Here is a 288,358-nt window from a genome sequence, read left to right as displayed (position 1 = left end):
ACATGACAAAATTATATCTATATTGTAATATGAGACTAGATACTGTCTGAGATTTAGGATATGGCGACATGGTGATATGGTATGTTATTTTGGAAGTAAACTTTTGAGTAACTCAGTTTTGGCCTGAAACAGATGAACACCCCACACCTGACAAGGTGATGCTCCTGAGCCTTCAGATTCCAGCCGCCTGACAATCACATCATCCTAAAATTAGTGTCTGGAAAAATTTGTCTCTGCTTGCGTCGGACTGCTGGCCCGAGTGAATTCCCCTCTTATTGTCAGCTCTCTATTAACTTCAGTACTTTCTTTCTGGGAGTTTCTCCTTTTGCATACAGAAAGCATACAGGGAGCTAGTTTCCATGTTGTTTCGCCCTCCTGACGTTACTGAGCAGAAACAATCCAGGTTCAGAAACTAGTCATTTTTGATTGTTCTTATTAGTTGCACTAGATTTATTGAACACGATGCTACAATAATGCCATGTATCTTTCTTGTGCCTTTTTTCAGGCTTTTGTTCTCTTTTGGGACACTAAGGCTTTTGCTCACCTAAATGAATTCTTCTTTTACTTCCATTTACTGGCAGCTCCTTCTCCTGTGTCGTACAGGTTTTTCCCATGATAATATTTTCCCACAATAAAACAAGTAAAAATTTAAAGATGGATATTTTCCTTTGTTGATTTTCGGTGTGCTCATGGAACGTTTCTGATTTTATAGACCAAATCTATAGCTCTGATGTCATTCTTTGCTGATTTTGTGTCTACTTACTGTATACCAGGATGTTGCGTTCACTGTCTGTGGAGTTTAATGATTCAAAACTGCTCATTAAAAATATAAGAAGCAATACTGTGCATAGAGGTAGCAGTGGACAGACCAATAGCCACTGGCCCTAAAGGACAAGCTTAGGGTTTAAATCCGTCATCGCCCAGCATCCCATTGTCCCCAAATCCAAGCCACCTTTAAAAGTAGCCCTGCAACAATGTAGCCCATAAGAAGAAAAAGAAAGATTCCACCTCCTTCTTTCTTCTTTCCCTCTTCCTCCCCCTCACTCCTTCCCTGTCTCTTTATTTTTCTCAAACTCTCTCTCTCTCCTTCACTCTCTGTATAAAGGCCTGATCCCCCAATGTGAGAAGCTCTTAATCAGGGGCCAAACAATGCGGCCCCAGATCCCTGCTCTTTGACAGAGGAGCTGATCTAATAAGCACAGAGGGCCAGAGGGAGGGGTTAGGAGGGGACGGGGGGGTCGGGCCTGATCCAAGGGATTACTGGAAGAGATCTACCCTGGAGAGGTGGGTAAGAGGGGGATGGATGAGTAAAAGACAGGGAGGGGAGGAGGGAGACTGGGTGGAAGAGGACGAGAGGGATAAAGCTGGAATAAGAAGCAGAAGTACGTACATTTCAACAAGAAAAAGGAAGAAGGGCAGCTGTTTAGTGAAAACAAACTAAATCTCACTCCTCTGTATAGTACAAAAATGTTTTTTAATATTGTCCCTTTGGTCAGGTTCCATGTTAAGTGACATGATAATAGCAGCTGACAGCCAATAACATACCAGAAGGTTCAGTAGTGTGAAAAAACAATAAAACAGAAGCCTGAGGATCATGTAAACATGCAGAAACAGACCAGCATTAACCCTTTATTTTCATGCTGCTCTGAAATGGTTTCAGTATTGGAACTTTAGGTGACGGCATGATTTTTAGCTCCAGCATCTCCAACATGTTCATCTCCTATGAAAACTGGACACAAGCTTTTTTTTTTTTTTTTTTTTTTTTTTTTACATCATATGACATGCAAATTTTTAGCACCCTCTTATACAAAACCAACAGATATAAAACAGCATATTATTTACATTGACCCCCTATGTAGCACTAGAGCTGCTGCAAATCCTCATTTTCTCTTTTTATTCATTCATTCGTTTATTTCTTGTAATGCTAGCTGCCTACTTTGACTCAACACGATGTATGCTAATGTGTTAGCATTAAGCATCAGAGTGAATCAGTGATCTACCAGGGACATGCAGATTCATGTTCTCATCTCTGAAAGGGTGAGCTGACCAACGTGACGGTTGAATAATAGATTTTGTTCACAGACTTGAAGGTCACTTCAAACTGTTTTGAAGTGACGTCAGACAGATATTTAGGTTCTCATTTCATAAAGTGATGCTTCTTGGCACCAACACCAGTGCCATTGTACCAACATTGATTCAACATAAAAAAGCTTGCTGGGAAATATTCCTATTTCCTTGCATAATTGTGTCTGTGTTTCAACATTGATAAATCATAACCACATTAGTTTTGAGATATTAGACTGATTTTTGCAAGTAAACAAGATCATCTGCCTTGATGTTGCAGGTTTTCACTCGTCCAGCGGCCCAAAACTTATGGCCCTTTTCCACTAGTACCTACTCAGCTCGACTCGGCTCGACTCTACTCGGTTTGAGAGCTTTTCCATCAGGTGGTAGTTCCTGGTAGCAGATACTATTTTGGGACCTACTCGGCCGGGGTTCCAAGCGAGCTGAGTCGAGCCGAAATGTGACGTAAACGCCATGCAGGCCACTGATTGGACGGGGAGCGATGACACACGAGAGCGACTCCTGCACGAAAACCACACCTGGCATTTAAAAAAAAAACAAAAAAACGGCAACAGTGATCGTGCGCATTGATCATCGCTGAAGTTGGCAAATTAGGAAAATGACAAGCAAACAGGTACCGTGGTCAAATGAAGAGGTGGAGACTTTTCTGTGCTTGGTGGTGTGGCCACCTTGCTATGACGACTCCACCGATGGCAAGGTGGCACTGTAATGGAAAACTGTAATGGAAAACCACTGGAACCGAGGCAAGCCGAGTAGAGTCGAGCTGAGTCGAGCCAAGAAGGTACTAGTGGAAAAGCACGATTAGTTCCCCTACTCCACCTGCATGGATTCAACCTCATGTCGGCTCACCAGAAAGCACATGTACTTGTTCGTATCAAGGGTTTTTACTCGATCTCTTCACAGCAGGAAGCAGCAGGAGAAATGTGAACATGTGAAACACAGATTTTGCTGCACTGATGATAGAGTGGTCATTAGAGCTCATTAACTGCAGCAGAGGCCTGGTCCAGTAAATAATGGCATTGAGGTGTTGTATTCAGGAAGTGACAGGAAGCCCAGGTAACGGGGATGGTGTGATAGTGGATGGATCAGTCAACATGAGTTCAAATCCAAGCTAGAGCAGTGTTTGGGTTCAAGTTATATTACATCATAGCAAGCCTTAGATAACCTCTTGTAACCTTAACCCTGACCTTTCCCTAACCATAACCATTACGCTTTCCTAACCTTAACCAAGCATTTCAGTGGCTTGCTTGCTTGCCTTTGGGTGGTATTAGGGGGGTGGCACAAACAAACTATGTGGTCATGTGGCTGGGCAGGTTTTGAAACAGTTTTGAAAACTGTTTTGAAGTGACGTCAGACAGATATTTAGGTTCTCATTTCACAAAATGATGCTTCTTGGCACCAACACTTAGTGCCATTGTACCAACATTGATTCAACATAAAAATGCTTGCTGGGAAATATTCCTATTTCCTTGCATAATTGTGCCTGACAAAAGCCATGTAATATATGAATCAGAGGGGTTTTATGATTTGAAAATCTTGGTTCAGTCATTGAGCATGTGTTGCTGAGGCTGAAAAGAGAATAGTGACATGGGGGAGGAGCGCTGATCCTGCAGGCCTGTCAGTGCCGGGTGACGTGGGTCTTAATTTAAAACAGGGGGGCATCTATAGGTTCCCTTTTGAAAACCTCTAAGCTCTCCAAACCTCTCGACGTGCCGGGCGGACCGACAGAGAGAGGAGGAGCCAGTAACAAAGTCGAATGTGACGCTTGGGCAGCCGAGACCTTTGATGTCTTCATAAGAGCAGAGGGAGGAGGATCTGAAGGTTTTCCAAAGTGTGCCCAGTTGGGACCGCCACTATTTCATGTTCAAAATGAGAGAACGGATCGATTTGTTTCTGTTTCATCCATGGTTTTCCTCTGTAAAAAAAGTTTTCTGGCCCTTTGTGGATGATCTTAATATCACCTGCACAGGCCTGGTCATTAGCCAAGGGAACTTTATCCCGTCAGGACCAAACATGTCAGTGATTTTACCACTTCTTCACCATTGTGAGTGACGTTACCCACTGTGTTTTCAGTTAACTGTGATGTCCTGGGCTCATTTTAATCCCATCCAGACTGATGTCTGGTGTTTCATGTAATTTAAAAAAAAAAAAAAGAAAAAAGAAAAAAGAAGAAAAAAAGAATAAGTAACTAGCAAACATCTCAATTTCGTTGTGGTGCTATGTTCATGCATGGGTTTTTAACGTTTCTGTCTGGAGACAGCTGTATGAGCATGTATTAAACAAAAAAATGTTTGCAGAAGAGAAGAGAAGAGAGGAGAGGAGAAGACTACCAGTTAAACAAGGTCAAGAGGAAGAGTCAGACCGCAGAGTCATTTCCATCTTCCGTTTCTGTTTATTGAACTGTAATCATGAATAATACCCCCCATATGTAAAACGTTACCGGATTTCCTCTGGAATACTCCAGCAAAGGAGTCTGCCTTCACTCAAGCGCCGCTGTTGAGGTTAACCAAACATTTTTCCTCCCGTACATCCTGGCTTTATCAGCCTCTGTGTTTGGATGGCTCTAATCCCTCCACTGCCAGCCCGATGTCTGTATAAACTGTATGAACACACACAGACACGTGTGTGTGTGTGTGTGTGTGTGTGTGTGTGTGTGTGTGTGTGTGTGTGTGTGTGTGTATACATGTACATGTATGCATGCAGGAACACAGACACACACACTCACATACATACATAAAATATGCTATAACTCACAGACATGTTGAACTGCAGCCACTCTGTCAGCTGTGTGTGTGTTGGTCTGTTAATCTTCTGTCTCTCTCGATTTTTAATCGGTGAGTCCCAGTTACCAGACAAATCTGATTTTCACACTTGTTATAAACTAGATATGTGCCAAATGATATGTTAGAATTGACTAAAGAAAGAAATGTGTGCAATGTTTTTCTTTCTTTCTCCTTGTAACTTTGGCTAATATGTCTTATGCATTTCTGTATGCATTTGCTTTCGTTCCTACCTATTTATTAATTTGTTTATTTTTTTACTTATTTATTTTACTTCCAGATATTTTATTATTTTTTCATATATATTTTACATATAAAATAGAAATTTTTAAAAATTTTATTTAATTATTATGTATGCATTGTCCCATTTTATTTTATTATATTTTTGGAAGTTTTACTTTGTGTGTACATACATTTCCAGTGTTTGTTTTAATCTTACACATACACTTTATGTATGTAGTATGCATTTGTATTTGCTCTTTTGCTTTACTTCTGGGGATCCAAACAAACAAACAAACAAATTAATAGAATTGTAGAAAGAAATGACTCTGGCACAGGCACACACACACACACACACACACACACACACACACACACACACACTCGGCCTGTGTCATACGGTCTGTACTGCTGGAGGTGGTGCTGTGTGGAACGACAGCTCTAATGTAAGAACAATACAGTTCTGCTCTAATGAGATCACCTTATTCACTCCATGGGTGCTAAAATTCACTCCTACCATTAACACCCCCCACCCCCACCCAGCCACCCACACACACACACACACACACACACAAACATGAACACACACCTTTTCTTTCACAAACAACACACACATATGCAAAAGAGGCCAAAGCATCTGTATAGATGCTCCCTCTCCCTCTTTTCTCTCTGCCACACACTGAAAACAGCAGAAACACCCCCTCAATTCATTCAGATTCAAAAAAACAACACACACACAAACAAAGAAAAACAGTGTAAAAATGTCTGCTGCTCTGTAGTTCTCAAATGAAAAGGCCAAGGAAGAGAGAGCAAATTCCCGGGGAAAAAAAAACACAAAACAAAGTGACGTAACAGCAAGAGAAAACCCGGAGGAGAAAACCCGGAGGAGAATCCTCCTGCGCTCCAGGTTATCAGTGCCAGGCCGCCACAGTTATTTCAGCCGTGGCTTTCGTCCCGAGTACATCAAATGGGGGCGCACACACACACACACACACACAGCCAGCAAGCCAGCCAAACAAATAATTAACAAAGTCAGTGAGATTAATTAAAGCGTTAGGGTTCAGGCAGGGTTCAGCCTGCTGCAGGGAACACGACTCCCCTGCTGGACACAAACAGCCAAGAAAGGGAGAGGGGGCGAGCAAAAACAGGGGCTGTCATTGATATCCATCTTGATGAAAACAGCTGGCCATGTGTGTGGTGTGTGTGTGTGCATGGGGGGTGATGGGAGGAGAAGCTCCTGTGCATCGAATAATTTCATCTTGCATCAAGACGAGACGAGGCGAATTACTCCGAAATGTACCCAAAGACACAAAGTGACGTCATCTAAACTACCCCACTCCGTCGACTTAATTAGATGCAACTAAGATGAACTTCATGTTGAAGGTGAGCCACCGCAGCAGCAAGAGCAACAGATTTGTTTTTTTTTTTCAAATGAATTAACTTTTAAAAGTAATTTTCACAAATATCAATGACAGAATCAGTGAAAAAGCAGCTCTAGTGTATGTAGCAAGAGAACTAAAAGACAGAACGTCTCACTTGTTACTTAAAAAAAAAAAAAGACGTTAAATGACATGTTTATCTATCTCCATTTCTTGCTGTGTGTCCCTGTTCCCTGGCCCCCCCACCCCACCCCACCCCCCTCTCGGCTGTGTCGCTCTGTGTTTTGGCAGCAGCGCTCCCTCGCATTACAAAGCCCGTACTCTCAGCTTGTCCCATTGTGTTGCGAGCAGTGCAGGTAATGATTAACACAAACACACGACAATGGGAGCCGCGGTGCCCGGCCTGCATGGGAGTGGACGGCCGGGCCTAAAGGTCACTTTCTCAGCCAGCGAGCCACCGGCCAGTGAAGACCGTCCTGTCCCGTCCTGTTTTGTTTTATTTTGTTAAAGCAGTGTGTGCGGTGCTGCGCCTTCTTCTTCCTCATGTGAAATTCTGTATCTCTGCAGTTTAGTACGACTCTTTGTCTGGCTGTTGCTCCTTAGTTCTTCATCTCCTGTTTACTCCAAACAGAGAGAATGAACTGGAAACATGTGAAATCACTTCTAAATTTGCACATTGACCCACATCTATGCACATTTTATACACCTATGCACACGGTTTTTTGCACATTGCTTTTTGCACACTGTTGTACCTAGATCTTTAGTGTGCTGTTCTTAGATCTTATTCTTTATTTTTTCTTTATTTAATCTGTAATCTGTGGATACTGCTGAAAAACTGCTAATTTCCTTCAGGATGAATAAAGTATCTATCTATCTATCTATCTATCCACTATTGTGTCATATGATATGAATTGTTAATCTAAGACACCAAGGCGCTGACCTTTGCCCTCCTCACTGTTGGCTGTGGGTAATGTCACTCAGTGCGAGTCTCTCTGGACGGGAGTGTGAGCGAAACGCCTAACAATGTAAATGCAGATGGGACCTTGTGTTTCCCTGCTGCTAAGAAGTGAGCTAATGAGCGAGCAGCCACACCTCACACATTCCTCCTGACCTTTAGTCCACCTCACTTTCCCTCCATACACACTGACACCCCCCCCCCCACCAACTCCTAACCTCACCTCACCCTGATGATGACCATTCGCCCTCTCCCCCCCCCATCTGTTATCAGCTGTCAGGCACCAACCAGCCTCGGTGCCCCCCCCCTCCCTGCCCCATGTTAGCATTAGCATAAATATGCAGCAGGCTATCAATGCTATCTCGACCTGGGGGTGCTGGGAGGGTCGGGAGGGACCCGGCATATCACTGATGTCATCAGATAAAGGGGTGGTGGTGAGGACGGGGGTGGGAGGAGGAGGGGGGTGGTGGTTCGGGGGTTGCGTCCCACAACTTGTAGCGTTTGATTCTACAAGGCAAAGCATTAGGATACTCTGCAGCTGCCAGGGGTCCTGTGCAGCTCAGTGGGCTTGATGTCGTTAGCGTGGCGCTCACGCCGACAAGGTGAAAGGGAAAAGCAGCCTGATGCTCTGACACCGTCGCAGCATCACGGCTCTCTGCATCCCAGGTGTTATTTCAGTTGTATTTTACTTTTCATTGGCGAACCCACTTTCCCTCGACATGCCTTGTCTACTTCTATGTCAGTTAGCGGTTTCCTGGATTTCCCAGAATGCCTTTCGACAACTCCCAGAGGGGAGAACTCAAGTTGTGGGTAACACTTGCGGCTGCAGGGAGCAGTAGCTTAGTAGTTGCAATAACATAGTAAAAGAGAGTTTTTCTGGTTGAGAAAAAGTCGACCCTTTCTCTAAAAGCAACACTGCATTACTTTCTGGTCGATTACCTCTAACTGTAACTCTAACATTACAGGCTGCGCTCCGATTTTGGCTCATGTGTTAAAAACAGTGAGGAGTGTTCAGACTTCTTGCTGTCATGGTTTTAGGGGCAGGACCAGAGGCGATCTGATATACAGAACGGCTCAGGCAGGACTACACACGTTTGACTGACGGGACAAAAACTAAATGAAAGCACCTCCAGTGTCACGTGGGACAGATGATAGCAGAAGTGAGCTGTCATCCATCAGTGCATTTACATGCACACAAGAAATTGGCAACACGGGTTACTGTAGGAAATCAGGTTATGCATTTACATGCACTTCAATAAGCTGATTACTCAAAGCCCCGGTGTACATGTGCTCCCCCAGTGATCACTGCTGACAGCGGGGCTGCAGTCGACTGGCAGCCGGAGGACAGCAGCCAGTCGATGGGGGCTTCCCTGAGCCTTACCCCTCCAAACTTTTGTTTCCTCATATTTCCACATATTTTCATCAGATGTAATATTACCATAATGTGAATAACCCGATTAATAAGGTGCACGTAAATGCAGTGAATCTGTCTATCCACACACACACAAACACCAACAGCAGTCTGACATTTTTTACTAACAACAAATTCAGGGCAAACTGAAGTGCTTCAGTGTGACATCAGATCAATCATTGGTGGAATGTGAAATCTCGGGTTGTCAGTCCTGCTCTCTCTCTCTCTCTCTCTCTCTCTCTCTCTCTCATACACACACACACACACACACACACACACACACACACTGGGGCTGACCCAGCAGTGCAGCTCTTATCTGCTTTATGACTTCCACTCTGCTTCTTTTATTTGTGCACTTTGACTTTCGCTGTAAAGCTCAGTCTGACTCCAGGTAGCCCAGTTAAGGTGTTAAAGGGCAAATCTGGAATTTATTTCACCATGTGAAATTTGGCAACACACACATACACATACACACACACACACACACACACACACTGCAGGCTCTTGAGGAGTCTGACCTATAAATAAAAAATATATGCTTTGTGTAACTTTGTCATTTGGGATATTTACGTTTCTTTAGTTTTGGAATTCATGTGGGAGTTTATGTTGGCAGGGGCAGAGCCGTCTCGTGTTGGAGTTTTCAAACTTTTAGATATTCCAAAATCCCAAAGCTGACATTAATTTACATTCATTATGAACCCTGAAACCATAGTTTGGTTTTGTATTAAGTCTTAAGTTGTTTAGATGTCATACTTTAACAAATAACAATCAAAGTTGTGAGATTAACATATAATGTTAATCACTCAAACATTTCTTCTCATGATAATTTATAGTGAATTTATGTATAGTGAAATCAGACTATCACTCTTTAACTGAGGACTTCAGACAGACATAATGTCATTGGTTCAGTAAAAAGAAATACATTTTTACAGGTAGCTAACTAAATTTTGAATTACAGAGTCAACTCCTAGTTCAGTTTGCTTTACTGTCCCAGATGGGAAATTAGGTTTGTAGCCTGGATCACATGAAAAATGCATGCAAGTACAAAAAAATGAAGAGAGATTCGCGAATGAGTCGATTCTTTTGAACGGCTCTTTGAAGTGAAAGAGTGAACCGGCTCTTTGAAATGAACGAGCCAGTTCCCAATTTCGTTGTTTTTTTTGCTTTAATTTACTCTGTATCCATTCATTTCAGTGTATTTGGTCATTTTTGCATGTTGTGAACAAAAAGAAAGAAGAAGGAGTCATGTGTGTGACTTGTTTGGCCAGTCCTTATTGACCAAGAATCTGTTCACCAGAACAGTTTGGCACAGTCGTGGAGTGGTTGTTCACTGGTTATGGTCAAGGCAATGAGCTCTAGGCCAATCAGAGACAGGTAGGGCTTGTCTAAGACAGGTCTTGCCCCAGTCCCGCTATCTTCACCCTCTCTGCAGGCATAGACCAGTGGTATTTGGGGAAAACTATACTTTATTCTCTAATCAAGCTTTGAACATAATGACACGGATCAGAAAGCTAAATCTAGCTGGTGCATAATTTAGCCTACCTCTTATGGACTCCTGCAGATATAACAAAGTGGTAAACTTTTGAAGATAAAACTTTAGACTCAAGGCCAGCTCAAGGCTATGTCACATAAGGAAATGAGACTAACAAGATCTCTTGAGTCCACAGTAAAGGTATGTTTGTGCTGTGCGAGCCGAGCACAAAGGCAGATTTTTAAATTATATCTCTATGTGGCTTCAAAATGCAATATTAGGCTACTGCATGTACTTCACTGAACGACCGCAGACCATTACAGAAGAGTGACTGACCGTCCAGGGGGTGAAGATAGTAAATCCCGTCTTGCCCTGAACTGCAGTGCAGTGAGTGTGCGATGCGATCCAGTTACAGGCGTGGTCATTTCAAGAGGAGAGTAAAAAAAAAAAAAAAAAAAGACACAAAATGAGCCAGAGAAAATGCAGTAGCATATGGGTGCACTTTTCAGATGATGCTAATGGTAAAGCAACATGTAATATTTGCCAGAAAATGATTTCATTCAAGTCGGGGTCAACAAATAATTTGCATTGCCACTTGAAAACACAACACCTGACATTGAAATGTCCACTCAGACCATTGCCAAATGAAATTATCATTATTTCAGGATAATTCAAACTCAGATATCCCACCAATAGAATATATATGGGATGTCTAAGTTTGAATGATTCTGATTGAAATATTAACCCACACCTTCCTAGCATCCAGTACAGTCTGATACCACCCTGTTAGTTTCATGTGGAATGTTTAAGTCTTAATGGGTTGAAAATAAATAAATATAAAAATGAGCCAGTCTTTTGAACGGCTCTTTGAAAGGAACAGATCCTCAAGACCCGGCTCCCTTCAAAGAGCCATAAATCCCATCTCTATTCTCTAGCACCACTTAAAGAGCCGGTGAGGTGCAACAGACAACAGCACAGTGATGGAAGCCAGAGAGGGTGCATTTTTTGCTTCTTTTTCTAATGGACACTCATGCACAGAAAAAAAGCTGCTGATTAAAAATCAATGCGGGAGGAGGGATTGTGTTTTAGAGAAATATAGAGAAAAGGAATGAGATAAAGGGAAAGAGTTGGAGTGAAAGAGAGAGAGAGAGAGATGTGTTCATTGTTTTCTTTATTACTGGCAAGTTATATTTTAAATCTGTTGTTGATGTTCATTTAACAGTCAGGCCCACAAATTAAACTGAAATGAACTGAGAGGAAGGAGGTGACAAGAAAGTAAACAACAAGACTGACAGAAAAAAGAAAGTGTGAGGTAATTTTGTAATTTTTTGGGTGTGGGGTGTGTATGTGTGTGTGTGTGTGTGTGGGGGGGGGGGGGGGGGGGGGGGTGTAATTGATGTATTAACCCTTTGATGCATGAATTATGAAAGCCTGAGTCCAGATTTTTTTCTTGTGTGGTTTTACTCTTCTTAGGGCATGAACACTTTTGTGAGTCTCCATACTTCTTTAAGGACGCAGCACTGGTATTACCATATCATGATACTAATATTAATATGTTTTCAGCAACAAGAACTGACAGTTTCTGCATAAACCTCAATGGAGGGGAGCAGCAGAGAGCATTCTAACAGCTGATATGCAATTCCAACATAGAAACCTTTGCATTTAGGAGAAATGACTTTTAAACAGCTGTCCACTGTATGTAAAGGTATAACTTTACAGCATGTTCACACTGTTTTTCATAATGCATTTCTACAAACATACTAGCACACTTAATGTCTTTATTTGTTTAATGGTAATATCACATTCACTTTTATACTTTACTGATGTCATTGCCAGATGTTTTTCTTTATTTTTCCCCCTACATTTACTCATTGTTTTGACCTTAAAATGCCTTGGCAGCAAGATCGTTTACAAATAAAGACAGCTGAAATTAAGAAAGATTAAGATTGAGTGGGACAGAGGGGAACAAAGGAGAATAAAGAGGAAGAAAAAGAAAGATTTATCTCCTCCTCCTCCCCCAATCCTTTAATAAAGCTTAAATAATACACTACATAAATCACAACATTAAATAAACAGATGTCTGTCAACCGTTTCCTGCATCAAATTCTTTGCACACACACACACACACACACACACACACACACACACACACACACACACACACACACACACACACACACATTATAATGTTCTTACAATATTCCTACAGGGAATGAGGAAAGTGTCTGTTGTCCTGAAACTGGTTTATAGTTATTTTGTTGAGGTTTTTGTGTTTTCATGGTCTCCTCTCACTGTCTGCCTAATTTTCCAGCGGAGAGCTGAAGTTTTGCTGTGAAATGCATCTCATCTTTGAGAAATGATCATAGGATTACCATACAGAGCGTAATGAAATAAATCAGTGCTGCTGGGACAGGAGAAACAATGCTCAGTGTCACTCCGCGGCTGCTTCCAGTCCCAAAATCGCTAAAAAACGAGGCCTGATCTTTATTCTGACTCCCGGCCGCAGCTAATGGGATTATCCGGCTTCCTTCTTTACTGATGCAATTAAACGCTGAGGCAATTCACAAGCATTCAGTATGGAAAACAACAACTTTTAATTGAACGCGTTTCCAAAATAGGCTTTAATGCTCTGTTTGCCTAAGCGGCAATTTAACCCGCAATAAATTAAGAGGCGTCATAAACAGCTTTATTAACGCGGTGGCCACGTTCTGATAACGTGATTTGTGCTGTTGTTGTCTGAGCGGTGGCTTCACTAATTAGTACTTTAGATTGTTGTGGAAAACAGACATTTTTTATAAATATAAAAATCTCATCTGTTGTCTTACACAGATTAATTTTGGGTAAGCCTAACCGCTACCGATCTCGATCAGTGTTGGTGTCGCAAGACGGAATCAGATGAATTAGTTGCTGCTGGGATGAAACTTATTCCTCCGTGCAGCTTTGCAGAAACCTCCGAGCAGAGGAGGGAGGTCTTTTTTTTTTTTTTTTTTTATCTGCCAGCTCTCTGAGAGGTGGGGGGCGGTGGGACAGGGCTGGTGGTGGTGGTGGTGGGGATTTGATTTGGGGGTGGGGGTAACAGAAGTGCACCCCCTCCCCACCTCTCTCTCTCTCTCTCTCTCTCTCTCTCTCTCTCTCTCTCTCACACACACACACACACACACACACACACCCCTTCCCTCCTCCTTCCTCCTCTCCCTGCTTTCAGACCATTGTTGTTGTGGCTGCCGTCCTGAGCGCAGCGGAGCGGAGTAGGAGGGCCGGTGGAGAGACGCAGCCATTCGCCCCCTCTGCTGTAGAAGTGAAACGGGCGCTGAGGTTGAGCTCCACATTGTAGCTGCGGACAGCGCAGAGCTCAGACCTGCGGGGCAAGAAACTCGCCGAGGACTTTTAGGTTGGAGAGGAGGTCGAGAAGCTGCGTGCCGCGGCGCGTAAAGACGCACCGAATTTACCCAAGACGCCGCCACAGAGAGGGACTCTCAACTCCAACACACGTTTTATGTCAATCTCCTGTCTCTTTTTCTCATCTGTTGTTCCGTCGGATTTTTCCACAAACATTTTTAGAGTAAAGATAGGGTGCCTCGGGACGCGTTTGTGCTTCAGTCCCCCCGCTCTTTCTTTATGTCTTTTTCTCTCCATGGATTTAGCGCTGTGAGCGGCCGGCCGGAGTGGACTTTGTCCCAGGGATCAGCTCCTTCCTCCGGTCACCAGGAGCCCAGCAGCTGTCGTTCATGTTTCGGGGGGTTGTTTTGATGGATTTATAAGCTCAACCCCCCCCCTCTCTCTTCTCAAGCGGATCCACGCTTGTCGAGAATCTCCCACAGACTCGTTTTGAACAGGATACAGTGGATACAGCACCAAATGAGGATTTCAGTATTTACTGGTATCGACAGGGACTGGGAGTGATTGGCTTTTTTCCTGGTGCGAAATCAAACCGGCCCCTGGTCTTGACTACGAGGACAGAGCAGGAGGAAAGGTGGGTCAAGACAGAATTAGACAGCTGGAGATTCTTGGAGAGCCGCGATTTCATTCATTTTCAGCAGACTTGGCCGATGGTGGGCTGCCCACTGCAAAGAATATGCAGCTTAACGGGCCTTTTAGTCTCATTATCAGACCCTAAATAACATTTTCCTTAACATGACTAAAAAAATCGTGCTAACGGGGTGGAAAGGTTCTACTTTCTTTTCTTTTTCTACAACTTCCAGAAAAGTCAGCTCTTTTTTTAAATCAAGACAGGAGATTTCTCGTAATGTCTTAACTGTAGAGCGGTCAAAGAAAATCATGTTTGATTCAGGAAAGCTGATTTGCTCTGGAGACAAACTGATTGGCAGTGTTTTTATATTTATTTTCGTACTTTTACAACTGTCTTAAGAAAAGCACAGTTTAGGATCAAAGTAGCACAGTAAAGCTGGTAAGATGGACATTTTTTGCAGCGCAGAGCGGAGCCTCTGTCAGTAGACATTGAACCCTTAACATTATGAGGTGAGTCCGTGTTTGTCCGGAGAGAAAAGGCTATCGTTCTTCTCACAGCAGTGACTTTATTGATAGGGGAGCTCACTTCTCTTAAGGACTGTGTGTTGCATTCGGATCGTGGCGGTCCGGTTTTCCCAGGTTTCCTTGCGGGGCTCCAGGGGGTCCCTGGAAAAAAAAAATCCCTGTAAATGATTAATTTCACCATTATTTCATTCACTAGGAGTCCACACAATGGGAGAGTAGTGCAGTGACGGTTTTGATGCTAGATGACAGATGAGGCTCACTGGGATGCCCCACTCTTACAAACGGAGGTTTGTGCTTTCAGTTTGAGTTTATTTGGCTCCTCGGTATGAAAAGGGGCACCGGGGCCCCTGACTTGACACATCATCTTCTCCTTGTTGGCGTTTTTCCAGATATTGCATTGATCTCAACACGTTTGCCAGATTGTGCCATATCGATTTGATCGACTGCACGCACACACACCATACGTCTCTGTGCCTGCAGGCCTTCTAATATGACTAACAACTGTGGCACTAAAACGCAGGTTTTTGGTTAAATATTCACCTAAGCACTGTTGGAGACTAATGGAGCAGAGGACTGCTTCATGAAGTGAGATTTATGACTGAAACATGTAGTGAATGAAAAAAAAAACACCCAAATCTCCAGTCAAGCTTTTCTTTCCGTTTAAGGGCTAAAACCTCATTGGAGATAGGTTTTTTTCCTCTTTTTTTCTTCTTCTACAAATAGTCAAACAGTGGTGCTGAACACAGCGGAGGGCAGCAGCCAGGCAGCGTGCCAGGCGAATTAGCAGCAGCAGGAGAAAAAAGTTTTCCAGTCCTTAATTGAGAAAGAATACGTTTCATTCAGGAGGAACGCTGGTTCATTAAACGGTGTGTGTGTGTGTGTGTGTGCGTGCGTGCGTGCTTGCATGGAGCGCACACACTAGGGACTGGCGCCTGTGCGCAGTTGGCTCGGACTCCTACCCCCCACCCCCCATCCAAAAAAAAAAAAAAAAAAAAAGCTATAATATTTCTATAGGGACTTACAATATGTCTGTGGTTCCCAGTAAAGACTTTATAATGGCTTTATTAACACTTTTTGTTTTTTGTTTTCTTGATTGCCGATGGGATCTATCGTATTGCTATTGGGAATTAGAGCGTTGCTGTGATATTTGCATAGCACCCTCCATAGATTTATTATAGGATTTGAGTGTTAAGCAATACTTGGCCGTTATCATCATTACAGGATGTTGAGCAAAAGCTCTTTGATGTCTTGATTCAGTGAAGTGTCTCACCGTCAATTAAGTTATCATCCATATTTTCACCCCCCCTCCCAAAAAAAACCCCAAAAACCAACAACTTTTGATATCAATCTGAGAGTTTTATGTTGCTCTAGAGCTGCTGTACATGGTACTGGGGCTTCATGTTGCTGTTCATACTGCTAAAATCTCCATTTGTATTTGTGAAACTGCATTGGAAACAAGTGGTATTATTTTATCCTACTGGCCAATTTACTTTTTCCCTTGTTTGAAACCCTGTATTAAAAAGATAAATCTCCACTTGCTCCAATAAAGTACATGAAAAGATGAAACCCCTCCAAAAAAACAAACCAAAAACAAACAAGCACAGAAATGTTATTTTTTCACCATCTTCCCAATGCCAGTTGAATTTCCTAGCATTGCTCATTCAGATAGCTTCCTGGCAAGTCTGGAGTGTTTTCCTAGTGAGGGCCCATTATCCCGGGGCGGGCTGTGCACCATCCATTGACAAACAACAGGCGGTTAACAGCCCTGCTCCTTATTCATGACGCAGGAGCCCGTGGACAATGTGAGGCTGACGGCTGGGACAGTTAGCAGGACATCTGGTTACGAATACAGCCAGCCGGAGTCAAAACAGGCTCCGTCTCTACCTGTTTAGCCCAACAATTGTTTTGTTTTTGCAGTCAAGTTGACAACTGTGCAGAAATGAAATGGCCCTACAGGCTGCGATGACTTAGGCTGCTCTCCAGCCATTTGAGTGATAATGAAGATTGAAACTGTACAGTCAACAGGCCGAAGGCTCACGTGCGTCTCTTTGCTTCCACAGGATCCAGATTCCGTGTCTTAGTGGGTTTCCTTCAGGTTGCCAATGCCAGGGATCGGGGTGTGAGGCCAACCCCAGGCTTCAACTTCTGATTTATTTCCTCTCACCTGAAGACACACACGCTTCACGTCCAGAAGATGGCGAGGGTCTGCGCGCTCTGCGTACTCATCCTCTGCCTCACAGATGGAGTCTCATCTAGAGCCATCGATGAAGGCCGAACCAAAGGTAAAGATTTGAAATGTCCTCGCAAAACAAAACAGCACATCTATGTTCTGCTGTGTCCAAAATGAGATATAAACCCTTTAAAAAAGTGACACCCTGTGTTTGTAGATGATTAAGTCTCTACACTGGTCTTATCAGTCAAATTCACAAGGTGGGTCTACAACAGAGGAGACGGTCCCATCTCCACTAAATGAGATATTGTAGTTGTTGAGATTCTGGGGTCAGGTATAGTCACACATGAAGAGACAAATCAAAACTTAAGAGTTTCTGTTGCTATCAAACATCACAGACCAGCCGGGCTGGTAAACATGAGCGAGCTGATGTCATAGTGCAGGATTTTTGAGTATTGCAAATTTTGAGTCAGTTTTGTCTTGCTGCCATTTGGTGGCATCCATGTGCGAAGTTTACCTGTGCAGTTTGGCTGTCAAAACCCTCTGACAGACTGAAGCTCTTTCTGTCTGAGAGGGTGTTGGAGCTCTGGGTTGGTTGGTGTGTTACTTGGTTGTCTGGCTGGCTCGGTGTTGTGCTGCACTTCTGGCCACCATGCGGCATCACTGGAGCTCCATCTTAACAAGTCATTTAGTCTCATCTTCACTGTTAAAATCTGTGTGTTTCTTCAAACAAGGAAAAAAAAAAATGTGCCAGTGAGATGAGATAATCTCACTTGATTCCAATGCTAATCCGCATGTTTGCAGATTTTTCTTCCCTTCCTGTCATTTTCTCAATGCTAGTTGGTTGATCTGCCTTCTACCATTTTTCAATATATTCACACTTGTTCCCTGAAAAATTCCTGAAACAAGTGAAACTGCATCAGCAACAAGTGGGATTATTTCATCCCACTGGCACATTTTTTTTTACCTCGTTTGACAAAAAAAAAAAAAAAACAAGTTTCAATGTAAGACTAAATTACTTGTTAACATGGAGATTTTTTGCAGTGTTCCACTTTTTGTAGTGTCACACTGCCTTTTTTTTTGTCACACTGCCTTTTTTTTTTTTTGTTTCGTGTTGAGGTTAGAAGAGTTTAAATCCTCAGCCCGTGCCCTTGACCGGGCCACTTATCTCTGCAGCCCCCTGATGTGAATGTATGAACCTGTGTGAATGTGAAACAGGGTGTTGCTGGAGGAAGTGTGTTCAGTCAACTTTCCCTGGATAAATAAAGGTAAACCCCCCCCCCAAACAAATTCACATCATCCGGCCCCCTTCACTATAGCCTTATACGTTACAGCCGGCTAACCGAGCGTGGCGGAGGCGTGACCCTCCGAAGTCAAGGTGACAGGAAAAGCGATAGAGAGGCTGTAGTCAATTCTGAGAGGGACGGAGGGGGGGGGGGGGGGGGGGGCTCCCAGTGTTTTTGCTGCCATAAACTGTGCTACCTGATCCGTCCAAGGCCCTTAGGCTCGGAAGTGTAAATCTGCCTGGCTGCGTGCCAGCTGTAGAGGATGAGGGGGGCGGGTGCCTCTCCATTGATGTTTTTTTACAAACAGAAGAGAGAGAGAATGACAGAGAGTGTGTTGCGGACGGTGATGTAAGAATCGAGGAAAGGATAGACGCAAGGAGGAGCAGAACTGCGGAGGATACTTGACTTGTCACTCAGGCTCGTTTTCCGTCTGAAAGTCTCGTGAAGCACACACGATGCATTTGCTTTTCATCCGTTCATGTGTTTTTACCTTATTGGAAAACAAGATTTCAACCCTGAAGATGCTAAGATGAAGATTATCTGCAAGATTAAATGACTTCAGGTGGACTTTTTTCGTCCGTGCTCCTGAGGTTTATGACCTGCTGGTTCCTCCCTGTGGGTTTGTTATGAAGTGTAGATTGATGACAGATAAAGTGGTTTGCTGCCCTGCAGGCACGGGGCTCGGAAGCTCTTTCGCTCTTTCTTTTCTCGCTAGCCTCAGTTTACGCTGTGGGGCCGAGCGAGACCAGCTGGGACTCGCTCCCAAGCTCCCAGCGAGTGTTTGACGGAAAGCAAAGAGCAGGAACTCGGAAGGGGCCAAACCTGAGATGTTAGGTTTACATCACTTGCCAGCAAACATAAAATAGTCACATTTCAATAGCACGGAGTGGCAAAAATTCATAGTGAACAAACTTTGTGAAGTTTGTTCACTATGAATCTTGGAAAGATATTTGGCTCCTGATTGTATGAGACATCGCAGGGAGCAGCTTTTGGCGACAACAGCTGCCTCAACTTTCATTTCGCTGCTGTTCATGTGGCTTTCAGTGCTGATGCAGCCCGACATGTCAGCATTTATCTAACATCTAAATGTTTGCCCTTCCTTTTGTCAGTGAGAGTTTCAAAGAAATTAATATGATATTTCCCAATTATTATGAGATTTTTTTTGCTGCACTTTGGTGAGGATTTTGCAAGCATACATGTTGGGTTTCAGCAGCTAAATCCACAAATCTTCACTGTATCATAAATAGAATACCGAAAACATCACAACATCGATAATAACTTGATTCCTGGCTTCTACACCGCAAAAAAATCTTCATTTTAAGAAATCATTCCAATACAGTTTCATGTGTTTCATCGTTTTTTCTCTGGGAGACAGTAGAAATGTGTTGAAACAAGGCAGAGTAAGGCAGACCAGCCCACCAGGATCAAGAAAATGACACTTGACTCAAGAAAATTCGGAATCAATTTTTACTTTGTTTGAAGAAAAACAAGACTTTAACACTGAAGATGAGACTACGTGGCTTGTTAAGATGAAGATCTGCTGGTCGTGACTGAAGCAGCGACTGACGGCTGCTCACAAAATCCATTCATGAAACTGAAACTTTGGCTCAAGAGAGGGAAGAGGCGAGGAGAGTCACGCCACGAGAGAGAAAAAGATAAACTCCTCCTTTGTCAGTTAACAGCGTCTCCCTATGACAAAACCCCACACCCCCTGAAGATGACTCCTGCTGGGAGGAGGAGGCGAAGGTCTTGGTGTCCTGCAGAGGGACCCACAATGCACTGCTCAGATCCCGACCAGGGGGAGATTTCATTCACATGGGAGAGCAGGTTCAGAAATGTAGAAAGACAGAGGAAAGGTTGGAGGAAAGATGTTTCTCCACACACACACACACACACACACACACACACAGGTCTGGAACTGTGCTTTTCCTTCCCCTAGGAATCCACTTCATGTAAAACATCCTTTTTTTTATTAATTAATTTCTATAAACGACACCGCAGACCTCACAGATGAGTCCCCGGGCTTTCCTGTCACCCCACTAATTTGATATCAGCTCCAAGTGGGGCATAAATCACAGCGCACGCCCGAGATAATTACATGTCTAATGTTACTAATCACACGCTGCTAGCTCCAGGGATATGATTTGCATGACCCCCCCACCCACCTCTTAACTTTGGGACAGATATGCACACATGAGATTCTTGTTTTCTCATCTAATATAAGCACTATATATATATATATATATCTGTATATGATTTATAGTTTTATACAGATGGTGCATTTTAAAGGACAAAAGTTAACTTGGCGCATCCTCTATAATTAATTAACACTGTACAATGAATTAGGGATAGTGCCTCCCCCCCCCACACCTACAAATACAGCAGTTATGCAGTTAACTGGGCCTTTGATGATGACATTTTGACACATGGACCATTTTTAACACTGAGGAATCAGAGTGAATGCCAAACTATGCTGTCCTTGGCTCTCGTCTGTGTAGAGAGGAGCTGGCTTGGCATTTTTACAAGTGCATCTGCTGGTCAGGATGTTCAGGCCACAGCCAGAGCCGCCTGTCTGGCTCTGTTGTGCCATCGCAGACTGTCCCCGGCAAACGCGAACCCAGACCCAAACCGTCCCATGACATTGTGGACTGAGGTGCAGAGGTGCTCCGACAACCTTTGGGTCGTCACATCCAGCAGCTTTTCCTTTAGTATTCAGGTTAGGTTTGGCTCTGTGGTTACTTCGGCGACATCAAAAATTTTAATTTGCTGCAAGCAGTCCTGATTGGATAGCATTTTAGTAGCAGTTCTTTAGTGAGGGAGCCAATCAAGGATTCAATCCAAACTAAGAAATCAACAATGCACTTCTGAAAATGGAATTTTAACCACTTTAAATTGAAACGCTCAGCCCCTCTTCACTGTCCTAACTCGTGGCCGTGCAGGGCTCTGCTGCGGGCCTCGCCGCTTGGCTCGCAACAGCGCAGCGGCCTGTTTGTGTTGTGTTGTGTTTTGTTTGCCCCCTCGCCTCTGGGTGACAATTCACACTCTGCCACGAGTTCAACTCCAGGCCACCGTCCCCATCCCTGCAAGTTCATTAGCATGGCTCTGAGAGTGTGTGTGTGTGTGTGTGTGTGTGCTATCTGTCAGCATGCTGGAGGATGCTATCTCTGTGATCTGCAGGTGACTGCTGGTTGTGCTTTGTTCAAGGTTGCTCCATATAGATGATAATTAGTTAACAAGGCTCGCTGGCGTCTCAGAATCTCAACATGTTGAACACAAAGGACGTGGTTCACATCCAGGGATGGGAATTTCCAGCACTAATCAACTTGTTTCTGGAATTTTCTTCAAATCAAGTGTCATTTTTTGATCACTAGTGAGGCTGATCTGCCTTATTCAACATATTTATCCAAGAAAAATTGCTGAAAAAGTGAAACTGCATTGGAAACAAGTGGGATTATCTCACCCCTTGTTCAAAGAAAAATATGGATGTTAAGACTGAATAGCTTACTGAAATGAGTTTTTGGAGTGATGTGGGTCACACTGAGAACGCACCCACATGTAATCATCATCACTGATGGATCTAACGCTTAAAAATCCACCATTTTTCATCTGAATTATCACTTACAAACCCTTGAATTTGGTGGGCAAGTGCTTGTGGCTATCTGGGTTTGTCTGGAAACTGCATGGAGCAGGAAAAAAAGCCCGATCCAGCGCTCAAAATCCCTGCATTCACTTCCCTCTCGACGACATATGCACTGAAGTACTTTTAGTTTCAAAACACAGCATCAACAAATATGAGAAGACTGTCCCGTTAGTGCTCAGGTAGCTAATAATCCCTACAGCAAACAGCAAACCCAATTAACATGTTATATACCCGCCTTTTCCACTTAGGCTCAAGTCAAGCAGGATTTCCATGTATTCACTATGAAAGCACAATGCCAGTATTATGCAGCCCGACAAATATCCTCTTGGTGCCGGGCCTGAAAAGGCCCATGTTGTTCTCGGACTATTAAGCTGACAAGTTGCTTGTGTGTTCTCCACCCTGCTTTGGGCCATAAAGGTACACTTAGGTTCTGCAAGTTGTAAATTGCACCTAAGATTGAGAGTATGTTGATAATAATAATAATAATAATAATAATAATAATGATAATAATAATTAGTAATAAGGCTATGCATTCATATTATGAATCTAATTTGGCAGGGTAATTTACAGCTTTTTTTTTACCCACCAGGTCCCAGTGATTTTACTCTTCTCCTGCTTTAAACAACCACTGACCTATCTGCATCATATTCCACTATTTTAGAGCATTTCCATAGGGTACTTTATCTTCTGACATAGATAGTAACTTTTTCTTCTGAGTGTGTATCTCTGGACGATTAGAAAAAGGCAGCGCTACACTCCGCCAAGGGAACAGATTGCCTTTTCAGCGAGCGCTTGCAGGAAGCAATCAGACAGAAAATTGCCCTGGAAAATTGCTCGTTCTGAGTGACTGAGCTCCGGCCTCGGCCAGGGCACGCATATGGCTGAACAAGTGAATGAGTGAGCATGTAAATGGGCGAGTGACCCAGTGAATGGACAGTACAGCGGGTGACGGTGACACGATAGTAGTGGGAGGGGGGGGGGGGGGGGGGGGGGGGTTATCAGGACACTCTATCGCTGGATCCTGGTCGCATTAAATGACAGCAGTTGTTTAGGAACATGTTGTGCCTCTCCTGCCAGACCTTTCAGAGGTAAACTGAAACCAGCATGTGTTTTTGTGAGTTTTCATCCTGTTCGCTTGGGACACATTCACGCCAAACATGTTTCCGGTGTCTTTTTTTCCCCCAAACACCGGAGGGATTCATCCTATGACTCGGTTTGTCCGGTCAGGTAACAACAAAACAGTTTGGCACAGAGATGCCTTAAAAATCAACTGGAGCTAAATGACCTGAAAACAGGTAAAAGGAGAACTGACCGCAAACTTCAGGGAATTGTGAGCAGAGCAAATAAACTGTAGGTGGGATTAGACCCTCACACTTTCTCTTTGTTTTCCTCTGTACCCCCTTTTCCCCTTCCTCTCTTCCTTCACCTTTTCTCCATCTCTCCTTTCTTGGACTAGACCTACGGGTCTCCAGGCCTCTGATCCTGCCCGGTTACCCAGAAAACACCACAGCGGTTTTAGGCGGCCAGGCGAAGCTTGTGTGTAAAGTGCACCGGCCGGCGTCCACAAGGGTCCAGTGGCTGAAGACGGAGGTCGGCGTCCCGGGGAGAAGCCAGGGAGTGCAGCCTCGCCTTAGGCCTCTAACGGTGAGAAAAGAGCAACAATAAATAATAATAAAAAGCACAAATTCAATTTTTTTTATCTTCTTTTCAAGGCTTCAGTTTTTTTTCTTTTTTGGAACATTTCTACAGACCGGTTCCTGATTTCTTGTTTCTGTTTTTCTGGACCCGACTGATCCATATTCAGAGCTGTTTTTGAACATGTGCATCCATTTGGAAACATTACCTTTCACCCACGGGTTTAACGTTTTATTTGTCATGATGTCCTCAGGCCCTGCAGAGCAACGCCTCCAAGCTGAACACTCTCCATCTGTCCAACATCACCATGGAGGATGCAGGAGAGTACATCTGCATGGCGGAGACCACGCACGCAGGGCAGACGGTGCAGGCCATGCAGTCTGCGTGGCTTGAAGTCCTGCCGGGTACGACGCATGCATCATCATGTCATGTTTTTTTCTTGATGGACAGTTCTATACAAAGCGCCCCACAGCACCACAAGGACATGAGTCGGAAAGAAATCTCTAATCTTGCATGACTTTTCTGCCCATTGTCAATTTAACAACATAGTACATTTTTTTCCAGTGTTGATAAAATGTTGATATTTCAGTGACATGCTATGGTAAGGTCAAAGGGACTGCAATAGGATTTGCCAAAATCTTTAATCTCTCTGTCCTATAAACAAGCTGCTTTTCAGTCCAAAGTGACTTGTTTATAAGCCCTGGTTAGTTTGTAACTGGGCAGTGTAACACAAACAGAATACAGAAAATGCAATGTAACGTGGCAAACGTTCAAAACTACCAAAAAAAACCCTAAATGAACTCTGATGGGTGTGGATTTACAGAAACAATGGCACGGTGTGGATTGTCACACTCTCTGAGTTAAGTTAGCACTGACTCTTTTGCAGTGTGACAGTGTTTAGTGCCAGTCTCCACCCAGGGAGCCACACAGCAGCTTGTTAAGTGTCACTTTTATTGCCCTTCACCACAGTTATTCATGATGTTTTTTTTTTCCCTTCCATAGGTACCATCATTTCCCGAACTGTGGACCTGACAGCTGCTGAAATCCCTGCAGGTAACTTTACCAACAAGTAAACACCTAAATGCCTGTGGAAGAAAATGTTTGGAAGAGAACTTTCCCAAAAGTGCATTTTATATCGGGGTCAAAGACTTTTAGTTGCATCTGCTGTCAGACTGCTTCGGTTGTGCCCTTTGCACGCCTTAAAAGAGCTTCTCTCCGATCGCCAGCGAGCACGTCCGCTGTCACACAGCAACATGTTCATTAGCTACGACCTCTCTGTCCACCTTTCTTTCTTTCTTTCTTTCTGGAGGGAAGAAGGGAGGGAGTTCACTGTGTTAGCTAGCTTGCTATCACTCCCACAATAATGCAGGAGAACAAGGAGAGAGGGAGGAGGAGGACAGGCTGGTTAGGCCTCTGTCTCCATGGTAACTTCATTGTGTGTGTGTGTGCTGGGCAGGGAGTCAGGGATAATGGGGGTGAGGAGTTGAGAGGTCATAGTTGAGGGGATAGCCACTCGCTTTAGAAAGGAGATGAATTAAAACTGAACAGCTCTGTGTGTGCGTGCGTGTGTGTGTGTGTGTGTGTGTGAATGATGGAAAAAGCGAGCACAAAAGCAGACCTCCATTATGCTGATACCTTGATGCTCTCTGGTCACAACAGATGTCCTTGAGGACCTGAGTGAGGACACCACAGAGCACCTGCTGCTGGAGCCGGGCGACGTCCTGAAGCTGCGCTGTGACATGACCGGCCGGCCGGGTGTGGCAGTCAACTGGTACAAGGAGGGAACCCGGGTCCTGCACACACCCCGCATCCAGATCCGCGGTGCCATCATGGAGATCACCGACGTGACCTACGAGGACTCGGGCGTCTACGTTTGTGTTCTGCGCGGCTCCAAGGAACCGCTGAGGAACTTCACCATCACCGTGGCCGGTGAGGACGGGGGAGGTTTTTTGGGTCTCTCCGATTTAAACTGAAAAATGTCAGTTCTACAAGCCTGAACAAACTGCTGGATTTGTTTCAGCTAGCGTGCCAAAAGGCTATTTTTGCACACACACTGAAAGTACTAGTGCTGCCACAACTATGCCATGCCATTTTGCAAAAACAAAATCAGTCACTTGATGTTGTTGGTCATGCAAGTTTCATTGATTTCCAGAAAATATTTCTTTTTACCCGGCTTCTTAGTGGGTGGCCTGACATGAACCGATTAACCAGATGAGATTCTGCTTTGTGTGTGATTGGCATATGAAAATAGAGCCGTGGCGTAGTTCAGCTTTCAACAACTTTTGATGTATGTTTGGAAAATGACAGAAAGTGCCCCATTCTCTCCATCAAAGTATTCCCCATACAGAATACATTGGCTCAGTCTGTATTTGGACATCGTGGAGCTGAATGAATCCACTTTGTCTCTTTTAGGTAAATCCCCGTTAGTAACACACTGGCAGCCATCGCAGAAATGTCTCAAACAGCTGCCGACTCCTGCGGATCAAAACACTGGGAAAACCTGTGTGTTTTCATCCTTTCTTCATCCTCTCTGTGTTTGTCACATTTCCAGACTCGTTGGGGTCGGGGGACGATGACGAAGACAACGGCCTGGAAGATGCATCAGCCGAGATCGAGAATGACCAGGTTTACTTCTCGAGAGGTGTGTAGCTCCTGCAGATTGCTCAGTGTTTGATCATTTCAGGGTTTTGAAAACTGGCTCATTCGCTGCTACCTGTCTGCCTATAGGTCCCTACTGGACCCACACCCAGAGGATGGAGAAGAAGCTGTACGCTGTGCCTGCGGGTAACACGGTGAAGTTTCGCTGCCCGGCCATGGGCAGCCCCATGCCCAGCATCCGCTGGCTCAAAAACGGACGTGAATTCAGAGGGGAGCACCGCATTGGAGGTATCAAGGTGAGGAGGACGTGAGGGGGACTTTAAAGTAAATTAGTAAAGTAAGAAAAGTTTATTTATAGAGCACATTTAAAGGGGCTGTACAACGGGACATTAAAATACAAAGGGTGAAAAAAACACACCAACTGTTTTTGATGTCCCCCCCCTGGATGGTAAATGAAGATTAAAAAACAGCAGGGCTTGTTTCGTGTCCCTCCTTCCACATTCTGCTTGTTATTGCCTGTTATTGTCTTGATCGTAACCCCCAGAGGGCTGGAGAAATGCAAAAGAGTGAACACAGAACTGTGATTTACAATTTCAGTGCTTGTTTTGGCAGTGTCTCGGGAACCCAAAATGGGGCATGGATTTATATGTGGTTGATTCCCCCACATGACATGAGTAATACTATATTTTCAAGAGCTCTGGCGCAAGAGAGCACCATTTTCATGCGTGACCCTCACAGAAAAAAAAAGTACAGGAAGCTAAGCTGATCCCTAGTGGTAATATAATACCTATTTTTATATCAATACTTCTTTTCTTGAAGTATGAACACTTTCATAAATTTTTTTATATTTGAATCAACAGCGACGTCCGTGCCAGGAAAGTTTCGAAACAGACGTGAATCGAGCTTTACAATTACAAGTGAAAGGCAAGGCGAGACAGCAACAAGAGAAAGGTTCTGTGTGTTTATACTGACTGAAAGACTTACAGTCAACTCTGAGTTACCATAGAGACAGACGGTGTGTCACGCACAGGCAAGTCACTGCAGTTTACCGGCTCAGTGGCCAACATGGACTGAAAACAACGCTGGTGTCAGTCGTAAACGCCTCCTCAAAAGCATTTCCGCAAGAAGCGCAGCCTTGCATTTTTTTTTTTTACCTCTGCCACCGAGGTTATATTTTGTTCGCCTGTCTGTCAGCAAAATATCTGAAAAACGTTAAGACTGGTTTTCTTTGCAATTTGGTGGTCAGAGACGCCTCAGGCCTAGAAGCAAATGATTGCATTTTGGTGGTGATCTGCATCTCAGATTTCTACCATGAGGCCACTACCGCCATTAACTACGAAAGTAAGAGGAGACAGAGACGTGATTCTAAATCTGGAGGGTGTGTGTTTGCAAATCAGTTTAAGAGATAGGGTTGGAAATCATTTCAAATGAAGCTTTAGCTTTTCAACAGTGTAAATAAACCATAAAAAAATTCTCCAAAATGAATTCTACTCAAGATTTCTTCAATTATACTCCCGTTCCCCTGTTTTTTTTGTTTTTTTTTTACCTTGCCAGCCATGAGGATTTAATCCAGGGATGTCATCCTGTTTTGAGACTGTCAACAGGGATTTGGGGCTCTAAATAATCTTGAACCTGAACTTAAACTTGATATGGATCGCATTTTAACAGCAGAAATCTTGTTTCCTGTACATCCTCATGTTGTTATTGTTGTGTTTTTTTTTTTTTTGGCCAGCTGAGACACCAGCACTGGAGTCTGGTGATGGAGAGCGTGGTGCCCTCAGACAGAGGAAACTACACCTGTGTGGTGGAGAACAAATATGGCTCCATCACTCACAGCTACCTGCTGGACGTCCTGGGTAAGTTTCACCGTCTGGCGTGCTGAAACATCTGAGAGTGTGTGTGTGTGTGGTTGTTGCCTATGTTTCAGGCCTGCCTTTTTCTCTGTGTTTGTGTGCGTGTGTCTGTGTGTGTCTGAAAAGCTCCAAGGAGCGTTGGAGTTTCTGAATGCCGATTCAGACACATTTTAGGCTAATGTTGCTGATTGGGCTGTTTTCATGCCAAAAAATGTCCAGAATTGCAGTGAATCCACATTTGGTTCTCTGTGCTCTGTGAGTAATTGTTGTGCTGTTCATATGCAACAGAGAGCAGTAGAACAATTACTTTATTTGTATGAAAATATCAAGGGTTTTTTTTACTTTCATGCTCAGTTTAGTGGAATTTTATTGTTTTTTGATTTGGCTGACTATTTATGGAAACAACAGCACAATGACTGCATAGCGCTTGTGAAAAAAAAAAAGTGTACTTCATGCTCTCAAAGCCTCCAGTCTGATGGCGGCTTCACTGAGTCAGGGGACAACCGGGGGTGAGCGGAAGGTGACAGGGGCGCCTGGCGTCGGCCGTGGCGGGTAGGAAGCGGACGGTCAGGCGTCCGCATCAGTTTTCTACCTGACCTGTGACAGCAGACGGAGGACGGCTGGGGTTTGTTTGTCCGTTTGTTCGCTGTCTGTCCACTGTGGGGTCAACCGCCGTCCCAGGAGGAACAACGGGGAGAAAAAGACTAACGAGATGACTAACGAGAGCAGAGAGCGAGAGTAACCAGAGATCAAAGAGAGCCGGGCGACCAGATCTGTGCACCAGGCTGAAAACAAAAAACTTAAAGAGCCGCGCTAATGGAACTGATTCAAGAATGAGATACCCTGCTCTTACAAAACAACTGCTTGTATAACAACACATTGTAGGTGACTGTGACTAGTTTTTAAGAACTTTACTTTTGATGATATGGGCATCTGCACGTACAGTGAATATACAGGTGAATTTTCGTCCAAAATAAATGTGCAGCATTTTGAAAGAGATTCTTTCAGATAGAGAAAGGCCCCCGACAGCCTGGATGGATGACTGGATGGTTAGCTGCGTAGTTGCCTGATTGCCTTACACTCTTTTTGTTAGTTAAATTCAGTTCACTGTTGCTGAAGTTGTCTGTGCAGATCAGGATGGGTCATGATCAGGTTCATCTTTGTGCCAAGAGTCCAGTCCATAATTCTGTTATAATCGCTGGTGTGGAGAGCTCATCCAAAACATTTGTGCATGGAGCTCTGTTTGGTCAAAATATGGCTTTCATAGTGGTTTGTACATTGATGTAGTATTATATAACAGGCCAAATCCAAAAGTGCAAAATCCTCTGAGATGCAGCACGCACAGCCTCGGGCTTGGATACCCGTCTAAATATCAAGGACGTGGTTGTGGAGGGTGGGCAGGATGTTTTTAGACACACAGCTCCCAAGTGAAGATTCCTGTTTCTCCCTGTGTTTGTCCTACTCACATCTTGAACTATGGACTCCCTGTGGGACAAGTGTTTCTGTGGCCGATGGCGCTCTGTCAGAATTAGGCCACGCTCGGCTGATCAGAGGAATCTCCCTCGCTGTGTCCCTGACTTACCTTTGAACTGATCCCCTCGGCTCCTTTTTAGCTCTGACTGGTTTCATCGGGGCCTTCTCTCACCATCTTTTGTTCCTCTCTCCACTGGCTGCAGAGCGCTCACCTCACAGGCCCATCCTGCAGGCCGGCCTACCATCCAACACCACGGCGGTGGTGGGCAGCGACGTCCAGTTCTACTGTAAAGTCTACAGCGACGCCCAGCCTCACATCCAGTGGCTCAAACATATTGAGAGGAACGGCAGTCGCTACGGTCCTGATGGGACACCCTATGTTCAGATCCTCAAGGTTGGCTGCAAATTAGGAAAAAGAAATTACAAAAAACGTAGAAATTATGGATGCATAAATTATAAATATATATTTTAAGTTAAATTACAAGAAAGGTTCCATAAAATTACCACAAAAACTGTAATAATAACAACAATAACAACAATGCTTAAAAAAAAATAATAATGAAAAATGAATAAATAAATAAAGTGAATTTTGTTAAGAGAACTAAATAACACCTTTCAAAATAAAATCATGCCCTTGGGCTCCTTTGATTCAAAAAAGGTTAATTTCACCAAACACATTATTTGCTGTTGATTTCAAGGAATCTTTGGATGACTTTGACAAAACCAGACTTTTATCACAAAGACTGTTGCTGTTGTTTTCTAAATGCTAATGTTGGTGTGTGCAGACTGGCAGCCTGAACATGTCCGAGGTGGAGGTGCTCTACCTGTCCAAAGTCACCATGGAGGATGCCGGAGAATACACATGTCTGGCCGGAAATTCAATCGGCTTCTCCTACCAGTCGGCCTGGCTCACCGTCCTCTCAGGTACAGGACGAACCGTCTGCTGCGTGATTCATCCACTGAGTGCTGGGAAGATTTATTCACTCAGTAACTTCACTGTTTGCCTGCTTCTATGGTGGTTGAAAATACAATTGATCTCACGTGAGTAAAAAAAAATAAAAGATCAACCCTCTCCTCCCATTCTCATAGAGGAAGAAGCGGCGGACGATATGGACACCATGGAGACCAAGTACACCGACATCATCATCTACGCCTGTGGCTTCCTGGCCCTCATCATGGCCATCGTCATCGTGGTGTTGTGTCGGATGCAGGTTCACCCCAGCAGGGAGCCGTTCGACGTCCTTCCTGTCCAGAAGCTCTCCAAATTTCCTCTTCGCAGACAGGTACAGGACATTTCTAAAACACAGTGGGAAATAAACACCAGCTACCAGCCAAATGATGGTGGCTGGAATGTCTGATTGGTCTCCAAGACACTTGGATAGTCAGCTTATTCTGATAATAAAGTCAAGTGGCTGATGACTTTTGAGATGACTGCCAATGCAGTTGATGGACAAAAAGGATCCTGCACCACCTGCAAAACATGGTTTCTGATTGCACACTGCAACATATTTTGTTAAAAAATACTGTAGTCTCACACTAGTGAACGTTCCCTTCCTGTGTCTCGTCCTCCAGTACTCAGTGGAGTCCAACTCGTCGGGGAAGTCGAGTGCATCACTAATGCGGGTGGCTCGCCTCTCCTCCAGCTGCTCTCCCATGCTGGCTGGAGTCATGGAGTTTGAATTGCCCTATGACCCTGACTGGGAGTTCCCCCGAGAAAAGTAAGTTGTCTGTGATCTAGGTACTATTTTGGCAAAAGCTCCACTTCTTACATAATTGTTGATATTGCATAAATTAAAATATGTTTGAAGTACCGTAACAGAACCCTTGCGCAGGCGGTGTTCTCAGTATAATAGAGCTATGAAATGGTGCACTCAAATTATAAAATAGATGTGTAGTGTTTGGAAATGAACTACAATTTGGAGAAAGACATTTTTTGCTTTTAATTTAGCTTGATGTATGAAAGTTCTGCCCCTTGAAAGGAAAAGATGTTTCTGGATGGAGTAAATTTGGTTTGGCTCCCGGGACCGAGGCTCACTGAAACATCCTTGCACTCTTGTCATGTGGGGACCCAAAAAGAAACAGGCCCGCAGCCCATTTTGGGCCTACCCAACCTATGTTTTATGAAACCAGCGTCTAAATTATGGACTACAGTTTTCATTTGGAGCCATTTATTTTCACTAACTTTTTCTTCTAACTCTCTCTCTCTCTCTCTCTCTTTCTCTCGCTCTCTTTTGCTAGTTTAATGCTGGGTAAACCTCTGGGAGAAGGCTGCTTCGGTCAGGTGGTCAGAGCTGAGGCCTACGGCATCAACAAGGACTGCCCAGACCAGGCAACCACTGTGGCTGTCAAGATGCTCAAAGGTAGGAGACAATTACAGCGTAATGAAATAATCACAGCAGTACTTACGATATTACACCAAGGCCACTCTTTCTTAGGAACATATGCTTGTAAAAACGCAGAAACTGCAACACATCTCTTTGAGGTCATTGTGTTTTGCCACATGCAAACATTTTTCTTGTAAGAATCAAATGAAATGCCAAGGTATTACCATTTCATTGATTTTTTTTTTTTATCCCTCAGATGATGCCACAGACAAAGACCTTGCAGACCTTATCTCGGAGATGGAGCTGATGAAGGTGATGGACAAACACAAGAACATCATCAACCTGCTGGGAGTCTGCACACAGGATGGTGAGTTCACATCTGCTACAGTATGGTGATCCCGATCATCACATCTCCATCTCATCACACCACCCTCTTTTTGTTTCAGTTTAATTTGTTGATTTAAAAGAGCAGTGTAGGTGGATAACACTCTCACCCATCTGGTCTGTCCCCTCTGTTAGCCTGCAGAAGAGTCAGGGTTTCTTGACTCCAGCACCTATAGCTTTTTTCAGCGGATCATGAGAGGGATGATGAAAGACGACTGCTTCCTCTTAGTTAAAAACATTGTGACATGCACCCTCTTATTTTAGAGAGATAACAATGGCTCTCCTTTACCTTCCTACCACCACCCCCTTGTTAAGTCCAAACAAACTAACTATTGCTCCTAATTTAGCGACCTAATTTAGTGTTTCAACTATGGTGGTCCCATGCCTCCAGGCTACAGTGACAATGCAAATAACCCCATCCCTCGTTCTCCCCCTCCTCCACCTTGTCCTATTTGCGCTGCCCTCAGGTCCCCTGTACGTGCTGGTGGAGTATGCATCCAAAGGCAGTCTGAGGGAGTACCTGCGGGCCCGCCGTCCTCCAGGCATGGACTACACCTTTGATGTGACCAAGGTGCCCGAGGAGCAGCTCACCTTCAAAGACTTGCTGTCCTGCGCCTACCAGGTGGCAAGAGGAATGGAGTACCTGGCCTCTAAAAGGGTGAGTTGAGTTTAGAGGCAAGAGGTACATGCAGTATGTTCTCTCACCTGACTGGGATGGGCGAAGGAACGTTTCTAGAAAACGTTTTGTGGCATTCAAGAGGAAGTGGAGGTCGATGTCACGATATGGTGTTAACGGCACAGTCAAAATTCACATTAAAACAACTTTGGAGTCTGTTTTGAACTGATTTCGGAGACTGACTATGACTATGGACGTCGTCTTGCCTTTCAGCACAGTGTGATTTTTACGTGTTGGTGCTTTGTGTCAGGAATTTTGCAACATGAATGTGAGATATTTTGATGCAAAAAAAGGAAAACGCGGCGGCATGCATATGTAACTTTTAGTATGGGCCCAAGGCAGATGTTTTGCTTGGTTTTGTTTTTAAGAGCGTAACTTCAGAATTGTAGATCTTAGCCCCATGGGGACGTTTAGCTGCCACCTACATTCCTTTATACATCAAACGCAAATCAAATTTTGACGTATCCCCAGGCTTCGAAATTCTGGCTATAGGCTGGCAGCAGGATAATTAAATGTCTAACCTTTTGTTGGCTTTATGAGCTGTATAAGCCTTGAAGGAGCTGTGGATAGCTGTAATATCAGGACTGGGATCAGCTCTGCGTGCTTTGGTTTGGTCTTCAAGGGAGTGACTGAAGCCTCGAGGGGGGTCCTGATTGGGATTGAGTTCCTTTGCGTAAATCTCTGTGGCTTTTTATGTGGGCACTTGGCCTTCGAATGGGTGAGCTTGGCCTAGAGTGGGTTTTGATGGCAACACACACCCTCTCCCCTCCCCCCCTGTTCCCGGTCCTTTTATTTTCCCAGCATGCTCTCTGTCTGCGTGCCTCTTATCAACATGTCTCTTTGTCTGGCAGCCGGTGTCTCCCGGCTCAGACAGGCATTCCTGAGCAGAGTGCTGGTGGAGGTTCAGTCCTGTTTACCCCTCTCCATCCATCTGTCCGTCTGTCGCAGGGCTTTGTCCTTTTTAGCACTGCCATAAATCTGTTAGCAAACAGGCAGCAGAGCCGTTGTCTGGGTGTAGGCATCGGGTTTCTGGCTCTGAGGCCTTGAAAGAATGCAGGAGTCTGAAACTACCCCTCCATTACGGGGGGACCCGCAAACCAAGACTGTTTCATTTTGCACATCCCCACAAATCCCACGTCTATTTCAAATGAAAACCAAAATAAACTTAATGACATCCATTCAATGCGGCCAACAGCGCCTTTCTTTCTTCCCCCAAAGGGTTGTTTTTCGTTAAACTCCCGGGTTTCTATTTGAAGATGTTTTAATTTTGTTGCATTCACTAAAATGAGGCACTGTGTGTTGACTTTAGACTCATGAGTCTTTTCATTTTGGAGAAAACTGCAGCGAGTCATTTCTATCCCGCCAACCTATGTGTTTTTACATGGTCTCTCCAAAGAGTAAAACCACAGCCTGGGATGGACAGGGACATGTAATTTCAGAGGGCTAAATTCAGAAGAACACTTCATGAACATGAAACTTTAAATAGTCTTGTACAGTGTCTGACACAGTGTAACTCAAATTAACCCTCTTTCTCGCTCTACTTTTCACTCAAAGTGACAGAACTGTAAATTTACACTGCTGCCAAGACACAAACAGTGTTAAAACAAGACAAAGCAGGAGAGAAAACACAGGATTAGTTTTAGGGTATTTTGATACGTTGAGACCTGGTCACAAAACTAGAAATGCGATCCTACTTCAGGACCACTAATTGATGTGGAGACCCACCAGAAGTTGGCCGACAACCCGTGTTGGTTCAGAGATTTAGATTTTGTCAGTCCTCATTTCTCTAACGCGTTCTCTCTTTCTATAGTGCATCCACAGAGATTTGGCAGCCAGAAACGTTCTGGTGACTGAGGACAACGTGATGAAAATCGCTGACTTTGGCCTGGCCAGAGGGGTCCACCAGATCGACTATTACAAGAAAACCACCAATGTGAGTAGTAGTAGTTTAACAGGAATGGGATCCCAGCAGTGTATTTCCAGGAATTCACTCAGTTTTAGTGCTATCGCTCCCATTCATTTCCAGTCCTGTTTTCCATAATTAAGAAGTGGAGCAGCATTGCTTTCCTTCACATTCTCCCTCAAAGCCAGGATGCTGTCAGCTTAATGCACAAGTCACTTACATTCATTTCTAAAAGAACGTAGTGTTTCCAAGGTTTATCAATAAGTTTTTTGCTCATTTTTAACAAGGGGAACACTACACAGCTAAATTGTTTATTTGTTGTGAAACTGCAGTCCACAGTGATGTCATATCAATATACTGTCATTGAATTGGCTAACAAAAAACACCAATAATAATAATAATAATAATAATAACAACAATAATAATAATGCATAAAATCTTTTTTTGAAGACATCTGAGCTGGAAGAAAGTCCTTCAGTGAGAGGAAGCAGTCAAATAAAGTGTTGATCCTTCCAAAGTGTCCATGAGCAAGGCACTGCAAGTGAAAGAAAATCTGCCCATGGGACCGATGAATTTATGTTATCATTATTATTGTTATAATTAGAGGTACTTGGTACTTGGGTTGCAAACAGGTCAAAGGTGACGGTGAAGTTCCCTGTCCGGTAGTTGACGGCACAGCCAGTTTACCAGCCCTGCTTGTAAACACGGTGGCATCTGTCTGCGCCACATCCAGACTCCTCCTGCCTGGCTCCATTTTCAGCTTTAATACTCTTCAAGACAGATGTTTGATGTTTCCCCCTGATTGGCAGCAGGCTTAATGGGACTTAATTAGAAAAGAGGGGAGACGAGGAGGGAGGAGGGAAAGGAGAGCAAGAAAAAAAAAGTACTGCAGTGAGACAGAAAGAAAGAAACAAGCAGGGGGAGATGAAAAGAGAGAGCTGCTGTGAAAAGCGAGGCTCTCCCCCCTCTCTCTCTCTCTCTCTCTCTCTTGCTGGCAGAGTTGTGTTGGTAACAGAAGATGCTAACGCCGGTGCTGCTGTGTGTTTTCAGGGACGGCTGCCAGTGAAGTGGATGGCACCAGAGGCCCTGTTCGACAGAGTCTACACACACCAGAGCGACGTGTAAGTCCCAAAATTCTCTACGGAAACAACATTTCGGTTCCTTCCCTGTCATCTCCTCAATAACTTCATTTCACATCATCTCTGTGGACTCCATCTTGATCCACAAGGTTTGAATGGCTCTCTGCTGCTCCTAACGCCGTCTCTTCCCTTCGGCGTCTTGCTCAGGTGGTCGTTTGGCGTGCTGATGTGGGAGATCTTCACCCTGGGCGGCTCACCGTACCCCGGCATCCCTGTGGAGGAGCTCTTCAAGCTGCTGAAGGAAGGACACCGCATGGACAAACCCTCCAACTGCACACACGAACTGTAAGCAGCCACCTCGTTTTTTAGACTACATTCAAAACAAAGTTTTCTTCAATGGTTTCAGGATAAACATGTTTGCTCACTGGACAGCATAGAGAGCACCAGGGAGGATGTGAGAGGGAAGATACCTTTCTCCATTCTATAATCATGTACAGTGGTCGCTCGTTTATCGCGGGAGTTACGTTCTAAAAATAACCCGCAATAGGCGAAATCCGCGAAGTAGTCAGCTTTATTTTTTACAATTATTCTAGATGTTTTAAGGCTGTAAAACCCCTCACTACACACTTTATACACTTTTCTCAGACAGGCATTAACATGTTCTCACTTTTCTCTCTTGTTTAAACTCTCAAAGTTCAAACCTTCGTAGAAAAATAAGTCCAGTATTATAGAATGAACGCATTCTGTACTGTACAGGAGACACGCCACGGAGGAGATTGATTGACAATGGTCTACAGTCGCTTAGCCAATCAGGACGCAGGACACAATGCGCTGTAAAAAAAAAAAAAAGCATGCAAAATAATAAAAAAAAAAAAAATCAAAAAAAAAAATCCGCGAAACTGCGAGGCCGCGAAAGGTGAACCGCGTTATAGCGAGGGACAACTGTACACTTTTAAGAACAAGAGTAGTGACTTTCAGATTGTGAGTTGGGATTCAAAAGTGTAATATTCCCCAATATTACAAAAGCTTCTCACACACACAAAAATGGAATGGACATGGAAAGTGTTTATGAAAGAGAAAGCCTGCAATAAATAACATGGGATTTGTTGGAGTGATTCCATAATCACTCCAACAAATGGTCTAAATCCACTGCACAACAGCTGAAAAGTGGTTTTGGACTACATGTTGTCTGTAAAATGTCTGTCCACCGCAACCTCCCACAAATGTCAGACTCTCTGTCTCTCCAGTGTGTGACGCTCCACTGTGGTTGGATGGTCATTAGTTGGTGCATTAGATTATTGCCAAGTGCCATGTCTTTGTTTTCATCTTCATATAAAAAGGAAATATGACCAATATTGGCGGACACTTAAAAACAAAAACAACTTGCCCTAGCAATCAGTTGTTGAGAAACCTATTTTTTTTTCCTGTCTCTGCAGGATGTGGTTTTTTTCTTTAACATTAAGGAAACCTGTTTACTCCCTCCAGCACAGCTGCGTTTTATTTGTTTCGACATCTCAAAAACGTTTGCGCAAAGTTTACTTGACTCTTGGATGATGCCCGGAGAAGGAAAACTTCAACATGTGTAGCATCTTTTAAATAACGTACCGGGTCTAATCTTTTCCAAAGCCAAAAAAACCACAGAAATTTGACTTGATAGCCCTCTAAACAGGCGTATGGATGCTAAAAATAAGTCGGGGTGTTTTTGTTCCCTCAGCTACATGAAGATGCGTGAGTGCTGGCACGCTGTTCCGACCCAGAGACCGACCTTCAAACAGCTGGTGGAGGAGCTGGACAGAGTGCTGCTGTCTGTCTCTGACGAGGTGTGTGTCCAACACTGCCCGCACACTGCTCACACAACACACACACCAACACACGCAGGCATGCCTACACTGTCATGCAGCTACTCCCAACTTTTGAAATGCACGCACACACACATGCACACTCTGAGACGCCCTCGCACGCTGACGTGTGTGCACGTGCACTGCAAAAACTCAAAATCTTACCAAGATTATTTGTCTTATTTCAAGTCAAAAATGTCTTATTTCTAGTCAAAATATCTCATTACACTTAAAATAAGACATGATCACCTCAGAAGTAACTTGTTTTTAGACAATTGTCTCTTGTTTCAAGTGAAAATTTGCTTGAAACAAGTGAAAATTTGCTTGTTTCATTGGCAAAATTTGGTTCTTGTTTCTAGCTAATTTTCACTTATTGCAAGTGAATTTTCACTTTTTCCACTGGCAAATTTTGCCAATGAAACAAGCAAATTTTCACTTGTTTCAAGCAAATTTTCACTTGAAACAAGTGAAAATTGTCTAAAAACAATTTACTTCTGAGGTGATCATGTCTTATTTGAAGTGTAATGAGATATTTTGACTAGAAATAAGACATTTTTGACTTGAAATAAGACAAATAATCTTGGTAAGATTTTGCGTTTTTGCAGTGTGTGCATCTATTTTCTGCCACTCTTTCACAATCCACTGGCCGGACGTCCCCAAGTACACAAAATATTTGAACTGCTGAAAAAGTGAATGAACGACTAGCGAGCGGTCTGACACACACACACCGCCTCTGTCTCTCACTTCAGGCTCGACTCAGGTCAATGTGAACTCTTAAGTGTGCTTTAATTTGCGCTGCAGGATCTAGATATTAAAAGTGTCCTCCTCTGTCTCTCTGGTCTGCAGTACCTGGACCTGTCCACACCGTTCGAGCAGTATTCCCCGTCGTGCGAGGACACGTCCAGCTCCTGTTCCTCCGACAACGACTCCGTTTTCACCCACGACGCCTTGTCCACCGACCCCTGCCTCCTGGGCTACCAGGACGTACGCTCCCGAATAGACATGAAGGCGGCGCTCCGATAAACACACACACACACACACACAACGAGCACACACACACGCACACACACTGCCACACACACATACATTCACACGTCTCAGAATGAAATAAAAGCTGAGATGAACACATGAACACACACACAGAGGGCTTTCGCATGATGTTGAACATACGCTGGCGGCCATTTTGGAGGTCCATCGCTGACGTTTCATCAGTTACAGCGAATCTAAAGGGTACTAGTCACATGGGGATTGATTCTTTTAACACTGAGTTTGTGTTTTTAGGTAATGTCAGTCTTATTTGCACACCAGCTAATGTGCGTAGAGGCTAATATTAGGTAGCTAGCAGTTATATTACCATGAACATTGGTTGGTGTGTTGAATTAGCTCGCAGGCTAGTTAGCTCGCTAATTAGCCAGAGGGCTTGTTAGCTAAGTAGCCTGCTAACAGCGGACTCACAACTATTTTTCAGAAAGCTCGGTGTTTTTAACCAATTTTTTTTAAAAAATATATACATTTAGTGATTATATAAGTACAACAACAGCAATATTTCCCTGGACCTCCATGATGGTGCCAGAGAAAGCCGCTCTATGTAGCTGTACATGAACATACACATATAATTATGCGTACATGAACACTCATATGCACGTGGAGCACTGGGGCCGCTGGGCTTCATCTGGTGATGGAAGTTTGTCGAAACACGCTTGATCGTGGGAAGGAGGAGGAGAAGAAAGGAAGAAAAACAAGACCATGGTACTTGAGACTATCAGCTCTGGCACTGGGCCCGAGAGCAGCTCTGGTTGGCAAACGGTGGCACTAACGCAGCAGGAGAGCCTGGCACCTGCTCCCGCCAGGCCCCGTCCTCGCTTCGTCTCCCTGTCCTCGCCTCGCCGTCTCCGCCGAGAGGGACGGACGGACGGCCGACGGACGAGCATCTCCTCAAACAAACTCAGCCGAGACCCCAAACCGGGGCTTGAAACCTAGAAGATAAAGACATTTTAACAAACAAACAAAAAAAAAAAAGATTTATTTTGATATGTTAAAAAAAAGAAGAAAGTGATTGTTAAATATAAATCTCTCTCTATATAAGATTATTTTACTTATTTTTTGTTGCTTATTTAAAAAAACAAACAAACAAACAAACAAACAAAAAAAAAAAAAACGGTCTTAAATCTCAGGATCTCTCGTGCTAAGAAGTTGCTGTATAGGCAGCAAAGTGCCTGAATTTGATTTCCTGTGAATATATTAGAATATTGAAATATTGTATGTACATATCAACAGCAAAAAGACAATTGCCTTTTTATATATAAATTATTCTAAATGACATGAAAATGAAGGTGTTATTGGAGGTGAAAAAAGAAGATAATGTAATTTCGTTTTCAGCTGCCAAACGGTCCACAGCTCTCACTGTCTTCATTTTGGCGTCACATAATGAAATGACCAGTTTGAAATACTGAAAAATATTTTTACAATGATCACACCAAATGACTGAATTTTGCAAAGCTAGCTTAAAATATGGCTCTTACTTTGGAAATCCTGGCATGTTGTCATGATTTGGTACATTATTCTGGCCTTAAGCTGCTGTGCTTACCCCCCCAAGGACCACTGTGCCAAATGCCGTTGTAGGACAAAAACACACACCTGCAAAAAAAAAAAAAAATCAAAAGAATTCATATTTTCTTATTAATGACCATGTATTTCTCAGCTCATGTAAGTGATTTGGAGCAGGTTTCGCCAGCCTGAGAGTCACTACAGACGTCAACGGCCATGCAAACCATCACGTGAAGGCAAAATGTTGTTGTCGTTAACGTTATCGTCGCCCGACAAGAGCCTCATGCTTCTGATTGTTTGCCTACGCGGCTTCACTGTAAGAGACAGTGTGGCCGGGGTGGGACTCGCTCTGAGAGGACAAAATGACGATTGGGCATGGGGTGGGACTCGGTGGGGAGCTGGCCCGGGCCCACTGTCGCTGCTGACAAGGCGGTGGGGGGAGTGGGGGGGGGGGGGGGGGGTTGGGTGGGTGGTGTATTGAATGTGAAAGCCTCTGTGATTGATTTCAAATGGAGGAGAAGGGGGAGGGACCCTCCTTTGTCTTGCTGTAACTCTTTAGCCAGCTCAATCTGTTGGCCAGGGGTCTTCAGGTCCGCAGCCCGGCTGGACAATGGGGCTTTGCAGACTTAATGGGTGTGACTATAGGCCAGAGGGGAGGGGGGTGGGGAGGGTAGCAGGGATGGGGATTGCCTGGGCTTGTGTGCAAATGAAGAGGCCCCTTATTATGGTAATGGACTCTTCTTCTTCTCCTCCTGCTCTCCCGCCGCCTTATCTCCATCCCAGGCCACCATCTTTTTAATATACAAATGTTCATTCAGATTCGGCGCTCCGCCACTGGGGACCGGGGCCTGGAAAACAACCCCTCAGGGGCTCCGGCTCTTCTCCCGAATCCGACCACAAGCCTGTCGCGATGGAAAAACAGGGACACATAAAAAAATAACACACTGCTAATGAGGGACGCTTCACTGTTTTCACCTGTTAGGCAGCTGAGCCAAAGCATGACATCCGTCTGTCTGCCCAAACTGCCAAACCGCAAAAAAAGTTCAAACATTTGGTATCTGTATCATGAATTGTATTGTCTTTGCTGGTGCTTCTTCAGATGTTTAAAAGGAAGTTGAAGGGTTTCACTCCAAAAGCAAGCAAGCAAGCAAGCAAAAAAAAAAAAAAAAAAAAAATCAACCATCATCTTCCAGTCGGTAAAAGTCAGCCAAGGATTTTCGGTGATCTTCTCTCCCTGCAGTAACACCATGGTTTGTTTTCATTGTGTGCCATTGGTCATTTTGTTAAGTGTTGGTGTCAGTCTTGGAAATCACATTTTGAAAAGGAAACTCTCAATAATTACATAACAACACACACACAAAGTGTCTGGGCGGATTTGCATGGCATCATCATTACATTCCATTTATCTGCTCTTTTTTTTTTTTCTTTCCAGATACCAATTGTAAACAATCACGATGTTCTTAAACATTTCCTCGAGAGAATTATTTTAGAAATATCTAATTTATTTGTTTATTGTTTTGTTTTTATATGAAATAAAGTATAATTTAAAATAAAGGAACTGTGTGTGTTGCGTTTGTGATGAAAACATGCAGACAGGTAGTAAAACCGAGCTCTTGCGCTCAGATTTTCTCTTAAATTTCCTCTTAAGCAGCTTGAAGGTTACACCCATAGACAGCACACTGATACTGAGTGAAATATTCAAAACCAAGATGCTGTTTTCTGGCCGCAGCATCACATCAAAATAGTGTGTCCATGTTTGGTGCATCATTTTAGAAACATTTCCCTGGAATTCAGCAGCACATGTTTGGGATCTTTGGAAAACCTCGGGATCTCCACAAGAATAAAAAGTAAAGTTCTGTGGCTTTGAACAAAGCTTGACCGCACAGCATGCGAGAAAGAAAGGCAGATGGAGGTTAAGGGTTAAGAGGAGGGAGGAGAGGACAGCGCTGATCACAGACAGTCAAAGCTTTTGAAGTGGCATGCTGAGCTCCAACTCAATCCCAGTGTGTGTGTGTGTGTGTGTGTGTGTGTGTGTCTGTCAGTCTATCTATCTGTGTTGCCTCTCAAGTGATGTGTCTGTGCGTATATGGATATGTTAATGTGTCAATCAGCTTGTCTTATCACTTGTGTGCAAGGTGTGTGGTCTGTGTGTGTGTGTGTGTGTGTGTGTGCGTGTGCGTGTGTGTGCTATCTTTCATGTGCAACAAATCATGATCACCTGCTAAGTCTGTCTCTCTCTCTGAGCTCCCTTGGGTTTGTCTTCCTGGTTGGACAGATAAAGGTCTTGGTCTGTGCGTGTGTGTGTGTGTGTGTGTGTGTGTGTGTGTGTGAGAGAGAGAGAGAGAGAGAGAGAGAGAGAGAGAGAGAGAGAGAGAGAGATGCGCACACACATCCACTGTAACTATCATCGATAATGTAAACACTCTTAAACATCTTGTTATTATGTTTAAAATGCACATAAAATACAGAAAGAAAAAAAAAGGAAGAGGAACAAAATTGCAAGGCATCCAAGTTGTGGTTAAGTCATTGTTCTGCGTCCCTGTTATTAAATCCCTGGCAGGTTTTTGCTTATATTGGATCTAAATATAAGATTCAAGTGTATGCACATTCTTGAGTCTCATCCTTGTGAGCAGTGTTGGAAAACGTCCCATAATGGAAAAATACTAAAAATCCTATGTTCAAAATGTTCCCTCAGTAAAAGTAGTGCAAAGTAAGAAGAATGGCTGCTTTCAGAATTGAATTATAGATACATCAGCGAATAAGAAGTGTTTTAATGCTGTAGCTGTGACTGCTCCATGTCCTGTTGGCTAGTCTACACTCTCTCATCTGATGTTTCACATGGAAACGCTTCTTTTGCAAAGTAACTAGTGACTCCAGTTGAATGGCTTCTAGAGCTCAAGTTACTTTCAAATCATTCAAATAAATAAATAAATAAATAAATAAAAGGTGCAAGTGCATGCTTTTATTTTGGCGGTCAGGGTTACAGAATTAGAAATCGCATTCATTTTCCCAAATGCAATGTTAATGGGCCATTTGAGCATTTTGATGGACATAAAACTTCCTGTTGAATCATCAGTATAAACAAATATCTGTGTTGAAATAATTCAGTTTCATAAAAAAGGCAAAGGTACAAGACTAGAGTGCGTAAAAGAAGTTACAACCTGTCCTGCTGTGCATTGCCCTAAGAAGCAGCCAATCACAGAGCTTCAGTTTCTGGTGAAGTTTGAAGCTTTGTAGCTTGGAGTCGACATTATACTCACATTCTTCCATCATTTCAACAACTGCAGCGCAAAGTTTTGCTCCTGATTGCAACCACTGATCTGCAATGCAATATAATTTTATACTGATGGCTGAAAATAAAGGCTTTGTTGTTATGTTGTGGTTCTCAGGTGCAATTTTGGATCGAAGGGGCTGAAACAAATTTATATTACAATTTGTGAAAAAACCCGCTTCTCTGGTAGGATATGAGCGGGACTTTGTAAAACACTGAAGGATGAATGGCTGTGGATTCCCATTGGCTTTCATTTTCATACACTGTGCTGCACACACAAACACACACACACACACACACACACACACGGATGTACACTAACACAATCATCTTATCTACAGTTGAGTAACCGCAAGAGAGTGAACAGACTGTACTGTGGAGATAAGAGGGTCTGCATGAGCGTGTTATGTGTGTGTGTGTGTGTGTGTGTGTGTGTGTGCGTGCCTTGATGTGTGTTTGTATCTGTGTGAGTTTGTACACACATATACACTACTCACAAAAAGTTAGGGATATTCGGCTTTCAGGTGAAATTTCAGGATGAACCTAAAATGCATTATAACCTTTACAGGTGAACTTAATGTGACCTTCTGTAAACTTTTGAATGCACATGTCCAACTGTTCAATGTTTCAGTACTTTTTGCACAAGTTGCTGTTCTCTAACAAGGAGTTTAACGGCAAAATTCACAACAGGTGTTTGATCCATGAATCGACCAGTAAATTTCCTGGTTCAATTAGAATTGGTATTTAAACAGTCCTCCTCATCATGCTGTTCACATTTTGACATCATTTTGACCAAGACGACACCTAACAATTGATCAGCAGCACCTCGCCATTGCGAGGCTTCAAACAGGATGTCCTCAGACGGAAGTGGCCACTGAGCTTAGAGTGTCACAGAGTGTCATCAGCAGGTTGCAACAGAGATACAGAGAGACTGGAAGAGTCACAGAAAGGCATAGAAGTGGACGTCCTTTGGCCACATCCCACACTGATGACCGCTTCATTGTGAACAGTGCCCTGCGGAAACGGATGATGAATGCCACTCAACTCCAGGCACGTTTAAGGGAGGTGAGAGGCACCCAAGTGTCACGTCAGACCATTCGAAACCGTTTACATCAGCATGGTCTGCGTGCTAGACGACCTGCAAGGGTACCTGACTACACCACCAGGCACAGGTGTCATTGTCTTGCATGGGCCAGGGAGCATTTACGCTGGACGAGGGACCAGTGGGCCTCAGTGCTGTTCTCTGATGAAAGCCGATTCATGTTGAGCAGAAATTATGGCCGCCAACGATGTTGGAGACGTCAAGGAGAGCCTTATGCATCAGCCACTGTTGTCACCAGACGAGCCTTTGGTGGTGGTGGTGTTACAGTGTGGGCAGGTGTGTCTAGTTAGTACAGAACTGCCCTACACTTTGTGAATGGTACAGTGACAAGCCCATACTACCTGAATAACATCATTAATCCAGTCATTGTGCCCCTGCATGAACAACACAGGCCTAATTTCATCCTCATGGACGACAATGCTCCAGCTCATCGAGGTCGTATCATTAGGGAACGGCTGCTGGAGACTGGGGTACCTCAAATGGAGTGGCCTGCACTTTCTCAGACCTGAATCCCATAGAAAACCTATGGGATCAGCTGAGTCGCCGTGTAGAGGCTCGGAGCTCTGTACCCCAGAACCTCAATGTCCTGAGGGCCGCCCTTCATGAAGAGTGGGATGCCATGCCTCAGCAGACAATAAGTCGACTTGTGAACAGCATGAGACGTCATCGTCAAGCTGTAATTGATGCTCAAGGGCACATGACAAGTTATTGACACTGACATTTTTTGTTGTGGTATACCCACCACTGTTGTTGGCTTTTGTTTCAAGAAATTATTTGAGAAGAGGACATCACCAGTGTATGCTTCTACTTAAATGCCCTACTTTCATGATATAATATCACTGTAGCGTGAACATTTTACATTTTCTGTAAATTTCACCCGAAAGCCAAATATCCCTAACTTTTTGTGAGTAGTGTATGTATGCAAATGTCAATATGGTTCTGTGTGTTTTGGTTTGTGCATCCACCTGTGTGTGTGTGTGTGTGTGTGTGTGTGTGTGTGTGTGTGTGTGTGTGTGTCAGTGTTACCTCAGTCTATTGACCTAACCTAATGACAGGAAGTATTTGAGGTGACTTGCTGTTTGTCCCTGGCTGTTGGACTCAAAAGGAAATGATACACCAATTCAGGGCGTCAGCTGAGCGATGTGACTGGCTAATGGCAGTGGTCACAATTTTATGCTTAACTGGTTGTCATGACAACTCTTTTGGGAATTCTTCTTAGGAATAAGTTAATAATCTTTGTTGCTCTTTTCTCCCATGTGTGTACACTGTCGAAAGAAGATCTCAGTTGTTTACATATGGCCCTAGTTGTATATATGTTATAATAATAATAATAATAATAATAACAATAACAATAACAACAACAACAATAATAATAATAATAATTACTTAATTAAATTTAAATTATAAAGGAAAAGAAAAGAAAGCTAAAATACTACTGAAAATGATTTTTTGTTTGTTAGCTGATGTAGCCAGGGGTTTTGTATGTCTAACCTATGGTCTTATACGTTACTTAATTCAATTATCGGAGGGCTGTGGGTGTAGCAAGAGCACGGGGACAACTTCTCTGGAGTAACTCGATCAACTTTAATGTCCGAAGAAGAAGAAGGAAAACTGGACAACTGAACACTGACAACAAAAGTGACATCTCACTGTCTACATATCATTCCACCAATCTTAATCATAACTCACATTACCTGCACGTAAAGTGCACCATATTATATAGTTCCAGATGAAACCTAAGCAGCTGAATATAATATTTATAAATGTAGTTACAATTAATTGGACTCAAAATAATGTACAATGCAAAATAAGGCAAGCTTCTGAATATGTCCTCACAAAAATAAATCTCATCTTACAATATATAGGCTAAGCAGTTGTCAACCTACTAATCTCCAATGCTATTGGCCTATTATATGCGCTCTATCTATCACTCTATCTATCTGCAGTGCCGTGTAATGCCACGATTGCATGGCAATACCAATTAAATGTGTTCTTCCATAATTATGAGAGTCTGAGAGGAAGGCACATACCCCTACAAATAACAGAGTGACAATGATTATATCACATGAGCCATTGTGAAACAACTATGATTCATGGTCACACACAATTAGAGTAATATAATTCAACTGATTATATGTTAATGCATTTATTTTCATTTTATTTGAATGTTGCATAATTTGAAATTAGTCCATATACTAACAGGTGTTGAATTAACAAAGTCATTGGTTTACGATTGGAGTCACTGACTAATAGTAATTTAACAAAGTTGAACAACAGGGCACTGGATTAATTTAAACTTGACTTCTAGCCTGGTCCGTAGCAGGCTAAGGCTTAGGCTAAGTTTCCATGGTAACTAAAGTGGGATTACTTTCATGAAACCGAGTTCAGGCTAATTATAGCCAGGTTTACTGGCCAGGTTAATCTCGTAAGATAATCCACCTTTCATGAAACACATTAATCCCTAATCCTGGCTAGATTAAGCCAGGATAGCTGCTAAATCCAGGCTTAAAGCCTAATCTAGGTTTCGTGAAATAGGCCCCAGGTTTTTAAAGCGATTTCAGGCAAGCAACCACATATTCATCCACTGTGCAGTGATTTTTAACTGTACAAGGTGTCCCATCACCCAGCAGCACCTCCGCTTCCTGTGGAAACGGAGAAAGTAGTTCCAAAGCCCACATAGAGAGACAGCTGAACTATGGCTGTTGTTGTGTGAGACCAAAACAAAACAAAACAAAACAAAACAAAATAAAAAAAAAGAAAGAAAGAAAGAAAAAAGGCGTTAAAAAGTTCAGTCTTTTGTCCATCGGGGGCAGGGCTGAGCACTCGCCAAAAAGAGAAGAATACTTGGCTATCAGTGAGGCTAAATGCCACAAAATGATTACTAGATTTGACTACAAGTATTTGGTAATATTTACAATGAACTATCTAACTGCACTATTACTGTCACTGTCACATGACCCCAATATTTATAATGAAGACAGAATTATAAGCTGAAGTCAATGGTTGTAAAATGATGTCAGTTTCAGAAGATTTCCACAAGCGCTGAAGCTCTGTGCTGCTGACTGGCTGCAGAACCAGAGACAAAAAAAAATCTTTTCTTCCTGAATGGTTCCATATTTCATTTATCTAAGCTCATAGAAACTTCAAGCTTCTTGGCCAGCGTGTGCTCATTTTCATCATTTAGAGAGCTGATTTTCTGGAAAAGTCCCATTACATTTGACATTAGCTGACTGGGTGTGTGTTAAAGTGTGAGCACAGAGCAGCAGAGCCGAGGATCGACCGGGTACACATGGAGGAGTTTGGTGCCAATGTTCTTCACAGGTTAAGTCAAACAATAGGACAGGCACCCAAAAACTGTCAGTATTTTTTTTTATGGGCCTTGCTTTTGTGTTTTTTCCTGTGAGTGTATGAATGTGTGTGTGTGTGTGTAGCAGTGCTGACTAAGTGGCCAGTGTATATCTGCTGACTTGGTTCCCTCTGTGCATCACAGGCCTATTCTGATTGGTCAGCGTGGGTGCGGCCTGTATAATAGGACTCGATCTGACCCTTAATCCAGCCTCCATTCAGTCAACTTGTCATACCGCTGCTGCTGCGAGAAAAACAAAAAACAAGGCTGACTCCAGTCGTGGTGGTTTTCATGATGTTCTGCTGTTCTGCTGTAAGCTCCATGTGAGTGGGGCACAGAAGACCACCTGCACTTAGAGGGAAGTAAAACTGAGCGGGTGAACAATACATTGGAGTTCACCTGAGATGTTGATCATGAAAAAACCAAAAAAAAAAACAAAAAACAAAAAAAAAAAAAAAAATGCAACGTAACTAGGAAGATGTGTCTAAAGTTTTGTGTTTGGCTTTCTTTGGTCTGCATTCTGGTCCAAAAGCCTGACTCTGCTGCATTTTTCTATTTGGTAAAAGTGAACCCGGGCTTGTAAACAAGAGTCACATGGACTCCCAAGCAGAGTTTCTGTAAGCTGTCATCCTGCCAGGCTGCAGACTGAACTGAGGCAAAACAAACCCAATTCCCGTCTCTGAACGTTCCCTAACCTGACGGACCTGTCTGTTTCTCCTTCTACGGTGTTTAATCCAGTCACTCCACACTTCATTTTGTTCTGCTTTGCCTTCCAAGCATTGAGGAGCCGCTGACTGTAACATGTCAACGTCCGTCTCCTTATCCCCAAAATCCTTTGTGCTCTGGGGTTGTTTTCCTGCAGGTTGACACCACGCTGCAGGAAGCCACGGCTTTAAACACGGTCAGCGTGAAGACATCAGCAGTGCGCATTATTTTAGTTATGATAAGGACCAATATAATGTACACAGACAAACTGAAAACAGAAATCCAAAGCCAGTATCACAGTGTTTGTAGCCCAAATTGCAGCACCCATCCCAAGAAGGGCTTTTATAAAAATCAGAGATTAAAACTGGTTGATAATGGGCAGATTTTAGAGCTCTGTTTTTTTAAAAATGTTTTTCAGTGGTAACAGGTGCTACATTGACATCTTTTTACTTTGTTGCTTGCTGTTTTTGCTCGGCGTCCGGAGTTGACCTTGGACGCCGCTGTTCATCTCTTGCTGAGATGCAGTGCTTATCGCCGTCATTTTAGAATAAGTGACCAATCACAAAAGAGATGAAGAAGGACAAATATTTCTAAAAAAACAGTCAGAGGAGTGTTTCATTACGCTGGTGTCTGACCATCAAGAACATCTGGTTGATGATGAGGAGCTGCAGTGGAGCAGTGAGGGTTTAAAGGAAAAATCCACACTATAAAAAACACTTGCTAAAAGCCTCTTCACACTAACACACCGGTGTTTTCAATTATTTCTGAGTCCATTTTATTGTTTGATGAAATTTTTATTCAAAAAAAAAGGACAGTGGAATCTGATCATCCAGAACTTCCAAAGATCTTTCAAGATCTTTTAAGATCAGAGAGCAAAAATACTGGAAGGTGATCTGGTGGCTCACTGTGTAGTGCTGTTACTAAAAGCAGATTTTCTTTTAAAAAGTTACTACAAGAAAAACTGATTGGTTTCTTATAGATATTGTTTTTTCTGTTTCAGAATTTTGGATTTAATGTTGTTTTATTTTTTTGTTGTATATCTGGTAATTTTGTTACTATCTTTTTTACTATTTTTGTTTCATATGTAGAAGTTATTTTACTTATTTACTGCTCTTTACATTTGGCTTGTTGTTGTCTTTTTGAGTATTGATAGAGAATAATTTTCATCACTGATTTTTTTTTTTTTCTTACTGTTTTGTGCGTGGACCCCAGGAAGACTGTCAATCACTTTGTGGAAGCCAATGAGGAAAATAAAAACTGAAGACTAAAGACTGAAGAATAAAGTGGCTTGTGGAGCTGGTGGAGAGCACACCATGTAAAACTAAAGCCACACTGCAGCAGCCTTGGTTTGAATGTGGCCCAGCCTTCTGCTGCATGTCTGTCCTGGTATCACAACGCCAAGCTCGTGTGACTAAAGACCTATCTTTTCAATCAGGCTGTTATTTTGGAATAATGTCACAGCCATCATTTCTCATTTTAATTACTGGTCCTCTTATTTATTTTATTTATTCTTTATTTATTATTCTTTTATTTATTAATTTTTAACATTTCATAGTTTTTATTGATGTCATTTTTAGTTACGCATATTTTTTAAATGTTGTCTTCTTTTTATTTTCATCTGTGTGCTTTTAATCTCAGTAAAGCTGAGCTGTGTTGAGTTAATACAGCAGAAATGCCCCAAAATGATCTCAAAAAGCAAAAAAATCGAAAACAATTACATCAAAAAAACCTGAAGGGACTGTTGATCTTTACTGCTGGTAAGTAACAGGCCATACTGTTACATGTTGCCGAAGCAAAGATGGAACATGTCCTTTCTCTCCTCACGTTTACATGATGTCACATCCCAGCTTAATTTGTGAAACGCTGTGTGGAGATTTGGATCTGATCTTTAGTAATTTACTCGTTCATCATTTGTGGAAATGTCTTTTAACTACGATGAATCTTATGAATCTTATGTAAACTGACCCTGTAAGAAAAACGCGTGAGAGAGACGGAGTGAGTAAGGGAGCAAAATTCCTGTCCGTATTTGTTGAGTCAATAAACAGCTATCATCCATTTCCATAATTAAAAGATCAGATTTGTTATGAATGCATCGAGACTATCTTGGACTGCCCAGCCTCCTGCTCTAACAATCCTTAAAAAGGCAGTCTAAGCGCCTCTGAGAGGTAAAATAAACTGTATTTGCTGACAGTATCTGTCTCGTCTTTCCCAACTTGTCATCTTTATAACGTCATAGAAATTCCAGCAGCGATAGAGTCTCGTCCCAGCCTAAATATTCAGGGTTTGCTGCACCAAAAATGGTATCGCACCGACTCTGAACAGCCTCGCCTTTCAGTCCTGGAAGTCTCCTGGGTGCTCAGGACATCTGAAACCCCAAACAGAAACAGGAGGGCGAGAGACACACAGAGAGAAGGAGAGAAGAGGGCAAGCACAGTCGGCTGGATGCTGAGGAGCTGCAATGAGGCGGCGGAGGTTTAAAGGAAAAATCCAGAAACACTTGCTAAAAGCCTCTTCCTGCCAACACACCAGTGTTTTGCATTATTTCTGAGTACATTTTGCCATTTGATGATGTGTTTCTCTTCTTCCTGCAGATAACAGACTAGTGGTAGACAGCAAAAATATTTCAGCGATCTAAAACATCAATGATAAGTGTCAAATTGTGGTGTCAGTTCCTCACAATCAAAGAGTAAGGCCCTCTTCTTTCTAGAGCTGCCCTTTTGCACTGACATTCAACGATCATTCAGGGAGAGATCCGTCATAGAAGAGCACAGAGAGGAGCAGCACATAGACCAGAATGCACTGCAGCAACAAGGCACTCTCACTCACTTTTTCTCAACAGGACAAACTTTTGCTCTGCTATCAGTTTAACTGTCAGCATATGCTCACACCTGATCTGGGGACTGTCACACTTTGTGGGAAATGTAGGGACACTGCAAAGAAAATATAAATCTTATGAATCATTAAGTCTCATCTTCAGTGTTAAAATCTTGTTTTTCCATAAAACAAGGTTAAAAAAAAAAAAAAAAAAAAAAAAAAAAAACGTCTTTAGTGGAATGAGATAATCCTACCTATCTCCAGAATTTCCTTGCGGCAAGTGACATTTTCGTGGTCCTAGTGGCTGATCTGCCTTATTCTGCCTTGTTTCAACAGATTTATACTCTCAGAAAAAAATCCTGAAACCAGTGAAACTGCTTTGGAAAAAGCATTCGTATAAAACAAGATTTTAACACTGAGTGTGAGACTAAATGACCTGGTAAGATTTTTATCTACTTCAAGTTGAAGTAGATAAAGATCATTTAGTCTAGTTGAAGTAAATAACTGATGTCGACAGGAAGCCGGTATACCCAAAAGTGAGTCGCAAAAGCGCGCGCGCGTGTGTGTGTGTGTGTGTGTGTGTGTGTGTTTCTCATTATTTATGGCGTTAAGTGCCCTCGGCTGTAAGTTTCTTGTGACCGTCTCTTTCTTTCAGGTGTTAAATATGACAAACTTAATGACGGGTGTTAATTACAGCGAGAAAGCAGAGGTGTCTCACACAAACACACACACACACACACACAAACACATACACACATGTGTCTGTGTGTATGTGTGTGTGTGTGTGTGCGAACAGCTCAGTGTCACATTACTACACACTGTAAATCTGCAGCAGTGGAATTCTACAGGCGACAGGAAAACAAAAATCCTTCGCAGACAGGAAACGCCAGGCGTCAAGTGCATTAACAGAGCTGCAGCGACACAGAACCACAACAAAGTGCAAGGCGGACAATGAAGTACCACAAAGAAACACAAAGTCAGTGGCCCTGCTAGACTCTGGGGCCCCTGGGCAAAGAAGCACACAGGAGCCCTCCAGCCTCAGCTTACACCACATACAACGATATTGATATTGAGGATATTTTAGGGATGACTACAGGCGCTTTCTCAAAAGATTTCCACAATTAACCGTTTGATGAATGATATTAACAAATTTGTACATGATGACAAAACAGGTAGAAGCAAATAGCAGTTAGTGCATCTCTTTACTGTAATGCAACATTTAAAAACGGGTGACATCTGCTTTGGCCTGCTCTCTGTTTGTGATATAGTTACCAAATATGTCATGCATACATTTGTGCCACCAGAAACACCTTGTCTACTTTTTTCGTGACAGTCAGCATGACTTAGATGAGAAATATCTTTCAATTGGTTGTATATTTCGTATATTTTGTGTATTGTGAAGTGGTATAAAGAGCTACAAAGTCCGCATTAGGTGGTGGATGGAGTGTTGAATGGGTCAGTCGACACGACTTTCCCCCAGGAGACCTGGGTTTGAGTCTGAGCTAAGACCAGCGTTTGGTTTTATAAACTGAAACCCTGAAACCAAAATTAAATTTGCATCCATATGCACGAAAAGGCAAATCCATATTCACGGACGCAAATTCAATGTGTGACCGCAGACATGAATCAGTAGATTAAATTTTGTGACTGTTGCACAAACTCCAATGATGATGATGATGTTACTGGGGTTGAACAGTGACGTGGCATCCCAGAGTCTGATGTCTGCCTGGTATGGGACTCTGGGAGTGGAGCAGAGCGTCGAGGAAGTATATATTAGGTTATTTATTACTACCCACAAACGCCCCGGGACTCCAGGCTGCGAGGGACATGTGACGTTGCGACCGGATGTTGCCTGGTGTGTTTTAACTTTTTGAGCTTGTGGTGCAGTTTTCTTTTAATGAGCAGCAAAGTAAGAACATGAAACTGTTTTAGAATAGCATCTCACTGTAGCATATTTTGGATCTGATATGGCATGGTATTTGATTTGTAATTAGACTATAATCTTGCAAAATGGTGCCTAATAGTGTATCAGGATCTCCTATTTGATTTCTAATTGGAGTATAATTTGGTATAATAGAGTCTAAGTAACATGTATTTTTCCAATTTCTTGCTTCTAATTGCAATACAGCATAATTAAAGAGTATGGTGTATAATTAGGATATAGCTGTGTTTGTTTACATTCTAATAACATATAGATTAGCTCTAGTTTTTGTCTAATTTGATACGAAGTACAGCTTATTACATCTTATTAGTGTGTGGTGAAATAAAGTGAGACCCAAGACAAAACAAAGCATACAACAGTGAACCACAAACAACAAGACTTTGTGGTTATACGCTTTTTGGCACTTTTTTTTTTTTTTTTTTTTTGAAGCATGCTTTGTGATTCTTTGTGGTATTGTTTATGGTGGTTTGTGGAATTTCTGTGGTATGTTAAAAATGTGATCATGCTGCTGGAAACAGAGCAAGTCGATGGACTGGTGACTTAGATAGAACAAGCAAGTCCTCTGTTTATCACCGTTTAAAGTTTAACAGCACACTGAACCCTGGACCATACACACACTCACACGCACACACTCACACACACACACACACATTCACAGCTGTTTGTGTGCGTGCTGCATGTGTCTATGTGGCTGAGTGACTGCAGCGTTTGTCCGTCCACTGTGTTATCTCCTGACCTCCGGAAGTATTTGTGTTTCTGTCTACACACACGGCGGCTGATAAGGCCGGGAGGAGTGTGTGCACACAGGATGTTGAGTTAACACGAGGGCGGCTTATCACCCCAAATAGCAGAGCTAACACAACAGAGAGCCACGTGTATTCAAATTGGCACAGAAGCTGCTGGACTGAGTTCAGTCATATATAAAAATGAATATTGATCATCCCAACAAACATTGTGTAGCAGAAAAGATGTTCATACAACGGTCTGCACTGAAGTTGAGACAACATCTGCTCCAGCTGTGTCGACCGAATCAACTTTCTGAAATCATTATAAACAACAGTGTTCTAAGTTGTTTTCACATGAATTCTCATTGTGCCATATAATTTTGTAAAAAAAAAAACATTGTTCTTGTTTGGGTTTTTGTTGAATGTGGCCACTTTGATGCCATGCAGCTTTCTTTCGAATTGGGGATTCGCCTTGACAATCACAGTTGAGTCTTCTTCTGCAGGTCATGGTGAATATTTGTCCCATTTTTTAAATGCACGAATGTGATAGCTTTCACATATTGAAATATATTGAACTGAAAGAAAATATTGTCTACCGGCCGCTGTGGTCTAAAAACAGAGAGAAGAGGAAGAAGAGGCTGAGGGGGAGGAGGGGAAGGAGGTGAGGATGGAAGAGGCCGTGGCTCTGATCAGGTCAGACATGACGCTCCGACACGAGTCTGGGTCTCCTCTGGGAGGAGGAAGAGGAAGAGGAGGCTCTTCTCCACCATCTGGGACCAGGGGACTGGGTGACACCCATACACACACACACACACACGTGTTTGCATTACTATACTCATGAGGACCTTCATTCACTGTAATAATCTTTATTTAATAGAACAATATGTTATTATTATTGTTGTTGTTGTTGTTGTTGTTGTTCACTAGCTGCTGTACATTCTCTAACCCTTAGGTGGCAAATATAAAAGCATCAGCAGCAAAGCGTGAACAGTTTTCATGGGCACAGCGTATCGCTCTGTCTGGTTACTAGGCAACAAGCAGCTCTTCAGCTTTAAGTTGACCTGCTCTGGACATTGCTGATATGGATTCATGACGTAGATTAATAGATTCTGACAATATTGACGGGGCAGGTTACAATGAAGTGACACTGACAAGCATCACGTTTCAGATCCAAGTTGGATCGCCTTCAACTGGAAGCGTCACAGAACCAAGGAGTCGCTCTCGGCTCTGTTGAGGAACACAGGTGAAGCCGCAGTGCTGCTGCCACTTCACCCACCGCTCGACACTGTGACCACTACACCCTCAGCTACATCCAAAACTAAATCCACATTTAAAAACTAAAGCAGTGACACTTCTGAGTAATTACCTGGGAACAAATGAGAAATGAATAAGTAACTAGCTGCTAGTAACCATTAGTTAATGGGCAGCTGTTGAGTAATGACTTATTTTGTAGAGTAGCTAATCATTAGTTAGTGATTTGTTAAAAGTGAGGAACAAATGATGAACTACCTGATAATAGATGAACTGTTAACTAGTAATTTCCAATAATACAGTCCTAACAGAGGACTGTATAGTTGATACTGATGAGTTACTAGAGAACAGAGTGGTAGAGCTGAATGAATGAATCATTAGGAAATGAGTAGTTTATTCATATTTGTAAATCATCATACACACCAAGAGTGAAGTAAAGTGATAGAGAGTAGTTACTAGGCAGTCCTAGGTAGTTTACGTCAACACTCGAGGGGGCAGAAAAAGGGCAACCAATCATAAGATAATGATGAAATAATGAGGGGCTACTTAGTAACTAATATGTACCACTTTACTTGGGAGTGCAAAAACAGTAAGTAAGTAATTAGCAATGAATGAATTAATCAGGAACGACTCATGAGCAGAGTGGCCGGTGGTAAGCTGAGGCAGTGGAGCGGCAGTCAGACTTGGACATTGTATCCACACAACTTACAGCTGTCTTTGTAATTTCTTTTTCAATAGTGACAGTTGCGAGTTTTGTAATGTTCAGTTATACCTACTTGAGAAGATAAATGCAAAGTTTAATTAAGATAAATTATATGTGAGCGTATAAATCGTGAACTTTTTGTTAACGTATTCAATTGGATGCCGTTCTGTTAGCCTCTGTGGCCAGTTTCCTGTGCTCACCTGGTGAAGAAGAAGCTGGAGGTCTCGCCTGAAGCCGGGGCGATGGAAGAACTGACTCTTGGCTCTGGCAGGCTGCTCTTCTTCCTGAAGGAAAGTGTGAAGCGAAGCTGATCTCGTTTGAGTAAAATCTATGACTTTCTTGAACCCGTACGAGTAGAGCCGGTGGATGAAGCACATGAAGCTGCGGGTCTTGCACAGCCTGGGGCTCTTGGTGCGGTGGAGGACTTGGCACTGGAAAGAGTCTGGTTTGATGACCAGGTAGAGACCACTATGGTTCACTTTCCCTCACTTTTTCAGCCCAGCGATTCTGTGTAGTATGATAAAATTGTGACAGTGGAAACTATTTGGACGATCAGTTCATGTTTTTGGGTGCTGATAAATAAAAGCAGAGCAGAAAATGTCTTCAACTACTGCGTTCCGTGCCGACAAACTCTTTTTGAAAACAAACAAAACTGAGAAAAAAAAAATATTAATTCCTCAATATCTCCTTTGATATACACATTGCCTCATTTCAAACATATACAAGCATAATATGAAACTTGTAGCAGAATCACAAACTTAGAAAATAAATAAAGAGATAAATTCGAATGAAAAGTAATGAAACCTCTAACTCCCTCCTTGTCCCACCCCACCCTCAAGTGCTACTCAGGGCTGTGCTATGTCTTGTTTTAAATATGAGATCATTGGTTCCCGAATCTTTTTGAAGTCTTCCAGCCTGTCATTAAGAGCATATCTAATCCTCTCCAAATGTAAGGTGTCAGTCAGTGCAGCTACCCAAGCCCTAAAAGTTGGTGTCTCCTTCGTTTTCCAGTGGAAGAGGACATAGGAGGCCGTAGGACAGAAGACGGTGCTGAGTGCTCTGCAGGCTCCTTGTGTTCTCTGATGTCCCCAATATAACCAAGAGCAGATCTGGTCTTATTGTAGTCTTAAAAACCTTTGAGAAGAATGAAAACATTGCTGTCCAAAAGTCTTCTAATTTGGGGCAGAGTGCATAGCTGTGAAGTAAGTCTGCATCTGCCTGATTACATTTTTCACAGGTGGGTGACATTGTTGGAAAGATTTTATGTAACTTAACCCTTGAGTAGTTGTAACCTCTGCAGGGTGAACTGAATCAAGCAGTGCCTAGTGTTCAGACAGCAAGTGTTGACGTACTTCAGGCTTTCCTCCCAGATGTCCTCTGCTATTCCCATACCCACTTCTGTTTCCCAGCCTTTCTTTATGTATTCCATATTTACTTGGTTTTGCTCCTGCCATAAATTGTATATAAATGAGATTGCATTTCTTTCCACTTTGCAGTCTCCGAGACACCTGTCTGGCCTGTCAGGTCCAGCGCTTTCGAAATGATCCAGGTGTGTTCTCACAAAGTGTCTGATTTGAAGGTATCTAAAAATTTCGCTTTTCAACAAACCATATTTCTCCTGTAGTTGCTGAAATGATGAGAAAGTACCATAAACTGGGGCCTTTAATTACCTCAGCAACACAAAACACTGGACTGATATTAGAGATTTAATAACAATGCAGTGTGTGTGTGTGTGTGTGTGTGTGTGTGTGTGTGTGTGTTAAATAGCACTCACTACATTAAAATGATGAATAAATTGGTTTGTAAACATGCACTGTACAAAAAGTAGCCTACACAATCACTGATGGGTATGTTTCCATCCATCGGCCAGGAGGCGTGGCTCAGGAGGTTGAGCAGTCGTAAGGTAACTGGAGGGTTCCCGGTTTGATCTCCGACGTGTCGAAGTGTCTTTGAGCAAGATATTGAACGTCTCACCGCTCCTGATGGAAAGCTAGGTGCCTTGCATGGCAGCCTCTGCTGTCAGTGTGTGAATGTGAGGCAAAACATTGTAAAGCGCTTTGATTGGTCAGTAGACTGGGAAAGCGCTATAGAAATGCAGTCCATTTACCATCTACAGTTTGATCAGCTAAAATGTACATGTACATTACTATCAGATGACGGTTGAATCGATATTGATTCAGTAACATTGTTTCAATGTATAATAACTAATAATAACTAAAATTTTGATGTAGATTACCTATCAGATGATGGTTGAAGAAACACTGATTCAGTGTCAGCTGTGGTTGAAAATCCAACATTGCTTCAATGTCAAACCTCGGGGACACGTTCTGTATAATTTCAATGTCGGGTTTCAACGTGGATTCAATATTTCTGCCTGTCCATGTTTCAACATTGTTTCAATCACATTTTGCTATCTGGGTGTCTCCTGTCTGTATGTGTATGCTGACTTAATGTGTGTGTGTGTGTGTGTGTGTGAGTGAGTGAGATAATTTGAACAAGGGAGTCTGCAACAGGTCAGATCATATGACTGTGCTGCTGAGCCCAAGGTCACGGACGACACAGCACCCCGAAACTGTAGACACCCAGGTCACCCCACCCTGCACCCAGCACCCGTCTACTGTTACCCACAGAGAGAGAGAGAGAGAGAGAGAGAGAGAGAGAGAGAGAGAGAGAGAGAGAGAGAGAGAGAAATGAAAATAGAAAGGAAAAAATCAAACATGCAAAGGTTTATATTGATATAGTGTTAGTCTCCCATTTCTCTTTTTCACACACACACACACACACACACACACATGCAATCAAATGTACTAAAATACATCTTGGAAGAGTTCAGTTTTGTCCTTTAATTTTGTCACCACACACACACATACACACACACACACGCACACAAACACACATTTTGTCATAGTTTAAGGGTTTGTCTTTGTTTCTTTTCTTTCACACAAACACATGCAGTCAAACTGTAAAAAGCCAATATTGCAACAACTCCTGTTTCCCTCCTCTCTCTCTGCCTCTCTCTCTCTCACACACACACACAGACACAGAAACACACACACACACACACACACACCGCTGTGACGGAGGAAGGAGGCCCCGGCATCTTTAGCTGCCCATCTAGACAGGAGGGGCCCCATAACTCTCATTTCCCCTCCACCCGTCTCTGCTGCTGACTGGCCCTCGTTATTTATTGCTCAGTAATTTCTGGAGACTAATTGATTTGGCTCGGCTTTCAGGCTGCAGGGAGACAGGAAGTCAGGGAAGTAAGAGGTTAAGGGAGGAAAATATATGTGTGTGCATGTGTGCGTTTGTGTGTGTGTGTGTGTGTGTGAGAGAGAGAGAGAGAGAGAGAGAGGGGAAGGGAGTAAAAAAGGAGTTTGTGTTTGAGAGAGAACGAGTGTATGTGTGACAGGAAAGCAGAAAAAGCTTCAGTGAGTGTGAAAGAAAGTGTATATTTGTAAGTACACATGCGAGAGAGGAAGCATGAGCTTGTCTGTGTATGTGTGTGTTTGCGTGCACGTGTGTGCGTTGTCTGCTGTATGCCATACGTGCATGAATGTGTGTTGCATGCCGCAAGTTTACTGTTGTTTGCTTATGTTTGTGTTCATCAGCTCGATATAAATAAAGTATTAAAAAGCAGCATGTGGGTGTAACTATAACCATGTGTCGTGTGATGTGTGTGTGTGTGTTTATATTTCATACCTAACATGCCTTCTTGCCTTCATGTGTGTGTATGTGTGTGTGTCACTGTTTGTAATAAATAACTTTAAAGTCGTGGAGTCAACAAATGCTCAAAGGGCTGAAGATTAAAACAGTGACCCTGATGTCCTCAACAACTGGAGTCACCCAGGGTGTAACTGTTCTTATTTTATTTGTGTGTGTGTGAGACTGTATGTGTGTGTGTGTGTGTGATGTTTGTTGTCATAGACATTTCCACTGTTGTGTCATTGTGCGCTAGGGCTATCTTAGGTCCTATCTTCTATCATAGATATCTCTCCTATTGTGTGTTGGATCTCTTAACGTCCTCATTTCAGCAAACACCGTCAATTTGACATTGGGCATTATCATTATCATTATCATCTGTCCAGTTAGTGAGTAGAGCCCTAATGTCCTTGTTCGACCAAGACTGAATTTTGAATGAATGAATGAATTCACAAGCTTTATTGGTATGAAAGATACAGGAACAATTTTGCCAAAGCAACAAAATACAATTTGTTCAAATATTTGGATCTAATAAACAAACAGTTAAACATTAAACAATACATGAATAATAATGTTATTATTAGTTCCCATTGCCATGGCAACACTGCACACATTCGACTGATGTCATGATGATGATGATGATGATGATGATGAGTTTGCATCGTCAGAAGAGTTTGTTCACCTCGGGAGAACTGATGCACGGCTAATGGAAACAAGTTATGTTTCCACATGAAAATGAAGAAAGAATTGTGAAAATAACTTTGCAGATCTCGATTTTTGATTCAAAACAGTCTTACCTGCTGGGTTGTTGCTCAGTGACTTTGTTTCCAGCAACACAGCTAATTAGGATTAACTTGGCTCATATCTAATTAGCTAATATTACTGATAGCCTGGGATAGGCCATGAATAATCTTCCAATGAATTTTTATTTTTGCACAATTTAAAAATACACTTTGTGTACTTCCTTAGAAAGACTTACCTGTAGATCTTGTTTCAGTATCTCTAAAAGTCTCTCATATAAAGATGTTTTCATTTTGTAAAACTGTGATTAAATATATCTAAAGTGACCTTAAAGGTTTCATAGTTCTGAGAATTGGTGTTGTTTTGCAAATGATACTGCACTTTGGAATGCACCCCTCCACCTGTTATCTAATTTTGGCCTTTAGCTGGATTTGTGTTGGTGTCTCTGATCCGTTTCCTAATGAGAGCAGCTACTGATGCTGCGCTGCCAGACGTCGGCAGCGGAGAGGTCACGCAAACATTAGTGAAACTGTCAGGACCAAGCCATCTGCTGCGAGTGTGTGTCGTGTTACAGAACGCAGAGTGTGCAAGGACAGACGAAGAGAAGGAGAGAGAGAGAGAGAGAGAGAGCGAGCTGGACGGACAGAGGGAGTTACAGTGAGGGAGATAAGTGTGTCTCTATGAGAGAAACACTCCAAGAGAAAGCCGGAGAGGCAGAAAAATGTGTGAATAATGCAATCCAACCCAAAACTAAAGGAAACGGCTGTCTGTGTTTAATGGGAAAAAGGAGGGGGGTCAGACACAAGTGCTGGCTAGACTTCCCCCCAGACAAGCCAACATCTCTTTAGGTGGAAAAATAAAGGATTTAATAACACAAGTGAAAATTCCTGGAGGAAAGACGGGTATTTTGTGAATGAAAGGCCCGGCTCTGGAGCCTATAGGGCTAAAATCAGCTGAAGGCTGGTCGAAGGTGAAGTGACGGCTCACCGTATCTACAGGAGCTTTGTAATTTTCTTTAGGAAGTGGAGCATTACATGGATAAAAACCTTAATTTATTCTCAAGAAGCCATTTGCTTCATTCAGTATGAAAAGAAAAACAGTTTCCACACAACCAGGTAATCCATCACAGTGAACTTGATGCCACTTTCTGTTTCACTCATGCTTCATTGTGTTGAGGTGATTGTGCTGATGTAGAAGCAGTCACACAGAAAATGTATGTTTGAATTTTGAAGGCTTCAAACCAAAGTGTTCATGTCATGTAACCTGAGGAAACTGGACATTTCCCTGACATTTTTTTTCCCCCCAGCCCTGTTAGTGATAGCGCTCACCTCTAAAGTTGACAGCACTGGCTGATGGGTCTGTTCACCCCATGGCCCAGACACAACACACCAACATCAAAGACCTAGCGATGACAAAGTCCAACATCGCCTCACGTTGCCTCACGCTGAGGCCAAGAGGCTGCACTGCAAAGACCACCGGCAGCGGCCAACTAGCACCCTCTGTGCTTGTGTGAGAGGAAATAACTCTCCATACCAACAGGGGGCAGTAGCCTGTATTACTAAATCAAAAAGGGAAGTCGGAAGACCCAGGAAAGGAGATAGAAAGTGTAACGTTTGCTTACCATTTTCACACTACTCACTTTCATAATATAGCTGCTCCTAATCCAGAATAGGGCTGAAAAGAACTTGTAAATGGCATTGGTGTAGTTTGCCCTTGGTGTTTTGGTGTGTCAGGGCCTTTGGGTTTCACTTTTGGCAGGGAGACGTCTGCACAGAGATTCCCCACTGTAGCAGGTGACCGTGGAAAGATCAGTTTTTCAATTCGTGAAAATGATTATTGATTCAGTTTTAATTTGGTTGTCCATGCAGACCGGTAGCTGTTAGGCTCTACTGTTACATGGTCAATAAAAAATGCCCGTGGATGCATTTGGCTCGACATACAACCAATCAGAGCAACAAAAGGTGTGACATATTGCTGAGTAAGAGAAAACTGTAAATCTCCACTGTGGGTGTACTGTGTTACTGTGTCCATCAGAGGCAAAAAGGCTTCATCTTTAGAGCGAGTGTGACTGAGGAAGAGAGGACTCACATGTGACCGGAGCTGAGAAATGCACTTCTGCCGTGAACAGCCAAGCTCCTGCACACGTGTGAATTTACACGTCACGGCACGTCCATGTCCTGTCTGAACCAAGCGCCAGGGTTAGGGTTATGTTGCTACCAAGCTGAGACAAAGTTGATTCTAAGTTGATACAAAGATGATAATAAGGTGATTATTAACACTTTGCAAATGCAAACGGGGCGTTCGTTAAATCCGTCCCGGTGCTTCAGGTTGACAGGGGAGCGTTACTGGGATTCAGACGTGCAGCACAGATAGTATAAACACTGTGCTGCTCGGTCTGCTGCCCGGTCGGCTATACGCCCCCCCCAACCCCACCCCCCCACCCCTGAGGTTTTTAGGAACTCTGCTCCGTGTGTGTTAGTGCTGCAGCCGACCACATCAGAGGTGCATCCACACATGGAGCAGAGAGCCGGAGCCGCTGCCATGTGGGAGCAGCAGAGCTGGTGGCGGGCTGTAATTGCTCAGGCGTCACCAAGTGTGTGTGTCTGCGTGTGTGTGTGTGTGTGTGTGTGTGCACATGGTCATGAATGCATGCGTGCAAATATGGATGAATGATGTGCTTGCTATGTTTGTGTATGTGCATGTGTGTGCATGCGTGTGTGTGTGTGTGTGTGTGTGTGTGTGTGTGTGTGTGTGTGTGTGTGTGTGTGCAGTCCGGTGTCTCCTCAGTGTCTCCAGTCCCCCCGGCACGCTGACAGTTCTCCATTAGACACTTCATTACTGTCAAAGTAACAGCAACAAACCATCAACCACTCAGCTCTCTTCCTTTCCCTCTCTCTCTCTCTCGTTCTCTCTCTCTCTCTCACACACTCAAACACACACACAAACACACACTTACATGCACAATCAAAACTGCAATGGTAACGTGATTAAAAAACGAATGTGAGCGAGTCACAGCCTATGTCTGCTTATTTTTCACATTTCAGAAGAAACCATTTCACACGTTTATTAATAAAATTGTAGCTAAAAGCAGCAAATCAAAGGGTTGACTTGAATTGTGGTTTACAAACTCCAATCCAGTCATTCCAAAAAAATGAAAATTGTTCTTAAATTGCCAACTATTAACTCGTGACTCGCACTGAACCTGTTAAGAAGTCAAAGACTCACAAGATGGCTGCATTATTTTGCACATGGTTTGTTTTACAGATGGTTCTTTAATTATCTCAGCGCCGTCGACCGTCCGGCGTCCATCTTTCCTTCCTCTGTTCCCTCTGATCTGAACTCTTTCTCTCTTTCCAGCTTCTCTACTTTTGTCCTCTGCCCTCTCTCCCTTGAACAAAACAAAGTGTCACACACTTTTTGCATTTCCCCTCTTTAAAATGTCACAAGCCATGTTTCCATCCAGCTGTCAAGCAAATTTTATGCAAAGTTTTGAAATATCAGTGGGGTCAAATGGGCTTTGTAAATTTACCAAAAAAAAAAAAAAAAGAAAAGAAAAGAAAAAAGAAAAGAAAAGAAAGGAAAGAAACACATCTCCACCAGAATTGTTTGAAGAGTTGATCAGTACTGGGCAAAGTGTCGCTCTTGAATGTCAGCTAAAATTTCATGCTTTCATGCACAGAGGAAAATGAAGAAATTCACTTGGCAACATTCTAGTGACATTTCTGGGACGTCGTGTTTGACAAATATTTCATCGTCAACATGTCAGAAGTTCAAAACTGGTTTCAACCATAGTGCAGTGAAACTGAACCATTTGTCATGTGGAGGCAGCATCATTTATTCAAGAAATGGATTTCCAGCCTTTTTTTAACACATCAATTCATCTCACTATAAGGGATATTATTTCAAGCCTGTATTAAAATATTGATATCCATCTTTTATAAGCGTACACAGCACAACATCACTGATGGCTTTAGGGAGAAGAAGCTTCCGGCTAGCTACAGATACAGTCCACAGGGGCCTCAAAAACATAGTAAATATCCTTTTTATTTCGTGCAATAAAATGGTTGCAAATGGTGGCAATGGTTTACCATTTATGATAATTCAGTGCTTTTTAGATCCACACTGCTCTGCTGCTGAACTGAACTCAGGTAATGCTGCGTTCAAGGGAACTCAGACCTTTCCATCACAAGATGGACAAGCCACTTCTGATGATTGACAGTTGCTTTCTCCTATAATAACCATGCAAACACTTCCTAGCTGCACCTGATTGGACAAACACTTCAGCAGAGGGCTGTCCCCTCCTGGATTTCAAATTGAACCAACAAAACTGTCTTTAATATTACAAAAACAATTCACCGAAATACACTATATTACCAAAAGTATTCGCTCACCCATTCAAATGATCAGAATCAGGTATCCTAATCACTTGGCCTGGCCACAGGTGTATAAAATCAAGCACTCAGGCATGCAGACTGTGAAACAAGACATTTGTGAAAGAATGGGCCGCTCTCAGGAGCTCAGTGAATTCCAGCGTGGAACTGTCATAGGATGCCACCTGTGCAACAAATCCAGTCGTGAAATTTCCTCGCTCCTAAATATTCCACAGTCAACTGTCAGCTCTATTATAACAAAATGGAAGCGTTTGGGAACAACAGCAACTCAGCCACGAAGTGGTAGGCCACGTAAAGTGACGAAGAGGGGTCAGTGGATGCTGAAGCGCATAGTGCAAAGAGGTCGCCGACTTTCTGCACAGTCAATTGCTACAGAGCTACAAACTTCATGTGACCTTCAGATTAGCCCAAGTACAGTACGCAGAGAGCTTCATGGAATGGGTTTCCATGGCCGATCAGCTGCAGCCAAGCCACACATCACCAAGTGCAATGCAAAGCGTCGGATGCAATGGTGTAAAGCACGCCGCCACTGGCCTCTAGAGCAGTGGAGACGCGTTCTCTGGAGTGATGAATCACGCTTTTCCATCTGGCAATCTGATGGACGAGTCTGGGTTTGGAGGTTGCCAGGAGAACGGTACATTTCAGACTGCATTGTGCCGACTGTGAAATTTGGTGGAGGAGGAATTATGGTGTGGGGTTGTTTTTCAGGAGCTGGGCTTGGCCCCTTAGTTCCAGTGAAAGGAACTTTGAATGCTTCAGGATACCAAAACATTTTGGACAATTCCATGCTCCCAACCTTGTGGGAACAGTTTGGAGCGGGCCCCTTCCTCTTCCAACATGACTGTGCACCAGTGCACAAAGCAAGGTCCATAAAGACATGGATGACAGAGTCTGGTGTGGATGAACTTGACTGGCCTGCACAGAGTCCTGACCTGAACCCGATAGAACACCTTTGGGATGAATTAGAGCGGAGACTGAGAGCCAGGCCTTCTCGACCAACATCAGTGTGTGACCTCACCAATGCGCTTTTGGAAGAATGGTCAAAAATTCCTATTAACACTCTCCTCAACCTTGTGGACAGTCTTCCCAGAAGAGTTGAAGCTGTAATAGCTGCAAAAGGTGGACCGACATCATATTGAACTCTATGGGTTAGGAATGGGATGGCACTTCAGTTCATAGTATGAGTAAAGGCAGGTGAGCGAATACTTTTGGTAATATAGTGTATGTTTCTTAAAACATCTGAGGTGAGAAATAAACCCTGAAGTTGCTGAAACTGTCTTCATTCTAGATCGATGATGGTTAGTTTAAAAGTGTTGCAAGAGTTTTCCAGTCATGTGGTATGCCCATAATTTGCATGAAGTAGTCTAGACCTTAACTTTATGCAAATGAGGAGACGCCAACGTGATGCCCCGTCTCTTGAAATGCAACGCAGCGCTACCACAGCTGCCTGCATAGACAATGAATTGGAAGTGTGGAAATGACTGCTCCTGTGGATACGGACCATAAGTCAGACTCATCGGCCCTGACTGTTCTGCCCCCTCCCAAGTGTTTCCCTCAGCCAGTCCTGTTTTCTCCAAGCTTGTGTTCCAGCCCTTTCCTCGTCTTTTCCTAAGTCTTGTTTTCAGCTCTGTCTTGGTCATTGTTGTTGTCACGTGTCATGCCTGTGCTCACGCCTGTGCTCCTAGAACTGCCCAGGTTCCTAGTTTCTAACATTAGTTATTAAATACTAATTCTTCAGTGCAGCCTGCCTCAACTCCTCAATTTGGGTCCACTAACTTGCCTATGCATGACAGTTCTCACGGTGTCGACTCAGGAAAGACGGATGACTTCTCCTTTAGAATTCCCTGTGGAGAGGAAAATTCCAAGTTTCTTCTGCTTGTGAGCATCCTTTTATCCTGTGTGGCCGCAGGTCAGGTCAAGATAGTCAGAGGTCCGAGTTCCAGTGAACGCAGCATTAAGCTTCCAGCAGCAGAGCAACGTGGAAGTATACAAGGCTGACTGGAAAGCATTATTTGCAACCATGTTTGGAGTAGACAGTGTCAAGACGTATTTTACTGTACAGCAAGTTTCCTGTTTTCAACATTCAGCACATTAGCTTTTCTTAATTAATTCATTTTTTTCTTGTTTTGAAGCTGAAAACGAGTCCCTTGTTGCGCTATTTTGAAGGCCAGCAAGAAGCAGCAGCTTGGTGTCTCATTAAAGCTAGCAGTGACTGTTACACATGATGAGAATCAAAATTTTAATACAGCCTGAGCTGAATAACGCTGAACTAATCTGGTCAGCAAGTGTTTTTGATGATACCAAGGAAACTTAACTGAATTTTGCAATCCGCTCCTTTACTTCGTCAGATCAAATCAAGCTACAGTTGCGCCATAAACTCATTCTGACCTGAAGGAAGGAAGCGGAGCAGGAATGTAAAACTACACTTTGGAAAATAAGACACCGCTTCTTAAGTTTCTGAAGAGCAGATGCTTTTGGAGATCCACAGATTTACTTTGACAGCATGGAGTCTTTTCACACCTGTAGTTCGTTTGCTGTGGTTCAGATCTGTGGAAAAGTTGATACTTTGCAGCATTGTTCCTTTGGTTCGGTTTGATTTCACACAGCAAAGAATTCAAACGAACAAAAACTAATCAATAAAAACCATGTGGAGTTGTCAGCACATTGTGTTTACTTCAGGGTTGTGTTTCTTCCTCTTTCACTTGATTGCACTGACTAACTAACTAGACCTGTGACACAATAACTTAAATCAGGTCATGTTTATGGCTAGTTGTAATGCCTCAGCTTATCTTAAAGCTGCACTCAGTGGTTTCTGACCACTAGCACATGTTGAGAGCATAAACTCCTGCCTTTACTTTCATTCTCACCTGCAATCTGAAAACAAAAAAAGTGTTTTTTAAGGCTCCTGAAAATTTGAAATTTGAACAGACTTTCAGTTACGAGGTGGCACCGCTTTGAATGAACGTTTTCTGTCCCTGCAGTGCTGGCTGCAGCCACAGAGGAACTCGCATCACCAGTCTGAAATTTGGATCCTTTATCTGCAGAATTTGTGGTTTCAGAGACTCTTTGAATAGAAATGAAGGGGCCAGGGGGTGAACAGGAGGGCAGTGGAGCTCATTTTCAGGCCGATATAAAAATGTAGAAAGCCCAAAGCAGGAAATAACAGCTGTAAATTTTATGGTGCAAAGAAAACCCACAGGGATGACTATAACATTGCAAAGGTCATTTTACTTTAATGTAATATTGCTTAATGTAGCTTTAACCCTATAAAGCCATCCGTATCATATATGATACATATTTTCAATTCTGTTTTTCGTTTTCAGTTTAATCAATACTTGACCAAAATACTGTTGTATAACTTTGAACACTTCCCCTGTTCACCCTGGACCATACCATTGGCACTTCAAGTACATATCATATATCATACACCAGAAAGGTTGTGTAATAACATATTTTTTGAATTTTTTTGTTTTTTATATATCTTGTTATAGGACTAAATAAAGGGTTCAGTTAAAAAAAAAATGGAATTTTCTGCCAATTCTTTCATAGTTCAGGCTTTATAGGGTTAAGTTTGATGACAGTAACATGCAAAGCAATGCCAACTTTTATTTGAAAGTGACACAAGTGACAACATGTGACAGAAGTCATAAACCTGGCTGTCAAGCTGTCATGAAGACCTTCCAGACAATGTTAAATTTGCTTGGAAAGTGACGTAATTAAACAAACGGCACTAAATGACAACAGTTACAAATACTCAGTGTTCATCACAGTGACCGTGGCGTGTTAGGATAGTGTTACACTGCAAAAACTCAAAATCTTACCAAGATTATTTGTCTTATTTCAAGTCAAAATATCTCATTACACTTAAAATAAGACATGATCACCTCAGAAGTAACTTGTTTATAGACAATTGTCTCTTGTTTCAAGTGAAAATTTGCTTGAAACAAGTGAAAATTTGCTTGTTTCATTGGCAAAATTTGTTTCTTGTTTCTAGCTAATTTTCACTTATTTCAAGTGAATTTTCACTTTTTCCACTGGCAAATTTTGCCAATGAAACAAGCAAATTTTCACTTGAAACAAATGAACTTTCACTTGAAACAAGTGAAAATTGTCTAAAAACAATTTACTTCTGAGGTGATCGTGTCTTATTTTAAGTGTAATGAGATATTTTGACTAGAAATAAGACATTTTTGACTTGAAATAAGACAAATAATCTTGGTAAGATTTTGCGTTTTTGCAGTGTATACCAGTCTAAAACCCAGTACCAGAAACACCGAGGGTGACACAAAGCCCGTTCCTCGTGTTCTTGCCTAATTTGTAACACGACACAAACATCTATTGCAGAGGCAGTGGCCGAGACAGAAGAGAACCTATTGGAATGAATTTGTTCTGTCTTTTTTAGAACAGAACATCGTGCAAAACACACAGACCACCATTTTTAAATGCCCCCTCTCCAGCATAACCATGCCTTTATTTCCTCCTTGTGGAAAAATGTGCTTAACCTCAGGCTGGACCTGCGTGCGCTATGTAAGCAAACAGCTTGCACCCCGTTCAAATAAAGCTTTACCAAATGAAGAAATAACATATCCATCGTGGACGTTTGCGATCGAAGCCAATAAAACAGGTGTGATGTTTTGTTGTACATTCAAATCTGTGCGTTAAACTAAATCAGTGTGTGTCCTGTGCTTTCTCCTCGCTGCCCTCCAGGTAGCCGACCACGGCCGACTGTGTTATCAGGCTAATTATCAGATGTGCTCTTCCTCTCCGCCTCGCTTCTCCAGCAGCAAAACAGGAAGGCAGGATTAGAGCGACGCGCTGTGCTCAGATCCGGAGAGGCCGGACGACTCACTGGGTGGAATGCGCTCACACACACACACACACACACGCACACACACAGGCAGAAAAGTGCAGAGGCATACAGAGAGAATACACACATACACACATATAGAGGTGGATTTAAACACATGCACACAAACCTTCCATGTGCTTTATAGTTATGTTGCCATCTTATTGATTTGTAATGGGTTAAGAAAATTCCTTTGCAAGTCAAGACATTTTAAATTGTTACTGTGGTCTACTCTCATGTTTCTGTGTGTTTGTGTGTGTGTGTGTGCCATGCTCCATAAGTTGCGGGACTCTTTGGATATAGTGACGTACACATATAGATTACACAGCCACACACACACACACACACACACACACACACACACACAGGGGTCCACAAATACGTCTCTCCTCCTCTCTCTGTTTCTGCCACACACATACCTACCTAAACATGCACACACCTCCCTATTAAATCCATTAAAATTATCATGAGCAAACGAACAGAGCCAGCAGCTCGAGGAGAGCTCGGCGATTTAATGAAAAGTCCCGGGGCGAGGAGGGCGAGGAAACGGCCGAGGAACAATGAGGGCTTCAGCCTGCAAGCAAGAGCGCCACAATAACATTTACGACCCGCGTCGGGCTTCAGAGCCAGTCATTACGAGGCAGAGGTGCTCATTACAGCCTTTATGGGAGGAAACAAATAGCCTCCCGTGACTTGCATTTTCGTCAAAATGTGGAGAGGCAAAACAATGTTAACAAAAAAAAAAAAAAAAAAAAAAAGGAAACAAAAAGAAGGGTGCAGTTGGCCCAGAGCTGGAAAACACACGAGAGCTGAAGGAGGACTTTGGAGAGAAAGTTATCTTGGAAAGATATCTGTGACCTTGAGAGGCGGTAATTGTGCGGAAAGGGGATGTAAAACATCCGCTGGTGGGGGTTAACGTGAACACACAGACACACACACACACAGGCTCAGGCACACATGACCACAGACGAACACACACACACACACACACACACACACACACATAAACACACAGGCAGTGGCAGCGGTGTTAGCAGTCCCCGGCTGGCCTCTCTCTGGCATTATCTCATCCCCTGAGCACTCCCGCTCCCTCTGAGGCCGGCCAGCTCCGCACACAGAAGCATTACGCGCATCTGCCTCGCATTAATCGGCAAATTATGGAAAAAAACTGCGCGTCAAAAGACATTACAGATGGAGAGCCGGGAGGAGGGGCTGGTCGTGTCCCCAGAGACCCCCCAAATACCCTCTTAACCCCCCCCACCACCACCACCGTCAACTCACACACTCTCTCCACTGTTTGCCCTCAATCTCTTCACTTTAGTTATCTTTTTTTTTTTTTTTTTTAGTCTAAGAGTGCTTTCAGGTGATGTAACACGGCCTCTGGCGGCCATGTTGGAGGTCATCAGAGCTCGGGCAACAGTGGCTGTTTAAATAAGTAGCTTGTTAGCTGGCTGCCCTTGTAATCTGGTAAGTAGAGGTGGAAGTAACTAATTACATTTACTTGTGTTACTGTAGTTGTGTGGCTTTTTTGTGTGCTTTTTTTTTGAGTATTTTTAAAGTCAGTCACTTTACTTTTACTTCAGTACATGTTGTTGCTTGAATATTGTTCTTCACTACACTCCAAATCAGATTCATTACAGAGAACAAATGATCAATGATACATTGTGGAACTTTTGCTCCATTTCTCCAGAAACTCCCAGTTCTCCTCACTGACACAAGTTTTTTGCATGATGATCTTGACTAACTGGCTAATGCAACCAGCAAAATCAAACAGGCATCTCGTGAAACATTCATGACTTATGAGATGCCTGGTTGCCATGGAGCCATTCATAATTTGACAGCTTGGCCCAGGAAGCCCAGTTCCATTCTTAATAGCAAAATGCTGTGTGATGTAAGTTGCAAAAAACCTGCATGGTTTGTGGCCCAAACTGCATGGGATTGGCATAGGGTGGGCATGTCTGCAAAGGGGAGACCCATGGGTGCTCAGATACCCCTTTTCCACCAGGGCTGGTTCGGAGCCGGTGCCTGACTTAGCACCAGTTTTTTGGTTTCCACCGCCCAAGCAGGGGCCAAACTGGTTCCAAACTGGTTCCAAGCAAGCACCAACAGCGAGCAGGGGCTAAACGGGAGCCAGAGAAAGAACCGATGATGCGGCCCACCGCGTCATTGGTGGGCGGACTTACAGACTCAAACGGGAGCAGCGATCGCTATAAACGTAAAGCTAAACATAGTCACCGTTCGTTCCGACCACGAATACGACAGGTAGCCGGCAATAACTGCGTTTTTTGACTCTGGACCGCAATGGAGGCTTGTAAACACACGAGCAGTATTTGCATCGCTACGGTGGGTCGTCCATGTTTGTTGTTGTGATTCCAAGCGAGCGTCTCGCACACCCACGTGATCACGTTTTCCGATGACGTCATCACGTGGCTCTGACTTGGCTCCGCTTGGCTGTTGGCCGGTGGAAAAGCAAACCGGTTCTTTGTTGGCACCAGTTAAGCACCGGCTCTAGCACCAGCTCCGAACCAGCACCAGGTGTTTTTTGGTGGAAAAGGGGCAAGAGAACCCATTTTTCTTCAGAGATCTGGAGTTCAGAGGTCAAGGGACCCCTTTGAAAATGACCATGGCAAAATTTAGCCAAACTTTGGAGTGATATTTAGCTTACTTGCAGAAAAGCTAATGTGTAACTGGCAACCAAACATTACCTGGTTCCAATTTATCTCTTGGGTCATCTAGTTTCATATGATATCAGTGTCTTCACTGTAGCTTTAAAACCCACTACAGCCTCTGAAAGGCAGAATGTCGGCTGAGTTTAAGAGGTTAACTCATCTCAGGCCACCACTGGCCTACAGGCCGCACCTTCAGGATGCCTGTTATAGAATCACATGGAGCACTGTTATCTTTTCTAAAAACATACTCTTACTCTAAAAGCCTCTTTAAATGATCTCCTTCTTTTTTTTGAAGATTTTTACACCAATGCTTTTACTTCTACTTGAACAAAACATCAGAAATGTGACAGTCCTTTTACTTGACTAGAACATTCTTGTACTGTTTCCACTGTTGCTGACCTCTGTCCAAACATTTGGACAGGCCTTTGTTCCTCATGCATTTGTTTCATACTCTGGCAGGGAAGAGGACTTTGCTGTGTCGAGCCCTGCTGCTGCTCCCTCATCAGGACAAGCATCCTCTGTCTCTGCCTAACCGCTGAATGTTCTCCGTGGTCACATCTCACCCGGCTCAGATATTTCTGTCATGAATAAATGAGTGTTTCCTCGCCTCCGTGTTTCGCTGTTGAAGAGTTTGTTTTTGTCAGCACTTATGGTTTACCCAGCATCCCCCGAGCTCTGACTCATTCTCTGTCACCCTAATTCTCTTTTGGGTTTTGATGTCACTGTTGCATTGCAACAAAGACCGGGTCCAAATCGACCAGATGCTACGTTTCCTTTTGTTTTTCCATGTTTCGAGTGTGATGTGTCCGACACCACGGGCTATTTTCTGACAAAACCTCAGAGAAGTCTTGCATCTCGCCCAAAAAACAAGTTATTTATAACTACTTGGGTGTGAGTGGCGCTGTATCATTTTGTGTTGCCTTGTTTTTCTTGTTCCTCCTCCAACAGCAACGTGCAGGAAGCAGCCAAGTTCAACATGGAACCAAACAAACACACATTAAATACAGACACGTATTAAATTAAATGGAAACTTTGGAACTTTGGAGACATCATCTCAGCTTTCATTCAGGAGTTGTATAAACACTGATTTTCAACATCAGTGCAGGCATCGACATCGATTCAATGTCAAATGTTTGTCTTTTTGTCTGTCGATTTTGCTCATGTCATTGTCGGGTTACATTGTCAAGGTCCTCTTCAGAGGCTTTCAGCGCGGACACACCACTGAGTAAGGCACACAACATGAGACGTTCTACGAAGTTGAGGAAGAGCTCACAAAATAGGTCAGGCTCTCCAACATTACTTTATGTGACAGAACATACACACTTAGCATCAGTGTCACATGCAGTGATGGGAGTAACGGCGTTACAAAGAAGCGGCGTTACTAACAGCGTTACTTTTATCAGTAACGAGTAATCAAAGAAATTACTGTTTCCCCCGTTGTAACGCCGTTACCGTTACTGACAATAAAATGCACCGTTACTGGCCGTTACTTACTACTCCTTATTATTATTATTTTATTATCCTATTAAAAAAAAATCGTATTCAAACCGGTTGGACTTTGCAGTTTTTTGTAACTTATCAACATGCATGCAGAATGAGCACAAATTACAAGAAATGTATGTGTTTCTTGACGGCAGAGCGGATAGTGTCTCCGCCTGCCATACAGAACACTGGGGGTTCAATTCCCCACCTGAACAAGCTGGCATCACTACTTTAAACTATGATGAATTATTTTTTCAAAGTAACGTGCCCAAATGAAATTTGACAGCAATGTCCACACTGCAACAGCGATGCAAAAATATATGCATTAATGAGAGGATTTAAGAAAAGAAAAAAAAGTAATCATAAAAATTAATTGAATTACTCTTCTGCAGCAGTAATTGAGTAGTAATCAAAATTACTTTTTTACAGAAGCAATTAGTAATTGTAACTTATTAGTTTTGTGAGTAATTGGTCCCAACACTGGTCACATGCACACATATTTTCAATCAGAGGAGACTTTTAAATTTTTTATGTTTCTGTTTTATTTGACAGTGACAGTAGAGAGAGACAGGAAAGGCAGGCGAGAGAGAGGGGACGACCTGCAGCAAATGGCCTGAGGTCAGATTCAAATCCAGGACGCTGTGATCAAGACTCAACCTTGACATGTGGTACGTGCTCTACTATGAGCTACTGGGCCGCCCCCAATCATGACTGACTTATTGTAGGAATGAAAGAGGATGAGATATGTAAAGTAGATCAAATTTTATTGTGAACGGGGGAAATAGTCTTTGCCACTTAGACCACAGCAGGAAGTAGATCACCATTGGAAGTGATCCCATAGACGAAACAGCAACGGTGCTGAAATGACAGCAGAGAGTTACACTTTGAAAGTTAGACAGTTTACACAGATATACCATCAAAGAAGGCTAAAGGCAATCATGACTGATTGGCACTCGCAAGGAGAAAGTCTTCCAGACTGAACTTTGGATTAGCTTCATTCATCGTCGAATCAAGTCGGTTAGTTCCTGAATCCCAGTACTGGGCGTCGGGTTCTGCCACTTGGTTCTTGGTTTCGTGGTTTCATACTAACTCTCCTTATCTATGCAATCATGTATATACTTAATTCCATCTGTATATTTCATTTCATATTCATTCATGTATATTTTTAGTTTTTAGTCTTTATAGTCTTTATTATTTAGCCTTTATTCTATTTATTTAACTTTATTATATGTTTCTACTGTTGCTGCTGAACAATTTCCCTGGTTGGGATCAATAAAGTATATCTATCTATCTATCTATCTATCCACACCTGTTACACCCACTTGGTTGGAAATGTACGTTCTGCTTTTCCTCGACGGTCTTATACAAATTAGTGCGGCACGGAAATAATTTTTTCATTTCACAAACATTTGGGCTGTTGGGCTCAAACTGTTTGAGAAAAAGGCAGCAGTGGGTGTTTACAAAAAAAAAAAAAAAAAAACTCACTGACCAACCAAATGATGAGCCACTGACTTTGTTTTGTGTGAAGGTGCCTTCTTGGCTTCAAACTGGTGTCATGTCAAAAGTACCCAACAATTTGCTTCACACTGATGATGTGAATTTGCCTGGATTCAGCAGAGGATGTGAGTGTTTTGATGGCACATATGTGTGTGTGTGCAGGTGTGAATAGCGAAAAAACAAGCATACATTTTTTCACTAAAATTCTGTCCCAGTGATTGTGTGTTGCACTGCCACAGCAGGTGATGTCAGTGCCTCCCGCTCTGTAGTGTGATGCACAGTCATTTCACATTCACGCCTGCAGTTCAGACCAAACATGCACATATTTCCCATCAAAATGTTCAGCATCTTCTGCCGAATAAAGTGTGAGGCAAACTGACAGCTATTTTTGACGTGACCCCATCCAGCTGCTGTGGTTTTCAGAGCATGATGTGTTGTGCTCTGTCTCTATTTCCATCATGTTAGCTTGTCAGTACAGTGGTCCCTCGTTTATCGCGGGAGTTACGTTCTAAAAATAACCCGCAATAGGCGAAATCCGCGAAGTAGTCAGCTTTATTTTTTACAATTATTCTAGATGTTTTAAGGCTGTAAAACCCCTCACTACACACTTTATACACTTTTCTCAGACAGGCATTAACATTTTCTCACTTTTCTCTCTTGTTTAAACTCTCAAAGTTCAAACCTTCGTAGAAAAATAAGTCCAGTATTATAGAATGAATGCATTCTGTACTGTACAGGAGACACGGCACAGAGGAGATTGATTGACAATGGTCTACAGTCCCTTAGCCAATCAGGACGCAGAACACAATGCGCTGTAAAAAAAAAAAAAAAAAAAAAAAAAGCATGCAAAATTGCACCAAAAAAAAATCCGCGATACTGCGAGGCCGCGAAAGGTGAACCGCGTTATAGTGAGGGACAACTGTACACAATTTTAGCTGTTTTTATAAGTACAATCTGCACTTTCGTCACCACACATCCTCACTGTCGTTGTCATCTCAGCCACGCCCGCACTTCCTCAAAGGACAGTGATTGGCCCAGCCATTTTGTGGCTGTCAGTGACGCTCTGGTTGTGAGCGTGCCCGGATAGTTTCACAAGTCAAACGACAGTGATTTTGTGGGATCAGCTGCATGTGTGTGTCTACATAGAAACAGAGACTGGCGGAGAATTCAGTCGAGATGATCTGTTCCTCCATTTCATTTATTCCGTCCTTATTCTGTCTGCTGGCGGTGCGAGGATGTCATCACAGCACGACGTGCAAGAGTTCAAGTAGATTGAATTTCAAGCGCAGGCAACACCGAGCCATGTGCTATGTTGTGCCGGTGCTTTGGTTTGGCACAGCGCAAAGCCATCGGTGCCCGCTGCAAGATATTGGAGAGAACTGAGCAGGACATGGATTTTTGGGCGCAGGACGGCTGGTGTCACATCCCAGCTGAAAGCCCCTGTAAACTCCTGTCATGGCCTTTTTCTCACATCATCTCTCTCTCTCTCTCTCTCTCTCTCTCTCTCCCTCCAGAGGCTGTAAATCCAGGCTTTGGCTTCTTCTCTTAGAATCTCATTTACTCCCCAACAACACAAAACACTGCTCATTTCCTGAAGAATCAAAAACACAATTTAATTAGGCTCGTTAAGGCTAAATGCGGTATGTGTGTGTGTGCGTGTGTGCGTGTGTGTGTGTCTGTTTGGATGTTGTTTGCCATTCCACAAACCACACTGAACATACACATTAAGTCCTTCTTGCCTCAAGCAGGAATGGAGAGGAACAAGAGGAAAAGACACAAGAAAAAAGAAAAAAGAACAAGATGAGATGTTGGAGAGATGGTGACAGATCTTGTTATAGTGAGAAAGAGAGAGAGAGAGCAAGAGTGAGAGTGAGAGAGGCATTAGGTGAGGCAGAGAAGAGAGAGCTGGAGAGAGACCCGAGTTCATGAGCCAACATTTCATTTCTCACCTGCTTAACATCCTCTGACTTCATCCTGTTAGAAGGAAAATACCTGATTAGGCAAGTCAAATGATTTTTATGTTGCTCCCTCCCCAAATTCCCTCTAGCCATGCGCTAAATATAACTGTGTGATCTAGGTGTCATTGAGACATTCCTAATTTTCAAATGGTGGCCTTTATTTTTTATTTTTATGTGCCCTTGTGTGAAGTCATACATTGTAACAACTGCTTTAGTAATAATGTGTCATTACTTCATGATTACCTTTCTATTAGTTATAATTTTTGTAAGGGTGACGGTCCACCCTTACAAAAAAGTTTGGAAAGTGCAATATAACTGAAGACAGTTGAAATAAACTGGCTGAAGCTGTCCCTACTGAAAATACTACAACACCCAGAGTGCATTGCACACCTCCTTCCTCCCTCATCGCATTGGCCTATGATTGCAATCATAGATAAATAATGAAAAACTACCATCAAGATGTAAATGATAAATATTTTATTATATTTTTGGTGGATTAATTTCTCCTCTGTCTCCATTGACAAACATTATTATAAAACTCTCCGGTATGCAGTCGTATGCTCAGGACGACCCAAACACACACATTTTCGCTATGTTCTTTCTGTAAAGACCTCTCATGCACAGTCATGAAGTGTGTGTTTCACTGGATGAGCCCATCATTTTGTATTGTGATGTGGCTTCGTCCTGTATGTGCTGCAGCACAGGAACCACGGCAGAACTGTTTTTAACTGAGTCAGGATTTTTTTTTTTCCAATTATAACACCTTTTGAAATCTGTGGTGTTACTTTTAATCCTTTTCTCGTGTAATAAAAATGAAATGAAATGAAAATTTGAGAAGTGTTTGAAAAGTACAGATCACATAACTAGATACCAGAGACTTGGATTATGTAGCATGGCAAGTGTGAGCATTTAAACGTAACTTTTAATAGCTTTTTGCTATTGTAAAATTGTAAAATTACAGACTCAGTTTTTTTTCCATTGGCTCAGTCACCAGCTTTTTTTTTTTTTTTTTTCCATGAAGACTTTCTTCATTAGAGACTGAAGGCAGCACACAGTGAGGATTGAGGATACAAAAATTTCACACAACACTGCATCCACACAGGACATGATGAAAGCAAGAGAACAGCCAAGGGTAAAAAAAAAAAAAAAAAAAAAAAAATCAAGGGGTTTGTCTAGAATGCACAGAATAAGTGTTGTTGCTCTGGGCCCAAATATCACTCGTGTTGTCTCTATTTCCAAGACATTTGTCTGGAGCGTCCTGTCCAGGTCCAAGTACATGATGTGACGCGTTACTGGTTGCATCGCTGTATGAGCTTTTATGGGTGAAACACCCCTTTAAGTAATTTATCTTTATCTGCTTTATAGTAATTGATTCAGAGTCATTCAGGGACTACTTGTTAATGATTTGTTAACTATTTCTTCCTGATATGTTGCTAATTTGTTGCTTGGTAAGATTTTGTGTATGTTATTTGTAAAGTGTTACCTATAAAAGGCTTTACATAATACAGTACATGTAACTACTACTGCTACTACTAAAAATACATAATGAGTGTCAGAATGTTAAATTAGACATGCTTTGAGTCATTTTAATGCTTGAGTCACTGGCGAATTTTAAGAGAAAACTTGAAACACACCTCTCCACTTCTGCTTTTGACGTTTTAAAATGTTTTCTGAATCATATTAAGCTGCAGCCAGCAACATTAACTATCAACAACTCCAGGTAGCAACGAGGTGTGACAGCTTTTTGGCTATTGCAGCTTCAATTTAATGCTTTTTACACCTTAAATGTTATTATTCCTGTTCTTGATTTCCTTTATGATGATTCTGGCCGTCTCTCATGATCCTGAACTGTTTTTCTTTTTTTTTTTTTTTTTTTTTTTTTTAATATCTGTCAAGCATGTCGGCTGATTTGATTTGATTTATAGAAAAGGTATGGACAGGGAATCAGAGACCAGAGTCCAGTTACAGGTACTTGGCAGCGTTTATCCTACACATAACACAAATATTAACACACATACACAAATTCACACACAAGCATATACGCACAGAGAGATGTATTAAAGCACATCAACACACTCATAGTGCACATAAACACGTATGAGACACACACACACACACACACACACACGTAACATACTGAATACTGAACATAACACATACATTTATACACAATCATACATGCATACACACACCATGCATTATGGTACATATTTAAATGTTTTCCCAGTGAGTAATCTTTATGTGGTACACATCTCGTTTCCTCAGTCTTCAACTATTTTTACACATTTTATATTCTCTCACACACACTCTCTCTCTCTCTCTCACACACACACACACACACACACATTCACTCACAGATCATGGCAAAATCATCTGGTGGTGTAAACCGATTCCCACCCAGAGCCAGTCAGCCCTTTAGCCACGCAAAAGGAATGTGACAGGAGTGTGAAAGTCGCTGTGTGAGATTTTAACATCGAGTAAAGAACATTACTGTGCAGCGTGGAGAGGAAACCAGGGAGAACAGAGCAGCCAGCTCACAGAAATAATTCAGATACTCAATTTTATCATGCTTTGCTCTGTGCTGAGCACCTTGCAGGAGACATCGAAGGTCTGACTTGTCAGCTTGAGAGTGTTCACTGTCACATGGAGGTTCACATTCAAGACAACAAGACATGATGGTTCAGAGGCTCTCAGCCCCAGGTTTGCAAAGTTGCTTGTAAAAATTGGTTTGTATTCATGCAGTTAACAAGTGTGGGCTGGTATACTAAAACAACCAAAGCAGAGGGGGAAACGCTTGGAGACATAACTTCCCCAGCCTGAGACAAGATGTTGGATACCATTTCCACCTCTGTACGTCCAGCGGTTCAGTTCCTATGGGTAGCATTTTGTTTTAGCTTAGCATAAAGACTTGAAGTCTATGGGAGTCATTAGCTTAGCTCCATCAAATTGAATAAATAAACCTTACAGCAACCCTGAAACTGTATTATTTACACAGTGTGTCATGTGGATTTGGAATACATGCCTTGGAATTAAAAAACAAGAGTGGTTTCAGGAGAAGTTAGATGGTGGAGCTGTAACACTGAACACATTTATCTTTCTGTTTATCACAGTGACCTGCACACCGCTGAAGGTAGAGGAAGATCCGGCATAATGTGAAGTTATGCTGCTTCAGGTTTGAACTCTTACCTTAACCCTAACCATACTGGCAAGAGTATGTTTAGGGTTAAGGTAAAAGTTAGGGCAGAGTACAGTGCTACTGTACTGAATTAAGTGAACAAGAGTGTGCAAGAGTTTAGATGCAACCAGAAAACTCAATTTTTAGAGTCCAGATCTACCTGATCATATGACTCTGTCAGGTGTTTATGTGCACTTCCTGTTGCAAAACTGGAACATACCATAAATCTGAACCTACAGGGAACAGGCCATGATAGCTAATGCTAAAGTTATTTCTTGCCTGCTTATGAATGAAGAGTAGAAAACTGTATAAACTAATATAGAAGCTATATCACAAGTATTATTATTGTGCCCTTTTTATTATTGGATCCTTTTTTACCCTTTGTTGGCAACACTTCCGAGATGAACTCCATGCTTGTCAAAATCTTGACAATATATGAATATAGGAACAATTACAGGAAATTGAACGGAATATATGGTAACATATTTGGTGACATGAACCATGGCTGGTTTAACCCTTTAACTGTTTTTCTAATCAATATTAAGCTACTAGCAATTTATGAGAGAGTACCATAGTAAAACCATAGTAGTACAAGGTTAAGATATACTAATCATAGTTACCATAAAATACCATATACCATACCATCTAATACCATAGTAAAATCATGGTTGCAGCTAAAAATCATAGATTAAAGTGAACTTTGGACTGACTAGTTACCCATCATCTACCCTCTCAGTCCAGTTGGTGTCTTTCTCTTAACTGTCCTTTTTTGTGGAGGAATATTTCTAATGCCACTGTCCATGTTTGCATCAAAACGATTTCATAATGATCAATGAGCCACAAATTCAAACTCAAACTGTGACACCATCATTCGTTTTCAAAGTTTCAACTCGTTCCTTTTCCTCGTCACCAGTTGGTGCGAGGCAGGACTACCTGGCCCAGCAGCAGTGAGCTTAAAGTGTTTGTGTCACAATAAGTCTGTTCATCCTGCCAAAACGCGGCACGTGCCGCAGTCTGTGGACTGTTAAATAACTTTTACTGGGACGTCGACATTTTAACACTGCTGCTTTATGACGTAGCTGAGTAAACACATTCATCAAGAGTGAATGTACGGAGTGTGAAAATTTTAACAGTGAGCTTTTACATAAACCCACCCATCCATTTTCCACATCCACTTATTCCTGTTCAGGGTCTCCATGGGGGCTGGATCCTATCCCAGCATGCACTGGGTGGAAGGTAACACATACAATACATCCTTCATGGTTAAATCACTGCATTGTTAGCAGAGTCGAGCTTCACGACATTCCTGCGCTGTAAATTTGAGTTGAAGCTGTTTCATTGCAGACATGAGGTAAACACAGTTTTTTTTTTTTTTTTTTTTTTTTTTTTTTAACTTGGTTAGATTTCCACAATTTGAAACTTTTATCATCCCTTAATAACCGAGACCCTGTGATGCGAATAGCAGTGAAATAAGCTTGACTCAACTTGCTTCTGAAGGTTTAATTGTGCTTTGACTGCTTTATTGCCTCCTGAGCTCCAGGTACTTGCCCCCCCCACACCCCCCCTTAATTCTCTCAAGTGGCGTGTTGACAGTGAAAACAAGCAGGGGAACAAACGCCGGAGGGATCCAGGGATCTGATTGCACAGTCCAACCCCCCCACCCACCCACCCCCTACTTGGCTCAGGCTACAATGGTGGGTGTTGGGTAGGTGGGTGGGTTCCAGAGAAAGATGGATGGTCATACAAAGAGATTGGACTTGTGCCAGTGCGTAAGTGCGCCAAAGATTTTTTTTTAAGTGTGCCTGTTGAAATGCCACCTCAGTAAGAGCATTTTCTTTTTTCTTTTTTTTTTATAAAGAGGTATGCCTTGCTTTTCTTTCAGTCTGATGGATGGTGCAGGAATGGATAGGTGGTAATTCATAGAGTCTGGACTTGGGCCAGCTCTTGAAGCACTAATATAGATGTTTTCAGTATGCCTCTTGGTATGTAACCTTAGTTGAGTAGTTGAGGTATTTTAATTTTTGTCCCCTGCAGTGAAACATTGGAGGAACTGAGAGGAATTTTCTCCTGTGGTTTGTTCCTTCATTAGTTCATCCATCCATCACACTTTGATGGAAGTTGGGAGAACGAAGCATCTTGCCATTTTCTTTGTGATGCTCCATGCTATTTTCCTTGGTGATGTTGGTCATTCATTTATATGTCATGTGTCAATGTAACGCTTAAAACACTGATGGGGTTTTGAAGTAAAGAGGATCAGGGAAATACTGCATCTCACGCCTCCAATTCAGTGTTTTCTCCATGACACTGATCGCAGGTATCTTTTACAACAAAGTATCACAAAATATGACTCATATGGATGGATGGTTAGAGGTGAGAGATAACATTTACTGGGAAGATGGGAAACTGTATCATGCACAAAACAGGCAGTTTATTTGATTTCAAGAATGTTACCAAATACATGCACCTCAAAAGCCAAAAATGGACACATCTGTTTAATCAGTTTGTTTCACACTCTTATGTGCTTTATACAGTTTCCCACCATTTCTCTTTTGTGAATCCTGATCCATTAGGAGATGTTTTTCCCACTACCTTTTTTTTCTTTTTAAATATGCTAGTAAAGACACTTCAGTTCAGTTTCACATTCAGGTCTAAATCTTTTTTCTTTTAACAAGGTACAAAAAAAAAAAAAATCTATCAATCAATGGGATGAGATAATCCCACTTTTTGCCTTTCCAGAATTTTCATGAATCAAGTGTCACTTTGTGCCTCATTCTGCCTTCGTTCAACAGACTTGTTCTCAGAGAAATTCCTGAAAGAAGTGAAACTCCACTGGAAAGAAGTGGGATTATCTCATCCCACTGGCAGATTTTTTACCTTGTTTGAAGACAAGATTTTTTTTACACTGAATATGCAACTAAATGACTTGTTGAGATTGGGATTTTTTTTGCAATGCAGATTGACTTGTAGGTATTGAACTACTGAAAATTTTCCAGATGCATGGTCAGTGTCATCAACCTTGAAGCTCCTACATGTCCTACAGGGGACATCGCTGAAGCCACACTCACCAACATGAGATTATCTCATCCCACTGGCAGATTTTTTGCCTTGATGAAGAAAAACCAAATTTCAGCATCAAAATATGAGACTAAATGATTTGTAGTGTTGAGGTGGGTGTGGTATGGAGGAAGGTTCAGATGTCTCTGACATTTCATTAAAAAATATGCTTTTTTAATCAGCATAATTTTGGGGTTTGGATTAAGATTTGTGGGTAGGACCTGATCACAAGGAGTCAAAGACTGTTAAGGGACATTTTATCCAATAGCTGAGATGAATAACAGAAATTATAAGGCGGGGGAGGTGGGACAGAGTGAAGGTGTGTTGGGGATGCAAGGGGGAGAGGTAAGGCGACGATGGCTGGGTAAAGGTGGAGGGGCGCCCTGGCTGAAGTAGGGGGAAACCGTCCAGACGGGGCGAGACAGGGGGAGGAAAAGAGGATGTTTTTAGGGAAAATAGAGGGGGAGACATAGGGGAGGTGTAAGGGAGGTAATGGGGGAGGCGGAGAAGCCCAAAGCTCTTAGCGAACAAAGAAGCAATTATACAAGCAGCAGCAACAGCTGAAAACATCTTTAAGCCGAGCCTGGCTGGCTCAGAGTTTGACTGTGTGTGTGTGTGTGTGCGTGCGTGTGTGTGTGTGTGTGTGTCCATGAAGAAACCAGAACCAGCAATATTTCAGTGTTATGGTTTGCAATTAAACTAATGGTTCCACATATATACTGAATATATGTAGTGTTTGCACCTCATCTCTGAATGCATATGTTTCATACTGTCATCAGCACATGGACATTTACAGTTCATACACTGCAGGGCTGAATGTGTTGACATATCAGTTGTGTTTATGTCCCTCCCATCATCTCTTTCCCTATTTATACATACAGTCTGCTTTTCTTTGCTGTATCCTTTTGATATTTGCTGCTGCAACATCCCAGTTAACCAAGGAGATCATTTACATCGCGTCTGATCTCCTCTTACATTTTATATCCTTTGTGTGTGTGTGTGTGTGTAAGTGTGTAAGAGAGAGAGAGAGAGAGAGGAGTGAAGAGAGAGAAGATACAAGATGAATGAGTGTGAAGAAAAGTGAAATGTAAGAAAATCAGCTGAAGGAACAGAATATTATATCAAAAATAAATAAAAATGAGTAAAGTAAGATAAGTTTGGCAATACTTCTGGCTGGTTAAAAATTGAACGTTCTTCTAGTGATGGTAGATATTTTCCTGACACATAGGCTATGTACATGCACACAACAAATAGAAATCCTCTTTGAATATGAATATACATGGAACTATTACAGTGTTCCAACAGAGGTTAACACACACACACACACACGCACACACACACACACACACACACACACACACACACACACAAACAAAAGCTCCTTTGGGTCTGTTGTATACTTCTATACGTTACATCTATACGTTACATCTGTAAAAACCCATTCGCTCACTCAGACATTACTGTTACCTTTGAGCTTGTGAGTTAATGTTATTAAAGCAGCTGACTTGCTATCTTCAGAGTGCAGCTCCCATTGTCCTGCTAAAGCAGAGAGACCGATCAAACCAACAGCTACCACTTAGAAGTTTAATGCATTATTGTTAGCTAGCGTTGTTTTTCTCCTGAGCGTGCCCCGGTGTTCTTAACATTAATGTGTTTGCATGAAGTCATGAGCTGTGAGTCCAGATGCTCAATTCAGAGTACCGCAGTCATTATTAGCTCTGCATGGTAGCTGCTCTTAGGTGGACTCCCCATTGGTCCAAAAGCCCATTAATCAGGAAGCCCAGCGGTCTGAAAAATACTCCATAGGACTTAAAGCCTGTTCTGATGGCTTTAAGTCAAATAAGTCTGATGGCCCATTATCCCATTGTTGTGAAACCCCAAATTTAGGGTGTCCTCAGGTTCAGGTTAGGGTATAAACAGACAGATGCATTTATCAGCAGGGATGCAAAACTGTCATAACACCGGCAGTCACTAAACTCCAGCAACTCCAGACTGTGTATTTTCTGAGTGGTGGGCATTTGTTTTTGGGATAACAGGCCACTGGACTGATGGGCTTTTGGTCCAGTGGGACAATAAATCACATATAGCTGTGATAGGGTAAACTGAATGCCAAAATCTTGTTATGTTGATCTGAAGATTTGAGCCACTTGGTAAAATCTCAACATGTGGGCATCATCCTCCTCTCATATTAAAGCTGCACTAGAAAACCTGCAACTAGCAAGGACTGAACACTTCTCTTTTGCAGATATGATTTTTTTTTTTTTTTTTAATCTTGTATTTTGCAGCCTCAGTGAAGCTATATGAAGACCCCCTGCAGGACACCTGGGGGACCTCAAGGTTGAGACTGGCTGAGTATCTGCCAGTTGGATGAGATAATCTCATTTGCTTCCAATGCAATGTCACCTGTTTCAGTAATTTTTCTGGGAACAAGTATAAATATGTTGAAACAAGGCAGAACACTGCAGATCAGCCCACTGGGATCAAGAAAATGACACTTGATTCAAGAAAATTCTGGAAACAAGTTGCTTAGCATTGGAAACAAGTGGGTATATCTCATCTCAATGGCAGACTTTTTTTTTATTCTAGATTTGAAACGAGTTTTGAACACTGAATATGAGACTAATTGACTTGATGAAGTTTTTTTTCCCCCAACAAATGACACAGCATCAGTCCAGCTCTTGCACAGCATCTGCATCACTGTCCGGGTCACCTTGGCGATGTGTGTGGATGTTCACGATCAGAACAAATCCCTGCAAACAGGAACAAGGTCATGGCATTGCTGCTTCATTCACTCCTCACTCCCTCCTCTCCTCTCTTCTCCCTCTTTTCCTCCTTCCTCTCCCACTTCTTCACACTCCCTTCTTCCCATATCTTCCACCCGTCCTCCATGCCAGCTGTTGTTTTGCAGGCTGTGAGCTGACGGCCTGCAGGTCAGGACCTTTACAGCACTCAGCCTGGATAAATACAGGCATTGTCTCCGGCAGTAGAGCCTTATATGAAATGCTACTTTCTGTTTATTGTCATATGTTGATTCTTTGGCATTTCTGGCCTAACTGGGGAATTAGCACCCAGTGGAGAGGAACAGGAAAGACAAAAAAAATGAAGAGAGTGGTGAAAGTCATAAGTTTGAGGTTATGGTTACACACCAAATCCCACTGCGATGATCAAATTTTAGAAATATAATAAAAATGACAGAATATCGCTCTGCTAAAAGTAAACGTTTTTGATTAGGGATCCTGGGAAAATTGTTGTTTGAGGCCCACAACAGGATGATGCAGCTGCAGGGTCCTGGCAGGACTGAAAGTGAGCTTTGTCCTCAGCAGCAGGGAGGGGAAGGTGAGTCTGGTCTGCCTGAGCCTCGACCTTTAACCTTTGACAAACCCAGAGGTCACATGTCCCTGGAAGCCATTTCTGAGGCCCAATACTACACAGGGCATCTGGGCGTTGCTCCTCGTCTCAACAACAGCCACAGCAAGACGACGATGGAGAAATTTCTCCTCGGAGGTCCAAAATTGGAAGATCCAATCAGACAATTCACTCTAAACGAAATGGTCCTAACTTTCCCACCCATCCACCCTCTGCTCAACGTGCTCCTCTTCACAGAGGGCAAATGTCCCCGCAGGCAGTCATTTAGACCCCAAGACTGGACAGTGCAACTTAGAGGTCCCGACCTGAGCTGTCATCGAAAAGGCATGTTGAAAAAAATATCCCCAAGTTTGAAAATGCACTGGGAGCCATTCTGTTGATAAAACAAGAAGATTTCAGTGTAAAGCCAGACACATGGAGCAGAATGTTAATGGTCGCGTTTACACCGTGGATTTCCATTGACCTGCATTCCTACAAGCAGCATTTTTAATCGTCTGGAGCGGACTGACTTTTTCCCAGAAATGTCACTCATTGCTTTTTCAATGCCACGGACTGTACTGTACTGACCATTTATTAATTATAATAATATACATTTCTTTATAGGTACTGACATAGTTTGTTTTCATAGCGGTTTGTAAACACAACATTCAAAGTTGGTCCCTCCTTTCTGGCTAAGCTAAACCGCCAGCAGCAAGTTTTCATTTCCAAGGATGGCAAGGGAATGAAGTGCTTGCCCAAAATGTAGAGAGGATAGGATATAATATTCATAAACATTCTTTTCATTAGTGTATTAAAAAAAACAGATATCGTATAAACGTATATGTGTAAGTTATGATATAATGTTTTGTAGTTTAAATAACTTAAAATGCCAAATAAAATGACGTGGTCACCTGTCGATGTCGTCTCAGATTGCAAAGCCATTTTTTACCATAGTTCAGTAAGGTGGACTCAGCAGGCCTCCAGCCTCAGGGGGGCGCTTTTGGAAAGGGGAGGGGTAGGGGATGATGCTGTTTTGTTGCATTTTGCCTTGTGACCACTAGATGGCTCTAAATCCCTCACACCGTTCCTTTAACTCCGTCAGGAGTTGCTCAGCAGCGTACAGCGGTGTGTGCAGATGTTTCAGTGAAAGGCGTGTTAACTGTGTTCTAAGAGAATTCTAAATAGAAATAAATCAGTCAAAACACCAACAGTATTCGATAGCAGTCAATTTTTTTGTGAAAACATCTGTCCATTAGATTCCTATATGCAACTTTTCATTTGGAAAGGATTATACTTTATTAGCTGTGAAAGTAAACCTGTCTGAATTGGGCTTTAGACTATTTTTCTTTAATTAAGAGAATTTTGTGTTCATCAGCCTCCGATTGCTGATAACAGAGATGTTCTAGGCACATCAAATGCCTAGAACAAAGCCTGTTTTTAGTGTTATGAATACTTTTAGCTGGGCAGATAGTCCATTGAACTAGCTAGCTGGCCTTGGCGATCCCCACTTGACCCTGCTTTAGTGGAGTCTTTAATTCAGGGCTCCAACAGCAGCAGGGAGGGAAAGGTCAGTCTGGTCAGTGAGGCTGAAAGTTGACCTTTCACCTTTAAGCCCTGGCAAAGACCAGAAGTCATGATGCTATAATCTAAGCCTCAGAAAACCAGCGATCACGAAACTTCCTCTTACGAAAAGACTTGAGCACAGCCAAGCAGACTCACTCGTGGAAAATACAACTGAAGCTAAGTTTTATTTATTGGAAAATGACCAACAGCTCTTACCTTACCTCACACTCCCCTCACTTTTCCACAATCAGACAATTGACGGTGCAATTGAAGGGGTCATGATCAGAAATCATGGCTTGTAAGTGCCTGTTGTGAAAGCTGCGTCCATTCAGCATGCAGTGGCACCTGAAAAAAGGCGTGGTTTGAGCTGCCTGATCTTCTTGGAGCTGTCATAAAATAATGTATAAAACTGTGTTTTAGCAAACGGTAATAGGTCCATTTTAAATCCTCATTTTAACTTTACTGCAGAGCTGGGCAGTATGGCCAAAAAATAAAATCTCAATTTTTTCAAACTAATCACGATTTATGATTTTAATCTAGATTTGTCTTGTTTTTAGCCTCCTACAACTGATGGTGAATCTTAGCAGGTATGATCATGTGACTGGTGATTTGTATGTGTCTCTGGCCATGCACGTGCTCTGTAGATGAGTGAATTGTTTGGCTTGTTCGACAAAGTGCTGAGATGCTTTTATAACATACACAGTCAAAATCTCGATTTTACCATTCAGACCATTTTTTTTTTTTTTTTTTTTTTTGCATTGATTTAAGACATAAATCTGAATTAATCGATTTATTGCCCAGCCCTTCAGTGCTGAAAAAGCTCATTATAATTTTAATAATCAAGCAACTCAAATGTCGCACATTTTTTTTTGGAGAATACTTAAGTATTTTTTGCCTAATATACTGTATGTCCCAGTGCATCAAGTACATATAATACATTTTGAAAAATGAGAAGATGCTGCATGTCAGCCTCTTTTGGCTGTGCTAAATTTGTTCTCATTTGTTCTCTGTAATGGATCTGATTTAAAATGTAGTGAAGGACATAACTCAAGCAAAAATGTACTAAATGAAATGGAATTAGTTACTTCCACCTCCGTTGTTAATGGCTTGTTGTTCACCCCGCAGGTTTTTTTCCAGCTCGTCCGGAGACTTAGCCTCAGTTCACTAACCTCTTTGACAACATGAACATTTTTCATGATGTTCACAGTCCAATCATCTTGAACTCGAAGATGATGTATCATAAATGAAGCCGCTCCGCTCAGCAGAGGTGTGGGTGGTCCAGGCGTCGCTGACAGGAAATGACCGGTAGCTAATTACAAGGTTCAAGTCGAGCGGCTAAGTGAAGCCACGGGGCAATTAGCGAACAATAAACAAGGGCCAAATCCCTTCTCGGACCCTCGTATCGTTTTAGCTGTGTGATGTAACCCTCCTTTGAGTCGGGAGTAGGGACAAGTCAAGCAGCAAAGGCGCACAGTGCCCAGTGAATCAGGCCTAAGCCCCTTTCAGACGGTTTTAACATGTTAAAAAGTGATGTCAGCTTCCTCTCACCCTAAAAAAAATCCAACCTAAAACACTTAACCCTCCTGTTCTGTTCAAATTTACTAACATCTTTTATGTTTGGGGTCAATTTGACCCCAGCAGTTTAAACCTCCACAAAATTATTATAATTAAAATTATTACCAATGGTTATGTGTCAGGTACTTTATGTTTCTTTCTTGACAACCTAAATAGCCCTTTGAATAAAACATAACTCCCCCCCACTTATACATCCACTATTCCTATTACGCGACTATGGAAAAATATGCAAATCACCATAAAATCTCACTGATTGACCTAAAATTGGAAAGGAATATTAATTTTTGGTGTTTTAATTGCTTTATATTATTTCTAAGTACAGATTTTTGTTATTTATAACCGATGCATTACAAAGTGTGTACAGGACATTGAAAACATATCATCATGTCAATTTCATGTTTACCCGGTAGTGCCCATTACATTAGGAAAACTCATTAAATATGAAGGGGAAAAACATGATGTTAATCATTTATTTAGAGATCTTAAAGTCAAATTGACCCCAAACATCAGAGGGGGGTTAAACACTGCAGGAAAAAGAGACGTTTCACAGCAAAAAAAAAAAAACAAAAAAAAAAACAAAAAAAAACAGTGTTAACAAGTTATCCAAAGAAAAATCTTGTTTTTCCTCAAACAAGTAAAAACAAATCTGCCAGTGGGATGCTAAACTTGTTGTGAGTTTTCTTGAATCAAGTGTCATTTTCTTTTTGGGGGGGTCATTTTTTTCTTCATATAGATCATTTTCTTGATCCGAGAGCGCTGATCTACCTCACCCTGCCTCGTTTCAACATATTTACACCTGTTCCCAACAGGTGCCAACAAGTAAAACTGCACTGGAAACAAGTGGGATTATCTTGTCCCACCCGCAGATTTTTTTACTTGTTTGAAGAAAAACCAGATTTCAACACTGAACAAGAGACTATACGGCTTGATAACAGGGATTTTTTTTGCGGCATGTTTCGTTTGATCAGTCTCTGATTGTTTATCAAACAACACAGAGAGGCGGAGAGGGCTCGTGCCTGGAAGCCATCGTGTTGACCTGGAAGCGGCGTGCACATCGCGGCCTGTGTTGAAACGCACGGCTGATATCCTGCTATGACAAATGTGTAAATTAGATTTGGCCTGTGGTTGTTGCCGTAATCAAATCTATCCGGTGCGGCAGAACCGAGAGGCTGAAACACAATCCAAGATATGTTCTTGGACCGTTTCTCCAATCTGTCTCCCCTCAAGTCTTGGCATGTCGGAGTGTTTGTCCAGTCCCTGTGTGTGTGTGTGTGTGTGTGTGTGTGTGTGTGTGTGTGTGTGTGTGTGTGTCTTAACATGAGAAACAAATGTGCACTACTGGTGTACATATAGGTGCCTAGATGAATGAGTGTACAGTTGTGCAAGTCTTCTGTTCAGCTCAATTCAATTCTGTTCTATTATTAGTTTTCTTTATTTTACTTCATCTCTGCTTTACTCCACTGATAATCGGCCTTACACTCTCCCATATTCTATTCTATCATATTCTATTCTGTCTTTTTGTGCTGTATTCAACCTAACTCAGTCTCACCCTTTTCATCTCCACTCTCATCTACTTTATTTTATTCTACTCTGTTGCATTAGATGCTGTTCTATTCTACTTTTCTCCGCTGTATTTCACTTTATACATCAATACTCTACTCTGCAGTCGGTGGTAATTTGCTTTACTCTGCTCTACTTACATATTTCTACTCAGTTCTACCTTACTCTCTGCCTTATTTTACTTTAACTCTACTGTGCCTTGCTCTACTTTTGTTTGCTCTGTTTTTCCCTGCTTCGACTCCACTGGACTCTACTCTTCTCTCCTCAGCAGGATGTCCTGCAATCTTCTGCTGTGTCTAAACTCTTTCAGTCGGATGTGGGAAAGTGGGAATCTGGATCTCTGTTAGGAAAACAAGCCAGTTTATCGGAAGAGTTTGTCTCCGTTTCCGCCGGATGGGTTTCGCTGCAGCAGCATTGGGCCTTGATGTGCCGAAAATATGCAGGAACAAAGGATGTGCTCACTTCTTGTGTTTTCATTGGCTTTGTTGTTTTTTTTTTCTTGTTGTTAAATGAGGTCTGGGCCTGTGTGTTTGGTGAGCACACAAACCAAAAAAAAAAAAAAAAAAACCCAGAAGGATTCCTCGAACCCTGAGTCTCTTGTTGCATAACTTCCAGAGCTGCGGTCTGTTAATGTTACAGTATTAAATCACACTTTTCCTGTAATTCACCTCCTTCTGGCCTCTAACATGTACACACACACACACACACACACACACACACACACACACACAGACCGGGGGAGAGACAGAGAGAGGTGGAAAGACAGATAAAGAGAGCCAGAGAGGGAGTGAGAGAGAGAGAGAGAGAGATGAACAGGAAGGGCAGTGGTGTTTTCTCAGGTCAGGCAGCGGCGGCGGCGACCGGAGGAGCAGATTATGCAGAAAAGCACTTCCTGGGGAAGTGGTTTTAATGCTGACGGGGTTCCTGCGGAGGCCGTTATGCTAATCTGCCCCCCGTGTTAAATGCTGCAGAATGTCCGTGGTGGAAGTAGGGAAATGCACCATGAAAACCTACAGCCCCGGCCAGGAGAGAGAGAGAGAGAGAGACAGAGAGAGAGAGAAATGGGAGGAACCCAGTCCAGAGGAAGCCCACAGGATGCAAACATGGCATGTTTTTTATCCCTCCAACGCCAACGCCGCTGAGCTCTTACCCCGATCTGACCCGGGCCGAGGGGGGTGACATCTTGTTTTCGGACTGGGGTTGTATATCCCCACCCCTCCTTCTCCTCTGTCCCTCCAACACACCACACACCACACCAGATTTTACAGCTGGATGGAGAGCATCAATGGGAGCAGTGAGCGAGGGGCCAGACAATGGACACGGCAGCCAGGCCGGCACGCCAACCCAGGATTTCCTGGCTTACACCACAAAAAAAGAGAGAAAAATTGTTAGACCCCTCTGGCCACACAGTAAAGAATGAAACTCTTGTATGTCCCAGGAAAGAGAAAAAAAACACGGCAGGGTAATCTGGGCTCAGATCACGAAGCGGTTGTGGTGTTAGTATCAGTTTGCGGGGTGGCAGAAACAGGCAGATATCACGTGTTTTGGGGTTTTTTTTTTTTCGTTTCCTTGGACTGCGTGGTTTGCCGGGACGGTTAGCAGTGGCCAGGTCAGCTCGGGTCGTCCCGACACAACGTGGCTTCCAAAAAAGCAAACAGAGGCAGAGGGAGCGGAGACTTCAAACGCAGGGAAAGAGACACCGACATCAAACGGGCCGTCCCGGCTCCGGCCCGAGCCGCCTTTCACTGTCGCATGAGCTCGGATGGAAGCTGTCAGGCCTCGTTAACAGAGAGAGACGCTCCCCGCCAGCCTGTCTGACGTCCCAGACATCCCACTGTCTGTCTGTCTGTCTGCCTGCCTGCCTGTCTGTCTGCCCATCCAACTGTCTGTCTGCCTGCCTGCCTGTCTGCCCATCTGTCTAACTGTCTGTCTGCCCATCTAACTGTCTGTCTGCCTGTCTGTCTGTCTAACTGTTTGTCTGCCTGCTGGCCTGTCTGTCAGCCCATCTAACTGTCTGTCTGCCTGTCTGTCTGTCTAACTGTTTGTCTGCCTGCTGGCCTGTCTGTCAGCCCATCTAACTGTCTGTCTGCCTGCCTGCCTGTCTGCCCATCTGTCTAACTGTCTGTCTGCCCATCTAACTGTCTGTCTGCCTGTCTGTCTGCCTGCTTGCCTGTCTGTCTGCCCATCTAACTGTCTGTCTGCCTGTCTGTCTGTCTGTCTGTCTGTCTGTCTGTCTGTCTGTCTGCCTGCTTGCCTGTCTGTCTGCCCATCTAACTGTCTGTCTGTCTGTCTGTCTGTCTAACTGTCTGTCTGCCTGCCTGCCTGTCTGTCTGTCTAACTGTCTGTCTGCCCATCTAACTGTGTGTCTGCCTGTCTGTCTGTCTGCCTGCTTGCCTGTCTGTCTGCCCATCTAACTGTCTGTCTGCCTGCCTGTCTGTCTAACTGTCTGTCTGCCTGCCTGCCCATCTGTCTAACTGTCTATCTGCCCATCTAACTGTCTGTCTGCCTGTCTGTCTGTCTAACTCTGTCTGCCTGCTTGCCTGTCTGTCTGCCCATCTAACTGTCTGTCTGCCTGTCTGTCTGCCTGCCTGTCTGTCTGTCTGCCCATTTGTCTAACTGTCTGTCTGCTGCCTGTCTGTCTGTCTGTCTGCCTGCCCATCTTTCTGTCTGTCTGTCTGACTGTCTGCTTATCAAACCTCCATCTGCCTGTCTGTCTATCTGTCTGTGTCTCTGTCTGTCTTACTGTCTGTCTGTCTGCCTGTCTTTCTGTCTATCTGTCTGTCTCTCTGAGGCTGTTCCCACCTGGTATTAAGATCCGTCCTGAGGAATCCAAATACAAGCGGTCACCTCTAAGTTCAGGTGTAAACAGCAGCAATGTGTCCTCAGTGTGTCCTGAGTGATCGAATCTCAGGATGCATTCAGAGGTGGCCTGGGACGTTGTGTCCACATCGCAGTAGAGGTGTAGACAGACGTGTCCCCGGACACCTTGAAGGATCGCCTACTAACCTGACCTACTAACCCGTCCTCTGTCTTGTCCAGCCCAGCAGCCCGACATCGGCCAGGCCGTCACTTTTCCAATAGAGAAAATATTGTGATTAAACACATCCACTTTAACCCTAGATGTGATACAGTTACTACAGGAATACTACAGAAACATTATCGGAAGTTGTGGCCATGCATATGTGCATGTTGCAGTTACTACAGGAATACTACAGAAATATTACAGATGGATAAACCCTCCCAGACCAGCTGGAATAATTAATTAACGTTTTTTACTGATTTTCACAATACTCATAATTTCAAATGCCAAGAAGCAATGGGCGAACACATTGTTCGCTCCCACTGAAGTCACAGTAAAGTCATTTCAGTGTATGGTGGTTTATTTTTGTCTTCACTGAGATGCTCCTACAACTGACCAGCACCTGAATGTACAGTACAGGCCAAAAGTTTGGACACACCTTCTCATTCAATGCGTTTTCTTTATTTTCATACTTAACAAAAAAAGGTGAAATAACTGAAAACATGTTTTATATTCTAGTTTCTTCAAAATAGCCACCCTTTGCTCTGATTACTGCTTTGCACACTCTTGGCATTCTCTCCATGAGCTTCAAGAGGTAGTCACCTGAAATGGTTTTCCAACAGTCTTGAAGGAGTTCCCAGAGGTGTTTAGCACTTGTTGGCCCCTTTGCCTTCACTCTGCGGTCCAGCTCACCCCAAACCATCTGGATTGGGTTCAGGTCCGGTGACTGTGGAGGCCAGGTCATCTGCTGCAGCACTCCATCACTCTCCTTCTTGGTCAAATAGCCCTTACACAGCCTGGGGGTGTGTTTGGGGTCATTGTCCTGTTGAAAAATAAATGATGGTCCAACTAAACGCAAACTGGATGGGATGGCATGTTGCTGCATGATGCTGTGGTAGCCATGCTGGTTCAGTGTGCCTTCAATTTTGAATAAATCTCCAACAGTGTCATCAGCAAAACACCCCCACACCATCACACCTCCTCCTCCATGCTTCACAGTGGGAACCAGGCATGTGGAATCCATCCGTTCACCTTTTCTGCGTCTCACAAAGACACGGCGGTCGAACCAAAGATCTCAAATTTGGACTCATCAGACCAAAGCACAGATTTCCACTGGTCTAATGTCCATTCCTTGTGTTTCTTGGCCCAAACAAATCTCTTCTGCTTGTTGCCTCTCCTTAGCAGTGGTTTCCTAGCAGCTATTTGACCATGAAGGCCTGATTGGCGCAGTCTCCTCTTAACAGTTGTTCTAGAGATGGGTCTGCTGCTAGAACTCTGTGTGGCATTTATCTGGTCTCTGATCTGAGCTGCTGTTAACTTGCGATTTCTGAGGCTGGTGACTCGGATGAACTTGTCCTCAGAAGCAGAGGTGACTCTTGGTCTTCCTTTCCTGGGTCGGTCCTCATGTGTGCCAGTTTCGTTGCAGCGCTTGATAGTTTTTGCGACTCCACTTGGGGACACATTTAAAGTTTTTGCAATTTTCCGGACTGACTGACCTTCATTTCTTAAAGTAATGATGGCTACTCGTTTTTCTTTAGTTAGCTGATTGGTTCTTGCCATAATATGAATTTTAACAGTTGTCCAATAGGGCTGTCGGCTGTGTAGTAACCTGACTTCTGCACAACACAACTGATGGTCCCAACCCCATTGATAAAGCAAGAAATTCCACTAATTAACCCTGATAAGGCACACCTGTGAAGTGAAAACCATTTCAGGTGACTACCTCTTGAAGCTCATGGAGAGAATGCCAAGAGTGTGCAAAGCAGTAATCAGAGCAAAGGGTGGCTATTTTGAAGAAACTAGAATATAAAACATGTTTTCAGTTATTTCACCTTTTTTTGTTAAGTACATAACTCCACATGTGTTCATTCATAGTTTTGATTCCTTCAGTGAGAATCTACAATGTAAATAGTCATGAAAATAAAAAAAAACGCATTGAATGAGAAGGTGTGTCCAAACTTTTGGCCTGTACTGTAAATATTAGTTGTACGCGGACAGTTGTCTTCACCAAACTATAACATGCCATTTATAATCTTCAAAAAAAAAATCCCTCTGCTTTAACATAACCACACCTGTAGTAACATAACCACACCTGTGGTAACATAACACACCTGCAGTAACATAACACACCTTCTGTAATATAACACACCTGTAGTAACATAACACACGTGTGCTTATGTTACTACAGGTGTGTTACTACAGACCTATAGTAACATAACTACACCTGTAGTAACATAACCACACCTGTAATAATATAACACACCTGTCGTAACATAACCACATCTGTGGTAACATAAAACACCTGTAGTAACATAACCACATCTGTGGTAACATAACACACCTGTAGTAACATACCACACTTGTAGTAACATAACAGACCTGTGGTAGTGAGGGGGAAAAACATGATTCCCACATGAACTTTGATGTATAAGGGGGTGGGTTGTGGAGGGTGAGTAGTGGATGTTATATTTTAATTAATGGCTACTGAGGTTGTCAACAGGACACATAAAGTCTTAGACACATAAACTTGAGCAAACTTTTTTTTTTTAATAATCATTTTCTGGAGGTTTAAATTACTGGGCTCAAACTGACCCCAACTGATAAAAAAAAATGTATGTAAATTTGAAGGTAACTCTAGGGTTAAGTTGGAAAAATAGACAATTTAACAATTATAAACAATTATAATCAATTAATTACTGTTTAAGAGGAAGAACTTCTTTTTAGTGTTGACTAAATGTACTGAGTAAATAAAAATTCTGTTTTGGGGTCTATTCATCCTCTCTAATTTAGTACCTCACAATTTGCATAAAACACTTGGATGGAGACCCAAGTAAAGATATTCTCCACTTCACTCAGCTCTTTCTCTGATATTTGATTTCTGGAAACCCTCTTGGAGTTTGCTGTGATCCCCCAAGGAGTGAAGGATTGGGGATTCCCTCATGCTTCCTGCACTTTCTCCATTCATCCTTGACTTCCTTCTCCCCCTTGCATCGCATAGTGTGTGTGTGTGTATGTGTGTGTGTGCTGGGGGGGGGGGCGTTAAGCCTCTTAAGCAGACTTGGGGAAGCCGAGTAGCTCACACAGCATTTAAGAACACATGGCTTTCACACATCCGGCTTTGAAGGGGATGGCTTAGCAGGACAGAAATGCTTTCTGCAGGGTAAACAGGAATGAATTTGGATGTGAATTCTGATTTTGGTGAGTCACCTGTGTCTGGCATCGCGGCTTAGATAGCTTCAGACCCTTTAATCCTGACTATTTGCATGACAAAATAATGGAGATTTTGAAGCTTATTTCCAAAATGATGTCCATCATCTTGGAAAGTAAAAGTACTACACTGAATGGAGTGTAGAGGATTGAGTCTGAGGACCTTAAGCCCTAACTATCATTTAAGAAAGTGATATGAGTCCACATGGCGGTGAAATATCCTCATTAGTTGCTCTGTGCTCACCTGGGCTGCTACTCCACAGTAATGTATTTGTAGCTCTCCATCCACTTCCATAGCAAAACAGCTCCCAAAATTACACTTTTAGCACATAAAGCAATACAAAGAAAGTGGATTATTGATTGATACCCAAATGAGTTGGAAATGGATGAGCTGTGTAAATTGTGTGGCATGGATGGTGGAGAAACTGATGAAAACATAGAAATACTGAACACCAACACAGGTGAAGTGCCTTTGAGCAATGGAGGAGCTATGGAGCGATGGAAGTTATTTAGTCTCATATTCAGTGTTAAAGTCTTGATTTAAAAAAAAAAAAAAAAAAAAAAAAAAAAAAAAAGTAGGCCAGTGGGATGAGATAATGGCACTTAATCAGATTCACTTTCTTGATCCTACTGGGCTAATTTGCCTTATTCTGCCTTTTTTCAATATCAATATTCTGAAATAAGTGAAATTATGTCATCCCACTGGCAGATTTTTTTCATAGCTTGTTCCATTTCTAATCACCATCCTCCTCCTTAAGTGTAGCCTGCAGCCTTCCAGGTGGCAATGTCTTGCAGCGGGGCAATTACAAAACGGACAGCATCGCTCCAGGAGTGACGGGGGAACACAGAGGAAGCCTTTGTGTGGAAAGAGAAATGGGAGAAGCTGCTGATTAGCAGCAGCAAAGGCAAAAGATCCCTTCCTTCTTAAAACCCTGAGCGAGGCTCTGAAGCCCAACGCGCTCTTTTATCCCACCTGATTTAAAACACAAAAGGTCTTCTTAAGTGTGACACTGAGGGAGAGGAGGAGAGGTGGAGTACACTGTGAAAACATGCCGACCTTAACCAGTGATATCATCTTCTGCTGAGTCTCATGTTTCTTGAACTTCCTCGAAAACAAGTGAAATAAAACTTTGTTTCACGTTTACGGGGGTTTTTCACAAAGCAAGTGCATATATCTTCGACTGTAGCTATATATTGAATCTTAATCACTGTCCTTGTAGCAGAAAGGCAATACATGGCTTAAGACTCCTTATAATCACTTGTTTTGGCTTAAAAAACAGTGAACTTGTGATGTCACCAGATTTTAAAGCAAAATGTGGGATTAAATGAGTTGTTGTAATGGATTTGATGTGCAAATACAACATACATTGGATTAAAGATTACAATGGTGTGAGGAGGACATGTTTTTTTTTTTTTCCTGGCTCACTGGTAAGCTATACAAAGGCCTAAAGAGCAGCACCTACATGGATATGTGTGCTGATCTGTCCAAACACAATGGAGGCAAAGCCAACATGTTCATCAAAAGCCACGTTTCCCATTGAAATGTCTCTGCCAAAAACTTAATCTTTTCTTTTGTCACTGATTTTAAGTTGTCCTGCGCAAGAGCTGACGCTTAAATTAAAGAAAATGTAACCAAGGAGAAGAAAAGTGCACCATTTCAAATTCATCAGCTTGATTATGTAGTTGCACTGGGCCAGGGCTGTGTTTCAGAGAAAAGTCTTACATGTTAGAGCATGAATCTCCAAATCATCCACATGTCCCTGTCGAGGGAAATAACCAGCCAAATGTGACATCGCTGTTCTAGGAAAAAAAATTATGGTCCCATCAGGACCTGCCTGTCAGAGGGCAGGGTCTCTGCAGACACACACCAACACACACTTCTAGTGGCTCAGAAATGATGACTGAGAGGGATTATTTTTGTATGCGTCTATAAATTGTTTTTTCCTCCTCATTCTGCCTTTAAGTAGAAACGATGCTGAATGAGAGTAGGCGAGTGATATTATCTCAAAAATGAGAAAATGAGAAGTTACAGCAGCTCTTAAACGCAATGGGAAAAGTCTGGCAGTTTTGTGTGAGAGACTAGCAAAATTTGGCATGTAATAATAATAATAATAATAATTTCCGTTTTGAATTATATGAATCCATGGGTAAATATATGACCTGATTCATATAAATCATAAATTCTATGAAGGCAGTGTAATGACATTGTATGCTAAAGTCTTAACATGGAGTACCTGAATGAATGATCTACCTGGGTAACATGGAAGATCTTGTGTTTATGTTCTTATCACTGATCTCCCCCAAAATTAGTGTTTTCATTTGCCCTGTTAGCAGTTGTCACTGATTATGTGTAGTAGCCCAGAGGCTGTTTCCTAAGTGTTGTCCTCCCCGGACCAGCCCGCCCCTCACCAGGGGAGGGACGGGGGCCTGGCACAGCAAGCAGACATCCCCTGTTGCCTCCTCTTCTATCGCTTTGCAGCAGGTCCATTATTACGACCTCCTCCACTGTTACCATGTTTGTTATTGTCTGAAACTTTGAACTCGGAGCTGCCCTCTAGGGGATTGATTGCTTAGCATCCAGGCCAACATAAAGGAAGGATGGAAGCATGTGGGCCGTGGCGGTTACATCATTTGAGAAAGATGTACTTACTTTAATATGTAAAGAGAGTAGAAGTTCGTCTTTATCCAACAAAACCACTTGGTTAAGGTTGGTGAAGGTTAGCTTTAGGCACAAAAACGGCAATGAGAGCGAGACATATCAGTCTGTCTCGCCTCAGGGTCCTGTGGCTTATATGCCAGCCATCCACCCAGACCGCCTCCCTGTCAGACTTTCTCACTCTTCATACTACATCACCACCCCTCGCGTTTCATACTGACACCAAAGGGTGCCTTTGGCTTCTAAAGAGTGGCTTTTGTGTTGATAGGGTTCCTTTGGTGCCCATATCCAGTGCAGAAGGGCATGACAGAGCGTCAGTATTTGACTCTGTGGGAATGAGAGTAAAATAAATATAAAGCAGAAATGCCAAAACAGGAAATTTAAAAAAAAAATGAAAGGAAGTCATTGTAAGTCAATATTCTCTTCCTCCCTGTCTCACTCCCTCACCTGTCTCCCTCTCCTCCTGAACCCCCCAGCATAGCAGAGTACAGCGCCCTCTTGGTGCTCTGGGACTTCCCAGTGTGGAGGAGGACGCTGAAGAGCCAAGAGAATCTGTCTAAGATCCCGAACAGCCCTCTGCCTGGCTTTTCAAAAATAAATGAATGGAATTAATTTCTTCGCATTAAACAAGAGTGATGCCCTTGTGACTTTCACACACACACACCTTGTGAATTTCATAAGAATTTTTCAGTTCATCTGACACTTTGTTAGTTTTGTATTACAGGACCAGGTGCAAGCCCCCATGATGGCGTACATACGCGCTGAGTACGGATAGCCCTGTCAGCTGACCTCTGACCTCCATGTCGAAGAGGGAAATCCCCCAAAAAAAGTGTTCTTCTCTGCACTGGGGGATAGTGTCCGACTCCCACCCATTCCCTCCAATATTTCCACCGATGCTTCACCTAGACTGAAATATTGGTAATGCCCACTGAAACACCAAAACAACACTGAAGAGTGGGGACTGCAAAAATCTCCCATAATAATGGGAGATTAAATGTTTATGGAAATTATACTTTTGTTTCCAAATTCCTGTAGTAATGGTAAAATGTGACATCAGAGTACGCTGGGTGAATAATCGGTTTACTCTGTGAAAATCAAATTCCATGATATTCCAAGTCATGGACCGAGAATGTACTGAATTCCCTGACTTTCCCTGCCTGGAAAAGGCTTTTCAAAATTCTACAACTTTCCAGGAATTCCATGACCCGTGGGAAATCTGTATGCCCCCACCACCCCGACCCCGAACACACACACACACACACACACACAAACATGCACACACACACACACATACAAACACACAGAAATCACACCCGCTGCTGGTGTGTCTCCTCTCGGCCACACTGGTTGAATTAGCTGCCGTTTAGCTGCGTTCTGCTTCGCATTGAGGGGATCAAAGACTGCGGGGGTGTGTGTGTGGGGGGGGGAACCCTGTAATGCAATAACGTGTTTCCACAGGGGAGTCCTCTGCCTGGGAAAGTGCAATAGGTTAGAATATCAATGAGACGTGCCTGAGAGCGTAACCGTTCACCTGTTGTCTGACTGAGGCTTCAGAGGCTCGAGCTGCAGCCTGTTGCTCCATTTTCCCCACAAAAACACATTTTCCTGTCAGTTTGTTGTCAATACGTCGGCCTGTGCCCACGCTCAAACCCGTGTCTAGCTGTTTATAGCCACCGCTGGCATCGCTGGGTGACATCAGGAGCTTAAATATCTGCCTCATATCAGGTCAAAGCTGCTTTCCCTGCTGTGAAAATGTTGCGTTTGTTTGGGTCCATTTTAAAGTTGGCGTGTTGCTCTCTACCAAATGTTTGTTGAATGGGCAGATGGTGATGGTGGAAAAAAAAATATCAATCTTAATTGGTCTCTCAAGTAATTTTCTTCAAACGAGTTAAAAAAAAAAAATCTGCCAATGGGATGAGATAATCCCACTTGTTTTCAACGCTAATCAACTTGTTTCGGGAATTTTCTTGAGGCAAGAGTCATTTACTTGATCCCTGATCTGCCTCATTCTGCCTTGTTTCCACACATTTTATACTTATACTTACCAGAAAAAAAAACCCTACAAACAAAACAAACTGCATTGGAAACAAGTGGGAGTATCTCAACCCAGATTTTTGGCAACTCTTGCCAAAAAATACCCAGATTTATTTATTCATTTTGCTTGTGTGAAAAACAAACAAAACAAAAAAAATACAGATTTTAAGACTGAAAATGAGACTAAATGACTTGTTACAGTGGATGTTTTTTCTCAGTGCACTGATGAATTCTATCTAAAAATGAATGATTCAGACTGAGAGCCGGGACTCTTGTGGGTGGGTTTCGCGACCCCTCAGGTCCTTAAACTCACTGCAGAACAAAAGCGGAAGGTAGAAGAGTTTTCTCACAAAGGCACTGAAATGCGGTGTCTTTACCGAGGCTTAATCCTCGTCTAGCCCAGCCTGATCCGGCCTGACATGTCCCGCTTTAATCGGACAATCAGGCAACTTCGGTTTAAAGAAAAGCTAATTAATATGTTGATGTAGCATTGCAGAGAGTGGTGGTTATCATGTCTGCTTCTCCTGGGCTCAGCTGTCATGTGGACCCTCGTGGACATCACCTCCATCACAATCATTCAGCCTCATATTCACTGGAAAAAAATTGTTTTTATTTGAAAAAAAAAAAAAGTGAAAAAACTGTAATTGTAAAAGTAGTAGAAAATTGCAAATATAAATATGTTGAAACAAGGCAGAATAAGGCAGATCAGCCCAGTAGGATCAAGAAAATGACACTTGATTCAAGAAAATTCTCGAAAAATATTGATGAGCATTGGAAACAAGTGGGATTATCTCATCCCGCTGGCAAATGTTTCACCTTATTTGAAGAATAACAAGATTTTAACACTGAGGATGAGAGTCAGTGATTCGCTAGGATGGAGATTTTTCCAAGTGTCATATTGATCAACAGCCTCGTCAGACGTACAGTGTTACAGTCATTTCTGGCTTCAGGACAGCAAAAATGTTTTCTCTCTGCCCTTTTAATCCGCTCAGATCTTCCCTAAAACAACACCGACTCCGAGACAGGAAACAGAAAACGGAAACATTTGGTTGATCCAGCTGTTTTCTCCCTTTTTTTAATCTCTCTCTCTCTCTCTCTCTCTCCCTTGCCCCCTTCTCTTTCTCTTTCTCACACACTCTCTCTCTCTCCCTCCTCCTCCTCATATCAAGTGTCTGGGGGAGAAAAGGAGGCAATGGGGGGGTTTCAAACAGGTGTCTGACTGTCGGTGCTGCCTGCTGGTTGGTTGGTCGGTAGGTTTTACCTCGTGCTCCCAGCTGCTCACACACACACACACACACACACACACAGTGCCCTGGCCAGATTAAGTGCGCCCATCTGTCAGAAGAATTAGACCTAATCCATAGGAATTTTCAGATATCATGGAAGGGGAGGTTGTGTGTATGTTTGTGTGTGTGTGTGTGTGTGTGGAGTGTGTGTGTGGAGTGTGGAAGCTGTTTGGGGGTGCTGGGCTTGGGGTTGGATAGGTGTGTGCGTGTGTGTGTGTGTGTGTGTGTGTGTGTGTGTGGGTGCGTGGGTGCGTGTGTAGGTTTGTGTGTGTGTGTGTGTATGTGTGTGTGTGTGTGTGTGTGTGTGTGCTTTCACTGGGGTTGTAACCCGACCACCCCGGCCACCTGCAGCAGGCGGGTTGAGAAACTCTCTCTCTCTCTCTCTCTCCCTCACTCTCTCTCTCTCTCTCTCTTTCTGACTGTTAATCAGAAACAACACAATAAAGACAGAAAATATAAACTGCCAACATTTTCAAAAATTAACAAATACCAGCTGATACATTCAGCACATACACACTTAATAACACAACACACAACGACATGACAATATGGCCCCGCTCATTTTAATTTGAAACTGACTGTTTTGTTTGTTGGGATTTCCCAAATCAAAGCAAGCTTCCCGGTGCATTCTGGGACAGAAATATGAAGCATTTTTTAAAATCAGAAAACAGCTCACTGCAAGAAAATCACAATTTAAAAAGTCATTTAGTCTCATATTCAATGGAAAAATCTTCAAAAAAGGCAAAAAAAAATTAACCAATGGGGTGAGATAATCCCACTTCCCACTTTTTCTTGATTCAAGTGATTTGCTAATGAATAAGATCATTTTGGTCATTAACATAAAATAATTCACTGTACCTTATAAATGAGTAAAAAAAAATCCACACTGTGGTCTAAATATACTCTATATATGGAACACACACACATACACACACACACACACACACACACCTGTGCCCATCAGACCCACAGGCGGCTGCGTGTGTTTCCTACCTGGCGGGCTGTCAGGGTAACAGAGTGGCTGGCTGACTGATGGCTGATGGGAAATGAGCCCTGCTGCATGCTGGGAAATGAGCTGATGACAGCTCCGGCTGCCCTCCTGCTCTTCCTGCCGGCTGCCTCACCTTCTCTTCTCTGTCTCTTTAGTCTGCGGGAAAAAAAACAAAAAACAACAAAAAAAAGTTGTTTATAAAATGCACGTCTTGATTGCTGTAATGAGATGATGATGATGTGACAAATGACCACGATGGGTGATGTACTGCTCACCTGTGCAAACAAATTCCCTTCAAGGCAACGAAAGTTTTCATAAATAAAAGTACGCATGAGCTGTCGTGAAGAAAAAATAAATGGTTTCCTCTACATCCGGAGGGCCCACATCCACTAAAGCAGTGGGGGGAAATCTGGATAACTGACCGCATTATTATTGTTCTTTTGTGTCAGATAATGTTGGACATTTTTCATACTAGCTGGAAAACTAAACACAGGAATGCACTGAGCTGAGTGCATCAGGTGGGCACTTACTTGGCTTTTTAGTGAGAAGCACTACAGCATCTAACTTTTTACAGTAATCTTACTGAAATAAAATAAGATAAAATCCAACTTTGTGTCTCACCAGTGGGGGCACAAAGGCCACCATTAGTAAAATGAAGATTTCATTGAGCATTTCCTTTGTCTTTAAATAAAGGGCTTGAATTTTCCTGTGGCTCCTTGGGATTTCTAAATGATCTGCCCCAGTGGTGTTTTTGGTAAAGCAGCAGCTAACGTAATTATTGGTTATTGGTCCTTAGGGTTTTGGCAGAGTGATCACATGCTGAAAGCCTCTTGTGTTGTAGCTAAGCCTGCAACACAGACCTGTGTGCTGCGACGACATCAGTCTGTCTGCACGCACATGTTGTAAAAGTCGTACAAGTCGTACAATTTGTACAAGTCGTACATGACGTACATGATGTACAAGTCGTACAAGTCGTACATGTCGTACAAGTCATACATGTCGTACAAGTCGTACAAGTCATACATGTCGTACAAGTCGTACAAGTCATACATGTCGTACAAGTCGTAAAAGTCGTACATGTCATAAAAGTTGTACAAGTCGTACAATTCGTACATGTCCGTCAAGTCATACATGTCGTACAAGTCGTACAAGTCGCACAAGTCATACAAGTCATACATGTCGTACATGTCGTACATGTCGTACAAGTCGTACAAGTCATACAAGTCATACGTCGTACATGTCGTACAAGTCGTACATGTCATAAAAGTTGTACAAGTCGTACAATTCCTACATGTAGTACATGTCCGACAAGCCGTACATGTCGTAAAATACGTACATGTCGTAAAATACGTACATGTCGTACATGTCGTACATGTCATACATTCCATAAAACTTAATGTATGCATTTCTAGACATTTGTGGTTGTATGAGGGGGGGACTGAGGTACAGTTTTCTAATGTATCAACTTGTGTTCAGTGACAACAATGATAGACTCACAAATTACTTCCATATTTTATTTTGCAGACATCTCAGCAAGTCCAAAATCCACTCTTGAACTGTTGTGCCAACAGTGAAACAATCAGTTTCTCTGTGAACAGAGAATTGCTTTTAAGCAATTGTAAAAATAAAATCTAAAGAAATTTGATTACATTTTGATGTTCCCCTTCAGCTTTTCATATGTCAAAGTAAAAAAATCTGGATTCTGTCTCTGTCTCTCTGTGTCTTCTAATCTGGATTTTTTTTTCTTAAAATTTTTTTGTTTATCTGCATATTTTGTGTTTTGTATATTCTGGAAAATCCTGCTACACAGTGTCAGCTCTACCTACGTTGGCGCTCTAGACAAAATTACTCCCTTTTGCCCTTCCATTCAGTCTCACACACACACACACACACACACACACACACACACACGTGCACACACACACACACACACACACACACACACACACACACACACACACACACACACACACACACACAAACACACGCACACGCACACACATACACACACACACACACACACACACACACACACACACACACACACACATCATGCTCAGTGTTGACAGTCAGACACGACCTCCTGTTTCCCTCCTCCCTCAGTATTTCTCTCCATGCGGTAAAGTGTTCAATAGCCTCATAAATGTGACCATTTAAAGGAAAAGTTCACCAAAAATCCACAAAGATACAGTTTTTCCACTTACCACTAGTGCAGTGTGTTCATCCAGACAGTTTCATGTGATTTAGTGTGGTTTCCAGACTGAGAGCTTGTCACACATCAGGCCGACAGGGGGCTCCTGATCACCCTGTCAGCTTTTACTTCACAATAATGACCGGCTAGTTGTACATGATCCGTTTATTACACAGTTATACTTAAGAAAGGAAATGATCATTCAACATAAATTATTGATTTTGGAATATTTTATCAGCCTTTAATACTTAATAGATTCTATTTGCATCTAAGGTTAGACCTGGATGGCACTTCAGCTCTTCAACTAGCTTATTATGTGACACAGCTACGTTGTTCCTTGTTGTTATTGTTGTTATCAGTTTCCAACCATGAATCACATATTTCATGTTTCTTAAATAAATTAAAAGTGATACCCATGTTGTAACTACTACTACTGCTTCAGATCCAATATCAGCTTTCATCACTGACTTCAGTGTTAATTACTTAATTTGGATTAATTTGATTTTATCGCGGAAATTGTTTTCAGTTTTATTTTAATGTGTTAATTTGTTTTCAACTTGGGTAACACTTTACAATAAGAGAACAACAATAAACGTTAGTTAATGTTAGTTAATGCAGTAATGGTTAATTAACTGTTAATGGCATTTACTAATGTTAATAATATCTACAATAACCCTTAAATAACATATAAATTAATACCTTAGCATGAACAGCATTAGTACATGATTCTTAGCCCTATAAAGCCATTTGTATCATACATGATACACGTTATCAATTAACACATTCCGTTTTCAGTTTAATCAATACTTGACCAAAATACTGTTGTATACCTTTGGACACGTCCCCTGTTCACCCTGGACCATACCATTGGCACTTCAAGTACTCAGAGAGTATCAGATGGTTTGACCCAACTTGCCTGCCTTCACGTGTTGCGCAGGTGGTGCTAGCATCGACAATCAAATTTTGTTTGAAAGGTGTTCTGGTAAGTTTATCTTGTATGTCTTTACTAATATTTTGAGAAAAGGCTTAGATGACTTGAATAAACTTATGATTGATCCAAACTTTTCATTTTTGTGTGCAGTTAACCGTGTTGAAAATGTGTGTATCATATTTGATACTACAGGTTTTAAATAGCAAGTAAGCATTTGGGAGCACGTTTCCTCCATAACAATTGTATTGTTTTTCTTTTGAAATTGACCATTTTTCTTAGCATTTCCACATATGAGTTGATCCAAAATAAAATAATCAATGTTATTAGTCCCTGAATTTTATTTGTTATGATTAGCTATTTGTTATTGTTCACCGTGCCTGTTTATTAGGGTCACGTGCACAAAGAGTTAGGAATTGTGTCCAGGCAAGATGCAGAGCTGTGCAGGGTCTGAGCTCGTCTGAACCAACCCAGAGAGAAAATGGCAGCTAGATGGCAGTGTGCACAAACATAAGGAAATTCTAGCCAAACATTGACTCTGTGCGTCTATATTATTGTCGCAGGTAAGCAGGTGATAAATGAAAGTTGTGTAAGGCGGAATGGCCATATTTTGGAGAAAAGTAGCTTGCAGAATTTAGTGAGAATAATGTTGCTTGGTTGGCGCCATAGCAAGCTAATGCTATTGTTTGGTGACTTTTATCTAAAGAGCTACTGGGCTCTCGTTATCTGTAATGGATATCTAGATGGGGAATAATGTGCACAGTGATCAGCTGTTTTGGGAAAGTTCTTGGGTGGTTGGAATATGTAAGGGATAGTGTAGGCAAGTCATGGCGCACACTCCTAGTGCACTCTGGCTCTAGTCCCAGCTTGACTCGTGCAAAGTGTCAATTCGATGACAGTCTGCGCCAATGTAGGCTATGAGAGAGTCGTAGCCAATCATTGACTATGTTGTGTTTGCATCTAAATTGGGTCATAGCAACAATACACATTGTATAAAAAGAGATGCTGTCTCATCAGGTGCAGTATAAAAAGCATTGTCATATTCCATGTCAGCAGTAAAAAGAACATCATAGCAGGGTACAAGTAGCAAATAATGTCAATCACAGTGAAATTGCATAGTGTTTATTTGTATCAAAGTGCATCATAGTTAGTGTGTGTGCTTTGCATCAAATATTTGGTAAAATCATAATATTATTTTTGTTTCATCCCTGCATTTTAGATGGCGGGGAGGAAAAGAAATGAGAGACGTTATTCAGTCCAGGATGTTGTGAGCATGCTGCAAAATGGAAATTCAAGTGATTTCGAGCCATTGGATGATGATGAAGATGATGATGTGGAGGATCAAGACTGCACTCCCAAAGCAAACTTGGGTGAAGAAAACTCGTCTGGTGAAGAAGAAGGGGGCGAGGGTGTAGAGGAAGAGTGTGGATGACCTGACAAACACAGAAGAAGCACGCCCAGAACTCCACAAGGAAAAGAGACCAGAAAAACGTACAGATGGAGGAAGAAGCAATTTGACCCTCCAGATGTTGAGTTTGCTGAGAGTGATGATGCCGACTTGGAAGACAGGCCAGAGTTTACTCCCTACATGTATTTCCAACAGTTCGTTACTGACAAAATACTTCAGCTAGCTGCAGACCAAACAAACCTTTACAGTGTCCAGAAGGATGAACACCACAGGTCCATAAACACAAGTGCCGAAGAAATTCAGAAGTTCCTTGGGATGTACCTCTACATGGGTCTGGTCCAGTTGCCCAACACACGTTCCTATTGGGAGACGGAGATTGGCTACCCCAAAGTATCTGATGTGATGGGTCGAGATCGCTTTCTGAAGTTGATGACACTGATTCACTTTCAAGACAACGAAACCGTATCCAAAGATAAAAAACAAGGACAAGCTCTGGAAACTAAGGCCATGGCTGGAAAAGCTACAAGAGCAGTGCCTTCCTGTACCTCCTGAAGAGCACCATGCGGTTGATGAAATCATTGTTCCTTTCAAAGGATCCTCTCAGCTCAAAGTGTACATGCCAGCCAAACCTCATAAGTGGGGGTTCAGGATGTGGGGTCGAGCAGGACAAAGCGGATTTCTGTATGACTTTGGTATCTAGGTGCAGCTGATCCAGACAGGGAGCGATCTGATGTGTGTGGAGAAGAGTGGAGAAGTTGTTGTGAAATTGACCCTCACCCTTCCAGCAGGAAAAAACCATAAAGTATTTGCCGACAACTACTTCACATCAGTTCTGCTAGTCGAACATCTCAAGGAAAGAGGAATCTACTTCATTGGCACAGTAATATATTTAGCCAAATACAAAGCTTTTTCTCTTCTTATATATAGGATAGTAAAATAAATAGATGAATATTCATTATTTTACTTCATTTTACTCTGTAGCACTTTGAGATTGTTCATTTGATGTGAAGTGCGCTTACAAATAAAATGTATTTTTATTATTATTATTTGTATTATTATTATTATTATTACAGAGTGAAAGACTGCAACATGATGGAGGAAAAAGAAATGAAGAAACAAGGAAGAAGGACCAGGGTCTCCAGAGTGAGCCAGGACAACATCATCATTGTGAGATGGTGTGACAACAAAGCTGTGAACCTACTGTCGTTTTTCGTTGGCATCGAACCAGAAGGAGAAGTGAGACGTTGGGATCGCAAAACCAAAACCCATGTTATGGTCCCCAGACGGGCCATCGTCAAGGCGTACAACACATTCATGGGAGGTGTTGACCTCCTTGACATGCTGTCTGCCCTCTATGTACTGGTGAGAGTACAGGTACTCTTACAAGGACTACCATTTACCATTGCTAGGCTATGATATGCTCTACCTAGTATTCTCAGGATTGTGTTGTCATTGTGTGTCTTTGCTGTAAGGAAGCCTATTTCTCTCTGTTACTTGCTAATTATTCTTGTTTGTATTTCAGCACCGCAGAGATGGGGGCAATGGCACAGTGTCAATGCCTGGATCTTCTACCAGCGAGACCAAAAGAAGCTGAACCCTATGAACAAGACCATGCCCCTGTGCAAGTTCCAATCTTCTGTGGCTTTTTCACTCATCAGCGCAGGGAAAGTCCAGGTCAGGTGTGGCAGACCCCCATCAACGTCCCCACCAGAACGTGTGGCATCTCCACCACCTCGGAAACGGAGGGCTCCACGCGTGCCCCCTGATGTGCGAAAGGATAACGTTGATCACTTCCCAACATGGGAAACCAGGCAGAGATGCAAACTTTGCACAGGCGATCGCTTCTCTTCTGTTTACTGCGGGAAATGCCGTGTCCACCTGTGCCTGAACAAGGACAGAAACTGCTTCCTTGTGTATCACAAAGTGAAGTAAAAAATGGATGAAAATAACATGTTTGAGAGAAATGTTTGAAAGAAAGCCAAAAACTAGTTAAAGTGCATATAAATAAAGAGTTATATTGCTGTTTGTGTTAAAAAAAGAAAACTTGTTGTGACCAATTGTTTTATGTTTAACACCTGATGTATCATATATGATACAACAGAAAAATCATATAAAGACATATTTTTTGAAAAATCTTTTTTACATTTTGTTATAGGATTAAATTTTCAAAAAACTGGAATTTTCTGCCAATTCTTTCATAGTTCAGGCTTTATAGGGTTAGACACATTAGTTAACAGTTAGTTAACTGTTACTTAGTGTTTATTACCTGTTACGTAATGTTTATTATGGCATTAACCAACATTAATTGTTGTACTCTTATTGTAAAGTGTTACCTCAACTTGTTTTATTTTGTTCATATGCTTTTTGAAATTTTGTCTGATGTTGTGCAGCACTTTGAGCAATGTTTTGCAGTATTTTAATGTGCTATATAAATAAACTGACTTATGAGTTGTCACTTAGTTTTCGTCTCCAGCAGGTGTCGATAGCCTGTTTGATTAGTGGTAGTAAATGAACTGGACTTGCTGCATGGAGTGATATATCAAACCTGCTCGAAAAAACGATCAGGTATTCATATAGAAAGCAGTAAACCTGACATTTATTTACATGAAACTGTCTCTGCTGGAGGATAAAATCACTTTGAAGGCTGGTATCATTTTTTGCAGTGTGCCTCTCAGCCACCTGGTGGGGTCGGCTTGTTTTGTTCCCCGGCCTCCGGATGTCTCCATTTCAAGACAATGACCCCCCGAAAACTGTCACAGAGCGAAGGGGTGAATGACGAGAGGCCCTCAACTTGCCTCGTTTCAATGAGGCTCCTTCAGCCCCGGCCCGAAAAAAACACCTCGCCGCCTCCAGCGCTCTCCTCCTCAACAGGTTTGGGTGCTTTTCTCTCCCTCTGTCTGGCTTCATCCATCTCTGTCTCACTCTTCCACTGTCTGTCTGTCTCTCTGTCTGTCTGTCATGAATACTTTCTGTTTCTGTCTTCAATTTCACTGGAATAACAGAAAAAACAAAACAATCTTTAGACTGATGGTCAATATTTTGTTTTCAATTTTAAATCAAAAGAACACATTTAATACAATAAAAAAAAACAAATTAATAAAATGCATTACCACTTGTCTGAGAACTGGGAAATATTTAGGTTTTAGTTTCAGAGTATAACTGCTTTAGGAAACAATGAGACACTAAGACAGATGGATAAGTAATAAGGTAACAGGAATCCAAGTAACACTGAATTTCAAGGTAATCTCCACTGGAAAAAATAGTAAATAATTTGCAAGGAAACCCACCTTTTTAGCTCAGCACAGTAAAAATCACACTAGTGAACAATACAGGGTTTGACACAGACAATAGCAAATTAAATCTGAATTCAATCTTAGATCTGATTTGCAAATTTAGTCTAATTTTAGACATTTCTGATGGGAAACTTTATTGCACGGGGCCAATGCAATAGAAACTGAAACTGGTAAATTAGATAAAACTCTGTTGATCTCCGCGGGGAAATTGGGTAATTGAATTCATCCTAATGACCTCTCTGTGAGGAGCAAGGAGACTGAGAGCTACTCTTTTGTTCTTCTGGACATATAGAAATACTGGCTTTTACTTTTGGTGCACAAACCTCATTATTCCAAGGATTAAGATAAGGAAATTGGAGGATCATGACCTGCGCTCCTCAGGTTTTTCATTCACTAGATTTTCATCAAAGCAGCTGTAGTGGAAGACATTTTCAAAGTGTGGAGCCAAATCAGACCTCCTCCTCCTTTCATTTACCCCTAAAAAGAAATTAGTTTAATTTCCAATCAATGTGAGACTGTGACTATTTTGTCATATGTCTTTCTGCTGGGAAACAAACCTCAGACTGTCCAGTACGCCAGGCTGCTCACTCGAGTAAACGGTGACTTTGGACAGGGAGTCGGTTTTGGACTGGAATTATATTGGGGTTATACTGGTGCTTCACTAGTGGACTGTCCTCTCCTGGATTTCAAACCAGACCAACATGGCGGCTCTTTTCAAAGCTTTCTTTGATATTCCGAAAACAGTTCACCAAAACGCTTTTCTGAAAAGTTTTGAGGTGAGAAATAAACCCTGCAGTTGCTGAATCTGTCTTCATTTCAGAATGGCTAGTTTAAAAGTTTCTCAGGAGTTTTCCAGAGACGGCGAGTCACGCCAGACACCTGTAATTTGCATCAAGTAGCCTAGACCTCATCTTTATGCAAATGAAGAGATGGCAGGGTGATGCCCCATCTCTGGAAACGCAACAAAACTCTACCAGAATGCATCACACAGCTGCCTACATAGACAATGAACGGGAAGCGTGGAAATGACTGATCCTGTGGACACGCACCATCAGGCATCACAAGGTGGCACTCTGACCAGCTTTGGGCATGACATATAAAGACTATAGTGAGGCAGATGCTGTCTATTATTGTTGTGCGTTGGCTGTTTATCTGAGAAGTGGGTCACTGACTGTGGTACTTTTTATTCATCCTGGACTAAAACTAGACCAACTGAGGGACTCTGATAGCGAGGTTGGAGGAGTGTTGGAAGTAGAGGTTTTCCATGACCAGGTACTTGGATGTTTTACATGCACGTGTGTAGTGGGTTTAATGATCACTTGTGCATCGGTTGACACATTGATTTGGCTGCAGACCAATAGCTTCACTTGAACAAGGAGTCTTGAGTGATTTTGCCTCATTACCGAGACACAGTGATATATCATGCCCCTGATAGTCATTTATCTATGGTGAATATTTATTCTACACCGCCTTCCCCCTTCTGAGTTGGACTCCTGCCAGTGGCTAGTCACCTTCCCTCAGACAAATTTTATTATTTGAGAGCCTTAAGTATTTATTTGCTATTTTTTGCTAATCTGAGCTGTAGTAGAGGCCTATGCATCTTTTTGGTACACCCTAGCCCTATCCATTGGTGACTTTACAGTTTTCAGCCATACCAACATCAATAGTAAAAGCAAAGACATTACTTTTTTTTTTTTTTTTTTTTGAGGTTGGGCAGTGTGATTAGCTGCATTAGCCTCCGAAAGGCAGGCAGCAAGCAGAAGCACTCACTTGCTGCTGTGTCCTGATTGGAGGAAAGCTCCACTTTTCTCTGTCAGTCATTGAGTTAACAGAGGGTGCTGCTCACTGGCTGTCTCCAGTCACATACCGACTGACTTGTTTCTGTACGTGAAGCTGGCTCACTAACATCAGCCTACAGCACACGGCAGCACAGCTTCATTAAACTCATTCATTCAGAGTGAACCGGTATGGCGGCAAGGTTGCAGCTCATCTGTTATTCAGAAATAACTGAGTGCTTCTGTAATTTCAGAAACACATCACAGCCACAGCTGTGGGAGAGCCCCCACCCACCTGCACAATCAGAGTCAGGTTCACACTGATTTATGCACTGCAGTGGAGAACCGGTTTCTCGCAAACCTGCTGGAATAATTAAATAATCAGAGCCTTAACCAATGTGATCGGGTTGAGCCTTAAAAGGTTTCGGGTTGAGAATTACAAACTGTAGTGTTCAGACATTTACATTTTCCCACATAATTAGTTTTAAGAATCCATTTCAACTTTTGCTGTGTATGGTGTATGATGTGTATGGTGACTCCATTTTTTTTTAATATGTAAAAAAAAAAAAAAAACCCAACTCCCACCAAACCAGCTAAATCCTGTCCACTCACCCAGGGACACTTTCCCCACAGTGGGGAATCTTGGAAAATGGTGTTTTCAGGTTTCTGTTCCTTTACCGTCTACTTCTTCAGTCAAGTCAACAGAAATGTATTTCTATAGCATGTTTAAAAACAATATGACTTGACCAAAGTGCTTTACAAACTTAACTAAGAAGCAGACAAGCAAAGTGACGTTACCAAAAATCATCCCATATAAAAACCCATTATAAAAGCACATTTACTACAACATGAGAGTGCTACACTGTTAGAGTGTAAACTAGCCAACAGGATAGGTAGCAGGCACAGCTACTACTTTAAAATACTGCTTACAGGTTAATGCAGCAATAAATCAACTCTCTGACTGGAGCCATTCTTTCACTTTTCACATGAACCACATTTACTGATAATTAAATACTTTTGCTAAAGGAAAATTTTGAGTAGCTATAGGACTTTCACGTTAGAGTATTTTTCTATTATGGTACTGATATTTTTTGTTTAATTGAAAGATTTGAGGAGTTTTTTCCCCCCGCTGGGTAGAACCGGCCTTCTCAGCACATCCCTTCACCCTTTTTTCAAATCCTTGTCAAGGAAATCAGAGGAGTTTGGATACAGTGTCTTCTAAATTTAAAATGCATATCAGTCTGCTTACATGCAGACAGAAGAGATCTGGGACAGTTTAGGTCTTTCAAAAACATATTTTGGCAACCAGAGAACTTTTTAAAGTAAAGTATGCAAATTTAATGGACAATGAGAGAGAGTTTATTCAGCTTTGTGAGTTGCTGAATACTGTACAGTGACACAGAAGCTGCACGGAAACCAGACTGCCAGCATTTTAATACTGACATGCCTCTTTTTTTTATTGTCCTGAGGAACGGTGAAGCCCATTCACCAGGCAGCACACCAAGACAAATTGTTTTGTCTGGCTGCTCTTACAGAGTCTCCTGATGCTGCCTGGCGTGCTCATATACTGTACTGTACACACACACACACACACACACAAGTCCCAGCCAGCCTTGTACTGTGTACACACACACACACAGACACACACACACACACACACAAGCTCCAGCCTTGCACCTTTAAAATTTTGTAACATCTTTAATCCTCTTAATATTTTTCAGTGTCTGTATATGGAGGAGAGGTTGATAGATCACATTCACAGACTGAGCCAGCATCAAACTTTGTGGTGCAAAAATAAAATATCATGTAATAATAATATATAATAATAAATAATAATAATAAATAAAATGGCCACAAACTCTGAAATGCATGTCACTTGTTGTGGGTAACAAAATGTTGAGGCTACTGCTGCTGTGATGAGTGGTTGGCTAACAATAACAATAATGATAACAACTATCATTATCATTATCATCATCATGAAGAACTTTTTTCTTTGGCATCTCTCAAAACCAGAGTTACACAGTGCTTCACAGAGTACAGTGCAATAAGCTATATGTGCAAGGATGAAATTTAAAAATTAAAAGAACAACACACACTGAAACTCCAGTAAAAACGGATTTCAAGACATGGTCAAGGATAGAGTGTGTGTGTGTGTGTGTGTGTGTGTGTGTGTGTGTGTGCAGCGACCCTGCCCTCTGCCTGGCTTTTCTTGTTTTGCTGAGCTCAGGACTCTTCTGGGCGTCGGCCTTTGGGCAGTGGGTGTGTAGCTCCCAGCCAATCACAGCGTGTCAAGTCAACAGCATGACATCCAATAGGAAGCTATGAAAATCGGGGACTGTGGAAAAAAGGAAATTTAGCGACGTGAAACGCCGAGTGGGCAGCGCTCGTTCCAGAACGAGAGTGAATCTGGGGTTGGCCTGAACCTGCTGGTGAGCACTGAGGGAGAGGAGGAGGATGAAGAGCAACACGATCTTTGCCTGTTTTCTGCTGGACGGGGAGGTGACGGCATTCATTCTGTTGCCGTCCCAGGAGGGCCAACTTTCAATGTTATGCTTACAAACCACAATCAAGAAATCCTACTCATTCTGCCTTAGATTAGCTCATGAATATCTATGAATCATCATGCTGACATACACACATTACAGATATTCCTAATGATTCTTTAATTTAGGCTCTCCCACTCTGTTGTTTCTAGTAACTCATCACTATCACCTATATAGTCCTCTGTTCAGAATTATTAGTGAAGTATTGGTCATCAGTTATCAGATGGTTCGTCATTCTTTTTTCAATTAACTAATCATTAATCACTAATGATTAGCTACTTTATTACATTTGATTAGGGGTCACTCAAGCACTGCCTGTTAATTAACGCTTGGCCAGTTCCTCATCTGTTCCCTGGTAACTACTCAAGACTCTGTGGCCCTTACTGTACAGTGTTGCTGCTGAGAGCTTCTTAAACACACAGTGCTATTTGTACCTGCCCTATCTATCAGTCTCTCTCTCTAGCACACACACACACACACACACACACACACACACACACACACACAGTCTCTATCACTCGGTCCATGTTTATGGAAAATTTTTGTCCTCCACAGCAGGGGTCTGTGTGTTGGAGTTGCTCCAGATCTGAGCTGACCTCCGATCAGCTGGAGTTGCTGCTCGACCCCGGCCCGATGATGCATCATTTGTGTCCAAAACCGAAGATGAACCACCTGAAAAAGCAGATTATTTCCTCCTGACAGCTCTCTGTCACTGAGATATGTCTGAGCAATATGTCTGATCCCCAGTGTGGTGAAAAGCATTTATTTAGCATATTTAGAAGGAAAAATACATCAGGTTTATTTACAGTGATTTTTTTTTTAACATCTTCGTTGTGTATTTACCGTATTTCCCCAATTAATACGCAAAATCAACTTGGACCCCGGGCGTTTAAAAGAACCAGGCGGCTATTCGCTGCAGGCCTTTATTTATTTTTGCACAGACCTGCACCAGGCCATTATTGTGATGACAGTTACTGTCCAACATATTTACAGTCGGTCGATTTAAGATTACGGTACACCCTTTGTTCTAACGTTAGCTAGCTCTCTTATTTAGACAGAAAATGGATGTGCCGCACAGTTATTGTGTGGCTAAATGTTTACTGCTGCAAAAATAAGGTGAATAGCCTTATTTTGGGTTACCACAATATAATGCAAATAATCACCCCGGCGGTTATTCGGATGGGCGTTTAATACGGGTGCAGACCCCAGGCGTTTAAAAGAACAAGCCGGCTATTTGCGGCCCGGCGATTAATTGGGGAAATACGGTATTATTGTATGTGTTATAATTTATTGTGATGTGTCAAGCTGATGGCCATATTTCACTTCTATGGACAATAAAGATCTTATCTAACCTTAAGGGGAAATTTAAGGGGAAACAGAGGGGTTGAACAAGCTCTTCCTTCAGTTGTCAACAGGAGTGTCTTGATTAAAGTCTTTTTTGTTATAAGTTAAGTTATAAGTTACTTGAGCTGTGCTCCTTTGCAGCCGTTTGGGGGTTTTAGCATATGGCTCATTGGCAGCGACAGGAGGGGTCACTCTCATTCACTTTCCACACACAGATCTCCCTTACATGTTGAAGATTTCAACCAGCAACTTTCACTGGTCTGCTCCCCTAACCTGTAGAATACAGCAAATATTTTGATGTCAAATTGTGGCTTAAAAACAGTGTAAATACAGCACCAAGAGGAAAGTTGAGATTCTCTTCATCGTCATTGTCATCATCATCATCATCGTCATCACCATCATCATCGTCATCATGATCTTCTACCTGCATCATTTTGTGAAACTGAGATCTAAATATGTTCATCAGACAAAATCAGACAGTAAAAACTTGGTGCTCGCCAGCTGAACTTGAAACAAAACTGGAAAATCAGGCTTTTTTCTCAGATTTGCTGCACAGCAGTCAGTTGGACAGTAGTGTTTACGAAGGTCAGTGCTGGTTCACACACACACACACAGACACACACACACACACACACACACACACTCAGAATAAATATATGTTATCAAGGAAAGTGCTGACACCCCCATGCCGCTTGCTGCACACACCGACACACAAACACACACAGTCTAAAGTTTATGAATGGATGCTTTTAATTGGAGTCATGAACCAACACACACACACACACACACACACATTTTAGGAACAGAACATTTAAGTATGTTCACATGTATGCACACGGACAAACACAAATTGTATATGACACTTAACCCTATGCTCACAGATGCATGTATGCAAGCAAACACACACACACACACACACACACACAAACAAAGTAAATACACTTTATCAAGGAAAGTGCTGACACCCCCACACTGCTTTCTACACACACTGACACAAAAACACACACAGTTTAAATTTTATGAATGGAGCTTTTACTTGGATTCAGGAATGAACAAACACACACACACACACACACACACACACACATATATACACGTACATTTTAGGAATGGAACATAAATGTATGTTCACATGTATGCATACATACACACACAAACACAAAATTGACACTCAAACCTTAAACATATGCCCTCATATTGATGCATGTGTGAATAAAACACATACACACATTCACACACATGCTCACACACATGCGTGCACACACATACGCACGCACGCACGCACACACACACACACACACACACACACACACACACACACACACACACACAAAGTTTATGAAAGGAAGTTTTCTTCATGCCAAACCAGGCTCATTGACCTCCACAGCTTCCTCAAAGAGGCCAAGAGAGAGATAAAGAGCTCACAAGATGTCTTTGTGTCTGTGCATGTGTGTCCGTCCTGTCCGCTCCATGTGCACGTTACACACACAATAACACACGCAGTGATCATAGAAATGTCTGTTCCACATGTATCCACAAGCATTTCTTCTGGACTTCAGCTTTAGAGATTTCAGGCTGTTGGGAGAAACACAGGAGGTGTTTCACAGTGATCGGCGCGGTGTCTGCAGAGGTTAGGACAGTTAGTTTGTGTTTCATATGAATTCATCTTTGTGCAGCGGTGGACCAACACTCCTGTGCTGCTCACAGCCAAAAGAGGCTGCTCATAATCGCTTTCTTTACCAGTGATGACGGTGACTGGCTCTAAAGCAATAATCCAAGATGTTTTGATAGAAAAAGTCTGCTGTGGTTTCCATTTGCCAATGTCAGCCAACTCAACATGGAAAACACTCATTAGTAATTTCACTCATTGGTAATACTGGGCGGTGGAAGGAATACTTCGAGGGTCTCCTCAATCCCACCGTCACGTCTTCCGTTGAGGAAGCAGAGGCTGAAGACCCAGAGGTGGAATCGTCCATCGCCCAAGCTGAGGTCACTGAGGTGGTTCGCAAGCTCCTCAGTGGCAGGGCGGTGGGGGTGGATGAGATCCGCCTGTTCCCAGTGCATGTTGGACTCCAGCAGGGCTGCCCATTATCACCGGTTCTGTTCATAATTTTTATGGACAGAATTTCTAGGCGCAGCTGGGGGCCGGAGGGAGTCCTGTTTGGGAGTCACAGGATTTCATCGCTGCTTTTTGCGGATGATGTTGTCCTGTTGGCTCCTTCGAGGCAGGACCTTCAGCAGGCGTTGAGGCGGTTCGCAGCCGAGTGTGAAGCGGCTGGGATGAGAATCAGCACCTCCAAGTCCAAGGCCATGGTTCTCGACCGGAAAAAGGTGGCATGCCCTCTCCGGGTTGGTGGAGAAGTCCTGCCTCAAGTGGAGGGGTTCAAGTATCTCGGGGTCTTGTTCACGAGTGAGGGAAGGATGGAGCGCGAGATTGACAGGCGGATCGGTGCAGCCTCCGCAGTGATGCGGTCGGTGTACTGATCCGTCGTGGTGAAGAAGGAGCTGAGCCGAAAGGCGAAGCTCTCAATTTACCAGTCGATCTACGTTCCCACCCTCACCTATGGTCATGAGCTTTGGGTAATGACCGAAAGGACAAGATCGCGGATACAAGCGGCCGAAATGAGTTTCCTTCGCAGGGTGGCTGGGCGCTCCCTTAGAGATAGGGTGAGGAGCTTGGTCACTCGGGAGGAGCTCGGAATATACACCGCTGCTCCTCCGCATCGAGAGGAACCAGTTGAGGTGGCTCGGGCATCTGTTTTGGATGCCCCCTGGACGCCTCCCTGGGGAGGTGTTCCAGGCATGCCCCACCGGGAGGAGGCCCTGGGGAAGACCCAGAACACGCTGGAGGGACTATGTCACTCGGCTGGCCTGGGAACTCCTTGGTGTCCCTCCTGAGGAGCTGGTGGAAGTGTCTGGGGAGAGGGAAGTCTGGGCGTCTCTGCTCAGACTGCTGCCCCCGCGACCCGGCCCTGGATAAGCGGCAGACAATGACGACGACAACAACATAATATTAGAGAAAGGAACTGTCCGTCCTCCTGTGATGATGTGTTTAATGACTTCACAGACCACTGCCATCTACAACGCCGCCTCTACTTTTGCCTCTTTGTAGCACATCTGTTATTGCGACCGCCTCTACTGTCACCATGTTGTTGTTGTCAGAAATGTTTGACCCTGAGCTGCCTTCTAGTGGTTTTATTGCTGAACATCTACGCTAACGTAAAGGACGCATGGAAATATGTGGGCAGTGACATCATTGTTCAGTTGTTTAAAATCGACGTACTTATTTTCATACATAAAGGTATGAGTATGAATGAGCCTTAAGCCCCCCACTGACCAGAAACCTTGTCACAACTTTGACTTCCTTTACACAGTCAGATCTCTCTGCCAGGGCCGGCCAATCTGAAACAGAAAAAGAACTGGGTAGCTAGGACAAACACCACTCACCACCATGGCTGAACAGACAAAGAAAAGAGAATCTCAAACACCGTCAGCAGGAAATCCAAGGGCAAAAACACCACACACAAGTGCTGCTTTAAATGAAATAACAACCCTGTTTAAACCAAGTGATACCTGATATGAATCAGTGTCAGCTCACGAGCATCAGATTCAGAAATGTTGAATAAGTTGAAAAAGTTGTACCACTTGTGGTGTAATTGTGTCTCTATATGAGTGAGGCTTGGTGCTGGCAGGTCAATGAAGGGAGCAGCCTGAACAAGACTGTGTCGTGACATGAGGACAACAGTCTGGTGCAAAGCCAAAACCAGCAAAGAGTAAGTGCACCACCATGTGGACTGAACAGCCCCACCCTGCAGGAGACAGGACTGCTGCCTCTGAGCTGAGAGACTCAAGGGTCTGCTGTTTAAAACAGGTGGCACTCCAGAAACTGTTGTTACAACAGGAAAAATACAACAGCTTTGAAAACTGCGAACAGGGATTTGCATACGCATTTTGGATTTTGTAAGTCAGCTAGCTTTGTTTAAACTGACATTATTATTGCATAGATTAACAAATATCAGTGTGTAAATTAGGTTCTCTTTTGAATAATGATCTTTTTAAATGATTGCATTCATGTTAAAGGGATTTTTGGGGATTTTCTAATCAACTATTTTTCCAGTTTTTTTTCCAGTCCAGCAGGTCTGGTGGGCTTCAGTTTCCCTTGTAGGAAAACAATATTGTTTGGAGCCTTAAGTCCAGGAAAGACAAAATATCTCACTTGTTGGAACCAAACTCTGAGTATGTGTGCTGCGCTTTAAAGCCCATTTTGCCATGGCGACCAAACTGTGTAATAGCAACTTCCAGGCCCATCAGGAGGGGCACAGGGGCCCAAAAAGACTATTTTCCATAGGCTTACATTATGAAAGAGACATCAGCTAAGCAGGAGCTAGTTTTTTCTTTTAGGTACATCAACTTCCCAGTACGAACACTTTAATTAGCCTTATTTCAGTCATTATATCCTAAAAATTATTATGTTCACTGATAGCCAAGTCCAGAGTTATTTTTGTAGGCAGAATGAGGGGGCATCAGAGTAGGAACATGTGCGTTTGTTTACAAGCTGGAGGACTAGAAACCAACAGAGAAGATGCCAGAAGCCAAATGACATGTTGACAGACAAGGTAGAGTATTACAGGATTTTACAATATATGATAATGCATGTTTTTATTTATTGTTACATGGGAGATGAACACTAACAGTACAAAATGACACTAACCAAAGCATTCTGTGACAAAGGTGACACTGATAAGGTGACAGCCCACGTCTGTCACCACGTCTGAATCTTTGATTTAAATGACAGGACAGGGAAGTCCACTCTGCTGTTGTCCGGGCATCTGTGAGACAGATTACGACAGGGACCCTCGGGACAGTGGAGACAGTTTGCAGCCCTGTGGTGGTTTGATCAATCAGAAAGTAAAAGTCATGTGTTGTTAACGCTGTATGAAGTTTGGATTTTCACAACAGTTGTTTCTATGGTTTCACTGCAGGATTAAACCACAACTTCACCCTCCTCTGAAGCACAAAGACAGAGTGGAGGCCTGATGTTTGATGTGCTGACGTCACCGGAGGTTCCTGGGTCCAGACGTCCCAGATGAGACTCTTCTGTCTTATATGGTATATTGTCAGTTTATTTTTATGTGCACGAGTCTTATAAATAATTTTATAGCTCTTAAATTATTTATTGTATTAAAAAATCACAACCAATTTGAGGGGACAAAACTCTCTATACTTATTGACTGCTTTTTGACCCCAAGTGATTATTCTTCAAGACTGTCTGATGAGCCCAGTGGAGAGCAGTCAATCAAACGGGGGCGGGAGGAGTAAAACCTGAGCTGTGTGCTGATTGGTTGGCTCCAGTCTTAGGTGTGTAGTGGACTAAAAAAGTAGTTTTTAGTTCCCAAAAAACCCACTGACTTGACTCAAGTCAACTGATGGAAAAGATGTCAGAGTTGGTTTCATGATGTTTTCTGCACCAAACGATGACAGTAAACACATTAATGAAAAATGCATTGCCCCTTTCAGGTCCACTCCTGCCATCGTCCACCATGTTCTTGTGCTGTAGTAATGTTTGTTCACCACGACACGTAAAATCAATGAAATCTGGACTCAGGAGAGGAAAGATAAGACCACCAAACAGACTCTCTTAAAACATTTCTTTACTAGATGCACATCTTTGCAGCACTTTTTGTCCCCCCCCTCCCCATGTATACATAACTTGTATTGAAAATAAATCTTATCACACAACAGCTAACACACCAATGAGGTTTGAACACAAAAGGCCATTAATGTCATTTTTACACAATGTACTATACAGTATGTATAAGCCCTCTTTTTATGAATTACATCCAAAATAACTTCAATTTTACTTTTAGCCACCATGTTAATGAGACATTCAATACTAAAATATTCAACTGGTCATGTGTGAAACAAAGCACAAATGGACTTAAAAAAAAAAAAAAAAAAAAAGAAAAAAAAAGAAAAAGGAACCATTAATGACATCCTATTTTGACATCATTCTTGAAAATGTAAAGTAAATATTCTCTCTCAGTGACAGCAGCTAGCTTTTTCGCCGTTAGAAACAACAGCTTATATGACAACATGGTGACAGCTGCTCTGCTGCTCAAACATTCAGTCCCTTTGTTTTACAAAGCCCACAGTCAGGACAACTCAGGAGAAATACATGTACGTCTTTTTACGTCTTCAATGGATGCAATAATTAAAAAAAGAAAACAGAACAGTACAAAACAAGCACAGCTTATATTTTCTTTTTTTCCAACTGCCTGCTGCATGATGTCCACTGCCACTGAAATGTTAAGTGTGGTGACAATATTCTTCATCATCATCAACATCATCCCCATTCCCGCTACCAAACCTGTGTGGGGGGTTTCATGTCCTTATGTTTTTCATTTACTGTAGCAGGGAGTCTGTGATCAGGACATGAAAATGAATGCACATAAGAGAACCAGCCATTATCTGAACACAACGACACTGTTTTTAATTAACAGCAGCCAAACACTGACAAATACTGACTGTAGCTGGGGAGTTTCAGCTGATAGCTAGCCATGAAAAGGAGTTCAACAAAACACAACAAAAACAAAAATCAGTGAAAGTAGCTGAAGGATGCCAGAATCCATCAGTCACTTTCAACTTTAGTCAAGTTTCTGAAACCGACTTCACAGCTCACACTCATCTCAGGGTTTCCAAATCAATGAGAGCAAAGTAAGCTTTTAAAGCTTACTTACTTAAGCTTTTAAAGTTCAACTTTTTTTTTTTTTTTTTATTTGAAGCCGTGTCAAATGTCAATTCTGCCCACTCTCGCAACCTAGACAAGAGCACCCATGTTCTAATCCCATGCACCAAGCTGTATTTTGACCAGATGGGTGTCAAACACAGACAGCTGTCACATGCGTTTACCTCATGGAGTGTGTAGCGCAGTAGAATAACAGCACCCAGTTTGAGTTTCTCTCCGCCTTCAACACCATTTTAAAAACAGTAACAGCGGATGGACAGAGCAGAGGAAAGGAGCAGGAACTTTAGCCTTTCCAAGATGACTGAAATTAAACGTTTAAATATAAACATAATATAAAGAAAGAAAAGTAAAGAAAAGTAAAAATACACATTCAACGTACCTAAAATTCTACTTATAATAGCAGAACCGATTATCATGGCTAATGGACAACTTAATGCCTGGGACTCCTTTTCTATGTCTGAACAGTACTGATATATATCATAACAGAATTAACTTATACCTGCTGTTTCAATTTGACTTTTCTCATCAGGTCACGTAAGTTTGGTCACTTCACTTTCAGTGTAAGTCACAGATCTAGATGTGCAAAATGTGGGTTTTCACTTCTTCTACAATGATCTGATCTTCAAAACCAGGTTTAGAAATTGTCAAGCTTGCAATATGATTATAATTCTATGCATTCTGGACATGATGCAGCCATAACGCAAAAATGGTTAAACTAAAGAGGCCAAGAGCAGGAAAGCAAGTGTATGCAGATTTAAATAAAAAGATATCCATAGGAGCCGATTAACAGCCATTTTCAGAGCAGACTCCCAGGACTTCTTCACAGTTCTCAAAAACTGATCCTGAAGATCAGATCTCAAAATGACATTGGATCCCACAAAGTCTCAAATGATAAGCAACGGCTGACTGCACACAGAGGCCTGTTAAATTATATAAGGCCAGTTTCATTCAGCCACATCCACACCAGGATAGAATAAATTTTAACACCTATTTGTCCTACGCAGCAGGAAATGTGTCCCACATTTGAGGCTGAGTGATCGGTAAGAAAAATTGACAGCTCTTTGACTATTTCAAATAATCTGAAAACATTCAAATATATACTGTTTTTAAACCATGTTCTTCTGTAAATGCTAGCTTATTTTTGTATTTACAAAGAGGCCCAAACTTGCTCCCCAGGTCAGAGAGAGTAGAGATACACAGATACATCTTACTCTCAGCCGACACGATTCTCAGTTACAAGCGCTGATCTGATCTCATACATTTTCTGAGCTAAAAAACAAACAAACAAACCAACAAACAAACAAAAAAACACAACATACATTTAGGTAGGGAAAAAAAAAACAGTTGTTTGGCTTCTACTTCTGACGTTTTTCATGTGGCTCCTGGGATCAGATGTTAGAGTTAAATGGTGAGTTCACAATGCCCTACTTTACCCTGGCTTGGGTCCAGCAAAGTCTTCAGTGTCAGTGTCAGTGTATCCCTAGTACAGGATCTGAGACATGAAATTAATCAGAGGTACCGCAACTCAATGATTTATCTGAGCAAATTAAGCTAGCTGCTTAAAGGAAAGTTCAAACTGTGCTGAAAGTTTTCATAAAACAAAGCTAGCCATGCTAGCAACTCTTGAATCTCTTGAAGCTGTTCGCTAAAACTCTTAGAGTTAGCTTTACAAAGTACAACTTTCATATATTCCTCTATCACCAAACCCATTCAGAACACAAATAATGATACAAACCAAATTCATGACTTTGACTGGTAGGTTGTCCTACAGAACTCCAGCCTAACTAAACTGCACAGAACTGAAGTTATATTGAAGTTGGAGAGCCATCCTCACAGTAAGCAGGTTAATTAGCTAGTTCATTCATATATTTTGCTCTTTCCAAGTTCTAGTCTTCTGTATGCCCAACGATGTGAGGAAACGTTTCAGTCAGGATATACAGTAACATTAGTGCTACAGCTGTGAGGCCCTGAACACACCACCTATCTAAGCTGCGTGTGTGCATTATCTAGTGTTTCAATATGAAGCCTATTTTCTCTGCAGGGGGTGTGGACTTGAACAAAAATATTAAAAAATAATGTGTTGAGTCAGATCAACATATCAGCAACATTATATAACTGACACCTTTTGATATAGTTTCACTGTCAAGATCTGTACAATGACACAGACACAAAAATAGAATTTTTTTTAACCATTTTAGCAATTTAGCATTTTAACTATTTAACTACATGTACATGGTCATAACAGAGACCCTATGTATGATAATAAGTTAACAGAACATCAGGAGAAGGGCAGCAGTTTTCTGGTTCTCGCTCTCTCCCCCTCTGTGAATGAGGGTGAAACAAAAACTCACGACTGCCTCCTGGTTACGTGTCACTACAATCTTCCATTGAAATAAAAAAAAAAAAAAAAAAAAAAAAGACACTGGCCATTATCAAAGGCAAGCTCAGGTAAAAATGGGCTGTGAGTAGCAGCGCTGTAGCACTGTTGTCTGGGTGGACACCACACCGCAGCAGATCAGCAGGGCAGCCAGCACACAGGTAAAGGTAAGCGGTGTGTTCATGGCCTCAACACTTGAGGACATTGTTTGTGTGACTTGGGAAGAGCAGGGGGTGATATGACAACAGTTATCAAATATCAGTGACTGACAGAGGAAGTATAAGATCAAGACAACTGCTGGTTACAGCCTCACAAATGTTGAGGTCGGCTTGCTTTTCTCCAATTTCATATCATTATGAATGAAAACTAAGGGTTTGTTTTGGCTGCTGGTCAGACAAAGTCAACTCCAGTAACTGGTGATGCTTATCTGTTATTTTTAACATCTGATAGATAAAATGACTAACTGACCAATTGAAAACATAACCTCAGATGAAACAAAAATGAAAATTGTCTCTAGTTCTGTGGTTTCATCTTGCACATTTTTTTAATCCCAATATAGTGATATTATCACTCACATCATTCAGTCAAAAATCGTATGTATTTGATTTTGTCCATATCGCCCAGCCTTAACTGTGGTTACATCAGCTGGGCGATATGGACAAAATCAAATACACAAGATTTTTGACTGAATACCTCCATACTAATATTGTGATAAGAGATTTTTGATTAACAATCAATTTGGATATGACGACCAAGCAGCTAGAAACAAATATTAGAATGACTAGAACAGTCTGATAACTTCAAGAAAACTGCACGCCTTTACTGTAATGCACCCTTTATAACCAGGAAATGTAAGACTATGTATCTGAAACCCCAGCTGATATCTAGTCTGAAATCACGATATCGATATAATATTGATATACTGCCCAGCTCTAACCCACAGTCACATATGCATATATTTTTTAACTCCCAACTCTACCATTTCAATATTCTTTGTACTGATGTAGCCGGGTACCCAAACTGATAAAATACTGTGAGCCTGGGACTCAGGCTCAATAAAACATACATGTCCTCTTGTGGGAAACCTTCCAAATAGAGGCCTGCACATCGTTTTGGGTCCTAACCTCTGGTTTAGATAACGCTGGTCCAGGGGAAAACCTACTCAGACAAGATGGACTGAACTGAAGCTCTATGGAGGTTGAGGGTTGGGTTAATTTTTTTAAAGGGGCTACTTGTTGTATCACACTGAGTCCTGACCGAAGCAACTTTAGTCCCCTGCCAGTCCGGCCTCAGGTGTACTGGTACTCCTCTGAGTACTCAGTGTCTCCACCAGCGTACTGATTTTCCTCGGCAGCGTACTGGTTTTCCTCAGCAGTGTACTGGTTTTCCTCAGCAGCGTACTGGTTTTCCTCAGCAGCATACTGGTTTTCTCCAGCAGTGTACTGGTTGTCTCCACGAAATGGCTGCTCTGCACCTTCCTGGTTCTCGGTAGTGCTCATGCCCGATTTCTTCATTCTACAAAGACAAAGGTTTTCCAGATTATTGGAGAGACACAGTAAACACAGGAAAGATAAGTAGAGTGGAATGATGTGCAGAATCAATGGCACGTTTCCTCCTTTAGTTTGGTTTGTTTGATCAGGTAAGGATGATGCCCTTTATCACATAACCGCACCGATCTTCCAGAACTGAGGTGCAGTTTGTCAAGGGTGAGAATGTAATCTGAACCAGGGTTAATACAGGAATCCTCAAGTTGAATTTACTACCTTTTACTACCTTTTTTACTACCTTGCAAATATCTTTTACTACCAACACGGCATTGAGCAGCAGCTTTTTGAGTGTGAGTGTGTGTGTGTGTGTGTGTGTGTGTGGTGGTGGTGGTGGTGGTGGTGGTGGGGGCTGCTAAAGCTAACATTAGCGCCCCTAAAAATGCCGGCTAAAAAGTGTGTTGTTAGTAGGGCTGGGTGATATGGACCAAAAGTCATATCCCGATATATTTAGGCTGAATATATACGATAATATACGATATATATCCCGAAATTTTTTCCTTAAAGTCAGAGCAAATGTTCAGTCAAAGTCAAAGCCAAATATGACATGACGGGGCTGGAGCTTTTTCGGATTGTTGATGGCTTGTGGCTGGGGCTTCTGCAGTGTTCCTGGTAGTATTTGGGGGGCAGGAGCTGCTACAGGAACGTCCTCTGGCTCGGCCCTCTCACCTGCCATGTCTCCACTGAGAGGGCCGAGGAGGAGGAAGGTTCCTGTAAAGTTACCGGGCGGCTGAGCGACCATGACCGGGGCATCAAAATGTGTGTTGTTAAAAAAGCGTGTTGTTAGTGTTAGCTACTAAAATGTCAGCTAAAAAGCCTGTTGCTAGCGTTATCTAACGTTCCCTAAAGCGAACGTTAGCGTCCCTAAAAATGCCAGCTAAAAAGTGTGTTGTTAGCGTTAGCTAACGTTAGACAGCACGTTAGCGTTAGCTTGGTAGTGTTGGCCGTGTTGCTAGGGACGCCCAGCGCCCGGCTGTTTGCTTTCTGTTGACACCACATCGCGCCGTGAGTAAATCCAGTCAGCACCAAGTAAACCCCAAGCCCCAACCAGGAGTTTTCGGGGCCGGTCAGAGTCCCTATCCCGAGGCAGAGCCGTTTTTTAGCCCCTGTAAAAGTTCAGGAACTCTCTCCTTCGGGTTAGTTCGGCCCCGGCCCGAGAGAGTGGCGGAGTGTTTGTTCCTGCCCCGCCCCTCCTCTGTGCACGACAGAGGAGGGGCGGGGGCACGCAGAGCAGTGCAGAGAGCTCCGGGTCAGCAGCGCAGCAGAGCAAGGATCACAGCGCAAATTTGAACTATATCGATATATGCGATATAGTCTAATTCCATATCACATTTTAAAATATATCGATATAATTTTTATATCGATATATCGCCCAGCCCTAGTTGTTAGCGTTTTTTCGGGACCGCTCAGAGTCCCTACCCCGAGGCAGGGCCTTTTTTAGCCCCTGTAAAGGTTCCTGAACTCTCTCCTTCGGGGTGGTTCCGGCGGTGGAGACACGCGACAACGGCCACGGCCCCGTAAAATTACCCCGAAGTTCCGGCGGTGGAAACAGGCCTTAAGATGAGCGGACAGCACTCCTTTCTGATGTCACACATACGACGACTCCGCCCACTTAAACTAGCCAGCCTGCCTTGCCCCCCACGTAACAAGGTAACAAGTTAGCGACATGTCCAAGAAACGTTGTTGCGCCATAGACGGATGCAAGGAGACTAATGTTTCATTGCACAGTCTTCCAAAAGAAACACACATTTGAGACCAAAGACTGATGTTAATTTTTTCCTGGGTCCCGTTTACCAGTGAGTACCATTGAGCACCGCTGAGCAGAGTAGGTTTCAGTTACTTGCCTGTGATTGGCCCGACCATATGTCACTCAGAAAACAGTCAGCCAATCAGTAGAGAGGTGCTGATTCTCTCTTATGATTGGCTAAACGAACCCTGCTGCCAGAGCTCCGGGAGAAAGGCAAGAGAGAGGAGCTGTGAAACTATATTTGGCCGATAAAGTGTGAGAAATATCTTGAGTGCTGTTTGGGGATGAAATAGTGCCTTGTAGCCAACCTGGTTCACCCACAGCAGTGTTATCAGCCAAACCGGTGTCTCCCTCCTTATCTGGCACTGCTCCAATAACATCAACTCGTGTAATTATTGATGTTGCACACTCGTCTAGATGAGTGAGCTCCACGGTCCTGATCTCACACACTGGCACCGACACTGTGACAATGCCCAGTAAGGTTTTACCTTCTGGCGTTTTTATTTACGTTACTTCCTACTTATTTCTGTCAGGGTCGTCACATCAAGTACAAGTAATTGAATGACTAAATAAATTAATTAAAAAATAATAATAATAAAGAATAACTCTTTTGGAAAAGATGATGGTGTTCTGTAAAGTTAAAAATTGTAGGTGTGTAGGCTGTCCAGCAAAAATAAAAACTAACTAAATAAACAAAAAGCAATAAAAAAGGAGAACAAATCGCACAAAAAGGTTTTTTGATTAGTCACTGGAGTAATCTTATATTCTTCCTGCTGTGAAATGCTGTCACTCAGTATTCTCAATGTAACTACATTCATTTAAAGGTAGCTTGCCTTGCCTTCCTCTGGTCTGACTCTAGACTGGGTAAAAAGTGAGTCAAAGTTTAACACTGCAGTAATATTTTAAGAAAGTGCTGAGGTCCTCAAATCACATGCATTAACATGTTAATTTAGACAGCGCTAGAAAATTCATATCGCAATTACAATAAAAATATATCATGCAGACAGTGACCTGTCATTTATTACATTATATTGTGGCTGGATCAAACTGCGAATCCTGTCACCTGTTAAGCAAATCCTTCAATCCATAGCAACACATTGTTTCTAGCTCCACACTATGCAAATCATTTAGCATTCAGGATTTAAGAAAATGTTTAAATTGAGATTTACAAAAATAAAAACATAAAAAGAATACTAAAGAAGGGTAATACTGGTACGTACTGGTTCTTATGCTTGGCACCGCTGATGTGTGCCTGGTACTGCTCCACCGAGTTGAGTTCAATGTTACAAAGGGTGCATGGGTAGCCCTTCACTGTGGAAGCTGTGGAAGCACACAGAGCAGTCAGTGGTGCCTGTCTGGTCTCTAATGTGAAATCTTCTACAAAGCTATTGTGAAGGATTTCCTTGGGAATCACTATTTTAAATGCATCTAAAAATGTCTGCATTTTTAAATGCATCTAAAAATGTCTACATTCCTGGAAAAACAACAGATGTGTCTCCCTCTGTCAGTCTGACCTGGTGTTGTCGAGGGGCCGTAAGTCTCCATCAGTTTCAGCTTTGTCATCTGTTTTTTATGCTTCTTGCCCACGTAATGTTGCTGAGCCATGAGCGGGTTGTTGAAGGACGCCTGGCAGATGGAGCAGAAGCGGTCAGGGTTGTCGCTGTTGCCACTCGTCTCGTCTACAGTTTTCTTCTTCGGCTGAGCTGGTGGTGGTGCTGCCGTTTGGGACGCTGCTGATGAAGAGGAAACACAGGAATAGCCTAAATGTAATGCTTGTGGCTACTGAGGAGCAACTGCAAAGTTCCAGGTTTGATTTCCTGTGATCCCAACTGTCCAAACTGCGTCTACTGTGTCTTTGAACAAAACACTAAATTTCTACCAGCTCACTTTACTGTCGCTGATCTTGACCTTCTGCTGCTGCTACTAATACTACTTTTAATTCTTGGTATTGTATCTTTCCCTGCTCTTGCTTTCTATTAATTACCCTGATGACTATTATGTTATGTCGTCTTTAAAAAGTTTGTCATGTGCTAGAGAAACATACAATCACACACAGAGACATTTCTGGAACTATACAAATGATTTTCAAAAGCCATGATGAGACCTTGAGATGTGAAATGAATTCAGTATGTAAATAAATTCAAGTACAAAAAAGATAACCTAAAGTCTTCACATGACAACAAAGATATGGCCGTAGAACCTCTTACTTTGGGTTTGTGGGCCGATGGTTTTCAGTCTCAGGTTCTTGGCGTGAACTTTGCCTTGATAATGAGATTCGGCCACCACAGCGGATGAGAAGGTCATGTTACATACATGACACACCTTGGACCGATCTGTGTCTCCATTGTTACAGTCCTGTCCATAAAAAAATCAAGTGGGTTGAGAACTTCCTGTGGGCCCTGTACATGTCCAGATCTGTTCAAGTTGATAAATACTGTAGAAAATGCTGTTTTTTTTTCTCTATAGTTTGTGGTTAGCAAATCGACAGCAACTCTGCAAGCTTCAGATGAGTATGGGCTCACAAAGTTATTTACCTTGGGCAAACAGGTGCAGGTAAGGACAGGAAATGTTAAGTGTTAAATTTTAACACCCAATCAGGCTTCTGTGAAGATGTTACTCACAGTGTCGGACGATGGTGACTTGAACTTTTTAAATGTGGGCTCCATGTCGTTTTGGATGCAAAGGTAACGCCGCACTTTGTTGGCATGCTTCTTGCTCTGAAAAGACAAAACGTAAATGTTACAATTCCTCTCACCACTGGCATATGGCCTGCTCCCTCTTGGCACAGGTTTCACTGTAGCTAGCAGAAAAAAGTCATGCATTTAACATCCCAGTCCAGAATTTTACACCTTTTGGTATACCTAGGTCAGTTTGTTTTTTGTCCTGCTGTAAAAAATTGTGGCTGACTGGCAAAACAGAAAAAGCTGCTGATGCATTTTGGCAGCTGGCACATTGCTTTTCAACCACTTGGGCCAGAGGACAAAAACACTTTGTGCCCTGATCTGAACTACAAGATATACTCCCATTAGACCTGCATAATCTGGCATGTAAAAATTAAATATAGCAATCTAGCAATATAGTTACTAAAACTAGTAATTTCTGTAGAAAAGTGGGAAAATGGCAGTGTTTAAACAGAATGCTGGCTTTTAATGTGCATACTGATAACCTCATGAAAAAGCTTAGATCTAATTCTGTGTCCTTTTCCGTTCAAGCCATACAAGCACGTATGATACTACATCTACTAATCAAATTCATTCAGAGTGAAAATGCTTCCTCATTTTATGTACCTATGACATGGAACAAGCTGCAAAATATCATTACCTTAGAAACACTCCCTTCTTTGACAATTTCTAAAGGTTTTTTACAAACTGTTGTGAAGGAAGCATGTTGCTGTTTTACTTTATCTCCTTGATTTGAGGTGGTCTGTGTTTGGATATCACTGGTACAGCTTGCACGAGTCCCTTGTGTTGCTTTTCTGTATTGTTTTGTACTATATCATATGAAATGATTTTTTTAAGTGAGACTAATTTTGCTGCTGTCTTAACCAGGACTCCAGGGAGAAAGAGATTTTGTATCTCAATGGTAACTTTCTGACTAAATAAACAGGGAAAAAATCCACTAGAAGCAAAAATAACCCAAATGCTCATAGTGCATCGTAATAATTTTCACTTCAAATTTTAAAAGGCTCATAAAATAATTGCGCAGCTGCCCTTCTGTATCCCTGGACATAACCAGTGGCCAAAAGAGACTGAGAGAGAGGTACAAAAGAGAGAGAATAAAAGCCACATTAAATGTAACAGCAGATAGTAGGCTCACTGACCTGGTAATGTGTCAACTTCTGAGACTCGGAAATTAGGACAGCGCTGCAGACTTTACACTGGGAGTCAGAAAACAGGTCGCCATGCTCCTTTATCATCTTATTTACTGGAGGGGGAACAGAGAGGAATAAGACACTTTTAAATCAGGTTACACCTTCTGGGGAAATGCAATATTTAGTGGAATGTAAAACACCGACAGCTGTAATAGTTTATAGTTACATGCACATCACAAATTAGTCCACTCCTGAATAATGATTCCTTGTACTTTGATATCACTTTCTTGTTGACTCAAAGTAAGTAAAACCCACAATTCAGTGTTCCCCTTGTACTGTGGATGAAAGGTTCATTTCAATTCTGAGAACTGTTTTTTTTTATTATTATTATTATTATTATCCAAAGCAGGGTTAGCAAGTTAGCCACCATCAACATTCACATACCTTAAACATTCTAGTTTTGCTTTACAGATTCTGATGAGTAAAAATAGTATTTTACCGTCACCTGGCTCACTTTCTAATCCTTCTTTGTGAAATAGGTGTAGTGTACGCCACATGTATCAATTCATGACTGAGACAAGATGATTTTGGGAACAACATCAACATTTTGAGGGCCTTCCGTTTCTTTTTAAACACATTTGATTCTTCTCCCCAAGAACTGATGAAAGCCTGACAGCCGACACATCTGTCCCAGTTTTCTGCCTCAGTAAAATGTATGGAACACATTTGGGCATCTTTGGAGTCCTCTGCATGCAAACTCAGTGACAGTGCCACCATGCAGAAGATGCAAGTGAATGCAAATGCTAACAGCAACATCTTATGGCCATGCAGCAGGGCTGGATGATATGACAAAAATAAATAAATAAATAAATAAATAAATAAATAAATAAAAAATAAATAAATAAATAAATAAATAAATAATATTGAAATTATTATTTTCTTTCTTTCTTGCTCCAATAAATTCACTTTTTTTTTTTTTAACCTGAAGACGGAGTCCTCAGTTTTCTTTTTTCCTTGGTTGTCTGCACTTTTTACAAAGAGCATAGGACTTCCTTGGTTTATGTTTGAGATCTACTATTCACCTGCCTAACTGAAGAGCACCTATCAAGTATAAAGCCCTATAATATCCAAGTAGTGCTTCCTTTCTCTCTTTTTGCACATTTTCTTTGATAATGTCACTGCAGTATGAATCACGATTTTTATGAGAATGATCAGTGTTGTATCATAAATTTTCATTTTTGCCCAGATTTGTACCACACAACCAGCTTTCCTGCGTGTAGAGAATACACTTTATAGGCCAGGGCATCTCTGTGACGCCTCAATACCTCAGATCTACATAGTACTTCCTCACATATTTAACCTTTTATCAAGAAACTGCAGTTCCTGCGATTTAGATATTGCACTTGGCCATATTGTGATTTCAATCACTTAACTGCTCAGCCATACTGTGCAGTTTAATGTCTGAGTGATCAGTACATAAGACTCCACTGTCTCACTTTCATGCAACAAACCGGTGCTCTTTTCCATGATAACAATACTTCACATCCTATTTTGGCACATTCAGGAATATCTGCCCAGAGTTCTTACTTAACCATCACTTTAGAAAGAAAAAATGCTCTTTTCTAACCTTAGCCTTCTAAAGAAAATGTGGGAGGATTAAAAAAAAAACACAGCTTCTTTCAAACCAGCATACTAAGGTTCTGATTTTATTCTCAGATCAAGTTATTTGTTATTCAAGCAGGTTCAGATTCTGGGATAATGCTTTGTCCTGTTCAGTTTTCTATGATATGTTAAAACACGAGTTGGTAGCAAAACTACTTCATAGGCAACATGATCCTAATTAGCTAGATGAAGGACCTATAATTCAAAGCCAAAGGTTAAATATTTAATGAAAAGCTCTCACACAATGTGCTTTATAGTCTTCAAACTTGGCAAACTCAGTCATATGATTTTTACTCTATAAAATTGTGTCATTCTGTTGAAATAAAGTTGATCAACAGTTGATTTTCTTAGTTTTTTTTTTTTTTTTTTTTTTTTTACATTTTTGATTCATTGACGTCAAAGATTGCATTCATGGATGACAGAGAATAAACCTGCTTTCAGTGTTTCCTCTGTAATTGGATGCAGCTGTGGCGCTGCGGGGAATAATTCTAGTTTCGTCTCATGTCTGTCTGTTTGGGTCTAAGTTATGTTTCAAGTTGAGGTTAATTTTGGATGATGGCAGTAAGATGCTGCACTATAAAATAATCCAACCTGATAAGTGGCTATGGCCCTTTAAACACCTGACATAACAGTGTGTGTTATTAATTTACCACTTCTGCAGTCTAGAAACCTGATTTACCTTGGCTTGCCAACCCGAAACGATGTAAGGGAAAAGGGTAAAGAAATTATTTAATTCTTGTAACATGAATGCCTGCTGACTATGTGTTTGGTCAGGAGCTGAGAACCTAGTTGGTTTGGGCTGTGTGAACATTGCCTATCAAGATGTCTTGTAACTCAGTGGTTTTGAATGATTATCACTGTCAATTAAATTTCTCACACAAGCCAAATATTGTGCAAATCCAATAGCATGGGGGAAAACCATCTCACTAAAATATTGTGACTGTTTTTTCAATACAATTTTTTTTTTTCTTTTCACGTTAGGCTGTCAGCAAGCGCACTAAATATTGCTCCAAAGTTAAGGTACATTTTGCCAAAGGAATAACTGGCATTTTCAAAGTTGTCCCTTGACCTCTGACCTCCAGATCTCTGAATGGAAATGGGTTCTCTGGGCACCCATGGGTCTCCCCTTTGTAGACATGCCCACCTTATGCTAGTCTCATGCAGTTTGGGCCACAAACATGGCAGGTTTTTGTATACAGTACATATGTGTTATTTTGACCTATAGTAAAATGGCATATCTGGGGCCTAAACAGTCTTGGAGTTGCATAACTTGGGTTTGACTGGAAAGCTGAGACTCTTGTGGATTCAATGATGTCAATTTTATTAATGTGAGATGGTGCTAGTGCCCATAGTAGCCAGTTCATTGTAGTGAGACCACTTTTTTGAAACTTAACGTCACTGTAGAAAATGACCCACTGTTACCTCTAGGACAATCACAGCCTCGTGAAACTTAACATTAATAAACTAGAGGAGAATTCAAAAAACAAAAACCACAATAAATTGTAATATTGAATCACAACACCTGTAGAATCACAACTCGTAAAAATCCCAAAACATATCGAATCAGCGCCCAAGTATCATGACAGTATCGAATCGGGAGATAAAACATACGGTCCCAACTCTAGTTAGCTTGGCTCATGTGAACATGGCCTACAAGATGATTATTACTGACAACTGGATTTCTCATATTTACCAACTGTTGTACAATTCCAACACAGGCATGCCAAACAGCAACACTTTTACTGTGACACAAAGGCAAATGCATACTGATGTTTCTCCTCATGACATTTTCCCATGGTTATAAGACTTCTAGTTAGAAGTGTTTTTTAAATTAAAGCACTAAGTTGTTTTTTCATCGTCCTCTTACCATCAAAACGTGACTTTATGTGTATGCCACTGTATAAAAACACTGCAGTCGAGCCCGTATAGAGCAAGCAGTAACCACAACATCATAGTCAGCAGCTTACAGGGATGCATTTCTTACTAAAAAAGTCAAAAAGGCCACACAACACACAAGCACACATTTGGGCTATATCCCCAAAATGTCAGCAAAGGTTCATGATGTGTTTGGTTATTAAGATTTTTTTTTGCACACACTGGATCACACAGGCCGCATAAGACCAAAACCCACTGCATGTGGTTGAACCAGAGGCAGAGGCAGTAAGCTGAGCCCTCGGCCGGCGCTGCTTCATCATGTTGCAGCAACATCGGATGCCAACATGACCGACCTTGGAGCGTCAACAGCTAGCATATCGGCACGGCTAGCTGCCGTTAGCTCGTACAAAACTCAACACAACGGAGGCTTTCCTGCGCCTCAACTCGCCTCGGCCGCAGAGCACATCTACTGTTTGTTGCTCTTATGATATGCAGAAACGATATAATGGTCGGAATATTCAGCATACCCTCCGCCAGACCCGAAGGTAAGTAGGGAAAATCCTCCGTTGGCATCACGACGGCCATGTTTCTCTTCCCAACCAGCGGCGTCTCACTGCGCATGCGCCTACGGGCCAGGTTTGTAAATCTTTATTTCTAGTCAAAATAGATGCACAACTTGAAGAAGATTAAAAACTTTTTTTGATTATTTTGTCATTTTTTTTTGTAAATCTTTACTTCAAGTCATGAACAAAGAAGATAACTTTTTCCTCAATTTGTTGTTCATTGTAATCTTTATTTCAAAGCATGAAAAAAGATAAGATTTTTTTCATCTTTTTTCATTTAATTATTTATTTTGTCAATCTTTATTTCAAGTCATGAACAAAACAGATAACAACGTTTTCTCGTTTTCTTTTTATTTGTTTTCCTGCAAATCTTTATGCCATGTCATGAACAAAGCAGATAACAACTTTTTTCTTATTTTGTTATTTATTTCTTTTTTCTTTCTGAAAATCTTTGTTTCAAGTCATGAACAGAGCGGATAACAGCATTGTTTTCTTCTCCTTTATTTGATGGCATGAAGCAGGGGCACTGCGAGGAATTTTTAAATTTAATTTACTCGATGATGGTTTAATAATTTTATATTAGCTTTTACCTATTTTTTGGGGCCCCTGTCAGGCAAGGGCCGTTGGAATTGTCCTAACTTTTCCCCCATATACGGTGCCCCTGACATGAAGCATACATGTTACATACCCTTTTCATGAGAAATGATACTATAAATATACTTCAGTATATATATATATATATATATACAAAGTACAATGACCAAGAAATAACAAAATGTAGCAATAAAAAAGGCAAAATGTAATAATAAAAAATAATTTGAAATCGTTTGTAAACTTTAGGGCTTCCGTATTTATTATCTAAATCATGGAGACACTCATGAATAGGATTTTATTTTTGTTTTTGAAAAACATGAAGTATAAAAAAAAAAGAGAATGTGCAACAAACCTTCTTCTAACATTTTTTTTATCAGTGGGGTCAGCTGGGGTAATGTTACTACAGGTGTGGTTATGTTAGGTGAATATGAATAGAATTTAGCATTTATGATTATAAATGACAGATTATAAATGGCATGTTATAGTTCCTCAGTCTCATCCAAAACAACTACAACAAATGTGTATAAAATGATGACATTTCTTTCTATTTCTCTTCTTATGTGCAAAAATACCAAAAAACAAAACAAAAAAAAAAAAAAAAACACAACAACAAAAAACAGCCTGGCGTCAAATTGACCACTGAGAAGCACCGAGGCATGCCAAATGTGACCAGCACACTGAAAACATATCAGCATTTTAATGTCATGTTTACCCGCTTGTCCCCATTAAATTAGGAAAAGTCATGAAACATGAAAGCAAAAAATAAATGTTCATCATGTACGTAGAGACGCTAAACATTGAATTGTTTAACAATGAACTAAAACTAACAGCAATGATATCGTGTGCTTACAAAACTGACAACAACAACAATAATAATACTAATAATTATGATAATAATAATAATAATAATAATAATAATGAATAAAAATATACAATAAAATATATATGAAGTAATAGTCTTCCCCATATAACAACAACAACAACAACAACAACAATAATGAAACTAATAAAAGCTAAACTAAAACTAAACTTTTTGAGACAATGAAAACTAAACTGAGACGAGAAAACCCACTCCGGAAACTGAATGAAACTAAACTGAATTGAAAACAAAAATTAAAAACGAAATAAAAATAAAAGCAAATGAAAAAAAATAGTATATATACATCTATCTATATCTATATCTATATATATCTATATCTATCTCTCTCTTTCTATATATATATATATATATATATAGATAGATAGATAGATAGATAGATAGATAGATAGATAGATAGATATACAGTACAGGCCAAAAGTTTGGACACACCTTCTCATTCAATGCGTTTTCTTTATTTTCATGACTATTTACATTGTAGATTCTCACTGAAGGAATCAAAACTATGAATGAACACATGTGGAGTTATGTACTTAACAAAAAAAAAGTGAAATAACTGAAAACATGTTTTATATTCTAGTTTCTTCAAAATAGCCACCCTTTGCTCTGATTACTGCTTTGCACACTCTTGGCATTCTCTCCATGAGCTTCAAGAGGTAGTCACCTGAAATGGTTTTCACTTCACAGGTGTGCCTTATCAGGGTTAATTAGTGGAATTTCTTGCTTTATCAATGGGGTTGGGACCATCAGTTGTGTTGTGCAGAAGTCAGGTTACTACACAGCTGACAGCCCTATTGGACAACTGTTAAAATTCATATTATGGCAAGAACCAATCAGCTAACTAAAGAAAAACGAGTAGCCATCATTACTTTAAGAAATGAAGGTCAGTCAGTCCGGAAAATTGCAAAAACTTTAAATGTGTCCCCAAGTGGACTCGCAAAAACCATCAAGCGCTACAACGAAACTGGCACACATGAGGACCGACCCAGGAAAGGAAGACCAAGAGTCACCTCTGCTTCTGAGGACAAGTTCATCCGAGTCACCAGCCTCAGAAATGGCAAGTTAACAGCAGCTCAGATCAGAGACCAGATAAATGCCACACAGAGTTCTAGCAGCAGACCCATCTCTAGAACAACTGTTAAGAGGAGACTGCGCCAATCAGGCCTTCATGGTCAAATAGCTGCTAGGAAACCACTGCTAAGGAGAGGCAACAAGCAGAAGAGATTTGTTTGGGCCAAGAAACACAAGGAATGGACATTAGACCAGTGGAAATCTGTGCTTTGGTCTGATGAGTCCAAATTTGAGATCTTTGGTTCCAACCGCCGTGTCTTTGTGAGACGCAGAAAAGGTGAACGGATGGATTCCACATGCCTGGTTCCCACTGTGAAGCATGGAGGAGGAGGTGTGATGGTGTGGGTTTGTTTTGCTGGTGACACTGTTGGGGATTTCTTCAAAATTGAAGGCACACTGAACCAGCATGGCTACCACAGCATCATGCAGCGACATGCCATCCCATCCAGGTTTGCGTTTAGTTGGACCATCATTTATTTTTCAACAGGACAATGACCCCAAACACACCTCGAGGCTGTGTAAGGGCTATTTGACCAAGAAGGAAAGTGATGGAGTGCTGCGGCAGATGACCTGGCCTCCACAGTCACCGGACTTGAACCCAATCGAGATGGTTTGGGGTGAGCTGGACCGCAGAGTGAAGGCAAAGGGGCCAACAAGTGCTAAACACCTCTAGGAACTCCTTCAAGACTGTTGGAAAACCATTTCAGGTGACTACCTCTTGAAGCTCATGGAGAGAATGCCAAGAGTGTGCAAAGCAGTAATCAGAGCAAAGGGTGGCTATTTTGAAGAAACTAGAATATAAAACATGTTTTCAGTTATTTCACCTTTTTTTGTTAAGTACATAACTCCACATGTGTTCATTCATAGTTTTGATTCCTTCAGTGAGAATCTACAATGTCATGAAAATAAAGAAAAATAAAGAACGCATTGAATGAGAAAGTGTGTCCAAACTTTTGGCCTGTACTGTGTGTGTGTGTGTGTGTGTGTGTGTGTGTGTGTGTGTGTGTGTGTGTGTGTGTGTGTATATATGTATATATATATATATATATATATATATATATATAAAACTGGTCCCTCGCAGTACAACAACCAGAAGCTCCAAATTCCCAGTCACATTTCCCACACATGAAAGCGGCACAACGCGCGAGCGCTACGCAACAGTCACGTGACCAGTCGAACAGAAACAAATATGGCGCCGCGAAAGTGAGGAGTAATTCTGCTGTGAGTGTTATTAGCAAATTAAACATTGTTTGGCGATAGTTTAACAAACCAACACATCGCTACTCCGTGTTTCTGTCAGTTGGCTGTCTGTCCGTCAGAAAACAAAGTGCACACAGAGCTCTGTTTCTGTTTTTGTTTCGTCTGAATACTTAAAAGTTGACTTGGATGCTGCTGTGACGGTTGACGTTGACTCCAGACTAAACGGGTTCATTGCGCTTTACTAACTCCGTTAGAAGAGCTAGTTGATGTGAGGGCTGAACGGCAGGTGTCTGCTTAGTTTAAGTAATAGTTATTTAGGTAATAAATAAAGCCAATATCAACATTGTTTTCTCGTGTTTGACAGACCAATCCTTGGCAGAAACATCAAATAAATGAGAGGAAGAAGAGGCCAGTCACCAGCTCCAGCTCAGTACAACTCACCAGGTAATAAGCGTTTAGCTAGGTGGACACATTATAATCTAGGGTCAAAGGTGAACTATTTATAAAGCTTCATGACTCACACAATGTGCTGTGTAAACTTGATCTTTACTCTACAAACTGGTCATATTGTTCAAGCAAACTTGATTTCCTGAGTATTTTATACATTTTTGATGCACTAAAGACTGCATTCATGGATTGCAGTAAATAAACCCACTATAGTGTTTCCTCTGTAATTTAATGCAGTTTCGGTGCTAGGGGGAATAATTCTAGGTCTGTCAAAGATGCTGCAGAATAAAATTATCCAATCTGATAAGTGGCTATGGCCCTTTAAACACCTGGCATAACCTGATTTACCTTGGCTGTCCAGCCCAAAACAATGTGACAAAACCAAAGAAATTAATAAATTCTGGTAACACAAATATGTGGTGAGAAATTGGATGCAGATGCTGTTAGGCCAAAACTAAACTAAACTAACTAACTAAATTTGTTGCACTTAAACTTTATATTTGACTTGTGGAAGTTTTATCACTGTTTTGGATCTGTTTTGGTAAGGAAATTTGGCCAAATGCATTGGGATTTCTGCATTTCTTTTTTGAGTCTGTTATCATGTTCATAAGGTAAGCAGATGGATCTCCTCTGCTTAACCGCATACCATGCCATCCATTTCACAGTCTGAAAACTGGGAACCTTAAGATTAAGCTGCAGTGCTCAGGACTGTGTGTAAAATTATTATAGTCATAAATCTGTAATAACCATTGTGTTTGGGGTAGGCATCAGTTTATTTATTTTTTTGTTTATTTATGGTATAGAATATAATAGGGGTAGAGCATAATGATGAGAGCATATGATGGCCATTCCCATGTTCAATTTTGTCTCATAATTTGGTGAAAAAGTAATAATTTTTGACAAGTCGAGAATTGATAAATATGGTCAAAATCCCTACCACATTAGCACACCAAGACCTTGAAGAAAACTATAGACACATTCATGCTTTAATTTGATGTTAAAAACTTTTGACACTTGGAGATTCTGTAAGAATTGCATTTTTCTTTGATTGGATGGTGAGCATCCTGTTCTGGAAATGTCTCAGAAACTCTGTCTTATTGTCAGTCTACCTGGAAAACCAGACATGCTCTGAATGGCCTCACTCTCTAGTTTGTGGCTGTAAAGTTTCATGAGGCTGTGATTATCCTAGAGATCACTATAGGTCATTTTATACAGTGATGTCAAGTCTGAAAAAATGCTCTGACTACAATGAAATGGCTGCTATGGGGGCATCATCACACATGAATCAAATGTGGCTCATTGAATCCACAATAGTCTCAGCTTTCCAGTCAAAGCCAATTGATACAACTCTAAGACTGTTTAGGCCCCAGTCTGCACAAACACACCATCTTACAACAGGCCAAAAGAACACATTAGGACTGCATGCAAAAATCTGCATACTTTGTGCCCAAACTGCCAAACCCTAGAGTGAGAGGCCAAAGAACCCCTCTGAAAATGCCCATGCCAGATTTGCCCTTACCAAAATTGAGCCCAACTTTGGAGCAATATTTAGCCACCCTTGACAGCAACCTAGCACGACATGGTTTATACTTATTTTCCTCCTATTTCCTCTAAATTGATTCAGGAATCCAAAAAAAAAATCTATTAAAAATGTAAGCTTCACTAAAGTGAAGCGTGTTTTTTTTCCACCCACCTGTAGAAAACAGTAATATTCTGGGTTGGTTCCAACTGGACTAAAGGATTCGAAAAGTATTTGTATGTCTTTCTGTTTGTTACAGTCACTCAGCCACAAGTCAAGATGACTCCCAGGAAGCAAATGACCAAGGAGGCCGATGCCTCCTTGTCTGGAAAGCAGCAGAGCAAAGAGGAGATGCAGGAGGATGAAGTTGGAGATGACACTGAAAACAAGGTGAAGGCATGTGTAATGCTGAAATGACTAATCACGTTGTTGGTCCCCAGTAAATGTCATATGATTTTGATAATATACTCATAGTTTTAGTCATTGATCTAATTATAAAGAAAATAAAAATAAAATAAACATTTGCTGATTCTGCTTAACTAAGATCACAAAAATGCTTAGTGTTTTCCTCCACTCCATTCATCATTATAAAATTAATACATTGAAGACATCACTCTGGGCTCTGATCACTTCCCATGACTTTGTTTTTATTTTTGACACATTATACGCTAAATAATTAGTTGACTATTATGTTTTTTTTGGCATTATTACTCATTTTATCATATGAAATTGAAACAAGAATGTGTTCTGGTAGATACAAGGATTTAAGGCTGACATGAGAACTAGAAAGACAACTAATCAGACAAAAACAAACCTGAGTCCTCAGTGAACATGATACAACCACCAATTCGACTGTGCTCTGTTCTTTTAGGAAGAGCTCCCATCAACCAGAGAAAAACGCAGGAGAGGGAGAGAAAAGAAATCAGCTGTAAAAGGTACACAACTGGATTTCCAAAGTGTTGACTTGTCATCTTTTCAGCTTTGAATTGGTCATGTCTGTTGTGTAGCAGCTGGGTTCTAAGATTAAGATTGGAAAATATGTTTATTTATTTTATGATAATCTCCACCACAGAATAATCAACTGCAAATACATGATCCAGGAGGTTTGTGCTGCACCCAGAAGTAGTGTGAAATTATATCAATTACACAAAAAAAACCCTCAGTGTAATGGCTCTGTATGAATGTGTAGAGGTGCTGGTTTATGTCCTGCCACCCTGATACATGTTATGTGGGACAGGATGTCATCTGTCTCTGTGTCATAGTTATAAACAACAATACACCTCATGCTCCTCACATGAAGCAGATGATCTGATCAGAGTCTGGAGCACCTTGCATAATTATGAGGAAAAACAGACATCTCTGAAACTACTTTAAAGGACCACACCAATGATTTTGAATATTTGGTCCCTTTACTAAAATTTCCCTACAGTTTCTGCAGCTAACAAAATTGTCAACATTCGTAAACCACAGAACTGATAATTGGAACTATTTTCTGGGGGAGACTCTGTTTCAGGAAAACTAACATGAACGTCTTTGCTGTGGCCGTGTGTGTGTATCTTTCTGCAGCTAATCTCTCATACTGCCTTGGCTGTAAGCTTGGCTGTAAAATTGGCATTGATATGCTTTTTTCTGACATAAGACAGTGTGGTTTATGTCTGTTCAGAGCCAATATAAAACAAGAAGAAGCAACACAACTGTTTTTACTGCAGTATCAGGGCAATTTCAAGAGAATTCCTTCAATTCCTTCACCTTTGATCTGCATTTTATTTTCGAGGTGACCTTGTTGTTGTTTTCAGAGATGACGGAGGAGGAGATGATGGATTTGGCCCTGCGTCTGAGCGAGCAGGAAGCCAGCGCCTCTGCGCTCAGACTGCAGCAAGAGCAGGATGCCATGAAGAAAGCCATAGAAGAAAGTGTGAGTATCGACATATTTCTGAACTGAAGAAGCGAAGCGTCTTCAGAAACCTACTATCAAGTCCAGCTGACCTTGAGTTTAACTTTACTTGCATTATATATAATACAATATATATTATAATATTGGGCAGTGTTTGGGCAAGCAATTTTACCTGCTGACCACATAAAGCTTCAGTGCAGCAGCCCCTCATTTCTGCTCTCTCCCAGATGGCCAACCAGACGCAGCCGTGCCCAGACTCCCAGAGTCAAAGCCTCCTCACCGACATCGACACCTTGCCCACGCCCCTGTCCCGACGAAGGCTCCTCTATCCAAACGCAAAGGGGGCATCCTCTGGCCACCAGGGCACATCGGAGGCCACCGGTGCTTTGGAGGCAGACCTGAGCCAAGGTAAGTGAGTGAAGAGTGGATTGTCGACAGTGAAATTCATTGTTTTGTGTGTTGACCACATCATCTTTGTTGGATCAGAATCAAAGCTGAAATGTAGAAGAAACAGCAAGGCAGATGTCAAAGTGTAGCAGTGACTGACAGCTACCATCAGGCTGCCTTTGATCAACTGTTGTCGCTACCCATGGCACCCAAATTTTGACATCATTTAGCATGTCAGACAAACTTAACAATCTTAAATGTAGGGATGCACAATATTGGATTTTTTGCCAATATCCGATATGACAGTATTTTCAAACTCTTTTGCTCATTGCTGATACCAATATATTCTCATATTTTTTTTCCACGTAATTGCAGAGAACATGTTGTGGACTTAAAGTTTTACTATGCCTACTCTTATCGTGAAGCTCCACGAGTGCATTCACTGGGCTAAATAAAAAAAACGAAATCAACCTAGGTTATGTAAAACATGCCATATTTATTTTTATGTAACATTTTCTTTCAAACCAGATAAGATTCTTCCCACTGAAACAGGCTGGATGATGCTCTCCCTGAGACACAATCCTGACAACAGCCACAACCAGGGCAAATTTGTAGAAGTATGAAAGTATCAAATGTTAATGAAATTCATTTTTAAATTCACTGCTTCGAATCACTATTGAATATTTGTACTGGGAAGCTTACAGGCATGAATGTGTGCAATGTTTGAATGTGAATTTGAGTGTTATCGACATATTTTTACTTCAGTGTTGCACGTCAGATGTTTGTACTAGACCCATGAAGTGGTTTGCACTTCATAGAGATCTGTTATTCTGCTCCTAGACCTGAAGAAAAGAGGGGATGAAAACAATAATCGGAGTAAAAAGCGGAAAAGGAAAGATGGAAGTCCTTTGCTAGAGATGCCAGACTTGTCACAGACCCAAAAAATCTACTCTCAGACTTCTCCCTTCAGCTCTCAGTCTGTCTCAGTGCCTTTGGACACACAACAGGTCAGTTGGAGATTCTTTATTTTTTCCTTTTAATTTGAATTTTATTAGCCATAATGAAAATGCATAAATAACCCATAAACACTGTATTCCCTAAGTCTTAAAATAAAATAAAGCATGTGGACTGGTGTTTATCAGACACCATTATAGACTGACAGGTGCGATATTCGTCAAAACAAACGGAACATCAGAGTTAATGACTGAATCTTATTTCACTGCACATTGCTGGAGTGCCATTTTTTTGTAATTCTCAAATCTGTTCTTCAAATTTTTATATTTTGTGTCACTTGTGCAGAATTGTGAATGTATTTTCCTTTTTATGAATTTGAAAAATCCCAATGATCATGATATCAAAGGACAAACATAGAAGCTGTCTTACTGTCCTGTTAATGAAAACCAATTTCCTTGTTAAAGGTGTATTTCTGTGTTCAAGGCAGTACTGTATGTGTGCATGCCCATTTTCTGTATACATATGGTTTTGTTGATCTATGTTTGTATGTATTTGTTCACTACCGACATCAAATCACAGGACTCTGACCTCACCCAGATCGACCACTGCCAGCAACCTAAATCTCCCGTCACATTGTTGTTGCCTCCGCTGGCCTTGAAACCTGAGGTTTGTGTCACCAAGCTGAGCCAGGAGCTGCTGGACACCTGCAACACCTCAGGGTTTGTTTTATGCTCTCAGGAGACTTCGACCTCGACTCAAAAGTGTCTGCCCTCTCAACCTAAGAGCCCAACATTTCCAAAAAGCTCCACATGCTCTAAGAATCTTGATTTGTCCAAAAGCACAACATTCCTTAAAAGTCCTTTTTTCTCAGAGACTGACCAAGAAGAGGATGGAGAGGTGGCGCACAGTCCAGAATATTCTAAAAGCCCAGTATTTGGCAGGACTAATGAAAATCAGGGCTCCCCGCAAGCCTGCGAACCCAAAGTCCAAGTCTGCAAGCTGAGCCAGGAGCTGCAGACAACCTGTGAAAAGTCAGGGTTAATTTTATGCTCTCAGGAGAGTTTGGCCACCTCAGAGAAACCCCTGTCCTGTCAGCCTAAGAGCCCAGTATTCCCAAGAAGCCCTGGTATCTCCAAGAACCTCACTCTGTCCAGCAGCCAAACACCACAGCCCAAAAGTCCTGTCTTCTCAGAGATGGACAAAGTTGACGATGGAGAAACACAACAGAGTCATGGCTCTTCTATTAGCCCAGTATTTGGCAAGGCAAGTCCAGTATTTGGCAAAGCTAGCCAACATCAAATGGTCTGCCTCAGTCCACAGAGCACCGAGTACAGTGAGTGCAGCAGCAAAGGGAATTCACCAGCCAATTCAGGGCCAGACACCAGGAATCGCCCTCAGTGCCTGAGAAAGGTAAGGTGGGGGCAGTTTTTTTTTTTTTTTACCTTAGATGGCACTTCATTTTAGGAAAAAGAAAATTAGCAGCTTTTTAGGGGACAGTTTCATTTGGTCTGCTGTGCTCAATATGTTTTGGTAACTTCACTGTGTCACAGTGACTCAGTCACAAACACAGTGACTCTTGTGTTTGATCATTGGCCTTTTCACATCCGGTCTACAATGACACTAGAAATGAGGTAGCTAAGTATTATTTTTGTTTGTTTTTTTGTTTGTTTTTGTAGTTGATTTTGAGTATTGGACAAGTCAGAGTGTCAAGCTACCCCTTTAACCAAATACCTCGATGTTGACATTATGATGATATTGTAGGTGTAGCTACTGGTGTTTTCATATGATATTTAAACACAAGCGATTTTTGATAATCAGTCATTAGTAATGTGGATATGATGACCAAGCGGGTTGAGGCAAGTAACATAACAGCTACAACAGTGTGATAAGTTCAGAAAATGCCATGTCTTTACTGTGTTGCAGCCTTTAAAACCAGTAAATGACAACACCTATGTTATATCACAATATTATGATATCCAAAATCTCATACAATATTTAGTCTTATATCACAATATTGATATAATACTTATATATTATCCAGCCCTAGTATAGGTGCTGTGTTTTACCATCTCTTTTTCCCAGATGTCTTGCATGTCCAGTTTCTTTATTTTCTTTATAGCAGGTTTTTATCAGCTCTGTCATTCAGTCACAGCTTTTTAATTTCCCACTCAGCCTCAGTTCTGTTCCTGTTGATTGCAGGGAAGTGGGATTGATCATGATCAAGGTGACAAGATTTGTCATATCACTGTGCCATCCACATCAGGTATTTTCTACAATTTTCTGCTGTGTTTCTGAATAAACTTCATGTACAGTACAGATCAGGCTTATATGTTTGTACCCTCTGAAGGTGTAATTGCTTGATTCAGTTATGCATGCTTTGTTCCATCAGTTTTGGTGTGTTGGTTAATTGGTTGTTAAATTGCTGATTTGGTTTCCTTTAGGCCACAAAGAGAAGTCGTATGAAATTTCCAAAGACTGTAGTGCAGCTGGGATGGAGCTGACCAGTGACATGACCTTACACTGGTCAGACGAGGATGAAGATGAAACGGTAAAGAGGTGTTCAGTCTGAAAGTGCATTCTGCTCTCGGGGGATAAAAAGTGTGTATGGATACTCTCACTTCAGAATCAGAATCAGTTTATTTGTCACTTCCAAATACACAAACAGCATACATGGGAGCGAAATGCCATTCTCCATAGATCATGTCCGATAATTAAAAACACACACATGCGTAATAGAAACACAGACATAGTAAAAATATAAAAGGAGTAGCATTATTATTAATAAAAAAAAAAAAAAAAGATAAAAAGAGCAGCATTTGTGGAAAGTGCTGATGCATTTTAAAAGTACTGGTGCAGTTGAGTGCATATATACAATATGTCATCCCATTGTAATGGAGGGAGGGGTGGGGGGCAGCATACGGGAAGTGTTCAGAGTTCTGATGGCCTGGGGGAAAAAGCTTTGGCTGAGACGGGTGGTTCTTGCTCGGATGCTCTGGAGCCTTCTGCCAGATGGCAGGAGTTTGAGGAGGTGGTGGGAGGGCTGGGAGGGGTCAGCCATTATGTTGACGGCTTTTCTGACACATCTCTCTGTGTATATGACGGATATGGGAGGGAGAGGGACACCTATGACACCTATGGCTTTTGCCTCTAGGTTGAACAATGAATCATTTATCTCACTGTCTCTTTTTATTTCACTTTTAGAATGTTTGCTTGTACTAATTGCAGTATTGCAGTGTTACTTGCATAATTCTTCAAGAGTCAAGTTCAGTTTGACCAGGCCAGACAAAGACGCATAATTCCTCTGTACCTCTGCGCTTTGTCATGGTTGTCTGTTCTTTATTGAGCAGCATGCAATGAAAATTAAAACTTGTACTGTGAAAATTTTACTGAAGCTGTAAGTTTTCACATTTTAGCTGTGATTTCAATCTCCCATGATCCTCTATGTATGTAAATGAGACACCACATACTCTCCATAATTCAGTAACTTAATAAGAGAGATTGCTGTATAAATGTCACTTCTATGTGCAATCACTTTTTGCCACAAAAAAAAAAAAATATTGTTTTTTGTCAATATCCTATTTCCTTCCCCCTCCCTGCCTTTCTCCTTAGCAGTTAGTGGACTCGCCCAGCCCCGTCTTCCCATCAGAGAAACCTCTTCATCAGCCACACAACCACAGTGCCTCCCCAAGCCAAGCAGCTGCAGCCTTTGCTGGGACATCCAGCCCTTCCCGCAGGTAGAGACACTTAAATATTGCAGTGACCAGAAGCTCAAATAGTATAGCTATATCAGAGATGTTAAAATATTACGTGTTTGAAATCAAAGCAAAACAAGTCCTCATTAGACCTATTACAGCAGCAGCTTGCTGTCTGACCTAAAGCAGAGGTCTTCAACAGGGGGTCCGCAACCCCTAGGGGGTCCGTGGAGGTACTGTAGCGGGGTCGTGAAGTTTTTGGCTGATTACACAATTTTTTATTTATTTAAAAAAAAAAAATCCCCAATTTTTTCCCCATAAATTTAACTTCCCACAATTGGCAGCAAAAGCTATGATGAGCCTTTTGCCCTTTGCAACAACATATCATTGCGAAAGTGGATTTTCCTCCCTCCCCTACCTGAAAAACAAATGCAGCTCAAGACTGCAGCCTGAAGCGGTGTTCACATAGCGCATGCACGGTGCAGACCTTGGCCGGTGCAGCCATTCATTGCGTATGTGATCGTGGGGCGCAAGGGCGCACCGGTCTGCGCCGAGCTGAGCGCAGTGCGAGGCTGGTGCTGGCGCCTGTGCACGCTGCACGTTGAAAATTTTTTAACTTGGGCACAGCACCCTGTGACGACACCTCGGCGCGTCCAATAGGAGAGAATATTGGAATCAGGAAAAAATCTGGCAGATTTTGGCAGAATGGCAAAACAACAATGGAGGAAAGCATCATTGTGGCTTTCTCTCTGTGTGCAGCGCTGTGGGACACGAGACTACAGTCCTACTGTGATCTCATTAAAAAAGCCCAATCATGGAGAGAGATACCCAACAATTTGGGAATACCAGGTTTGTTTAAAAACTGCCAGAGATATGAGCTGTTTTTGCTTTCCACAATTTTTTTTTTGTGCAATCAAAGACCAATACTGTTGTAAGCTGAAGCAACTGATTTACTACACAGACAGGAGGTGTATGTATTTAGAAATCTAGATCATTGATATCATAAGATATGCGCTACTCTTGCAAAGACAATAGCGCGTGCACCCTACTCTGCATATGCGTGCACGCTCTGCACCCATCTGGCCACACCCAGCGCGGCCCAAACCGCATGCTATGTGAAAGCCGCTTGAGGCTGATACGACCGTTTGCCTGACAACCTCCATCCTTCCAAGGTTAGAAAAATTGTGTGCCACTCATCAGGGTCAGACATGTCATTAATGTTGGACTATGTGCGCCATCCACAGATGGCTTGAGGATGTCCCTACTACATACAAACATACAAACATAAATCTCTTAATTATTTTAATAGTTCAGTAATGTTTACAGTGTTACAGACATGTTTATTCATGGCAGTGGCACTAATAGGCCGTCACTTATTTTTGTTTCCACTTTACCTTTTGCTGTGACTTAACCTTGCACGCTAAAATAAAAACTTGAATAAATAAACCTGTGTATTATTGGAATAGCTTAGTATTGAATGCACAATAACAAGGTACATTTATACATGTCACTAGGCCCAGTTTAATATAAAACACAATTTTATACAATATAGATTGAAGGGGGTCCATGCTCCATCACTCGATCAGTTTGGGGGTCCTTGGCTTGAAAAACGTTGAAGACCCTTGACCTAAAGGAATAACTGCTAAAAACTGTCAGCATGCCAGAATCTACTTAAGTTTATACTTGCATGCAGTACTAATTTGAATAAGAAATAAGAAAAAAAGGTTACTTTTGGTCAAAGCATTAAATGTAACTCTCTGATACCTGTAGACACTCTGCACTCTGATACCTGGGTCTCCGCAGTTAAGAAAAAATTGTGTCATATCTGTGGGTTTCCAGCCTGAGGCAGCAGAGAGGCAAACACACTTTGTTTGCACCCTCTTCCTCTGCCGCATCGTCTTCTCAGCACCAGCAGCAGCTAGCACAAACCTCCACTGCTGAGCAAGGCTCCGGGCTACTGCAGAGTCAGGGGCTGGTCAGTGGGGGCCCCGTTTCCTCAGTGGGACCTGGAGGTCAGCCAACAGTGCACTACTACTGGGGTGTTCCCTTCTGTCCACGGGGCCTGGACCCAGATGCATACACACAGGTAAAGATTGTTTTCATGAAAAATAAATGTCAAAATAATGTAAAAAATAAATGTAAACTTAATTTGTGTATTGCCTGTTCAGAACAAAGTTACAGAGCATCTTACAGACAGTAAGTTAAAACTAGATGAAATACATCTTCTGTAAAAGGTGGGTGCTTGTTGGAAAAAAGCAGTGACTTGCTGTGTGTGTGTGTGTGTGTGTGTGTGTGTGTGTGTGTGTGTGTGTGTGTGTGTGTGTGCATGCGTGCGTGCATGCATGCATATGTGTGCGTGTGTGTGTGCGCCAGGTATTACTAATGTTGTGGGGACATAAATCTGTTTACACAGTCATGTTTTTGGGGGGTATGACCTCCCTTATGGGGACAAAAAGCAAGTCCCCTTAGAGAAAATGATTAGTTTTAGGTTGAAGACTTGATTTAAAGGTAAGCTAACTTTAGGGATTAAGTTATGGCTAGGGTTAGACTTCAGGAGATGAACGCAAGTCAATGTGATGTTGTGATGTCCTCTGAAGAGAGGGAAACACGACTCTGTGTGTGTGTGTGTGTGTGTGTGTGTGTGTGTGTGTGTGTGTGTGTGCGTGTGTGCATGCGCACACGCTAGGGTAAGGTTTAGGGTTAGGCATAATTTGGTTATGGTTAAGGTTAAAGAAAGGCTGTAGGCAATGTGTGTGTGTGTGTGTGTGTGTGTGTTGCTTGCTCCTTTCTTCGGTCCTCTTTAAAGGACAGTCCCAGTGATTTTGAATGTTTGGACCATTTACTACAGTGCACCCACATTTTACATGGCAACAAACCATTTTGCAAATCATGTGGGGAACTAAATATTTCACAACATATAATCAGCATATGTCCATTTTTAAATGTGAATTTTTGGTTGAAGCAGCCATCTTATATTGTTCTGCCTCTCCTTTTTTCCCTGGTGGAGGGAGTGTGTGTTTCACTCCATCCCAATTTCAAAGAGTTATCAAAACACAACACTGATGCTGCTTTCAGGAAAACTGATAGTGTATGAAAGGGAAGAAAAATTATTAAATTTCTAAATTACCATTGCTTGTTTTTGGAAAAGAGCAGAAATGTGAAGTTCATACATTTTGTAGGTAATGCAAAATCACTGGTAAGCTCCGTTTTTATGGGTTATGCTATTTCGAAATTGAGATTATCATGATAAAATGTATCACTGTTTTTGTTATCAATGTGGCATTATTAAAATGTGCTGAAAATTGTTAATTATTACTAATACTCTGGAAAAAAAAATCATCATGGCCGATATTGACAATCACAACTTAACTTATTGTCACTATGAACTGTTGGCAACCAATGTCTTATGTTAACCTCGGAAATACACAACACAAGTGTACATTTGACATAAATACAGATCCTCTTGAAAAAACATACCAAAAGATACCAAAAGTGTTTCTCCTACTGGAAACAATTCAATATCCATTGCATTTAAATGAGAGAAATGTATTGGATGTATTGTATGTATTAGATGGTAACAAGCTAACAAGCTAATATATCATCAAATGTTATTGGTGAGCAGAGTGGGACCATGTTTGCAAGACTAGTTGGTGTTAATTGAAATCCTGTTTACATGAAGCTTGACAAAGGAGAAGATGAGGAATTGACTTAATGCCACAAAAATAAAAAAAAAGTTATCATGATAGTTTGTAATAGTGCAACTAACCATTAGTTTATCAGTTTCTAGGAAAACCAGTGATCATTTCATCTCTAAGATAAAGAATAAAAATGTCAGATTTCCTGTGCCCTTCCTCCTTTGTGTCTTTATGTCTGCTGTTCATTCCTCACTCCATCCTTGTCTGTCTGTGTTCCTGCTGCAGGTGATCATGGCTCAGATGGAAGTGTATGAGAAGAGTCTGAAACATGCTCAGAGACGCCTGCTGAGGAAGGCTGAGTGGGGCGAGGCCATCCTGCCCCAGGCTGAGGTACTGCACTGCTGTTCACATGGGCTGCTTTTTCATTACATACAAGCTGCTTTACTCGCCTCAGCTCTACTTGCTTTCCTTTTCTGGGTTCTGCTTTCCACTGCACATAATACCCTCTCACAGTGAAGGCCTGTCCATCGCTTGTGGTGTGTGTTGACTAGTTTTTCCTCCCTTCTCTGCCAGAGCCCCACATGAGTGTTTTATTTTTAAAAAATCAGCTCATTATCAATATTAGTATAACTAAGAGATTTGTTGAAAAAAATAGTGAGATAACAATTTCCATGAGTCCTGCTTTGGTATTTCCTGGTTGTACGCAGTGACTGGTAGAGCTTCACTGCTTATTTTTTTTATCCGGCACCAGATACTATCCCAAAGTTTTGCCTCAAGGAAAACCAAAAAAAGCAGGTAGAGTTGAGGCATGTAGAGAGTTTCAAGCTGTAAAATATATAAAATATATATATATTTTTTAATGTTTCATTTGGGGTGCCCTGGTAGCTCACTTGGTAGAGCACATACCACGCATCAATGGTGAGTCCTTACTGCAGCAACCTGGGTTTGAATCTGACCCAGGCCCTCTGCTGCATGTCACCCCCTCTCTCTCTCCCCTGCCTTTCCTGTCTCTCTCTCTCCTGTCTACTGATCAAGAAAGCAGAAATGCCAAAAAAAAAAAAAAAAAAAAAAAAAGTTATGCTTTTTTTTATCATTGCAACTATATGGACTTGGATTTCTACTACTGATAAGGAGTCCACTTTTCCATGTATTGGTTCCAGTTCTTCTTTTGATGCCTTGCATTCGGCAGGAATCATTTTAATCTCCTGATGGTTAATATGCCAGAGTAAACATGTCATAGCAGCTGACCAATTCCTCACATCATTGACTTCAGTTTCTTTCAATTTCATTCAGTTTTGAAGGACAAATGGAGATGATTGTAGCTATGTTATGATTTTTTTTTCAGACCAGGTGGTTGGAAATGGAATGGATGAACACACATTTGTACATGTGTTCAGCTTTCCCCGGGGTTTTCTTGGGAGAAAAAGACAAACCTATGTCATTCACAATATTGAAATCCCATTTGAAGTTGGGCACTTGTGTGATAAAGATTAAACATTTGTAACTTCTTATGGTTGGTGCAGAAAACCTACTAAGTAGCAGTACATCCAATGCTTGAAGTGTTGAAGAGAACAAGCCAAAGAAAGTAATGTGTGCAAAGAGGTTCCCAGTTAAAATAAAGTCTTTGTATTGGAAATTAACATAAAGTATACTGTATATACTTTAAAAATATGTTTCATTTGTTAACAGAAGTCCCCCTCACCTGTGTCCCCGGCTGAATCACCTCAGCTGCTTGTTCCTCGAAGGTAAAACCTGACATAACTTTCCCAGTTAGTCGTCTAGGTTTTTGATTGTTTGTTTTTGTTTTAAACTGGTTAAATAATAAATGGTTCACAGAGGCTATAAGTGACAGGTGATGCATAGCAAGTGGCTTCATGCCTGCCCTTCCACCTTTTCATGATTATCAGTTCAATTCAATTCAATTTAGTTCAATTCAGTTATATTTGTATAACATCACATCATAACAAAAGTTATTTCAAGATGCTTACAGAAACCCAACAGACGTTGGCCAAATTCATGGACCAAGAGCAAGCACATGGAGATGCAGATGGAGATGAAGAGAGAGAGAGAGAAAGAGAGAGGGAGAGAGAGAAAGGGAGAGGGAGACAGAGGGAGAGAGAGAGGGAGGAGGAAGGAGCACATTACAAGCTTGCTGTACATTATCCATTACCAGATTATCTGGTTACTGAAGTCATCAACCATGTGACACAAAACACTGATTTAAAATTATTTTAATACAAGCATAATAACATGAACAACAACCTTCAACCTTAAGTGTCACCATTGCAATAAACACCTGGTAAAACTGCTATTCAGCATTTCACTCTGACTCAACCACCATTTTAGCAACAAATTAAAGTAATATCGTAAAGATCATCTGTGTTTTCAAACTCGAGCTATGTGTTTGGATGCACTTACCAAGCAGTAAGGACTTTTTGCCACAAGGTGTTGCTTGTTCATTTGATGAAAAATTAATAGAGTGGTTTGGACTTAACATCATATCACTTTTTCTTGAGTTGGAAACGTATACCTATAGAATATAAACTGCTGAATGATAGTAGTAGATTATAGTAGATTATACTACTCAGAATATCTGTTCCCCTTGATGTGTGAGCTTCTGTTCATCTGTTCCTTAACCCTTTTAGACATGAGCAAATTCAGCAGATTTCACTCAAAAACATGGGAACAAAGGTGATGAGCAAATAGGCAAGAAATGACCTTAAAATTTAAAAGAAACCAGTGAAACCAGAAAAGTTACAAGGCAGTTACCAGAAAATTATGCAAAAATAGTTTCAAAATTACAAAATTTTATCAAAAAAATAGCAACAAATAGAATAGAAAACTTAACAGAAAATTATCAAAAAGTTTAATTACAAGAAAATACACAAAACATACCGCAAAGTCCCCCCAAAAAATAAAAGCCAGAGTGTGAAATAAAGCTTGTGTCAGTGGGTTAATGTGATTTCAGTGAGGTAGATTGTGCAGTAATGTAGTGCACATGAACTGATGTGGTCTGTAAATTGATGTCAACACATGTGCAGGCACGGCCTCAGATTAAGAGACAAAGGACCCAGTGAAGAGCTGTCTGCCCCTCCAGCTGAAGAAGAGGAGGAGGAGGAGAAGAAGGAGGGTGAGGAAGATGAAGAAAATGGAGAGATAGAGAGGAAGAATAATGGGGAGGAGGAGCCAGGAGGAGGAGAGGTGGACATGTCTGACTGTGAAGTTTGTCCAGGTATCAAAGCCATTCCGTCTTTACAAGCACATTTTTGCAAGATTTTTAATGAACTCATGAACGACTCTGGTGTAAACCAACAAGATATCAGTTTGGGAGATAAAATGCAATTATGTTTTTTATGTTGGAAGGGATACGGTGGATGAGAGAGGATGTTTAAAGATTTATGAGGGTTTTATTGGTTGAAATTTTGATTTACAGCCACTACAGCGACTTTCCCCCTGGGCATCAGTAAAGTATTTCTGATTCTGATTCTAATAGTGACGGATGATGTCACTATTTAAGATGCTCAGTTTTACAGGAAGTAGAAATTACATCAGGTCATTTCATTGGGACTTTAATAATATCTACAGTATGTTAATTCATTTTTTTTATCACTGTAATTATATGTATTATTGTCCTAATATCCCGTTAAAGGAAAACTCCAGGAGTTATTTTGTGATGAAATGTTGTAATTTCTTTCTTTTTTTTTTTTTTTTTTTATATTGGTGAGCCCACTTCTCCCTCTCAGCTTGCCCATGCTTCTGCTACAGTTAGTCATTTCCTACTTCTCCCAGAATGCCTTTCAACAGCACCCAGAGAACAGGCACAAACTTGTTGTATTCAGGTGCAATCACGTTTTCACAGGAAAGTGAAAGTAGTCAGAAGAACAAAGCTGGTGTTCTTGGTTATTTAAATGACACTGCTCTGTGTTTTTTTTTCCTAGGATGGCAAAGGTATGATCTAATTGACTTAAATTAATTCTCTACAGCCTTTCCCTAATGTTAGCCATAACCAACTTATGCTAACCCTAACCAATAAGCCAAAATGTAAAAAAAAAAAAAAAAAGATTTTTCCATCCTTGGAAAAGTATTGTCATCTTTGTTGTGTTGTGCGATGGTGTGGCCAGAAAGGTATAATTGCTAAACATCAGTGCTCATTTTACTTCTGTTTGTTTTGTAAGAAAAATGCCATGAAAATAGTTGCTATGCCGATGTCTCAAATTTTGACACTTAACATCTTCTTGCTACTTTTTAGTTTGTAATGAAAACCTGGGGACTCCGACAGCTTGATGATGCAGAATGATGACTCCGCTCAGCTAGATATCATGATGGTTAAATCTCTGATATGGTTTCATCTCTTTGTACCATCAGAGACGCAACTGAGTGAAGATGACGACAGCACACAGCTGATTGTGGCCACCAACACTGGAGCAGAGGTATGTGTGTGTTTGCTTAATTTTGATAGTCTTCTGCCCTTTGAGGTCAGGACTTTTTAAGGGTTTAAATTAGATAGATAGATAGATAGATAGATAGATCTTTATTGTCATTGCACAATCATATACGGTATAATAATGCAACGAAATTAGGGCTCAGTACTTTCAGTGCAGGGCAGAATAGAAAGCATCGTGCAACCTGCTAGTTGAATAGCCGAGTCTCTGATATCAGAAAAATGCAACAGTCACGGAAACACTTGTTGGATGTGATGTGCAGGCGCAGTTTGTCGATTTTGTTAGTTATGGACCTGGCATTGGAAACAGCGATTTTGCTGTGCATATGAGTTTTTTACATGTAGTTGTTTGTTGTCTTTATTGGAAAAGAAAATATGGACAGACAAACAACGTTGTGCAAACTGTGCCCACCTGGTAGTTTATGTTGACTAAGACAAGCTTTGACAGGTATTTCAGGTAATTATTTCAACCACGCCTGCTTATATATTTCAGACAGGGTAAATTAGGGGATTAGATAAATACCTGAATGTTTTTTCAAGTTTGTTTCTCATAGTCGGTGCATTAGCTGAGTGTTTTAATTTGTTTCTCTGTAGTGGAAACCAGTCTGATCAGACCTTCAGAGGTTTTGCCACATGCAAAATAACATTAACAAACCAGGAAGGAGCAAAGTTTTAGGTCCTGGAAGTCATGAACAGTGATGGGATTTTGTTTCTTCAGTGCCCTGCGGGTTTCCATCACTCTGCACACTTCTGTTAACATCTGGAAGTCCAACTTAGTAAAGTCTATAGATAAACAGGCAGTCCAGGTATCTGAAGGCTTTGTTAATTTGATTTAGTTCTTTTCTTACTGCAAGTTCTTAAATCTTATCATTATTAGTGTATTAACAGTAGAGGTCCCCTTTTTTATATTTGACATGAGAAACATAAAAGTAAGGTGATGAGATTTGGTTCATTTCACAAAATCTAAAAATACAACTTAGATGGGAATCTACAAGCAGGTTACAAATGTATATATATATATGTATATATATATATATATGTATATATATATATATATATATATATATATATATATGTATATATATGTGTGTGTATATATATGTATGTATATATATGTATGTATATATATATATATGTATGTATATATATATGTATATATATGTGTATATATATATGTATATATATGTGTGTGTGTATATATATGTATATATATATATATATATGTATATATATGTGTGTGTATATATATGTATATATATATGTATATATATATATATGTGTGTGTATATATATATATATATATATATATATATATATGTATATATATGTGTGTGTATATATATATATATATATATATATATATATGTGTGTGTGTGTGTGTGTGTATATATATGTGTATATATATATATGTATACATATATATATATATATGTATACACATATATATATATATATATATATATATATGTGTGTGTGTGTGTGTGTGTGTGTATGTGTGTGTGTGTGTGTGTATATATAAATATATGTGTGTGTGTATATAAATGATAACTGTTCACAGTAGCTAGTAGAGGAAACTTTTACTTTCCCCAGTTGCCATCACATAGATTTTAAAATTTGACAAAATTTGGGTCATTGCAGCAGTGAAAAAAACTTTTCAATTTTCATCTCATCTTCTTTTTTGAATTGGAAGATTTTCCTGTTACATTTTCACCCTTTATCTTCACAAAAAATTATCACTCACATGTATTTGTCCACAGCCTCAACCTAAAAGCCCAATGCTTCCTGAGATCGGCTCAGTCCTCCGACAGTGGCTTCCTGACAAGGAGCGGCAGCAGGAGGAGGAGGAGGAAGAGATGGAAGTGGACAGTAAGGCTGCATACATACAAATAAAAACAGAAAAACTAAATCTGAGCATTGACTACTGCAATTTCTTGGATGTCACAGTGGTTTTCACCCTCACCAACAAAAGTTGCACCAGTTCAGTCCTGTGTAAGTGAAAGGAAAATAGAGAGGAATTTCTCTTTTTTATGGCTTTCCAAGCCAGATTTTAGGATCCCTCTCCTTGGCTGAATTCAAACCAAGCAAATCCTAAACGGAATTTTCCCTAGAGCTGAAAAATAACTTTTAACTTCAGTTTCACAATATTGTGTAAGCAAACAAAGCACAAGGATTTTTTTTCACTGTTTGCAGCCACAGTGGACAGGAAGACAGAGAGCAACATCCCTGTTAGCAGCACTAACGGAGGAGAGGATGTGAGCATGTTGGAGGAGTGGAGAGATGCTGAGGCGGAGCAGATCCAGGACAGAGCGCCACAGAAGTCAGTTTCTCCTGAAGTGGAAGCGACTGCTTCCTGTCAGAGTCCTGAACTGAGCGTGGACTGTCCCATCTGTCAGGGGTCGTTTCCTGCAGCGGAGATCGAGATGCATGCCGCATACTGCGACGGGGAGGTGGAGGTGGTGGAGGAGCTGATGCCCGAGACCGACCGCTTGCAAGGTGAGACAGATCTTTCCTTCTAAAGGAAGAATAGTCAGGTTTTCTCCAGGAATGTAGTTAGGTGGGTGTTTAGTGCTTTGGAAAGAGGACGATCAGTGCAAATAAGGTTTGAGAAGTTGAACAAGGCTGAGTGAAGTGATGAGTGATAGCATGTGGTGGTGGTCATGCTTTCAACATCAGTTTACACTCACAGCCATCAGTAGAGAGTTCCAGCTTCACTTGCACCGTTCTTAGTTGTGCTCATTTCAAAACTATCAAAATCAGACTCTGAGCTGTCAATCCATATATTTATAGCAAGTAGACTAGACTACTGTAATTGTCTATTCACCAGCCTCCCATAAATAGGCTGTGCTGCGGCTACAATTTATTCAAAAGGCAGCTGCATGTGTTCTCATCAGAACTAAAATGTGTGAACCATAGAAACTGAACGGGCAGAGCAGGCATGGGCTTTTGTCGGCCTTCGGCTCACTGCAAATCAGAGTATTTCCAGAGTATTTCACTGATGTCAGAAGAGCGTGTTTGAATAACTTTACTGAAACTTCCATCGTGACAAAACACGTACCTGCTGTTGGGTGGATCTCTCTCCCACAGTGTCACAACTCGCAGCAGCAACGAAGGTGAGAGATAAAGTTAATGCACAAAATTAATTAAACTCATCTGACAGCTATTGAAGTTAGTGAAAAATTATAAAAAGCTAATTCATAGATTGTTTCAGGCTAACATTAATATTAGTTAATTAGATGTGAGCTAAGTTAAGCCTAATTAACAACAACAATAATAATAATAATACATTTTATTTGTTATGGTGCCTTTCATGGCACTCAAGGTCACCTTACAGTAAAAATAAATACAAAATACAGCATCAACAGTAAAAAAAAAACAAAAAAAAAAAAACAGCATAAAAAACATCATAAAAAATAGCATAAAAAACATCATAGAAAAATACAAACAAGCAAAGTGCATTGAATCAGATGGATTGAGCAAGTCTGAACAGATGAGTTTTGAGTTTGGATTTAAACAGATTAACAGATGTGGTGTTACGGAGGTCAGGAGGGAGTGAATTCCAGAGCTAGGGAGCAGGGCAGCTAAAAGCTCTGCTCCCCATGGTGGCCAGGCGGGCGGGGGGAACAGAGAGATGGATAGAGGAAGAAGATCTGACTGTGCGTGCAGGCAATGTGGGCAATGTGGGGAGGGGCGAAGTTGTGAATGGCCTTGAAGGTGAGCAGCAAAATCTTATATTGGATACGCTAAGTGATGGGGAGCCAGTGGAGCTGCTGCAGGATGGGTGTGATGTGATGGGTGGATGGAGTCCTTGTGATGACACGAGCTGCTGAGCTCTGTACCGGTTGTAGTTTATGGAGGGATTTTTGAGGAAAGTCAAACAGGAGGGAGTTGCAGTAGTCAAGCTGGGAGGTAACAAGACTGTGGACCAGAATGGCAGCTGTTTGAGGTGTTAAAGAGGGGCAGAGGCACTTGATGTTGCGGAGATGGAAGTAAGCTGACCGGGTTATGTTGTTGATATGGGATGTGTAGGAAACTGTCCTGTAGAGGATGACACCCATGACTCTTGACTTCAGGGGAAGGAGAAATGGAACAGTTGTCAATGGATAAAGTGAAACTAGGGGTTTTGGATAGAGTGGATTTGGTGCCAATGAGTATGATTTCTGTTTTGTCACTGTTTAATTTGAGGAAGTTGGATGAAAACCAGGATTTTATTTCAAGGAGACAGTCAGTGAGGGTCCTCCCTCACTGACTGTCGCCTTTATTTTCCATGCAACAATGTCATTTCAAAACAGATTTGTAGTGGAAATAGTAGCTTTTGTACTTCAAAGCAAGAAACAATAGACTCTTTTTTGTTAACTCAGTTCACATTGAAGCATTGTGGGAGAATAGATGTTTTGAATGGCAGGTGTGTGTGATCCTGTGTGCTGTGAACAGCTTCCTAACAGGACTGCGAGTGTTTTCCCAAGCCTTGATTTTGGTCTGGCTCGGTCTGAATCATAATCAGTTGGTCAGTGATGTGACCTCGGCTCAGCTCTGCTCTCACAGCATGAAAAATGTTTTGCAGCGTCGCTGCGGCCTCGCAGGCAGAGAAGCAGAAGAAGAGAGGCGACAGCTGAAGAGACAGCTGAGTCCTCCAACCTGGGCAGGTGAGTCGACGTGAGTGGGAACATTGAGTTCTCTGAAAGCTCAGTGTGTGTAGTGACTCAGTGTTTTTATTGTCTGCTCTGCCACAGGTCCGCTCCAAAGAGAGAGAAGTGCTACGTCTGTCAGAAAGCCATTCCCTTAAAAGACTACAGCCGACACACAGAGGACTGCATCCAGCGCCAGCCCTCCAACACTGCACTGGTACACTAAATAATTTGCACTAGTGCAGTTTTTTTTTCTGTTCTTCTCTAAAGAGTTTAAAAAACATTTGCCTCCCTTCATGCCAGAGGTCATTTCAAGCAGTAAGTTGAAAAAATTGACACTAGAGGTGTGCTATATATATGTATATCGTCTATCATAATATCTTACATGTTTTAACAACAGTTAACAATGCATGCACACTGACAACACATCCTGTGTTTCTGCATCACAACAAGCTAAGCTAGCGTAGCTGCCTGCGTGGCTGAAGTTAAAAATGAGCAAACAAACACCACCAGCCTCAGAATCAACATTGTTAGATTTAACAGCAAGATGTGGATCATCCTCACTTGCATGAAGGTGGTTTGGCTTCGAAAGGACAGATGTTGCTCCAAAGACGCCAATTTGAAGACTATTTCGGAAAGCGGTTAGCGTTAAAGACAGCTCCACAACTAACTTGTTTTACCATCTGTGATTTAACCGCACAAAATATGAATAATATGAAAAGCTTCAGGAGTCAGCGATCGACCACGACCAAACAGCTAAGTTACCGGCAAAACAAAAACACAGCAGAGTCATTCTGCAAATGAGTGCCTTACGCCAGGAAGAGCAACAGATGGCAAGAAATAACAAACGCTGCCTCCAGTCACATTGCTGAGGATGTGGTTCCAATTCAAGCAGCTGAGAGAGACAGTTTCCAACAACTTTGACTACTTTGGACACCCTGCCTAGCCGGAAATATTTCAGTCACACAGCTAGGTCTAAAATGTATGATTCATGTCGCCAAACTCTGGGTGTTGAGGGATTCAAAATAATATATAATATATTTTTGACGGATTCAAAATGTCATCTGTTAAAATATCTGTTATCGGCAAAATCCCCAAAAATGTTGAGATATTATTTTTTGTCAATATCGCACACCCCTAATTTTAAGGATGGGCTGGCATAAACCGATAACAGCATGATTTAAAAAGCAAGGTAAAGGTATTTTACTGCCTATATTTTGTTGATTGTGAAATTTGTCAACTTTGTAACCTTTTTTGAATGAGTTATTTGTACAACTCACAACGTAGCAACAGAGCAACATTATGTCGTCTTAAGCTTTCAAAACCATTACCTTTTAAAGAGGCCAGTCTGAAAAGCTGAAAGTGTTTTGCTCCTGTGTTTTTAGTTTGATTCTTACAAAAAATCATATGTATGGGATAGAACAATATCAGATAGCTGTGCCAGCCTCAAAAAACCACATTGTCCGTCTGGGACCTGGTCATGCTTAATGCCAGCAACTGGGCAGTAGATAATACAATCATTTGGTTTCTCAAATTCTCAAACCGAGAAAACTGATTTAAGAGTGATCTGTTGATTTAATTTGATGTGAGCAGTCTTGTTAGTTTAAGGATAAAGAAAGTCATTAATACTATTTTCTGTGTATGTGACCTTCCAGAAAGGAAAGCTGCTGTCAGCGCTGGAGAGAACAGAGAGCAGAGATTCAGGTCAGTCCTGCTGGTTCCCTCCGCCAGCCAAAGTGGGACGCGGATTATGTGTTCACTCCATTCCATCTGTTTGTTTGTTAGCAGGATATCTCAAAACGTTATCAGGAGATTTGCATTAAAAAGGATGATCGTGGGCCAAGGAATAAGATAACATAGCTTTTCGGAAACGGCAAGCTTGGTGTATACTCTCAGGATGTTCTCCTGAAAAAGGGTGCACAAACGGATCATTAAATGAGCAGAACTGCTTCATTTGTCTAAGTCGTATAGTAGTCGTATAGTTTCCTATTCTTGAAAAGCAGCACTATCTTAGTTTTCAAAGCCATTTCTGATTGCCTCATTGACCACGGTTGTAGCTGAGCGGGAGCCTGCAGCACATGATCGATATTACACTACTCACAAAAAGTTAGGGATATTCGGCTTTCGGGTGAAATTTCAGGATGAACCTAAAATGCATTATAACCTTTACAGGTGAACTTAATGTGACCTTCTGTAAACTTTTGAATGCACATGTCCAACTGTTCAATGTTTCAGTACTTTTTGCACAAGTTGCTGTTCTCTAACAAGGAGTTTAACAGCAAAATTCACATCAGGTGTTTGATGCTCCAGCTCATCAAGGTCGTATCATTAGGGAACGGCTGCTGGAGACTGGGGTACCTCAAATGGAGTGGCCTGCACTTTCTCCAGACCTGAATCCCATAGAAAACCTATGGGATCAGCTGAGTCGCCGTGTAGAGGCTCGGAGCTCTGTACCCCAGAACCTCAATGTCCTGAGGGCCGCCCTTCAAGAAGAGTGGGATGCCATGCCTCAGCAGACAATAAGTCGACTTGTGAACAGCATGAGACGTCATTGTCAAGCTGTAATTGATGCTCAAGGGCACATGACAAGTTATTGACACTGACATTTTTTGTTGTGGTATACCCACCACTGTTGTTGGCTTTTGTTTCAAGAAATTGTTTGAGATGAGGAAATCACCAGTGTATGCTTCTACTTAAATGCCCTATTTTCATGATATAATATCACTGTAGCGTGAACTTTTTACATTTTCCATAAATTTCACCCAAAAGTCAAATATCCCTAACTTTTTGTGAGTAGTGTATGATAAATTCTGAGGCGATCAGTGAAATTATGCTCTCTACATCTGATTATGATGCCAGAGCATCTGTGAATAGGGCCTAACTTACAAAATAGTGTATTTGTCCTTTAAAATGCTGCATACTGGTTTTGCATAGGGTTTGCTTTGGCTTAGCAGATATTCACCTTCATTGGCTGAAAACATTTTTGTTGTTGTTAGGAAACAATATCATTTGATTTGAGCTTGCTGACAAGGATTTGAGTCAGCGATTTGATTCAGGGCTTCCAGCCAAAATCTTATATTGTTTAGTAAATACACGTAATAATGTAAGACAGTTTTTTCTTTTGAAATGTTAAAAATCAGACAACAGAATTACTTTAATATTATTCATTTAAAAAATATTGACAAAATTTGCAGTTCATAATATTCTGTTATTCCATATTCTGGAATATGGATTTGGACCAAAGTTTCTCTTGGAAGATTAATCTTGTTGATTCAGTGCGATTTGTAATTGATACAGTGAATGACTTGATACACCCCCAGCAGATTCATTACAACATAAATATCAGGCTGTAGAAAAACCGGTGTTGGTGGAATTATAGCCAAGTCCCTTGTTGCTGATGTGTTGTTGTTGTTGTTGTTGTTGTTGTTGTGTTTTCAGAGGCCGGTCCGTCTGGTTCCACCTTCAGCAGCAGACCAGGGTAAGACACAGGAATGATAATAATAATATTACCTTTATTTGTATAGCACTTTTAGCACAGTTAATAAAATATTATATCAGTAGCTGCTCAGGAAAACAACGATCAGATGTTGTCACCATCAGAAATTGACATGGAAATGAAAGGATCAGACGAGCGATTCGGCATATTAAGCCTAATATCTGCAATGTTTTAATCTTTTCTCAACGCAAGCAGTAGTGTTTTAGAACCATATCATTTCTCCTCCCTTCTATCCATCCATTGGTTTCCATTCATTCCACTACGATATGAAAAGTCTTTCAGAGACTTCAAACTTTCTTCACATCAGTATACCATCACTGTAATAAAGTCGTCCACATTAGTTTTCCTAACAGCAGCAGCTCTGTTGTGTTCTCAGAAGTTGAAATTGGGAGGAGTGAAAACGCTCCCTCTGCCAGGGAAAATAGTCCCTAGGGAAATGTTTGCTTTACGCGGCAAGTTATTAGTTTTGTGGTTTATGAATGTTGATGACTTTGTTAGCTGCAGAGGCAGAACATTATAAGGCGGCTGTTTAAACCAGAAATTCACATTTGAACGTTGAAGGATTTTGATCATATGTTGTGAAATCTTTAGCACTCCTGCATGATTTGCAAAACGTGTGGGTAAGATGTAGTGAACGGGCCAAACATTCAAAATGACTGGGATGGTGCTGACATTGCTCTGTATGATGTATATGTTTAGGCGATGGCACTCCTTTAATATAAGCACTTCTTTCAATTTGTACTTTCATTTCAAGAAGGTCTAAAGCTGATTAGCATTTTGGCATAAAATTTTGATGTTAAATTAGGAAATATGCTGTGTAGGTGTACTTACTTGACCTCATTTGTGCATCCGTTTTAACATGATTTAATTTTCAGCCTCAGTGTTTGTTCTGAACTTTCTGTATCACAATATGTTTTACAAAGGGTAATTTGAAACAAGTATTCAACTTGATGGAAAGACGCCTGCCACATAGAGCACAGCTACTTTCATACCTGGTTGCCATTTTAAAACATAATTATGTAGGGAACTTGGTTAAAAAAGAAAAACTCTTTTTTGACTGGAGCCAGTAGTTACAAAAAAAACAAAACCTTAATACCCATAAGTGCATTTGTCATTATTACCATGGATGTGATGTTGATGTAATGTGTTAGCAGTTTGCTCTGTGTGAGCAGCTTGCAACAGTGGAATTTGTGTTCATTTCAATTTGTTTTGTCCCAAAGAATTGTGGTTTGAAGACGCGAACCATTAAAACACATCAAAACACATCACATATAATCACACTAACTAATAGTTTCATAGGAGTCAAAAATATACAGTGAAAAACAGAGCGTTAACAGGTGTAACATGCTGTGAAACGTCATTTCATGTGCAGATGAAACGGTCTGATTCCAGTGGGGGCAGAATGATGGTCTCTGCTTAATGCTCCTGAACTGATGGGCTTGTGTGTTTCTTCTCTTTTCAGAGACGTGATTGATCTGCGGTTCCAGGAGGAAGAAGAGGAGTTCAGGATTAGCAACTCGCCCATCAGAGCCTTCACTCCCATCTCAGAAGCCACAGACTGCCTTGTAGACTTTAAAAAACAGCACCGGGCCAGGAAGCCCAGCCAAAGACGCAGATGAGAGACTCAAACAATAATAGTATTAACTGATAATACTGGAAACAGGAGCCTTAACTGATGACCTTGGAGTTATTAGGTTGCACCTGACATTTTGATCAACAACAACAACATATTCATATAAAACAGCTTTACGTCGTATGTTTCCCTTTTCTTTATAGAAATCCTGAATATCTCAGTATCTCTAAACTCCTCAGACTGCAGATGAAACCTTTTAACACCAAGCTCACCAACAGCAGCAACTCCTTTTTTCTACCACTGAGTAATATTTTTTCTATTTTTGTTTTTTTGTTTTTTCGTACTTGTTTAAGTTGTTTAGGACTACCTCCTCACCTGCAGGAACAAGTTTGTCTTCTGTCACTGTTTGGTTGGTTGAATGTAGGTTTGGCTCTGTGCCAAATCCTGTGTTTGTCAAATTAATTTCTCTGGCAGGTGAATCTCTAGTGACAACTGATATCATTTTCATAATGATCAGTAATTACTAATGGGATCATTATTTTTTTTTCCACATGGGAAATCATCTGTAATAAACCTGCTGTAAGATCTTCCATACACACTAAAAAACACTGTTAGACCTGTACTGCATTCCCTCTGCAATGTGTTTCTTGTCACGGGCCAGCAGATGTCACTCTATCTCAAGTCACCAACTTGCTTGTCAAGTATTTCTGAGTTTGGATCCAGATCTGAGGTCAGACGTGAAAGGGAATCTGCAGGATTTTGAGAACTTTTTAGTTTTCATTTTTTGTCATTTAGCAGATTCTCTTCCTTATGCTTAGTGTCTTACAGACAGTGTAAACAGATATTCTGAGCACCTAACAGTTTGGAGGTCAGGGGTTGGAGCCAACCCTGACGCAGAGAGAGACTGGAAATTGAAAAAAAGACAGAGGTAGAAGACACAACTAGGTGACCGTCCTGCGTCCTGTCCCACTGGATAAGAAAAAACACTAAATATCTAAACTGCAAAAAGTGACACCCCCATGTAAGACTTGTAAGTGCTGATGCTGCCTCTTCTTGTTTCTCAACCATCGGTTCCTGCTGAATGTTAACGTCTGTTAGCAAAGCTGATGCTCAAAATCACATCCAGTTGCCTTTTACAGCATTTGGTCTCCTATTCTCACTATTGCAACGTCTGAGAACCCTTTAATTCACCTAACGCACACTGCCGCTTTGTGCCACTGGAAATCAGTGGAGCAGAAATGAACTTGTTTTTGGTCAGTGATGCTCTTTTTTAAAAAAATTTTTTTAGAAGCAGCTTTTGATTATCATCACTGTCTTGCAAAAACCTGTTTTTTTGCCATGCCTTGTTTCCATGTCATTAACAGCTGACATTTCATTTCAATTCATTAAGGAACATGTTTCATGACCTTCTGACCAAACAAACCTATTGGAAAATGCACTGTGAAATGTTCAAATTCAGTGCAGTCAGGTGTGTGCGTGTGTGAGTGTGTGAGTGTGTGTGTGTGTGTGTGTGTGTGTGTGTGTGTGTGTGTGTGTGTGTGTGTGTGTGTGTGTGTGTGTGTGTTTATCCTCCTCCTCTCCAGTTGTGTTGATATATTGTGCAGTTCACACTGATGACATGGGCCTTCACTGTACAGGCACTTTAGATGTAAGTGAGAGCTGAATGGAGCTAAATGCTGCGATGCACTGAAGTCGTGTGTTGTTCATTGACACAGGAGATACAAGCTGAATGTGTGTGTGTGTGTGTTTATATTCATACAGCTTTGGAGGGATGCACTGCATTGCATTGTATTCTAATGTATTGTTTATATATTACACGTTCACGGTGTGTTTTCTTCGTATTGAAAGCACACATTGTATAATTACAGCAATAGAAACAAATGAACTTCAGTGTTTGCTCATTTTGTCCTTGAGAAAAGGAGAAAAGTGCTATTTCATGCTATGGGAAATGCAGTATCCCAGTGATTTTCACAGATGCATTGACAGATATACGGTAGCATTTCACAAGTGCCTGTGTCCTCTGGAACTGTGAAAGTAAAGAAAAATAGCACCACCACCCCCTGAACAGATCTGATACTTCCACTTCCTGTGAGACTTTGAAGCAATCCAGTGGTCTTCAGCACGAGCAGGCTGTTATTTTGTAAGGCTCTTGACACAGCATTGTCTTACACCACCCAGACTGCAGCAGAACAGCCATAGCCATGAGGGTAAAATGAAAGGGTGACTCTCCCTCTCACTTTGCAGAGGTGGAAGTAACTAATTACATTTCCTCATGTTGCTTTAACCCTCGTATGACCCCTGGACATTTTTGTCCATTTTCAAAATTCAAAACTCCCTCACAGACAATCATGGGGTTGGCAAGAGGGGGTAATTTTGGGTTAAATTTGAAAATCCCAACTTTCAGCATGAAAATCCATTATTTGACTCTAATGCATTTTTATCACATCCATGACCCGTCAAGTGGACAAAAATGTCCACGAAGGGTCATGGATGTGATAAAAATAACTTTTTTGAAGGGTAACTCAAGGGTTAATTAGGGTTAATTTGTGTACTTTTTAAGCATTTTTAGAGCTAGTGCTTTTGCTTTTATTTGAGTACATTTTTTGCTGGACTATTGTACGTCACTACATTTTAAGTTCAAGTTCACCTGAGAAGAAAATGGCCACACTTTCACCTGGCATGCATATTTGAGCACATGAGACACATGGAGGAGGGAGGGGGAGCACTTAAGTGGTACCTTGTTAAAAGTAACAAGAGTTTGCCTCCCTAATTTCTTTAGGTAGACCATTCCAGAGGAAGGGAGAGTGGTAGGAAAAGGCTCAGTGGCCAGCTGACTTCTTTCTAATTCTTGGAACAACTAACAGACAGCTTGTCCAAATTTCACAATAAAAGCTACATGATTTAAAAAAAAAAAAAAAAAAACTGCGGATGATCAATGGCAGTCAGGACCATCTAGACTCAACTGGCAAAAAAAAAAAAAAAAGTGAAAAAAAAGGAAAAAATATCAGTGTGTTGGCCTGGTGATGTGAACCATATAGGCTCAACCATCATTGTGTGCGTATTCCACTTTGCCATTTGAGTTTAGCATAATGCCCCTTTAAAAGAATGTAGTTTGAAGTGTGCTCTCTCCTCCTTTTCTAACTGCATGGAAAGCAAGAGAAGATTAATTTTGTATGAGCCTATATGTTGATTTTTTTGTGGAAAATCCTACAGGTCCTGCCTCTATATGCACACTAAGTGGTCTGTTAGGGGGCACAACAGTTTGTCAGAATTTCATATTATTAAACACCCAAACTCCAATAACACAAGTCCTGATGGCACTAGACTTGCTTTCCTTTCATAAAACAAAATGGCCTGATGGAGGCGCTCTAAATAAAGATGAAGACCTTTGCGTGAGTTTGATGTTACTTAGAGCGAAGATGCACCTTGGCACTGATCGGCCCACCAGGTGCCTGTGTCATTCATGTGGGATGACATGTTTGACTTACTTTATTTCGTCACTATTTTTTTTTCTCACATTTTTTTGGTCCTCTGAGGTCAGAGGATTACAGTCAGAGCTGTGCGACCTTTGACCCAGATTTCTCAACAGCTGGCTGCTTGAACCATTTATGATCCAGAGACACCATAAGGCCTAAAATGCAAATCACATCTCATGACTCCAAAAAGTACCAGCTCAGGGAGAATGTTGGACACGTCAGATCTGGCTTTTAACTTTTATTTCTATTTAAATCTGTTTAATTACATATATATCTTTTTTGTTGCACTGTAACTGTAAACATATCAATATCAATATCAATATCAATATATATCTTTATTTGTCCCCAATGGGGCAATTAGTTCCGCAACAAAGGGAGCACACACAATAAAAAATACAAATACGCATGACATAGGGAAAAAAAACAAAAAAAAAAAAGAATAAATAAATGGTCACTTGAATTTGAGAGATCATCATTACAAAAAAAAAACAAAAACAAAACAAAACAAAAAAAAAATATATATATATATAGAAATAAAAAAAGAATAAATAAATGGTCACTTGAATTTGAGAGATCATCAACTGGTAAACTTTATTTTTATCAAGCAGGTCATACTTGCCATCTCATTAATGGGTTTTATTTCTATCTCTTTTTTCCACTTAGTTTTATGCGATCTAAGTATTCTGTGGTATTGGGGAAACAGACTGTGGTGGGTTTTTCTTTGGAGCCCCGGCAGCACCACAGCAGGCAGGTTTACTCTGACCTACACTGAGCTTAACCCTGTGGGAAGACGCTCTGGGATCATCTCGGTTTATCAGTGCTGGTGCTTTTACTTAACTGTGCCTGTTAAATCTTGTTTTTATGTCTTCTTACATTTCATGCAAAGCACTTTGAAGGGCCTTGTGTTTGAAAAGTGCTGTGCAAATAAACTGGCCTTGCCTTGCCTTGCCTTAACTTGGGGTGTAAAAATCAAATGTATGACCATTTTTATTGAGGACATATTAGTTATTGAGCATGACTGGTATTGTAAATAGAAAAAATAGAAAAATAGATATTTATGTATCAAGTCAAAGCTTGGGATGAGACTGTGTCTCATGTGACCTTCAGTATGCCCAACAGCTGATCAGCTGAAGTTAGATCCAGTGCTGTGTTTTGCCTCTTGTCAAGTTGACACCCCTCTGGCTGCACGTCCTCACCTTTCTCTCTGCGTTATCTGGAATCAGCAGACTCCTCTGGCATTGATTACAACTGGTTTTTCCAGATAAGGTTAACTCTCATCTAGAAACACTGGAAGAATGTGTAAAGGAGCATAGTTAGCTCTGATGACCTGAGGAGATGGAGGCTGTGGGAAGTCCCTCTCTGGGCTGCAGGCTGGTCAAACCTGCCTCACCTCTCTGCTCAGCAAAGAGCACTGAACCCTCTGCATTAGACCACGAGACACCTGCCTACTTCTCTGCAGAAAAAAAAAATCTTTCTGATTAAAAAATAAAGAAAAAAAAAAGACTAAATTGGAAGAGATATCGACAGGAACAGTTGTTAACCTCAGCCCATATTTGTATTAAACTCCATGATTATTTTTGGTCACAATATTGTCCATTTTAATTGAAAAACTCTCAGGAGCCTCACTCTCACCTGGAATTCTTCAAGACCAAAAGAGGAGCATCACTGATAGAAAAGTAGCATTCATGGTGGAAATTGTGCCTAAAACCCTGAAACTTGAGTGACCTACTAGAAAATACCACAAAACTGGTTTCTGACTTTGTATGGAAACCTGAATTTCTAGAAAAATGTAAATGAAACTATTTTGCTAAACACAGAAACTACTTCAGTAGGGCCCTATTTGATATTTTGAAACTTGATAAATTCAAACTGCATTTCATTTTAGAACTTTCAGTGAGACCTCAGTAAAGCAGCTACACTGCATGTGCTCCTTCAACGGCTATGTGCATGGCACTGAGGGAAAACCCTTCCGAAAATGAGCTTTTGAAGGAGTTTTTTTAATGTCCAATGGCGCATTTCTGTCAACGTCTGGTTTTGATTATTTGCATGTAATAAGCCACGGAAGTTGCAGGCATTGTCTAACCAAGACATTGCAGGTCAGCCCGCCACAGAAGTTAAGAAGTTCCTACTTTAAAGAAATACTCCCCTTCAGAGTATAAAGTTGTGTTGTTTTATTCAGTGTAGCCTATTCCTCATTCCATTTTACCTACACCACTACGTCTTGTTTCACTTATGCATTTAATTTGGGTCCCGAAAAGATATTTCTGATCACCAGCCCTCGATTAAGCCATAATGAGTGAAGAAACTCCCTCTCTCCAGGATCTCTTGGAGGCTTACGACCTCGACTTGTTACAACACAGGCGTTTTGACGAGCGTTTTTTTGTTTCGCTTGGTGCGATTTCCTGGCTCTGTGTTCCCAAATCCAATTGGGCTTGACAGTTGAGTCGCACGGCGGGCTCTTCCCCCGTTACGCACGGACACCTGCCGCAGCAAAACTGACAAGCAAGAGCTCTGCTTCGGGTTCTTTTCCACTTTCACATGATAATAACACGGTAGCGTTATGGTAGGTGTTAGCTTTGGTGCGTACCTGTTGGTTTGGCACATTTAAGTGGCCGTTTTTTGCTTCGTGTCTCCGCGCGTCATGCGTAAAGATCAGCGGAGTCCATCTGAAACCTGCCAGGACTGCCGCGACAGAAAACGCGCAGGCTTATTATGCAACAGTGACATTACACCTCCCCTCTCCCGTCTTCAGACAGATGGGTGTAAACACTGTCCCAAAGAGAGCTAGTGTACTTTTATTTTAAGGAGTAGTTGCCTCCAGTCGGCCGGAGCGTCGCAGCGCAGGACGCAAAGTAAACTAAAGGTGAGTTACTCCACTACTGATGTTTGAGTTTACGTGTCTGGGATTATACCGCGATGACACATCTGTACGCTATGGATGAACGCTTTTGGGGTGTAATAATGTTTTTCGTTAATATCACTATCCTCAAGTTTACTGTTTTTTTGTTTTTGTTTTTGTTTTGTTTTGTTTTGTTTTTCAACTGGATGAAAGCGTTAAATCACAGATCCCTGCCTGAGGAGAATTAGCCTGAAGGAGACCTATCTGAGAGGATTTATGTTCTTATAGACATGATTAAATTGTAATGTCCATGAGAGAGGGAGGAACTTGAAACCTGTGATCCAAGTAGTCACCCCTACGTTTTTTTCTCTCACCAAGCTAAACTCCAGATTAAACTGCAATTAAAGTACAAGTTAGTTCTTCCTCATTTTGCTTGGGGCCCCAAGGAGCCTCACTCCAGGACCCCTGGACCAGTTTGGCAGCCACTTTAGGTCTGATTCTCTTACATGGATGAGTGACTATAGGTCTGACTTGCTGTTGTTTGACTCCTCTGTTAGATCATGAGGCTGCAGGTTTTGATTTAGCGCTTTAAAGACTCTTATTAATCAGAAAAGCACGAATTCCTGACACTTGAATTGTGCTTTTTGATTGGTTGTGCTTATGCATAAACTTAGTAACTGATTATCCATTCAACTTTAGTATTAAACAGTTGCAAATGCCAAATTATTCTCATGCTTTTGGACACTATATCATGTACCAATAAAAGACCAAGACCAAGTCATTTGAAACTTGTCCCCCGGTTAGGGATTAGGATAAATCTGTATATTGCTGGAGAAAGTCAGGAAGTTGGGAATGGAAATGAAAAACAGGCCAATAGCACAATACCAAAAGAATTCAAACTTCATCTGTTTCCAGTTACAGTCAGGTGGGGGAGAGAGAACAGAGAGTGAGAGAGCACATTACAAGCTAGTGTGTGTGTGTGTGTGAAGGGAGGCAGGGCGTGGCTGGAGCATGTGTTTAAAAAAAGGTATGTGTAACAGGTTTCATTCATGCAGACAGAGGCTGGAGCATTGGGGTTTGGTGCAATAGGAACACAATGGGCGACGCGCCCACTGAACTTATTTTAGTGATCCCAGGGCAAGTTGGAGGCAGAAATGATCTTGATAGAGTTTAATTTTAATTTATTGGATAAATGAAGTAAAAGTGATTGCCAGTGTCAAAAGCAAGAAGTAAGAGATTATAATGTTATGAAAGCTAGAGCTCTTGTTATTAATTTCTAAAAATGGAACCCATCCGTGCCATGTCTCCAAGTGGCCTCATAACATTTTTGACACAAATGTTTTACAACAGTTGGATGCATCATTTCCACCTGGTCATCATGTGATAAGGTGAAAATGAGGACTCAGCTTCAGACTCAGCTGAAAAAAATGTGGAATGAGCTTATCATCCATCACTGAGTTCATCTGATTATGAGAACCATGTAGAACCATCAAACTGAATACTTGTTCCCTTTTTTCTCAGTTGAGTCATGGTCATAATAATAACACCAGTTTCTTAGTGTACAAAGACACTATAGTAAAAAAAAAAAAAAGATTTTCAAAAAAAAAAAACACATGAAATAACAACACAACAAAGAAAATCAAGTAGATCAATGAAATCAAGAAGAGAATTTACCAACAATGACATGTTAAGGTCAGGTTTCAGCAGCTAAAACAACTGGATTCAAGTTAATGAAAGGCTTTGGTCATGACTGAATAAGAAAAAGACTTTGAAACTTTGAAAGTATAAATGTCACTGGTGTGAGCTGGTGTGAGCTGGTGATCAGACAAACACTGACCTTCACTCCCCCAAGTATTCTGTGTCAACCTGCTCCTCCTTTCTCATTCTGCCTCCTGCACATAATCATCTGTTTCACTTTCCATGGCTCCCTCTGCCTTGCTGACCTTCAAATTCCAAACTAGCCAGTAGATAGCCAGGGGAGATAGCTAGCGAGCCAGCTTACCCTCCAGCATCATGGACGCCATCATGGTGATGAATGAATGAATGAAAAAAGAAGTCGTTGCTATTTACGTTCAGGTTTGCTAAAGAACATTGAACCATGAACCTTCCACTTACCAGACAGACGTTCTCCCTCCACAGCCACGCTGCCCCACAAATGATCGGAATAGTAGCCTTATTCTACATAATGTAAGCATCATGGGTGTACAGGTGTGTGTGAATGAATAGGCAAACACTTGAGCTCCTCACATAAAAAGCAACAGGTGGCTGTACAGTCTCTCTGCCCTGCGCCTTCTCCCTCTCTCTTCCTGCCTACTTCTTCACCTGGAAGTCATAACTACTCTGGACAAAACTGCTGAGTATAGTATTAACTCATGCTGTACTCACAATGAATACTGAAAATTGAATGAATTAGGCTACCATCCAATTAGTAATTAAAATACAGCAAACAGAAATGACATCCCTTGTCAATATGGCTTAACAAACCTCCTTGTCAAAATTAACTCTTACAATAAGAATAGTCCAATTAATCTGTTTACATGAATTGCTAACTATTCCATTCATATTCCCATTTACATGCTACAGGGCATTGCCTGATCTAGCCTGGCTTTACCAAGGGCTATGTAAGATATGTCCTTTTTATTTATCTGTTAATAACACTTATCTTTACTAATGTTGCAACAGGCTGCCTGGCGCCTATCACAGCACAACACAGCACAGTATTTAGCATGCAGTGTTTCCACATGACCCCAAAAATGATGTTGTTGTTGTTGTTGTTTTTTTTTCTTTTGTTGTGGATGTTTTTTTGTTTTTTTTTCCCCAAAGGGCAAGTCCACAGAGTGACCGCAACAGTCACTAAAAGAGCACGAGCCATCAGGCAGTTGGGTTGCAATATGTGTCATAGTCTGCCGCACAGCTCAAATAGGATGTTAAATAATTGAAAAAAACAGGTTTATAGATGGCTAAAATACCCCTCAATAACCCAACTAAAGTTGGAATAATCCCAGTTTTCCTTTGTCCGACTATAACCATATCTATAGGAGTAACAGGTAGATCAGTACTGTTTCATTCAGGTTAATATCACAATATTGCAGTCCATGTAAACATATGCAGTCAGAGTATTTCTACTTTCAGAACAGTTTTTGAGAAATGTTTGTGCGGCTAAAGCTCCACTCAAGGATTTCTTCAGCGCTGACACTAGCCACATGCAATTAGCACAAATATATCTTACTTGCAGGACTGGAAATTTCAGCAAGTTTTTTTTTTTTTTTTTTTTTTTGCTGTCACATCCTCCTGACCTCACCTGCACTCTGACTAGTGAAGGCCCATCCCCGGGCTGTGAAGCACTAATTGCACGATAGAGCTAAGCTGCAAACAACAAATACTCCACAGTTCACAAGATCCATCCGTGTTTCCATGTAGCCTATCACAGGTGTCACTCACCTTGTGGGTTTTTTTGTTTTTGGGGTGTGGTTCCCGCTATTCTCAGATCCAGTTTCCCTGTGGGGAATAATTAAGTATTTCTGATACTGATTCTGAAAAATCCTGTCCCTGCCTGCACGAGGGGCGACTGCACTGCAGATCAAGCCAAGTCGAGAGCTCGTTAACTCGGTGAGACGAAGGGTGGCCCTTTATTTAACAGATAATTGAGATGAAGAGTTAGTGGATCAGCTATGGGAGTTTATTATCAAGTGATGTTATTTTACCAGTGTTACAGTGATGTGTCCCCTCTTCGCTAGACATTTCTGCTGGATCTCCAATTACGTGACACTGTTGTGAAAATAGGAACTCACTGTTTGTGTCAGTGTCAGAGCTTGGCAGAAGTCACATATTACTTAACTTACTTTTTCCACTTTCTTCACCCTTCCTCTGCCCAGATGAGTGCCACAGAAGCCAAAGGTAAGAAAAGCAGTCCAGGACCCAAGAAGGCCCGGCTGAGTGAAGATGAGGACGTGCCAGACCTGGACAGCATCCCTCAAGAAATCCTCAGTAAGGTACAGCTCCCTGAGACAGAGACTGTAGTCACTGGATTGCCACGGTTGGGATACCCGGTGCGCTGAGCAAAACTCGTTAGAGACTCAGCAGTCAGTTATATTGTCAAACACACAACAAGTGAAATTACTGCATGATTCAAACATAATACAGTACAGTATAGAAAATATACCATACATTCTCGAAGCCTCACAAGTGCAGCTTTTTCTTGTGTTGGACTTTATTACACACATTATGGCGGTGGTCTGGAACCTGCGGCTCTTTGCCACAAGTCACACAGAATGGCTTTTGTCACAAAAAAGAGCATGGATTAAAATAGCAAAATTCAAAATTGCTATGAAGGTCTCCCGCTCTCGCTCACGCTGATGCTCTCTCTCTCACACACACACACTCACACACACCCTGCTCAATCTGTCCCACACAAGGGTCACACACCTCTCTTTGTCTCTGTCCCTGTGTGTGTCAGCTGTGTGTTCTGAATCACTGCAACCACAAGAAGTTCTTCGTCATTCAGTCGTAACTGTGCACAAAAAAGATTAGGCTGACAGACCCAGTAGTTTCTGATGTTAGTCACAGACAGATACACACTCACACACACACATACACATACACACAGTTTTCTTCTCCCTGTTAAAGTTTTTTTTTTTTTTTAGGGAGCTGTTCCTCATCCGATGTGAGGGTCTAAGGACAGAGGATGTTGTATTCCTGTAAAGCCCCTTGAGACAAATCTGTGATTTTGATATTGGGCTATATAAATAAAATTGACTTGTCTTGACTTAATGATCATAGTAAGACAATCCATACTACAGTGTGTAGACTGGAGGAATTTGTGTGATCAGGAACTAAACTTAACTAAACACCACTGGTCAAATGTTCAACCTAAATGAGCTTTTTATATCAGGCATCAAAGTGAGAGAGGCTGCAATGTGACTGCAATTGTGTGTGATTGTGCAAGAGCCTTTATTTCACTGACATCCAGGTATTTACTGTTCATCGCTGTGATTCATAGCTCGGTTCATTCCACACACCTGTGGCGGTGTGTGGCTGTGAACAAGCTGCAGGATTTCAGCAAGTCTTTGTTTCTGCTGTGAGATTCTGAAATTAGGAAAGCACCAGAGACTGTGTGTCTGAATCATGGGTTCACATGTCGTTCACACAGTGTCAGAGCCTCGATTGAGGAATGAGAAACAATAGTAGAAACTTAAGAGATGACTTTACTGTCAGCAATTTTCTAAAAAAAAGTAGCCTACATCATCCACAGGGAAGTGTTCCTCTGTTTTGCAGAAGTTCAAGTTGATTTAGACTCTGTAATCGCTGTCACAGACTCAAAGGGATTTATAGGCCCACATGTTACAGAAAACCAAAGCTACACCCCCTGACCTGAACCCTCATAGTGAAAAGAGGAAAAAAAAAAACTCCCAGTGATGAAACAAAATGATCCAAACTCTCTTGCCGAATGAGTCAGGGAATGATTTTCAGGCCGCAGCAGCGTTGAGCTGTGGGTCAGAGGAAGTGGGAAAACCCAGGCAGGAAGGGTCAAGCCCAACTTCTCAGACGGTCGTCATGATGATGTTTTTCAAGCAGCCGTAATGTGAGGTAACACACCTGAAGTCAAGGTCAAGGTCAAGGTCATCTTTATCATCTCACAAGGAGAAATTAGTTGCGCAGTTAGGCCTTTAAACAACGAGAGCAAAAGCACATTAATACACTTCTTATGGGAACTCACAATGACATACTAAATGTTTGGTCATGGTAAAAAAAAAAACAAAAAAAAAAAAACACATATTTGCTTACTATGAAGACAATTTCCCTCACATTAGAAAATTTAAACCTGCTTTGTCACTGTTTGTCAAAATTGTCAGTATTTATATAAGATCCAATGCTTCTTAATGCGACTGAATACAGGTACTTGTTTTTTTCCCTCCCTGAAATCCAGGAATTTTGGGTTGAAAAATTTGTTTCCTCTTACTTGCACATATTTGCAGTTTGAGATTTTGTGCTCATCTCATGACATTTGGGTGACCTGACTCAAAACAGAAGGACATGTGACCTGATGCAGACTTACACCATCAAACTTCCTCTCTTGTGTCTCCTTCTGTCTCATTCAAGCAAAACCCAGACACAGACAGTTGGACCAAATCTGCTTGAACACAAGTACCAGTGTCTTTATGGTTGGTGTCAGGCTGAAATAGCAGAGGTAAAATTAGCAACCAGGTGCAAATCCTGCAAGTTTAAGGAGATGCTTCACTCAGTTCATATAACTCTAGATAGTTCAGCAAGACAAGAATGAATCTGTCAATCAATCTTAGACGACAATAGCCAATTAAAACACATAAATGGGCAAAAAAATATACATAATATATATAATATATATAAAGTAAACCCATCTGCTTTGTATAATAACATAATGTGTGACACATCCCTTTAAAAATCCCTAAAATTACAGTAAACGTCCATGCAGCAAAATGCATGATGCATTATTTTAATAATCCTCATTATGGAAGAATGTAAAATGCATGACATATCCCATATTAACCCACTCTGTGTAGCAACATAAAATGCATGATTCACTCTCATAATCCACTTTGCCAAATAAGGTGAAATAGACAGCATAAGCCTTTAATAATCCATGTCACAGTAATGTAAACTGCACAGCGTGTCCCTTTAGTGATGCAAACCGTCACAGTCATGATTGAGGAATGAGGCTGGCCCCGCCCACCAATTGGAAACAGGAACCAGCGTGTAGGGGCAAGACAGGCAAACCTACCAACCAGAGCGAGCGGCAGACAGGAGGCCTGAGCAGACATGCCTCTGGAAAATTACTGCAACTCATGAAACGGACGAGGAGAGAGGCAAGAATGTTTATTTGCACACTAAATGAAAAAATGCCATGAGCTGCAGCGTTGTTTCACCACAAGAAAAAAAAAAAAAAAAAAAAAAAAAGGCAGGAATGCACCAGCACTGATGCTGGTACTTGGTGACTTGAGCGTGATGCCAAGTCAATACAAAGGCTGCTGGGAATATTTCCTGCTGCTCAGATACAACACCTCATCATTCAGTAATATATCAAATCATCCCTGTTTTTTTTTTTTTTTTTAATATTAGATTCTTGTCACACACAACCCTACATATCACACAACATGGGTTATGTTCTACTGTAACTGAGGTCCATTTTCTACAAAGTCATTGTTTGCATTTAGACCATGGTCTGGGTCAAATTTTACTTTAAATTTAAAAAATTGCATCACTGTATAGTACACATCTGTGCAATGTCCATGTCATGTGGTGTTTACTGTAATTCCATCTTCTGACTTGTAAAGAGCCGCATTCATGCCCAACATCCAAAATCGAACGCAAGGAATCTAGTAATTTCCCAAAAGTAGTCTGACTTGGAGGTAAATAACATGGAAGTATCTGGAAAAAGACGACTGCTAAACAATAAATTCAAATTTAATGATACTTTTATGATACATTCTTTTATAACCAACCAAACACTGGTTGACAAAAAAACTGAGCAATTTTTGTTAATTAATGATTTAATCGTGTTGCCCTTTGTGGTCGTGATGGAAGTGATGGTCCTCTTTTACTTATTCAAGAACTAAAATGACATGAAATTTCTCAAAATGAACTCTGGCTGGCAAGTGGCCTTGAATAGCATAAAGCACAATAATCCACTTTGTTAAAGGATTTTAATGAAAATCTTATTACTGTTGATGCTGCTGTTATTATTACTTTGGCAGACATCATGAAGTAATGATTTAGTGATCACTAACAACAGCGTATGGTGCACCGCTTTACTTGAGGAGACACAGAAACTACTTAGTGTGTAATAATAATAATAAATCATAAAATAATGATTTATTATTGGTTAAGTGCCGTTCAGTGCATTATTCAGACGTAATGGAGCGCTATGCATTATGTTAAAGACCATTATAAAGATACCCATGAACAATTAATTAATCATTAGCTACTCCATAAAATTTGATTAGGTGTTACCGTGCCTGTTAAATACTGCTTCACTGTACCTTATTGTAACTGTGTGTGTGCCACACACACAATTTAACAGGGTTTAGTGAAGAGTTTAACTCTGCACTGAAGGAAGCACCCAAAGTGCATCAAGAACTTTGCAAGTAGGCCTGATATCTAAAAGCACAGAAACTTACAGAAACTACAGAAAAGGTTCACAACAAATTGCTGTGACCCGAGTCCAGCCTGAGTTTTCTGCTGGGGGAGGAGACGGTGCAGAGCGTGCAGCCACTCTGGGTGCAGTTTTCTTCTCTCCAGCTGTTTCCTCTCTGTGGAGGCCGGGCTGAACGTGACCACAAACATCAACGCACACACAGGCTTACACTCCAAATCTCCTCGGCTGCCTCAGAACGTATCATCTCCGGCTGGTGTTGTTCACCATGAAATAAAATGCCATGATGAAAAGAAAATGGAACCGTGACATCAAATTCCATGAGGAAATGAGCTTTGTTTTCTTGAGATAAATGAACCCCTTGAACTCCAATTTTCCTGTAAACATCACCTTAAGCTGCTTCGAAGTTAGAGAAAATTTTTCGCCAGATTGCACCAAAATGTCCCATCCATGTTGTGTCGCTGTTGGCTGCAGCTTCACTGAAGCTCCATCACACTTTTATTGAGTGAAACACTGAAAGCCAAGACAAGTCATTGTTTTATGGCTGCAGCATTTCATCAGGAAATGAAAAGAAAAGATCCACATGTCTTGGGCATCATTTTTAGACACATTCCTTTGTAATTCAGCGGCACATGTTTGGGATCTTTGGAAACATCCGGATCTCCACTATAATTTAAAACAAAGTTCGGTGGCATTTAACAAAACTCGTGGTTGCAGTGGAGTTGATGATGTAATTCCCTAGATATTTACAACCTCAGCTTTTGAGGAAAGGACAGCAATCGGTATGAAGTTGTGGAGTGACATCCAAATACCTGTGCGTCACACAGCAGGTAGATGTGACTCTGCTGCCAGTAGACAAAACAGATGAGGTTGACTCTTTCTGAGGAGCAGTTGAGCTCTGTTCTCTCAAAATGATGAAATAATTAACTCGTCTGATCTCATGGTAACAGCACTTAAAAAATAGTTGCAAGCCCAGCCGTTCTTTGCCTCTGCAGACACTGGAGGAAAGGTGATTGTTCTCCCTAAATAACTCACAGGGGGATGTTACACTGCTGCAGCCGAGAAACATGGATCACAGCTCGGTGATTATTTTATCCAGTGCAAAGTAATAGAGCTGATGTGCCCATTATTGGCTGCGTTACTGCTGCAAATGTGTGTTAGTGCTGTGCTTTCACATTGAGGTCAAAGTGCTTCACAGTAAAGTGAAAAAACGAGAGGATTAAACAGGCAATTTAAAAGAAGTGCAAATACTGTGTGATTAAAACCCAGCAATCAACTGAAAAGCAAACAGCAGAGGCAGTAAAAAACACATGTCAACAGAAAAGATAGAGATAAAACAAATTAAGATATAGAAATATATGTTGAAACAAAGGAAGACAAAAAAGTAAAACAGGGAGGACATAAAAGCAGTAAAATATATAAAACAGTGGAATAATAGAATAAGACAAATGAGGCGTGATATGTAATCAATAAATTTTCAAATGTGGTTTCAAAAAGTTCACAGAGCCTGCATCTCCTGTAGTCTTGGGAAGGGAATGCCATCATTTTGGTGTATAGTTAAATAAGGCTGAGCTGCAGATTTTCCTATTTATGTGATAATTTGTATATACAAAAAAAAAAAAAAAAAAACCAGCAGCAGAGGATCTGAGACGCCATGAAGGATTATAAAATTACTTAGAATTAGTAATGTAGGTTTGTCCTAACATTACTAATTCTATGTTACACAGAGTGCGTATTCTACATTGCATTGCCAGTCCTCACTGAGAGATTCACCGCAAAAACATATCTTCACTGCGAAAAGAAAACTCCATCCTAACAAGTCATTTAGTCTCATAATCCATGTTAAATTTGTATTATTTTTTTTAATACCAAGTTAAAAAAAAAAAAAAAAAAAAATCTGTCAGTGGGATGAGATAATCCCACTTGTTTCCAGTGCAGTTTATTTTAGGAACTGTTTCCTGGGAACCAGTATAAATGTGTTGAAACAAAAAGGCAGAATAAGGCAGATCGGCCCACTGGGATCAAGAAAATGACTCTTGATTCATTCATTCATTCATTCAACAAGTTGATTAGTGTTGGAGACAAGTGGGAGGGTTTGCAGTGTTGCTGTTGCTGTTGTCCTCCAATGGGTGCAGTTTCCCAGTAAGAACTCCTACACACAGCAGCAGAATAACAACACAGCTTGCCAGGAAAGTAAACTTTCTTATAAACAAATTTTTGGTGGGACTATCTGACAGGGATTAAGAATAAAGATGTGGAGAGCTGTCCAAACTTGTCTGAGGTATTTCACCTCGGCTCAGACGCTCAGCGGGCGTGGACGTCGCTGAGAAACCCGAGCGGCCCGCCACAGATGATATTTGCTAATACACAGGGTCTGTTGTGCGTCTGTATGGGAACCAGGATGTGCAGGGACTCGACCTGCAGGAGCTCGATGTGTGGCGCACACACACACACACACATGCTGCCTGCCCAAACACATTTCACAGGCAGTGCCAACACAAGTTATCTGCACGGCGCACAGGGCTGTGTCCACATAACACACCCCATGCACTTTTTATTACTTTAGTTCAGTTTGATCACATGAGAGCGATGCCAGAATGACACAGACAGCAGTTTTAATGTCCAGTCAGGGATTCTGGATCCGTCCTGTTTCTCCAGTCCAGTGTGAAAATGAATGGCATTTAAAACGTTTCCCTTCAAGCTGCGTGCAGAGCTAATAGTGACTCTTGTTGCTTTTGACGACTGCTGTCTTATTCATGTCTAGACTCCCTGAGGTGTACTGTGGTCAGTTTTTAAGTTGTTTAAAAAAAATACAAATGCGAGCCATTGTTAGCTTAGTATAAGCACTGTTCACCACCTAGAGGCACGTTCACAAATCAAATCAAACAGCCAAATAGCCTTTATTGTCATTGCACACGGATGCACAGCAAGCCCAGTGTGAAGTGCTAAGAGGTGGAAGTAACTAATTACATTTACTCACATTAATGTAATGGAGTAGCTTTTTTGTGTACTTGTACTTTTTGAGTGTTTTTTCAAGTCATTTTACTTTTTACTTCAGTCCATTTTTTGCTTGAGTTTTATACTTCACTGCATTTTAAATCACATCCTTCACAGCCAACAATTGATCAATGACAGATTGTGGAACCTTTCACAATAAAAGCTCAGTCAGCAAAGATGAGAAAAGGAACCTGCTTCTACTTTGTTGGTTCTACTTTTTTGTCAGTTCCAAATTTCACAATAAAAGCTGCACCATAAAAAACTGCAGATGGTCAGTGGAAGTGAGGACCGTTTAGCCTCAACTTGCAAAAATGTGGAAAAAGTGTGACAATGAGAACCACGTAGACTCTACCATCATATTACGTGCGTATTCCACATGTGTCAGTTGAGTCTACAGGGTCCTCACTTCAGTTTAGTGTAATGCCCCTTTAAAAGAATGCAGTTAGAAGTGTGTTCTCTCCTCCTTTTCTAACTGCATGGAAAAGATGTTAAGCTTAGCATAAAAACTTGAAGTCTATGGGAGTCATTAGCCTGGCTCTGTCAGAGTGAAAAAATAAACCTTACAGCAACTCTGAAGCTGTCTTCTTCACACCTGTGGCGGTTCTGCCCATGTTGCTGCCCTGGGCGAAATTACTGCTTTGCGCCCTTCTGTGTTACTAATCCTACCCGGAACCCAAGGTATTTTTTTGTTTGGACTAAAAAAGCCATCGACCGCCATCAGGCGAGCCGGCCGTGGCACCAGCCGGCATCACATACTGCACACATACTGCCATATATACCTTTCATTATAAATCAACTTTTGTTCATAGGTGGCTGCAGCAGCACAACGGACAATTACACAGACAACATGGCTGATTAGTGACTGCGGAATGCAGCCATTCACCGGTAATCGCGGCATCAGGCAAGCCTACCTACTGGTTTACATATGCAAGTACAATACATGTGTATTTGCTTAGACCCCCAATATTAGACAAGGGCGTTTTTTCTGGGCATTTTCAATGGAAAAAATAAATAAATAAATAAATAAAATATTATATTCAGATGTATACGGTAATAGAAAACTGCTTTGCAATGTTTTTTTTTTGTTTGTTTGTTTTTTTTTGTGCTCGTGCCGCCGCCCACGTGACATGAAAAAATGCCGCCCTGGGCGGCAGACAGTGCCGTGACTCATCACGGCACTGTCTGGAATTATCTAGCCATGACGAATATGGGCATGATGGGGAACGAGGTGAATTTATTATGTCACCAACTATTTTCTCAAAAAAGCTTGTTGTTGTTCAGAGCGACAAGGCAGCTTTTCCATAGACCTCCATGGCACTGCGTGTTTTCAGAAAGTGACTGTAGACTGTGATGATAGCAATTCCTTAGAAAGCCTTGAAGAGGAAAAAGTAAAGTCTGTGCTGATGCTCACACTGGCACCATGACAGGTTGCAAAACAAACTCTTGGTGAGTCATTGTGGCTTTTGTTTACAGGCCCTTGCTCATAATTTGGCAACATGAACCTAAATGAGCCAAATGCAAAAAAAAAAATGCAGCAAAAGACATCTATTGTGGTTCAGTCCAAACTGTAGAGGCGTGATAAGGCCAGGTATGTCACGGTAGCAGCTTTACAGTATAGTTTAAAAAAAAAAAAATAGTGCCATGTTTTTCCAACCTTAAAGGAACAGGAAAAGATCAGCCATCAGTGTTCATTGTGGCTGCATCTCCAGAGAACTGTAATGTGTTGAGGTGGCCAACAAACAACGGCACGCCTCTTCCTGCAAAAAAAAAAAAAAAAAAAAAGTATGAGAGAAGAAGCAATAAAACACTTTGCTCTGACACATGCACAGATGATGTGTAATCTATAATGTATAAGAGTGTGCTATGCAGCCATGATTCCACTAATGGAATCAGTTATGGAATCATTATATTGTTATTATTATTGTTGTATCAACCTCTTGTTTTTGGTGATTGTCTTCATGTTTGCTCTGCAGTTGGAGGTTTACATGTTCCTCTATTCATGTAAACTGTCTGCGCTCTTGGAGCTTATAAAACCCTGCTGGATAAAACAGATTGCAATAACGCTAGCAGCATGAACGTTTTCTCTCAGTTACAGAAAACTTGACATAAACATTCACTTTATAGCCACTATGACATTGTGTATTGATGTTGTATTATGTCAGTCTGGAGCTTTGGGAGCTCACAAGCAGCACCAGGCCTTTTCCTGTGCAAAGTTTCCTCTGATAATTGGCATAGGCTGAGCATTTGTTAAAAGAGGGGAAAGGGCACACACACACACACACACACACACACACACACACGCACTTTTTTTCCATTTAATAATCAAAGAGTACAGTTATGTCTGCCTGTATGTTAGCAGGAAGAGCATTCGAGCCTTCCTTTCTTTACAATGAGTAAAAAAAAAAAAAAAAAAAATTCTGCATCCTCCATTTTGCTCCAGACTTTAATTACCAGCATTTCAACAGTGAAATGTCTTTATCAGGGTACCTGCCAACAAGCCACTGCACTGGCTTAAAAGAGCAGTAGACATACTTGTTACCGTTTTTTTCTTACTATTATTACAAATTTATTGTCCATTGTTAGGGACATTTTTTTTTTTTACAGCAAGGTAGCATCATTATGAACAGTTGACAAACACATATGCACAACCAAGAGAACAGGAGAAAACCAAAACCATACAATATTTACAAGCATATGCATAAATCTAAGTGTGTGATACATCAGGTTCGTAGCTATCAGGATGTAGTGAGATGAAGGTGAGGGGATCGGGCCTAAGATGATAGATTTAGAAGGCTGTTCTTTCTGAAGTAAGAAAATTCTCACCTCTTCTTTTTCTGTTATGAATTCAGATACTAAAAGTGGCTGCATCTCAGAGGTGGAGAGTGCATGAGTAAAAGTACAAGTGAAAATCTCTTGCGGCAAAAGTGCGGGATTTTGAATGTATAGTTAGCAAAAGTGGCTGAGTTAGTTTTTAGAAAAGAGAGCAGCGCTACACACATGATTCTAGAGGGTCACGAGCGCAGAGCTCAGACCGGATCATCTGAAGTGGGAAAATTAGAAAAGACAAAATAAACTTGACAAACTGCTGCCGGCTGGTTCCTCTTCTCCTCTCTGCTGGCTGCCTGTTTGCTGGGAACTGAAACAGCTTGTCAGTTTTTCTGATCTTTAATCTGATGCTACATGGACAGCATTTCATAAACTACTGGCGTAAACATGTGCATTTGCAAAATTAAAACTACTGACTGTAAATGTATTAAAACCACAACACATGAACAACCACAGCTGCTCCTCACACTCAGTATCAAAGGAAATATTTATTATCAAAGTACAGACACCTGTTATACTGATTGTAAATACAATAATCATCAGACAAATAATGCTCGTTGTACTAATAGGAAATACAGTACTCATGCTAATAGTCATTATACCAATCATACTCATTATACTAGTAATATAAGTATCCATTATACTAATAGTAAATACACAATACTAATAGTAAATAGATCACTGATTATACTAATAGAAAATACTTGTTATCCTAATCATAAATACTCATTAAGTACAGTGCTGATGGTACTGATGGTAAATGCCTGTTATGGTCTGACCATTTGAGATACAGTGTTTTCATGCGGTCCATTCAGGTTTTGAGTGTGTCAGGCTCATGGCCCATGGTGAGGATGATTTAGGAAACGATTACAACACCGCCATCTTGTGGATCAATGATGACTTGTCGCCTCACAGTGGGAGGATGGACAGAAACGCCTGTGGATTTTTTCATATGTGACCCAAGAGTGCAGTTTGTTTGCTCATTCCCCCTCTTCAGCTCTGAAACTCATGGCCCTTTGACTTTCATCTTCCTTATGCAAATCTCCATCTCCATCTTGACAGGTCATTTAATCTCATATTCAGTGTTACAGTTGTGTTTTGTCTCTTCAAACAAGGTAAGAAAAATAATCTGCCAGTGGGATGAGATAATCCCACTTTTTTCCGATGCTAAATAACTTATTTCCAGAATTTTATTCAAGCAAGCATCATTTTCTTGATCCCAGTGGGATGATCTGCCTTGCTCTGCCTTGTCTCCACATATTTATGCTTGTTCCCAGAAAAAACGCAAGTGAAACAAATTAAGCAGCATTGGTAATAAGTGGGATGATCTCATTCCACAAGCAGTTGTTTTTCCTTGTTTGAAGAAAAAAAAAAGATTTTAGCACTGACTATGGCACTGAGATGGAGATTTTCTGCAGTGTGTACAGCTCTATTGATGTTTGTAACTATGTGTTCAAGGAATGCTATTCCAAATAAAGCAGCTACTCCTACATTATAGAGAGATTCACACAGAAACATTAGTTTCCTCCAGTCACCTCAGGAGGTGGAAAGAAGTTAATAAACTTTTTCCATGTGAAACATCAGATGTGCTGCATTGTGAGAGTGCAAACCAGCCAGCAGGACATGGAGCAGTCACAACATTAAAATACTGCTTACAGGCTAATGCAGCAAGAATTTAACACTGAGAGGAACCGTCCTTCACAGTCACTACTATCACTTTTCACACGTTTCATACTTTTCATAGATTTTTGTGGTAATACTGCCATACCTTTACTGTAATGACATTTTGAATGCAGGGATTTCTTTTAATGGAGTATTTTTCCATTATGGTTGGATACTTTTCCAAAACATCCTATACTAACTCTCTCTCTCGCTCTCTCGCTCTCTCTCTCTCTCTCTCTCTCTCTCTTTCTCTCTGTCTCTCTCTCAGGTAGACGAGTGTCTGCAGCCTTTCCGTCTGTCAGTCAGCACTCTGCAGAGTGTTTCCACTCGGCTGAAAAAGGACATGATCAGAGGTTTGGGCAAACACACTCACCATCGCGCGCCCGTCAAGATGCTGCCCACCTTCGTCAGAGCGACGCCGGATGGCACAGGTAAGCACACCTGCTCATGTTTCATCAGGTGACATCACATGACATCACATGACATCAGCAGCCTCCCAGCGGTTTGCTTTGTGTGTTTGGCATCTCAAGTTTCAAGCAGTTCTCAAGTATTAGTCTTATATGTTTGTATGTGCTGATTTGATTTTTTGTAGGTCTGTAAGAATCATTTTTTAAAAGTTACTGTCTCTTTAGTGCAAAATGCCAAAGAAAAAAGGGAGGAAGAATAAATAAATAAATAAATAAATAAATAAAACAAAAGCATAATATTAATGATAATGATGATGATGATGATGATGATGACAACAACAAAAACAACAACAATAATAATGTAAATGGTGCACAATAATATGAGATTAAATTTAATTAAAAATAAAACATATTTATATATAGTAAATTGAATTAAGAAGTGTCAGGGGTTTTCATTAAAAGTACATTTCAAAATAAAGCAGAGGGGTCAGAGGTCATGGCCATTGTTCACTGGAAGCCATGACAGACACTCACACACACACGCACACACACACACACACACCAGCAGACTGATAGACAGGTCATTGTGTTTTACTGGGCTGATGCGCTCACCCTCGCAGAGAAAGGTGACTTCCTGGCGTTGGATCTGGGCGGCACGAACTTCCGGGTGCTGCACGTTCGCATCCTGGAGGATGAGCAGAGAGTCGTGAAGATGGACAGCCAGATCTGTGCCATCCCGCAGGAGATCATGCTAGGACACGGAGAAAAGGTGTGTGTGTGTGTGTGTGTAGAGTAATTCATGTACTTTCTGCACACCAAAAAAAACAGCCTGTTTCCTTATAGATGACTGAAATGAAAGTGTCACTTGTTTACACTAAAAAACAATGACATGAACTGAATGTGTTGCAGAGGATGAGGATGTCTCATCGTCCGGCCAGACTTACAAACCGATAATGTGTTTATTCCATGTGTCTGTTAGCTGAATCCCAAAGAGTCCCCACCTAGAATTAAAACCCTCAGCAACTTCACGTCGTGCACCTTTAACTAAACAGCTGTGACCAGTGAAGCAGGACAACAGGATACAGGAAAACAGAAAATAAAAATAAAAAGAGAGAAAGAATAGGAGACAGATATGAGTTACTTAACCCTATAAAGCCATTTGTATCCTATATGATACACATTTTCAATTCCGTTTTTCGTTTTCAGTTTAATCAATACTTGACCAAAATACTGTTGTATACCTTTGAACACTTCCCCTGTTCACCCTGGACCATAACATTGGCACTTCAAGTACATATCATATATCATACACCAGAAAGGTCGTGTAATAACATATTTTTTTATTTTTATTTTTTCATATATATATATATATATATATTTTTTTTTTTTTGTTATAGGACTAAATAAAGGGTTCAATTTCAAAAAAATTGGAATTTTCTGCCAATTCTTTCATAGTTCAGGCTTTATAAGGTTAAATGTATAAAACTGAATATTTTGTGTGTTTGGATGAAAAAATACATAATGGAAACATCAGGCTGTTTGAAGCAGACTTACTGAGACACAAGAATGAAAGAGGAATATGTACAATATGAAGATAAAGAAGAAATATGAAATATAGACAGTATGTCTGTCTCTCTATCTGTCTGTCTCTCTGTCTGTCTGTCCAGCTGTTTGATCACATCGCTGCCTGTCTGGCCGAGTTCCTGGACTCTCACGAATTGAAGGGCCAAACTCTTCCTCTGGGCTTCACCTTCTCCTTCCCCTGCGAGCAGTTAGACATCGACAAGGTCACTTGCACACATGCACACTCTCACACACACATGCACGCATGCGCACACACACACTGAACAATGGAGTCATTTAGAAAAGGCCGTGCTTGTGTCTTTGTGCCTCGGCCGGCTGGGAGAGAGAGGACGGGCGAGCCTGCAGTCTCCAGCTCAGCCTCAGTTCACTTTAGCTTTGTCTCTTGTGTTTTGGTTGGAGTCGCTTTGATGGTTTGTTAGTTTGGTAGATAAAGTGTTTCCTTCCAAAACGAAGGAAACACTAAAAAGTCTGGCATCAGGCAGTCAGAAAGTCACTCCAACATGTCAGCAGTTAAATGAATTGTCGCGTCACATTCCCTAAGATAAAAGTTATGTGAAAAAAAAGGCAACTTCATATTTCATTAACCACCACTTTGTGTTAGTATTTCATTATATTCAGAGGGTGTATATTTGTATTTCTTGAAGGGGGATTGTTAAAAAAAAAAAAAAGTTTGAGCAATTTTCATTTTCAAGATGTATCACTGCAAAAAAAAAAAAAAAAAAAAAAAAACCCAAAAAAACTCTAAAATTAGCCTGCTGAAAAAAAAAAAAAAAAAAAAAACGTGCTAATGGCTGCAATGTCCAGACAGCATAAGTAAACTGCAATTAAAATAACCACCAATGAAGAAGACCATTGCACTGTGGGAATAACCAACGAAGAAGCCTGACAGTGGAGGTCTGGAGCCAGATGCTCTTAATCCACCTAGTCTCATTGCAAAAAAAAAAAAAAAAAAAAAAAAAAAAAAAATCTCCATCCTAACAAGCCATAGTCCCACATTCAGTCTTAACACCTTAAATCTTAAATCTGTTGAAACAAGGCAGAATAAGGCAGATCAGCTACCAGGATCAAGAATATGACACTTGATTCAAGAAAATTCTGGAAACAAGTTGATCAGCATCAGGAACAAGTGGGATTATCTCATCCCACTGGCAGATTATTTACTGCCTGAATGATGAATGCACTATGAACAGTATTTTTTCTCAAGGTAAAGCGTTTCAGAATTGATGTTTCCAGTGTTTTCCCTTCATAGCGCATCATCCAGTGTTTCTCTCTGGTGCCAGTCAGAGCTCAGTTGAGAGCCGTCACCACATAATATGAGTATTGTTTATGGTGTCACTCTCTGTGCGTGGCCTTTGCACAGCTCTCTACCGCCACATTTTGCATATACATAATGCATGTTTCATGTTCAAGCTTTGTTCAAACCCACAGAGCTTTATTTTAAATTCCACTGCAGATCTAAGCGTTTCCAAAGATACCAAATATATCCTGCTGGATTGTAAACTCAGAGATCAAAGAGCTCTCTGACACATTTTCATTTTCCTGTTTTTTTTTTTTTTCCATCCTGTTCATATCGAAATATCCTCATCTTTTCTGCTCCAGAGCGTCCTGATTCGCTGGACAAAAGGCTTCAACTGCTCCGGGGTGGAGGGAGAAGATGTGGTGAGGCTACTGAGAGAGGCCATCCACAGGAGAGGGGTGAGTTTGACGTGACAATGATGCTGAGCCCATGCTTACTGCTTGTTAATGTTGGTATATTTTATTTGTTTGTGTGAAGCATTTTGAATCAGCTTCTGTATGAAATGCGCAATACACATGGCTATACAAATACACTGATTTGATTTGACCTAACTAAAGGTTTGTGGTGCAGTATGTATGTGCTGTTAGACTGTGGAGCGCCCTACCTGACAACATGAGGCTCAGGAGCTGTTTTTACATGGGCCCTAATATTCCAATAATAATCATTAGAACAATAATCCAATCACAATAAAAATGCCACACATAACCACTTCAGTTGGAAGAGACTGGAACGATCTGGCCCAGTCGGAAGGAATTTTCAGCTGGGTTGAATGGGGTGATATGAACCTGTGATAATCCATTCAATAGGACAATATTAGAGCCTAAACTCTTCATCTGATGGTTTCTCTCTGGTTGGAATAAATTTGTTATTTCTGCTCATGTTTGACCGACATGGGGGGAACATCAGGTGACAGGACAAGTCTCCAGGAGGGACAGAAACACAGCGGCAAACCACAACTGGTCTGTGGCTGATAACACCTTTTTTATTGGAAAGATTAAATCTTTAAAGGATTGTTGAACGCCTCCGTGGTGGAAAGGCTGGAAACCACGAGTCGTTCAAACCAGCGAGCGAATCAAAAAGCTGCTGGGAAAGTTTGACGGCTGCCTGTTACAAGGCTAAAACCAGCCAGCCAGGCTTCATTTTTACAGTCTGATGAACAACCTGATGAGGGCGCCACCACTGGCCAACATGACCTAGCCTGCATTATATTCATATTTGCAGCAGATTAGCAGCCTCCCAGCAGGCGGAACAAGTTTGCGCATGTTAAAAAAATTCTATTAAATTTCTGGTTAAATGCTTTGGGACATGTAAACACACATCTTATCAGATCACCTTATTTAGCCTCCATGTAAACAGTGAAGCTGGAATCTCTAATCAGAATGATTTCCAAGAAATATTGACTATGTAACCGCGACTATGGTCATCTTTTAAATCTTGTCTTAAAACACTGAAGGCCTTTGCACATCAAGTACTTTTCATATGTATTTTTTTAAGTCCAGCATCCCATAAAAAATTATTACGCACATAAACTTTGCACACTGAGCCCAACGCTTTTTTATTATTGTATTCATTGCAAAATTCGCAGTATGAGACAAAAAGAAAACATGGGTTCCATCCAATCCTGAGAAAGCCTCAGGAGCAGTGAGGAGGTTGGTAGATGATCCAAAGTGTGCCACGTGCACACCAGGTGATCACCACAGACACTGAATGGCTTCACCTCTGTTTCCACGGAGCTCAGCCTTTCAGCTGGATGAGCAGATCCTCACAGCCTCAAGACACTGAGACATCCAGAGCACCGACGGTTCCGACGTAAACGGTAGTAATGAGACCGAATAAGAACGAAAATTTCGGTGCCTCATTCCGGTGCCGCCCCCTGATTATTCCGGCGTCAACTTGCGGTTGTTGAACGTGACGTCAGTGCCACTACACCACACACTTGTTGATCAGAACTGATAGTGAGAGGATCAATGAAGATGCCGAAGGCAAAACGCTCCAAGGTTTGGCTACATTTCACTTCTAAGGAGGCTGCAGACTCCAAAGCCGAACAATGCACCCTGTTTGATAATCTACATCAGTCTGCTCGTCACACAGAGCTGACAGGCTCAGTGTTTCCCAGCAGCTCCAGTTGTGAGTGATGGCTGAGCTGCCTCAGTGCCCAGTTCAGGCACACAGTGTCTGTTAAATTGTTCCATCAATTTATGAAGTGTGTTGTGAAAAAGCTCAAAGAATCCAACTTGTTCCAAAAACTTTGATGTCAGTGTAAAGTGTGGGAGTCGGTGTGAAAATGTGATTGACACAACATGAGGTCGTATTTATTTTTAAACGTGCGACAATGTTGGATGAAAAATACAGACCCTGTGTGCAAAGGCCATAAGTCTTCCAACCCAATATGACCACATAGGTTGTTTGTTCAGCTCCTATTGGTAGCATTTCCTGTTTGCTTAGCATAAAGACTTGAAGTCTATGGGAGTCGTTAGCCTGGCTCCGTCAAAGTGTAAAAATAAGCCTTACAGCAACAGTGAAGCTGTGTTATTTGCACAATGTGTCATGTGGATTGAGTAAGTTGGAAAAAAGGGGATTTCGGCCAAAACATTGGAGTATTCCTTTAAGGTTGGGAAAAGGTCAGGGTTAAGGTTATCAAATGTGCACTAACCTTAGCTGGTTTATTTGATAGAATGTTGGCTAATATTAAGGACCATCACAGTGATTGTGAATGTTTGGCCCATTTACTATAATTTCCCCACAGTTTACATGTCAGCAAACCATTCAGCAAATCACTCAGTTACTGAAGATTTCATAACCTGTCATCAAAATCCCTTGGTTTTCAAATGTATAATGTTCTGCTTCTGTCACCATTCATAAACTGGCTGTGTAAAGCAAACATTTCCCAGGGACTATTTTCCCTGGTGGAGGGAATGTTTCACTCTGGATAAATGGTAGGATAAAATGGAATAAAAATGATATTGGAATTATAAAATACTTGCTTTGAGAGAACACTGGCAGAAACATGAAGTTTATACATTTTACAGATATTACACTAAACATGCAGAATCACTGGTATGGTCCTTTAAGCTTTTCATTTTCACTTTAATTTTGTATTTTGAACTGAACTGAGCTGAATTGTGTCCAAATACAGGATTTTTTTTTTCTTGCAGCCAATGGTCCAACAAATACACACATAAACATTTCAAAAGATAAACAATTAAATATTTAAAAATCATTGAAATTTAAAAGGAGGGGAAATGGGTACTTTATAAGACGGATGTAATTCTGATTTCCTGATATGTACATATGCACTTTAAGGATGATTAGTAGATAGAGCATGTCATTAATTCTCTCTGTCTCTCAGGACTATGACATTGGCTCGGTTGCCATGGTGAATGACACGGTGGGGACGATGATGAGTTGTGGCTACAGGGACCAGAGCTGTGAGATCGGCATGATCATTGGTAACCAGCAGCACCCAGCTGTGCACATACACACACACACACACACACACACACACACACACACACAAACACAGCACAGTGCAATTCAAAATGAGGTTATGCAATTCGATAGAATAACATGTGATACAATACAATACAAAATAATATAATGCAGTGTTATATGGCAACAATAAAAGATATGTCATCTAATATGATACTGTATGGAGTAATACAATTTGCTTACATGAATGAACTCTGGAACCATTTAGGGGATTTTTTTCTCCCCTAGTTTTGCAGCCAGCAACACACACCCTCAATTCAAGTGGAAACCCTCTGAAACTGACATGATTTTACAACCACCCTTCATTATAGTCTTCATTATAAATATTTGTAACAGTGGATATGATGATGATAGATATTTGGAAACAAATGTTGTTATCATTTTATAGCATTTAGCCCCATACATTCCTATATATTCTACTCTGTTTAGTAACTGCTGAGCACTGCCCCCGATGGCCAAAAGACTGTACTGCACTGTTTTTGTTTTTGCTTTTTTTTTTTTTTTTTTTTTTTTTTTTTTACCTCTTGGCAGCCAATGGTGGCGGTTCTCTCTTGATAGGTAAAGTAAGGCTTTGATGAAACAACACAGTGTGGCACAATGCAATACAATGCAATTCATGTTATGTGATACAACACAATAGTATGTCCCAGTTCCACAGGATGTGATTCCATATGTTCCAATACGATGTGATACAATGCAATACGATGCGATACAATACAATTCAGTAGGATATGATGCACTATGGTACGATACGATCCAATACGATACAATGCAAAGCGATATGATATGATGCACTATGATACGACATGATACAATACAATGCAATGCAATACAAACAAATAAAATACAAAATACATAAAAATACAAATCAGGGCTGTAGAGGAAGGTGAAACCACCTAACTTTTTCACACTGGTAGCTGTTTGCCATGATCACTGATCAGATCTCCTTGTTTTCTCTCCTCTATATTTACTACCACAACACTGAGTATAATATTACATGATACAATATGATAGGAAACCAAATAAATTCCGAAACAACTAACTTCAGTCAAACACAGCCTCCAAGATTTGCATGATGCAACCAAAGTGTTTTCTTTTGTCTGTGAGTGAAAATGGCAAAGGCAAAGAGCTTGCACTTATTGACAGTGTTGGAAAAAGTCCTCAAATCCTTTTGCTGAAATAAATAGATAAATAAAAATATCATTGCCTTGATGGAAATATATTCCATTAAAAATAAAAGTCAATTCAAAATGTTGGTTCAGTAAAAGTATAGTAGTATTTCATGTTAAACAAACAAACAAAAAAAACAACTCCAAATCCTGTTGGCTAGTTTACACTCTAATAATGCAGTACATTTGATTATCAGTTTTGCATGGAAAAGCTTCTTCTGCAAAGTAGCCAGTAACTCCAGATTTCAGATAGATGTAGTTATCTTTTTTCCCCAAAAGATGCTGCACCTGTGTTTCACAGTCCAGTCACACAAAGAGCGGAGAGGGACAGAGCCATATACATTTCATCTGTTTTTGTCTGTCTGCCTTTTACAGCCCTGAGGGTGTCATTTACTGTGCTGTGGTGTCACCTTCTTCCTCATAATCACAGGAATGGAGCCCTCTGAGCTATTATTGGTCCTTACTGTTACAGTGGCTGCTTATATAAGAGAAATAATGTGTTTTGCCCAATATACGGGAGCAGGCTGTTGATACTGTTCATACAGCTGGGCCATATTAAATATAATTAGTATTTTGCTGTGGCAGTCTATAGTGTCCTAGCTTGGCTGTAATTAGCTTGGTTTGAAAATTCACTGGAATATGAAACAAATGATCTCCCTCTGGAAATGATTACGCCTTTCCTCTGTATGTGTGTGTGTGTGTGTGTGTGTAAGAGATAGAGAGAGAGAGATGGAGAGAGAGAGAAGGTGGTGGAGTACAGACAATAATGAGATTGGCTACACTGCAAAAATCTCCACTTTTGAGTTTTAAAATGTTGCTATTTTCAAACAAGGTAAAAAAAAAAACAAAACAAAAAAAAAAAAAAACAAGGCAGAATAGGGCAGATCAGCCACCAGGATCAGGAGAGTGACACTTAATTCAAGAATATTCTGGAAACAAGTTGATTAGCATCAGAAACAAGTGGGATTATCTCATCCCACTGGCAGATTATTTACCCTCTTTAAAGAAAAACAAGATTTCAACACTGAATGAGAGACTAAATGACTTGTTAAAATGGAGATTTTTTTGCAGTGTGTCTTCTTGTTTTTGTGTGTGAATGCATGTTTATCCTTTCATGTGTTTGTGAGTCTCCATACATGTTAACTACATAATTGTGTGTTGCCATAGCTCCAAGTTGATGCCATGTGCATCTGTGTGCTTTCTAATGTTCAGCATTCATTATGAGCTACAGACAGAGGATCCAGACTGTACAAGACTTCACTGTTGTCTCAGTCAGTGATGATAGTAATAAAATCATCCAATACAAGCCACAAGACAAGTTTGTGAAAAGTTAATAATTTAGTCTTTTCACCCTGCATAGAGTTCTGATTAATCCATGAAATGATCCCATCTTTATTAAATAATCAATCAAACTTCAGTTATATAGTATATATTTTGCACAATAAATTGAAAATCATAGTGCTTTACATGGGAGAAGGAAAAAACATAAAGAAGCTAAAGCATACATAAAAAGAACTGATCTACACTAAATTAAATTAAATCATATCATATCAAATTAAATTCTGAACACATAAATAAAATAATTTAAAATGAGGTTAAAAACTTATCCAAAGCAGTTCAAATTAAATAAATGAAAATAAATGCCTTTGTAATAGCTGTAATCTCACTATTGCGTTTTGAATGTACCTTTTTTGTAATGTGATGACTGTAAACTCACCTTAATGTCACCTTAATGACGTCATACCCCCGCTGCTCTGTAAACTCCCCTCTGCCCGTGCCGTTGTGGTTCATTTGGGAGGAATAAATGACCTCAAACAGCAACAGTCAATGAAGCTCAGAGATGACTGCATTCAGCTCATTGACAATATTCTACACTCAAATAAGCAATGCATCATCTCTGGGCCCCTCCCTCCTCCCTCTTTTGGCGATATGAAGTTTAGCCGACTCAGGCAGCTTCATGTGTGGCTTAAAGGTTACTGCAATAGCACTGGCATCCCCTACGCAGATAACTTCACCACCTTTCTTGACAGACCAGAACTCTTCAAGCATGACCGTCTCCACCTGAACCATGCAGGGTCCCGCCTTCTATCCCAGAACATCGACCTCACACTAAGATCCTGCAAAGCTCTCTCCATCTGACTGTCTCCACTCGCTAAATGTAATAGAGACTCCACCCCACTCATCCCCGCTGTCACTTATTGTTTCACAAACGCACCCCCAGCTTTCATTCCAAGTGCTAACAACTATGGGTCTGGGATAAATAATTATAACAATAATCAAATATACAATATTCCGGTTATAAGCAGAAAAAGACCTAAGCACTCAAACAAAAGCCACACTTGTTACTCCACTGCTACTATCACCACTTCAAATTTAATCTCGATTCCTTTGAAACCTTGCATTGCTGCTCCTACCCATGTTTCAAATCCATCACTTAACCCAGACACATTCAAAAGCAGAAATGGTCTAGGAATAATTCATCTGAATATTAGAAGCCTGTCAAAGAACTTGGATTATGTTAAAGTCCTAGTTTTACAGACTGATCCTGACATTTTAGTTTTAAGTGAATCATGGCTACAGGAAAGTATTAAAGATTGTGATGTAAATTTGGCTGGATACAGTTTGTTTAGAGCAGATCGAGCTAGAAGAGGAGGTGGAGTGGCAGTTTTTGCCAAAACTGGTTTAATTGTGTCTGTATTGGACTCTGTTTCTAGGTCTAAATGCTTTGAATTTATTGCTTTAAAAGTTCAACTTGGACCTCTGCCATTGGTGGTTATTGGTGTTTATAGACCTCCATCCGCAGATGTAAATTCTGTGGATGTATTAACAAATCTTATCTCAAAATATATTGATTTTGAAATGCTTGTTTTGGGTGATTTCAATTTTAATTGGATCGACAGCACCTCAAATTATCTAAGGGATCTATGCTCCAATCTCAATTTAACTCAGCTTATAACTGAGCCCACGAGGCCAAATATGAAGGACCTTTCAAAATCAACTTTAATTGACCTTGTTTTCACTAATAGAGCTGATAAAATTATAGCCACTGGAGTTTTTGAATTAGGTAATAGTGATCATTGCCCCATAGCATGTGTAAGGAGAGCAAAAATAGAAAAAACAGGATCTCACACAGTCTCAAAAAGAAATCTCAAGATCTTTAATGAACAACTCTTCTTGGAGGATGTCTCACATAGCCTTGCTGACTTCACAGAAAAAATCACTGATGTGGAGATGGCTCTTGACTGCTTCACAGTTACATTTACTTCAATCATTAATAAACATGCACCCCTCAAGAAATTCAGGATCAAAGACAGAATTGCACCTTGGTTCTCAAAGGAACTATCAACTTTGTTCCGTGAGAAGAACAAAGCCTGGTCTCGTGCGAGGCGTTCAGGTGACCCTGCACATTGGTTGTACTTCAGACAACTTAGGAATAAATGTACTATAGCAGTGAGAAAATCAAAATCTGATTACTATTTAGCTCTAATCACTAGCTCCTCCTCAAACCCAGCCATGTTCTGGAAAGCAGTAAATCTGAACAAAAATAAGACATCTAAATTTCAGCCAAAAATCATTAACACTGGAAATTCTGTGGATTCAGATGACTTAGAGATCTGCCTTATCCTCAACAAGCACTTCACAGATGCTGCACTTTTATTTGAGAGAGAGTATCCAGAGCTTCTTTCAGTCAGTACTGATAGCATTGATGCTGATAGTGAGAGTGCTAGGGGTCAAACCAGTTTCTCCTTCCGTTCCTTCACACACAGTGAAGTGCTGAATGCACTACAATCCATAAACCCTAAATGCTCTACTGGTGAGGATAATTTGGATTCCTTCTTTTTAAAGCTCGCAGCCCCTGTTATCACACAGCACCTTGCCAACATTTTTAATCTGTCCATCTCAACTGGAAAATTCCCCATACTATGGAAAACTGCTCATGTAGTCCCCTTACATAAAGGTGGCACAAGGGATGACTTAAACAACTATCGCCCCATCTCCAAATTACCTTGCCTAGCAAAAGTAATGGAATCCTTGGTCAACTCTCAACTCAAGCCTTTTATTTCAGACCACTCACTCTTAAGTCCTTTTCAGTCTGGCTTCAGAGCCAATCATAGTACAATCTCCACCATCACATTGGTGTCAAATGACATAATAACTGCATTAGATAAGAGGTATCACTGCGCTGCTCTTTTTATAGATCTGTCTAAAGCATTTGATACAGTTGATCACCACTTGCTTCTCAGAAAATTAGATGGTATTGGTTTGGATAAAAATGCATGTACCTGGTTTCAGAGCTATTTATTTGATAGACGTCAGTGTGTTAAACTTGGTCATACAAAATCTAAATTTTTGGTAACTAATAGAGGTGTGCCACAAGGTTCTGTCCTGGGCCCCTTACTTTTCACTGTCTATATAAATGATATTGTTTCCTCTGTAAGTGATTGCCATGCTCATCTTTATGCTGATGACACAATTTTATATTGTATCGCGGATTCTGTACAGCTAGCCATCACAAATCTGCAACTTGCTTTTAACTCTTTTCAAGAATCCCTTATCCGACATAAACTACTTCTTAATGCAACTAAGACAAAATTCATGTTGTTTTCCAGATCCCAAAACATTGACTACAATAGTGTGCATTTATACACCAAAACTGGTTCAGAAATCGAGAGAGTCACAGAATACAAATACCTAGGCATCTGGCTTGATGAGGAGTTCTCATTCAAGTTCCACGTGAATGAGCTAGCCTCCAAGTTGCGACAAAAGATTGGCTTTCTGTACAGAAATAAATCAAGTTTTCCAGTACACTCGAGAAAAACAATTGTTGAAGCTGTATTTTTGTCTGTCATGGATTATGGGGATGTAATTTACAAACATGCTGCTGCTTCAACTCTGAAGCCCCTGGACACTGTTTATCACTCTGCCCTTAGATTTATAACTGGCGATAGATATGACACTCATCATTGCTTGCTCTACAAGAAAGTTGGTTGGCCCTCCCTTGAAGAGAGGCGCAAAGGACATTGGCTTTTATTCATCTTTAAAGCCCTTCTTGGTAGACTACCATCATACATCACAAACCTTTTAGCATGGAATTCTGGCACTTACATGACCCGTTCAGCTGACTTATTACTCCTAAAAGTTCCCCGAGCTAGTACCGAACTTGGTAAAACTGCATTCTCCCATAATGCCCCAAACTCGTGGAACACCCTCCAGCACACTCTGAAGATGCAAGCACTCCCCTCTCTTGCACAGTTTAAGACTTTAGTCTCAGAACACTGTGTTTCTGATTGTACTTGTTTTAAATGATTTTCTTATTATATGTATGTGTTATTTTGTTTTTAATGCGCTTGTAAACTCGACGGCATCGAAAATGAGGGTAAACTCAATGTCCATTCGAGGTTAAATAAAGGTTGAATGAATGAATGAATGAAACTCACCACATCATAATTCATAAATGTTCCCATCAGCTTTTTACTCGCTATAATCCTGCAGCATGTAATCTGTGTGTAATCTCTGCGTTCCAGGTACGGGAACCAACGCCTGCTACATGGAGGAGATGAGGAACGTGAAGCGGGTGGAGGGCGAGGACGGCCGAATGTGCATCAACACGGAGTGGGGCGGCTTCGGAGACGACGGCTCGCTGAGAGACATCCAGACAGACTTTGACTTGGTGGTGGACAAAACCTCGCTCAACCCCGGCATCCACACGTACGTCTTTCACCCAGCACGCACGCCTTCAAACCAGTCGCCTGCTGGTTCAGCTTCCCTGTTAACCGATGACAACATAAACACCAAAATTCAACAAATCTTTGTGAAACCTCACACTACAGGGCCCCTAAAGGGACACAGGGGAGGACAAAACACAGATGGGAGGCCAAAAAGATACTGTAAATACTCCGGCATTCTCTCATAAAACTTTTGCATTCTGCTCAGAACTTTGGAGGTTTGTCAAAGTTGAATTGAATTGAATTGAAACCTTTATTTATTCCCGGGAGACAGTACTTCCAGTCACAATCAGAATCAGAAATACTTTATTGATGGGCACAGTTTCAGCTGCTCAGATTCTCAAGAAAGGCATGTATGAAAAAATAGAAAAAGGAATCAGTGGCCATAATTTGCCGTGGCTCTTTCGGGCCTCCATATCAAACAATCAGGTCAAGCCTTCAGTGAGAAGATTCAGCCCAGTGAGAGTTGCTGTACCTGAGCGGGATGTTCTGCTGTGCTGTGTGTCCGCTGGCAGGTATGAGAAGATGATCAGCGGGATGTACTTGGGGGAGATCGCCCGGCTGGTTTTGGTCAAGCTGACGGAGGACAAGCTGCTGTTTGACGGGCAGGTGTCGGACGCCCTGCAGACGCCGGGCAGATTCGAGACGAGGTTCATCTCGGAGATTGAGGCGTGAGTGTCAAGTCTTAGGGGGCTTCTGAGGGTTTGTCAAAAATGCCATCTGTCTAGTCTTATTTTTCTCAACTGTTAGAGAGCACCGGTATCACTGTTTGACTGTGGATGGTCATTTCTAGTGGCACATTTTAGCATCCAACTCTGAGAACCCATTATGACGGCATATTAGGGCCAATGTAGGGGGAAAATCATTACAGAATCATCAATTTAAAAAATATATATACATATTTTTTTGGTCACTTGACTCTCCTGCTGCTCACCATTTATCACGCCTACAGCAGATGACCTCATCAAATTCAACTTTGCAATGGGATTTAGTAAGAAGGACGTCCTGGAGATTTCAGCCCAGAATCACAATATTATCATCAGCATCTGGACTTTGAAGACACATTGCCGTGACTTGGACTGAAAGCTAAATCAAAAGATGGCGCGTTGTTTTCTAAGAGGAAGCTTTTGAATTTTTTTTCTTGTAAATTTGTGTTTTTTTTTCCTCATAAAGGTACAACTTTAATCTCAGAGAATTTCTGCATTTTTTTTTTGTAAATTTGTGTCTTCATATTCTCCGAATTTTTGAGTTTTTTTCTTGTAAATTTACCACTTTAATCTCAGAGAATATCCAAGTTTTTTCCTGCATATTTAGGAGCATATTTGCTGCATATTTATCAGTTTCCTTGAGATGCCTATGACCTGATGAATGAGAATATGCACAGACATATTTCCCTACAATGGCCCTAATATGCCAGCATACCAATTCAAATAAGTCGTTTTTTTTTTTTTTTTTTTTTTTTTTTTAATGTTAAGGTAAACAAATTGGAGGTCAGAGTGCTTCTCGGCCTCTAATATTAAAGCTTCTCCATTTCATAACTTCAGTCCTGTTCAAAACTCTTCCTGTAAGAGTTCAGGAATGCATGTGACCACTGGTGGCGCTATAGTGCACACTTGGAAAACCAGATCCCTGTTTTGCTACGTCAGCTTAAGACCATACTTTAATATTTTAGGGGGAAATCCACACAGTTATTATACTGGCATATTAGTTTCAAATTATGTTCTGTCAGCTTTGATAGACATTCTGAATGAATAAAGAAGAAATACTTTATTTATTATTAAAACAAAAACAAACAAACAAAAAAAAGCAAACAAAAAATGCACTGGGAACTTAATTCTTTGTTACATTCACATTCACTTTGTTCACACACTAAAGCCCAGCCAAGGATTCACTTTCAATATGTCAATCTACATTACTGTTAAACCAGTTAAACCAGCCCGTCAGCACTGTGGAGAAAAAAACATGAATGTACTTTCTATTGATTATGATCACAGTGTCCACATTTGCCATACACTGTTCCTAATGCAAATAAAATAAACTCATTTACAATAACAGCTCAGCTATAATAAAACTTGTAGTGCTGGCTCCTTCGAGGTCCATGCAGAAGAACAGAGATGAGGTTTTGAGTCAGTTAACTAAAACTAAACTAAAATTAGGTGTGAAAAAAAACATTTTAGTTATCTGATAAAAAATAAAAATTAGACTTTTGAGAAAAAAAGAACGAATAATAACTGAGACAATATTGTGTGCTTACAAACCAACTAAAACAAAGTCAAACTACACAGAGAATGTGTTTAGTTCTCCTGTTTGTCAGTTTGGTCAGATGTGCTCACAGGTGTTAGTGCAGGTTTTTGTTGAGACCGGGACGTCGACATGACTGGGAGCCAGCTGCCGTCACAAAGTGTTGGCTTGGGATTGGAACACCCATTCTGACAAACACCCCCATATTAGACTTTACAAACTAACTCAAACTGATGCTGACACTAAGAAAAACTCAACTAAAACTGAACATTTTAAAACAATAAAAACTAAAATGAAACAAGCAACCCACTCTGGCAACTAACTGAAACTACACTGAGCTGAAAACACCATCAAATGACCAGTGTTCACTTGATGGGTATTATGTCCATGACAAAAAACAGTTAATACTATATGATCATTAAAAAAAAAACATTGTGTAGTGTTATTCCAAATAACACTGTGCATGAATAATTGAAGACAGAGTTTTAATTTGGCCTCCACAGTTTGCCATGACAATCGTTTGTGCATCTCACACACATTACTACGGAATTAATTTAGCAATTTTAAGGTTTTTTTTTTTTTTTTTTTTTTTTTTAGATATTTGCCAGCAGCACTTGACCAAATAACTGGGCAGTAGTCCAGATGTGAAAGAGCCCAAACGATCATCACAGAGATAGGAACATCTTTAGAGCGTTTCCTTGAAACTGCAGTGCCCTTTGCCATCATAGAAGCTATGTGATCAGTCCGATCAGACCAAGACAATAAATTATCAAATTTGGCACCAGGTTATTTGGTTTAAGTGACCTGCTCAACAGATGTCCCGTCCACAAAGACATTAAGTGCCGTAGCGTTAGCAAGAATATTCCTACTAAGTACAATACATGGTATCCATATCAACTTTCATCCCCTGTTGTGCTAGTTTGGTTGAAAATATTTTCTTTTCTGGTTTTCTTATCATTTTAATTGCTTTTTCCTTTACTGGTTGTAACAATAAAACATCCACTCCTTTCACTGCCAGTGAGATTTTAGACCATTCTCCAACAAGAACGTCCTGTAGTTTATCTCTCAGCTTTGTCACAGCTGCCGTCACATCCTCAAAGTAACGCAGAGGACGGACATTTTTGCTGGGTGAGTCTGTGGATTCACCGAGACATGAGAGCGAGGGGTAGTTCTGTAGAAAATGGATGTGGTCTTCGGTGTGTGAGAGCTGCTCCAGGTCAGTGATTTTCCTCCTCAGCTCAGCGATCTCCTGCTTCAGCTTCTCCTGAAGTAGTTCAGCCCGACTCGCTTCCTTTTTCTGCTGGGATCTGATCTGCTGCTTCACATCAGCCCTCCTTTTCTCAATCAAACCGATCAGCTCAGTGAAGATGTTCTCACTGTCCTCCACTGCTTTATCAGCAGAGCGATTGATCTCCTCCACCTCCTGCTGAAGCACCTTCACGTCTTTCTCTCTGTCCTGGATTCTCTGCAGCATTTTTTGCTGACTCAGCCCGAGCTCTTTCTGCCTCTCGGTCCTTTCTGCTGCAGCTGAGACTGTGTGGTGGCCTCTATGTTCATCCATGGAGCAGAGATAACAGATACACTGCTGATCAGTGCGACAGAAAATCTTCATCACCTCATCGTGACGAGAGCAGATGTCCTCCTGAAGCTGCACAGTGGCTTCCACCAGCTTGTGTTTCTTTAACGGAGCTGCATCGTAGTGAGGCTGGAGGTGCTGCTCACAGTAAGAGGCCAGACACACCAGACAGGATTTGAGGGCTTTCAGCTTTCTCCCAGTGCAGACATCACAGGCCACATCTCCAGGTCCAGCGTAGCAGAGATCAGCAGCTTGGAGTCCCGTCTTCCTCAGTTCCTTCACCAGCTCTGCTAACATGGCACTTTTCACCAGCACAGGTCTCGGTGTGAAGGTCTGCCAGCACTGGGGGCAGCTTTGGATTTCCTTCTGCTCCTCCTCATCCCAGCAGCTTTTAATACAGCTCATGCAGTAGCTGTGCCCGCAGGGAATAGTCACCGGATCCTTCAGCAGATCCAGACAGATCGAACAGCAGAATTTTGCCAAGTTCAGCTTAATTCCTTGCTGTGCCATTTCACTTCGCAGACACAGTGAGCGTCTGAGAGTTTCACTTTCTCTGAAACAATACAAGCTGAGCTGTGATCCAAAACAGATGAATGCTCCTCCTCTTCATGTTCCTCTGCTGATCTGCAGTGAACAGGCCTGTCAGCTCCGGCCCCTCACAGCACGATGTTTACACCCATCTTTGAAGTGTCAGCTCAGTGGAAGGGGAGGGAGTACGGACATGTCTGGCCGAGAGTTACTGAGAGCAGGAAGAGGAGGGAGGGCTTACCGGGCTTTACTTTATTCCAGGAGGAGGAGCACTTTCAAAGAGGCAGAGTGTTTGCAGCTGCATTTGATAGTGACGCTTATGATAAAAAGGGTTTAGTTCAGTTATTATTATTGTTGTTGTTGTTGTTGTTGTTGTTGTTGTTGTAGTTCACTAAAACTAAAACTACATGTGAAAGAACATTTTAATAGATTGAAATAAAGATAAAAACTATAGACTTTAGAAAACTGAAACAATACAGTGTGCTACAAAAACGAACTATAATAAAATTGAAAATATACAGAAAATGGGTTCATTTGAAAATGTGTTTAGTTTTCATGTTTGTCAGTTTGGTCAAATGCGTGAGCACAACCAGCATGAGGAGGCATTGGTGCTGATTTTCATTCAGACTGGGACGTCGACATGAACAGGAGTCAAATGCCTTCACAAAGTGTTGTATACTGTAATAAAAAAAAATAAATAATAACTCAAACTAACACTGAAACTAATTAAAAAAAAAAAAAAAAACTTAACATTGTTAAATAATAAAACTAAACTGACACTCTGGAAACTGAAACTAAACTGAATTGCAAAAATGAAATTCAGTACAAACTGATGAACAATACAAAACCAGAATAATCTGGTCTAGTTAGACCTGGGGTCAGAGAGCTCGCTGGAGCCCTGAAAACACTTTTTGCTCACAGAGAACAGCTGAGATGACCACACTGTGTGGATTCAGCTGTTTGTTTGTTTGTTTTAAATCATGTCAAAAATCATTTTCTTTATTGGCTGTTTTATTAGATTGTGGAAGATTCCATTTCGGATTAGGGTTTGTGCAGATGGTTGCACAGCAGCTAATCAAGTTTTCTATGAAGGTGACACAATACCTGATCTGCTGCTTTTTTTTTTCGCCCCGCTTTTATTATGTTCTTGCAGCACACTATAGCTCAGGGGTGACACATAACCCACGCTGAAGTAAACAACTTTCAAAATATTCCCAAGTAAGGCTTTGCAAATGTCTTTTAAGTCAGAAAATGCATTCATTTTTATTGCATTTTCGTGAGCAATTTTGATTTTAAACAAAACTGTTAACAAAAAAAAAAAAAAAAAAAAATACATGGAGTAAAGATTGCTGGCTGGGGGAAAAAAAGATCCAGCAGTTTGAAAATCAGCCGAAAAACCTTTATTCTATTCAAGTCAGTTATAATTAGACATTACAAATCTGGGCGCAGCTCAGCCTGCTGGCGTGAAATGTCACCTTCCATAGAGTACAACAGGTGGTGACATTACCATGACAACAAAGATCAGCCCATAGCAGACGGTAGTTTCAGCTGCAAGCTTTTTACCAGCGGCCGTCAGACTTTATGTAGATTCTGGTTTGGTGTTGAGTTTCTATTTGGTACATGAATTTATACCTTCATATAAGTTGTATCTTTATTATCTTATTTCCTTTATTCTCTCTCTCTCTCTCTCTCTCTCTCTCTCTCTGTCTCTCGCTCAGGGAGGACACAGGTCTGGAAAACACTCAGCGCATTCTGACAGAGTTGGATTTGAACTGGAGTTTGGGGGACGTTCGTCTGGTCTGGCTGGTGTGTGACACGATCTCCACACGCTCCGCCCAGCTCTGCGCTGCCGCCCTGGCAACCATCGCCAACCGTATCCGTAACAACCGTGGCCTGGACCACCTGAAAACCACTGTGGGGGTCGACGGGACGGTCTTCAAAAAACACCCCAAGTAAGAAAAAGCACACCAATTATTATTAATGTTTTTTTTTACCTTTTTATATATTTGTGTGTGTGTGTGTGTGATGGTGGTATATTATAACGAACAAAAAATGTGATTTATTTAGTCTTATTTAAAAACAGCAGTATATAAAGTGCCAGGAAGGACAGGACAGGACAGGAAGGCATGAAAAACATAAATGTGCATAACATTAAAGATAACATACATAATGAGAATTTATAATAGGAAACACAATCTAGAGAAAATAGGTCAAAGCAATATTTCACAGCACTCATAATGATCTGTTTTTCTTCTCTTACATTATCTTACATTACACATGTTGCTCTAAACACTCGTCTGTCTGGTGGCAAACGCTCTGTCCCCTTTAGTTTTCAGCCTGGACTCATACAGAGATGGTAAAAGGTCTAAAATATAATCTGGAGACAGGTCATGAGGAGCATTACAGGAAATCAATAAATTAAAACAGACAAAGAAAGGGGAAACTCAAATTCTACTGATAGCAGCTCGCAGTCCCAGCCACACTGTTTGATTGACAGGTGATTTCTTGCATGATTTAGGAGCCATGTGCAGCATCACCTCACACTCAGTGTGTGTGTGTGTGTCACTAAAGAGCTGACCCCGACGTGATTTGAACACGCAGCCTTCTGATCTGGAGTCAGACGCGCTACCGTTGCGCCACGAGGTCAGGACGCCTGATATGTGGAATATATTACCAATGCAGGATAAGCATTATATGTGTGTGGCTTTTAAAGCAGTGTTAAAGGAGGACACCAGTGATTGTATGTGTCTGTCACAAATATCGCCAGGGTGTGCTTTGGTAGCTTAGCAGTCAAGGATAATTTACCCCAGTTCACTCCCATTCATTAATAGAGGGGCTATCGGTGTGTTCAGCTGAATTTCAGTGTATGTGATAAGGTGTTGTTTGGGTAGAAGGCTTGATCATCAAAAACAAGCAGAAAATCTGCTCTGTGAAACCTGAAAATTACTATACTTGAAAAATTTCATCTGGTGAAAAGTTGGCTGGCAAGTCATTTGCAATTACACTGCGAAAAGTCAAAATCTTACCAAGATTATTTGTCTTATTTCAAGTAAAAATGTCTTATTTGTAGTCAAAATATCTAATTACACTTAAAATAAGACATGATCAGCTCAGAAATAACTTGTCTTTAGACAATTTTCACTTGTTTCAAGTGAAAATTTACTTGAAACAAGAAACAAATTTTGCCAATGGAACAAGCAAATTTTTACTTGTTCACTTATGTCACAAGTAAAAATTTGCTTGTTCCATCGGCAAAATTTGTTTCTTGTTTCAAGCTAATTTTCACTTGTTTTAAGTGAAAATTTGCTTGAAACAGGTGAAAATTGTCTAAAGACAAGTTATTTCTGAGCTGATCATGTCTTATTTTAAGTGTAATGAGATATTTTGACTACAAATAAGACATTTTTACTTGAAATAAGACAAATAATCTTTGTAAGATTTTGACTTTTTTGCAGTGTAATGTTTTACTTTATTATAATCACCTGAGGTTTGGGGATTCATATCAAACCGGTAATGCATTTAAAGCTGGAAGAGGCTGTCGGGTGAGGGCGAGCCAGCTGCTTAGTGTGGACGTACACCAGGCTGAGTGTTAGCTGTTGTCTGTGTTTGTCTTTGGACCATTTGCCTGATTTAGTGTGGACATATTATCCAGCACCAAGGGGAACCTTGACATTCTGTCTGAAGATCTGACCTCAACATGAGCTGAACACGCAAGCTTCAGCTCTGCAGTCAGACATGCTAATGCTGTGCCACGAGGTCAGGACAGTGTGTGTGAAGAGTAAACACTGCAGGAGAAGCATTACTGGCCTTGGACAGTCAAGGGTCAGTTCATATGATGCATGTGATTCCATAAATCTGATTACCTGCAGCACTATTGGCCAAGCATAGATTCCAGTTCGCTCCCATTCATTAAAAGATGAGGGACTGGCACGCTCAGCTGAATTCCAGTGTGTTTGGTTACAAGGCTCACAAAAAAAATAAAAAAAATTTATACTACTAGAAATAAAAACAATAATTAAAAAGGAGCATAAAAGGAGAATTGTTATGAGACAGTGTTGCAGTGTGAGCTACATGTGGGTAAAACATCCCTACTGTATGTTTTTACTCTTGTTGTTGGACATGCCAGGATAATAAAGGTGTTTTAACACAGAAGTGATATGAAGAGCACAATTTTTCATGTTCTAAAAAGGTGGAAAAATGTTCTTTGAAACATGAAAGTTGTCGTGCACAGGTAACTCCACCCTGTGCATACTTGGCCTGGCTGGCATGTACGTTCACGACAGTTTCTGTTTTACTTTATTATAATCACTTGATATTCAGGCATTCATAACAAAGATGTTGTCAGTGCAAAGCTGGAAGAGCTTGTTGGCTTTACTTGGTAACCTCAGGGTGCTCTGATGAGACGGAAGAGGCCCATCTACAGCCAGCAGCTTAGCGTCAGTGCTCCAACCTAAAGGCATGACCCCGACGTGATTTGAACACGCAACCTTCTGATCTGGAGTCAGACGCGCTACCGTTGCGCCACGAGGTCAGGATGTTTGGGCTTTGGAGTAAATTATCTCTCTATAATAAGCGTTAATGTATATATGTGGATTTTGGGGTGATGCAAAATCGACATATCTTTTCTCTCTTCTATTTTGACTTCTCACCAACAGGTGTGATCATATGTGTCCATCACAAATATAATACGGCCTGCAGAAGTGTGAACAGGGTGTGCTTTGGTAATGTATAAATTAGGATGATCTTCCACCAGTTCATTCCTTTTCATTAAAAGATGAGGGACTGGCACACTGTGTGGTTCCGAGGCTCAAAAAAAAAAGAAAAAGAAAAAAAAAAAAAAAAATATATATATATATATATATATATATACTAATAGAAATAAAAACAACAATTAAAAAGGAGCATAAAAGGAGAATTGTTATGAGACAAACATCCCTACTGTATGTTTTGACTTGCTGGACATGCTACGATAATAAAGGTATTTTTAACATAGAAGTAATATGAGGAGCACAATTCCCCTGTTTCTCTCCTTGTTTTGTATGATCACCTCCATGCATGTTCAGAAAGTGTGAAAAACTGCTCTGTGAATTGTGAAAGTGGCTATGTGTGGGTCCTTCCAGCTTGTGAACACTTGGCTTGGCTGGCATGTATGTTCACTACAGTCACTGTTCCGTCACTTGATCAGACATGTTCTCAGTTCACAGCTGGAAGAGCTTGTTGGCTTCACGTAACTCTGGTGAGATGTTAAGGGTCTGAGCAGCAGCAAGCAGGTTAGTTTGGCAGGTAGAACAGTGAGAGCTCCAACCAAACATGATTTGTACATGCAACCTTGTGATCTGGAGTGAGGCGCACTGCTGTTGTGTCACAAGTTCAGGACAGGGCACATGTGGAGTAAGGGAACTTTAACACCTGCCCTGTTTAGGGTGGGTCCAGTACAGAATAATTGTAGTTAAGGCAGAGTACAGTTACTCATCTAAAAATGAGTAAAAATTCCCCAAGGAAAAAGAGAATTTAGTTAAAAAAAAAAAAAAAAAAAAAACAACACTTTGAGCAGTGAGTGCTAGTTGCATTTTTAGTTTGGTCTATTTTCACACCATGTGATAATAGTGATGGTTCTTGTCTGAATTTGTGGCTATTGCTATTTTTACAGTCAAGATACTTTCACTCAAGAGAGAATACGTCCAAAAGTTTATTTTGATATACAATTGAATTCTGTCCAACATTGTAGTTATGTCGGCTTGTGTCACAAGTAAAAAATTGCTTGTTCCATTGGCAGAATATGTTTCTTGTTTCTAGCAAATTTTAACTTGTTTCAAGTAAATTTTCACTTGAAACAAGTGAATAAGACATTTTTACTTGAAATAAGACAAATACTCTTGGTAAGATTTTGCCTTTTTGCAGTGTAAGAACAGTAAGTACAGCCCACAGAAAATAATGTAAGGAATATTCATTCCTCAAAAATCATACTCATTTACTCGTGTGTTACTTGTAATGCGTGCAGTGTGAACATGAACCGACCGAGATTTGACCCAACTATTTTATTTTATTTATCCTTTTCCCAAATGAGCACTTTAATTATGAAGGCTGAATCTGCTGATGGCGCTCCATGCCCATGTTGGACACTTTATTGGCCAAATGTTGTTGTATAATAAAGTGAGAGAGGGAAAACTATGATGATGTCTTAGGGTCATTGTTGGGGGGAAAAAATACAGAGCTGGGGGAGAGGAGTAATATCCCAAGAAAAAACTCAGAATTTCCAAGATTAAAGTTGTAGATTTATGAAATAAAACTTGGATATTCTCTGAGATTAAAATGGTGAATTTACAAGAAAAAACTCAGAAATTTATGAAAAAACTCAAATTCTAAGATTAGAATGTCAGAAATTTGTGAGAAAAAGCTCAGAAATTCTGAGACTAAAGTTAAAATTTATGAGGAAAAAAAACTCACAAACTTATGAGAAAAAAATAGTATATTGTTTTCTTCTGAATAGGCCCAAGACATGGCGATGTCTCTTTAAAGTCCGGATGCTGATGATAATCTTGTGATTCTGGGCTAATCCCATGTCAAAGTAGAGTTGATGAGGTGATCAGCTGCAGGCCTGAGACACGGCGAGCAGCAGTGTCTGCAGTGTGAGGCTGATCCAACTTCATACAGTCTAACCATGCGGCTCCTTGACCAAAAGATACCAAAGTAAACATTGCGTTTCTCTGTCTTTCAACCCTGACCAATCAGCTGACAGGTCCCACGTGACTTCTCTTGGTACACTTTGGTTCAGCTGAACTCTTGGCCGTATGAAGTCAAATCAAACAATTGAACAATGTGACAAAGTATCAACTTTTCTACTGAAGGGAGCCAGAGCAAACAAACTCCAGGTGTGAAAAGGTCATAAACTGACACTGTATATGTGTGGAGAGGACTGATCTGATGCGGAAGATGATGTTGTTTTTTTACTGGAACTGGCTGTGAAACAGACGAAGAGTCAAACATCAGCTCATATGATAAATTAGATTTCATAAATGTGATTATATGCAGCGCTGTGCACAATATCCCAGGCAGTTCAGTAACTAATTATGAAACATATCTGAGAGCAAGTAACTCCTCAAGAAACAATGGGCGGGAAGTGCATTGCATTTCCAACATTTGGGAGGTGGATTTTTGATTTTTGATTTTTTTTTTTTTTTTGGACATTTTTCATTCTCTTTGGCACCACTTGCATGATTTCAGAGCTGTGTATCACCAAGCACTGTGAGGAAATTTGACCTGTTAAAGAGGCTCAGTTGGTCTGAACCCTAAGAGTCACTAAAGCATTGACCTCGACGTGATTTGAACACGCAACCTTCTGATCTGGAGTCAGACGCGCTACCGTTGCGCCACGAGGTCAGGTACAGACTGGAGGAAAATGTTGGTTGGTTATGGAGTAAGTTAACTCTCAAGGATAAGCATAATTATATTATCACTATTGTTTTGCTTATTAAGCAAGTGCTGACACTAATAACAGTTTTTCTTGTGAATTGAAATTCCAGTAGGTCATGAAATCTGAACTGTCCATACCATAAATGTTTTTTTTTTTTTTTTTTTTTTTTTTAAAACCTCCTATAAATTCCTCAAAAAACAATCAGAATAAGTACAATTACTATGTAACATTTTTTTGTAACGGTGCAACAATAATAATACTGAAAATAATCATGAATAAATAATAATAATAATAATAAAAAACACCTCTATGTCAGGTGAAAACATCCCAACAAAAATCCAAGTTATTGCCTATGATTTTTTTTTTTTTTTTTTTTTTTTTTTTTTGCCTCCTTGAATAGCATCTAGCCCAGTCAAAAAAAAAAAAATGTGTTGGAGAAAGTCAGTTTGATTACAGACCTGACGTTGTCAGCGGCTTCACGGTTTAGCCACAAATTTACTTTACTACTTTTTTCGAGGATATGAAGTGATGTGTCAGACAGCGGGTACAAGTCCGTTCACAAGTGATTCAGAGAGCATTGCAGCTGACACAGGTTCAGGTTCCTGCAGCACCCTGGCTTCTACACATGGCATAACATGGCCCACTAGAGGGACAGTCACAGTCCACCAGAGAGTTGAGGAACTCTGAATGAAAGACAGCTTGTGTGTCACTAAAGCTGTGACCCCGACGTGATTTGAACACGCAACCTTCTGATCTGGAGTCAGACGCGCTACCGTTGCGCCACGAGGTCAGGTACAGACTGGAGGAAAATGTTGGTTGATTATGGAGTAAGTGAACTCTCAAGGATAGGCATAATTATATTATCACTATTGCACTATTGTTTTGCTTATTAAACAAGTGCTGACACTAATAAGTTTTTCTTGTGAATTGAAATGCCAATAGGTCATGAAATCTGAACTGTCCATACCATAAATGTTTTTTTTTTTTTTTTTTAAAAAACTCCTATAAATTCCTCAAAAAAGAATAAGTACAATTACTATGTAACATTTTTTGTAACGGTGCAACAATAATAATACTGAAAATAATCATGAATAAATAATAATAATAAAAAAACCCTCTATGTCAGGTGAAAACATCCCAACAAAAATCTAAGTTATTGCCTATGATTTTTTTTTTGCCTCCTTGAATAGCATCTAGCCCAGTCAAAATAAATAAATAAATAAATAAAAAGCAAAAAAAAAAAAAAAAAAATGTGTTGGAGAAAGTCAGTTTGATTACAGACCTGACGTTGTCAGCGGCTTCACAGTTTAGCCACAAATTTACTTTACTACTTTTTTCGAGGATATGAAGTGATGTGTCAGACGGCGGGTCCACAACTCCGTCCACAACTGATTCAGAGAGCATTGCAGCTGACACAGGTTCAGGTTCCTGCAGCACTCTGGCTTCTACACATGGCCCACTAGAGGGACAGTCACAGTCCACCAGAGAGTTGAGGAACTCTGAATGAAAGACAGCTTGTGTGTCACTAAAGCTGTGACCCCGACGTGATTTGAACACGCAACCTTCTGATCTGGAGTCAGACGCGCTACCGTTGCGCCACGAGGTCAGGTACTGACTAGAAGAAAATGTTGGTTGGTTATGGAGTAAGTGAACTCTCAAGGATGGGCATAATTATATTATCACTGTTGCACTATTGTTTTGCTTATTAAACAAGTGCTGACACTAATAAGTTTTTCTTGTGAATTGAAATGCCAGTAGGTCATGAAATCTGAACTGTCATACCATAAATGTTTTTTTTTTTTTTTTTTTTTTTAACTCCTATAAATTCCTCAAAAACAATCAGAATAAGTACAATTACTATGTAACATTTTTTTGTAACTGTGCAACAATAATAATACTGAAAATAATCATGAATAAAAAAAAAAACAAAAAAAAACACCTCTATGTCAGGTGAAAACATCCCAACAAAAATCCAAGTTATTGCCTATGATTTTTTTTTTTTTTGCCTCCTTGAATAGCATCTAGCCCAGTCAAAAAAAAAAAAAAAATGTGTTGGAGAAAGTCAGTTTGATTACAGACCTGAAGTTGTCAGCGGCTTCACTGTTTAGCCACAAATTTACTTTACTACTTTTTTCGAGGATATGAAGTGATGTGTCAGACAGCGGGTACAAGTCTGTCCACAAGTGATTCAGAGACACAGGTTCAGGTTCCTGCAGCACTCTGGCTTCTACACATGGCATAACATGCCATGCCACAGAACTCTGAATGAAAGACAGCTTGTGTGTCACTAAAGCATTGACCTCGACGTGATTTGAACACGCAACCTTCTGATCTGGAGTCAGACGCGCTACCGTTGCGCCACGAGGTCAGGTATGGACTGGAGGAAAATGTTGGTTGGTTATGGAGTAAGTGAACTCTCAAGGATAAGCATAATTATATTATCACTATTGTTTTGCTTATTAAACAAGTGCTGACACTAATAACTAATAAGGTCACGAAATCTGAACTGTCCATACTATAACTGTTTTGGTTTTTTTTTTTAATTCCATAAAAATCAATCAGAGTAAGTACAATTGCTATGTAACATTTTTTTGTAATGAATAAATAATAATGAAAAAAACAGGTCAGATGAAAACATCCCAACAAAAATCAAAGTTATTGCCTATGATTTTTTTTGCCTCCTTGAATAGCATCTGGCTTGGTCAAAAAAAATTAAAATAAAATAAATAAATAAATAAAATAATAAATAATAATAATAATAATAATAATCATGTGTTGAAGAAAGTCAGTTTGATTACAGACCTGACTGAATACAGAATGACATTGTCAGCAGCTTCCACTGTTTAGCCACAAATTTAAAAAAAAAAAAAAAAAAAAGGCTTTTTTATTGGGGATATGAAGTGCCTGACAGTGGGTGCAAGTCCGTCCACAACTGATTCAGAGAGCATTGGAGCTGATACAGGATCAGGTTCAGGTTCCTGCAGCACTCTGGCTTCTACACATGGCATAACAGAGGGGCAGTCACAGTCCACCAGAGAGTTTGCTGTGTGACTACATATCAGGCTCAGTTGGTCTGAATGTGTCACTAAAGCAGACGTGATTTGAACATGTAGCCTACGCGCTACCGTTGCGCCACGAGGTCAGGGCGTGTTGTGTTGTTGGATTTCATGGATGTGGCATTGTGAACTCTAATGGAGTTGACAATGTAACTCCATTGTAACTTATGGAAAAGTGTGGTTTAAGATTATTATAGTTCCAGCCGGTCAGTGAAAATATGTGAACATGTGAACATGAAGTGATACTGTAACTAGCTGGAAACGGGACAGAGCAGAACAGTTTTGGGGAGGCCAAGGCTGCGGCGTCCAGCCAGCCACAGGAGAAAGGACCTTCCTCTTGGTGAGCTCATCCTCAGTGACGTCATGCACTCCTGTTTAATCCAACATCTCATTACTTTCACTTCCTGCACAACAGTGTGTCTTTTATTGTGACCTCACTGTGTGCTCTCAGGTGTAAATAAAAACTGACCAATTACACAGAGTTTGGAACCATTCTAGCCCTTCCAAGCCAAGGTTATAGTTTTGCATTTTTCATTAATTTTATTTTTATTTCATTTTGACTTTTTGTTTTCAATTTCAGTTTAGCTTTAATTCATTTTTAAAGGGTGTTTAATAGTTTTCTTTTTTTCTTTTTTTTTTTTTTTTTGAAAATGCTAAGCTTTAATTCAGTTTTTATTAGTTTCAGTGTTAGTTTCGGTTTTTTGTAATGACAAATACCCCATGTATTTGTCAGGGGTGAGATTCAAAAAGGTTAGTAAAAATATTGTAAAATAAAAACTCAAGAAAATATCAAATCATTTAAAAAAAAAAAATGTTTTCACTGGGGACAACCAAATAAACTGACAAAGACAAAATCCATTTTAGTTTGTTTTTATAAATACATAATACAATTTCAGGTTTTTTTTTTTTTTTTTTTTTTTTTTGGAAAGCCTTGCTTTTATTTTTATTTTAGTTAACAAAATGTTTTTCTCATATCTAGTTTTGGTTAACGATAACAACCTCGCTCCGGCTGCATAAACCCCCCCCCCCACACACACACACACACACACACACTCACACACACACACACACAAACACACACATACACACCACCTCCAACTGATTTTCGATTGGTTTATAAAATGACTGATACGCCATCGCCGTTTAAGTCCCGCCCCACCTTCCTGTTTCACAGGAAATACATCAGACCACAGAGACAAGATGCTGTCAGACTGCACTTTCATTTGCAGCAGAAACTGATTTGCTTGTGAGAAGCTGCACCATCTCTGAGCTGTTTTCTTCGCTGCTGTTTGTTTTTCAAATGCTCAGTTGGGAGTATGTGTGTGAACGTGCAGAGAGCGGCCGTGGGAGGTGACATATTTACAGGCTTCCTGCCTTTTAGAGAAATATGCTGAGAACAAGCCACAAGTCCCTGCTGCTCCAGTTGCAATCCAGCTCACCTCCAGCGGCGTTTGCCTTCACAGGCGACAGCAGGCGACGTGTTTTGCTGCTAATTTTGTACACAGAGAGGAGCTGGCAGCTGGATGAACTCTGCTTACCTGCTCAAAATAACCCATCTGCCTCGGTTCCTCTGTCTGTCGCAGTGTAATATTATCAATATTCCAGCGCAGTGACGTTATCCTGCTGCGCTGCTCCCTCCACATGCAGCAAGCCGTGCAGAGCGTCCCCAAAACATATCACAGCACCTCAGGATAAGATCAGGTGCAATACAGAGGAATATGGGAGACTGGAGAGTAAACAAAGTCAATATATAATATGTAAGTCAATATATAATTAAATGAACTACCATGGACAAAAATTCATGTTTAGTGGCCATTATGATGGCCATTTATGATATAATCCACCAGCAAATAAAACAGTTTTCATGTCAAGAACCTGACAGCATTAATGAATCTGGGAAGGAGGAGAAGTTAGAGTTTCATTCTCATTCAAAATTTGGGAGGTGAATTTCTCTGTTTTTTATATTTTATTTTATTTTCTAAAATTATTATTATTTTACTTATATTGTTTGTGTTTTGGATGTACAAAGATTCCAGACATCGCCTTGCTCTCTGTCTTCTTTTTGTTTTTCAGTCTATTTCTGTATTTCTTCTATCTTGGTTTTTGTATTTCCTTTCCCTGCTCTCTCCCCGTTCTCCAGTCATTTCACTTCAGTTCACTGAACTTTGTAAAATGTAGGACCGTTCACTACATGTAGGCCAAAGTTTTGGTGGGTATCAGCAACAATAAAATCAATAATGGTAAAAAGTGCACTAAAATCAAAAAGAAACTATTAGAATGATGGTAGTAGGAATACTACTACTACCACTAAATATAATAATGATAATAATAATAATAATAATAATAATAATAATAACTTTATGTAAAATTAAAAGTACAAATGTGCAAATATTAGAGATGAGTGTTATTTAAAAGGTAAATCAGAGTAGAAGAATGTGGAAGTTAATATGCAAATTGCTTTTTCTTTTTCTTTACAAAGACACGCTGAGTGGCTTCACTCTCGACATCAATACTCTCAATTTATTCTGCTCGTGTGGAGATGAAAAATGAGCCGTCTGCTGCTGAATTTGTAGAAACAGTTTGGTGTGATCGCACTGAAAGGGGACAGTTAGTTTAGTTCAGTTCAAGTTAATTTCGTGCACATGGAGAAAAAACACATGACAGAGCAGCAAGAAGTGGAGGAATATCAGTATAAAGTGAAGACAACAAAGTAAAATATGGAGCAGGACGAGACAATAAAACCTCTCCAGAGGCTTGTTAAGTGGCTCCTGGTGGATTACATACAACAGGGAAAACAGACTAACAAGAAAAAGGAAAATAAGTTACATATAATACTACAATACTTAAACAAACCAACAACAACAAAAGGAGACAAAAGTGCGCTCCTTGTTGTGTCGTCCCGTCTCTGTCGCTGGTTGATGGCACTCCTCCATCTCCCGTCTGCCATTTTGCCGCCTCTCCTTCAGGGCCGTGCAGCGTGACATTTAATTTGGCTCATTCTAGGGATTTGGATTGGCTCTTCCAACGGTCCAAATAATTCAATTTCATTTGTTCAGTGATTTGGTTAATAGTAAATTGTGTTTGGTCAGCAGTGCTGCTCTGAGGGTCTGTGACGCCTCATGTTGTAAAGCTCTCTCTCTCTTTCACTCTGCTTCTCCAAAGCAGCTGCAAAGGATCAAGTCAAATAATGTAGCAAGTCACTCACAAATAAGGAACACTACATAACAGCAACATCAGCCTTAGCCACATATAAAAGCAACTCAACAGCTAAGTCAACATTAGGCCTGCATGATACGGCTATGTGGCCAGAATTTCATACCTTGATATTTATGCAAAATATCTCCATAGTGATACAATGTATGACATGACTATGGGTTGAAATTTTAAGTGTAATAACAATGGAAATTAAGCTTTATTTCAAAGAAAAAAAACAGCATAATTACTAATTTCACACTGAAATTGCAGTTAATTCACAAAGTATTTATTTGATCAGAACAGTGTCTTAGGCTGCATTAAAATGAATTTTACAGTCAAACATTTTGCTGCAACCTCTGGTTTGATGCAATGTATCAACAATATTTTAAGTGATTAAAAGTGAAAACTGAGCATTCTTTTTATTGATCAGAACCCACAAATTAGTGTCGTGAGCTAACCTTACCCTAAATTTAAAATCATCCATATAGTTTCCTTTTGTTAATATCACACAGGTTCATATTTAGATAATGAGATGATGACGACATACTGTAATAAAAATGCAGGATGTGGGTGGAGTGAGACAAGATGTGCAACATTTTCCTCAATATTTACTGAGCTCAATTCAAATTGAGCTCAAATAAGCTTTATTGACATGAGTGTTAGGATACAGTGTTGCCAAAGCAGAATGGACCCTAATTCTAGCATGCAGGGTTGATTCACAGTGTGATGTACCGCTGTTATATATTTACCAGTTCTAAACATGTGTGTCCCTCTGCCCCTCCCTCCTCCAGTTTCAGCCAGCAGCTCCAGGCGACGGTGCGCCTCCTCGCCCCAAGGTGTGACATCACCTTCCTCGTCTCAGAGGACGGCAGTGGGAAGGGCGCTGCCATGGTAACGGCTGTGGCGCAGCGGCTGGCCCTCCAGTCTCGACTGCTGGAGGACAGCGACGGGGAGGATGACGAGGAAGAGGAGGAGGAGGACGAGGAGGAGGAGGATTAGGAGTGTGAGCAAGAGGAGGAGGAGGAGGAGGAGTGGAGGGAGGATGTGATGCTCTGAGGCAATGCAGATGGGAGGGGATGTTTAGCCTTTGGACGAGGAGTCATTAAGTCTGTTTTAAAGTCATGTGTGGGTGTTTTCATATAAATTAGTGTCCATTTTGCATTTTGCTCACTTTTAGGCCTGTTTCAGTTTCATTTTGAAAAAGCCAGATCTCAAGAGAAAGCCATACCATCTCCCACAAGGTGTGTCAAAATCATGTGACAGCGTACGAGGGCCATTGTAGAGACTGGGTAATATTCTGAGACAAAAAACCTCAGAATTTCCAAGATTAAAATCTTAGATTTAGAAGAAGAAAAACTCAGATATTCTCTGAGATTAAAGTTTAAGGAAAAAACGCCTTTGCAACAGAAACTGATTTGCTTGTGAGAAGCTACACAATCTCTAAGCTGTTGTTTCTTCGTTGCTGTTTGTTTTTCAAATGCTCAGTTGGGATTATGTGTGTGAATGAAGGAAATGAGAAAAAATTAGTGTTGTTTTCTTCCGAATAGGCCCAAGACATGGCAATGTAGATGCTGATGATAATATTATGATTATGATGATTTCCAATCTCACAAAGTCAAGTCATGTGCTTCCTTGACCAAATAAATAAATAAATAAATAAATGAAATAAAGTAAAAGAAAAACAATTTTTTTTCCAAGTTTTTTTTTTTCATAAATGTGTGAGTTTTTTCCCGGAATATTACCTCCCCTCCCCTCCGTTCCTTAATTTTTTTTCCCCTTACAATGGCCCTAGTATGCTGTTGTAAAATCAGACCAGTGGTATTTGAGAAATTGTTGCTTGAGGCATGGGGACCTTTTGACCTGTTGGTGGCGCTGTGGTGAACATTTTGTGGGTGCTGGAAATCATTGTAAAAAAAAAAAAAAAACACATCACTACCCAAATTTTCATCAAATTTGACCCGGCAATGTCTAAGATCAGAGGCAGCAGAGGCTTGGAAATCATGCAGGACGGACAGATGGAGTCCAGTCCATAGTCCCCTCCCTGATGTTTGATCAAGGGGGCCAATAAGTGACCAACATAAAGAGCAGAGAGAACAGCAGCCAGATGTGCTCATCATCTGATATCGTGACTGTGTGTTGCTTGAGCATGGATCACATGACAAGCCTTCATCAGCACTTTGACAAAGCTGCTGTTTTTCCCCTCTGTCCCCACTACAGTGCCACACCAGCGTTTTCAAAGTGACAGTGTTTTTGAAAAAGCCCTGTTTCTGCAGATGGAAAATGTGACCTTACTGTGGACAGAAAATTAAAACAAAGAGAAAAATATGATTTTTTTCCCCCCAGATTTACCTGTTTTAGTGACACAGCCTCAGCTTCTTTGTCCTTTGATTTGTTGCCTGTCAAACAAACGTGAAAACAGGCTTACATGGCTCCTGCTCCAAATGAGGGTCTGATTGCCAACACTAACAGGATCAGAGGTTTTCATCTTCTAGACCGAGCGGTTTTTAAAGGATTTACAAACCGCTGATCCGATATATTTGATGAGTCACTAGTAGGTGTCCTTGTTCACAGTAAGAAAGTGAAGATTGCACTATGTGATGTTTTGCCAGAGTTGTATTTTTGATAACAATGTCACTTCTGAAATGGGCAAATCATAACACATTGAAAACAGGATACTGTCTGTACTGGGGTTGGCCAATCACCTTCTTTTTGAGGAGGGGGGGCGGGTCCTCAGTACTGCCAGCCAATTAGAGCACATGCTCCTTTAGGTTACTCAAAGTGCCCCAAAAAATGGACTGTAGCTATTTGGTTGAAAAAATAATGTATTAAATATGAAATTGTTGCCCCCTCACACACCCGCCCCTATAAATCCATACTCTTTTGTAATTGTAAGGTGCTTTGGATAAAAGCTTCCACCAAATACCATTTTATATTATTTTTTTTCCCAGATTATACAGTAATCCTATAAAACTCATCATGTTATGTGCATTAATTTTCCAGGTTTCCCAGCTCCACTGCCCTGTTTTGCCTCAGGAAGTGCTGATGTATCATCAGCTGTAAGACAGTGACACTCACAGCAACTTTTTGGGCAGCTAAACTCACACAGACAACATTGCCTGAGGAGTTATTCCAATATTGTCGCTGTCTTGTTGCCTGGAAACATCTGAATACATTAGTGTTGTGGTTTGTTACCTGTTGCTAGGCCCATTTACCTTAGCCAAAAAGATCCGTCTGGTGTATCACCATCCTCAGATAAGATGAGTCAGACAGAGAGCGGAGGAGTAGGAGGAGGAGGAGGAGGAGGAGGAGGAGGAAGGGGGGGTTGGTAGGTGGGTGGGTGGGTGCTGGTGGGGGGGGAGTGGGAGTAGGAAGAGGCGGAGCGGGAGCTGATGTGATAATGAACCATGAAAGGCATACTGGAAAGACTTTTTACTACTTGAATTCATCAAGACAATCCTAAATGTTGAGAAAAATGTTTTATTATTTCCTCTACAGTGAGGTTGTGCATTATGTGCCAAAAACATCACTCACTCTGTTTCTGTTTTGAATGCAAAACAGTCCTGGGAAGTGACAGGAGTAAAGCTGTGTCGTATCACTGCTCCCACTGGTGAAACAAGGTCCAGTGAATACTGCCACTATATAGGCAGGATCCTGCTGAAAACTCATATTATCTATTATGATGTGTTTTGTTTGTTTGTGATTAGCTTGTTTGTTTGCTTGTTTTACATTTGTTGACCGTTGACATTGTCCTCTCAAGTGCTCTGGCGTTTTCATGGCTTAAGAGATGGAATCCGGGTGCCACCGCTCATCAGTCTGATATATACAGGAGAAGAGGAAACATGATGTTGTGGCCTTTAACTATACATCCAGATATTTGTCTTGATCGTGTTCTGCATTTCTTTATTATTTGAGGTGATACTGATGTTTTAAAGTGGCGGTGAAGACAGGAAAAACATCCTCATACTTTGCTTAGCGGTTTGAAATTATTTGTTCTTTGCAATGCTTTGCATCAGCAACAGGCTAATACTTTTAATTATTTGCAACCAATTAGTACTTAGCTCTAAGTATTACCACAATGTAATACTTAGTATTAGCTAAGTATTAACTAACAGTAAGTATTAGCATGTGCTAATACTTAGTGTTAGCAACAAGCTAATATGTAGCCAATACTAAATATTACCACAAGCTACTTAGCTGTAAGTATTACCAAAAGCTAATACTTAACTAATACTAAGTAGTAGCAACAAGCTAATACTTAGCTAATACTAAGTATTAGCTTGAATACTCAGCATTACAACATTTTATGGCTGTGTGAAGCAGTGAAAACACAATAACTGCAATCTGTTTGTTCACAAAAAGATATTATTTTTACATATATTATTAGAAGAAAACTGAGTCCATATTAAGTCTGACATATCTAAATGAGGACACTTGAGAGGCCTATCCCATTGCCGTAACACATTACGGCAATGGGATTTCCTGCTGAAACCTTGTATCTCAAAGTCTGACTGTTTTTTTGGGCGGGGACTTTCATGAGTAACGCCGGGCGAATGTTAACCAGAGGTTACAGATGTTTACGAGTGTCACACCGTCATGTTGGAAGAAAGATTGTTCTGTTATCACTTCTTCCACCGTACAAATTAATCGTTTCCATGTGGTTCCATGGTGCTCAAATTCTAAGATCAAGGAACAGAAAGATTATGACATTTTCCTGATGTTGTCTCTCCTCCAACATGGCGGTGCAATCTTCATAACCCTGGAAAGACCTCCACAAATCCTGCATGACAGGCCTCTGATGATGTGTGAAGTGTTTTGTAATTTACATTTTTTTTTTTTTTTTTTTTTGCTGCTATGTGTTGGTTGCTTGAAATATGGTGATTTACTGATTCAACCTTTTTCTGCTTTTGCACTCATGGGAAGCATGCCAGCTTAATGACTAAAATATAAATGTTTTGTTACCCAGGGAACAAATATGCTTGTGAAAATATAGTGTATGTCACACATACTGCACATGAATGTTTGGCTATGGAAAATGAAACTTGCTTTACACAGTTCCTTAATTAAAAGCTGACATTTCCCAGAGACAAGGTGTTTGACGGTATTCCTAGTCACGTGGTCTGTTTAAAGCTGCAGCTTTTTCAGCGTGTCTGACCTCAGAATATGTCGGGTCCCACTTGAAATGTTGCTCACCACAGTGTAAAATGACACTGCAGCGTAATCCCAGCCTTTATTAAGAAGTGACTCACTGATTTGACAAGGCAGGCTGTAGATGCAGCCTGCAGCAGAGCTTTTCATGGCGACTTTCTGCTGCAGCCTGGTGGCATGTTGGTATGCAAGTCCAGAGTGACGCAGACTCGAGTCAAACCTGTTGTAATTTAACACTGGAGTCGAGGCTGCGTTCAGAGGGAATATATTAACATGAGAGTGAGCTGATGAGTCAGCGGCCTCAGCCTGATAAATCACCATGGTAACAGTCACCTGTTCACTGGCTGCAAACTTAATGAGACAACAACATTTGACTTTCTCGGTTGTGTACAGTCTTTGGTGTTGGCCTTTTCTCAAATTTTGTCCCTGCAGGCCACTGTACACTCTTTCTCTCTCTGGCTGTGAGCCAGTGGCTCTGCATCAAGCAACATGCTCTCTTCTACACTGGAAATAAAATGCCCAACTTAACAAGTTATTTATATTCAATCTTGCAATCTTGTTTTTCTTCAAAAAATAAAGATAAAAACTGCCAATCATGCATTTTCACTTGTTTAAAGAAGTTGTACAAGTATGAACATGCTGAAACCCACAGGGAAAATGACACTTGCTTCAGGAAAATTCTGAATAACAAGTTGATTAGCATTGGAAACAAGTGAGATTATCTCATCCCACTTGCAGATTCTTCACCTTGTTTGAAGAAAAAAACAACAAGATTTTAACTCTTAATATGGGACAAAATGACTTGTTGAGATGGAGGTTTGTTTTGTTTTTTTGCACAGAATTTGAATTTCAATGCATTTCATCATCGATTATGAATCTGATCCATTGTAAGTGGGTGAGCAAACTTCAACACACAATCTCGTGAACTTCTGCACATGAAACAGCACATGGAGCTTGTAGCTAAAGATATTTCTGTGATTGTTAATATTTTGTTATTATTATCATTATCATTATTATTATTATCATTACATTAATTATTTTGGCTGCATGCAAAGTGTAACGTGTGAGAGCTCAGCAGAGGATGACAGCTGAGCCAAAAATAATCATTTCAGACAGTGACACTGACAGTGCACTGATGAATTATGGGCCACTGTCCCACGATTCCAGTATTTAACTGAAAAAATTAACAATGAAAGTCAAAACTCTAATATTATAATTTTAAGAGTTACAGGAGAGGTGATTATTACGCTAATTGGCCTTTGGCGACATTAAATTTGCATCAGTGTGTGCTGGATCTGGCCAGTCTTGCAGCATTCCCCTGTTTCTCTGAAACTTGGCAGTGAAGACGTGGCCTCTTTCTGGACTCTGGCAGCTGCTGAGTGGCCAAAGGCAAAAAGACTTCCAAGTGTGTGTGTGTGTGTGTGTGTGTGTGTGTGTGTGTGTGTGTGTGTGTGATCTACTTTTCCCCCAGGATTTCCCTGTAAATAACAACAGATATGTTCTTAATCTAATGGCTTGGCTATACAAGGGTTAAATCTGTATTGTAGGTTAAAGGAATACTCCAGTTTTTGCGGCAAAATACTCTTTTTATGATTTATTCAGACTGTTGAAAACCATTTCCGCCTCTTTATGTCCAGTGGTTCAGTTCCTGTGGGTAGCATTTCCTGTAAGTTTAGCATAAAGACTTGAAGTCTATTGGATTCGTTAGCCTGGCTCTGTTCAAGTAAAAGATAAATCTTACAGCAACTCTGAAGCTGTCTTCTTTACACAGCGTAACATGTGGATTTGAAAGATATGTCATGGGACTTTAAAAATCGAGTGGCCTCAGTAGAAGGTAATTAGTTGGTCCTGAAATGACTCTCTCTTTTTTCTAAATCCAAGATGTGTATTTCAAATCTATATGACACACTGTGTAAATAAGACAGCTTCAGATTTGCTAGAAGGTTTCATTTTTTCATTTTAATGGAGCAAGGCTAACAACTCCCAAAGACTTCAAGTCTTGATGCTAAGCTAACACAAAATGCTACCCATAGGAACTGAACCACTGGACATCCAGAGGTGGAAATGGTATCGAACATCTTGTCTCAGTCTGGGGAAGTCAGAAATAAAGGGCATTTTGCCTGAAACGTTGGAGTATATCATTCAGTATTCACAAAGTGAGGCTGCAGCAGAGAAGATCATGGCCCTTAGTCAAAACCTTACAGATTCACTCTGTTTAGAGAATTAACTTTAAGGTGGTGTCAGGCCTCGACACACAGGAAGTGACAAATCAAAAGCAAGTGAAATAAGATCTGGAATGTGTTCAACTTCAGATTGATGATTTATAACAGTGTAAAGATGTCTGAGGTTGGATGTTTCCTTTAATTATAAATGCTGTTGACTTATGGCAAGACAGTGACTTCCTGGTATACCTGCCCTCTTGTTGAAATTTCCCCCTTCTAGGTAAGTATAGGTGGGGTAAGGGGAAATATTTATTTACCTGCCTAAAATCCTTCTTAATAACAGCTGACAAACACTCCTTTATTTGCTGAGAGTCCTCCTTAATGGACCTCCTTTTGATTTTATTCAGTTCAACTAGATTGGATCTGTAAAACAGTGTGGATGTGTTTCAGAAGAGCACATAACTGGTCTAATTAGAAAAAAAAAAATCCCCCCTTATTTTCACAACTCCAAATCCTGCTGAGTCTTTGTTGAGGCCTGCCAGTACATGAATTTCATGTTGGAGAAGTTCAGCATTGTATATGGGGAGGAAACACGTGTTTTCTCCCCCCATTGGAGGCAACTGGTAACAGCAGGTTATGTGATCACCAGGTTACATGAGCCTGTGTGTCATGATCAGCCTGCAAAATTACCCAACCAAGCTGTTACTGTGGCCTGAGCTAACCTGAGAGGCCGCACTGTCATTTGACGTCAAAGCCTCATGCTGTTAGAACTCGTTTTTAGCAACTATGCAGCCTTGTTAAAGGCCCCTGTCCAACAGGGATCTGTAATGCTCTGGTTTAAGGGTGTGCTCCTCTTTGAATTTCCAATTCTATCATTGTAAATTTACCATTACTTCCCTACTCTCTCGCATTTTTCAGTTATTCCACATTTTTTAGTCTATAATATTCCCCTTAATTAACTTTCCTAGCACTCCTATGCTATAATTATCCTGTTAGTTAATTAGTGAATTTAGCCATGTCATTTTTGTCAGAATGTAATATCTGTACTAAAACCATAACATCCCTATAGCATTTGCACATTCCTCATGATTTTGCTTGTAATATTATTATGGTATCCTTCGAAAAACTACAATATCATTTCTCTAAATCTTTTTCATTTGATTTAGAGGTGTACAAGCCTATGTATACATACTATACTATACAAATTAAAGCTTGGTGTTGGGTATATTGACAGAGTTTGGCCTAGTAGTTTCTGTTAACACATATTTATACTGCTTATACATATTAAAAGCCTGCAACAATATTCCTATAGGATCTTTTTTTTGTCATTATATTTGTATTATATTAGCATCCCTCAAAGACTGATTTTAGCATTGCTATAGGAAACACAGTCCATCTAGACTACCATGGCCTGTTTTAATATTTAATATTGACTTTATGTGTATACAGTCATTAAAGACATGTATCTATGTTTGTATGTATGTATTTCCTGATACGAGGTTTTCTGTTGCCATTACCTGCTATTGTGTGTTTCTGAGGTATTTTAAGCCCACGGTGTGCAGACTACACCTTCTGCTATAGGGAGCCCAAGCCTGTTTCTCAACATTCAGATATAAGAGCAGCTATTCAGATATAATGGAGATAGGAGAGGATCAGAGAGCAGAGAGCAGCCATGACACACCAGACATCTGCAGGATCTGCTGTCATGTCAAACTTTGCATCAGCAGCGCCACAGTGCTGATATTGGGCCCTGCTGCTCTCACCACACTGCCAGGCTGGCTGGCTGGGGCGCAGCGCCGCCGACCACTGGAGACCATCGCCATGCGAGTTCGCCCTGCGCATGCGCACTGTCCGCAGCTCTGGGATCAGCTCAACTATTTTGATTTCTCAATGTTAAAAAAAAAAAAAAAAAAAAAAAAAAAAAAATTAATAAAAGCATTTCCTTTGTGTGCCACCGGCTTCTTGAAAATATCTGCTATAATATCCTGAGCTCCAGCTATAGTTGTTTTTTTATTATGTTTGAGAGAATATGTAGTAATTTTAAAAAAGAAAGAAAAAGAAAGAAAGAAATCTTTTTTTTTTTTTTTTTTTTTTTAATTATTAGCATTAAGTTGTACTCTGTGGCAAAGTTTGGCCACACCTAGATCCTGTCCCATTTCCACTAAAATAGGAGGCTTTTTTTCCTCGACTGGTGCGTTTGTTTGTGTGTCGGAGAGTCCCGGCGGTGAAACCGGAGAGGGGCCTCAGAGAGGGAATGCAGGACTGCAATGGAGCACAATGCAATACAGGTAAAGCCGATATTATTTCCAAATAAATGTGGATTTATGTGACTTAGCCCTTCGCCTCTCTGACCTGTTGATGGGGGAAATAAATCGCTCGCGTATCGCCGTGAATTGAATCGGCCTGGGCTTTTATTTCATTCAGTTTGGACCATGTCGTATTGATTGTTTTCCCATATCAACCAAGCCCTGAGAGTTGCTCTGACTGCAATTACAACTTTATTCAACCAGGCTCAACTTTTCCAGAGGTGGAGAATATACCGCTGATATTTGTACATTTTGGGCAGAAAAACACGGCGGTGGCACGGCGCGATCGCCTCGATTTATTTCCTCGACACTGGACTTAAATTCCACTTTAATATTTCTGATATTTTCGCCATGTTAATGATTAATTTCTTTGTGTGTCGTGTCGACAGTCTCAGCTTCTCCTCTTGGCTACCAACCCCCACCCACATGAACACATTAAATAAAATTTATATTCTGGGCCATTTGCTGGCGTAAAATATCAGGAAACTTTTATTCAGCCTTTTTAGCCAAACCGACAGCGTGTGGCTGCGACGCCGGATTTTTATTTTTACACACTCGAACAAAAAAAAAAAATTTTTTTTACACCGATGTGATATTAAAGATTGAAATATTTTCGACAGGACTAGGTGGAGCAGTAGTAGTATTATGAAGCATATTGATATTATTATCAAATCCCCCGACATTTTGTCTCCGGCATAATTGCCACAGCTTAAGGAGGAATGTTAATATTGCGGTGTGCGGGGGGAAACGTGTAGTTTTTGTACTTGAAATAACGAGCATTAGTGCTGACTGATTCACACACACACAAAAAGCCAGGAAACATTCAGAGGACACACAGGGCAATGTGGCTTCAGTCGAAATCTGTTCAGCACAACTGATTATTTTCACAGAAATCTTTCACATGTGGCACAGGAAATGTAGCCTATTTTTAAAATATTATTCCAGTTGTGGTTATGTTTTTTTTTTTTTTTTTTTTTTTTTTTTTTGTAACACAGGAGAATAAATTCCTGCAGCCTTGAGGAAGAGGGGGGTTTAGTGGTGAACTTGTCTGTTTTTCAATAACAGGATATATCCAAGGTCAATACCTTAGGCTATGTTTTATTTCTATTTTTCAAGAGGCATTTCATTATTTATTTATTATTTTATTGTTGTTATTAATTCGTCATTTTTCCTCCCCTCTCCCCTTCCATGCTGAAACTGTAAAATCTCACTGCATTTTCCAGAAATATCACGAGAACTGACGTAGGCAGGGTGCAGATTAGGGTTTCCATCTTAAACTCTGTATTCACATTTAGACAGAGGCTGCCTCAGTTCTGCCTCATATTATATTATGTGGCTTTTCTTTTTTTCTTTTTTTTCTTCTCTTTTTTTTCCTCCCCTGCCTGCTGAGCTCTGCCTCGTTTCCACCACTAGGCTGGACCAGAGCTTCAGCTGTCCCTCCCCCAAGCAGGAAAAAAAAAAAACAAAAAAACACCCTACTATTCTATAATATTCCTATAGTATTCCAATAGGGCCTAATATTATAGACAGCATGTCTATAGGGCACACAGTAGTGACCTTATCTTACATTTCTGGTATATCCAGTTTCCTATATATCACTATAAGAGCTGTATAGTATTACTAGATTATTGCCATAGGGACTTAACCTGTCCGTGATATTTAATAGTTGCCTGCCTTATACAATGTCAGAGAAATATCTTACTTTATGGTCTCTTATCTACTCTTGTACTCTGATGATCCTGTAGTTTACTTATAGGGACATCCTGTGTGTCTGTGGTAATTAATAGTGACCTTATTTTACTTTATGGCATGTTTTAGCTCCTGTGTTTGGAGTAATAGTAGATACAGTATTTCCTTTGCTATCATTATAATACTTATAATAGAGTGTCTGTGCTGCTCCTTATATTACTTAGTAATATGTTTTATCTGAAATATTCTCATAAAGTTACTAGAATTTTATGAACTTTGGTGTGTGTTTGTTAACCAAGAGTGAGTCTGAGTTGAGAGTATTTGTTTCACTTCCTGTTGGATCATCATACTACTCTAAGAGGCTTATGCTATCTGTAGTACTTCTCATATTACATTATGATATGTTAAAATATTCTTGCAATGTCTATAATTATTTGAGACTAAGTGTGCCTATGGTAACAGATAGTGAGTTTGAATGTACACACTATTTTTTCATTTAATAATGCAACTATAGGGGCCTGTGGTACTTAATAATGACTTGTATTACTTCATGTAATGTTTTATCTCCTAAGTACCACTTAAAATATTCTTATTTCTATAATATGACTGTATGAATTTTAATGCATCTGCAGTAACCAGTGGTGAGCTTCTAGTGACTTTTGTAGTACTTTGGTTTCACTTCCTGTAGTGTCATAATAGTCTCACTGGAGGTTATAGTCATAGTATTCAGCAGGGACTATATAGTGACTTTATTGTGTTGTTTTTTTCTGCAGTATTCCTCTGTGACACTGCACACTGTTTATAGTTTTGCTGTGATATTTTTTGCTGTGTGCTTCTAAAATTGATTGTAGCAGTGCTGTGGCTGGCCTGCAGAGCTTTGGTGGGGGAGGGGGTGCGTGGGGGTGGTGACTGATGGGTGGGGTGGGGGTTGGGGGGTGTGGTTGATGGCTGGGTGGGGGCAGGGATGAAACAGAGGAGTGAGAATTTGACATGAGGGGGGCAGCAGGAGAGGTGGTGGTGGTGGTGCGTTCAGGGACGCCTGCTCTGCTGGACACACAGCAGCTACAGGGATGGGTTAGGAACAAATGGTTAGTTTATAACAAAGAAAAAACTAACTTGGGTGCAGGGAGGAATTTTTTAGAAGAATTTCTGTGAATATACGCGTTTCTTTTATTTTGCAAATCACAATCTATCGTGACTAACTGGATTCAGCTGTATAGCCAACCACACCCAGAGTCTATACAGCAGGCCTGTTATTTCATGTGGATAATAAGCATGTGTCCTCTTTGCCCTCTGCCCACTTAGAATTTACATTATTTTAATTGAGTTTATTTGCACATTTAAGAACAAAAAAGGAACACCACCCAGGCAGGATAATGCTCAAAACGAGGAGCAGGCATTGGTTTACAGAAGTGTAAGTCACACTGGCCTGCATGCAAACTCGTGGTATCCATGAGTAATGTTTGTAGCTAAGCAGATTAATATAGAGCCTGGTTTCTTAAGCTGTGGCTCAGGACCCAAAATGGCAAGGAGAAACGCTGTGTTTTTCATGAGCCTGGCGTCCGCACACAGATATTTAGATTATCATTTGGGTCGCAGACTTAAAGATTATACAAAGTGCAGGAGAATGTGTTTTCTGTTCAGTGCTCAGAAAAAAAAGTATTTAAATCCTTTTACTTAAATAAAAGTGGTTAATACCATCATTAAAAGTTAAAGTCCAGCGTTCAAAATGTTATTTAAGTTAAAGCACAGCACAGGCAACAGGGAAATGGAGTTGAGTATGCAAAGTAAGAAGAATGGCTGCTTTCAGAGAGTTAAATAATTGATACAGTAACCTGTAAGAAGTGCTTTAATGTTACGGCTCTGACTGCTCCATATCACCTTGGCTAGTTTACACTCTTAACAATGCAGCACATCTGATGTTTGGCATGGAAAAGCTTCTTCTGCAAAGGAACTCCGGCTGTCAGGTAAATGTAGTGCAGGAAAAAGTGCAAGACTTCCCTCTGAAATGTTAGTTGTCTTTGCACAATTTAGAATACATCAAAATAATGAACAATGAATGGACAACAATGATCAATACTACACAGTAAACAATATGACTAGATAAAAGTGATGTCAAACTAAGAGTAACAGAAATATAAAACAACTACAGTAATAATATCAAAATAAAAGCACAAAAAATGAGAGAGCGTTATGTGTGACTGTGATGAATGCCTGTGTAATGTCTGTGCGTTAGTGAGCGGGATATCATTTCACACACCTGTATTGACTGCAATAATGATAATAATGACGCATAAGTAAAAAAAGAAACGTGGAAAACAGCAGTTACAGACCAGCAATTAGATGGTCGTTTTAACATTTTTTTTGTAACATTTTAGAGGTGCAGATTTTTGCCAGATTGGAAAAGCAGTTCTACAACTTAGTACCAACTATATCTTATAGAATATTGACCTCTGCAAGTGAGAAATTTGGAAGGATGAAGATCAGAAGATTGACAAATTGTAGAACAGTAAAAGTAGAAAGTCTGACTAAATGGAAATACTCAAGAACTTGAGAATTTCCGTAGAATTTTTCTTAGGTACTTGAGTAAGTGCACTTGGTAACCTTCCGCCTGTATTTTCTGTTAAAACCAAACCATAAGACTGTATTTGATCCCAGCGGACTGAAATACCAACAGAGCTGAGATCTAATCACATCACATCGTCACAAACAGCATCCATAATCCAAAAAGCGCTGGACTGGAGCCAAACCGCCTTCATTTCTGATTGATGACATTTTCACAAGACGCTGCAGTGACTTTTGAATGTGCTCATACAAAACAACTAGCTAGTTATTCACGCAGCAGTAGCAGCAGCAGCAGCAGCAGCAGCAGAATTGGCTTTCAAATATTTGAACTGCTTGAGGTGTGCTTGGTTTATCATTCCACCCGTGTAAACAGCCCCGGTAGCGCGCATAAACGCCTTGAGAGATAAGACGAACCGAGCGCTCCTCAGGATTTCTCTCCAGCGTTCATTAGGTTGAGACAGTAGCTTTGTCTCAGTGTGCGTAAACACAAAGGCAGTCACACACAAACCAGGCTGCAGATTAAATAAAGCCACAGTATTGTGCTGAGCAGGATATGAGGAGCATTTTCTGTTTTTTTTTTTTTTTTTTTTTTTTTTTTCTGTTTTTTTTTGTGTGTGTGTGTGTGTGTGTGTGTGTAAAATGAGAGATCCACCATTTTAAAGGAAAAAGGGAGAACCTACTCAAACACAAAAGATTTTGGCTATATTCTTACCTGCATTCTAGAGAATGAAATCACCTCTGTTTTTTCAATGATTGATTTGAATTTTTTTTTTAATTTCTTTTTTTTTTTTTAACCTTTGGTATTGCATGAAACATGAAACATGAGTGAGTGAAATTGGGAGAATAATAATAGCTTTATTTGAGATGTGCCTCATTTGATTCCAGAGGCACTTCCTGACTGGATGAGATTGGTTCTCCCTGTTCCCTTGCTGAAGGTCTTCTTAGTTCAGTGAACACTCATTAAAACACTATGTGAAACCTTCATGAGGCTGAAATTTGTCAAGGATAACACAGAAAATCAGACATTTTTTTCAAATACACAAGGAAGAAACACAGCACTCGTTTCATGAAGACAAATCCATGAACATACACAAGTTACAACTTGGTCGCCTGTTGTTTTCTTTCAACATATGAAAAGCAACAAATATTGGCCTTGATAGAAAACTAAAAACAGTGAAGTCATGTCAGGCATCTGTCTCTTTTAAACCCCATGAAGAAGAAGTAGCAGCAGTGTAATCTCCCGTTGACTTGGTTAATCTGGTAGTTCAGGTGACATTACCATAGCAACCAGTTGCTCTGGTGGTTTAGGGTTGAAAGTTTACAGTAGTTTTGTGTCAGGGCCATGCAGTTACATCTGATAGCTGGAAGTGCTTTAAGTTATCTGCCTCTAGGTGCTTGGTCTTCATATCCTTGTGTATAAAAATCAATATGAAAGCACCAATTACGATATTATGACAGTATCGATATCGAGGTATTTGCTCAAAGACATCGTGGTATTTGATTCTGTCCATGTTGCCCAGCCCTCATGGCTGTTTAATTCCTCAGTTGTGAACCAAAAATGAGATTTTTCCATTTTTGTCAGTCTTTATTATATAACAGGATGAATAATACTTATTTACCAGTTTAGAAATCCCCACATTTCAACAGGCTTAAATCATTTGGCAGAGCAATAAAAAAAAAGGGAGAAATTTGATTATCATTTTTTCCTTGCCAGTTTCCCTTTGAGCAGCTGCTGTTTTTTGCTTTTGTAGGTCAGAGTGTGTACTGTAGGTGTTGACTGTCCCATTTAAAAAGCACCATTTCTTACTGTTGTCGTGTATCAGCAGTCATTCTGAAAAGTTAGAACGTTAGTTACCCTTCAGCTGCACTGCAGCATGACAGCAGCTTTTGTTCAAAATCAGATATTCATCTTTTTTTTTTTTTTTTTTTTTTCAAAAAAAGGAAGTAAAGGTCTCCCCCCCCCCCCACAAATGATGCAGGCAGCCTCTGGGCCAATCAGGAACAAGGTCACACAGCAGAATCAGACCAGTGCTGCAGCTGTTATGGCCCTGCAAAGTTGGACATTTTTACTTTTTAATTTTAGCATCTCCATCAGGCCAGTCATCCTGTGCAAGGATGCATCAGTCCTCCAAATTTTGTCAAAATAAGACCACTTGTCTCTGAGATATTGTCAGTAATAAGAACAAAAACTTTATTTACATACTGTTGCACATTTTTAAACAAAGCGCTTCAGAGTTGAGGAACAGTAAAGGAAAAATAAGGTAACACCAGTAGAGGTGGGCTGAAATTAAATAATTTCACTAAGTTTGTACTTAAAATCACAACTGCAGTTATCTGGACTATGAACTGGTTGCTTTAAAACAGCAACACAGCCAACGCCATGTGTTAACATATGAAGTACACAACACAAGTTTTCTTTTTTCCCTTTGTTTACAACTATGTCCTTTTCTAATTTTCTGCAGTTATGTTACTGCTACATGTGTCGTATCTTGCTATAATCAGTTTACCTAACATTGTTTTTAATTTTTATCCCTTATTTTGTACAAAAGCCCTTCTAGCGACGGGAGTTGCAGATTATCATCCACTCTGCAAACACGATGATGCTTGCATTACATAGCTGTTTTCAGTTTGGCTGTATACATTGTATCAGCCCCTATCAAATAAACCAGAAATGAATAAATAATTTAGCATTATGGATGATTTAGCATCAGGGTCTTGACACGACTGCACCTTGTGCCTCATGACAGATCAGAGAAAACGACAAAAAAGTTACATTTTTAAAAGAGCAGAGCCATATGTGAACAAATCCATGTTCCTTGTACATAGCAGAGCAACACAACAGCTGAGATGACGAGGTTTGACTGTTGATGTTAGACACTATGCTGCAAGAAAGGAGACTCATCAAAAATGTGTTGAGCAAAAAGTTATGATACTTTGTCAGATGTATTTCTGTTTATAGTAAAAACATCCCATCCTTAAACACAAGCAGCATCACAAGATACACAGAAAACATAAGAAAACAAGTAAATGATAATAGAAACGCCATTTGAGGAAAAACAAAGTTTTAAAAGTGTTTTTGAAAGATTTTAACTTGGCCAGTCTGACCTGAGCTCACCTGAGATATCACATCAGTCCCAGACAATTCAAAACACCCTCATATCAGATCACTAGGTGCAAAATAAAAGCCTGAGATGGCGTCTTGGTGTGTCCTCCATATTGTGCAGCTGTACCAGAGGAGCACATTAAATGGCAGCAGCAGATCTGAACTGTGCTCTCTCCGCTGACAGGGCTAATTTGTGTCATGTGAATGTGTGTGTTCCTGTGAATATTTTATTATTAACATCCAGTTTCCCTGGAATTTGGGTTCCAGCTAAAGTGTGAATTTCAAGGACATGGGTTACCATCAATTTTTCAGGGATTTTGTTTTGTCAGGCTATTTTTTTTTCTGGTTATTGTTACATTGTTGAGCAGTAACTGCAGCTGAGAAAATAACTTCATTGTTTACTTCTTTTTCCCACCAAAAGCATTGTTGGTACCGAGGTGGTTGATATATTGTTTAATACAATTCATGGGTATAGTCTTTGCAGATATTAAATTAAAAAAAGGTCACGGCTGTGGTGTTAAAAGTATAAAGAACCAGTTTTTTTCCCTTTGTATAGAGCACTGTTGTGCTCTCTGTTGGGCTGCATTGCATTACATGTTCACTGTTTTCATGTGCCAGTTTAACTTTGACGTCTGCGTGTCAGCGACAACAAAGCAGGAAGCTGTATGCTTTACTTGCAAAGTTAGTAATTACCCATTCATTCATTTGCTTTGATGGTCACAAACTAAAAACAAAAGCTACTTGGAAGAGATTATCAGGTTTAGAAATAAAATCGAAGGGTCTCATTCCAACGTCAATATGCATGTAATGATGGAATTTATGGATTTGGACAAAATGTGAATTTCATTACTCGATCCTTCAATAACAAATATTATTTCCATTCTCAAATGCCAATACTGGGCAGGCAACAGTCTGCAAATATCTAATAAAAGTTATTTTATTTTCATGATGACTCTCACTCTTTTCCCAGTTTTTGAATGCATATTGCTGCACCGAAGTTTTAGTTTGTTAACAGGAGGTTGGTATCACTTCTTGGAAATGTAAGGGCTGTATTGTAACTGAGTGTTATCGCTTGGCGCAGATATGCCTTTGCCATGCTAGATATTCTCAGGAGTTAATTTTTAACATTTTTTTTTCCTCTAAGTTGCTTAATGTATTACACTATCCTGGCCTCAGCACTGCACATCTGAAAATAGTGCATCTAAACAAGGCGGTGTAGCTTCACAGGGTGTGTTAACGCCGGCAGGCTGTCACTAAATGTATTCAGCAGGTTAAGTCAGAGTCTGTGTGAATTTATGGGTTGATGATTCATCAGCCCAGGAGAATTTACTGAAGAGAGTGTAGACTCCATACAACACAGAGACTCTCAAGTTGGATTTATTATTTTCATCATTATTATTATTATTATTATTATTATTATTATTATACCAGTTTATGAGGGTTAACACTTTGGTCTGTCCTGCTGTTTTGTTTCAAAATGGCATATTTGTATGGTGTGTATTATTAGTGGGGAACAATGGACACCACTAGACAAAAGCAGTCACGCTTAGTTGCTGTCAGACACTCACTGGCAGTTATTATAGTTTTGTATTTTTCATTCGTTTTTATTTTTATTTTGTTTTTAATTTCAAATCAGTTTAGTTTCAGTTAGTTTCCAGAGTGTTTGCTCATTTCAGTTTAGTTTTATTGTTTAAAAATGTTTAGTTTTAGTTGAGTTTGTATTAGTTTTCTTATTATAGGGGGGGTGTTTGTCAGAATGGGTCTTCTAATCCAAAGCCAACACTTTGACTCGCAGTCATGTCGACGTCCCAGTCTCAACAAACATCAGCACCAACACAAACTCATGCTGCTGTGGTGATGAATTTGACCAAACAGAAAAACTAAACACGCTTTCTGTGTAGTTTTATTTTTATATTAATGAGTTTTGGCAGTACACAATGTTGTTTCAGTTTGTTTTCATTTTTTTCAGTGTTTTTATTTTATCCTAGTTAACTAAAATGTTTTCTCACACCTACTTTTAGTTTTTAGTTTAGTTGAAGTAAACTGTAATAACCTTGCTCATTGATTAAAATGAGGAATGCTTAAAGACACCGCTGTGGTTATCCACTGTGCCAGTACATGAACTGCTCCCCAACTCCCTTCTGCTGAGACCAGACAAACTGTTCAAACATGAGGAGCAGTCATGAAGGTGGAGACACAAGTGCTATTTCTAAGATCAGTTGCTTTCTAATGTGTGAGCACATGAATAGTGATGTGCGAGCAGTGAGCAGTGTGTTTTTGTGGACTTGTTGATCAGTATCAGATCACACGCTCAGTCAGAGTCACACTCCTCTGAGCACAGCACACGGATCATTGTATCACGGAGCTACTCACGGAGACTGCTGCAAAGCTGGACTTTTTCTTTGAAAAACACTTCTCAGAGGTAGAACTAATGTCATTGCTAAGAAAAACAACCTTTTTTTTTTTTTTCTTGAACCGCGTGATGCTAGCGGCTCAGCGGCTAGCTAACTAGCAGCAGCTCACTAGACGTGCCTAGCTACAGGCTAGTGTGGCTACTTTGAACTTGGACAGCTAGCTTAATTGAGTTTATGCTGGGTAATTAGCACACTTGAACAACCAAAAACACTTCTTTTTCACCTTCAAGTCCATGATGCTAAAAGCTTAGCAGCTAGCTAACAAGCAGCAGCTAGCTCAATAGCTTACCTGGATAACTACAGGCTAGTATGGCTACTTTCAGCTTGGCTAACTAACCTTGATAACCTAGTATGGCTAACATTAGACTGTAGCTTTTCAGATAGCAGCAGAGTGCTAACCTTCATATTAGCTTCCTTCTGTCTTACCCCTTGTCATTTTTGCTGATCTTCAGGCTAACGGTACAGACACATTAGTCCAGTAATTTTAGGCCAGATATTTAAACAGTGAATTAAAAGGTTACTATATATACAGTAACCTTTTAATTCACTGTTTAAATGTCTCTTCTGGCATTTATTCCTTATATTCCAATTAGCGCATATCAAATCAGATAATGTGTGATATGCACGTGTAAACAGAATAATTCAAAGAACTTGTAATTGACTTTTTTTCTTGTCTTTGTGTGTGTAATCAACTTGTGAATTTTTATAGTGATATCTGAAAGTCAAATTTTGAACCCCTTTCCCCTGTGTGGTAAAAACAGTGTTTTTTGGTAATATATGGTCATATAGAGGTGATTTTCAAAACTTTCCACCAATGGGATTTCTTGGGACTTTTTTTCCCCTCACTCAGGACAAACTGAGGATACAAAATCAGTTGAGTTTGCTTCTCTTGCAATTTGTCCTAGGTTTTTTCATAAAATGACTGGACTACATTTGCACTAAACTTATACAGGAATTCGTTGCAGCCCCCATATACATGAGCTGAAACAGATTCTGGGCTGGACTTTTACCTTCAATAACATTTCTCTGAGGTCATGAAACTGGTTGCGTTCATGTTGGTGAAGTGGCAGACGTGAACAATGAAAACACTTTTTTATTGACCTTGACCTTGACCTACTATGGCTACTTTGAACTTTGAGCGTCAGCTAGGCTAACTAACCTTGACAACTTTGTATGGCTAACATTAGTGTTTCAGTCAGCAGCAGGACGCCGGCATACATGCTAACTTTCTTCTGTCTTCCCTCATCTTCTTTAATGAGCTTCAGGCAGTACAGTATAGTCACGTATACAGGAATTTGCTGCAAACGTTTTTCTAAAGGTGTACATGTACTCCTATATGGGGAAAAAATGTGAGCAAACACGAAATTTAGGAGCACAGTGAAAAATATTTGAGTAACACATCAGAGTGAAAATGAGTAGTTTGAAACAACCATATCTAGAATAATTTGGGGTTGCTCTGTCAGCGGCAGGGTTGCCAGATCTGTGAGACAAAAGCAGCCAAACAGCAACTCAAAACCAGCCCAAAACCCGCCCAACCTGGTATAAAAAGGGCCCAAAAATCAGCCCAATACCAGAACTCAAAATATGCCCATAAAAATCCATATATGTTGCTTTTAAAGTCCAACAGCATTGCTATAATTGCAAAATGCACTATAACATCTATAAAATAACACCATAAACATTAAAGGCAATTTCCCGAAACAGTTACCTATTTCATTTACAGTATATCAGAACTTAAAATATAATATGGGATACCTGACTTCAGCTGACAGGCACTGGGCGCGAGTGGTGCTGATGATGTGATTGGACATGTGCTGAGTGGCCTCACACAGCATTGGCATATTATTTGTCTATGGAGCATGTGACATATGTGGATAGTTTATATACTGATCTGGCCCGGAGTCAGTTTGACAGGATTTGGGTATAAACATTGGTCATTCAAAATATGAATCTTTATTCATGTCTGCTCAAGCCCAACCCGCGGACAAAATTTGTTACCCGCCGCAACACTTAAAAAGTAGCCCAATTTGGCGGAAAAAACGCGGACTTGGCAACCCTGGTCAGCGGGCTGGTGGGCAGTCAAAGTGGTTGTACTGCAAGCCTGAGGAAACTTTACCACTGTACATTTTGCTGGCCTTCATTCTCTTGTAACCTGCACAAAGTCACTTGATTTCTTTCAAAAGCATCAGTCAGTTTGCAAGACGTGACTCAAAAATGAGTAAGAACCCAGTAAATAGTTACAGAAAATGGCCTGAAAACGGAAGAAAGACAGAAACACAATACACAACCCAACTTACATAAAAATCCTCTCAACAAAGAACAAGAAATAAAGGGAATTTTGTTCAGAGGGTTAAAGTGAACCTTCAAAATAAAAGCCTGCCCACAGGCTCCTGGGATTCAGAGGGTTAATAATCGCAGTTGTTTTGTGTTCGGCTGATACAGCAATGCTGGCAACAAAAGATTATGGTGGATTGTGTTCGTATTTATTTCCAGTTTGCACAAATATATTTCTAGGGGCAAATGCGAGTGGAATACTGTGGAGCCATGCGTACGCAAAGATCAGGGTTCATGTTTGTCGAACTCTGACTTGTGAATGTGCACCTACAGGCAATAGAGAGTTCTTTTTTCCCCTCCTAACCCACTACCTGTACAACACAACAGTCCCACAAATACACAGGAATAGATTGAATTTGTTTTATAGCTGCTGTTGAACATGCTACTATTGTTGTAGCCCACAGCACACTCAACAGATGTGATGTCACATCCTCAACTGGTGTGATGTGTGTAGAAAATTATCGGACTGAATTCAGATGTGACCACACCATAATGTTACCTGGACAGCTGTGGTTCTTTGGCTCCCTCCACCTGAGATTTAACTCCACCAGTGAGATGATTTCTGCTGCAGAAATGCTTGTATAGCTGACGCGTCGGTGCTAGTGCCGCCATGCTGATCCACTGCACTGCACAGGGAGCATAACAAAGCCACGTTCATGTATCCTCTCTGTCCTCCTGTCCTGTCAGTGGTTGGGTGCTCCCTCCTGCCTGCGAGGCGGCTATGCCTTCTACAAGTCGGTGAGCAGCACGGCGCAGCCCGGCGGCCCCGTGCAGGTCTGGAAGCTGGGAGAGTTTTACTACATCCGCTGTGGACCCCAGGAGCCTGCGTGCATCGCTGAGGTGAGATATCTGCTGCTGCAGGGATGGGTGCAGGGCTATCGAAATGTGGTCATTGCAGTGGATGAATGGGAAAGGTAATGCACACATGACATTACTTTTCAATAGTAACTTGTAGAAAACATGCCAGAAAGAAAAGCAAAATCTTATTACATTGTCTTATACGACACAGCATGTCTATCCTCTAAAACATAGATGGATAAATAGATAAATAGGTTGATGTACCTTAGTGTTCCCAAATTGGGAATTTCTTGTGTTCCAGTAGCAGGTTGTCTAGATGCTGCATAACAACAGTAGTACACTACATAAAATATACCTGCCATGTGCACATTGTGTCTCCTATTGTTCCACTGTAAAGATTGCATTTCAGTACGATATGAAATCCTCCCTATACAAAATGCTGCTTCTCAAACATGTGCCGCCGAGGCCCATGAATTTGCAGGTTTCCAGCAAACCAAAACACTACGGCAGCTCATTTCACTAATTAGCGCCTGCCTCTGTCTGCTGTAGTGTTTAGTTGCAGAGAAAACGTGCATACCTCTGGGTTACAGCAGCATGTGGTAGAGAGCCACCGGCTGGAAATGAATACTGAGACATTTTGAAACCTAGTTGGATTATGTTCACCAGACGCCTCGTCACACTGCAGGAGAAGAGTTTCAACATACCTTCAAACCACCGTGTCATTCACATTCCCCAAAACAGGGCTGTCCTTAGCATTCTTAGCATTGGTCCTTGGAACTAAGAGTTGCTTGCTAGCTGCGTGCTAACAAGAATTAGATGAAAAACAGCCAGTTGAAATTCAGAAAGTAGGCCTAGGTGTTCCTGTTTCACAGCTGAGTTAAGGCATTTTCATTTCTTTTGTTCATTCCTTTTTGTTTCTTTTTGTTTAAGACACAATGCCCATATGTGTGTGTGTGTGTGTGTGTGTGTGTGTGTGTTTTATTTTTTGTAATCTCATCTTTCCTCAACAGTTTCCACATTCACTGTGTGGAAATAAAACCAAACTATGATTTGAAACAAAACGGGTCATGGGCCTTCTTCTGTTGAGTCTCCCCATGAGCTATAGAAGACTGAAGAGTATGTTTTATTGAGCCTACAACCCACGGCAAGGCTAAATTTAGTCAATTTAGGTCGCCAGCAGAAATAGCAAGGACTCGTGTTCTTAAAAAGAATGCATTGCATTTCGGGCTGACATTGATTGATTTTAATGAAGGATCTGAATCGAACTATGGTGGTTTTATTTAGTTGCCCAGTTGAGCAAATAAACCGTTTTAATTGGGTATTGGTCTTTGCCTCTTCTCAAACCTTGTCCCTACTGACAGCTATGCAAACTCTCTGACCACAAGCCGAGCCAATCAAATCAAAGCTAGGGCTTTGTATCAGACAGGCTCCTGATTGGCTACCTAAAAACAATGCTCTACACAAAGTGGCAGTATGTAAACTTATGCAAACTTTTCCTCATGATTTCCTGCTGCCTGGATTGCTAACTAGCCAAATGTTAGCAGAAATGCAACATTTCTCTTATGTTGCAACACAGCAGGTGCAAGGCCAAGACAAAAAAGAACCATTGTATAGACTTTAAATCTTGATTTGTCACACAGCTTCTGAACAAACTAATGCCACTGAAAATGGACAGGCTTCACATACTTTGATGAAAAATGGAAGTAATGATTTTGGTTGTTGAAAATGATTTAAATGATTTATTTTTGGTGTGCAAGCCTTTGGCAAGTCAACCAAAAACGTAATTTCAGTGCGTCTCAGGAATATAAATAAAGGCAACACCTCAATACCCAAAGAGAATGAAGGGAAAAAAATCAAGATGATAAACAATAACACTACTGACCTTAAAATCCCACAAGAAGGAGGCTGGTAATAAAGTAAGGGACAGTGCTTTTTAAAAATGGAATCATACATTGTTGTGTTATGATGCATAATAATAGTCCATACATATCCACGTTGCATCCGTAGACTCTTCAGAATAATAATAATAATAATAATAATAAAATCAGGCAAATATCCATTCAGATCATTGTGGATCAGTGATATGAAAGAGGTTAGAAAAGTGTGCTTGTGTGCTTGTTCAGATCCTGAAAAGCTGTAAAAAGGACACTGGGAACTATAAAATAATAATAATAAAAAAAATAGCCATTATAAAATAATAGTAATAAACAAGTCAAAAAAAAAAACAGCCAAGGTTGAGCAGCCTGTTGGACACCAGAACCATGCATGTGTCTGTGCTGGATCTTTACTTCAGGTGCTCCAAGCTTTAGCATAACTGCATTGAATAAAAATAAGTGACTAACATTTTATCAAAAGTGACAAAATTAGAACCTTTGATCTGATGCATTTTATCAAAAGCCACAGCTCTAAATATAATTTCTAAGTAATCTTAAAGGTATGTGGATAAATCATGATTCTAGATCTATGAATCAGTTGTCCCAGCTGTGACATTTCTAAATGGCTGCCCACACCACAGAGTTTTCTGTGAATGATAATACATTTGATCTGAAAATACCTCAGTACCTCAGAAATTTTTAAAACATGAAGTCATTTTTAGTAATTCCCAAATGGTTTGCCGACAACAACATGACATCTTTTCTGCGTCTGATTTTCAAAGTACATCAATGGAATTTGGAATGGATTTTTAGACTTTGTAAAACCAGAAGTGGGAGCCTCCGAACATCCCAGTAGTCTGATGAGAACATGAAGGCATCATATGGACTTCTACTAAAAAGTCCACATGATGCCTAAAAATCACCGCACAGCATATGAATACATGACTCCTCAACTGAACTAGTTCCAAAACAAATCCTGTAGGGGAGTAGTGATCCATCGATCTGGATCAATCCATCACTCAAACGTTCAACAATGCAATAGGATTGACGCAAAGTGCAACCACCTTTATTTTGAAATTCTCACGGCACGCTTATGTCGCTGTTTCGGCCTAAGTGCACCTGAAGCCGTGGTAGTAGCTGCTAGCTAGTGCCATGCTAATAATGGCAAGAGTCGAAGATAAGATGAGGAGGAGGATGTTCGCTCCCCTCTCAGAAATAAGTCAGCTGAGTGGAAATATTTTGGATTCAGGTGAAAAGACTGCGTTATAGCGTGTGTGCTGTCAAACAATGCTGTTACAGATAAGACACTCAGGAAACAGGAGGAACCTTGCCAGGCTCCTGAAAGCCAACACGGCATTGACCCTCACACTGCAATTACAGTTAGCATGGCAGCTGCCGCCTCCTCCTCGCTGACTTTGACCCGCTTTTTTCACACCAACTAAATGTGTTAATGAGAACATGGTATTGTCTAATATTGATTGCAGGCTACTGTATTGAATCAAATCGAAATTGTATTGTGCCAGACTTTGTAATATCAGCAAATATTGTTGTACAAAGAATTGATATAATATGGTATCATGATGAGGTTTGTGGTTTACATCCCTATAAACCTGGCTATATTAGCTATACCAAGTTAGTGATATTACATTTACACTCACAGTTTATTCATTCTACAGGCCATTTGATGAAAAAAATTACAAACAATTTCATATTTCTGCAAGGTCAGTCTTACCCGTTGTGTGCTGTTAGAATAGAAGCCTTTTATTGTCATTTTGTACAGTGAAATTGCGGGCGCCCTTCACAGTGCCATTTACAATCAGACATGGATGATCGACTGATACAAATGAACAAACAACATGAAGTGACAAATAATGACATAAAAGAGATAATACTGAGGTAGAGGCAATAATGAGGTAAGGAGATAAAGATAATAATTTAAAAATATATTAAAAATATATAAAATGGGGCGCCCTGGTGGCTCACCGGTTAAGAGTGCGCACCATGTACCAGGGCTTAGTCCTGATCGCAGCGACTGGGGTTCAAACCCGACCTCAGGTCCTTTGCTGCACGTCATCCCCTCTCTCTCCCCTGCCTTTCCTGTCTATCTCCACTGTGACTGTCAAATAAAGCAAAAATGCTGAAAAAAAAGTGTGTGTGTGTGTGTATATGTGTCTGTGTGTATATATATATATATATATATATATATATATTTATGTAGATATACACTCCTGATCAAAATCTTAAGACCTGTTGAGAAATTGCAAGAATTTACATTTTGCACTGTTGGATCTTAAGAACTTTCTAAGAAGACCTTCAAAATGCAAAAAGAAGAAATGGGAGTGAGACAAAAAAAAAAAAAATTGAGTAAGCAATGTATTGCAAACAACCATTAAACTGAAATAGGCTGTTCATCAGCTGATCAAAAGTTTAAGACCGCAGCCTTTAAAAGCCCAAATCTTCGCAAAAATGTGGATTCAGTGTCATTTTCTGTCAGGTATCCACACTGATTTTGATCAGGAGTGTATATAGATATATAGATATAGATATATACACACACATATAAATAAAATAAAGTGGTGTAACAGCGCAAATACATGTTAGCATGAAGCAGAGAAGTGAGTGATCTGCTGGCAACAAATGGATGATCTTGGTGACTATTTTCTCATCCTTCTGCGGGTAAACTGCCCAACTGGACAGTTTCCCAAAATCTTGGTGTACTGATATCTAGGGCACTGAACACAAGTAAGATTGTGAATGCAGTTTACTGGGAAGTTCCCAGTGGGAATGTGAGAGCTTCCCTGAATGAACAAATTAAATCTGAAAACTGAACCAAAAATCTTAGAGAAACAGTGTAAATGTTGAACTTATTAACTTTAATTCCCGTGAGTCATTAACAGTGTTTATGACTCATACCCATACTGCGACTGTACAACTCTCCTGTCTCCACAGGTCCTTTTGTATTTATATATTGGGAATTCTCCTTTTTTCACACAGTATTCCTATTTCTGTCAGACATTTCCCATTTTCCTGTTGCTTTGCCTGTTATTTCCTGTTTCTTTTGTGTGGCCCCGCATCCTACTCTCAGATTTACATGCGCACAGCCGCAATTGCTCCCTTTTTTTTTTATAATATGTCTCCCTTTCTCTAGCCTGGTAATAAAATATCGCTGTTTGCTTGTATCTCTAAACTGTCAGCTTTTCAAGTTAATGGAGTTTGTCCTACAGGTTTTTTAGAAGGGTTTCATGAGACTGACGCTCATGAAACTGAGTTAGGGTTAGGATTTTCAACCCACAGGTGAACATTAAATTCTTCAGTTCACACACTCCTGGAATAGGAGTGTGGGAGAAGTAAGAGGAAGAAAAAAAAAGTTTTGGAAAAGTTGTTTAATTTTCTTCAAGTTTCTTCAAGGCTCTGAAACAAACTAGACTTTGTTGTTGCAAGAAGATACTAAGAATACTGTTTGTTAAGTTGAAATCACACCGTTGTTTCATTTGTAATATGGAAAGCAAACTGATTGTATTGTGCAGTGCATTAAAATTTGAAATGGGGTCTCAGAAATCATGGAAAAGTTTTGGAAGTTAAAAAAGTTAAAATCACCAAACTGGAATTAGGATTTCATCTGAACCTTTATTTGTGCACAGCCAATTCTTCACTGGGTCTCCATGATGGTGCCGTGTGTGGTTACTGCAGGAGATTTGTAACTATTAGACTGAACCCAACTCCTGAATTTCCCCAGTTTGAGTCATATCTAGCTATTCTTCAATACCACAATTTGACTGTTTTTTTTTGTTTTGTTTTGTTTTGTTTTGTTTTTAAATTCATAGTCTGAAACCAGAAATGCATTTGCGCAAGTTCCAGTGCTACGAGGCTAAGTTAATAATAACCAAGGCAGGCACAATCAATCAGTCAAATGCAAAAGAGCCATATGAAAATATTTTCGAAAACCTAATATCTATAATATTCATTAAGAATTAAATTGAAATGCTGTGCGGCTTTGTCAGAAAAATGAGACAGCTCACAAGGTCTTTCTGGTTCAACGAGGCTCTCTACATAGCTTAATATATTTTTCTAAGCATCAGAAAATGTTAAAACGAGTGCATTTCATAGATGTGTCTCATAGATGATTTGACTTTTCACAGGGCAGCTCTAGCTCGGATGCAGCAACAAAACCTCAGCACTCAGGAAAAGGTTTTGTTTTCTCTTTGTCCAGGTGACTCTACTATGGGAGGACCAGACACAGCGCCACCTGCTTGCCAGCGCCAGACTGTACTTCCTACCTGAAGACACACCCAAGGGCCGCACTAGGGAGCATGGAGAGGTGTGTGTGTGTGATTTGTGTGTGTGATGCTTCTTTGATATGGTATTTCAGAGATTTGCATATATGTTTAGTTGACATCTCTATCCAGACAGATTTACTGACATTCTGGTTCAATCGCTCCTTTATTCATTATTAGTAGATTATTTATTCATGTATTGTTGATAAGACATTCACTCATGTTTGTCAGCTATGTAATTAAGCCATTAACTCATGCATTCTGTGTTGAAATAATTAATTATTAATGTGAATTTATTCTGGATGGATACTTCTTTTACTCAATAAAAATCAATAGAAAGATTAAGCATTCTGATGCAATATTTATCAGTTGTAATATATATCCAAGATATGTCATTCATTTAAAAAAATAGAGACAAAAATCTGCCCCTCCCCCACCCCTCAGCTCTGTCATACATGCAAGGAGGAACTGAAATATTTTGTTATGTCTGCTGTCAGGCCATGGTGGCTCTGACCTTGTAAATTGGGTGTTCTGCAGGTGGAAAATCTCTCTGGATAATAGAAATCAGCTGAATTTCTTTAAATGTAAGGTTAAGAAAAAAAATGACAACAGCAGCAGAAAATAGAGATTTCCCATCAGGAAGCAGAGCAGCGTCAGATGTGGACGTGTCTCAGCCTCCTGCCCTGCGCCGCTGCTGAATGTTTTTGATTAACACAATTCACATGCAGGCTGCAGCTCGGCCTTCACATGAGAATCCCCTTTGGGAGAAAGACTAATGTATTACCCAAATGTAAATCTTACGGCTGGTCTGAAACCAGATTTTCCACATTTTAAACCTAGATATTCCACTGCAGTCTTTTTTTATATAGGGTTTTAGTTTTCCTAATGGAAAAATAAGGCCTCTAAAGTTGCAGTTTCTAAAAGAATCACTGCTGTGTTTCTGTGTGCGACAAGTCAAATACCAAAATGCTGCAGTATTCATTACTCAAAAGAGCATTACTGGTGATTTATCATTTAATGTCTCCAGTGATCCAGTCTGATATCGACTCATCATTTTGTTAACAAAGGACTTAAATTACCCGCCATCCAAAAGTATCAGTTTTTATGTTATCAGTCATTTTATAAGGGAAACTAAAGCCATGACATCTAATATCTATTTGTTTCCATTATGTCCTTGTATAACAGCGCCTCTGGTTTCCTAACCTCCCTGCTGCTCGTTTGCACCACTTTAACCTCCCTCAGCTGTGTCTGAACCTCTTGTTTTTAGTTTTTAAATTTTATTTATTGTGAAAGAAATATCAGTCTCAGTCTGGTTACACCCTGGTTGAATAAAATTTAAATACACAAATAAAATATCATATTGGAAAAATCTTCTAACATTTAATAATAATATTAACCAAAGGTCTGATATCTCAGTTGGTTTAAAAAAAAAGCAAAAAAAAAAAAAAAAAAAAAAAAAAACATGCCTGAAACACAACAAAAAATCTTCATCATAACAAGTCATTTTGTGTTTATGTTCAGTGTTGTTCTTCTTTTGAAAGGGAGAAAATCAGCCAGTGGGATGAGATGATCCCACTTGTTTCCACAGCAGTTTCACTTGTTTCACAATTTTTGTTCTATAAACATGTTGAAACAAGGCAGATCAGCCACCAGGATTAAGAAAATGGCACTTGATTCAAGAAAATTCAAGTTGATTAGCATCAGAAACAAGTGGGATTATCTCATCCCACTGGCAGATTACTTAGCTCATTTGAAGAAAAATACAATTTTAGCAGAGAAGGTGAGACTAAATGACTCGTTAAAACAGAGATTTTACAGTGGAGGTTGTGAACAGACTTTAAACACCCTGCTAAGTTAATGAATTACAACAATGCAAGTAAAATATGGTCAACTATTTTCTGATGTACAGCATATACTTTATCATGAGAAAGTCCAAGCTGCTTTCGGCTGTCATATTTTTGTCTCAAATTTGAAAGCAGCAGCTTTCAAAAGGCCCCACCATAACTTCGGCCATGCAGAACCACTTCCTGTACAAACCAGTGCTGTTAGATTTTTCAAAATCACACACAGGGAAATGACAGTCATCATAACATTTTTTGTGTCTGTAGCTTGACTGCTCCCTGGCCTTTTCTTTTGGCCCTCGCTGCAAAAACTCTCCATTTTACAAGTCATTTATTCTCATAAAGTTGGTGTTTTCTTTAAACAAGGTAAACAAGGTAAAACAAGGTACACATCTGTCTTATTCTGCCTTGTTTCAGCATTTTAGCATATCACAATTGATCCTCTTGTGACCTTAATTAACTCCAAAGTGATTTCTGCGGTTGCGGGTGCAGCAGTGTTCATGCAGCAGCACCCAGCTGGCTCTGGCCCAGGGAGGTGGAGGTTTTTCAGGGCTGAGTTGGGTTGGTTAGGGCTGGGTTTGTCTCTGCCTGGAGGACTGAGCAGGATCTCTGTCACAGCTGACAAACTGGAATGGGAGGGGAACTCACAACCGGCTCAGGTTCCCCTGTAGCTGCAGGGCGAACAGGGGCCTTTACACTGTCGGCGTGGAGTCGATGTGTTTTATTCAGAGTGACTTATCAAGAGCAAACACATCTATCCTGCTGTCAGTCACAACGAGCCACCGGTGGCCTCAAGGCTTTCCTTTGCCAGGCCAAATAAAACTGTGGATTGAATTAAACAGAAATGAGAGGTAGAAAAGTAAGAGCTGATATCTTGTTTTGTGTCCTATTTGAGGACAGATAAGGCTGCGTTTTTATGTTCTGCTGCGTTTTGCACCTTCAGCAGACACTGTAATCAGGAGTGAGTCACAAGTGAGTTGTATACATTTGGCATGAGACGTTTGTTTTTTAAATGAAAACACGAAAAACCAGGCTGGACGCAGAGAGGAAGGCTGATGATGCACTTGCACCTTGAACACTGCAAAAATATGCATCCATCTTAACAAGTCATTTTGTCACATCTTCATTTTTCTTAAAACAGGAAAAAAAGATTTTAACACAGAACATGTTGCTGAACAACTTAAGCTGGAGATTTTTTGTGGCGAAGCTACAATAGATGAGTCAGCAGCATCTGGATGCACCACTCTTAGGGTTCTTCTTCATTAGTTATTAAGTGCAAGCAAGTGTTCTTCATTGGTGGTTATTATAATTGCTGTGTATTAAAACTATCAGGACATCGTCACCTTTAGTGTGTTTTTTTTTTGTAGGTTATTTATAGGTAATTTAAATGAGTCAGTCTGGTGTTCTTGGGTTATTTCATTAATTACAGTCGAAATGAAATGTGTATTTTGAAGCGTATGCAATTCCACAACTAATTGTGGAATGGACTTCTTCATATATAGTGTGTATATTTGTGTCTGTTCAGGATGAGGTCCTGGCGGTGAGCAGGAAGATGGTGGTGCGGGTTGAGGACCTGGTCAGGTGGTCGTGTCCCGAGCCAGCAAGCTGGAGGAACACTAGGACCAACGGCCTTCACAAAGCTGCGCTCAGCACCAACACACCAGACAAGAGCAGTGAGCCGCTGCGGGACAAGACCGACAGTGAGGAAACACACACTTCTGTTTCTATATCGTGTGCACTGTGATCACTTTGCCAAATTCCTAAAAACATCACCTTCACCCTTAATGTAATTTATTTTGTTTTGATAAGTGACAAAAGATTTCATATTCAAAACATCTGTAATTTATTTATCCTCTGCCTTGTGTCTGTCAGATGGGCCGGTGCAGCAGCAGCAGCAGCAGCAGCAGGGGGTCAAGGTGCTCAGCTACCCGCAGTACTGCCGCTTCCGCTCGCTGCAGAGACGTATCCAGGACAGGGCGGGGGGGCCAGGGCTGCAGGACCCCCACCTGCTGGCCCTGGGCGGCATCAGGTTGGCGCTGCCCAACATGCGCGTGATGTACTGCAGGGACACCTTCAGCCACCCGACGCTGGAGAGCAACAGCAACTTCTGGTGGCAGTTCAGTGAGTGACGGGCTGATTCATGATTCTGTGTCCAGACTGCCAGAACACCTTTTGGCAATGACGACTTTTTAATTGTTTGTGTGATAACAAACTGCTGAAAAAAAACCTATAAGTAATCGTTCTGTTCCGTTCTCTCAAAGAGTGTCTGACGTCAGGCCCAATCACTGATTTCCAAACAGAAATTTTTGGGCTGAGACAGTTTGGTTATTGTTTTTGATTAGTTAATATTCAATTTCAGTTCCATCAAATGTCAAGTATGATGAGAAACACCATTTAGAAAACGGAAGAGCCCAGACTAATGCATTCAAATTGCTTCCTTAGTTTAACCAGCAGTCAAAAAATATATATTTATTTTATATTTTAAAAGAATAATAATAGTAAAAATGATAGAGAGAAAAGCAAGCACATCTTAGCATTTGTAAAACTGTATCCAGCAAATGTTGGGGATTCTGCGTGATGAATAACTGAAGTGACTACCCTTTTACCAAAACTATAATTGATTAATTGGATTGACTGAGCACTGGAATTTAGTGATATCTATCAGTTTTTTAGAATTTTCAGGATGAGGTGGCATACAAATGAGTATATTTGAACCAACCTTCTCCTCAGCTGGTCTCTCTGACTGGACTCCATGTTGTCTTCACAATCAGTGGAAATCAGCTGTGAACACACAGGGTGAAATACAAAGCTACAACAGAAATCACTGGGCTCACGTTTGGTTTGTTTGGTGCATGAAAACCAGTACAGTAAATCCAGAAGAGCTAGACTGGTCCACTCTAAGAAAGAAAATAATGAGTTTCCAAACCTTCAATCCCTCCATAAGCAACCAAATAACTGATCACGGTTCTGGAAGTGCTGCATCGCCCTGTATGTAGCTACAGCAGCACCACAAACACCTACACTGGCATTTTTTTTTTTTTAAATGCAGGCCTATTAAATGGTTTATGTCTTGTCTAAGCACAAAAGTGAAGAACAGAGGAAGGGGAAAACAGAAAAAAGATGATTGGTATTGCTCTATAGGATCAAAGTAAAGACGTGGTGCTTTTCAAAGTGGGAAAATGGAGCACTTCAAAACCTTTGTTGTAGTGGCTAAATCATTAAAAAAGCCAACATGTTCCTGCATGGGCTCCTCTCTTTATTCATTATCAATTTATTCAATATCATTAAAAAATCCAACATGTTTCGAACATGGAAGGTCTTTGGGCTTTGAGAAAACAACAATCCGTGTGCAGCCTCGCATGTATAGTTGCAACAACCAATTGGAGGCAGTCACACAACCCAGAGAATATCATGACCTGTAAATGTAGAATAAACAAAAAAACAAAGAATAACATAAGCATCGCAAATTGAAAATAGGTTTTGAGAGTAAAAAAGAGGAGCCTATTCAGGAGTAATTACAGATAAGTTGTGAAGTCTGTATCTTTATTGAGACCAGGATGCTTTAACATCCAGTCGATGGATCTAAAAAGTGTCCCTTTGGTTAAGTTTCTCTAATCTGTCTCTGTAATCTGTAAGGAATCATTCTCAGTAAAGGGTCTACCTATGGTGTATGTGCAACTTCTGATTCTAATTAGAACTGGGTCATGTGATCCTCCTATACAGGTGAGGCTGCACCTGTTTTTTTAAGTCCTGACAAAGACCTACAGTGGTCAAAACTTTCTAAAATGATTTAGCCACTACAATAAAGGCTTTTAAATATTGCCTTCCTCAGTGTCACATGTCCTGATATCTGGAGTGCCTGGATTGCACTGTTGTTTGAAGAGGAAGGGCCATATTGAAATTTGATAGTTATTTAAAGAGGCGGTAAACCAGATTATTATTGAACTATATTGTTGACCATCTCTTCCCCAGGTGCTGGGAGTTCTGGCCTTCAGAGCTGACTTCTGTTCAAGACTGACTGACTCTCTGCCTGTTTAGAGTTTTCACTTGAAATTTTAATCAAGGATCACTTGTAGACAAACAGGGCTTGTGTTTGTCAACCAGGGTGGCTGTTCTTCATCTCTGTATGAACTGACAGGTTAATACAGTTGAAAAGACGTGTGTGTGTGTGTGTGTGTGTGTGTGTGTGTGTGTGTGTGTGTGTGTGTGTGTGTGTGTGTGTGTGTGTGTGTGTGTGTGTGTGTGTGTGTGTGTGTGAGCAATGCTGCCACCTGCTGGCAGCTGCCGATAAAGTCAGAGGCCTTCTTCAGTGCTTTTGATGTTTAAATAGACAAGACTGAGCACATTCATTCTGGCTGCTGTAGTACTACAAGTAAAATTAAATTTTTGCAAAATAAATCAGATACAGACATAAATATCACACTGCATTGTGTATGTGTGTGTGTGTGTAAGTATATGTCTTTTTATTTAAATATTGCCACAGGGAGATAACTATGCTGTATCTAAATCCAGATATGATGAGAATGTTGTCTCTTGCAGCTCTTGGCTTCCTGGATTTGAGGCAAAACAGATCAATTGCATTTAAGCCGTTCAGTGTCATGTCAACCCTCATTTCATTCAACCTTCAACCGTCTTTTAAAATTGTCAAAACAAACACACGAATGAGTGTTCAGGTTATTTCCTGCTACACATCCTGTTTACTTTCGTATTGTCATTCATCTTGGTTTTTTTTTTCTTGTTTTTTTTCCCCCCTCAGGATGCCCGTCTCTCAGTTTGAGAGGTCGACCTCGCAAGAGGAGAGGCCGTGACAGCAAAGACTCTCCGACCTCCAGCCAGTCAGACTCCTGGATCGAGAGGATGAAGGTTTGCCTCTTTAAACAGATTTTTAATCTTCACCTCTGTGCTTGTAAACATGATGCTTTTTACAGGGATGTCACAGGAAGCTGAATCAGCATGACATGTTTTTAGGGTTAATTGTCCATGTTTGTATGTGAATATTTTATAAAGTTGTACAATAAACTTTTTGTTTGTTGGGTTTGGCGTTTTACGTTGTTTTTTTTTTTTTTTTTTAATGTCATGGCAGTTGTGTGACAGTTTAGGTCAGTGGTTTGGTGGGGTGCTTGAATGGAGTTCAGCTCTATAATTCAATTCAGTAGAAATTACTGTGGCACAAGAAATGTGTGAGCGATTATTTTCACATGATGTTTTAATTTCTTGTCAGTGTTAAAGTGTAACAGTTAAAAAGGCTGTGTTCAGACGCCTGTCACAACACAGGAAACCTGACAATAATGATATTAGTTAATAATAGTATGGGTTTCTTGTTGTGTTTTTTTTTTTTTTTTTTTTTTTTTTTTAAATGTTTCCTGTTTTCTTGTATTTTTTTCTTGTATTTTTGGAATTTTTTTTACTTTTGGTTTTTTGTTTGTTTGTTTGTTTGTTTTTGCAAATACTTTTTAGTAATGTTTAACTTTATAGAACTGAACTATTTACCAAAACCTTTTTTTAAAATTTATTTTTTAATTTATTTTTTTACATTAGGTACTCAGGGGCCTGTGACTTAAATTAAAGTCAAAGTGAAGTTTGGGGTCAACATGAAACCCCTGTTTTCTTGGTCTAGTGCAGGATTCGTTTTAGTCTTTGTTTTTTGTTTTTTTTTTAAGGTTAAATCAAACCACTTGCAGGCAGGAGTTTTGAAGCATCTCTGTTCAAAGTGAACAGGGTGATAGCTCTTCCTGGAAGCCTGGTGGGGGGTCTGGACCTCTGTGCCCTTTGAACAGCTGATCTCAGCAGCAAACCCAACCTGGTGGGGTCAGGAGCACATGTCTCTGCCACTTCAAAACCTCCTCATCCTCCCGCCTGCACTGTGCCTTCACATGTTAACTCAGAGCTGCTACAGCTGCCACTGGCCTGGTGTTGAGCTAAACATCTGAATACCTGCTGAAAAGTCATTCTCCCCAATATATAAAATCTAGTTTTATTCACTGCCTCACACTATCAGCGCATCGGGCTCTTTAAAACCCGTGCATCCCATGGTTATGGTGTTTTTAATGCCCTCACATGGGCTGTGCTTTTGTCCTTCAGGAGAACGTGATGGGCAGCGTGGAGATGGGCTGCGAGGGGGGCTGGCTCCCCCACCCTGAGGAGCAGCTCTTCCTCGATCAGCTGTACACCTTCATGGAGCGCCACGGCTCGCCCATCCACAAAGTGCCCAACCTCGGCTTCAAAAAGAGTGAGTCGCACTTTTAGCTGTTTTTTGTTTTGTTTTGTTTTGTTTCCTCCATTTAAAGTCAAAACGAAATAAAAATGACTTTTTCATCTTGTTAATTACAACAGTAATGGTGATGATAATAAAAACAATACTAATCATTTATATAGCACTTTTTAAAATCAGTGTTACAGAGTGCTTCACAAAGGAAGCAAAAAATAAAATAAACAAATCAAGTCATAACTCATCAGGTTTTAAAATCAGATAAAAAAAAACAAGTTGGAATATAAAAACCAAGAAAAGACCAAGAAGATCAAGAAAGACCAGGAAAATTAAAAGTCAAGTAAAATCAGAGAAGACTCTCTGATAAAAGCATGTTTTAAAAATAAAAAAAAATTGACTCAGCTGACTCAGTGTCCAAATGTAAATAACATTCCACGGCTTGTCTTTGCTAAATTGTATTGCACCTCCTTGTTAATTTTCCATGCCTGAATATTACAGCATTTAACAATAAATGTGGAATACTTAACTATATTTTTGATTGTTTTGTATTTTTAATATAAAAATCCCATTACTTCTACATCCTGGAAAACGGTGCATCTTCAGTGCAAACTTCACTGAACTCAAAACCATGAACAAAAATTTCAGCCTACAAGCAACATCCCCTTTCAACAGGAAATAAATCCGTTTGAGGAAGCAAGAGCCCCTCAAAATGCCATATCATTATGACTTTAATGCCACATGTAATTCAGAACACATACAGTTCAGAACAACCAGGAACTGAAGGGAGAAGGTTTGAGAGATATGGATAGCCCCAGAAATAAATTCCTCTGCGTTGACAAAGGAGCGCCGGAAATGGTCTGGGCAAAATCAGACACCCAAACAAACAAATAATAAATCTTATACTTAAATATGAAGTCACCAGCGAGCTCTCTGTCAGGACGGCAGTATCTGGAAATTCCAGCTTGACTCGTTTTGTGATCGTCCTCATATCAAAGACGTCTGTACGTCCTGCTTCCAGCTGTTTACTGAATTGCTTGCCAGCATGCACAGAGAAATGTATTTCTTGTTTGTTTTAATGCTGCCGAAGCTCCTCTTCTCCATTTATCCATATACCTGGTTTCCCCATAGTGATCATTAAAGTTTCATCTAATCTAGTCTAAATCACCACACTCACAAAAATCTCCATGTCAATTATGTAATTTCATCTCATAATCAGTGTGAAAATCTTGTTTTTCTTCAAACAACGTAAAGAAATCTGATACTGGAAATGTGATAATCCCACTTGTTTCCAATACAGTTTCACTTGCTTCAGGAATTTTCTGAGAACAAGTATAAATAAGTTGAAAGAAGAGAGAATAAGGCAGGTCAGCCACTAGGATCAAGTAAAAGACACTTTGTTCAAAAAAATTCTATAAATAAGTTGATTAGCATTGGAAACAAGTGGGATTACCTCATCCCACTAGCTAATTTTAAGAAAATGAGTTAAAATTGATATATTTTTTGCAGTGCAGATCAACAGCAGCAGCATGACAAGTAAAATCAAGCGCACCTTTAGCAGTTCACAGATCCAGCTGTAACCAGATGTATTTGTCCAGGTTTTTTAGTTTGCGTCATGTGAGTTGAGTAAGTAGAAGCTCAGTGATGAATAGAGGCAGCCTCTGTTTTTCTGTTCCCAGACGGCAGCATGAAGCCAACTGCTGCCACTGATAATATCACTAATTTGCACTTGTATCTGTTTTATATTTATACTGGTGTGCTGTTGCTGCTTCATACCTCTGCTGTGTTGAAAGTTGGTGTCTGGGTTTTACAGTGTCTGTCCTCTGTGTTTCAGTCGACCTCTTCCTCATGTACTCTGTGGTCAAACGGCTTGGAGGCTATGAGAAGGTGAGAGTTCATCACTTCAATTCTACATCAAAATCAGAAATAGCATCTCTTTTCCAAAGAGAGTGGATACAGATAAGGGACTTAATTGCCCAAGTACGGTAACATCTGCCTGACACCAATAGCTGCATTTACGTGGACCCTGATGTTCCACGAATAATCAGAATAACAGCCCAAACAGAACAAAAATGCCTCATCTAACCACCTCAATCAGAAGAGACTGGCCTGATCAGAGGGAATTTTCAATCAGGTTGAATGAGCTGCTATAAACCTTTGATAATCTGTTCAATAGGAAAATATCAGCACCTAATAACCATGTAAACTGTTTGTCTGATGGTTTCCCTCTGGTTGGAATGAATCTGTCCTTTCTGCTCATGTTTGAGCGATGCATCAGGTGACATGAAGAGTTTCTAGGACGGACAGAAACACAACTTTTTTGTTGTAAAGATTAAATCTTTAAAGGATTGTTGAACGTCTGGAAAGGCTGTGAACCACGAGTCGTTCAAACAAGTTGTTTGAAAAGATGAATGAAGCCAGAATCCAGCGAACCAGCAAGCAAATCAGAAAGCTGCTGGGAAAGTTTGACGGCTGCCTTGAAGGCTAAAACCAGCCAGCCAGGCTTCATTTTTACAGTCTGATGAACGACCTGATGGGGGCGCCACCACTGGCCAACATGACCTAGCCTGGATTATATTTATATTATATTTCCAGCAGATTAGCAGCCTCCCACTTGCATTAAGTGCTTTCTGGCATGTAAACACATCTTATTGAGTCATTTTATTTAGCGTCCATGTAAACAGTTCAGCTGGAATCTCTAATCAGAATAATTTTAAATCATTTGTAGGAATATTGTCCATGTAACTGCAGTTTCTGTCTGACATATCTGGCCTGTTGCGCCATAGTCGTGTAAGGAAGTAGGCACAGAGTCCACTCTCTTCATGTTGTATCAGCTGTCAGTGAACTCAAATGTAATATGCTAGCTGACAGTAAACAACAATGCTCATGAACTGTATTTTTTTTTTTTTGCTTTTTCGGTGTATCTCGTGTTCTGGTGCAAGGAAGCGCTGTTACACATCCTCGGGCCAAACACTTACTCACTGTAAAAACCAGTGTCATGTTCCTGTACACAAATAGAAATTCAATGTCAAATTCCTTCAATGTCAGAAGCAGCATAACAAACTATGACAGCAGCTGCTGGGGGGAAATTATAAGTGTCATAACTCCCAGTGCTGTAAATAATTTAATTGATGTTGGATGTATTTTCAAACACTTCATTTATAGATTTTCATTTTACAATCACTACATTGTAACCCCTCCCACGCAATACTATGACTCTGCAGCTGGCTAGCTAACAAGCTGACATTAGCGAAAAACACAAACATGATAATATGTTATCATTTCCCAGCCAAAAACAGCACAGAAATGACCGTGTTTGATGCTGTCAAGCTGCAAGTTTGGAAACGCACTTGCTGCTTATCTGAGTGATGTCACACAGCAACAGAATAATACTTAACAAGTCACTGGCTCTCAAATTCAGTACTAAAATCTTGGTTATTCTTAAAACAAGGTAAAAAAAAAAAAAATCTACCAGCGGAATGAGATAATTCCACTTGTTTCCAATGCAGTTTCACTTTTTTAGGATTTTTCTCTGGGAACAAGTGTAAATATGTTGAAACAAGGTAGAGTAAGGTGGCAGATCAGCCCACTAGGATTAACAAAATGACACTTGATTCAAGAAAATTCTGGAAACAAGTTGATTAGGATTGGAAACAAGTGGATTATCTCATCATACTGGAAGATTTTTTTCCACTGATTTTAAGAAAAAGCTGATTTTAACACTTACTATGAGAGCTAAATGAGTTGCTGGTGAGTTTTTTTGCAGTAAAGGCCAGTAGAAGAGGCCACACTTCTGGTCTTAGTGCTCATCTTGAGTTGGAAGCTGACCGACTGTCTTTGTCTTTCTGTTTGTGCAGGTGACATCGGAGCGCCTGTGGAAGGTGGTGTACAACGAGCTGGGCGGCTGCCCGGGCAGCACGAGCGCTGCCACCTGTACCAGGAGACACTACGAGAGGTCAGACAGAAACCTGACAAAAATACACCCTGTAACAATTCCATATTCTTACAAAACATCATTTCTGAGTCAGTTTTGTTCTTAAGAGTATTTCTCTGGCCCAATGTAAACAATGTCACGTCACATTGACACATTTACAGTGCACTCAACAATGGAGTTTGATGGCAGCATAATATTCAGCTCTCTGAAACATCAGGGGTCAGTGTGAGGTTTTGTTGTCAGTCCCTCCTGTCACCACGTCTCTGTATAAGAAACAAGCAGCTTGTCAGTCCATGTGACTTTTATTTGCAAGCCATGGGTTACTTCCAGTCGGGTAGTATGGAACTAACAGTACCAAGTACAAAATGTGAGAAGGATCAGTCCAGGGAGAGCAAACTGTATGTGTGATCGCATTTTGATCTGTTCTATAGCGTACAGGAAACTGAAGAGCAGACTAAGATTAACATGTAGCAGATTCAAACATGTAAAGAGGAGGCACTCAGTCAGCATGACCTAAATCTGGGTTATCACAAAATTCAAGCATGTTGGTGCTAATCAGACCTCTTCCTCAGACTGTGGAGTGTTTTCCGCCTGAAATCAACGATCTGCTGCCCAAGAGTTTTGTTTGTGCAGTAAACCTAGAGCAGAACCAGTGCCGAGATAAGGACTGCTACCCGGGGCTGTATGTGCGGAAGGGATCCACGCCAGATAAACTTTTTTTCAGTTTGATCTGTTCAGAAAAAGTTGAGCCGCCTTGCAGCCAGTGCTGTTGGCAGGATCCACGTCTCTCCATAGGAACTTCCCCTCCAAACATTATTGTATGGAATAAGCTTCCTAAAAGTGCCTATCCAAAGGAGTTTTCAAAAAGCATTTTAAGAATATATTCAGTGCTGCCTATCCGGTGACATTTATATATATGTGTGTGGCATGTTTGCATTTTTTCATCACAGTATAGACTTTTCACGTTTTCATTAGTGTGTTCTGTTGTGTTGGCAGTAGAAGAAATCCTAATAAGAAAGTATGTGTGTGCATCCTAGGCTGATGCTGCCCTATGAGGAGCATCTCAGAGCAGGAGGGCCAGAACTCAAAGTCCCAGAATCCCCTGCAGCTCCCAAGCCCAGAGGGATCAGGGGGAGGAAGCCACTTCCGAGGGGCCGGAAGCCAAGTGCTAAAGCCAGGGAGAAGAAGATCATCACTCCTCCTCGTGCTCCTGCTGCTGTAAGTGTCAGGAAACTCAATCATCAGACCGAGTTTTCACAAAAATGTCTTAAATTATCAGAATTTGAGTCCTTAAATGTCTCAAATTAAGTTACTGGAAGTTTTTTTCCATCTCCTGCAGTCACTTTTCTGACTCCGCCCATTTATCAAAAGTTTATTTTGCAATGTTCATTTGGAAACAGGCTGGTTTTGCTGGCTTTGTTTCTTTGTTTTGTTTTTTCAGGAGATAATGGAACAGTACAGACCAGAGAAGTGTCTGTGTGATTTGGTGAAGTTTTCTGTGTGTCTCCCTGTCTCCCAGTATGAGGCTGGTAAACTGTATCCCTCTGCCCCAAATTCATATTCCTTCAGGGGGGAATAGATACAGTTTGCCAGTGTTATTTAGCAGAAAATAGTTTCCTACATAACTCTTTGCCCCTGAAGGCTGTGGATCATGTTGAGTATCTGTGTCATTGTTTGAAGACAGAGCTGTTGCTGTTGAGTTTTTGTCACATACGTCTTTGACGGTTTGAGCTCCATAAACAAATACCCATCCAGCCACATTGTATTTGGGTTTGTAGATAGATGGATAGATACTTTGTTGATCCTGGAGGAAATTCTGGCATCCAGTAGCTCAGTACAATGAATACACATGTTACAATAAATATGCCCAATCCAAATTACAAACTAGAAATAGCCTACAGTAAAATAGCCTGAGCCTGAAACAGTGGCCTGTACAATACATGTTAACCTGAAAACAATTATTTTGCCTGTAATGCTTAAAAAATAGCTTGTACAGTAGAAAAACACAATAGGAAGATAAAAATTACAAAAATAAAAATAGCATGGAGAGGTGACCTCACTATATACATAAATACTGTTGATGCAGTAGATGCATAATTAATGAAGTAGATGAATGCAGTGAATAAAGTGATCAAGTCCTTGAATGGTGACTAAGAGTAAACAGTTATGAAGTGATTGTTGAAGGGAGACAGAGAGGAAACCTCATCAAATCAAATAGAAACTGTCTGGAATGATACACTACATGAGGGGCAAGTGGGGAAAAGAGTTTTTCTTTGTATTTTGGGTGAACTGTTCCTTTAAATTTGATTCCAGATAGCATTTATAAAGTCTTAAAACTAAATAAAGATTGAAACAATCTTTCTCCAATGTGCTGCTGCCTCCCTCCCAGCAGGTGGTGAACCCGGACGGCACCGTGGTAGTGAAGAGAGGACGGGGCCGGCCGCCGGGGAAACGCAACAAGGCCACACTGATCGCCCAGGCGAAGCTGCTAGCTCAGCAGCAGGCCAAAGTCAAAGCCGCCGCTTCCCAGCAGCAAAACGCCACTCCAGCAGCCCGAGGCAGCCCAGCTCTGAGCAGCCAGCGCAAGGTAACAAACCGCAACCTGGCTGGGAATGTACGAGCCGTCTAATTTGTAATTAGCAGAATAAAATATAGCTAATATCACAGTTGATTTGTCTGCCCCACAATACGCACTGTCACATTATTGCTTTGTGATATATTGAGTTTTGATTCATTGGACTGTCCCTGACAGCAATATCAGTTCAAACTTTACTGTCCTATAAGGAAGATGTTGCTTTCACACATGGTTTATGTTACAAAAACAACACATTAAAAGCACATAAAGACACTATAAAGCACATGACAAATGGCAACACACGTGTCCTTGAACTTTTGCCAGGTTGCTGCCATGTTTCTGTGTGAAATGGTCAAATAAAAAGTATGAAATATACTGCAGCTTTTCACCAATCAGTGCATGTAAAGTGTCCCAGTCATACCACTGAAAGCCAGATGCTTCAGTGGTCTACATTTTTGAGCTTACATGGAAAAGTTTACTTCCAAAATAAGAGATCCACCCTTTTAAAACATTTACAGCAACTTTGACCAAAATGGTGCTCATTTCCAAGTAAATCTCGCTGAAAAGCATGTCGTTAGTCATTTTAAGAGATTCACTGCCATATACAAACACTTCTAAAGATAGTTTTTAAAACTATTGGGACATTGATTTTGTTTTTTCTAAAATGTGGTTGTATGCACATAACTATTCACTTAGTAACAAAACTGTTGCAATTGACCTTGCGAAACAGTGTTCCTAATGTTTTGCAAGAAAACACAGTCACACTGATGAAACACAAGGAAAAATCCACACTTGACTGCTGTTTTTCAACTGTGAAGCACATAAGAAAAGAAAAGATGAGAAAAGATAAGAAAAAGAAGACTAGTGATCCCTGACAGGGATTATGGTTGCTATACAGCAGCTGTTATATACCGCGTATAAACGATAAGACACGGGGAAATCCAGACCATGAGCAGTTTCCACATGACCAAGCATGCCTACAATCAAAATAGATATCCATAATAACAGTGGCAGTATAACAGTGGCAGTTGCAAAAACAGTCATCAGTCAGCTGATTAATCAATGTGTCAGCCAATTTTACAGATTAAAACTACAAAATGTGACTTCTGGGTGTAAAATCTCAAAGCTTGTGGTGGAGTGAAACTGTTTCTATACTTAAATCAGTTATAAGCATTCCAAAACATTCCCAGTTTATGATATTTGATTTATCACTTCCAGGAATAAATGAGTAATGTTAATCCCCTACGTCAGGTGATCCTGCTGGACATTTTTTTTGTTTAACTCAGACACACTCCAAAGATCTTGCAGTTACCACAGTCCTTCTCCTTGTTTACTTCCACTAGTATTTTGACCTTGAGCCACCCGTCCTTGTCCTGTGCTCCCAGGTGCAGCAGCCTCTCCAGAAAGCCCCGGCGCAGGCCGTCCACCCAGCCCTGCACCCTGCCAACTTGCCCCTCACCCCGGACCTCTCCCCCATGTCCTCACCCTTCCTTCCCTTCCAGCCCAAACCAGGGAAGGAGCAGGAAAGAGGCAGTTCCCTGACTCAGCCTTCATCTCCCGGCGTTCTGCTGTCTGTCCCGCCCAGGCCCTTTGTCGGGGGATCTCTTGGTGGGTTCAGCCCCACCAAGGGCATGTGTCCTTTGGATGTGTTTAGGAGCCGGCTGGGACTCCAAAGAGGCTTGGAAAGCCCAGCGCTCACACCTCAAGACCCGGCCCAGCACCATCCTGCAGTCTACCCGCTCCAGCCCAAAAGCGGAAGTCTGGATACTCCTCTTCCCGGCAGTGACCAGCCTCAGCCTCAGCCTCAGCCTCATCTTCTCCACCATCACCACCACAGGTGCACGGGGTGTAACCTGGATGATGGAGCCCAAAGAGGAGGCAGTCGGGACGGGAAGAACCGGCCTCCTTTGCCCCCTCTTCGTGTCCTCCCTCTGGACCTGGACTGCAGTGTGCAGGTCCGCCAGCTGATGAGGACTCGTCTGGGCTCGGCTCAGTTCCAGTCCTTCACCCGCCGGCTATCTGAAGTGCTGTCCCAGGACCTGAGTGCCAAACCCCCTTGCTCTCCCATCACCCCTCCTCCTGAACAGGCCCTGCCCCTCAATCTCAGCAAGCGCTTCCTGGCTAAAAGACCCCCCTCGGATGACCCAGAACCAAGGGAAACAGCGATGAATGGTGGCAGCGGCCCTCAGCCCTCATCCAAAAGGCCCAGGGACAGCTGCGGGGACCAGGTGAAGGCTGAGGATTTCAGCCTGGGCGGCAGGTCTGGAGGAAGCGGAGGGGGGAGAGCTTTGGAGATGAAGATCCAGGAAGAGCCCGCGGACCTGAGCTCTCCCAGCAGGATCAGGGCCTTCCTGCTGGGACTTCAACCTTTCCATGTCAAGCTGGAGGAGGACCTAAATGGGGCCAGCTTGGTGAAACCCCTTCCTCCACCCTCTGAGGCCACTTCCCAGAGGACTGAGGCAGAGCACGGAGAGAGAGGTGGGAATGTGACGATAGAGGTGAAGAAAGAGGAGGAAACGATTAAAACAGAGCATGACGAAAGCGAGAGGAGTGAGAAAGAATCATCGCAGGAGGACAAGCCCCCCAACGAGGAGCCTGCTGCCGTCAAAGCAGAATTTGTCAAAGCTGAAGATGTCAAGATGGAGAGGCAGGATGTTAAGGAGGAGGCGGAGGCCTCGGTGGCCAGCTCCATGGACCAAATTGGGGATCTTGGTGGACAGCAGATGCCCCGTGAGGAGAAAATGGAGTGTGATGTGGAGGCATCTGCTAAGGGGCTGCCAAGCCCCGTCCTGCCCCAGCCCACCGCTCTGGCTCTGGCTCAGCAAAGCTGAACGGAGCTGGTGTCCAGAAACATTGTTGCACATTATTAGCATCGTTAATGCCATTGTCATTAGCAGTTTGTCACCAGAAAACTGTTAGCTTTTTTTCTGGATTTGAGCTGGTGAAAAGCTGTATGCCCTGGGCTTGGCTTTGGTTTCAGATAGAAACTCTTTGGGGTCGGGCCAGGCTTCAATTGAGGGCCAAGTCAAACCCTGAAACTGAATACATGGAGCAGGGAGGTGATTATTATTATTGTTATCATTATAATTAGTTTTGTTTGGTTTGTTTCCTCTTTGAGAATTTTTGAACTTGCAACTCCCATTTGCTTCTGTTGGAGAGTTTCCATTTTATCTCCTGTTGTTATTTCTTGTTTTTTTTTTTTTTTTTTTTTTTTTTTTTTTGTGGTGTTAGATCACTTTGCTGATTGAACTGATTAGAGGAACGATGACATGGAGACTCATGACAATCACAAAATGTGTTTTTTTTTTTTTCTGTTGCTTTCTGTCTCTTCTGGTTTCTCTTAGAAAACACAAAACACACAGAAGTGAGATGTTTTTTTGACTGAGTCTTTAACAAACACTGCCATAACCATTCATAACACTCATTTCCAGCATTCAATGTTACAGTGAGATATTGAATATAATCCATATTACATAACATAAAATCAATATTACATCTATGGGTGATGCTATGCATCAAGTCTTCATTAATTAGTAATGTAGAGTGTATTGTAGTTTGCTAGCTCTTTTTAAAACTGTCCTCTACGTCTGTAGAGAAATACTGTTATTTTCTAACTGATAAAGTGTTTAGATGTTATTAAATGGAGCTCTGAGCAAAGAGCTCCTCCAACCTCACGTTATAGCTCATGAAGTGAAGCATTGCTATAGTCGCACCCAAGAAGTGAAATTATATAAACTCTTCTCTTACACAGATGTGCCTTAAATTACTTGCAATCCATTTTATGGCTAGCTTGAAACACACTCGCTTAAAGAGATACCTTGATACTGTGTATTTCAGGTTTATTGTCCACTCATCACTGGTCACAGTTGATGCCGCACTGTGTGAAAAACACAACCTCCAATACTGTGGTGACGCTGTCGTCACACTTTTTCAGTACTGTTTGCACAGCAGAAAATCTCCCTGTTAGAAAGTCATTTAGTCCCATATTCAGTGATGCATTTTGTTTTCTTCAAACAAGTGAAAAAATCCTGCCAGTGGTATGAGATAATCCCACTTTTTTCCCACTACTGTTTCACTTGTTTCAAGGGGTTTTCTGGAAACTAATAAATATGAGAATCAGTCCATGAGGATCAAGAATGGCACTTGATTCAAGAAAAATCTGGAAACAAGTTGATTAACATTGGAGACAAGTGGGATTATCTCATCCCACTGGCAGATTTGTTGTTTCTTGGTTTACGGAAAACGAGTTTTCAACACTGCGGCTAAATGACTTGTCGAGATGGAGGTTTCTTGCAGTGCTGGTCGCTTTTTTGCCCCAAACAGAAAAGGAAAACACGGCCGCGCAGGAGAAAGTACATGCAGTGTATCCACATTCAGCCAAAACATTCAGACTACCTCTGTCAGGTTAATTCCTTCATCATTTCTTGCTGCTCGATGCTTTTCAGGGTCACAGGGCGCTGCTGGAGCCTTTCCCAGCATGCTTTGGGTTGTAGGCAGGGACACACAACACATCAAACTCAGACTCAGACAAGACAGGAGCGGGATTCAAACCTGCGTCCTTTACACTTTGAGGCGACGGGGCGGCCATGCCTCTTTGCAGTCAGACCTGAAGTAAATATCCATCCAGTTCTCATGTCGATAAAGTCACTGCTGATGCTTCTCAGCCGTTTCTCCACTTTGTGACCAAAAAGGAGGAATTTCACAGAGCAGGATTAGAAAGTTAGCTAGATAACTATGAGAAAAAATCCCCTCCTGAACAGGTGATTTAGTCTCACCTTCACTGTTAAAGTCTTCAATGTTTGTTTTTACAACCAAGTGAAAAATCTGCCAGAGAGGAGGAGATAATCCCACTTGTTTCCAGTGCTAATCAACTTGTTTCCAGAATTTTCTTGAATCAAGAGGGATTATCTCATCCCACTGGCAGATTTTTTTTTACTTGTTTGAAGCAAAAAAAATAAATAAAGATTTTAAGACTGAATATGAGACTAAGCAGTGTGTTACCTTGGAGGTTTTTTGCAGTGTGTTAGTGATTGGAATCTGTACGACACTTGAATGTTTAGGTTTAGTTTAGGAATATTATCCAGTCACGCTTGTTGATTGTTGATTGTTAAAATTCAGCTTCAGAAGTCGCCTGCCTTGCTAATTCTGCTTTGTGAGAGAAAGACAAATGTTCAGAATGTCAAGGTATCTCTTTAATTCCAACTTCACTGTTATTTTTTCTTTTGACATGATTCTGGTATTATTTCTGTCATAAACATTGGCTGGATTTGCACACCTACTGTACCGGTTGCATTCATTCATTTTTTTTTTTTTTTTTCATATTTATATCTGCAATTCTTTGTTTTCTGTTTTGTTTTCTCTTCATGCCAGCGTTTATTGTCTTTAACGTTATTTTACACAGCGTAGTTGAATGACTATGACACCAAAATTATCTGGTGCTGTTTCTTCTCAGTTATGTAGCCGTTGCCATATTGATGTTGTTGTTGTTTTGTTTTTGTTTTTTGTTTTTTGTTTTTTTATGTACACTGCACATAATTTCCGTCTTAACAAGTCAAGCAATCTTGAATTCTGTCTTAAAATCCTACAAATGAAAAATATGTAGATTTATCAGTGAAAGTCAGTGGATTCTAATGCAGTTTGTCCTGTTTCAAGACTTTTGTAACATCTTGATTCAAAAAAACACTAATCCCTCTCACCAGCTGAGCTGCATTTGGAAACAAGCAGAAAATGTTCTCATCACACTAATTTGCAGAAATATATATGTATATGTATATGTGTGTGTATGTGTGTGTGTGTGTGTGTGTGTGTGTGTGTATATATATATATATATACACACACACACACACACACATATATACACACACACACACATATATACATATAATTATTTTTCTTTAAGATGGAAGGGCTTGTTAAAGATGAACATTTGTGCAGTGTTTTTTCCTTATTTGAATCTCGGCATCATGCGAGACCAATATGTAACTTTTTTGTGAATGAATGCATGAGTAATGCTATGTATACTCTATAGATAGTAGCTAGGGACATTTATTGTCAGCACCAAAGGACCTGTACTCGACCATAAATACTTTTACAGACTTTAAACTCCCCCACTGTAAGAGCCCCCCCACACACACACACTCACACATACTTCAAAACATAATTTTTAAGTAACACTTTTCTTTTCAACTCAGAGGCATCAGTAGTATTTCAGAATGAGTTGTGTTCCTGCACTGGTAAATTATTCTGTTGGGTTGAAGAAATGTCACTCTTTTTATGATAATGTAGATTTTCCAGTTGCTTAGAGGGAAAGAAGCTACATCTCTAACAAGAGGAATGGAGCGAAAGCCTTTTCTCCTCGTCGCATGATCTTTTCTTAAAATAGAGGGGTCATATTTTCTTAACCATGATAATTTTTTTTAATCACCGTTGCAGTAAGAATTAAAATATCTCAAAGCAAGCCTGAGATTTCTCAGTACAAGATAAAAGTCTATGGCTCATATCAACTACTTCTCTTGCGTGCATGAATGTCTTATTCTGCTTCGTCCCGTTATTAAAACTGTTATTTATGCAGGAAACGTGTTGCTGAGCGCACAGCACACACACACACACACACACACACACACACACACACACCTGTTTCTGTTCCACCACACCAGTTCAGGCTCCTCATGGCTCCACTGGTATCTCTTGAACATTTTGCCTTAGCTTATATTTTTGGTTTTGCATGTTTTTGTTTTTGTTCTGTTATGTTTGTCATTGACAACATACCACATAGGTTATCGAGGCCTGGTATGTCATGTACAAGGGGAGGGGAACTGAATTATTCTAGTCTAGAACTAGGCAGCATGCTAAATCAGTATGAGAGTTTCTTGTTTAGTTGAATAGTTATATTTTATTTTTATCATTTTTTTCTTCCTTGGTTATTTAAGCTTTAGTCTTTAAAGGTTTCATAGGTATAATTTCATTTTTTGTTTTCCATTGGTAAAGATAAGTTTAAAGATTAAATGTTTACATTTTGTTATGCATGTCAAAACAAATGTTATATTCAGTGTTTTGCACACTACTTTAGCATCAGTCTTGAGTTGCACCGCTCCTTTATGTAAAGTACTTAAAATTAAGTGCCTAATGTACTAAAATAAAAATATAAAATGTTTGGCAATTGGAATTAATATTTGCAAAATGGTAAGCAAATGAAAAACTTGGATTTGCCCGTCTAGCCTCCATGCTGTTGACTTGAACAACTGCTACTGTTGTCCTGTGATATTTTGTTGAACCTGTGGTAATCTGGGGGCCGTTTCAAGAGTCAGGCTTGACTTGTCAGCAAAACCAGCTGCTTCAAAACAAACTGGACCCCCTGCAGTGTTGAGCAGCAGTGGCATCTAGTGGCCGTTTGCGCTAACTACCATGATTCAACACAGCGACATTACCTGTACGACACCTCAAACAGTGACCAGTTGGAATACAGGTGTTGCATGTAGCATGTTAGCATCAACAAATCACTACCACATTACTATTACCTTCGCAAGCAGTGGCACCTGTGTGAGCTCGAGGCTAAAAGTGTCTCTTTCATGCCCTTTGGTAAATTTAACACTCATCACTTCATTTGACAATGATGTGCTGATGTGTTTTTAAAAAAATGCTACATGTTGCACCTTTAAACTTTAAACCAAGAAATGTCTCAAAGTTGAAATATACCATTAGTTCATAATTCGTATATAATTTGTCTTTTGACTAACAAGTAATCCTGCCTCTGAAAACGCCTCCCAGATCAACCTCTGTCTGACATCGCATCTCTGCATCAGAAGCTATGCTGAAGTCTCTCACATGCTGGTAGATTCAGTGGCATTTGATTTGAATGGGAATGTCCTTTCATTTTATTATTTTATTTTATTTTATTTTTTGACTCATAATGTGTTTTTTCATGTATGATGTTGGCATAATTAGTCTTCAGCACAAACCCTGATTCCATTTTCTGTAATCCGTTGGCAACCGTTGTCAGGTACCATTCCATTTTAACACTGTATATTTATAATAATAAAGGTAATCTGTTCATAAGTACTGAGGTGGTGTTTGACCATTTTGTCGGATGGAAATCTACTCTGCAGCTTTTGTTTAACATTACGTGAGTAGCAAAGCTCTTAAAATATGTCAGAACTTCAACAGTCACCCATAAATGTGCTTTAATGCCACGTCAGCACCTACTGCTGTAAGAGTAGGTGTTTTTAAAAGTTGTTAAAATGAACATTTGGCTGTTCACATCGTCAGAATCTCACATATATAAATATGTTTTAGAGATAATTAGACAAGACTTCCTGTGAGTCCTCAAGTTAAACACTAGATGGAGCCAAAGATCAGCTTTGTAATGAAGTAAATTCCAACGTGTAGCAGATTTTTCCTGACTGCCCCTCATTCTTCTCTCTGTGTTGGATATATCCAACACTCAGCTCTCTCAATTTTCCCCAAGGTTTGTTTCATAGTCGACTCTTTGATTGTTTTCAAGTCAGATATTGTTACACATACCATCTTAGTCTTACACATTACTGACTACATTCACTGTTGCAGTGTTTTTATGATATTTTATTTGCGTGTATTTTATCACTTTGCTTCTGTTATCGATATTTCTGCAGATGCTATAACTTCCACACGTGTAACTATCACTAGTGCTGAGTTCTCCAGCACTGAAACCTATTTAAAATAAATTTGAATTGGCAGGTAAGAGTAGAAAATTCTCCATCTTTGCAAGCTGTTTAGTCTCTCTTGGTCTTAGTCTCGGTCTTAAATTTTTGTTTTTCCTTCAAACAAGATAAAAAAAAAATTGCCAGCGGGATGAGATAATCCCACTTGTTTCCAACAGTAATCAACTTGAGTTTTCTATCAAAGAATTTTCTTGAATTGAGTGTCATCTTCTTGATCCTAGGGGCTGATCTGTCTTACTCTGCTGTGTTTCAACACTTGTTCCCAGAAAATTCCTGAAGCAAGTGAAACTGCATTGGAAATGAGTGGGATTATCTCATCCTACTAGAAGACTTATCCTTTTGCTTTAAGAAAAAAAACAAGCTTTTTAACACAGAACATTAGACTACTTGACTTGTAAAGATGTCCGGGCTTCATTTAAGGATGTGCTAAATGGGTTACAATATTTTTTATTTCTTTATGTATATATGTGTGTGTTTGTTTGTTTGTTTGTATTTGGTCACAGATGATTAGGGCTGGTTCCCATTTATTCTTGATGACCAGCTGTCTTTTCCTCATCGACAGTATTCATAGCTTGTCTTTTTGTTGCGTCTGTGGTAAAGGCCTTAGGTTTTAGAGAGGCATAACTGTGGGTCAGCAGCGGGTTGCTGGTGAGGAAAATGGGCTTGGATCCATGAAATGACTTACAGGAAGAGTGGAGGCTGCCCCAGGTGTGCTATCATCTAAAATCACAAAGCATGGCTGCAACACTGAAAATCTTTCCATCTCCATTCATTCATTTTTCATTCAACCTTTATTTCAACTCTGAGGCACTGAGGCCGGATATACCTCTTCTGCAAATGTGCTGAGAAAAAAATGTAAAAGCAAATTGGAAAAAAATCAAAAGACACAAAATCATGCAGACATAAAATACAAATTGAACAGCGCAAAACAAAAATTATTACACTCTTAAAAATATAATCTAATCTGAAGTACCTGAGATGTTGCGGGGTCTGAGGGAACTCTCCTCTGCACAGGAAGTGAAAAATCAAACCCTGAAACTAAACTAAAGCACCCACAAGTGTCAACCTCAAACTCACCACCTCCTGCCAGCAATGCTGTGTTCAAGACAGCTGGGAAACTTTGAACTAGAATATTCCTGCTTTCCACGTCGGGGCATTCAAGTGGTTGGGTAGGGATATCCACAAGAAGTCTTGCGTGTTTGGCTGCTTTCAGAGCAGACACGAGATGGGTCAAAAACACTGATCAAGACACAAATGCAAAGCCAGATGCACAAATGAAGAGCCACTAACTGGCTTTTCACTGTCGCGCCAAACGTGGGTGCGCTAGTGCATGCCAAGGCCAGTTGTGTTTCCACTGTCTGGGCCAGTTTCCAGGTGCTAATAGCCCACCAAATACCCGTGGGCCAGACTAGACTAACCGAGCTCTGAGGGGGGTTGATAAGTAGGGAGATGGTGCAGCTGATAACTACAGATGTCAGCACAGCAGCTCACTTTCTGGCAGAAAAATAACAGAGAAAAGAAAAAGGGAGAACAAGTGGCAGTCCTGGTCAAACGAGGACATTAGGACTCTGCTCACTATCTGGGCAGAGGATAATACCCAACACCAAATCAACTACAGTGATCTGTAGAACTACCTTGCAGATAAGGCTCTAAGAAATGCCGTATTCATTGTTCATTCAAAAGTTGGACTTCAGGTATCACGTCAGACAAGGAAATCAGACAAGGAAACCATATGATGTCATGTGAGAGTGCCAAAGGTAACAGCAACCATAAAGGTACAACTGCAGCTCCTCAAAGGAAACTGATTGGTCGGCCTTTTCGGTGGCTTCCAGTTTAATGCTTCTGTTGGCCAGATGGTTTTGTGAATCAAAAGAAAATTAATTTGTGAGATCTCCTGGCTGTGGTTATCATTTTCAGAGCTGCGGTTCCACTGATTTCAGTTCAAGTAAACAAATATGGTGGAAAAGCATTTGCCTTTTGTTGCAGATGGTAAGAACTGAACAGTATGATTACTTACTATTTAATACTTAATTCTTCTTCTTGTGGGCATCCATTTTTCACCCACTTGGCACCATGAAAGCAAAGTTGTTGCAGCCTGGAAATTTACAAGTCACAAATTCTGTGTTCCAGGTTGAAATGAACACAGCAAAAGCCCAGGGTTTCTGATTGGTCTGTGGCTCAGTCATGTTGGTTTTGCCTATTCAGATGTCGTAAATTTGCCAGCTCCCATTTCTGATGAATGCAACAAAAGTAATTCAGGAATGAAACCCAGGAATGAAAGAGAATAAGGAGTTTGAAGTAAGATCAAATTCCTTAATGAACAGGGGCCAGATTCTCCAAAAAGTTCTTACTAATAATCTTAAGACGTTTCGTAAGAGGAAAAAATGAGAAGTTCATAAGAATGTTCTCAAGTGCTATTCCCCAATATTTTCTTAAGAACTGCACATTATCTTAAGAACTTCTTAATTTTTTCCACTTACGAACTTCTCAACTCTCTACCTTTATGTAAACAAACAGCCTCGAGCTGCAGCCCACAGCAGTTCCATCTAAAATACAACAAAACAATATCCATTATAGTCTCAACTTTGATTTGATGTTATAAAAGTGTTTTCTCAAAAATTGAGATATATACTTTATATTGGACAGCAACGATATTACTAACCTATTATTTAATGGAATCTAAATATAATTGACACATGAGTCGTGACTGGTGGCTAAACAAAATGTCCTCATATAGACTCAGAAACAATAGCCTATATGTGTCTAAATACTGGTTTAGATATTAGGCTGAATTACAGTTTAGATAACGATTATCACTATGTTAACATATGCAATGTAAAATTATTAAGGTATTAGCCTACTACATTAATCTATGTTATATATATAAATTTGGCTCTAAATTAATCAAAGATGTTTGAAAAATAGCTTACCTTCACACAGCGTGTGGTTACGTAAGACGACCTTTACCTGTCTTAAAGTTACTATTTAAGAAAAATAGTAAGATAATTTCTTTCAAGAATCCCATTTATTCTTAAGAAAAATCTTAAGAATAAAGTTGAGAACATTCTTAAGATCTTTTGTTTGGATTCTTAAGATATTTTGTTTGTGAATTTGAAAATATCTTAAGATTCTTCTTAAACCCAAACTTAAGAAAAAAAAGTGGAACTTAAGAAGAAATTTAATCTTAAGAACCTTTGGAGAATCTGGCCCCAGGAGGAAATAGTCTTTGGTGCCTAGAACCTGGCAGGAAGTAGATCGCCATGTGAGGTGATCCCATGAATTAAGTGCTGTCACATGAAAAGGAACTTCCTCCGGGGGCCTAGACACAGGTGGTGGTGATGAGGAATGGAGAGCTCGATGTTGGGACGTCTTCATGAAGGGGAAACTTCAGATCAGGAGGTTCAGACGGCCAGGCGTCAGCTGAGGTGGTGACGGGGTGGAGGAGGGTCATGAAACAGCCACGGTGCTGAAATAACTGCAGAGACAGAGAGAACACTTTTGTTTGACAGCTTCCAAACAAAGAATGGAGTGCGTCATCAACCCTCCATTTGTTTAGTGACATATTGGAAAATTCCCATCTCTTCCGGATGGTCACTTCAACCACCAACACCAACCAACCAACCAACACCAAAACTGCGAGGGGCACGGCTCTGCCACAGAGCTCTGTTTTGACCACCGTTCAGGCCGACTTTGCATCATTCTGCCACCGTTTGCACCACGGACACCGCAGCGAGCGTACATCTGAAGCTTCATAAGTGCAGCTCAGAGGTGTGGACAGCTCACTGATCTCACCTGACATGATTTCTGGGAATGAAGTCCTTCAAACTCTCAACAATTCAAACAGCCACTTTGGCTGCCATAGTTCATAGTCAACTAGCTTGAAACTGGTAGCAACACTTTCATATCTCTTTGAGACACACACACACACACAGACATTCTTTTCCTCACCAGGACGTTGCTCCTGTGTGTTTGGGAAAGGACGTCCAGTGTGTAAACACTCACACTAAAGAGGAAATGAACACATTCCTCAGTCCAGCAGCGGGACATTGTTTGTTGCAGTTTGGGTGCGGACACTAAGCTCACAGTGCAGAGGCAGTAAGGTGCTGTATGGCGCCTCCAGAGGGAGAGGGTGTGCTGTAACAGGAAGGTCACGCGTTCGATCCCTCTGACACCAAGCATCTGCCAAGCAAACACGCAGAGGCTGAGCAGCTGTCGATCGGCCGGCCTGCACTGAAGCTGAAAATCATGGAAATGAAAGCCGAGACATCTGTAGCTGCTGCCTGCATCCTTTTATCTCGCTGAGATCAGTCCAGATCAATTTGCAAAGCTGCTCTGTCTTTTTCAGCATGCCATAATATCATTATGCTCTTATTTACACAGCAAAATGTAACAATGCAAAAGGTGTGCGTAGAAAAATATCCATTTTAGGTCATGTGGTCTCATTGTCAGTGTTAAAATCTTCTAAAAGCTAAGTTTTTCTTCAAAGAGGGTAAAAAAATTTGTATTCTGCCTTGTTTCAACATATTTACACTTGTTCCCAGGGAGATTCCCGATACAAGTTAAACCGCATTGGACATAAATTGGATCATCTCATTCCAAAGGCATATGTTTCCACTTGTGAGGAAAAAGAAAAATAAGATTTTAAGACTGAATATAAGACTAAATGACTGTTTTAGATGGTGGATTGTTTTTTTTTGTTTGTTTTTTTTTTATTTTGCAAGGTTGTTGATGTTAAATTTCAAGATGAGTATCACATCAAAAAGTAGACACTGAATTCTGTTTTGGGCTGGAAACAAGGGGAGAATCAGCTGCTTTGGTGGCTGATGTCATTTTAGTTGAAAGCATAAGCAGGAATTTGAGAGAAAGTGTGTGTGTGTGTGTGTGTGTGTGTGTGTGTTGGAAGCGGAAGGGATGTTTAGTGAGTTCATGACCTCTAAAAGCATTTATCCTACCTTTGTACAGCCGGCTGTTGGCTGGATTTGACTTCCCGTTGTCCTTGTACAGTGTGTGTCAATATGAGCCGTGTCAGCTGCCAGCAAACCTCTGCACCGATGCCACCAGGGCGCATTCTTGTCTGTCTAATGTGCTCTGTGTTTGAAACGAGTCCAGTTTCGTCTCTGATGTCAAACTGGACACTCATTCTAAGGCAAGAAGAGTGGACAGTATTCATCTGTTTAACCGCTGTCCCTCCAAATTACACACACTGGCTCGATCCTCGCTGTGAATTTATGGCTCTGCCCACCGAAATTTGGACTGAGCACAAACTCTGTTTTCTAGACATGTAGGAATGCACTGCAAAAAAAAAAAAAAAAAAAAAAAAAACTCCATTTTAACAGTCAGTTGGTCTTATATTCAAGTATTAAAATCTTGTTTTTCTTCAAACAACGTAAAAAAAAAAAAAAAAAATCTGATGTTGGGATCATGTAATCCCACTTGTTTCCAACGCTGATCAACTTCTTTCCAGATCTTTCTTGAATCGAGTGTCATCTTGTGGGCTGATCTGCCTCATTCTACCTTTGTAACAAGTGAAAAAAATCCTGTCAGTGGTATGAGATAATCCCACTTTTTTCCACTACTGTTTCACTTGTTTCAAGGGGTTTTCTGGAAACAAGAATAAATATGAGAATCAGTCCATGAGGATCAAGAATGGCACTTGATTCAAGAAAAATCTGGAAACAAGTTGATTAACATTGGAAACAACTGGGATTATCTGATCCCACTGGCAGGATGTTTTTAGTGTGTGGTTCCAAAGTAGGCTGAGAAGTCCAGGGAGGAGCCATAATGAAGCAAAGACAGCACCTTTCTAGCCATATTTACTGACGTTTGGTAATATACAATGACCAAAACTTTTACATTTCCAGCGTCTGCACGCTTTTTGCTGTTGGGTGAACCAATATTTCACTAAAGAGATAAATAAATAAATTCATTGTCATCCTCTGTGCCTGGGCGTAATAAATCATTCATTGCATCAATGCATTGATCATAAATTCTGCCACATCTTTTTGCCTTAAAAAAAAATTTCTGCCCGTGGGATCAGATAATCCCACTTGTTTGCAGTGCAGCTTCACCTGTTTCAGGATTATTTCTGGGAACGTGTATAAACATGCTGAATCCAGACAGAATAAGGCAGGTCAGCCCACGAGAGTCAACAAAATGAGACTTGATTCATGAAAATTCTTGAAACGAGTTGATTAGAGTTGGAAACAAGCGGCGTTATCTCATCCCACCGGCAGATTCTTGTTTTTTACCTTGTATGAACAAAACGGAAAGCTTTTGCTGCAGATGAAAGATAAATGAGCTGTTTGTGCACATTAGCTCTTGTTCTCCCAGCCCTCTCCTGCCTGCAGTCTTGGCAGCGTTTGCAGACGGCAGCTTCGGCTTTTTAAGGTTTTTTTTTTCCTTCTCGTCGAGTGCTGAAATTCCTGTCATTCAGCCTCTCTGCCTATCAGCGGCCCGGTTCTGTTTTCTAACTTAGAGCGCTCTCCATGGGGCTCGGACTCACTGGTCTGGTATGTGGGTTGTATTTTTCCTGCGCAGCCAGACTTTTAACCCTTTGAGACTCATAAATATTTGTTCCTGAGGTCTCTCCCTCTTTTGTCTGAGAGACGGCTGGCTTACACTGTGTGTATCGTTACCGGTGTGTGTGTGTGTGTAAAGAAATCACACTTTTTGCTTGCTTGCCACACCGCTGCTCAGCCACAACAAGAAGAACTGTTTGGCAAGTTCCCCACTACAAATGGAAGATCAGTCAATCTCTTTATGTGGTCAATGTAACTGTAATGTACATGTAATGTGAGGCAACAGTGTAATCTGGTTATGTTAATGCAATTATGCTCTCAGTTGCTGCAGCAGCTTATGTGGAGCAGTATAACCTTCCTTCTACAGTGAACCTGCTTTGCCTCAAGCTGCCTCGCCTACGTCTACCTCAGTTACTGAGTTCCTACATTTCAAAAAACGAGCTTTTCCCCAACACGGTCGCTGTAAACTTGTCACTCTCAGCTGTGGTTTGTATGATTAGGTGGAGACAATGATAATCATATCAAAGCAAGTTTTTTTTTTTTTTCCTTCCCTCTTGCTCATAATTCAACTTGTTTTGCTGCTGCATTGCATTTTGGTCTATGTGCTGCTCTCTGTCCTCGCATACAGTTCATTTCTTTCTGTATAATGAATGAAATGAATGAAAAAAAAATTATTTTGGTCAGGTCATTTAAATTTACACTGTTTAACAGGAAAAATGAATAAATAAATAAACAAATAAATACACATTCTGTCAGTATAAATGAAAATATCCACAACCGAAAAGGCATAGGCTGAAGCTAGCGCTCATTTTCGCCTGCCCTTCTTATCAGATCAGCTTGATCAGATCAAAATTTTTCAAAACATTAAACAAAATATTATAGCATTTTACACAAAAGATCCCAAATATAACTTCAGAGTGGTATCTGGATCATCAAATACTTTTCTCATATTTTTCAAATACCTTACTTTTGAACAAACGTTTAAATTCGAGGACTGACTGGCACATCTTCAATTCATCGTCTAGACCATTCCATACATCCACACCCCTCACAGAAATACATTGATCTTTTATTTTGGTCCTGGATTTTATTTTCTCCATCATATGATTCCCTCGGAGCTCATATCTGCATTCCCTTTTTTTAAACATAATTATTGATTATTGATTCTGATTTCTCCTGAGTCAAACCGGTGCTTTTACTGGAACTTAAAAAACTACTCTCATGTCCCCGTTTGATTGACAGCCCTCATCTGCAACTGTTCTCCTCCACTCAGCTCATCAGACGGTGGTTTACGGTCCCTTTACAGCCATGTAGCCCGTGTTTTGTGTGTCTGACAGTTTGGTGTGTGATTTCCACTTGAATCCCCGTCACCTCACACACAGCAGTGTAAGCAGCTTCATCTCCCCGGTGTCTTGCTGACCCTGTGAGGGCAAACCGCTGAGGCCCAGGTCCTGCAGGCAGAGCGGGGCCGCTGCAGCCTCCCAAAGCTCCACTTCCACTTCCACTCTCAGCGACACTGCTCAAGATTAATCCCCAATTTATGTTTCACCCCCTAAGGTTTTTTTTTTTTCCATTAATCTGTTGGCTTCCTCTCCAGCACAACCACAGCACCCTGCTCTCTGCTCCCCAACCTAAAATATTCATGCCATATATCACAACACAGCAAAAAAAAAAAAAAAAAAAAAAAAAAAAAAAATATATATATATATATATATATACACATTAAGCAGCTTTGGAAATTTTTCTGGAATTGATCTCAGGAAAATATTTGGAGGCAGCTGGACCATTACAGATGTTGATTCATGTTTTCAGTGTCTAGCTTTCATATCAAGATGCGTGACCAACAAACAACAGGACAATAGAAGGAGAATAGAAGGATAGAAATGTGAGGACAAAGAAATATGTGGAGGACCCTAATTTTAAACTTTATTCATTGTATTCCAGTTTATTTACATATGGCTTTATTTATCTACACATTTTCCTCTTCATATATGCATTTGTTTCTTTGATTATCATTAATAACTGTTTTTTTTTTTTTTTTAAATGTGTTGAATTCTGTAATTATTTCCCTAGTTCCCTATCTGATTTTATTTATATTTTATGTGTGTTTTCATTTGTTTCTGTATTTGTTTGTATTCATTATTTTATGTATTTGTTTCCCTGTTTGTTCATTTCTGAAATGTGCGTGCCGGTTTCATTGTGTAGCGTGGAGGCACCTCAGGGTTAATGTTTTTGAAATGCGTTTTATTCTCTCATTTATTTTGTTCTTTATCTTCTGTCGACACAAACACAAACAGAGTCAGACAGACAGACAGACAGACAGACAGACAGACAGTGTGGATGAAAGTCAGACAAAAAGGAAGAGGAGGAATTAGGCTGCCGGCTTCTGATGTGAACCGGGCTTTTCTCTGAGCCGGTCTCTGAGGAGCCGGGCTTATGGCAGAGGAGGGAGGAAGACGGGGAGGAGAGAGTGTGTGTGTGTGTGTGTGTGTGTGTGTGTGTGAGAGAGAGAGAGAGAGAGAGAGAATGTACAGCCAAGAAACAAAGAAAAAGACAAAGGGGATGGGAGACAGCAAGAGCTTGAGTGTTTTGAGCCTTTTTTGATCTGTGGCACATTGTTTAATCGCCGCCAGTGTGAAGCTGAACTGGATCGAAGTGAACGGAGGAAGGAAGGAAAAAGAAGTAGAAAAACAGAGAGAGAGAGAGAAAGAGAGACAGACTGACATGCAGGCAGACAGACAGACAATGAGAGAGAGAGAGAGAGAGAGAGAGAGAGACTGTGACTGCCCTCAGACAAAGGAAGAAGGAGAAAGACACAGACAGGCACCAAGAAACACTGTCCTCTATGCTTGGACAGACACACACACACACACACACACACACACACACTGACAGATGAGGAGGAGGTAAAGACATCGGAGGAGGGAGGGATGATGGGAAATGAAACTACAGCCTTTCCTTTTGTTTTCTGTCCCTCCACCTGTCTGCCTCCCTCGGGGAATTCCCAGTATAGAAGCTGATCAATAATCAATCAATAGCACTCTGCCACAGCGGAGCAGTGTTGTGTTGAAAAGGCAAAGGGCGCTGAGGAAAGGCATACGATCTGAAGGCCTTTTTGTTTTCTTCCTTCTGTGGAAGTTAATGTTTATCTGAAAGTCTTTGGTCTGTATAAAAGCATTTAAAATCACATCAGCTTAGAGGGGTTTATTTCTATGAATGTCCAAAGTGTAACTTTATTATCCAGATTCAGAAATTCATTTGGCCTTAACAAGCAAACAACACCAAGGTCCTGCCAGCTGCTGCTGCTTCTCTCTCACACACCCACATGTGCAAATGGAAATATTTCAACACTAAAAAACAAATACATAGCCAAAAATAAAATAGAAAGTTCAGCTGTTAAAGGAATACTCCGGTGTTTTGGGCAAAATACTCCAATTCCAATGGGTAGCATTTTGTGTTAGCTTAGCATAAAGACTTAAAGTCTATGGGAGTCGTTAGCCTAGCTCTGTCACGGTGCATAAATAACGTTTACAGCAACTCTGAAGCTGTCTTATTTACACAGTTTATCATGTGGATTTGAAACACACATCCTGGAATTAAACAAGACCAGGGATTCATAGTCATGCAACATCACAAAACATTCAGCTGTTTCCAGCACTAATCAACTTGTTTCCCGATTTTTCTTCAATCAAGTGGCATTTTCTTGATCCTCGTGGCCTGATCTGCCTTATTCTGCCTTGTTTTAACAGATTTATACTTGTTCCCAGATAAATTCCTGAAACCGCATTGGCAACACATTGGATTATCTTAACCCACTTGCAGATTTGTTGCCTTGTTAGAAGAAAAACAAAATTTTAAAGGCAAAAAAAAAAAAAAAAAAAAAAAATGTTTAGACTCATACAAAATAATCCCCCTCAATGATGACTTGTGAGCCACTAGCAGTGTGTGTTGGTGTGTGTGTCTGAAGGGACCATGCCCTCTGCCTGGATTTTCCTGTTCTGCTGAACTCTTCAGGGCGTCGGCCTTTGGGCAGCGGGCGTGTAGCTCCCAGCCAATTACAGTGTGTGATGCCAGATAGACAGCATGGCATCCAATAGAAAGCTCTGAAAATTGTGGAAAAAGGGAATCTACCAAGGGGAAACGCAAAGCGGACAAAGCTCGTTCCACAGCGAGAGTGAATCTGGGGTTGGCCTTCACCTGCTGGTGAGCACTGAGGGAGAGGAGGAGGATGAAGAGCGACGCAGAGTTGGCTTGTTTTCTGTTGGACAGGGAGGTCCCAGTGGTTAGCTTAGCCTGGGAGGAGCATCTGACTTTGAATGTTGAGTTTACAAACCACAGCGGACAAATCCTGCTCATTCTGCCTTTTACACTGAACATCACTGCAAAAACGCAAAATCTTACCAAGATTATTTGTCTTATTTCAAGTCAAAAATGTCTTATTTCTAGTCAGAATATCTCATTACACTTAAAATAAGACATGATCACCTCAGAAGTAAATTGTTTTTAGACAATTTTCACTTGTTTCAAGTGAAAATTCACTTGTTTCATTGGCAAAATTTGCCAGTGGAAAAAGTGAAAATTCACTTGAAATAAGTGAAAATTAGCTAAAAACAAGAAACAAATTTTGCCAATGAAACAAGCAAATTTTCACTTGTTTCAAGCAAATTTTCACTTGAAACAAGTGACAGTTGTCTAAAAACAAGTTACTTCTGAGGTGATCATGTCTTATTTTAAGTGTAATGAGATATTTTGACTAGGAATAAGACATTTTTGACTTGAAATAAGACAAATAATCTTGGTAAGATTTTGAGTTTTTGCAGTGATGAGATGAAATAACTGGAGATTTTTTTTGCAGTGTTCCTTCTGAGGATTCCTGGAGTATCACAGAGAATTATTTTTATTATTTTGTCTGCCAAGAGATTAACTTCTTAATACGCTCTCAGTTAACACTGCTCTCCAGCTTTGACTGTCTCCATACTTAAAGGCATTCCAGACGTCTGCAGAGAACTTTCTTTGAAATAAAAAAGAGGGAACGGAAAAGAAATGCAAGTTTTTAATTTTAGTGGAGTGCTGCTCTAATTCTGAGGGATTAAGCTGCTCTTCCTGGCCATTTGATGGATTAAACCAATTTCCAAGTGTTATTTTGCTCCTTTCTGAGGCAGTGTAATCTGCACCGCTCATCCCTGACAGGCTCATTTTCCTCATCACCGTGCTCATTAGGAGCCGGCGGTGGCGTGTCGGCTCGCTGCGATCTGCTGTGGAGATGAAGATTTGGCCTTTGAGGGTCTGCCTCATCCGGTGCAGCTGGGTTCTTCACACAAATCTCCTTCTTTACGTGCGTGCTGCACCGCCTGCTGCTCTGCTGACCCCTGACAGCGTGCATGTCATCAGTTTTAACACAGCGCCCACTGGCTTCAGTTTGCACATTTCAAGTGAGCACCTTTACGTGATGAGGAGAGGACGTCCTGGGCATCCCTGTAATGTCTCATTTGTTGGGATGTAACCATGGCAACCACTTTTTCCCTGCCTCTTCAACACAGAAATCAGTACAAGCACATTTTATATAAGAGACGGAGGCGCATGAGTCTCAACCAAATTTATATTTTTAGGGTTATTCGCCTTTTTAAGTATTTCAACTGCAGCTGGAGTTTCAGAAAGTGCAATATTTCTTACCTAATAAAGTCAGACAATAAAAATCAAACGGATGTTTGATCTATCATACACTAGATAAAAAAAATTTCCATCTTTATAAGTCATTTAGTCAAATTTTCAGTGTTAAAATCTTCATTCATTAATTTTCTAAGCTGCTTATTCTCGTAAGGATCGCTTCTTCTTCTTCTCCAATCCACAGTCTTGCATGTCTTTGGGCTGTGGGAGGATACCAGAGCTCCCAGTGGAAACCCACGCAGACACAGGGAGAACATACAAACTCCACACAGAAAGGACCCTGGCCGGCCGGCCGGGAATTAAACCCAGTGAATATCCTCAGTGAATGTTGCAGCAATATTGAAGTTGACACTACATCGATCAGCTGTTTGAAAATGAATTGTTACCATGATAATAATCAATCAATGAAATCACTCAAAATCTTTGTAGCCCCTAGGTTTGCAGCCACTGTCTCACAAAAAAACATCATGCATTAAAAACAAGAAATATTACAACAAACGGGGGAAAAAGTAAGAACAAGATCAAGAAGGAGCTCCACCCCGAGGCCGGCCGGAGCTCAGCAGCTGGGACAGAGGAGGCTTTCAGCCTCTTTGTTTTACGAGTAGGAGCCCTGGTGCAGCGACCTGAGGGCAGCAGCCCCAGACAGCTTCAGCCTCCTCACCACCTGTTAGTGGCACAGGTCACACCAGGTAGCCTCTTTTTGGTGTCAATATGTTAAAACAGATTCCTTAAAACCTTTATACACACTTGTCATTAATAATGAGCAGAAAGGAGAAAGGAGACACTGTTCTGTGATGTTGTTTTTTTTTTTTTTCTTAAACAGCATCAGCATTGTCTTCAAAACACAGCTTTGTCTTTGTTGCTGATAATTGTTCTAAGGTGCTTACAGTTATCCATCTATTAAATGTCCTAATTACTGACTGTAGTCACTATAGCACTTGGGAGTTGGGGCAGGGTCCTTGGTTTTACTGACATGAAAGCCCACATGCAATGACCTCACATGACTTCTACTTCCTGTAAAACAGAGCATCTTAGATGACATCATCCTACACTCATGGGTATAAATTAAAATTTCACAAATCTTCACAAATCTCCAAACATCCTCCCTCCTCCACCTGTCCCTTCAAGTTTCTCTCCCAAACTGAGATCCTGTTGCTTTACACTTGTGAACGATCCTTCCCTGCACCCTGTCCCGCCCAAACTTCCTGTTCCAACCGATAATAAATCAAATCGTGGGGTGCAGAAAGGTTTCATCACACCATCACAGCCGGTGAGTAAAACGTTTGTATAAATTTGGGCTGAGGATGAAGTGAGCCATGTCCTGCGTGTTGTACACTCTGTAGTTTCACTATGTTTCAATGTCTATTCACATCTGTGTACAGACTCAAGAGGCCAGGAGGTATAAGACAAAAAAGTGTCTCATTGTCATAGGCCGAGGGATATTTTTACACCACAACACAGATTAGGTTAACGCAGAAGGGTTAGACATGTTTGAAGGGGCTACAGGAAGAATCAACACACACACACACACACACGAAGAAAATTAATTATTGTTAACCCACTTAAACATGAGTGGGAGGGGCAAGAGACAGGGTGAGACAGGGTGTGAGTGGGTGGGGGCCATGGGAGC

At 40.9% G+C, this 288,358-nt stretch overlaps 6 protein-coding genes and 6 non-coding genes across 16 annotated transcripts; 4 read left to right on the top strand and 8 right to left on the bottom strand.

The window, feature by feature from the left end:
• The first annotated feature begins 13,533 nt into the window (after positions 1 to 13,533).
• On the top strand, positions 13,534 to 40,639 carry fgfr4 (fibroblast growth factor receptor 4). Its single transcript, XM_030069015.1, has 21 exons — positions 13,534 to 14,273; positions 16,855 to 17,076; positions 23,347 to 23,534; positions 23,779 to 23,929; positions 24,528 to 24,578; positions 25,185 to 25,454; positions 26,077 to 26,166; positions 26,253 to 26,419; positions 27,856 to 27,979; positions 29,653 to 29,843; positions 30,235 to 30,373; positions 30,539 to 30,732; positions 31,022 to 31,167; positions 31,688 to 31,809; positions 32,030 to 32,140; positions 32,625 to 32,815; positions 34,644 to 34,766; positions 35,787 to 35,857; positions 36,023 to 36,160; positions 37,530 to 37,635; positions 38,500 to 40,639. Exons 2-21 carry the CDS (start codon positions 16,989 to 16,991, stop codon positions 38,674 to 38,676), a joined length of 2,838 nt encoding a protein of 945 aa, XP_029924875.1. The 5' UTR covers positions 13,534 to 14,273; positions 16,855 to 16,988; the 3' UTR covers positions 38,677 to 40,639.
• An 83,284-nt stretch (positions 40,640 to 123,923) lies between these two features.
• znf346 (zinc finger protein 346) lies at positions 123,924 to 138,658 on the bottom strand. The gene is made up of 7 exons (XM_030068962.1): positions 138,578 to 138,658; positions 134,523 to 134,626; positions 133,324 to 133,419; positions 132,910 to 133,057; positions 132,217 to 132,435; positions 131,923 to 132,022; positions 123,924 to 128,926 (listed from the first exon to the last, which is right to left on the bottom strand). The coding sequence occupies exons 1-7, from the start codon at positions 138,633 to 138,635 to the stop codon at positions 128,701 to 128,703; spliced, it is 951 nt and encodes a 316-aa protein (XP_029924822.1). The 5' UTR covers positions 138,636 to 138,658; the 3' UTR covers positions 123,924 to 128,700.
• Positions 138,659 to 142,307: 3,649 nt separating this feature from the next.
• Positions 142,308 to 170,903, top strand: uimc1 (ubiquitin interaction motif containing 1). Of its 4 annotated transcripts, none has more exons than XM_030069382.1 (23): positions 142,308 to 142,376; positions 142,720 to 142,799; positions 144,581 to 144,711; positions 145,193 to 145,256; positions 146,118 to 146,236; positions 146,443 to 146,623; positions 147,443 to 147,609; positions 148,136 to 148,966; positions 149,756 to 149,819; positions 149,998 to 150,104; positions 151,169 to 151,290; positions 153,088 to 153,334; positions 155,169 to 155,273; positions 156,573 to 156,628; positions 157,925 to 158,115; positions 159,249 to 159,313; positions 161,082 to 161,190; positions 161,515 to 161,817; positions 163,886 to 163,967; positions 164,055 to 164,166; positions 165,605 to 165,653; positions 167,388 to 167,427; positions 168,908 to 170,903. In XM_030069382.1, exons 2-23 carry the CDS (start codon positions 142,748 to 142,750, stop codon positions 169,062 to 169,064), a joined length of 3,354 nt encoding a protein of 1,117 aa, XP_029925242.1. In that variant the 5' UTR covers positions 142,308 to 142,376; positions 142,720 to 142,747; the 3' UTR covers positions 169,065 to 170,903. The 4 variants fall into 4 exon arrangements, with proteins under 4 accessions (XP_029925242.1, XP_029925239.1, XP_029925240.1 ...); XM_030069379.1 differs by having other exon boundaries at positions 151,166 to 151,290; XM_030069380.1 differs by lacking the exon at positions 142,308 to 142,376 and adding an exon at positions 142,389 to 142,623 and having other exon boundaries at positions 151,166 to 151,290.
• Positions 170,904 to 175,105: 4,202 nt separating this feature from the next.
• Positions 175,106 to 224,552, top strand: LOC115371373 (glucokinase-like). The gene is made up of 11 exons (XM_030068714.1): positions 175,106 to 175,357; positions 179,209 to 179,325; positions 191,215 to 191,377; positions 191,974 to 192,122; positions 193,021 to 193,140; positions 194,537 to 194,632; positions 197,584 to 197,683; positions 204,418 to 204,601; positions 205,134 to 205,289; positions 210,682 to 210,915; positions 223,420 to 224,552. The coding sequence occupies exons 2-11, from the start codon at positions 179,209 to 179,211 to the stop codon at positions 223,625 to 223,627; spliced, it is 1,527 nt and encodes a 508-aa protein (XP_029924574.1). The 5' UTR covers positions 175,106 to 175,357; the 3' UTR covers positions 223,628 to 224,552.
• LOC115371374 (E3 ubiquitin/ISG15 ligase TRIM25-like) lies at positions 207,333 to 209,130 on the bottom strand. The gene has a single exon (XM_030068715.1). The coding sequence runs from the start codon at positions 208,943 to 208,945 to the stop codon at positions 207,728 to 207,730; it is 1,218 nt and encodes a 405-aa protein (XP_029924575.1). The 5' UTR covers positions 208,946 to 209,130; the 3' UTR covers positions 207,333 to 207,727.
• On the bottom strand, positions 211,538 to 211,609 carry trnaw-cca (transfer RNA tryptophan (anticodon CCA)). Its single transcript has one exon. It is a non-coding gene; the product is annotated as a tRNA-Trp (tRNA).
• trnaw-cca (transfer RNA tryptophan (anticodon CCA)) lies at positions 213,423 to 213,494 on the bottom strand. Its single transcript has one exon. It is a non-coding gene; the product is annotated as a tRNA-Trp (tRNA).
• Positions 216,272 to 216,343, bottom strand: trnaw-cca (transfer RNA tryptophan (anticodon CCA)). Its single transcript has one exon. It is a non-coding gene; the product is annotated as a tRNA-Trp (tRNA).
• On the bottom strand, positions 217,096 to 217,167 carry trnaw-cca (transfer RNA tryptophan (anticodon CCA)). The gene has a single exon. It is a non-coding gene; the product is annotated as a tRNA-Trp (tRNA).
• On the bottom strand, positions 217,912 to 217,983 carry trnaw-cca (transfer RNA tryptophan (anticodon CCA)). Its single transcript has one exon. It is a non-coding gene; the product is annotated as a tRNA-Trp (tRNA).
• trnaw-cca (transfer RNA tryptophan (anticodon CCA)) lies at positions 218,674 to 218,745 on the bottom strand. The gene has a single exon. It is a non-coding gene; the product is annotated as a tRNA-Trp (tRNA).
• A 7,589-nt stretch (positions 224,553 to 232,141) lies between the features above and the next one.
• LOC115371841 (AT-rich interactive domain-containing protein 5B) lies at positions 232,142 to 269,012 on the top strand. 2 transcript variants are annotated; one of them, XM_030069405.1, is made up of 12 exons: positions 232,142 to 232,223; positions 245,034 to 245,186; positions 251,229 to 251,336; positions 254,659 to 254,833; positions 255,006 to 255,254; positions 257,890 to 257,996; positions 259,215 to 259,362; positions 261,173 to 261,225; positions 263,196 to 263,293; positions 264,310 to 264,490; positions 265,665 to 265,859; positions 267,233 to 269,012. In XM_030069405.1, exons 1-12 carry the CDS (start codon positions 232,203 to 232,205, stop codon positions 268,676 to 268,678), a joined length of 2,934 nt encoding a protein of 977 aa, XP_029925265.1. In that variant the 5' UTR covers positions 232,142 to 232,202; the 3' UTR covers positions 268,679 to 269,012. The 2 variants fall into 2 exon arrangements, with proteins under 2 accessions (XP_029925265.1, XP_029925263.1); XM_030069403.1 differs by having other exon boundaries at positions 265,662 to 265,859.
• The last annotated feature ends 19,346 nt before the right edge of the window (positions 269,013 to 288,358 follow it).

Source organism: Myripristis murdjan, chromosome 14 (genome assembly GCF_902150065.1).
Source record: "Myripristis murdjan chromosome 14, fMyrMur1.1, whole genome shotgun sequence".
Lineage (NCBI taxonomy): Eukaryota > Metazoa > Chordata > Actinopteri > Holocentriformes > Holocentridae > Myripristis > Myripristis murdjan.
The sequence above is the reverse complement of the archived record's forward strand: the minus strand, read 5'-3'. Positions and strand labels throughout refer to the sequence as shown.

Excerpts from the sequence above, each read along its gene's own strand:
- fgfr4 (XM_030069015.1), top strand. The coding sequence starts at position 16,989 with ATGGCGAGGGTCTGCGCGCTCTGCGTACTCATCCTCTGCCTCACAGAT. Across the intron at positions 25,455-26,076 it reads CTTCACCATCACCGTGGCCG|ACTCGTTGGGGTCGGGGGAC; the intron begins GTGAGGACGGGG and ends TCACATTTCCAG. Across the intron at positions 26,167-26,252 it reads CCAGGTTTACTTCTCGAGAG|GTCCCTACTGGACCCACACC; the intron begins GTGTGTAGCTCC and ends GTCTGCCTATAG.
- znf346 (XM_030068962.1), bottom strand. The coding sequence starts at position 138,635 with ATGGCCGTCGTGATGCCAACGGAGGATTTTCCCTACTTACCTTCGGGT. Across the intron at positions 133,420-134,522 it reads AGAAGTTGACACATTACCAG|AGCAAGAAGCATGCCAACAA; the intron begins GTCAGTGAGCCT and ends TTGTCTTTTCAG. Across the intron at positions 128,927-131,922 it reads GGTGCCAAGCATAAGAACCA|AATGAAGAAATCGGGCATGA; the intron begins GTACGTACCAGT and ends TTGTCTTTGTAG.
- uimc1 (XM_030069379.1), top strand. The coding sequence starts at position 142,748 with ATGAGAGGAAGAAGAGGCCAGTCACCAGCTCCAGCTCAGTACAACTCA. Across the intron at positions 158,116-159,248 it reads TGACTGTGAAGTTTGTCCAG|AGACGCAACTGAGTGAAGAT; the intron begins GTATCAAAGCCA and ends TTGTACCATCAG. Across the intron at positions 165,654-167,387 it reads AACAGAGAGCAGAGATTCAG|AGGCCGGTCCGTCTGGTTCC; the intron begins GTCAGTCCTGCT and ends TTGTGTTTTCAG.
- LOC115371373 (XM_030068714.1), top strand. The coding sequence starts at position 179,209 with ATGAGTGCCACAGAAGCCAAAGGTAAGAAAAGCAGTCCAGGACCCAAG. Across the intron at positions 193,141-194,536 it reads AGCAGTTAGACATCGACAAG|AGCGTCCTGATTCGCTGGAC; the intron begins GTCACTTGCACA and ends TTTCTGCTCCAG. Across the intron at positions 194,633-197,583 it reads AGGCCATCCACAGGAGAGGG|GACTATGACATTGGCTCGGT; the intron begins GTGAGTTTGACG and ends TCTGTCTCTCAG.
- LOC115371374 (XM_030068715.1), bottom strand. The coding sequence starts at position 208,945 with ATGGCACAGCAAGGAATTAAGCTGAACTTGGCAAAATTCTGCTGTTCG.
- LOC115371841 (XM_030069403.1), top strand. The coding sequence starts at position 232,203 with ATGGAGCACAATGCAATACAG. Across the intron at positions 257,997-259,214 it reads CCTGGATCGAGAGGATGAAG|GAGAACGTGATGGGCAGCGT; the intron begins GTTTGCCTCTTT and ends TTTGTCCTTCAG. Across the intron at positions 259,363-261,172 it reads CAACCTCGGCTTCAAAAAGA|TCGACCTCTTCCTCATGTAC; the intron begins GTGAGTCGCACT and ends TCTGTGTTTCAG.